Source organism: Seriola aureovittata, chromosome 5 (assembly GCF_021018895.1).
Source record: "Seriola aureovittata isolate HTS-2021-v1 ecotype China chromosome 5, ASM2101889v1, whole genome shotgun sequence".
In the NCBI taxonomy this organism is placed as follows: Eukaryota; Metazoa; Chordata; class Actinopteri; order Carangiformes; family Carangidae; genus Seriola; species Seriola aureovittata.
In genome coordinates, this window is record NC_079368.1 from 19,686,587 (window position 1) to 19,942,172 (window position 255,586).

The 255,586-nt window shown below is 41.5% G+C and overlaps 15 protein-coding genes across 39 annotated transcripts; 11 read left to right on the forward strand and 4 right to left on the reverse strand.

The window, feature by feature from the left end:
- The first annotated feature begins 4,505 nt into the window (after positions 1–4,505).
- LOC130169792 (nuclear factor 7, ovary-like) lies at positions 4,506–5,687 on the forward strand. The gene has a single exon (XM_056376762.1). The coding sequence runs from the start codon at positions 4,506–4,508 to the stop codon at positions 5,685–5,687; it is 1,182 nt and encodes a 393-aa protein (XP_056232737.1).
- A 2,103-nt stretch (positions 5,688–7,790) lies between these two features.
- On the forward strand, positions 7,791–10,524 carry LOC130169830 (nuclear factor 7, brain-like). The gene has a single exon (XM_056376847.1). The coding sequence runs from the start codon at positions 8,246–8,248 to the stop codon at positions 9,671–9,673; it is 1,428 nt and encodes a 475-aa protein (XP_056232822.1). The 5' UTR covers positions 7,791–8,245; the 3' UTR covers positions 9,674–10,524.
- Positions 10,525–13,703: 3,179 nt separating this feature from the next.
- On the forward strand, positions 13,704–17,180 carry LOC130169075 (uncharacterized). Of its 2 annotated transcripts, XM_056375494.1 has the most exons (6): positions 13,704–13,956; positions 14,484–14,754; positions 14,879–15,085; positions 15,265–15,436; positions 15,535–15,683; positions 15,902–17,180. In XM_056375494.1, the coding sequence occupies exons 3-6, from the start codon at positions 14,893–14,895 to the stop codon at positions 16,069–16,071; spliced, it is 684 nt and encodes a 227-aa protein (XP_056231469.1). In that variant the 5' UTR covers positions 13,704–13,956; positions 14,484–14,754; positions 14,879–14,892; the 3' UTR covers positions 16,072–17,180. The 2 variants fall into 2 exon arrangements, with proteins under 2 accessions (XP_056231469.1, XP_056231468.1); XM_056375493.1 differs by having other exon boundaries at positions 13,704–14,754.
- An 8,091-nt stretch (positions 17,181–25,271) lies between these two features.
- Positions 25,272–28,834, forward strand: LOC130169766 (nuclear factor 7, brain-like). Its single transcript, XM_056376725.1, has one exon. The coding sequence runs from the start codon at positions 25,341–25,343 to the stop codon at positions 26,766–26,768; it is 1,428 nt and encodes a 475-aa protein (XP_056232700.1). The 5' UTR covers positions 25,272–25,340; the 3' UTR covers positions 26,769–28,834.
- A 2,135-nt stretch (positions 28,835–30,969) lies between these two features.
- LOC130169069 (nuclear factor 7, brain-like) lies at positions 30,970–34,519 on the forward strand. The gene has a single exon (XM_056375485.1). The coding sequence runs from the start codon at positions 31,054–31,056 to the stop codon at positions 32,479–32,481; it is 1,428 nt and encodes a 475-aa protein (XP_056231460.1). The 5' UTR covers positions 30,970–31,053; the 3' UTR covers positions 32,482–34,519.
- Positions 34,520–36,612: 2,093 nt separating this feature from the next.
- On the forward strand, positions 36,613–40,004 carry LOC130169035 (nuclear factor 7, brain-like). Its single transcript, XM_056375436.1, has one exon. The coding sequence runs from the start codon at positions 36,754–36,756 to the stop codon at positions 38,179–38,181; it is 1,428 nt and encodes a 475-aa protein (XP_056231411.1). The 5' UTR covers positions 36,613–36,753; the 3' UTR covers positions 38,182–40,004.
- Positions 40,005–40,046: 42 nt separating this feature from the next.
- LOC130170115 (uncharacterized) lies at positions 40,047–48,447 on the forward strand. 2 transcript variants are annotated; one of them, XM_056377263.1, is made up of 11 exons: positions 40,047–40,116; positions 41,249–41,874; positions 41,968–42,004; positions 42,305–42,381; positions 42,600–42,680; positions 42,856–42,915; positions 43,019–43,108; positions 43,212–43,307; positions 44,100–45,975; positions 46,674–46,823; positions 47,748–48,447. In XM_056377263.1, the coding sequence occupies exons 2-11, from the start codon at positions 41,302–41,304 to the stop codon at positions 48,032–48,034; spliced, it is 3,327 nt and encodes a 1,108-aa protein (XP_056233238.1). In that variant the 5' UTR covers positions 40,047–40,116; positions 41,249–41,301; the 3' UTR covers positions 48,035–48,447. The 2 variants fall into 2 exon arrangements, with proteins under 2 accessions (XP_056233238.1, XP_056233237.1); XM_056377262.1 differs by having other exon boundaries at positions 41,249–42,004.
- Positions 48,448–49,235: 788 nt separating this feature from the next.
- On the forward strand, positions 49,236–63,940 carry si:dkey-13n15.2 (protein transport protein Sec24C). Its single transcript, XM_056377332.1, has 21 exons — positions 49,236–49,478; positions 49,969–50,706; positions 51,035–51,093; positions 51,653–51,706; positions 52,047–52,158; positions 52,703–52,830; positions 53,069–53,204; positions 53,357–53,466; positions 53,958–54,070; positions 54,230–54,421; positions 55,114–55,210; positions 55,401–55,505; positions 56,269–56,436; positions 57,166–57,262; positions 57,354–57,502; positions 59,521–59,659; positions 60,093–60,214; positions 60,368–60,547; positions 61,231–61,428; positions 61,646–61,735; positions 62,426–63,940. The coding sequence occupies exons 2-21, from the start codon at positions 50,016–50,018 to the stop codon at positions 62,564–62,566; spliced, it is 3,081 nt and encodes a 1,026-aa protein (XP_056233307.1). The 5' UTR covers positions 49,236–49,478; positions 49,969–50,015; the 3' UTR covers positions 62,567–63,940.
- Positions 63,941–66,330: 2,390 nt separating this feature from the next.
- camk2b1 (calcium/calmodulin-dependent protein kinase (CaM kinase) II beta 1) lies at positions 66,331–141,726 on the forward strand. Of its 22 annotated transcripts, XM_056376819.1 has the most exons (25): positions 66,332–66,641; positions 72,686–72,780; positions 81,905–81,964; positions 82,498–82,552; positions 83,536–83,601; positions 95,471–95,543; positions 99,081–99,183; positions 100,577–100,660; positions 100,837–100,931; positions 102,216–102,338; positions 102,494–102,577; positions 104,220–104,262; positions 107,262–107,357; positions 113,018–113,052; positions 115,682–115,714; positions 119,766–119,834; positions 124,836–124,880; positions 126,896–126,944; positions 130,988–131,077; positions 131,762–131,905; positions 133,050–133,226; positions 133,968–134,043; positions 134,161–134,255; positions 135,325–135,558; positions 136,504–141,726. In XM_056376819.1, the coding sequence occupies exons 1-24, from the start codon at positions 66,580–66,582 to the stop codon at positions 135,555–135,557; spliced, it is 2,085 nt and encodes a 694-aa protein (XP_056232794.1). In that variant the 5' UTR covers positions 66,332–66,579; the 3' UTR covers position 135,558; positions 136,504–141,726. The 22 variants fall into 22 exon arrangements, with proteins under 22 accessions (XP_056232779.1, XP_056232782.1, XP_056232794.1 ...); XM_056376799.1 differs by lacking the exons at positions 95,471–95,543; positions 115,682–115,714 and adding an exon at positions 90,493–90,565; XM_056376798.1 differs by lacking the exon at positions 115,682–115,714.
- LOC130169811 (zinc-binding protein A33-like) lies at positions 139,159–149,051 on the reverse strand. The gene is made up of 2 exons (XM_056376821.1): positions 148,945–149,051; positions 139,159–145,176 (listed from the first exon to the last, which is right to left on the reverse strand). The coding sequence occupies exon 2, from the start codon at positions 143,891–143,893 to the stop codon at positions 142,445–142,447; it is 1,449 nt and encodes a 482-aa protein (XP_056232796.1). The 5' UTR covers positions 143,894–145,176; positions 148,945–149,051; the 3' UTR covers positions 139,159–142,444.
- Positions 145,352–149,037, reverse strand: LOC130169812 (nuclear factor 7, brain-like). The gene has a single exon (XM_056376822.1). The coding sequence runs from the start codon at positions 148,716–148,718 to the stop codon at positions 147,474–147,476; it is 1,245 nt and encodes a 414-aa protein (XP_056232797.1). The 5' UTR covers positions 148,719–149,037; the 3' UTR covers positions 145,352–147,473.
- Positions 149,052–152,906: 3,855 nt separating the features above from the next.
- LOC130169748 (nuclear factor 7, brain-like) lies at positions 152,907–155,881 on the reverse strand. The gene has a single exon (XM_056376700.1). It carries the CDS (start codon positions 155,577–155,579, stop codon positions 154,155–154,157), a length of 1,425 nt encoding a protein of 474 aa, XP_056232675.1. The 5' UTR covers positions 155,580–155,881; the 3' UTR covers positions 152,907–154,154.
- Positions 155,882–156,043: 162 nt separating this feature from the next.
- On the reverse strand, positions 156,044–160,823 carry si:dkey-174n20.1 (uncharacterized protein LOC796174 homolog). The gene is made up of 4 exons (XM_056377320.1): positions 160,418–160,823; positions 159,901–160,143; positions 159,071–159,373; positions 156,044–158,764 (listed from the first exon to the last, which is right to left on the reverse strand). The coding sequence occupies exons 1-4, from the start codon at positions 160,536–160,538 to the stop codon at positions 158,505–158,507; spliced, it is 927 nt and encodes a 308-aa protein (XP_056233295.1). The 5' UTR covers positions 160,539–160,823; the 3' UTR covers positions 156,044–158,504.
- Positions 160,824–161,186: 363 nt separating this feature from the next.
- Positions 161,187–189,297, forward strand: susd2 (sushi domain containing 2). Its single transcript, XM_056375811.1, has 13 exons — positions 161,187–161,291; positions 161,601–161,799; positions 162,590–162,738; positions 163,132–163,489; positions 164,278–164,546; positions 165,345–165,488; positions 166,125–166,277; positions 166,542–166,793; positions 167,254–167,535; positions 167,891–168,067; positions 174,803–174,899; positions 188,926–188,962; positions 189,169–189,297. Exons 1-13 carry the CDS (start codon positions 161,222–161,224, stop codon positions 189,232–189,234), a joined length of 2,253 nt encoding a protein of 750 aa, XP_056231786.1. The 5' UTR covers positions 161,187–161,221; the 3' UTR covers positions 189,235–189,297.
- A 5,257-nt stretch (positions 189,298–194,554) lies between these two features.
- kremen1 (kringle containing transmembrane protein 1) lies at positions 194,555–252,238 on the forward strand. 2 transcript variants are annotated; one of them, XM_056375367.1, is made up of 9 exons: positions 194,555–194,937; positions 216,276–216,438; positions 224,931–225,022; positions 240,596–240,720; positions 242,257–242,410; positions 242,927–243,259; positions 248,063–248,302; positions 248,887–248,971; positions 251,149–252,238. In XM_056375367.1, exons 1-9 carry the CDS (start codon positions 194,859–194,861, stop codon positions 251,306–251,308), a joined length of 1,431 nt encoding a protein of 476 aa, XP_056231342.1. In that variant the 5' UTR covers positions 194,555–194,858; the 3' UTR covers positions 251,309–252,238. The 2 variants fall into 2 exon arrangements, with proteins under 2 accessions (XP_056231342.1, XP_056231344.1); XM_056375369.1 differs by having other exon boundaries at positions 248,063–248,260.
- The last annotated feature ends 3,348 nt before the right edge of the window (positions 252,239–255,586 follow it).

A 255,586-nucleotide genomic window follows, 5' to 3' on the forward strand; every position in this document is an offset into this window, starting at 1 on the left:
TGGACCTCGCTAATGCTTCTGTAGTTACATGGGAGCAAATCCCTGCAGCCATTGGCTCTAAGATCTGGTGGAAAGTCCGAAAGGAGAGGAGTGGAGGTTGTTATAGCAGCAGGTTAATGCCCATGGTTTTGATGCTCCACAATAACAAAAAGCTGAAATGTTCAGGTGTCCACATACTTTGGGAAAGGTATTCTGTGCTCCATTTAAGCACACTGGTCATGGTATTCTATATTATTCTATTTCTATATTTTTCTACTTATCTCCATCCTGCTCCTTCCTACCTCCTCTGTAGTCTGTTTAATGTGCTGCTATCTCACTAAATTTCCCTCATGGGATCAATAAAGTGTTATCTTATCTTTATTTCACCTTGATATGATCATAAACCTGCAGGAACTTGCTTGAAATGCAGGGTGTGATCCATCACAAAGAACATTTTCAGAGTCCTGTGTTTTCAACCAAGTCGCTAAAGTTAAGTGGGTAAAGGTGTATTAATGTCAGTCAGTACGTGTTTTCAAAACTGCAATAATTTTCTTGTTCATGTGATCAATAAAATGACTTTTACTCAGAAGAGAAGAGGAAGTCGGAGCATTCCGTTTGAGTGGGTGATCTTATGTGAGGACAGACACAAAACAGTGTAATCCACAGAGACGACAAGAGAAGAGCAGAGAATAGTACAGCTAAGTCATTCTGAGTTAGAGTCCCACCCCCGTCTTTTTCTTCTTCTCTGCTCACCGTTGATGACGAAGGAGGCACTTCCTGTAGGTCAGCACGTGTCATGTGACTCCCGACACACACCGAGCTCATCAGCAGCTCCAGGTGCACGGGCAGTCAAGAACATTATCTCATCTTTGAACTTCTGACCCCCCGCTGATGAACTCTGTGAATGTGCGGAGGTTGAGGCTTTACATCAAACTTTAATGCTGATGGTAAGATGATATAACATGATAACGCACAGGCTCGACGTGACAGGATGATGTGAAACATAAAGCAGAGCATGACACAAGGCAGCACACCAACAGATAAATGAGAGGGTGCCCCCTACAAAGAGTCTAATTCAATCAAAAGTAAAAAAGAAAATGTAATTTTTACTCTTTTCGACTGACACGGGCCACAAGAGACAATCACAAGATGATGGTAAATGCTAAAACATAGGCTACGTGGTCTGTGTGCGTTCAGGCAGCTCGTTTTTTCGTTTTAAACCAGGAATGAAAAAGCAAGAAAAAAACGTAGTATTTACGTTTTTGTTGTCACAATTTTAAAAAACGAAAAACAAGATCAAATGAAAAGAAACGGTCCAATTTTGGTGTTTGCAAATTCCTGTTAACACGGAAGTAAAGGTTAATATTTCAAAATAAAAACTATAAAGGCCATTAATTCACACTACACAAGCAAATAATACACCACACTCTCAAGATAAAATATTTTTTTCATTTCTTAATGCAAAGAAAAAAAAATAAAGAAAAATCTTTATCTGTGATTGCGTATTGTTGCACTTTTATAGAATGGCCACAATGGCCTTTATTTTGAAATATTTACCTTTACTTTCGTGTAACCTGGCTACATTTTCTTCCTTGAAAAAAGGGAATTTGCAAACACTGCAGCAGTGTCTCCATTTTAGGGGCTTGAAAACTTAGTGTGGATGCAGCCATGATGTGATAGTAATTCGAGAAGAGAGACACCGTCAAGTAGGTGAACTCAATAATGTCAATTACACACTAATGTCTTTTTGACTGAGATTTGCTACATTAGCCACCAAGCTACTGGTCATACCAGACCAAGAAAGGTCGCATTAGCAGACACCTTGAGTATACTGATTTGAATAAGGGTGCATCATTTCTGCTTTTCATATGTAAGAGAAAGGATGTGTTATTTCTTCTCTAAGTGCAGAAAGAGCAGCTGTGATGTATCAAAGCACCAAAGAGCCAAAACTCAAACTTACAGATTCCTTTACTGATTTTTAGATGAAGAGTTCTTAGAGTTCTTGGATTTGACTGAGCAAAACCTGATGGAAATACTGACTCGTGAGCGCACGCTGTTCGTGGAGAGGTGGGCAGAAGTCAGTGTGTTCAAGGTTTTCAGTTAGCTCCAGATAAAGTGAGTTACAGTGGGATCCCAGTGGTAATAAATCATGCAGCCGACTTGAATGACAAGCCTTTCTCTCCTTCACCTTCAGTCCGACTGTAAGTGCAGTCACAGGGAGATTGGACATGTGTATTTGATTTCATTAAATCCAGAAGGAATGTGCAGCTCCCACCACAGGTTTAAAGGTCCCATGCAAAGGCTCTGAAATTACCATTTCCCTCTGTGCCTTGTGCGATTCTGCATGAAGCAGGAAAATTAAAGGTACTTTTTTGGACTTTTTTTTTTTTCACGATTAATTAACGTTCATTCATGGAACCGAGGTTGTTGCTGAATAAAAGCATCCCATGATCTATCGCTGTGTCAAAAAGTCTAAGATAATGCAAAAAGCTTATTGTGTCTTTCTTTCAAACATGAATATCAACTGTTATATGTGGTATTATTGTCTTTTATGTGGACAATGTCCCATTTACATTGTGATTATTATCACAAAAGAGAAAGTTGTGCTTGAATCATCATTTCATCCATTTTTTTTTTTAATTTTTAATTTTGTTCATAGTTGTGGTCAGGCGTCGTTCCTCCAGTGAGACCTGAGCGCTAAACACAAGTTCTGTTGCCACGGTTACCCTACAGTTTAATACACCTTGTGCACTTATTTAAAAAGGTGGTTAAACTGTTGACCAGGACCATGGTAGACGAGACCTGTCATACAATATTAACAGGCAACTGCCAGCCAGCCAATCAGAAACATGTGCTCTCTGTTGCCATGGTATAACTGGCACATAACAGCACACAGCACACAACATATAAAAAAATAAATAAATAAAAAAAAGTGAGTGGAAAAAAGGGTGTATTCTCTTACATCAGACGTTTAAATACTGCAAGAAAACCTCAGGCAAAGGTAATCTGGTAAATACCCAAACATGTGCTTTGTGTCTGCATGCACACATAACAGGCACAAATCGTCGTATTCATACCACACAGGTTTTCTCCATTGGGAGGTCAGGGAGAGCTCAGGTATGCTGCCGGTGTGCTAATGTAGCTGTGAGCCAGAGAGAGCCAGCCTCAAGGCCTCTGGACCACATCAATATTATAGCACAGCGGGCCGGAGAGGAGCTGATCAAATATTCATCTATCACCAGTCCTGTCTGTCTCTTTCTTACAGCTCTGCCTCTCTCCGGCTTGGCTGTAACGCACCGAAAAACACACACAGTCTCAGCTCACTTTAACCCTTGGTGAAAGAGGCTCCACATGTGTATTCAGTTACTCAGAGTTCCTCGGGGGAGAGCTCGGGTTAAGTGTTACATGAAGTGAGAGATGCATTTGGGGTCAAATACAGAACAAGGACGCCGTAACACTGAGGAACGGTTCTGCTGCAAGAGCTGAGCTGCACCTGCGCTGAGTGAAACAATACAATGCAAACAGGAGTTACATGTCAAGGCAGGTAGACCTAGATCTAGATCTAATTGCTTTTTCTAAAAGGAACTCGAGTCATCCATGGATGGAAGAAGTTCAGATATTTACTGATGTGTTTAGGAGGTTTTACTACAACTTTAAAGTCAAACTTCACAGCTGGGAGTTTTCAGTTCTTTGCAGCTGAAACTTGAGTTCTTTCTGACCTCCAGTGGTGAAGACTGATGTTATTTCTGATGATTAGGTGAAAGTTTATAGTGACATGCACATTGAATATCACTTTTTATAAGTAGTCATTCAGAGAACACATTAGAGATTAAGTTTAAAGATAGAGGACTTTCTTTGCAGCTCAGCACAACAAAAAGCTGCTGCTTTTTTGCTGCAGAGAAAGTCGTAGTTTTTATCTTTAAAACAATGCAGCAGATTTCTTGAAAGGCCAGAGGGAAACTTTAGGAGTCACAAGTGTATTTTTGTCAAATCATCTCTGAAAAAAAAAGTGCATCTGCTGTTAAAGACCATCCACGACATGTTGTTCATTCTGGGATGCTTTTCTGCTCACCACAGTATGGAGTGGTTATCTGAGTTACTGTAGCCTGTCTGTCAGCTCCAGTCTGACCGTTGACCTCTGACCTCTGTCATCAGGTGTTTCTGTCCTCAGAAGATGCAGGAAGTGTTACAACAACAAAAACGAAAATGTGATCTAAATGAACAAGCTGATGGAAGTAGTTTCAGTATTTTATCTTTCTCTGCTCAACAACTCTGTCTTTGACCAACTACTTTCTTTGTCATATTTATGAATTCAAAACTGAAAGACTGAAAAACGGCTGATAAAATTATGTTGTTGAGAATCAAGAGGACAATATTAAACTCTAGTTGACATGGTTACAGCTCCATCTGCTGGTGACTCAACAGCATTTCCTGCTGGTGTGAATTTAACCAATGACAGAGGTGAAAGAAAATGAAAGTAGATTTTGAGATTGTCAATCCAAGCTGAGATGCCATTACAGGGTGTCATGGCTGAAAAAGTTGCTCTCTTTGAAAGTTTCCTGAGTTGCCATGTGTGTTCAGAGACTTTCATAGATCCTGTATCTCTGAGCTGCAACCACAGCTTCTGTTCAAGCTGCCTGAAGAAATTCTGGGAACAAGCTAAAAACAAAAACTGTCCAATTTGTAAAAGAAAATCTTCAAAGGATTTTCCAAAGCTTGACTTTGCACTGAAGGAACTGGCTGATTCCTTTGCTGGGAGACAGACATCTGGATCATCTGAGACAGAACTGGGAGAGAGTCAGAGTCACAAGGTGGTTCCTGTAGAACAAGCAGTCAGTGACCTGAAGGAGCAGCTGAAATCTGACTTAAAGTCTCTACAGGACAAGAGGAGCAAATACAAACAAGTGGAGAAAACATACAGTGAAATGATTCAACACTCCAAGAAGCAGCTGTTGTCCACAGAGAGGCAGATCAGAGCAGAGTTCAACAAGCTCCACCAGTTCCTGAAAGAGGAAGAGGAGTCCAGACTGGCAGCTCTGAGGGAGGAAGAGGAGCAGAAGGGGAAGACTATCAGCAGAGAGATGAAGATGATTCAGGAGCAGATCTCCTCTCTGTCAGACAGTATCTCTGCTGTTGAAGAAGACCTGCAGAAACACAACGTGCCGTTCCTCAGCAGTTATAAAGCCACTCAGACCAGAGCCACAGCCCAGTGCTCACTGTCAGATCCACAGCTGCTCTCAGGAGCTCTGACAGATGTGGCCAAACACCTGGGCAACCTGTCCTTCAGAGTCTGGGAGAAGATGAAGGAGAAGGTCCACTTCAGTCCTGTCATTCTGGACCCAAACACTGCAAACCCCTGTCTCCATCTGTCTGATGATCTGACCAGTGTGAGACATGGGGACACAAAGCAGCAGCTCCCTGACAATCCAGAGAGAAACACTCAGTATGCCACTGTTCTGGGCTCTGAGGGCTTCAGCTCAGGGAAACACAGCTGGGAGGTGGAGGTGGGAGACTATCCTGTCTGGAATGTGGATTTGACTAAAGAGTCAGTTGACAGGGAGGGAGAGATATATGCTTCACCAGAATATGGATTGTGGTGTTTATTACATCGCAGTGGAAAATACACCAATGTTGTTGGTAAGACTGTCACAGTGAAGAAGAGTGGGGAGGTGTCCTTCTACGACCCTGAAGACATGACTCACATCTAAACTTACAAAGAAACTTTCACTGAGAAACTCTTCCCATATTTCAGTATTGCAAAGTCTGGTGACACCAGAACCTCTGATATCAAACTGTGTCACACTGAGATTTCTCTGTGATGCTCAGGGATGTTAGTTTTTCCCTCATGATGGTTTGAGGTTTATTACACTCTAAACTCATCATCACACTTTACAGCCAACCTGCTTCTACACCTGCTCACCTGTCATTTAGTCTTTAAAACAGATGTGATTTGGTGTTGAGGGTCACTAAAACATTTAGCTCCTTGTTTCTGTGCTCTGAAATGAATTATCCAGAATTGTGTTGATGTACAAAACTGAAAACATGAACAACTCAACAACTGTTTTCAACTGAATCAGATCAAGTGATAAACTTTTATACAGCTACAAATCAAGACTGATTTTTAAATAATATCATCATCATCTGTTTTAGTTTGTAAGATTTCTGATTGATTGTTATTTTTTCTTTTATTCTTGAACAGAATTGATCTGTTGTTGAGAGTCACAGAAACGGTTTGTTTATAAATGTCTGTATGATGGGTGTAAACATAGATACAGATTCCCAACATGAAAACATTTATGGCCACATGTTTATTCTTGTCAGTGTCACAAGATGGAGACAAACTTCACCTTTTGTTCAGTCTGGTCGATTTGAACACTGAACATTGTGTTTCCACTTTCAGTTACTTAGTTTTTTTGGGTTCTTTTTTTTTTTTATACGTGCACATTATTGATTGAATGATCAGCAACAATACTCAGATAGGATGTGACATTCAAACCATGATTGGTTTGTATTAAGGGGCTCAAAGTGTTTCAAGAAAACGTTCCCCACACTATTACACCTCCAGCAGCCCTGACTGTTGGTACAAAGGAGGTTGTGTCCATGGATTCATGCTGCTGATGCTGAATTGTGACTCTACCATCTGCTGCCTCAACGTTCGACGTGTCGTTTGCTCTGAGATGCTTCTCTGCTCACCACAGTTGTAAAAAGTGGTTATCTGAGTGACCGTAGCCTTTCTGTCAGTTCCAGTGTGACCACTGACCTCTGACCTCTCTCCTCTACAAGGTGTTTCCGTCCTCGGAGCTGCTGATCACTGGATGTTTTTTTTGTTTTTGACTCCATTGTGAGTAAAAACTCTAGAGACTGCTGTGTGTGAAAATCTCAGGGGATCAGCTGTTTCATGAATCCTCCAACCAGCTCGTCCGACACCAACAATCATGCTACGGTCAAAGTCACTGAGATCACATCTTCCCCTCATTGTGATGTTTGTTGTGAACATTGACTGAAGCTCCTGACCTGTATCTGCAGGATTGTCCACTTTGAAATAAATGCTGCCACATGATTGGCTGATTTGGATAATTGCATGAATCAGCAGGTGTTTCCTAATAAAGTGCTCAGTGAGTGTAATATGCCTTTGTTTACCTCCACAAAGGGCAAAACAAAGTTAACACTTCAAGCTGTTTGGCTCAGTTAGTTCCCACTTATTGTCTGTTGCTGTTACTTGTTTCTTCTTTGTCGTTTTAAATTTTGCATAAAAACCTAAAACCTCTTTTTCTCATCTGTTGAAAGTACTTCACACACACACACACTGCTTCCTGTATGTGAGGTGCTGGAGCTACTCATTAAAGACTTGAATACTATTGGTTGCTTCTCTGAGCACAATTTCTGCATGATCATTTATAAAAAACAATAATAATAATAACAACAAAGTCATGTTTGACTATCTGTTGTCAGTCTGGCACAAGCCTATAACCCACTTTATGAGAAGATATACAAATATTTAGTTTGAGGGATTTTGTGAAGATAGTTGAGGAACTGCCCTGTCGAGACAGTGAGTCCAAAGGTTGGGTACGAGACTAATAAAAAGCTGTAAGACAAAGTCTACAGATAAATGAGAGTTGGAATAAAACATGTGATCAGATCATGATTGATCAGTTGATAAGAACGACTATGTTTGATCTTCTGGATGAAAAATCAAGTGAACAAACGATGAAAGAAACACAAGCACAAAAACACTCACTCACCTCATTATTGTTCTTTAACATCACTCAGTGAATAAGTGTCATCTTAAGAGTCTGATGTTATTTTATCATCACCAGTGTTTCCAGCAGTTTCTCTGTCTCTACTGTGACAACATACACTTTTCACTGTCATTCACTAAATACAAAACACAACATTTCAGTGGGATCAATAGTTCAGTGTCTCTTCACCTTCGGGTCGATGTGTAACTACATTTCCCACACTGCTTCACTCTACACTTGCAAACACAGGGACTGAAGGACAGGTGTCACATGACTTAGCTCACATCTTGTTCTGTACAAAGGTAATAAAAACAGATAGCAGAATATACTGTCATTAATGAATAACCAATGAAAGATTTGGATGAAATTGAAAGCAGATTCTGTCATTGCTGAACGGAGTCAGGACGCCATTACAGGCTGGGAAATCTCGAACTGAACAATAATCACCTGGACAGTGTAAGAGCCAAGCTGAAGGGAAATTAAACTTGGTGAGTCTTTCAATTACAAACAATTTGAAATCAGAGGAAATGGCTGAGAAAGTTGCTCTACTTGAACGTTTCCTGAGTTGCCATGTGTGTTCAGAGACTTTCAGAGATCCTGTGTCTCTGAGCTGCAACCACAGCTTCTGTTCAAGCTGCCTGAAGAAATTCTGGGAACAAGCTAAAAACAAAAACTGTCCAATTTGCAAAAGAAAATCTTCAAAGGCTTTTCTACCTGTGAACCTTGCACTGAAGGAACTGGCTGATTCCTTTGCTGTGAGACAGAAATCTGGATCATCTGAGACAGAACTGGGAGAGAAGAAGGTGGAGGTGGTTTGTAGTAAACATCAAGACGAGCCTAAATTGTTCTGTAAGGATGAAGATAGAGCTCTGTGTACTGTCTGTGATTTTCCTCACCACCAGAGTCACAAGGTGGTTCCTCTAGAACAAGCAGTCAGTGACCTGAAGGAGCAGCTGAAATCTGACTTAAAGTCTCTACAGGACAAGAGGAGCAAATACAAACAAATGGATAAAACATACAGTGAAACGATTCAACACTCCAAGAAGCAGCTGTCGTCCACTGAGAGGCAGATCAGAGCAGAGTTCAACAAGCTCTACCAGTTCCTGAAAGAGGAAGAGGAGTCTAGACTGGCAGCTCTGAGGGAGGAAGAGGAGCAGAAGGGGAAGACTATCAGCAAGGAGATGAAGATGATTCAGGAGCAGATCTCCTCTCTGTCAGACAGTATCTCTGCTGTTGAAGAAGACCTGCAGAAACACAACGTGCCGTTCCTCAGCAGTTATAAACCCACTCAGACCAGAGCCAGAGCCCAGTGCTCACTGTCAGATCCACAGCTGCTCTCAGGAGCTCTGATAGATGTGGCCAAACACCTGGGCAACCTGTCCTTCAGAGTCTGGGAGAAGATGAAGGAGAAGGTCCACTTCAGTCCTGTCATTCTGGACCCAAACACTGCATACCCCTGTCTCCATCTGTCTGATGATCTGACCAGTGTGAGACATGGAGACACAGAGCAGCAGCTCCCTGACAATCCAGAGAGATTCATTAAGTATGCCACTGTTCTGGGCTCTGAGGGCTTCAGCTCAGGGAAACACAGCTGGGAGGTGGAGGTGGGAGACCATCCTCGCTGGATTGTGGGTTTGGCTAATGAGTCATTTGACAGGAAGGGAGAGATATGTAATTCACCAGAACATGGAATCTGGGGTATATTACATCGCAGTGGAAAATACACCAATCTTGTTGATGAGACTATCACAGTGAAGAAGAGTCTCCAGAGGATCAGAGTCCAGCTGGACCATGACAGGGGGGAGGTGTCCTTCTACGACCCTGAAGACGTGACTCCCATCTCCACTCACAGAGACACTTTCACTGAGAAACTTTTCCCATATTTCAGTACTTATCCAGCTGGTGATGCCAAAACCTCTGATATCAAACTGTGTCACACTGAGATTTCTCTGTGATGTTCAGGGATGTTAGTTTTTCCCTCATGATGGTTTGAGGTTTATTACACTTTAAACTCATCATCACACTTTACAGCCAACCTGCTTCTTTTTAAATAATATAATCATCATCAGTTTTAGTTTTTAAGATTTCTGATTGATTGTTATTTAATGATCTTATTCATGAAGAGAATTGATCTGTTGTTGATGGTCACAGAAACTTTACTGTCTAAAATTGATCATGTAAAATGATTTTATCTTCAATTGTTGTTGTCATGGAAACTCATGGAAATCCAAACTGTTGTTTTTATATGAAAATCATTTAGTTACAGTTTTGTTTTCTTTAGTTCAGATTTATTCATGTTGGTAACTCCTGCTGTCGATTTTCAGCTTTTCAAAAATAGATTTAGTTTGTAGGTTTGTTGGATCTTTATTCTAAAAATAAAGATTAATATCCAAGAAAATGTGACAACAAATTGTTGAAGCTGTATCACATCATCAGGAGACAAACTTTACAAATCAGAGCTGTTCATTCCTGGTTCTCAGCATCTTGTTTTGAGTCAAATAACATTGTATAGTAGTTTATATTCACTGTCCTGATGCTCTGACTGTTTCAGTTCTGTGACATTTTGTTCATCAGCAGTTTTACTTTTTGATCTTCTTGTGTCATGTGATGAGTTTTTAATAGTTTTTTTTAATGAAGTGTTTGATTACACTGCTTCTTAAAAATAAGTATTTGTTACTTTTGTACTGTCAATAAAATGATTGATAAATAACAATGTCCAGTTCATGATGATGAGCTTCAAGTACAAATTACAAAACATATAAATCATACAGATCTATTTTATAACCTGTGTTTTCTCAACAATTTACTTTTTCTTGACCAATTAATGGATAAAACCTCATTTTTACTTTCAAAACAACAAATTTCTTCCTGAAACTCTTTCAGTCTTTGTTTTCAGAACACAATGTTCTATATGTAAATCTCAACATCAGCTCTTCAACATTGATGGACAGTCCAAACAATTCACAACATATTTCATTTTGTGAAGTCACTTGACTAATCAATGTATATAAAGAATGTTAAAATAATCTCACACCACACTGATCAAGGCAAATACCCTAAAACGTGAGGAATCAATCTCTGCATGTTGGAGAAGAGTCATATGGCTTGTTTAAAACTGACGTCGTCATCTGTTTGTGTGTTTTCTCAAAAATAGAAACAGTCAGAAATCCAGTGTAAAAAAAAAAAAAAAAAAGGAAAAACATGAACCTGTTACTGCAAGATCATAGAAACACATTTAAAAGCTAACGGAAAACAGTCTCCTCAGGAAACACCTCTGTTGTTTCACCTTTCACACTTTGTATTTCTTAAAAATCAAACAGAAGCATTGCAGTTGTTTATGAGTGTTTTAATTTGAAGTTTTAACAGTGTGTTTAAACTAATATCTGTTAAAGTCAGACTCATTTAAGATGAGGATAGCTGAGGAATTTATTGACAGAGCTGTAGCAGTGGTGTCTAAACTTGTTCTACTGTTAAGGAGAATTAACATTTTCACTCAATATGTGGTTCTTTAAAAAAAAAAGTTGAGTGAGTCAAAAGGACTGAATAATGAAATTAAACATGGATAAGTAATCCCCAGAAAAAATCATGGTTAAATTATAATATTCTGGAAGAATATCTGGAAGTCTGCACAGGTAATCTCATTACATAAAGGAGGTGATCCGTGTAACTTAAATAATTATGGTCCAATCTCAAAATTATCCTGTTTATTTAAAATCCTGGAGTCCTTAGTAAAATCTCAACTGAGACTGCTTCTAGAGTCAAATCACATATTACAGCCCGAGCAGTCAGGATTTAGACCATGTCACAGCACAACAACAGCAGCATTATGTGTATTTAACAACATCACTGAAGCCCTGGACCATTATCAACACAAGCCGCACTTTTCATCGACCTGTCTAAAGCATTTGATTCAGTTGATTGTAATCAACAGTCAACAGTCAAATGGTTGCATATCTCTCAGATAGAACCCAGACAGGAGTTACCAACGATGTCAAGTCCCTCCATGTGAGTACAGGTGTTAAAACATGTAAATGTCTATAATGTATGTCTGTGAATTATCTGTGCGTGTGTCTATGTATAAACTGTATATGTTTATTTTCTGCACACTGGTCTCTCTTGAGAAATAGATCCCGATCACTTTGTCAAGTCAAACTGGAGTTTCAATAGAGAATGCTGGAACCCAGAGGAGGAGGGGATGGGAATACCACTTCCGCGTAGGAGAGCAAGCAGGATGGAAACATTCCACAATCGCCCCGTGTGCTGCCCGGACCATAAAAAGCAGCAGCAGCAGCAGCAGCAGCAGCAGCAGCAGCAGCAGCAGCAGCAGCAGCAGCAGCAAACCAAGCGCTCGGGTACGTAGACAGCGGCAGCTAAGGAGACTGTTGGCTGTTTGTGCCCTGTGGTGAGCCCGAGCAGAGCTTGATGCATCTACAAACACCAGAGAGGCAGCCGGTAAGACGGCGAGCGTTTGAACTAAAAGACTGGATCAGTGCTGCGTGACGAATGTTTGTGCTAGCGCTAGCTTAGCCGCGGGGTCGGTTGCCTAGTAACGTGTTGCTGTTAACTGTTTAATGCCCATGTGTGCAAATGACTTGTCGATTCTCTGAACCTGTTGATTGTGAAAGTATATATGGGTATAATTTAAAAGAAGGCATAATTTAATTAAAATAAATACACCATAAAACGGTTAATGTTAAAATATGATTAAAGTTAAGGTACAGTTAATGTTAAAATGCAGTCAATATTAAAATGTAGTGGAATTTATAGTACTATACTACTACGTGTTGATTGACTGACAATGATCAGTGTTGTTGTGGTATCTTGAGGTGCTGATGTGAAGAAGTGATCACCGCTGACACGTCTTTACTTGCAATCAAAAAGAAGTTTATTTTAAAGAAAGAAACTGTGTCAAAAATGCCGAATCCTGGTGCATCTCTGCCAATGTGAGATCTCTCCTCTACCGTCTCACAAACCCCTCTATTTATCTGTCTCAACCCACCTTTGGAATGTGCACTTCTTCCTATAAGAAGAAGCCTTCACCCAAATGGTTGACCACATCTGGCCTACGGCCTCTGGTCTCTGGCCTTTGACCTTTTACACCAGCAAAGACCCCCACATCCTGAGTCTCTCGTACCGTATTAAACAGAAAACCAATGTTTAACCAGTTTTGCACCCTAATACACAAACTCAACTTACAATGAGTGGTTCAAGGTAACCTTTGACAAAGCCTTAGTTGACACCCTTCTTGAACTTAAGAATAAAACATACATAGAAGAAGAACATACAACAATTTAGAATGTTGAAATAGAAGGAAATGAAGTGGATAATACACTACATTGTTATTTGAAAGGTGTTGCACAGTGTAGATTAAATGTCTGTGCAGCTGTTGGCTCAGAGTCGGCAGCAGATCTACATGTTTTTATTGTCGCGTGACTGACGAGCTTTACAGTGAATGTTGTGCAACGTCCTGGTCGAAGAAGGTTTTTGTGAAATATTACTATAAAACATCTGCTCCTGTCTGAGCTGCATTTGTTCTTCCTGTCAAAGCTTTTTTAGTCCAAATGTAAAGTGTTAATTTTATCTTGTGTGTTCGATCCAGGAAGTTTTACAACAACACAAACAAGTTGAGATCTGGATAAACAAGTTGATAAAAGTAGTTTAAAGGGGACATATTATGCAAAATGCACTTTTCCATGGTTTTCTATCAGTAGTATGTGTCCCTGGCATGTCTACGAACCCCCAAACATGAGAAAAGTCCATCCTCTCCACCTTTCAGGAAATGTGTGCTCAGACAGGCGAATTGGAGATTTTCCCTTGATGTCGTCAAGAAGGGAGATGCCACCTCCCCCCGGATGGGTGACACTCCCCGAGCTAGGTGTGTTGTCCGCCCACTGAGTCTGCCTTGCAGACGCTATCGTTACTTCCCTCGCGAACACTAGCTTTCGGTAGAACAATGTCGAAGGTACGAGCGAAACACAGTGTTGTTGGCTGCACAAACCAACACAGAAGTCTTTTTTTAACCCCTACGCCTGAGGATCTGAAGACCCAGTGGATTAATTTTATTTTTGATGGAAATGTACCCGCTCCAACTCCGAAAGTGTTGTATGTGTGTGCTAACCATTTCACCTCGGACTGCTTTCTCAACGAGGGCCAGTACAATGCAGGATTTGCTACAAGTCTTAAGATAAAGCATGGATCAGTACCGACTGTCCGTGACCCAACTTTGAACTTGGGAGCTGTAAGTTTTACCATTTTATGTTGCTTTACTGTATGTTCACGAGAGCCTGTTGCGTGTGTTGTTAGCATGGCAGCTAATGTGGCTAACATTTTGCCTCGTCGACGCGCAGCCAGGTATAGCCGGGTACAGATTGTATGCAATTCTTCTGCTTGGTATCGCCGTGTGACATTGATTAGAGCCACCGTGTTAAATGTATTATACTTTAAAGGCGTTTTAGCTGTCTGTAAAGTCAAGCCGGTAAAATTCGGACTAAAAATAGGCTCTGTAGTGATTAGCATAGGTGTCCGGGCTTGTTTATTAGTGCAGTGAAAGTTAGTATGAGGAGTCACTCTTTATGATATTGTTTTAACTTGATATAATGTTTACACATACATTACCTTCAGGGAATATCTAGATAAGGGGATAGGCTACAATCCACACTTTTAGCATTTTATGCATGTAGTAGGCTATTTATTGCACTGCTTGCAGCTGTTGCCATACGACACATTTGAGAAGATGTTGGTGTAACCTCTGTTTCCTTTTTTCAGGCCAGCACATCAAGTGCATCTGTACAGTTTCCCGCAACAGGGTCAGCCCTATGTTCCCACATTTCTTAGAACTTTTTTTTCACAGACATTTTTGAAAATTAGGGTTAGAGTTACGGCTGTGGGAATATAGGGATAGGGTTAGGGCTGTGGGAACATAGACACGCTCCCCCTGCAACAAAGGATGTTGCCTGCCAGACCGACTCACTGGAGACAGGAACAGTAGGCACACAGTTATCCTTGAGGACTCTTCAGCCTCACATCAGAAGTACAGGTCTGTATCCACCTGAAGTGCATCTACTTTTGATAAAATACTTTCACTTTAACGGGATATTGTTCTGTGTTTATGTGTCACATTGCTAAAGTTTCTTTTATTCAAAAAATATAATTGGTTACAGGTGTCCAGGCTACTATGTCCTGCAAGGACTTTGGTGTTGGGGCATCCGTTGCTACCTCTGCAGATCCTGTGTGTTTTTCATCAACACCTATAAAGCGACCATCTAAAAGAACTCACCTGGACCTGGAGGAGGAGCAGGATCCTATTTTCCCCCAGTGTCAACATCCACTGCGCCACACAAGGGACAAGAATAAATGGCTTTCACCAGGTGTGTTACTAATAAACAGACTAAAACCTCATCACACAACTCCTTTTATTATAGTTAGTGATCAGAAATATTGTAAAAAAGGTAACCACATCTAATGATTAAGTAAGTTTTAGTAACTATCATTAATAATTATTACTGTATTATATATATATATATTTTTTATATTTTTTTGTTTTTAGCAACTCCTGCCTTGTACAAGCTAGAGAAGGTGCTGACGGAAAAAAGGACTCTAAAGGATTTCGCGAAACTGAGCCCCTACCACCAGACTTCATCTGTGGAGGCTTTCCACAGCGTCATCCTTCGTTTTGCCCCAAAGAATGTTGTCTTCCCATTTCTTGGAATGCTGTGCAGGTAAATGAAGCTGTGGTTACTTAGAACTTGTGAAAGTGTGTAGGCTAAGGTTTCTGTCAATATTAACATCTTTGATTTTCTCTTTACTGTACCTCCAGACTCTACCCTGCTGCCATGTACTTCAACGAAAATGCTGGTCGACCACAAGCCCAGACAAAAGAAGGTGAACCCCTCTTCACGGTCCACTTTCCAAAGGCCATGAAGGGAGAATGCAGAGCTAAACCAGTTAAGACTGAGCCGACATTCCGTAAGTGTTATATAATCATATTTTTCAACCCAAAAATGTTTTGTACACACTGTATCAAGTATTGCACGTACATGTTATAACAGTTCCAACAAAATACAGTAAAGAAAATCAACTTTATAAAAATAATAAATTAGATAAAGTGAGTAATGTCAGGAGGTAGTTAGAAACGGACTTTCAGTCTGTTTTTGTAAACAAAAATTTTGTGTTTTATCAAACAGGGTATTTGGCTGACATGGTGGACCTCATATTTGAAAAAGTCTTTGTTGACCCGGGACCATACACAGAAGCTGTTTTGGCCATCCCCATCCCAGAGGACCTCACTGCACATTTTAAGCGGCCTGAGAAGGAGGAGGTCATCTCTAGCTATGTGTCCCGGTTCAATTGTTAGGCAGTCTAAAACCCGTATAGTGGCCTATGGCGTCAGGAAACTCCGTGCGGATTCGTAGGACCACGCAGGCTGGAATGACGACCCGGATTCTGCGACCAAGGAAGCCCCAGCACCAGCTCACAAAGCTCCTATAGGCTAAATACCTGTACCGACTAAAACAATTGGACAGGGAATTTAGTCCTGCACACATATATACAATCTATGTTGTGTCTCATAATTGTTTATATGGATTCAGTGAATCCTACTGTTTTTTATTATCACTGATGAAAGGGCCTTATTTGATGTAAATAAATGCTTGATCATTTCTCAACAAATGATTCCTCTGAATTCATATATTATATGCACACTATCTGATGATGGAAAAACTTTACAAATCAAAGAGCATCTGAACTGATTTATTTGAGTGTGTATTACTCCATTTGTGGTGTGTTATTACCATTGTAAAATTATGTGCACTGAAGTAAAACAAAACTGCCTAACATCTTTTATTTAGATTGAAACTATATGTTCTTATAAAGGAGCAAAACGCACCGGTGTATTCCTCTCAACCGTAAAGGACCGTAGTCAGCGCGGTATATGTTGCAGGCATTCTGGAGGGAGTACACATTGAGGCAGACTGGCTCCAACCCAGGATGGTCTACCATACATGGTAAATCTTCCTTGATCTCCTGTAGCCGTCTGGTAACCTACAGTGAATTACAAATGGTGAATGTCATGTTATCTTATAAATGTAACATCTAATCAAAAAAATTAGTTGTTAGTTTGTCTAGTGAGAATGCAACCTGTGGTATAACAAGGCAGCAGATACTCTCAGCTTCTGTGGGCATGGTTGAACAGTTTCCACAGGAGCACCTATCCAAAATAAAGAGAAAATGGTAACATTCACCAAAATATAAAGCTTATGAAATTCAAAGACTGACAGACAGTGGAGCTAAGGTGGGTAAGAAAAGCCTGGCTAAATATCAAGCGCATATAACAGGTAATTTATAACATGTCACTTATTGTATATAATGTGGAGCTTGTGAACAGTGTAGTGTAGAAAACACTGCACAGCCTCTTCTTTGACTAAAGATTATTGTTGTTGATAGACATGATTATGCTGAATTACAGAAGTGTAAGTGCATTATAATACAAAAAATAAATTACTACATAAAGGTTGTTAAGATGTTATGATGAGCATCTCTGCTCAAAACATGCAGAAAAATTAACTAAATAAAAATGATTAACTTCGTCAGCATCTATTAAAATTTCTTACTAGTCTCGACATTGAACACCTGTAGCAGTTCTCACACAACAAACATTGCTGTAGATTGTAAAAGTATATATAAGGAAGCATGACTGATAACTACATTACACAATTCACAATAGTGCTTATTTACCAAAAGAGATCCCAGTAATGACGAGATGGGAGACAGTAATGGTTAACATTAGCTACCTAGCTACATGTTAGTAACTGCCTACCAACACATATCAACAAACTAAAAATATAATGTCAAAATACACAAAATTGGTTACTAACCATTCAGAAACGTCCTGCTGCAGGCGTAGAGTCTGAACTTCAGGAGCCTCTCCCTCTGGGTCAGATTCTGGATCAAATTGGTACGGTTGAACCAAAGTGCTAGTAACACCAGCCATATCGCTGGTCACTGTAAACATTAGAGCATGGTGCCAGAAGCCCAAGCTGCATCCCCCCTCCGGAGAGGGGGGTGGTCAGGCACAACTCATTTGCATTTAAAGCTACAGACACAGAAATAGCCTGTTCTGAACAGGGATGAAACAGGGGGGTTTACAGGCATGCTAAAATACAATATCGGAGTGGCTTTTTAAGAGGAAGCTGCAAAAACATGTTTTGGGGACCTCTGAGACTTATTTAAACTTGTTGAAAAGGAGTATAATATGTCCCCTTTAAAGAAAGTATAATTGAGTCTTGGCGGGATTTACTACTACTACTACTGTTACTGTGGGTTGTAATAAAGGACTGTGTAAATTGTTGTTTGGCTGATCCTGATCTATAGCTTCGCCCCAGGTGTGTCTGTCAAAACACAGATGCTGACAACTCTTCTTTAGTTTGACTGTTTAATAAGCTCAAGCAACAGTACCGAACATGGGCACAGCTTTGTGTGAATGGTTAGGTCTCACGGACACACGCACACATTTACGGTGAAACAATTAGTCTCTGACTGGCAGCCTCCACTCTCTCTCTCTCCACTCTGCACTTTCTGCCGTCTTCAGGCTCACGTGTGCTCGCTCCCGATTCGCCGCGCGTATCTGCCTCTGATCACCGTCACACGCCCAGAGTAATCAATAAAGGCCTGCGTCCCTTTTGTACAACTACTTTCATTGTCATGTTTATAAATTCAAAACATCTCTGAAAAACAACAAAATGATGATGTTGAGAATCGAGGAAAATATTAAACTCTATTTACAGACAGCTCCAACTGCTGGTGACACGACAACATGGCAGCAGGAAATGAAAGTAGATTCTGACATTGTCGATCCGAGCTGAGACGCCATTACAGGGTGTCAGATCTCTGCTGGAAAACACACATTTAGATTATTTTCAGTTTCAGAGACAGTGACTTGGTGAGTCCTGCTGTTGAAATATAATCAAAATACCAAGGAGATGGCTGAGAAAGTCGCTCTCTTTGAAAGCTTCCTGAGTTGCCATGTGTGTTCAGAGAGAGTTTCAAAAATAGACTTAATTTGTAGGTTTGTTGGATCTTTATTCTCAAAATAAAAATTAATATCCAAGAAAATGTGACAACAAACTGCTGAAGCTGTATCACATCATCAGGAGACAACTTTACAAATCAGAGCTGTTCATTATCCTGGTTCTCTGCATCTTGTTTTGACTCAAACAACATTGTATAGTAGTTTATATTCACTGTCCTGATGCTCTGATTGTTTCAGTTCTGTGACAGTTTGTTCATCAGCAGTTTTACTTTTTGATCTTCTTGTGTCATTTGATGACTTTTGGATCTGTAGTTTTATTCTTTGGAAACAGATGTTTTAATAGAGATTTATTTTAATTAAGTATTTAATTACACTGCCCCTTCATACGTTATTAGTCATTTTTGTATCGGTCTACTTGGTCAATGACATGAACACTAAAAGTCCAGTTCATAATGGTGAGATATAGGTTTATCAAATGTACGTCTTTAGCCATTGGACTGGAATCAGTAATACCCTCATTAGTCCACATAGATCAAACAGGCTTCATAAAAGGGAGACACTCTTCAGAAAACACCAGAAGACTATTCAATCTTATTAATCTCTACAACAACAACACACACCTAAAAACCACACCCTTTATTATAGCAACCCTCGATGCAGAGAAGGCTTTTGACAAAGTAAACTGGCCCTTTCTCTTCTACCTAAACCAATTCAGATTTCAGTCATATTTTACCACCTGGATTAAAACTCTCTACCGTTCCCCCTTGGCTTCTGTTATCACCAATGGAATCATATCAAAACCCTTCAAACTACAACGAGGCACTCGTCAAGGATGCCCCCTATCACCCCTTTTGTTTGCACTCTTCCTTGAACCTCTGGCTGCCTCCATTAGACAAGGCGATGCCGTCTCAGGCATAAAACTAAAAAGCACCCACCATAAAATAAGCCTATATGCGGACGACGTTTTACTATTCATTACAAATCCGTTATCCTCACTCCCTCAAATCCACAATCTAATCGACAAATAGAGCAAGATATCAGGCTACTCTATAAACTGGACAAAATATGAGATTTTACCAATCGGTGGGTGGGACAGATAGATGCAACACCCTCTTCTCAGCCGCACAGTTAAATCAATTAAATATCTTGGAATCCACATCTCCTCCAACCCTAATGAATTATTAAAACTCAACCACACACCTTTATTACAAGAAATAAAAGACAGTTTAGAAAGATGGAATAAATTACCACTCTCCTTGATCGGGCGCATCTCAATGGTCAAAATGAAAATCCTTCCAAAAATAAATTACCCCTTTGCCATAATCCCTATAGCCCCACCCCAAAGCTGATTCTCCTCTCTGAACAGCACAATCACCAAATTTTACTGGAAAAATAAACAACCAAGAATAAGGACTCAAGGCCCCTAACTTTTATTACTACTTCCTTTCACAACAACTGCTGTATATCCACCACTGGACAAAAACACAAACTCACCATGGTTACATGTTGAAAACAGCCTAGCTCAAGAACTGGGCACTAAAAATCTCCCTTTCATTGATAACTCCATAAAGCCCCACCCCTGCTACAAACACAACACAATCAACACTACTCTCAACGCATGGTGGAAAGCAAATAAAATCTTCCAATACAAAATATCACTTTCAACACAAACTCCCATATGGAATAACCCTATGCTTCTGATCAATAACAAACCCTTCATACGAGATGTGATAAATAAGCGCCTCAACACCACAGAAATGAATAACTAAATTTCTCCCTTCTACCTAAAATTACACGCACTCAAACCTAAAAAGATGCTGTCCCAGATATATAATCTCCTAATATCCACCGACTCAACAATATCAATCCCCATACACAAATGGACGAGAGACATAAACAACCTACCAATCGACACCAACTGGCAAACAATATGTAACAACATATATTCTATGACATGCAATTCCAAAACTCAACTAATACAGTACAAAATCCTTCACAGAACCCAAATAACCAACCACACACTCCACTGTATGGGTCTCAAACAGAGCAACACTTGCACACTCTGCACAACTACAATGGACAATCACATCCTCACCCTCTGGTATTGCCCCCCAATCCAAAACTTCTGGACAAATGTACTAGATAAGCTATCCGAGATGCTTAGCACAAACATCCCATTAAGTCCTATCATTGCCCTTCTCGGCGATCTGTCTGCAACAAACATATCTGAAAACCATAAACCATTCATATTAATATCACTTACCATTGCCAAAAAGATCATATTACTGAACTGGAAAGACAAAACTAAGGTATCTACTCAACACTGGCTCAACATATTGACAGACCACTCAAATCTAGAAAAACTCACAGCAACTCTGAAAAATAATCTCAAACTGTATGAAGAAACCTGGTACCCATTTTTAAAATACATTCAGAACTGATTCCTCTTACAAAAAAGGACTTTAACACCATTCAACTCTCACCCCCATCAATCAAATTTTCTGAATCAGACCCCATTCCTCCCTTCACCATCATCATTGGCAATATGACTTGGCCATTCTTCTACTTTTCCTCCCTTCCTCTTCTTTGCACGGTTAGTCCTTTAAAAATTAGACACTATATATCATATCTCTTTACCTTTTAACCTTTTATTTTATTAGAAAACTTATCACTTACTTTTCTGATGTGGGATTATATTTTTATTATGATAATTATACATATATGTATTTGTCTAATTATTATTATTACTATAACTTTTATTTACCTATTTATATAATTTTGTTTTGTCAATTCTACAACAATCATCATAGCCAGATTACCAGTTGGTTTTTTTTTTTTGTTTTTTTCCTCTTATCCATCAATCCATTTTCTTCCGCTTATCCTCTAGTAGGGTCGCAGGGTGGCTGGAGCCTATCCCAGCATCTTTTCGGGCGGGAGGCGGGGTACACCCTGGACAGGTCGGCAGTCCATCGCAGGGCAAACATTCAACCATTCACACTCACAGCCACACCTATGGTCAATCTAGAGTATCAAATTAGCCTAGTCCTAGCCTAGTCCCCATTTGCATGTCTTTGGACTGTGGGAGGAAGCCGGAGTACCCGGAGAGAACCCACACAGGGAGAACATGCAAACTCCACACAGAAAGATCCCGTGTCCGAGCTGGGACTCGAACCTGGAACCTTCTTGCTGTGAGGCGACAGCGCTAACCACTGCACCAGTGCAGTATAAGTGTGATGGCCCCTCGACCGCTCGATATGTCTCCCTTGCCTCAGACCGCTCACATCCGTTGCTGGCCTTCCCGCAATCAAACACAACCACCATACACTAGATCGGAGGAAAAGAAAAAAACAACATAAAAGCATCCCAACAATTTTCACTACAAAACCCTCCTCGATCTCTTTTAATGCACCACATACACAAGGCTTTTAATATACCACACACAAATGTATTAATGTACAGTTATTTGTGAGTAGGCCGCGCCACCAGCGGTCTGGGAGCAACGGGGACACAATTTTTAGCGGGAGTAGACGACCACGAGTGACCATCAACCACTATTAATTCACACCCCAATCTCTTCACCTATAGATCGAATTTTATTTATGAAATTTATTATTAATCCAGTTTTTTTTTTGACTTAACTTCTTTCTATCATTTAGATTACTACTGTCATTACTTAATTATAACTATATCATTACTATTATTATGAACATATTTATTATTATTAATAGATTTATATATCATCAGTAATATATTTATATATCATTATCATACTTATTTACATCATATTTATTGTCATCAGTTTTATTATTACTTTGGTCATTATCTTCGTATTCTACACACCTGCTCCCATAATACAATCACAATATTTCCACTGCACAAAACCAAACCCCATCAACACACCCCCACACAACACTATGCAGTCTCACCAATAACATTGGTGTGTTCATCATCATCATGTAATAACCACCACAATCCATATTCTGGTGAAGCAAATACTTTATCCTTCCTGTCAACTGACTCTTTCCTGAGCTGAAGCCCTCAGAGTCCAGCTGGACTATGACATGGGGGAGGTCTCTTTCTACGACCCTGAAAACATGACTCACATCTACACTTACAGAGACACTTTCACTGAGAAACTATTCCCATATTTCAGTATTGCAAAGTCTGGTGACGCCAAAACCTCTGATATCAAACTGTGTCATACTGAGAAATCTCTGTGATGTTCAGGGATGTTAGTTTTAGGTTTAGAGTGAGGTTTATTACACTCTAAACTCATCATCACACTTTACAGCCAAGCTGCTTCTACACCTGCTCACCTGTCATTTAGTCTTTAAAACAGATGTGATCTGTTGTTGAGAGTCACAGAAACAGTTTGTTTATAAACGTCTGTATGATGGGTGTAAACATAGATACAGATTCCCAACATGAAAACATTAATGGCCACATGTTTATTCTTGTCAGTGTCAAAAGATGGAGACAAACTTCACCTTTTGTTCAGTCTGGTCGATTTGAACACTGAACATTGTGTTTCCACTTTCAGTTACTTTGTTTTTTGGGTTTTTTTTTTTTATACGTGCACATTATTGATTGAATGATCAGCAACAATACTCAGATAGGATTTGACATTCAAACCATGATTGGTTGGTATTAAGGGGCTCAAAGTGTGTCAAGAAAACGTTCCCCACACCATTACACCTCCAGCAGCCCTGACTGTTGGTACAAAGGAGGTTGTGTCCATGGATTCATGCTGCTGATGCTGAATTGTGACTCTACCATCTGCTGCCTCAACGTTTGACGTGTTCATCGCTCTGAGATGCTTCTCTGCTCACCACAGTTGTAAAAAGTGGTTGTCTGAGTGACCGTAGCCTTTCTGTCAGTTCCAGTGTGACCACTGACCTCTGAGCTCTCTCCTCTACAAGGTGTTTCCGTCCTCGGAGCTGCTGATCACTGGATGTTTTTTTTGTTTTTGGCTCCATTGTGAGTAAAAACTCTAGAGACTGCTGTGTGTGAAAATCTCAGGGGATCAGCTGTTTCATGAATCGTCCAACCAGCTCGTCCGACACCAACAATGATGCTACGGTCAAAGTCACTGAGATCACATCTTCCCCTCATTGTGATGTTTGTTGTGTACATTGACTGAAGCTCCTGACCTGTATCTGCAGGATTGTCCACTTTGAAATAAATGCTGCCACAAGATTGGCTGACGCTAAATGTCCAGTTCATAATGGTGAGATATAGGTTTATCAAATGTACATCTTATGGATGCTACTTTACATGATTACAGTATACTTGTATGTATATCATAAAGCAGCACATTACTTCATCTTGACTTATTGATGGTTTAAACTTCATTTTTGTTTTCAAAACAAAAAATTTCTTCCTGAAACTCTTTCAGTCTGTTTTCAGAACACAGTTTATCTAAATCTCAGTATCTGCTCTTCAACTTTTATTTACAATTACAATACAATATTTTCCTTTTGTTACGACACATGAAAACAAACTTGAAATAATCCTAAATATGTAAAACTGTGTGAAGAATAAATCATTGCATGTTGGAGAAAGGTTGTACAACTTGTTTGATTTTGTTGGAGTTGCATTGATTTTCACAGCGGTCAGCTGCTCACTGTGTGTGTGATCTCACAGTTAGAAACAGTCAGAAATCAGATCTGAAGATGGATCGTTTTTCTGTTACAGATCTGCCACAATCCTGTAGTTTATCATTAGAAAGTTACAGAAGGTCATTAAACAACTTCTCTTCCTGCCTGGACGACATTTCTTCAATCCTCATTGTTTTCCTGTTTACTTTTAATGAGAAATAAGAAAGTCCGACCAGTGCATGATGGGATATATACTCATGTCCTCCTGTGACCCTGAACAGAGAGAGACAGTAAATGACATATGACTGAGTGATTGAATGAAGAAGTGAATCAGTGAGAACATGTGGGGCAAAGAAAAGAAAAAACATCTGCACAAGATTAACAAGAAGAAAGAAGATCTGAGGGTTGAATTAAAACTTTGTAGCTGCATTTGAAGTTAATACCTGCAACATTTAATCTATCTGGAGGAAATAAACATCTTCATACTGACATGTTGGCAGAATGTTTCCTGGTGCAGTTGCTGAAACATAAAATGTTGTCAAACTGGTCTGGTGTCAGTGTAGACGTTCACTCCTCACTGAGTGAACAGAAAACTCTCCTTGATTCATTCTTATTGTGAATTGTAGAAATGTTATAATCTATGTAATCTCTGATCTACATGATCTTTGTTGAGAAAAGGAGAGACGGATCAGAATGATGAGACATTTTCAATGTTGTGTTGTTTGCCTACAGATGACTGTGCTGTGTGAAACAAAGATTCAAATATTTCTCTCTGAAACACTTTGTGGCAGCTCCATCTGCTGGTGACAAAATGACACGGCAGCGTTTCCGACTGGTAAAATTCAACCAATGACAGAGGTGAAGAAAATGAAAATAGTTGTTTTGATTGTCATCGCTGCTCAGATGTCCGTACAGGGTGTGACGGGACTGTAAGCAGAACGTTGCAGAGACGGTGACTTGGTGAGTTTTGCTGTTAAATATAATCAAAATACCAAGGAAATGGCTGAGAAAGTCGCTCTGGTTGAAAGTTTCCTGAGTTGCCATGTGTGTTCAGAGACTTTCAAAGATCCTGTGTCTCTGAGCTGCAACCACAGCTTCTGTTCAAGCTGCCTGAAAAAATTCTGGGAACAAGCTAAAAACAAAAACTGTCCCATTTGTAAAAGGAAATCCTCAGAGGCTTTTCCAACTGTAAACTTTGCACTGAAGGAACTGGCTGATTCCTTTGCTGGGAGACAGAAATCTGGATCATCTGAGACAGAACTGGGAGAGAAGAAGGTGGAGGTGGTTTGTAGTAAACATCAAGAAGAGACTAAATTGTTCTGTATGGATGAAGATAGAGCTGTGTGTCCTGTCTGTGAGTTTTCTCTCCACCACGGTCACAAGGTGGTTCCTGTAGAACAAGCAGTCAGTGACCTGAAGGAGCAGCTGAAATCTGACTTAAAGTCTCTGCAGGACAAGAGGAACAAATACAAACAAGTGGAGAAAACATACAGTGAAATGACTGAAATCTCCAAGGAGCAGCTGTCGTCCACAGAGAGGCAGATCAGAGCAGAGTTCAACAAGCTCCACCAGTTCCTGAAAGAGGAAGAGGAGTCCAGACTGGCAGCTCTGAGGGAGGAAGAGGAACAGAAGGGGAAGACTATCAGCAGAGGGATGAAGATGATTCAGGAGCAGATCTCCTCTCTGTCAGACAGTATCTCTGCTGTTGAAGAAGACCTGCAGAAACACAACGTGCCGTTCCTCAGCAGTTATAAAGCCACTCAGACCAGAGCCACAGCCCAGTGCTCACTGTCAGATCCACAGCTGCTCTCAGGAGCTCTGACAGATGTGGCCAAACACCTGGGCAACCTATCCTTCAGAGTCTGGGAGAAGATGAAGGAGAAGGTCCACTTCAGTCCTGTCATTCTGGACCCAAACACTGCAAGCCCCTGGCTCCATCTGTCTGATGATCTGACCAGTGTGAGACATGGGGACACAAAGCAGCAGCTCCCTGACAATCCAGAGAGATTCACTCAGTATGTCACTGTTCTGGGCTCTGAGGGCTTCAGCTCAGGGAAACACAGCTGGGAGGTGGAGGTGGGAGACCATCCTGACTGGATTGTGGGTTTGACTAAAGAGTCAGTTGACAGGAAGGGAGAGTGTCCTGCTTCACCAGAATATGGAATTTGTTGTTTATCACATGATGATGATGAATACACCAATGGTGATGGTGAGACTGTCCCAGTGAAGAAGAGTCTCCAGAGGATCAGAGTCCAGCTGGACTATGACAGGGGGGAGGTGTCCTTCTACGACCCTGAAGACACGACTCACATCTACACTCACAGAGACACTTTTACTGAGAAACTCTTCCCATATTTTAATATTGGAGAAGCTGGTGACGCCAAAACCTCTGTTATCAAACTATGTCACACTGAGATTTCTCTGTGATGTTCAGGGATGTTAGTTTTTCTCTCATGATGGTTTGAGGTTTATTACACTTTAAACTCATCATCACACTTTACAGCCAAGCTGCTTCTACATCTGCTCACCTGTCATTTAGTCTTTAAAACAGATGTGATTTGGTGTTGAGGGTTACTAAAACATTTAGCTCCTTGTTTCTGTGCTCTGAAATGAATTATCCAGAATTGTGTTGATGTACAAAACTGAAAACATGAACAACTCAACAACTGTTTTCAACTGAATCAGATCAGGTGATAAACTTTTATACAGCTGCAAATCAAGACAGATTTTAAATAATATCATCATCATCTGCTTTAGTTTTTAAGATTTCTGATTAATTGTTGTTTAATTATTTTATTTATGAAGAGAATTGATCTGTTGTTGAGGGCCACAGAAACTTTACTGTCTGAAATTGATCGTGTAAAATGATTTTTATCTTCAATTGTTGTTGTCATGGAAACTCCTTGTAAATACATGAAAATCCAAACTGTTGTTTTTATATGAAAATCATTTAGTCACAGTTTTGTTTTCTTTGGCTCAGATTTATTCATGATGGTAACTCCTGCTGTCGATTTTCAGCTTTTTAAAAATAGATTTAGTTTGCAGGTTTGTTGGATCTTTATTCTTAAAATAAAGATTAATATCCAAGAAAATGTGACAACAAACTGCTGAAGCTGTATCACATCATTAGGAAACAAACTTTACAAATCAGAGCTGTTCATTATCCTGGTTCTCAGCATCTTGTTTTGAGTCAAACAACATTGTATAGTAGTTTATATCCACTGTCCTGATGCTCTGACTGTTTCACTTCTGTGACAGTTTGTTCATCAGCAGTTTTACTTTTTGATCTTCTTGTGTCATTTGATGAGTTTTGGATCTGTAGTTTTATTCTTTGGAAACAGATTTTTTAATAGAGATTTATTTTAATTAAGTATTTAATTACACTGCCTCTTCATACATTATTTGTCATTTTTGTATCGGTCTACTTGGTCAATGACATGAACGCTAAATGTCCAGTTCATAATGGTGAGATATAGGTTTATCAAATGTACATCTTATGGATGCTACTTTAAATGATGTGTAAATAAATCAGCAGCAGTTTTTACTTAGATTTTTTTTGGGACAGGAAATGAGATTTATTTTATGATTTTGTTTCCGTTTCTGATAATCGTCATTTTAGAAAACTCAGTGTGAATTACAGTATATTTGTATGTATATCATAAAGCAGCACATTACTTCATCTTGACCTATTGATGGTTTAAACTTCATTCTAGTTTTCAAAGCAACAAATTTCTTCCTGAAACTCTTTTGGTCTGTTTTCAGAACACAGTTTATCTAAATCTCAGTATCTGCTCTTCAACTTTTATTTACAAAACAAAACTCAAGATATTTCCTTTTGTGACGTCACATGAAAACAAACTTGAAATAATCCTAAATATGTAAAACTATTTGAAGAATAAATCATTGCATGTTGGAGAAAGGTTGTACAACTTGTTTAATTTTGTTGGAGTTGCATTGATTTTCACAGCTGCTCACTGTGTGTGATCTCACAGTTAGAAACAGTCAGAAATCAGATCTGAAGATGGATCGTTTCTCTGTTACAGATCTGCCACAATCCTGTAGTTTATCATTAGAAAGTTACAGAAGGTCATTAAACAACTTCTCTTCCTGCCTGGACGACATTTCTTCAATCCTCATTGTTTTCCTGTTTGATTTTAATGAGAAATAAGAAATCGACAGAACATTCATGTTTTGTTCACAATATAAAAATCTGATCATTAGTTATTTGTGAGTCATTTGTCAATCTCATTATAATCAGTCCGACCAGTGCATGATGGGATATATACTCATGTCCTCCTGTGACCCTGAACAGAGAGAGACAGTAAATGACATATGACTGAGTGATTGAATGAAGAAGTGAATCAGTGAGAACATGTGGGGCAAAGAAAAGAAAAAACATCTGCACAAGATTAACAAGAAGAAAGAAGATCTGAGGGTTGAATTAAAACTTTGTAGCTGCATTTGAAGTTAATACCTGCAACATTTAATTTGTCTGGAGGAAATAAACATCTTCATACTGACTTGTTGGCAGAATGTTTCCTGGTGCAGTTGCTGAAACATAAAATGTTGTCAAACTGGTCTGGTGTCAGTGGAGACGTTCACTCCTCACTGAGTGAACAGAAAACTCTCCTTGATTCATTCTTATTGTGAATTGTAGAAATGTTATAATCTATGTAATCTCTGATCTACATGATCTTTGTTGAGAAAAGGAGAGAGGGATCAGAATGATGAGACATTTTCAATGTTGTGTTGTTTGCCTACAGATGACTGTGCTGTGTGAAACAAGGAGTCTAATATTTCTCTCTGAAACACTTTGTGGCAGCTCCATCTGCTGGTGACAAAATGACACGGCAGCGTTTCCGACTGGTAAAATTCAACCAATGACAGAGGTGAAGAAAATGAAAACAGTTGTTTTGATTGTCATCGCTGCTCAGGTGTCATTACAGGGTGTGACAGGACTGTAAGCAGAACGTAGAAGAGACTCCCCACCAAGGTCTCCAAGCTCATAATAATTTCCCCATTTTCCTCAGAGCTCTGGACAAAGTCCTCCAGATGTTGAGGAAACGGCTTGGAGGGTTTACATGCACCCACATAGATAACATTGGGCATGGCAGAACAAGGGAACTCAAAGGTGAAGTCAGCTTTCATCAGCCAAATATCTTCTGCCTGAACAAGCACAACATAGTGGACGTCAGGACGAAAGAGACGGTGGACAAATGGTGTGTAGTGAGGCTCTCTGATTATCACCTGCTTATTAAGTAGCATTAACGCACATTAAACATTTTTCATCTGTAGCGCCAATCTTCTTTCTTACCAGCGAGGCAGATAACCAGTACTGTTTTAGTCTGTGTATGGGCAATGAGCTTGATGCAAACAGGAGCGGTACCTCCATTTAAAATGTTTACTCAGAACAAAAATAAAGTTACAAGATTCACTCTTTGTGCTCGACTTGGCACACCGGTCAAAAAAACTGTCTTGCTCCACAGACTGATCAACTCCAACTGAGAGCTATTGGCTGTGATGTAACTGGAAGAATTATTAAAAGAGCATTTCGACATTTTTACTATTAAGTCACTAAATATGGACAATTCTTAATGTGGCTCTTACATCACTCGGAGCATATGGGAGCAATGAGGGGGTGACTGTCCATCATACATTGAAAACCAGAGACAGGCCAAATGTAAAAGTCGTTTTCAGGAGAAATTTCTTGGATTGATTTTAAAAGCTCAAACCACATTTTATGACTAAAGGATTCTTTTAGGTATTTGGAGGCAGAAGTGATATTTTATTTCTATACCACCTCAGCAATAACAGCTATATGAGTAGTGTGTTTATGACACACTGTTTTCGTTGTTGTATTTATGAATTGAAAGAGAAATTGACTGAATATTTATGTGCTGGTTTCAAATGAAACACCCAATCAATGGTTATTTACTTTGCAGTTCGTAATCTTATACTTCTTTCAACTAATAAATGAGATAAGCAAATGTATTGTGATCCTTAATGTGAATAAGAGGCTAAAGAATGCTGAAAAATTACTAATGTTATTGAATTTAGTCTCATGTTTGTAACCAACAGGTTTTACATACATTTTGCCAGTGAGATCAATAGAAGATTATAAGATAGGAAATGAAATGAAACCTGATGAAAAGCTTTTCTATTCGTGCTTGTTAACTGATTGTTCTGTATTTAGCTCACGTGACTAAAATGAACACAGATATATACAGATACAGACATATCGGAAGAAAATGTTTCCTATTATTACAAAGTAAAAGTGTTCAGTCCTCACGAGACTAAGATACCACAAACTTCTGCTTCTTTGTGTCAGTTCATGAACGTTTACATTGTTCATTTAGTGAAACAAAGAATCAGGGGTCATACCTTTTACAGATTTGGCTCATTCTGATGGTTTTGTCAGGAAATCAACTGTAACATACAAGAGTCAAGAGGAAAATATTAAACTCTAAATGACAAACAGACGGCTCCATCTGCTGGTGACACAACAACATGGCAGCATTTCATACCGGTAATAAGTTAACCAATGACAGAGGTGAAAGAAAGTGAAAGTAGAATTTGACATTGTTGATTCATTGTTGAGACGCCATTACAGGGTGTCAGATCTCTGCTGGAAAACAGCGTTTGGATTATTTACAGTTCAGAGACAGTGACTTGGTGAGTCTTGCTGTTGAAATATAATTAAGTTACCAAGGAAATGGCTGAGAAAGTTGCTCTACTTGAAAGTTTCCTGAGTTGCCACGTGTGTTCAGAGACTTTCAGAGATCCTGTGTCTCTGAGCTGCAACCACAGCTTCTGTTCAAGCTGCCTGAAGAAATTCTGGGAACAAGCTAAAAACAAAAACTGTCCCATTTGCAAAAGAAAATCTTCAAAGAGTGATCCAGGACTGAATTTTACACTGAAGGAACTGGCTGATTCCTTTGCTGGGAGACAGAAATCTGGATCATCTGAGACAGAACTGGGAGAGAAGAAGGTGGAGGTGGTTTGTAGTAAACATCAAGAAGAGCCTAAATTGTTCTGTAAGGATGAAGATAGAGCTGTGTGTCCTGTCTGTGAGTTTTCTCTCCACCACGGTCACAAGGTGGTTCCTGTAGAACAAGCAGTCAGTGACCTGAAGGAGCAGCTGAAATCTGACTTAAAGTCTCTACAGGACAAGAGGAACAAATACAAACAAGTGGAGAAAACATACAGTGAAACGATTCAACACTCCAAGAAGCAGCTGTCGTCCACAGAGAGGCAGATCAGAGCAGAGTTCAACAAGCTCCACCAGTTCCTGAAAGAGGAAGAGGAGTCCAGACTGGCAGCTCTGAGGGAGGAAGAGGAGCAGAAGGGGAAGACTATCAGCAGAGAGATGAAGATGATTCAGGAGCAGATCTCCTCTCTGTCAGACAGTATCTCTGCTGTTGAAGAAGACCTGCAGAAACACAACGTGCCGTTCCTCAGCAGTTATAAAGCCACTCAGACCAGAGCCACAGCCCAGTGCTCACTGTCAGATCCACAGCTGCTCTCAGGAGCTCTGACAGATGTGGCCAAACACCTGGGCAACCTGTCCTTCAGAGTCTGGGAGAAGATGAAGGAGAAGGTCCACTTCAGTCCTGTCATTCTGGACCCAAACACTGCAAACCCCTGGCTCCATCTGTCTGATGATCTGACCAGTGTGAGAAATGGAGACACATATCAGCAGCTCCCTGACAATCCAGAGAGATTCACTCAGTATGCCAATGTTCTGGGCTCTGAGGGCTTCAGCTCAGGGAAACACAGCTGGGAGGTGGAGGTGGGAGACCATCCTGTCTGGAATGTGGGTTTGACTAAAGAGTCAGTTGACAGGAAGGGAGAAATTTTTATTTCACCAGAATATGGATTCTGGTGTTTATTACATCGCAGTGGAAAATACACCAATGGTGTTGGTAAGACTGTCACAGTGAAGAAGAGTCTCCAGAGGATCAGAGTCCAGCTGGACTATGACAGGGGGGAGGTGTCCTTCTACGACCCTGAAGACATGACTCACATCTACACTTACAGAGAAACTTTCATTGAGAAACTCTTCCCACATTTCAGTATTGGAAAGTCTGGTGACGCCAAAACCTCTGTTATCAAACTATGTCACACTGAGATTTCTCTGTGATGTTCAGGGATGTTAGTTTTTCTCTCATGATGGTTTGAGGTTTATTACAGTCTAAACTCATCATCACACTTTACAGCCAAGCTGCTTCTACATCTGCTCACCTGTCATTTAGTCTTTAAAACAGATGTGATTTGGTGTTGAGGGTCACTAAAACATTTAGCTCCTTCTTTCTGTGCTCTGAAATGAATTATCCAGAATTGTGTTGATGTACAAAACTGAAAACATGAACAACTCAACAACTGTTTTCAACTGAATCAGATCAGGTGATAAACTTTTATACAGCTGCAAATCAAGACAGATTTTAAATAATATCATCATCATCAGTTTTAGTTTGTAAGATTTCTGATTAATTGTTGTTTAATTATTTTATTCATGAAGAGAATTGATCTGTTGTTGAGGGCCACAGAAACTTTACTGTCTGAAATTGATCATGTAAAATGATTTTTATCTTCAATTGTTGTTGTCATGGAAACTCCCTGTAAATACATGAAAACCCAAACTGTTGTTTTTATATGAAAATCATTTAGTTACTGTTTTGTTTTCTTTAGTTCAGATTTATTCATGATGGTAACTCCTGCTGTCGATTTTCAGCTTTTCAAAAATAGATTTAATTTGTAGGTTTGTTGGATCTTTATTCTTAAAATAAAGATTAATATCCAAGAAAATGTGACAACAAACTGCTGAAGCTGTATCACATCATTAGGAGACAAACTTTACAAATCAGAGCTGTTCATTATCCTGGTTCTCAGCATCTTGTTTTGAGTCAAACAACATTGTATAGTAGTTTATATCCACTGTCCTGATGCTCTGACTGTTTCACTTCTGTGACAGTTTTACTTTTTGATCTTCTTGTGTCATTTGATGAGTTTTGGATCTGTAGTTTTATTCTTAGAAAACAGATGTTTTAATAGAGATTTATTTTAATGAAGTATTTAATTACACTGCCTCTTCATACGTTATTTGTCATTTTTGTATCGTTCTACTTGGTCAATGACATGAAAGCTAAATGTCCAGTTCATAATGGTGAGATATAGGTTTATCAAATGTACATTTTATGGATGCTACTTTACATGATGTGTAAAAAAAATCACCAGCCGTTTTTACTAGATTTTTTTCAGACAGGAAATGAGATTTATTTTATAATTTTGTTTCCGTTTCTGATAATCTTCATTTTAGAAAACTCAGTGTGAATTACAGTATATTTGTATGTATATCATAAAGCAGCACATTACTTCATCTTGACCTATTGATGGTTTAAACTTCATTTTTGTTTTCAAAACAACAAATTTCTTCCTGAAACTCTTTCAGTCTGTTTTCAGAACACAGTTTATCTAAATCTCAGTATCTGCTCTTCAACTTTTATTTACAAAACAAAACTCAAGATATTTCCTTTTGTGACGTCACATGAAAACAAACTTGAAATAATCCTAAATATGTAAAACTATTTGAAGAATAAATCATTGCATGTTGGAGAAAGGTTGTACAACTTGTTTAATTTTGTTGGAGTTGCATTGATTTTCACAGCTGCTCACTGTGTGTGTGATCTCACAGTTAGAAACAGTCAGAAATCAGATCTGAAGATGGATCGTTTCTCTGTTACAGATCTGCCACAATCCTGTAGTTTATCATTAGAAAGTTACAGAAGGTCATTAAACAACTTCTCTTCCTGCCTGGACGACATTTCTTCAATCCTCATTGTTTTCCTGTTTGATTTTAATGAGAAATAAGAAATCGACAGAACATTCATGTTTTGTTCACAATATAAAAATCTGATCATTAGTTATTTGTGAGTCATTTGTCAATCTCATTATAATCAGTCCGACCAGTGCATGATGGGATATATACTCATGTCCTCCTGTGACCCTGAACAGAGAGAGACAGTAAATGACATATGACTGAGTGATTGAATGAAGAAGTGAATCAGTGAGAACATGTGGGGCAAAGAAAAGAAAAAACATCTGCACAAGATTAACAAGAAGAAAGAAGATCTGAGGGTTGAATTAAAACTTTGTAGCTGCATTTGAAGTTAATACCTGCAACATTTAATTTGTCTGGAGGAAATAAACATCTTCATACTGACTTGTTGGCAGAATGTTTCCTGGTGCAGTTGCTGAAACATAAAATGTTGTCAAACTGGTCTGGTGTCAGTGGAGACGTTCACACCTCACTGAGTGAACAGAAAACTCTCCTTGATTCATTCTTATTGTGAATTGTAGAAATGTTATAATCTATGTAATCTCTGATCTACATGATCTTTGTTGAGAAAAGGAGAGAGGGATCAGAATGATGAGACATTTTCAATGTTGTGTTGTTTGCCTACAGATGACTGTGCTGTGTGAAACAAGGAGTCTAATATTTCTCTCTGAAACACTTTGTGGCAGCTCCATCTGCTGGTGACAAAATGACACGGCAGCATTTCCGACTGGTAAAATTCAACCAATGACAGAGGTGAAGAAAATGAAAACAGTTGTTTTGATTGTCATCGCTGCTCAGGTGTCATTACAGGGTGTGACAGGACTGTAAGCAGAACGTAGAAGAGACTCCCCACCAAGGTCTCCAAGCTCATAATAATTTCCCCATTTTCCTCAGAGCTCTGGACAAAGTCCTCCAGATGTTGAGGAAACAGCTTGGAGGGTTTACATGCACCCACATAGATAACGTTGGGCATGGCAGAACAAGGGAACTCAAAGGTGAAGTCAGCTTTCATCAGCCAAATATCTTCTGCCTGAACAAGCACAACATAGTGGACGTCAGGACGAAAGAGACGGTGGACAAATGGTGTGTAGTGAGGCTCTCTGATTATCACCTGCTTATTAAGTAGCATTAACGCACATTAAACATTTTTCATCTGTAGCGCCAATCTTCTTTCTTACCAGCGAGGCAGATAACCAGTACTGTTTTAGTCTGTGTATGGGCAATGAGCTTGATGCAAACAGGAGCGGTACCTCCATTTAAAATGTTTACTCAGAACAAAAATAAAGTTACAAGATTCACTCTTTGTGCTCGACTTGGCACACCGGTCAAAAAAACTGTCTTGCTCCACAGACTGATCAACTCCAACTGAGAGCTATTGGCTGTGATGTAACTGGAAGAATTATTAAAAGAGCATTTCGACATTTTTACTATTAAGTCACTAAATATGGACAATTCTTAATGTGGCTCTTACATCACTCGGAGCATATGGGAGCAATGAGGGGGTGACTGTCCATCATACATTGAAAACCAGAGACAGGCCAAATGTAAAAGTCGTTTTCAGGAGAAATTTCTTGGATTGATTTTAAAAGCTCAAACCACATTTTATGACTAAAGGATTCTTTTAGGTATTTGGAGGCAGAAGTGATATTTTATTTCTATACCACCTCAGCAATAACAGCTATATGAGTAGTGTGTTTATGACACACTGTTTTCGTTGTTGTATTTATGAATTGAAAGAGAAATTGACTGAATATTTATGTGCTGGTTTCAAATGAAACACCCAATCAATGGTTATTTACTTTGCAGTTCGTAATCTTATACTTCTTTCAACTAATAAATGAGATAAGCAAATGTATTGTGATCCTTAATGTGAATAAGAGGCTAAAGAATGCTGAAAAATTACTAATGTTATTGAATTTAGTCTCATGTTTGTAACCAACAGGTTTTACATACATTTTGCCAGTGAGATCAATAGAAGATTATAAGATAGGAAATGAAATGAAACCTGATGAAAAGCTTTTCTATTCGTGCTTGTTAACTGATTGTTCTGTATTTAGCTCACGTGACTAAAATGAACACAGATATATACAGATACAGACATATCGGAAGAAAATGTTTCCTATTATTACAAAGTAAAAGTGTTCAGTCCTCACGAGACTAAGATACCACAAACTTCTGCTTCTTTGTGTCAGTTCATGAACGTTTACATTGTTAATTTAGTGAAACAAAGAATCAGGGGTCATACCTTTTTCAGATTTGGCTCATTCTGATGGTTTTGTCAGGAAATCAACTGTAACATACAAGAGTCAAGAGGAAAATATTAAACTCTAAATGACGAACAGACGGCTCCATCTGCTGGTGACACAACAACATGGCAGCATTTCATACCGGTAATAAGTTAACCAATGACCGAGGTGAAAGAAAGTGAAAGTAGAAGTTGACATTGTTGATTCATTGTTGAGACGCCATTACAGGGTGTCAGATCTCTGCTGGAAAACAGCGTTTGGAATATTTTCAGTTGCAGAGACAGTGACTTGGTGAGTCTTGCTGTTAAATATAATTAAGATACCAAGACAAATGGCTGAGAAAGTCGCTCTGGTTGAAAGTTTCCTGAGTTGCCACGTGTGTTCAGAGACTTTCAGAGATCCTGTGTCTCTGAGCTGCAACCACAGCTTCTGTTCAAGCTGCCTGAAGAAATTCTGGGAACAAGCTAAAAACAAAAACTGTCCCATTTGTAAAAGAAAGTCTTCAAAGAATTTTACAGGTATAAACTTTGCACTGAAGGAACTGGCTGATTCCTTTGCTGGGAGACAGAAATCTGGATCATCTGAGACAGAACTGGGAGAGAAGAAGGTGAATGTGGTTTGTAGTAAACATCAAGAAGAGCCTAAATTGTTCTGTAAGGATGAAGACAGAGCTGTGTGTCCTGTCTGTGAGTTTTCTCTCCACCACGGTCACAAGGTGGTTCCTGTAGAACAAGCAGTCAGTGACCTGAAGGAGCAGCTGAAATCTGACTTAAAGTCTCTGCAGGACAAGAGGAACAAATACAAACAAGTGGAGGAAACATACAGTGAAGTGATTCAACACTCCAAGAAGCAGTTGTTGTCCACAGAGAGGCAGATCAGAGCAGAGTTCAACAAGCTCCACCAGTTCCTGAAAGAGGAAGAGGAGTCCAGACTGGCAGCTCTGAGGGAGGAAGAGGAGCAGAAGGGGAAGACTATCAGCAGAGAGATGAAGATGATTCAGGAGCAGATCTCCTCTCTGTCAGACAGTATCTCTGCTGTTGAAGAAGACCTGCAGAAACACAACGTGCCGTTCCTCAGCAGTTATAAAGCCACTCAGACCAGAGCCAGAGCCCAGTGCTCACTGTCAGATCCACAGCTGCTCTCAGGAGCTCTGACAGATGTGGCCAAACACCTGGGCAACCTGTCCTTCAGAGTCTGGGAGCAGATGAAGGAGAAGGTCCACTTCAGTCCTGTCATTCTGGACCCAAACACTGCATACCCCTGGATCCATTTGTCTGATGATCTGACCAGTGGTAGACAGGAATACACAAAGCAGCAGCTCCCTGACAATCCAGAGAGATTCACTAAGTATGCAGATGTTCTGGGCTCTGAGGGCTTCAGCTCAGGGAAACACAGCTGGGAGGTGGAGGTGGGAGACCATCCTGACTGGAATGTGGGTTTGGCTAAAGAGTCAGTTGACAGAAAGGGAGAAATTTTTATTTCACCAGAATATGGATTCTGGTGTTTATTTCATCGCAGTGGAAAATACACCAATGGTGTTGGTAAGACTGTCAAAGTGAAGAAGAGTCTCCAGAGGATCAGAGTCCAGCTGGACTATGACAGGGGGGAGGTGTCCTTCTACGACCCTGAAGACATGACTCACATCTACACTTACAGAGACACTTTCACTGAGAAACTCTTCCCATATTTCAGTATTACAAAGTCTGGTGACGCCAAAACCTCTGATATCAAATTGTGTCACACTGAGATTTCTCTGTGATGTTCAGGGATGTTAGTTTTTCTCTCATGATGGTTTGAGGTTTATTACACTCTAAACTCATCATCACACTTTACAGCCAACCTGCTTCTACACCTGCTCACCTGTCATTTAGTCTTTAAAACAGATGTGATTTGGTGTTGAGGGTCACTAAAACATTTAGCTCCTTGTTTCTGTGCTCTGAAATGAATTATCCAGAATTGTGTTGATGTACAAAACTGAAAACATGAACAACTCAACAACTATTTTTAACTGAATCAGATCAGTTGATAAACTTTTATACAGCTGCAAATCAAGACAGATTTTTAATAATATCATCATCATCAGTTTTAGTTTGTAAGATTTCTGATTAATTGTTGTTTCATTATTTTATTCATGAAGAGAATTGATCTGTTGTTGAGGGCCACAGAAAGTTTACTGTCTGAAATTGATCATGTAAAATGATTTTTATCTTCAATTGTTGTTGTCATGGAAACTCCCTGTAAATACATGAAAACCCAAACTGTTGTTTTTATATGAAAATCATTTAGTTACTGTTGTGTTTTCTTTAGTTCAGATTTATTCATGATGGTAACTCCTGCTGTCGATTTTCAGCTTTTCAAAAATAGATTTAATTTGTAGGTTTGTTGGATCTTTATTCTTAAAATAAAGATTAATATCCAAGAAAATGTGACAACAAACTGCTGAAGCTGTATCACATCATTAGGAGACAAACTTTACAAATCAGAGCTGTTCATTATCCTGGTTCTCAGCATCTTGTTTTGAGTCAAACAACATTGTATAGTAGTTTATATCCACTGTCCTGATGCTCTGACTGTTTCACTTCTGTGACAGTTTGTTCATCAGCAGTTTTACTTTTTGATCTTCTTGTGTCATTTGATAAGTTTTGGATCTGTAGTTTTATTCTTTGGAAACAGATGTTTTAATAGAGATTTATTTTAATGAAGTATTTAATTACACTGCCTCTTCATACGTTATTTGTCATTTTTGTATCGTTCTACTTGGTCAATGACATGAACGCTAAATGTCCAGTTCATAATGGTGAGATATAAGTTTATCAAATGTACATCTTATGGATGCTACTTTACATGATGTGTAAAAAAAATCACCAGCCGTTTTTACTCAGATTTTTTTCAGACAGGAAATGAGATTTATTTTATAATTTTGTTTCCGTTTCTGATAATCGTCATTTTAGAAAACTCAGTGTGAATTACAGTATATTTGTATGTATATCATAAAGCAGCACATTACTTCATCTTGACCTATTGATGGTTAAACTTCATTTTTGTTTTCAAAACAACACATTTCTTCCTGAAACTCTTTCAGTCTGTTTTCAGAACACAGTTTATCTAAATCTCATTATCTGCTCTTCAACTTTTATTTACAAAATAAAACTCATGATATTTCCTTTTGTGACGTCACATGAAAACAAACTTGAAATAATCCTAAATATGTAAAACTATTTGAAGAATAAATCATTGCATGTTGGAGAAAGGTTGTACAACCTGTTTAATTTTGTTGGAGTTGCACTGATTTTCACAGCTGCTCACTGTGTGTGATCTCACAGTTAGAAACAGTCAGAACATTTGACTTGAATTGAAATGAAGTTCAGAATAAAATACAATACGAATAAATAAAATAAAAACGAATTAAAAGCTTTTGTCTCTATATTTAGTTCAATTGGATGAATTGAACACAGATATATGAGCAGGAAATGTTTTCTGCTACTGCGATAGAAAAATAAAAACGTTGTTAAACTTGTTTAGTTTCAGTCAATGTGTTGAAATGTTTCGAAATGTTTCAAATAAAAGTTTTTCATTAATTTATTTCATGCCTTGCTGTGTTTGTGGAGTTAACGCTCTTATTCTGAAAAAACAAGCGGAAGTATTATGTTAACAGCATGTGAGGTAAACAAAGGCCGTTGCCCGATGTCCGCAGGTGTGGTACTCCTGTTCAAACATGTTTTAATGAATATAAGATGTGTCTGTAAATACGTTTGTATCTTTAAGTCCGGTCATTTTGCAGTCGTTGTTACCGCTACGAATAATTCCGGTATTTCACAGACGAGCTTGCTAACTGCTAACAGTAACGGCTAATCAACCTAGCTAGCTAAATAACTACTAACCTCAAGGTATGTTGTCAGTGAACACGTAACGATTTAAGCACAGTTGACCATTCCCTACTGTAAATATTAATACAAAGTGATTTGGAGAAAATAACGAAGTCACTCATTGAAATGAAAAGCTCTATAAACTCTACACTTAATCTTTCAGTGTGTTCTATAAAAAGACGATGTCAACTGTTTTAAATGGGCTTTTTCTTCGGTAGAAACTCATGTTAAATCCCATGTACAGCTGAAACGAGTAGTTGATTCTGTGATTTACAGGTAAATAATCATAAACTATTTCGATGATCGATTAATGATTTCAGTTATTTGCCAAGCAAAAATTGTTCAAAAAATGCTAAACATTATCTGAGTCTATCATATGCTTTCGTTCAAAACTGAATATCTTTGTACTTGAGATTGAACCAAACAAGAGTTTTTAAGACATTACTTTGGACTTGGACTGAAACTGTAGTAGTTTGCTTTTTCTTTCTTTCTTTCTTCTTTTTTTTTTTGGATATTCCATAGATTTAATGAAAAAAATTACAAAAAACTATTTCATTAATATCTGTGAGTTGTTAATTATCTATAGACGTTAACATCTATACATGTACATGTATTAGGCTAGTTTACATTTTTTGAACTTCTGTATTAAAAACTAGGGTTGGATATAATCCCCCCAATTCAGGCTATTAGTAATCTGACAGTATTTTTTTAAATTTTTTTTATTATATGGACTCTTTTGCGTCTTTTTAAATTCAGCTCAAGTCCCTACAGTAATTCTTTCCAGCTGAAGCCCAGCATTCCTTTCTCTCTTATGGCCAGCTGATGAAATATTATTTCCTAAACCACACTGTCCCTTCTATTATGTTGCACAAAGTCAATGAAGATGGATGTGATGTAAGTAGAAATGCAACTGTGTCGTGGGCATGATGGTAAATTGTGTGTTTTGTTTTGCTCTGCCAGGACCTGTGTCCAAGGAAATAAGAGATTTCAAGCAAGTTTGTTGATTATGCACAATGATGGAGAACCCAACAGCAAATAAGAGCCACCTACCCTGTCAGTCGTGGGTGGGCCAGAACGGCTGGTCCACAGCTTTAACTCAAGGACCCCCCCTCAACTCAGTGACTAGCTCTCAGCATCTCAGCTTGGGCTTGTCTTCTGAACAGCGACCCTCCTACGACCATCTGCAGACATCCAATCAAAGCTGTTTGAGCAACCTCAGCACCTTATCATCCACAAATAACACTCATCACTCTGTCCTGTACAAAGCCTCTCACATTAGTAGCAATCTATCATCCACCACGTTATTTGCCAACACTGCTATCCCAAGTGCCTCTCCCCTTATTTCCTGTGCTCAGCAAAGCCCACAGACTTCATCACTGCTGCTAACTGCAAACCAAGGAAAAACTATACCTCTACCATCTCTTCCCCAACCAAACCAAGGATTACAGCCCAGCAGGCCCCAACATGTACCACCTCTGTCACCCCATGACCCTTACAAAGCGACATTTCGACCTCTGTTAACCAATCAGGGTTTACCAAGTAGACTTCAGGATCTGCCTATGAGCTTGCCATCATGTGGACAAAGTGTAAGTGCATCTCAACCTACTCTGGAAGGAGCGAATTTGGAATCTGCTGGTGTTACTGGATACACTCACAGCTATGGCCCTTCTACTTCTCAGGAGCAGCCTCAGTGGATATCATCATCACACTGCACGGGTATTGTATTTGTAATACCTGCGTGTTACAGTGGCATGTTTGTCATGTAGTGAAGGGTGAAAAGCCTCTTCAGTGTGGTTAAACATGTAGTGTTTTGTGTCAAGTCTGATGTTCATATCAGAATTGGACCAAGACCATTTTAGCCAAATTTTTTGACTGCACTTGAATTTTTAGATCCTAATTGAGCGTACTGAATTTAAAAAGAATCAAATCTTATAGCCATTATTTGCCTCCGTATAAGTTCATGTTACAATATTGTACCATTTTGTACCATCTTACATAGTCTTTTCTTTTCCTCAGGAGCCGTAAGCAAATCTGTCCCTGATGCAGCTGCTCATCCTAACAATGAGCCATCGCAGGAGAACATTACTCCTCTGGTGAGGAACCTAACCGCAAACACCAAAACAGAAGAAAGTTCTGTTGTTTTTGTGGTTTATTTTTGTACTAATACATCTAAGCTGTGGTCATTTTTTACATAGTTTGTTGCTATCAAGGTTGACTGACTGTAATAGCGTAGACGTGGAGTTCCATTGAAGATCATTACTGTTAATTTATACCTTTTAATGTTTTTTAAATAAATTTTATCTGCTTTCAGGGCAGCACTGAGATATGGCGTTCAGTACTTTTACATCACCGTGCGCAACTACTTAAACAGCTGGCAGAGATGGATAAACTTGTAAGTGTGTTATGGCAATTTTTCATCATAGAAGATCAGTACTATTTCTTTAGATAGCTGCTATCCAGTATTACTGTAAAGATATTTTATTTCTTAATCCGTGATATTATAGAGATTGTTATAGATAATTATCGACAGTTTCCCCCTACTGACTTTACTTTGTCCTCCCTCTAAGCTGGAATCAATCCCTCCAGATGACGGTAGTGATGGGCAGCCTCTCCCCACAGCTAATCAGGTAGGTGACATTTCTCTTTATTTGGATGCTGTAGTTTGATTTGCAATGATATAAAACAATTCATATCTTATAATATATTACGCACTATTGTTTCCACTCTTAGTTTCCTCCATCAATGGATGATTCATCTCAGTGTGAACAAACTAAAACCAGCAATGCACAGCAAGTTGAGCCGTCTCCAGGAAAGTCAAGGGTAGCTCCATATTACAATTATTAATTCTGCATAAATTACTTTTCTTAACTTTTACAGTGTTAGAATTTCTTACCTTCTTTTTGTTGTTTGTTTTGTTTTTCAGACGCAGCCGGATCTTTCAGCAGATTGTTTATCACCTGCCACCTTTGATGAACACGATGAGGCCTGTGATAAGCCAATGTCAGGAGGAGAATCAGAGGTAGTTACCTTTTATTATTAAAACAGTTTCCATGTGAAAGTTAGGGCATTGCCAACAGTCTGTTTCTGTTATGTTCTTCTGTTCTTTATGTTGCGTTTATGTGGTGTGACCTGTAACTGTCAGGCCTTAGGACACCCAAAGCTTTTCATTTCCTGTTTCAGCCAGTAATCTCATCAACGATAATATTAGATCTGAAACGATGAGTCAACTAATTGACTAGTCAATTGGCAAAACTGTAATATTGTGATGACCGCTAATCATCAGTCATTTATCAAAGGAAAAATGCTGAGTATTACCTAGTGCCAGCTTGTCATTTGTGAGGATTTCCTGCTTTTTTATGCCATATATGGTAGAAAATTGAATAGCATTGAATGGCATTAACTGAGAATATTATTGGCAAATTAATTGATTATGAATAAAATTGTTAGTTGCAGCACTGAAAAAGATATACATTTATATATTGGAAATATATATCAATCAAAATGAATACACCAATCAGCCACAATATTAACACAGATAAGTGGTTTTAATGTTGTGTCTGATCAGTGTATATTGCAAAATAAATTCAGACTTTAGGCAGGTGCAGACTTCAATCATACACATATTGCAAATAGTAATTGACCTAAAGACTGGACAGAAAGTCTTTTGAAGTCGAATCAGTCAAATGAAAATCTTTTTATTAATATGTTTCTGTGTCCTGAAATTTAAAACATGAAATACTCCATAGGATTATATTTGCCTCATTCACAGATTTTGATCTTATTTCCACAATTGTTTTTACGGATTTTTCAGAAAAGGGAAAATACCTCAGCCGAGTCAGGGGACGACACTGATCCTGATTACATCCCTAACAGCGATGGCGACTTCTCTGACTTCCATTCTGACGCTGACTGGGGCTCTTCAGATGAATCTAGTCACAGCTGTTCCTCGACCTCCATGGACGAAAGAGCTCCTCTCCCGTTGAAAAAAAAGGCTAAATTAGAAAGTTCTTTGTGTAAGGACAAAGGTCTGAAAAAGTCATGTGCAACTAATCAGAATCAGCCCCCCGGAGCTGTGGTGCTGCCAACTTCAAATTCCAAAGCACACCGTGTTTACGACAAGAGGAATTACTGTTTGTTCTGCTCTAAGCCACTAGCCAAAATGGCACGGCATCTAGAGACAGTCCACAGTGATAAAGCAGAGGTTGCAGTTGCATTTCAGTATCCAATGCATTCCAGAGAAAGACAGAAGATATGGAACAAACTAATAAATCAAGGAAACTTTGTACATAATAAGGATGTTTTGAGAACCGGGAAGGGACAACTTGCTGTCCGAAAAAGACCCAACACAACTGGACAAGCCAAAGACTTTCTTCATTGTCTTTACTGTCGCGGTCTTTATGTGAAGAAAACGTTGTACAGGCACATGAGACTGTGCCCGGAGAAAGTGAGGAACGAAAATGAATCGCAGATTGGAAGAAAGCGCATCGCATCGCGGTGTGCGCTTGAAACTTTAGGAGATCTTGGTGTAAGCGATGGCTTTAAGAGCATTCTGTGCGAGATGATCTACGATGACGTGACACAAGCCGTCATGGATGACAAGATTATCTTGCAGTTTGGAGAGCAAATGTTCAATCAGCACGGATCTGACGTGAGGAAGCATGATTATATAAGACAAAACCTTCGTCAGATAGCAAGGCTTGTGCTCGAAGCTCAAAAAATAACCCCTCTGAAGAACCTGCAGGATTTCTTTTACCCCTCAAGCTTCCGACATGTGGTTTCTGCAGTGAAAGTCTTAGCAGGCTATGACCCAGAAAACAAAACATACAACATTCCTTCACTTGCCCTCAAGCTCGGCTACCACCTACAGAAGGCCTGTAGTATTGTTGAGAGTAACGCAGTGAAGTGTGGTGATGCAAGCCTGGCAGAGTCTGCGCGAAACTTCCTGTCAGTGTACCAGAAGAAATGGAATGAGCTCATTTCTTCAGGCGCATTAACAACTCTTAGAGAAACTAAACTGACCACAGAAAAAACTGTGCCATTCGCTCAAGATGTAAAGCGCCTGAATTTCCACATGGAGACTGCTCATCTTCTTGCCGAGAAAAAACTGAAAGACGGACCTTCTGCAGAAAGCTATGCTGTTCTGGCCAAGGTGATACTCGCTCGGACAATCATTTTCAACAGGAGGAAACCCGGAGAGATATCAACGATACAGCTAACAACTTTTATGTCGCGTAAAAAGTCAAACGTGCTTGATGACATGGATGTATCCGTCTCAGATTTGGAAAGAACCATGTGTGGGCTCTTCACTAGAGTTGACATACGAGGGAACTGTGGGAGAATGGTCCCTGTTCTACTAAAGCCCTCATTCGTGTCAGCTATGGAACTTCTCGTTAAGACCCGCGAGACATGTGGGGTCCCCAGTAAGAATCCCTTTCTCTTCGGCCGACCGTGTGCACTGTCTGCCTACAAAGGGTCGGAGTGCATCCAACAATATGTCAAAGAATGTGGAGCTAAAAACCCTGAGGCGCTGACATCGAGAAAGATCAGGAAGCATTATGCTACAATGCTACAGCTGTTGAATCTGGATGAAGATGAGGCTGACCAAATTTTAGGCCCTAATAATCAAGTTCGAACCCTGCGACAGAACAACGACATGCAGCTGGATGATGTTGAAATGGTTTCTGAGGGTAATCATTTTTCAGTTTTTAGGCAATTAAAAAATATATATGCCAAAAGACCAAAGTGACGTTTTGCACAGTTCAATATTAAATACAGGATTTAGGTAAGGTGCCAGTCTGTGGTTACGTTCAGTATGAAGGTCGTTTCCACCTTTTTCACGTTCCACTTGAATATACAAAAGTAAACCACTTTCTAAAGTAACAGCTGGCGTGATATTTTAATGATCTCTGAGTAATGTTGAACCAATGGGGTCCACACGTGTGCCATACTTTAGAGCAACTGTCATCATATTAAAGATTATATCATATGCAGGAACCTGGAATACACATCCGTCTGGTTTTGAAGACTTGCAGATCTAAAAACCTTTTAACTGGACTTGGACTAGCTTTCATTTGTACATTTGATTTGATATCATGAGGCAAATGGTTCAGATATCAGTGCAGTGATCTGTTGATGTAATATGGCTCAAACTAAATTGAGGGTTACATTCAATCAGTTGATGTTAGGGTGAAAACAAGGGGGTGACTAGTATCCTGAGAGACCACTGAGTAACTTTTTGCCATTGAATGGAGGGTGTCGCACTACATGGCTGTAATAAATACAGTCACCACGACCAAATGGCTGTAAGGCTGAAAATGGAATGTGCGTATAGGTAGATGGGAAACACTATGTAAAATAAGACTTCCTGTTTGTGTCTTCAATGCAGCGAGATCACAACAAGCTGCATCATGGCATCAAACTGAGGTCTCCGGTGCAAGCTATGAACCAGCAGATTTTTATCATCAACAAGCACATGGAGTAACGGCAGGCACCGAAGTGACTGTACCTCCAAGACCTGTCAACTCAGACAACAAAGGTAGTACTGGCGATCATTAACCGTCTTTCTGTCCCTTTCTTTTTAGGTTCATGACTCTATGACATATTGTCTATAAGCTTAAATTACTGATATGTGATTTTGTTATACTTTTTATACACACGTGGTGCTCCTAAATACATTTTACAGTTTGCACACATCTATTTTTAGTTGCTCGCACTGTAGAGCCCTGATTTGCAAGTATTTTTATTTTTGACTTGCCAATCCACTTTTTAGGTGTTGATGGTCCCGATTCTCCCAAGCCTGCAGTTTGCCAGAATATATATATATATATATATATATATATATATATATATATATATATATATATAGTTTTTGTCTTTTTAACACATCACATTGCCTAATGTTATGATATTAGACTTCCACAATTAATGATTATGATTATGTTTTTGGTTTTTATTTACTGCCTGTATTTAATTTGTCTGGATTGTCTGTTTCAATAGTTTGTTGATCTTCTAAATTGAATTAGATGTTCCAATCACCCTGTTTCATGTTTCAGTTTTGTAATGAATGTAGTTTGAATTCTGAACACTATAGGCCACACATTTCAAAATCATTCATGCATGTCAAAGGGGAGACGAGACAAAGTGTCTCCAAATGTTGTTATTAATTGTTCGTTTTTTGTTCAAGCTTTTTTGATGTCAAAACAAACAAAAAAGAAAATTTGGAGGGTGAGATTTACAGGTTTGAAGCTTTTGTCTTGTCTTTGTTTGGAGTCTTTGTCCACAAAATAGAGTATGTTCGTTACAACAGTGTATATAAGATCCTGTCTTCAACAAACATTCAGCTTAAGAATAAGACACCTTGCTGTGTTATGTCAGGAACTAATTTTGAGGAATATTTAGTTTTTCTAGAGTTGTTTCAGTGATGACAGAAGTTTATTCATTTCTGCTTTCCCCATAACAGGGTCTCAAAATAAGGGCAAACACAAATGGGAAGAAGCAGAGGTTCTTGCTGTCGAAAGACACATGATGCGTTTCATTCAAGGACACAAGGTGCCTCAGAAAAACGACTGCATTCAGTGTCTTGAGGCTGAGCCAAAAGCACTGAGGACGCGTTCGTGGAAAGGTGTAAAGGACTACGTCAGGAACAGGATCACAGCCCTTAAAAGACAAAGTGGCACATCCTCAAACAGTAACAGGCCGGGGCAAGTGGAACCACAGCAGAGTACTGGACATTTTCAGCAGTTGTAGATGTGATATTTTGTTGATGGCAAAACATGCAACTTTTGCCTCTTCTACTTTCTTATCCTTCACCAGCCTCTCTCCCTAGTTCCGTCCATCCGTTTACAATGGCCAAGGATAGATTGATTATTGATCATTTTTATTACATTTTATGGTTGTTCTCAGTCAGCACTGTTTATTATGATTACAGTTTGTCTTACTCTGTGATTTTGTTCCATTTTATTAAGTTCATTTAAACAGAGACCGTTCATAAATACTGACAAATGGCTGATGGATAATACGTTTTTGGAGCTGTAAGTTTACCCTCCACAACCAAGTTATCTGGTATACTGCATTTTGTTATTCTGTTTGGTATACTAGTATATGGTATTTTGTTTGACTTTGTATAACAGTTTACCAATAATAAAGTGCCAAGAATAATATTCTAGCAATTTATTTTTGAACAAAAAGATGCCACCCAGTCTTTGCATGTTTGAATGACAATCATGTCAATCATGTGGAGGACAAAGTATTTACTCAATAATAGCAGTATTTTATTCAATAATAACAGTAGCAGCAAAGTTTCATATTCAAAAGTACAGAAGTTTTAGCAACAAAATGCACTAAAAAGTTTCAAAACGTAAAACTTAGGAAAGAGAATTGCATTGCAAGTGTTACATTGCCAAATGTAGTTTCAGATTATTATTACTAATAGCTTGTGCAGTATTAATTTTGTGGCTAATTCAGGTGAAGCAAATTTACATATTTTCTATGCTTAAATTTAATTTACATGTTATAATAAATTTGTGAGATAGTTGGGTACTAATCCTTAATGTATTATTTTATAAATATAGATTTTCTGTGTATGAACATCTATGATTGAACATCATATGATTGAACATTTATTTAATAGCTATAGTTACTTTACCTATGTAATGGAGGTGAAGAATAAAGTAGCATATAAAATGCAATTACTCAATTGTCACAGCACTTCTGTAAATGTTCTTAATTAGTCTCCACCACTGCATACAGTTTTATTTATAAATTTAATTTATTGAAGAAAGTATAATCTATTTACTTTTTAGATAGTCATACATAGATAGTTTAGATAGTTTATTGCTATTTATATTTTGTATTTTCAAATTCTATTTTTCTTGTATCCAAGTATCGCAGGCTTTTAGTTTGAAAGGAAATGCGGAAACGCGTTGTGGTGATTCTTGCTAACTAATATGCTAAGGTTGCAGCAGGGCTCAGCGTCATGGACGCAACCGGCTGTGGTCGAACTCATGACCTCAAAGATGAACTAGTGTCGCATTGTGGATTCTTTATTTTATTATAACGGAGAGAAAAGCAAATTATTAACTTCAGTCTCTCGAAAGAGTTTCGCTTCCGTCTCAGCTGAGGGGAAATGAAGACGCTAACGACGTTGACGAACAACGGCCGCACGCGAGTTGGTTTCCGTTGATGTCCAAAGGTATCGAATCAAATCTTTTATTACTTAAAAAATAAGGATGCTTTTCTTCAAATTGAGCTTTTAATCTTTTATTTCACGTTGTCTGCTCTTTGGAAGCACTGGCTGTCCAGTGTCCGTAAAAGGCTTTCACACCCACAAGAGCACCTGTGTATATGGGCAAATATTAGCTAGCGTCAGTTACAGAATAAACAGTTAAACAATTAACCGGGGCATAATGATCTTTTAGACGTTTTGCTCCAACGATGATGTGTTTCAATCTAGTAGTTTAGGTAACGTGATGCTGTTGTGACAGCGCTAACTGTATTGGTCAGAGGATTAGAGTTTTCAAAGATGTAGGGTCTAAAAACATACACTTTGCTTTTTATTGTTTGCAGGCAGCCTTAAGCTATCTGCAACAGACATTGTCATTTCGAAATATGTGAGAGGAAAACAGGGAGAGTCGGATCACGACCCTGGAGGTGATTTTTGCATGTTTGTATTGCCTCGCTAGGTCCCGCCTCCGACGAGAAACGCACCTATCAGTGATGGTTATGGAGGATGATGGCCGTCCCCACAGCCAATCAGAGCCAGACACCCTGTTACCAGTGGGCGGGACAGAATGGCTGGTCCACAGCTTCATCTCCAGGACCCTTCTATAATCATCTGCCCAGCGTTCAGCATCTCAGCCTGGGCTCACCTTCTGACCAGAGACCATGTTACGGCCACCTTCAGGCTTCGAACCAGGGCTGCCTGAGCAACCTCAATGCCTTTTCATCCAGAAACAGCAGTGATCACAGTACGCTCAATGCTAATAATGCTGAGCAGAGTTTGCAGCATATCATTCCTAGTGCCCATGTTTCATCCATGGTTCCAGCTGCAGGCCAAGGAAAATATATACCTCCATGTTCTCTCCCTCTTATGAACAATGGGACACAACCTTGCAAGTCCCAACAAATGTCACCTTACGTCGCTCACAGCCCTTACCAAGCAATATCTCCCCCTTTCCAGCCCCCATACACACATCAAGGTTCACTGAATGGACCTCAGTCACCACAACAAAAACATCTGCCCATTAGCCCTCCATCATTTGGACAATGTGTAAACCAGAATCCACAGTGTACAACCCAACCTGCATTTGAGAGGGCAAATATGGAGTCTGCTGTTAGTGCTGGATATATCCACAATTATGCCTCACCCGACTCTCCTATCCAACAGCAGCCTCAGTGGACACCTCCACCACACTCTAGAGGTAGGTTAATGTGTAATATGTACATGATGTACTTATATGCATGTTGCAGAGCCTCCTGCATGAGTAAAGATGAAGTAGTCAAAGTTGAGCAACATTGGTGAGTAAAATTGTGAAAGTATCTTAAGCTCCAGACCAGTGGCACTATAAGAAAAAATGTTATTGCTTTATCCCCATCATTCAGGGTGTATACCACCATTGCACTGATCAAAGTGCATCTTTAATTCTTCTAAATAAGTGTTGCAGTCTGAATGAAAACAGCCCACTTTTGGATTTGATACTCCAGTCAGAATCTTTCCTCCATTGTCTGGCTCCTCTGTTTTCTCCTCAGGAACCATTAAAGAGTTTGTTCCGAGTACAGCTGCACAGGACAGGAACATCACACCACAGGTGGGGGAAATAAAGTTGCAGCATTAAAACTGTTTTAATGTAGAGAGTTTATTACTAACACAAATGTTTTTTTTCCTAATTGATTAACCAGCAGATTATTTTCTCAGTTAACTGATTAATTGTTTGGCCTGTAAAATGTCACAAAATAGTGAAAAATGTTCATCACAGCTTCACCAATTCACATCCTCAAATGTGTTGTTTTGTTCAAGCTACCATCCAAAGCTTAAAGATGTTCTGTTTACAATGCTTTAAAACAGAGAATGGCATCAAATCCTCGCATTGGAGAAGTTAGAACCAGAGAAGGATTGTTGTTTTTGCCTGAAGAAAATGTTGAAATGAACATCAAAATAGTCAACTCTAGTAGAGTTTCACCCTTAAACTTTAAAGCAGTAACTACTATGTACCTTGCAAAAAAAAAAAAAGACATCTTTCTAGACTCAGATTAGCTGCAGTTCTATAAAATGTACAGTCTAGAAAACAAAATCTCACAAAAAACTGTCTCAGTATGTAAAAATATTTTCAACTTTCATGTATAAGTCTTTAAATTTTCTCTCTGCAGTCTCCCAACTCTGAGTCTCGTTATGGCCTGGACCCAGAGCTGCTGCCCAGTGCTGTAAGTTCTTTCATTGTCTCTCTTCATATCTTTTCTTGACTGACTTCCACACTGCATTACAAAGCATCATATCAGTTGACATGCTTCATATGCTGTTGATGTTTTTAGGTTTTAGAAAGCTAGTAAAATGGCTGGAGGTTGAGTATGGCAAGTAAAGGGTCCAGTGCTTGTGTTAATGACACTGCTATTACTAAGTAGATGCGAGTGAACGTCATTCCAAGACTCTTGGGCGACATATAGTTTGCTTATTAGTAATTTGATATATGTTCATACAAAGGCCACAAAGGCTATTCTTGCTGATTGACATAGGTGCACCTTTGTCTCGCTCTGTCTGTGTCAGGTGAAGGTAATTGCAGAGGACAGGGCAGAGTGGGAGGGCAAGGTCTTCGTCTCAGAGCCTTTTTCTCGTCTTCCTCCTCTGGCAACGACTTCCTGTATCATCGAAGACAGAGGTAAATGTGCACAATCGGTCTGTATCTGTCACAAAGATCCACTAAATAAAAATGTGTTCACCCAGTACTATGGGTGTAGATTTCATACTTAACACTGCATCAACATTACGTTCAACATTGCTTTCAACATTATTTTCAGCATTATGACTGAAATTCCAGCAACTTTATACACCATGCACAATGAATATTTTTAGGGCTCCAATAAACGTAGATTTGGGGATGTCAAATTAAAAAAATTACTTTTACTTAATATTTTTAGCGCAGCCTGTTGAATAACATCGATGTGATGTCTCGTCAAGTAAGGTCAGCAGCTTGTTACTCCGCCTTGAGATTAGTTCATGCATGCTAAATGTTGCTGGACATCAGTTTAATAACAGCTGTAGTTTGGTCAGACAGAAGAAAGCATAACAACGATTCCTGTCAAGTGTGCAGTGGAAGTTAGAGCGACTCATATTCAGTTTTATTTTTGTGTTTGTGTGTGTGTTTGATGTAACTTTACGTCAACATTCATGTCATTATTGACCTTGTCTCTGTTGAACTCTAGGTAACACAAGTCCTTTTGCCATCCGTTCCACCTCATATTGTGTGCCCTGCGAAAGTCAGACCGCCCTGCTCAGTCGTTTGCCGCTGGGAGCTCTGGTCACTCCTCTTGCAAAACAAAGTCCCGGAGAGGTCAGTTTTTGGCTTCTTTGCTTAGTCATTAATCTATTTTAAAAATCATATAAAAAATAATGGCAATGACAAATAACAACTCACAAATAAAGAAACTCAAAACATCATGGAGATTTTTTTCCTGGAAGTGAAGTTATACACCAATATTTTGTATCACTACAACTAACCTATGTGCTGTTTACAGTGATGGTTTCTGTGAAGATGCTAAAGTGTATAAATGTGTATTTGTTGTCTCTAGAAGCCCCTCGCAGTTTGCAAAGAGTCAGAGTGTGTTGTGGGATGTACTTGGTGTGGAGCCTCCATGTGCCCGGCGATGGGCTGGCAGGACTGTGGTCAGAGATTTTACTGCCCCTTCTGTGGTAAACTCAGTGAAGGTAAGATTTAACATTGAGCATCTTAAACCACCCTGGGTCAATGAATTTGTCACATCCTGTGTGTTAAGCTGTTGCGCCTAACCTGATTGTAGTTTCCTGAGCTTGTTGCTTCATTTTCATGCAACAACATCTCTTGTCTCTTTGTGGCTCAGTGCCGTGGCAACACTACCAGCCCACCAAGGGGGTGGAGGGGGTTCGGGTCGATAAAGACAAGAGGCCTGAACTCAGTCTGGGGTCATATGAGATTCTCAATTCTCAGACAGTTAGTTTCCCTTACTATCATTATCAGTTTTGCATGTAAGTTGTTATTAATAGCAGCTGTTGAATATGTGCTTTGTCAAACATATGTACATTGTGTTTGGTGGGAAGCAGCATTCTGGACACTGAATGTGTGAGACAGTTACTTTGCAATACAATAATGCTAAAGCATCTGGAATAGAAGAACCAAGGGTCATTAAGATTAATTTTGATTAGTTTTATATGTGACTTTTTATGAAGATTTGTGTAACCTGATACCAATTTATATGATGATTTGAATATTTTGGGAATTGAATTGGTGCAACAAAATGAAATTTGAAAATATCACTTAGGAAACTAATAATCCAGTAATTAACTAACTTATGTTGCAACCCTCGTTTGATGTTGTAAATTGTAACTATAACTGGGTAATAACAGTGGAAATAGTGAAATCTCAGCCCCCAGAATAATGACTCTTTTATATTTATGAGGAAAATTGTTGTTCTTGTATCTCAGGGCGAACCTGCTGCACTGCTGCTAGCCATAGATGTGTCTGCCTCAGCGCTTAGAGGAGGACATTTGGAGTTTATAACACAACATATACACACTCTGCTCACCTCTCTGAACAGGTAAAACCCACTCCCACCACCATATACAGTAAATGCACACACACACACATGTACGCGTACAGCATTTTGCAGCATGCACAGTAGTACCCCTGTGCATGTTTGTAAGATGCAAGGAAAACAGGAACAATGATCTATCGATCTTTCATCTTATTTGTGTAGGGAAGATGGTGACGCCTTGTCGGATGTCCGCGTTGGCTTGATGACATATGACAGAAGGATCCACCTGTACAACCTCAGCCCCGCCCTGTCTCGCCCTCACATGCTGGTCATCACAGAGACAGAAGACCTGCAGCTTCCCGTGAGGGAGGGGCTTCTGGTGTCCCTCAAAGACTGTATAGACAGCATCGACAGGTAACAGACATGTTTACTGACCATATTGTCAGACAAATGTATTTTGTGAAGTCTGTATGCTGGACTGACACAGTGGAAATTCTGCTCATTCTTTCATACATTAATATTTTCAATTACTTTCATGTTCTAGCTTTACAAAGTGAACCTAAAATCTGATGAGTTCAGTTTTTGCTTTAAGATTTCAATTTAAAATCAGTTGATCCCAGCAGCTGGAAGTGGACCAATCAGAACTGACACTGACACATCATACCTCTTTGAAACTCCAGAATTCCCTGTAATTTAAGAGGAATTTGATATTTTGAGAACAGTCAGTTTTTTCTAGCTTGAAAATCAGAAGAAAACGACAGTGATAAAGCAGTGATTGACTTTTTTGTTTTTGTTTTGATTCATCAGCTGTAGGAGGAACTGACACTTGTCTGAGGGTCATTAGCCTAAATGGCAATGTTGGGTGGCAGCATCTTCCCTTCTTTGTAGGCAGACATGCACACATGTAAAAGGGATGCTTAGTATGTGCACAAGAAAAAATTCTCAGTGCTCAGAAAGTAATAAAATACTTTCCTGCAAATAAAATTGACAAAGTGAAAATACTTTTGCTGCATTGCTGAAAATAATTTCATCTCTTTTGTGTCATTTGGCGTAAAGTGAACACAGATTCCTGTTGTTTCATTGTCTGTGTGTTTCTGTGTGTGTAGTGTGTTGCAGCTTATTCCTCAGTTCAGTGCAGAGTGTGACGACTCTAGTGGAGTTCCAGTGGAGCTGCCGGTCAAAGCCGGGCTAGCTGTACTGCAGGTCGGTTATCATGACTTCCTATTCTACATCCAAGTTTTATTTTGTGTGTTGTGGCTGTATGACTATGGATAAAACCATAATCCTGATTATTTTACAAACTGTCAGTATTTCTGGAAAAACGTTATTTTACTGATGGTTAGTTTAAAAAAGAAAAAAATTTAATGTGATTGTTTGTTTGTGTGTTTATTAGGCTTTGGGTTGTCCTGGCAAGCTGCTGATCTTCCATACTGCCTCTCTGATAGAGACGGGACACACAAACTGCTCCTCAGGGTTCTTTGGCTCCAACAAACCAAAGGTACATTTAATACACACTCTGTGTAACAAACCAAGTAGTGGTATCATTCAACCAAGTTTGATAAGGGTCACTCATGGTGAAGTGCCCTTAAGCTTGAACCCTTATCAACTCTAGTGGGTGCTTCAGTTGACCTCTGACCTTTCTGTTGAGAGGAAGGAAGCAAACAATAGCAAAGACCTTATTGGTAAGTCTTGCCAGCAGCCATCTTGGCAACGCCTCCAGGCAGTTATTGCAGGTTAACAATATCAGGCCCCTATCTAGATGAAGAGAGTCATAACTTCACTGTCGAAGGTCACCGGGGCATAAAAACTGCTTCAAAAGTTTGGTGACTTTTCCCCAAAATAATGTTTAAAACGCTTTGGCCCCACAGGTTATACTGGTACTACACATGCACGAGTGCAGCTCATCCCATCACAGCAAGAGTTTATGTCTGATGTTTGAATAAATGAAGTTGAGGCAGTGTTTGTTTTGATAATCATTTTCCATAGACAACTAGCACAAAGTTTGACAGTAGACTAGAAAGTCGGCTTTCACTCGTGAGCCAACTAGTTTTTTTCTGCTGTGAAGCTCAACTATGCGCTTGCATCAGTGCAGCAACATTTACTGGCTTGATATGGGGCAGGATATGTGTCATACAACCGCCATCTTTGGCGTTAAGGACTTTTCTATCCAGAATTCTTTAAGTGGTTTGCTGTGCGGAGTTGTAACGTGTGTTTCACAGTTGTATTGCTGCATTAATTTCCTGCTCTTTTGTTTTTCCCAGTCCATCTTTCAGCCATCAGAGCCAGCCGTCTCTTTGGCCAAGGAGTGCGTCCGTCAGGGCTGCGGCGTTCACCTGTTTGTCCTCTCCCAACAAGACGTGGGCGGGGCTTGGCCCGGGCACATTCCGTATCTTACAGGTGGAGCTCTGCACACCTACAGCCACCTCCAGGTATTTCAGCAGCTCCTCCTGTTGTAACACTGGAAATCGCACAAAATTAACTACATAAAAAAGACATGTCATGACATCTTTGATAATTGAATCTGCCTGCCAGCACATGTGAATTTCATTGATTAACACTTTGTATCTTGTTTGTTTAATGTTTACAAAAACATTCAGTTTTACGGTGGTTATGTGCCAAACTATTTCTTGGCTCTCAACAGTTGATCACCCAGCAGAAACTGCAACCAAGAAACAGTCTGGCACATAATCTGTAGAAACCTAAAGTGCTTTTCGTAAGGATCAAACAAAGGAGATATAGCCTGTTAATTAGTGAGCTTTAGATGTGCCCACATGTGGATTTTTATCATCACTGGACAGAGCCAGGTTAGCTGTTTTGCCTTGTTTCCACTTTTCATGCTAAGCTAAGCTAACCAGCTTGGCATGAAAGTGAAAAATTCATCCTAAAGTGTTGAACTATTCCTTTAAGTAAAATTACAGAACTGGTAACTGGCTAGAGTTCCTTAAATCCAAAGAGTTGCCTTGAATTGTTGGCCGAGATTTATGTTGCGCTCATACTTTTTTCAAAATATGGCTAATTATTCAGCTTCTGTCATCACTTTAAAGCAGTTGATAGTGCAGCATGGAAGTGGTGTGTGACTGGAACATGCTGAGCATACAGATGAATTACAGTATGGCGTGTTCTATTGTAGACGGCTATTTTTCAAATTTCCACTACAGGGAGAATTGGACAGAGAGCGTTTCAGCGCTGATCTAAAGAGGACTGTAGATGCGGACACAGGCTACAAGGCTGAGCTCAGGATTTTTGTCAGCAAAGGTGAGAGATTTTTTTTTTTTAAAGTGTGATCAGGCAGCAAGTGTCCTTTTCAAAATGCCCATGATTCCAATATTTGTACCTGTCTCACCAGATTTACGTGTGTCCGGCTGTTTTGGGCTGTTTGTCCCCGGGCCGAGCCCCGGCCATGTCGCCATGGCAACCCTTGATTGGTGGACAACACTGGCTGTGGAGCTTGCCCACACCAGAGCTCTGGATGAGACACGAGGTGTAGCCATACAGGTGGGTTAATGTTCACGATCATCAACTTGCATCAGAAATGGTTAAGACAACATCGGTGCCACAGGCTTTTTTATTAGTGCCAGGGGTGCTCAGCTCCGAGGCATCTATTAATATTCTGTTTCGGGTTTATTATTCTTCCGCCAAATTTCGGCGTGTAACTCGTCCCGCAGCTTTGAGAAAACCCCGGTAATATATACATCAAAACGTGCGTCTTGATCCAGAAAGGGGTGCTATGACTTTTGGTGTTAAAATTCCAATTTTTCCCAAAGTTATTCCCAAAAAACTGGGAATAAATAATGCATTAGAAATGCATTGGAATTTTCTTTAGAAACCCACCTTTTTTCTACAAAATTGCACCTTTTTTCTGAGTCACCCAGCTCTCTCATACCTGCATGTAGAAATGTGATTCAAACTATAAAACGGAGGAAAACTTCTGCTCTCTCAAAAAGACAGGAACTGTTTTTACATAACATCTAAACTTTTCAAACTGTGAGCACTCAATGGAGGAGTGCAAATCACTTTTTCTTCAAAGTTAGAGTGAAAGCGTCAGTTGGCTAGAGTGCGTGAAGCAGTAAAAAATAACCTTTATTTTTATTTTTAACTCGAGCTCACGGCCAAACCGTAAAAAGGAGACAAATAATTCTTTCTCAAAATGTAGACATAGTTGTTGGGATTCATAAAATGTAACTTTGACTGGCAGGGTCTGCACAAAATTTAAACGGGGGTGCCGAGTCCGGCAGCAATACCTGTCTCACTCTCATTGACACCTAATGTAATTGTCTTTTTTTTTCAAAAGAATCTCTCTCTGTCTTCGCACTGAGCTTACTCACTCATTTTAAGGAATATCTGAATAAAATAGAGACTGTAGAAACTTCTGGCTTCAGTGTCTGGCACGGTCTTTTCAGTTTTTGAAAAGAAGTAACGGTTTTCTCATAATTTGCAGTTGTTTTGAAGCCATGTAGAAGCCAAATTCTGGGCAGATTTTCGCATTGCCATGGCAACGGCAGCTCCGGACCTGTGTGCGTGCATGCGTGCGCCTAGCAACCAGATAACCAACTCCCCAAGCTCCGCTAGCTTTACATTAGCCGCATGTTAGGTCTTAAATTACATTTAGTTAGGTTTTAAATATGTAAGTCCATTTACTGCTTCCTTTGTAGCTTTTTTTTTTTTGTTTTGTTAAAAGAGTGAATGAAGTTGTGACGGTCTCCGCTGAGACAGAGGAGAGGAGAAGCTACTAGCCCTCTCTCGCTGTCACTTCTAGTCGTGTTGCTCTCCTCCCCAGTAATGTTAAATTTAGCACAGAAAAAAACATAATAGTGGTAATTTAAATAGCGGTTCATGGGATTTATTAACCCTCAGGGGTCCCTCTGTCCTTTTTTGGACATTTTCTTCACTTTTCTTTTTTGATTTGCTGATCATTTTGGCTGTGTTACAGCTGATGGTATGGATTTCTGCAAGAAAGTGTCTTTTTTGACATATTTTTAAAATCTAATGTCAGTTACTGTTACAGGTCTATTATACACTGGTAACACATTTTGTACCCTCTGGGGTTCCTCGCGTCCAAAAAAGGACACACAAAGAAAATGCTATAAAATCATCATATATCAATATTTTTTTCTGCTTTTTTTTTTTGCATACATCTCTTAAACCACTTCAGTTCTGCTCAAACCTACCAAATGTTTATTAGTTTTCAGGATTTTAACCCTTTAAATGCCCGTTTGAAGACATGTTGCCTCTTGTTTTATTAAAAAAAACAACACAGAATATGAGATATTACCCACATAATACATGATGGAGGGATGTGACATTGTTTTATATCAGAGTCTTTTATATCAAGACATTTCTCAAAACCAGAATATGATCAGGGTGACTTTTGAACACTGGAAATAAATCATGTACTCATCCCGACAGTAGCCCCCGTGGCACTCAAAATTTCCCTGGAATTTTCTAGTTAGACTTGTTCTTGTCCTTTCTTTTTTTTTAACCATAATCCTCCTCCTTCCCCTCTTGTGTCCCAGACTGTATTGTCTTACAGCACGCAGACAGGAGACAGGAGGACCAGGGTTCACACTCTGACCCTGCGCTGCTCACGTCAGCTACAGGATGCTTTCCGCCACTACCAGGCCCAAACTCTACTCACCTTCTACTGCAAGAAGAGTAAGGAACTTGCACTGTACATTATTGGATTATTTAGGTTTTAAATTATGATATAAAAATACAAAATCAACAACTGCAGCGAAGTTCGACTTTGGGCAAAAGTACAGTCAGATATCTAGCACTGTTACTGAACGTCTGTTAATGTCAAATTAATATTAAAACCATAATATGATATCCACAAACAATGTGAACATGATAACAGTAACTGAGTGATAACTGATCTCATACCTGCGATTATGTTATGTGCTATATTTGTATTTCTGTCACAATGAAGATTTTTCACCTTCACTTGTAAATGTAATAGAAAATACAATGTATTCACTGTGTAAAATACAGAAAAGATACAAGTCTCCTGTGTAATGACCATATTTATTTACAGTAATTTGTCTCAAAAAACCCATATGAATTTAAAATTTAAAATTTGTGTGTTCAGTGTACTGTGCAGTGTTGGAGCGCCCTCTACAGGAGCTGAGGGAGGAACTGCAGACAGAGATAACAGAAGCATTGACGTCCTACCGCAAACACTGCTGCTCTGCCTCAGTGTCTGCTGGACAGGTGAGGGTTGGAAACAGAATATACTTAATAGTTTTACATTTTTCCAGAATCATAAAGTTTACTTTTTTCTTATAAAGTAAGAGGGTGCACTGTTGGAAACGTCTAAAAAGTTTCATTTATGTACTATACTCTCTCTCTCTCTGTGTTTTGCAGCTGGTCCTTCCTCAGTACCTGCGAGCTCTTCCTGTTTACATCAACAGTCTGAGGAAGAGTGAGGTGCTGCTGCCGGGCCTGAGGAGCTCCATCCACCAGCGACTGCAGCAGCACTGCCAGGTGCTCAGCATGGACACCTGCAGCACCACCACACACTTCTACCCTCTGCTGCTGCCTCTGGTCAGTGCAATCAGCACACAGGAGTTTGTCTTGATCAGAGTGAGGTCTGATGTATGGAGGTTAAATTCTGCACTAGAGAACTAAAGGACAGAATATTCAATAGTGGCATGAAATATTGACTTTTAATGACTTACAGCACTTTAGTATGAGTAAATAAAATCAGTTTTAACATCAGCAACTGTCACAAAATATGCCAACCATTCTTTGTGGTCACACAGTGAATGGGACTTAATTGGAAGAGTAGCAGCTCTACGTATATGCAAGATGTACTGGGTTGATACATGATCAGTGTTGCTTTTTGTGGTAACTTAACTTTCTGCATTAACGTTTTAAATTTTTTCATTTTTTAAAATTGTCTTTATTTTACACTGTGGTATTTTTGTGTAATCTTAAATTAAACATAAAAACCTGACATTGTGTACAGAAGAAAAAGATGTGGTGATGAAAGTACAATCTACATTTTCATTAAAAAAAAATTAAAAAACAGCGTAAAAAGAGGCAAAAGCTCATTTACTGTTTTGCAAAGCAAAGCGATAGTCTTTCCTTCCATTTTAAAAACAATTTTCAGTAACAGGCAGGTCATGTTGGTGAAGTGTTTTGCTTTTATAGTTTTGGTCAGACAGAATCACTAAATGTGTGTTACATTCGTGTTATTTAAATTTTCTGTCCTTTCTCACCTGCAGCCTCTGTCAGTTGAGAACTACGACCCTCCAAACCCAGAGAAGGCGCTGCGCTGCTGTGCCGCCAGCCTGGAGCCCAGAGCTCTGTATTTGGTCCACGCACCCCTCACTCTGCTGCTCTGGGTGGGCACCCAAGTCCCAGCAAGCACCCTGGTCGATCTCTTCAACACCACTTGCTTCTCCTCCCTGCCCTCTGGAGAGGTAAGAGATTACAGTAATGCTGCACCTGCTACAGTAGATTTAGCTTAGTTATAAAAAAAATGTAGTGTAAGATGAAATGAGCATTTTAATTTGTGGACAATGTAAAAAATTAAAAATAATATAATAATAATCTAATTGGCTGCAAGTTTTCATGTAAATGTTACAATGTGTGTGTGTGTGTGTGTGTGTGTGTGTGTGTGTGTGTGTGTGTGTCCAGACCAAGCTGCCAGTTCTTGACAACCCTCTGTCAGTTAGCATTCGATCCCTCATCAACACACTGAACTCCCAGGTGCCCTGCGCCCGCCAGGTGAGCTGCTGCTCGAGGCCAAGATTTTGTATTTCAACAACAGTCCCATGAGTCGGCCAACGTGACCTTAATGACCTTAAGTTACACAGCTGCTGTCTCAATATGTGAGGCTGATAAACATGTCCTCTCTTGCCAGGCTCTTGTTCTCGTTCTAGTCTAGATTTTGACTTTTTATCTATTTTTTATTGTTCAAGTAAACAAGCAAACAAACCTTACCTCCAAATATTTACCAGTGGTTTGAAGGTAATCCAGAAAGTCTTTACAGAGCTGTAATGATAACTATCTGCTCTATTCCACTTTAAAGACATTAATTGAAACAGAAATGTAACTGTGGACTGCCCCTTAATGTGGCCATCAGTGTCAGAATAGAAGCAAACTATTGGAATTGTTGTGGTGTGGTCCTGGTGCTTTTGCTTTTGTTTCCTTGCAACCTATTCAAGGCCCACTAGTACAGATTTATTATAAGACTCAGAATCTGAAAAAAAAAAGTAAAGTGGCGGACAGTTGAGAGCTCTGCATTTGAAAAGCAGGACTTTAATTAAGATCCCAGACAGTGTTTAAGGTGAAACCATCACTTTTTTACCGTCCTCCACATCCGCACTAAAATCGAATCATAAATGTTTCAAAGTGGGATTTGACTAATGATGCACCTCTTGTTACCACTGACAAGACTTTATCTTTCTGTCTCAGCTGTGGGTGGTGAAGCAGGGTGACACCTGTGAGGAGGCTCTGCAGCGCCACCTGGTGGAGGACAAGAGTCCCAACGGGGGAGCGTCCTATGCAGACTTCCTCTACCATCTTCACGTCAACTCTGTCCGGCTGCTGCAGTGACCCTCACACACACACACACACACATACATATTTTCTCTGGGTGCATTATCTACTACAAAAGATGACACTGCAGCATATTTGACCTAAAAAAAAAAAAAATAGACCAGAAGAAGAGGAAAAAAGTATTGTTAAAGATTGTTGGAAGTTGGAAACATTAAAGGCCTGTTATCAGAATCAGGCGATGCATGAGGACATTTTATGAGATAGATCATTTTATTTATTTAATGACTGCTATGATATCGTATGTGTGACGTGTGCTGTGATGAATGTGATCTGTGTTCCTCTGGTACTGTGTTTATGGTGTTAATTTATTCCTGCGTCATGACAATTCTCTAATCCGTGTCTGAGATTGGTCTGTGTGTTGGCCGTGTGTTCGTGTGTGTACGATGGACACAGTCGGTTGTGTGCATAATCTCCTGTAAATAAATGAAGGCTTTAATTGAACCTAGATATAAGTTTTAAATGTTTTTTTTCCAGTGCACTTCAGCCGTGGGGGGAAAATCTGTGGAACTTTCTAATTAATGTGTCTTAAATGTCATCCGGCAACAGCAGATGAGTATGTGACTCAGGAAGCCGAAAGGGCAACTGTCTAATGAGGCCAAGTGGCTAATAACTCTAATTGCCAGTATTTATATTGCTTCAAGGGTGGGAAGCACTCAAGCATGTAGGTGTAGCGTGGGGGCGGAGTTAGAGGCGGTGGTGGGGTGGCACTTGTGTTATTTTTTAATTTTCTATTTTACTCATATTCTGACGTTACTCACAAATTTGATGGGGCAGACCCTCTAACAACGAGACAGTAAGTCACCTGAGGTTGTGTTACGCTGCATTCACAGTGTCTACAGAACGGAAAGAAGAAACACATCCATTATTCTGATTTGGTAGCATTCACGGATTATTCCTAAGTGGTTAAACCTAGTGATAAATTACTGTTGTTGTGTTACATATGTGGAACACAAGTGAAACCAGATACAAACTGTATATCTCCAACAAAATTAGCTGAATATATTGTATTAATGTTCATATTAGATTTTATTTTGATGTAACTCCCAGCGATGATGTCATTTGTTACAATGTCTGGTTCTTCTCACCGTTTCTCGAGATGATGCAATTTCAAATGAGATCAGCCTCTCCAGCATGTGCTAGAGATGGTGTTGGAATTATGTGTAGGAGAAAAATAAATCCTCGTACAAGTTGTTTGTAGGAAACTTTGATGTCAGTTAGTGTTCTTTAAGTAAAGGTGGTGTTTCTGTCAAGTGCCATCGAGAGAGAGAGAGAAAGGTTCTGACGTTTTTCCATCTGAAAATCATTTGAAGTCAGAGGAGTCGATGCTGTAATATTTTTTGTTTTTGTTTATGAGATAATTAAGTTGATTAAAAGGGATGATCTCTAATTGCATAATATTTTATTTATTTATTTTTAATAATTTTTACTCTTTGACTCCTTGGATTCTGCTCAACCCTGATCACACATCTTTTATTTTTGGATTTAGTCACTCACTTATCTTCCCAAATGTGCAACATACTTCACATTCATCATCTGTGCAGAAATGAGCAACTCTCCTAAAAGTTAGAATCAGTTTCTTTAGCCTCATGTGACGCCTCTGTAATCACCAGCTGGAGGTCACATCATGTCCTCTGTCCAGTTTTTGAATCCGGAGCTACAGTACATCACGTCTTCATACCCACTCTGAAAGAAAAAAAGATCAAAACGGCACATTCAAATGATTTCTCACTGTGTGTCCTGCCAAAAATCTGCTGATCACTCATGTCTAATGTGCACTGTTTTTTTTTATTGGCAGTGTGTGTAGGGCGTCCTGCTTTGGCGAATTTGTATCCTCAAGCCTTTTGGATGCAGCACAGATAGAGTCAGTGTGGGATCACACTGACCGAGAAGGTGTGGGCCGCTGGAGCAGAAGTTAAACTGCAAGTACTCTGAGTTTGACACTTTCTCTTGAGGCAAGAAGAATTTAAAATATGAATTAAAGAGATCAAATCAATGAAGAGAGATGACACCAGGCCAAGATGGTGTCGTCGGGGCTGAGGACACTGAGGTTGTGTTGTTGGGAGTTTAGGATTTTACATTCTACAATTACACACATATTTATGTTTATTTATTTAAAGGTGAATTGCAAGTTTATAAATCACAAACACCACAGCTTTCTCAGCTTTGGCCTGGGTTGTGTCTAAGGCAACGAGACTCCACACGGTGAGGAATTAGCCCAACAAGTAAGAAACCTGATTATGAGACTTTATAAAGATGGGAGAGCGTACAAGAGCATCAGTGGGCTACTGAACATGAGCTGAAAACACAGCTGCAGCAGAGGTTTAGGAGTTCTAGGTAGAGCCGTACTACCAATAACAGAAGGCGCAGCGGCTGGCCTTTTGAAAAATGATGCCACTGTGGAAATTGGTGTTTCAGTGAAAACCTCTATGGACGGCGTCAAAGAAGAAAACCATTGCTCACAAAACAGCACAAAATTGCAAGATTAAACTTTGCCAAAGAACAAGAATGAGCCTGATGAATGAATTGGTGGCTAGTCAACTATTTCCTAGCAGGATGGGGTTCTGTAGGAGGGTAATCTGGACCCAGGATATATTTCTAAAATCCAATATGGGCAATTTTGCATCATGCCATGTCTCCTATATTTGAAACTTTGCAGTGCACAACATGCAATTAGATATTTATCATGCAATGCAAGCCAAATGCTTTGCAGCCAACATGTTGCTATGGTGACCTGCTTCTTTAATATCCTTAGTTACGTTTTACGGTATTGTCTACAGAGCTATCTCCGCAGCCCAATGCACCCAGGCTGTTGCTGTGTTGTCTGAATTATGTCTTTCTAAAATTAACCGCAGGGTTAATGTGATGATTCTCTCTGTGATGATTCGTGGATGAAACTGTGAAACATGTCACCTCGTGCAGCTCGACTGCAGATAAACACACACATTCACTTTACACACTCGGCGGCACGTTTTGAAGGCACAAACCAGCTCTCTCATATTTGCCCCTATTTGGAGATACGCACCGTGCAGGAGGGAGGTGTGTTCGATCACGTTGCCGCGCTTTGCCGCTGCGCACTTCGTCCACCAGAGGGCGGCAGAGAGCAGGGACTCCGCTGCCGCTAAGCGCCGAGGCTGAATCCAAATCAAACGGACTGTCAAGTTAGAGGAACTTCGCAGTACTACACCGGAAAATGGGTGATGTATGGCCTTCAAAATATATTGCATGTTTGTCACTTTAAAAATGTATGTAAAAAAAAAATTAAATATATATTTGTCACATACTCATTTTTCTCAATATGTGTCCAATCAAATCAAAGTCCATAAGTTTATAAACATCTTTTAGCAATTTATTATTATTTTTTTAAATTATTATTTGATTTTTATTAATGTAATATTTTATATTTCATCTAACCAAGTTGAGGCTATTTGGTTACAGAAAACATGTTACTAAATTTGTCCCAGGTGGATAAAAGCTATGAAAGTTTTTTTTTTAAAAAAAGCTAAAAGACACAAACTATTCACACATACTATTATTGTGTGTCCCAGATTAAATGAAAAAGTTTGTTTGTGGTTTCAGGGGCTCCATTTCAATTTAGTTATTAATAATATCAATTCCACAACATCATTTATAGAGACTACAAGTTTTATAAAAAGAGTAGACGATAATCACGAACGCGATACAAAAAGCTGCGTTTTATTGTGAAAATCGCAGCAGGAAGTGGCTTCACTCAGGTCATATAGCTTGTTAACGGGTCGGTTGAGCGCGGTAGCTGTCAGATAGTGGAGAGACAGGCAGAGAGAGGACACCCACGCCGGGAGCTTCGTCTTTCTACACCTCACCCTCCGTCACTTTCAGCGCCTTGCTTGAAGGCATTTCACCGCTCCATCGGCCGTGAAGCTGCTGGGCGGACCCGTACTTTTTTAAACGCAAAATTAGCACAAAATAAACGACATTTTTCTTTTTTAATTTTCTTTCCGAGCTGAATAAGGAGAAGAGACAGGGGTAGAGACATGGCCACGACAACCTGTACGCGATTCACAGACGAATACCAGCTATACGAGGAGCTGGGGAAGTGAGTATCAGTGGTTGTTTTAATGTATTTGTATCGGTGTTGTGCTGCTTGTGTGTGTGTGTGTGTGTGTGTGTGTGTGTGTGTGTGTGTGTGTGTGTGTGTGTGTGTGTGTGTGTGTGTGTCTTATCTGTAGGAAGGCTGGGTTTCCATGCAGTGCAGAACTGAGCAGAGCGACTCTGCAGGCCAGCAGTGATGTGTGTGTGCACGCGCGTGTATGCATGTGTGTTTGTATGTGTGTGTGTGTGTGCGCGCGCGCGCGTTGATGGTGTGTGTGTTTGTTGCTTTTTCGGGATGACAGCTCTCAAAATACGCTGCTCCCTCTCTCTCTCTTTCTGCAAGTCCATGTCTCTCTCTCTCTAACTCAGAATATTGTGTCATGTTTGTTTTTCAGATCTTCAGCAAAAACCGAAGAAAAATACAAAAGTATTTGCGCTTATACGATGTGTTTCTGGTTCAAATACAGTCAGAAATGTCTTGTGGTGCAGCTATTTGAACCACAGATAAAAAAAAAAGTAAAAGACAAAAAAAAGAAGTATTTTTTATTCGGAGTATGTTTTTATAGAGGAGGGATTCATTAATCTTCAGATGAGGTGAATACTGTGGATGTGCATGAAAATTAAGTATTTTAATGGATGCACACGTGGCAGTTTCTGCGTGGTTATGATCAGTGTGAATTACTGTCATCTGCAAAGCTAGAGAACAAACTCATTACTGAGGTCTTAAAATTAAATTATACAATTTAATTTTCTTGTGTTTGTTTGTTGTTGTTTTTTTTTAATTCTCATTTGTCTTTGACCTCATTTTTTCTCTATAGCCTCCATTTAAAATTCTGAATTAAAGTCATGTGCATGTACACATTTTGTACAAATACAAAAAGTTTCACAACTTTATTGCACATTATGTGCTCTTTTGCAGCACAGTGGTGGCAGATAACACAAGATAAGACGCTCTGCACTGGCGCCAGAAAAAACAGTCCACCTCTGTTCAGAAAGCTGTATTAACAGTTCATGCACACATTTCTTTAGTTAGAGAAAAACCACTGACTCGAAAGAGACGCAGCTTCTCCCAAACAAGAACCATATCTGTCGTAATTTAAAGGACGATGTACAAATGCAACAACGAAATATGATTTTAACTATTAATTTTAGTTAAATAGCAATTCATATTATGAATATTAGCATCATTGTCTTTAAACATCTGTAATTACACCACTGCTGGTGTAGTGATGTAGGAGAGAGAAATGCCACAATATCATTAAATTAAACTCACCATGCGGACAAACTAAGTTCATGTTTGAGCCCTACACAAAATCTATAGGGTAATTATAGTGAGTTTACAGGTCACCAAAGTCACTCGGTCTCTATATTATTATTATTCTGTCACTGGGACAGGGCGGAGGAGTGAAGGGGGAAGGATTAAGAAATCACTCCTCATCAGGCGTACGTTGTTTACATCACTGCCGCAGAGTGTCATGCATCACGCCGGTGTTGTTTGATTATCATGCATATCACTGGTTACTTACTGATAGCTTGATTGGCCCCATGCCGTTTAGCCATCCACCACTGGGACGATAGGTGCAATCAGAACCACAGAAACGTTTTCAGTATAGTGTGCAGAACATGCTGTTTGTGAGTTTCGTGGAACAAAGGTTTGCAAAGTACAGTGGGGTCCAAAAGTCTGAGACCGGTTTCCTGTTGAAGTGAATGGGAAAGCGTTTTTTTTTTAGACCCCACTGTATATTAATCCTGTAAATTTAAGAACGATAAGCCAAACACTTTAAAAAAACAACAGTGCCTTATAAATAACTAATATGTTAGAGCCTGATTGTGGATCAATGAATAGCTGTGATGAAGATCATGTATTAAGCATTGAATATCTTTTGAGGCTTGTGTTTTCCTTCGCATTTTTTGTTTTCATCTGACTTCTGTCTGCTGTGTTTCCCAGAATGCCTACATTTTTCTCGCTTGATTTATTGTCGGGTCAAAGCTCTCAAAAGAAAACATTTTGTGCAAGCATTTACTAATTATGTTGTTTTAAAGTCTAGCGCTGCTAAACTGACAAAACTGGATATTGAATTAATAAATACATCTTGAGAAAATGAAGTTTTATTGGATTTATAGAAGAAATGCTTCACCAAAAGCCTATATTTTATATATATTCTTGATGTATAGAAGACAGTAACCGTGGTGAGCTTGGTAAAGGTTAACTAGTTGTAATCAACTGTGTTTGCTTGCAGTGGTTATGAGCAACAAACAGCTGACTGCCCCAGCAACAGAGCGAAGCTGTGTATTTAGCGTTATGTGGGCACACTGCGGAGAACATGCATTGTTTGCATAGCAGAGAGGTGATTTAGGCAGTAATGAATTGAGGAGTTTATATGAATGTTTTTTCATCTCAGAACTGGGTCACCATTTGAATTCACTGTAACTGTAGCTGTGAACCAGAGCTGTGAAAGTAAGAGAGCAAAGCTACACGTTCCTCAGAGACCTACAGGAGCTGAGTGTTTGAAACTCAAAACATTTGTTTTTGGTGGGATATTCCTTCAATCGGATATCTAAAAAAAAGGAAAAAAAAGCCCAATGTGATAGATCAGGTCGTGTTCGTCTGCCAAACTGGCTGCTACAGGAGACGCAGGGATCAGACTAATTTACAACCCTGCATCCCCGACATTCTCCTTACATCCCATAAGTAATAAATATTGTTAGCAGGGAAGGTTTTGCTTGCGTAACTCCAATATATCCCAAAGCCAGTGAGACTTCATACTCCAGTCTTGGTTTTTGATTAAAAAAAAAAAAAAAAAAACATTTGTGAAGAATGCAGCAGATCAGATGTGTGGGCCTCGCTGTGTTTAGATGCATCTTTAGCTTCAACACAATACTCTCCAGTCAAAAGTACGGGCTTTGAAGCTGTCTGTGCGAGGGAGACTAATCTGCACACCCGCGCTGCAAAATCTCTTTCATAGACCAGTCTCATTATTCACACAGTCTCATAAAGCTCGGAGGAAAGAGCGCAGGTGTGGATGGCGAGGCATCCTCATGATAACGCTCTCTGTAACTTTGTAATACTAATCCAACATCTGAGGAGAGCTAATCGTTGTCCCCTCGCTCTCCACCGGTGTCACTTTCTGAGCAGGGCTTGTGACATTTAATCATTGTGCCTTTTCTCTTTGTAGAATCATGTCTGCTTTAGTTTCCTACACACACCACAGGATGGGCTGAAATGTCCTTTGAAGCTCCAGATTTTACACTTTTCCTGTGTTTTATTTCAAGTGTTGATCCATAAGAAGATATATTTGTGACTTTAAGTACAAAATCCATCTCCAGTGTAGTTTTACATCTCCTCACTCAGGCTTCTCTCTGGACCTCTAGTAACAACAGGTCGGTGATCCAATCAGAAGAAAGAAGGCTCTGAGCCTCTCTTCTGATTGGCTGACTGTTTTCTGACAGATCAAATAACAATAAAGCAGATTTCAGGTAAACACTCAGAGAAACCGAATCCTGCAAGGCTGGATGGTGGGTCCGGGTGGGCGGGGCTTGGGGGCATGGCTGAGAGTGGTGACTACCTTGTTGTGACATCACAAAGTTACAGAAGTCCTGATGGCTCGTTTTAAGGCTCAGTTTCTGAATACAGGCTGTGTGTATTTCTCTGTTGACCGAGTCCTTTGATACTTTCACAGTATTAATGTAGAACCTAGACCTGATCAATAATCAAACAACACATGGAAATCTACCTTTATACAATATGGGACCTTTAAAAAGGAAAAGATTTAATATATTTTTATATGTAACCTTCCATATTTGCCACCTAAAATGTTCTTTGTATTTAGGCTTTGGTGTTCTGTGGCATCATCAGATATTAGTTTGAGAATGCATTTTTTTCATATCATAAATACAGTAATTAAAAATATCAGTTTATTTATTCTTATACTTAAATAATGCAGGTCTCAAAAATTAGATGCTCATTTGAATTGAATTATATGACACATATCCAGCAAACCATGCAGGAGTTTCATGTCTAGGAACAATATGAACATGTGAAGATGAATAATATGAACAGTCACACAGCCTTGAACGTCACAGTTAACACATTGGAAGGGCAGCTCTCAGAAGTCTGTCACACAGCTGCTATAAAGAAATCTGCAACAGCAAATAGATCTTCTAAAAGACATATTCTTTTCTTATATCACCCTGCGTGTCTCATTTAGACTGATTGAAGCTTAGGAGTATAAATTTTCACATCCTGCAGTACATAATTCCTCCACATCTCCGGCACCTTGTGAGGCTGTAACAGCACACCAGAGTTATCCGGTTACAAAACCCTTGACTGTTGAGGGCACTGATTTTCTTTTCAAAAATAATGCGGGGTCCGTTTAAATCTCCTGATGTTCACTTTCTGGGTGTCAGACCAAAACGCAATGATTCACGACCGCTTACCTTATTTAACTGCGTATGTGTGTTAAAGCATATTTAGCCCCGGCGATGAGACACTTACCTCACAGAGTGTGAACTTTCCAGGCACAGCTGTGGCGTTTGGTGTCAGTAACATATGCGTTTGTTTGTGTGCGTGTGGCTGGTGTCGCCCATGCAGTGCAGATACACGACTGTTGGTCAGTGAGTTTTTTTTTTTGCTTTTGGGGTCGTATTTCGCCGCAGCGCACGTGGTCGCTAAAGAAAAGCACTTTGCAAACATGTTGATTATTTGCCGCTAGATAAACCAGAGAAGACGTGACAGTGAGAGGGGACGAGGGGTTCATACTCACCTCTGCTTGTTATGGTTTTTGATGCTGAAACAGTATTGAAAGACCCTGTGAATTCTGCAGGAGGTTTGTGTCTCCACATAGACATCTCCCTGAGCGTCTGCTCATCTAAGTCTGCAGGGTCTCACAACTTTCACCTTTGACCCTGACCTTGTTGGTTGTCTGTAACTGTCTCAGTGTGAAGGCAGACCAGTGGCACCAGTCAACCTCCCACTGTCAACACTCGCAGCAAGACTGGGGGCAGATCTAGATGAAGCAGCTCTGATGCCAGGTTTGCTGTTGGTCTGCTGCCAGGGAGATATTGAGGTTTTTGTACAGTCGATCAATCAGACTTTATCGGTAAAGCACCTTCTGTACAGGTTAGTGGAATAATGATGATAAGACAGTTCAAATGTAAACATTAAAGCAATTTTAGACTAATAATAAAAAACAATTAATAAGCTTAATTAAAAAATAATGATAATTGGAATATAAATAAAATAAAACTAGATAAAATATATAAAAGACTGACAAATAAAATCATAAAAAACAAACCCGATTGTCGTCCTGCTTCATGGATTGGAAACATATCAGAAAAATAGGGTGATGCAAGACTATGAAGTGCTTTAAACACAGTGTAAAGAATTTAAAAGTCAGCATGAAGTATGGTGGAAATGTGACCTTTTTATGACCAAACACATCCAGATGTTCAGTGTTTTCTGCCACAATTTTAATTCAATTATGGGTTAAAATTTGTGGAGCCTCAAAGCAGCAACGGCAAAAATGGACCCTGGGAACACAGAGCAAAGTCTGGATGAAGCGATGCTTTGTTTTTGTGACTGGTGTGAGTGTTTGTGCGTCATGTCAGGGCTTTTCAAAGTATATGACCAATTCAACTAATGCTGCGTTTGTGTGTAAGAGCCCATTTTAGCGCTGTTGCTCACACGCCACACGTGTGTGCATGTTATTTAGAATATGCTGACTGTGTACGGGGAACCTCATGGGAGCCTGTTAAGCAGACAAATCCTGGCAGCGTAGTCTCCTAATGTGGCCAGTTACAGTTAAAATGTGAGCCTGGAAAAATGCTGCCATTGCAGAAAATTTTCTCAGCAAAAATCTTAGCCGTAGTTATTAAGCTAGCCAAGGACCCCCGCCACTCTTTCTGTGCCATTCATCAGGAAGATGCAGGTGTGCTGACGATACCTTTCCAATAAACAATGGTGAAAAATGGTGTGTGAGTCACAGAGTTGTCCACTTACAGCAATCCATTCATAGCAAGCTTAACAGATGTCTTCTCGTTGTTTTACAGGGGAGCCTTTTCAGTGGTACGCAGATGTGTTAAGCTGTGTACAGGACAGGAGTATGCCGCCAAAATAATCAACACCAAAAAGTTATCCGCAAGAGGTAAGCACAGACATATTTCTGGATTTTTCATCACTAATGCAACGTGCACCTGGTGGATTTGTAAAGCGGGGTCTCAAAGAAAAACACAATATCTGTATTTCTCTGTTGTGACTTAATAGAAGCTACTAAGGAGACAACGTGTAACTCTACAAGACAGTCTAATTTGTTCATAGTTTCTCTGTCCCAGTGGTCACGCCCCCATCTACAATGCAGATAATTATTTAAGAAGCATCTTACACCTTCTCAGATGGTGCTGCGCAGGATTTTATGAGACAACAGAACAGTTACAGAAGCTCGTCACATAAAAGTGGAAATGTTGACCTCAAAGAGGGAGCGCACTTTGAGTTTCATTTAGTGGAGCGATTACAGTGCACTGCAGCGTAGAGGGTGGGGCTGTCATGTCAACACAGTATCAGTATTTGATTTTTTTTTTTTAAATATCGCAGCTATCGTCAGCACTGGTTTATCATAAGACCCACAGTACAGGGTCCAGTACCGTCCAGAACACAATCAGCAAGAACATTTATAGAATTTCAAAGTACAGATTTGATAGATGTACAACCTGTATCACGTTAGGACCTGCAGAGGAAAATGGACATGATAAACGAATAAAGTAAAGTAACCAGTGTGTCATGAACATCTGGAGCTGAAACAGTTTGTAAATTAACAGTAAAATAATCTGCAACAGTTTTGACAATCAGTTATTATAAAAAAAAAAAAAATTTTTAAAAAATAAGCAATTTTAAAGTAAAAATGCCCCCAAAAAAAGTATATGTAGCAGCTTATCAAATCAAACAAAGCTCTTTGGTGATGTCAAATTGGACAAATTGGGGAAATTGTAGTTGGCATTTTAAACTTTTTTTCAGGACGTTACATAAACGATTGATTGAGAAAATAATTAACATTAACAGATGAATTAATGATGAAAAATGGAAGTCATTTGTTATAAATCCTTCTTTCCAGTTCATCATATTAAAGTCAGTAAAATGAAATGTTTAATCTCTCCCAAATTACGCAGTGGACAGATTTCGTCCTCTTGAGTACCACTCAAGCACTGCAGCAAAGGTTCCTCTCTATTGCTTTTCCTGGCATTTTGCCAATAAATGATTGTTTAATGGGGAGGGGAATATTGTAAAAGCATGAAGGCTCTTAGCTTTAAGTTGTTTAGCATCGATTGCTTTGAGAAGTTAAGCTCCTTCCACTGCCACGCCTTTAATAACGGGATGAAAGTGTCAGTTAGTGCTTCAAATGAAATATAATGTTTAACTATGTAATAATGAAATGTAATAATGTTTTAGTGTTCTTTTACTAAAGAAAAAAAAAGAAGATCTTTTAAGCACCTTAATTAGCGTCACGAGCGATGCAGCCAGTAACGGTTTAAGCCAAAGCCAAGGCTAAATGCCACGGCCATGAGGACCAATCCAGCACCAGAGTGTTCGCTGTGGCTCTTCACACCACCACTTGCCCCGTGTAAATCTCCTGCTGCCCCTGCAGCCCCGTAACTGGAGACCCGCTGCTGAGGCCCTGCCAGGTGGCACCACACTGACACTTGACTGTTACCCTGCCCTCACACACACACACACACACACACACACACACACACACACACACACACACACACACACACACACACATAAACGCTGCTTGTGTGTGAAAATGTTGAGTGTGGTGGAACAGGCATTTTAACAGGCATTAGCAGAGGGCATCAACCCAGAATGTCTGGTCATATCTGTTTGTCTCTCATGAGTGTTGCTCTCAATTAGAGGCACATGATTTGTCTGTATCACACACCTGTTTGTGTGCGGGAAATACTTTCTTACTGGATGATTATTATAATATCAGCACTGAATGTGGAACACAGCTGAGATGTTGCTCAGTTGGATAAAATGTTAGACCGTAATGTTCAGGTCGGAGGTAGAGCAGACGCCTGGAAACGGTGTAGTGTTAATAAATAAATTAGGTGATGTTGTAATGCACTTTTGGCATTGTGTTTCAGCAGACTATCTCCAGCTGCAGCAGACATTAGACAAAAATGAATTCTGCTACCTTCACATTTGTTTCAGAAAAAACAAATCTGCCTCTGTTTTTCAGTCATGTAGATGTCTGTTGAATATTTTTGTCATGTTCAGATTTCAAAATGCAAAAAGAACCCCTCCAACTGAAATCTCAATATCTGCCAAAATAATCGCAGTATGTTTTTTTTTTTTTTTTTTTTTTTTTTGCGTATCGTGCAGCCCTAGTTTAATATATACAGTATTTTGTCGGGATTTCAGAAAATGGTTAGTGGCTAATAAGGGGCTAAAGTCGGGCTACTTACATGTTCCAAATGACAGGTATCGTTTGAGTTTGTGGTCGTCTTTCGCCCTCGTGAAATGATCCCACACTTTGTATTTTGTCTCTGACATACCTGTATGTAATGACTGTAACAGACCGTCCTGTGTTCACAGGTAGTTTCGATATTTGAGGTAGTATGTCCCTTAAGAGTTGCCGTAACCCAGGAGTTGCTATTGGAGTCCTGCTTGATAGATAGATAGATAGATAGTGGGATCTTATATCAGAATTTTTCTTTATATCAAAACAAAGAAATAGAGTTAAAAAAAAGAAGAAACGAGACGGCAAACAAGCATTTATTAAACCTACTTTGTTATTTGAAGGCTGCGTCCTATTGTCTTTGGCAGCAGGTTTGTCACTCTGGTCGTATTTCGACTATGTCAGTGCAGTGAGCATCTTTTAATGAGATTAAACCCATCCTAGATTATCCTGCTGCTATTAGCAGGAGGTTAACACTTAATCCAAGTGAGTGGCTTAATGAGACCCAAAGCAACACACACACACGCACAATAAATAATTCACCCGTACGTTGTGCTATCGTTGGACCTATACATTTCACTCCAGCTGCTTTATCAGGGATTGCAGCTGCTTGCTTCTTTCCACCATATTTCAGAGGCACAGTTTAATCTCCCTGCTTCAACATTTGATAGGAGGACTGGATCTGACCTGACTTGGTGGTGCGGGAGGCTTGTGCTGCGCTCCTTACTAATGGATGAACCATGTTCTATGAAACAGCAGAGCCGGCAGAGCTGCTGCATACTACTCCTACTCCAGGTCCTATTTATAGCTCCATGACCTATCTGACATAGGCCGCTGCAGCCTGGGTTTGATGGCAGCCACGATGAACTTGCTGCACTTCACTTTAGAACGTGGGATTTAGTGGTTTAGGTCGTTTTGTTGTTGTAACATCTCTCAGACAGCAGGTAAGGTCGGTGAGCTCAGAGCCCTGGTCGCAGGAATTTAAGAGGAGCGTTTGTTTAGGGCCGGCAGATGGAGATGGTAGCCGAGAGGAGGGAGGGGTCATGTGAGAGAAGGCACCCCAGGCACTTGGCAGCTGAGGGCCATGCGCCTGTACGCCTACATGCCTTTAGCACGGGACTCTCATCTGACTCTCTCTCTCTCTCTTCTCCCTGACACACACACACACACACACACACACACACACACACACACACACACACACTCATACAGATATTCAGACAGCCGTAGCACAGGAGCTGAGGCTGTGATGCAGTCAGTCAACCGGACAGTGAATGTATTACAGACACAACGAGAAGAGACTAAGGATTTCTTCTTTATCGTGGTCTAAATACTTGAAGCCGTCATGATTCACTGAGTCAAAAGTCATGAAATACCGCTTGGTTACGCTGTTAAACACACAGGCATTTATGAGTTTGAATAAACGTAGTTGTAGTCTGGATACAGACGACTGCACATATTATAACATCTCAACACATAGCACAGCTTTCTCCTCCGTGTGCAACATCTTCCAACCAGCCCACCTCACCCCGTCCCCTTCAGGAGCCGCCAAACGGTTAACGCCAATCCAACACATGTCAACAGGAAATGTAGGGCAGGTCTGTTGGGCAAGGGGCTCCAGCCAATCACAGAGCTTGTTTATTGGCAGTGATCTCTGGACACGGGGATGCCAGAGGTTGCTCTATGGCCTTGTAATTTATCACGATAGAGAGCAGTTGCACTTGCGTGTGTATATGCAGGTGTGTGTGTGTGCGTGTGTGTGTGTGTGTGCGCGTACATGTGTGTGGTTGAGATTCACCTGCAATGCAGTAGCAGTGATCTGACCTGGTTTTGGACAACCAGGTTTGTGTCAAAGTCAAATAACCAGGACAGATGTAGTCGCCTCTGTCGAGTGCGCATTAAACCTTATTATAAAGCCTCATTATGAAATCAAATCACTTTAGCTGTTTTATTTAAAAGTAAGTTCGGATTTGTTAGTAAACCTTATTTTCTTTTACCACTGATACACAGTCTGCTTTTATGTGAAGGTTTCCAACAGTGTTTCACTTTTACATAAAGATTTCATGTTCATGTTTTGAGAGATGACTTGCTGCCTTCAAGGGGCTTAGAGGTTTTTGTGTTGCTTAACAGCAGGACTCGTGATGATTTAAACATGGCTGTCTCCTGACCTCCCTGACCACAGTGCAGTTTGTGCTCAGCGTTTCCCAGCTGGCGAGAGTCACGCTAATGTTGCGACGAGTCAAATGTTCTGAACAATGGTTATATCTGGATGTCTTTTTACATCTTCTCCCCTCTTGGGACGTCCGTCCTCACTGATGATGATTAACCCAAATTTATTCCTCTCCTCTCGTCTCTGTTCCTCCGGCACACACGGTAAATTCCCAGAGACTTTGCTGAACGCTGTCCTTGGCTTATCTCACTCAGAGAACGCTCAGTGCCTTTATGTTCTTCTCTGCCACCTCTCTCCTCCTGCTCGACCTCTTTTCTCCACTTCCTCTCTCGTTCCCCCCTCAGGACCAGTCCTCATCCTCCTTCCTTTCCCCGCCCTCCCCTCTCATTTCTTATTTACCCTGCTGCATCAGAGACGCTGGATTTGGTATCTGACCGACCGGCTGATTGACTGACTGACTGACTAAATGAATATTTGACTGGCTCTGAATCAGCCGGCATCACCACTGCGACATGGCCACAGTTGCTGACAGTGAACTAATTACCGTAAGCGAAACACCAAGGAGGTTATGTGTTGTGCGCTGCAAAAAAAAGAAAGAAAAACATTTTTTAAGATGTTTACTTCTCTTTTAAAAAGCTGACACGTATAATCATCTGTCACTGATGCAGTTTACGTTTTGTTAATTTAAAGATTACTACCAGAAGACATGTAAAAATTGTGCGTAGGTTTTAAATGCCTCACCAGCCCCCAACCCGTCCAACATTGTCTCCTAGGAATTATGTTATTATGCAATTATGCACTACATTAATTAACAGCAGCGGAGCCACCAGGAGGTGTTTGGTGGTTGGTGGGCGTACAAAATACGTGACTGTCACACCAAGGCAGCAACAGGGGCTGGAATATAAAGCCAGAACAGAAATGCCCAAAGCTGCAGTTCCTTGAATGGCCACTTGAGGCTGGTTCCACGTTAAAATGTCCAACTTACAGCAGAAATAATCATGTTTCACAGCCTGGTACAACAAACAGTTTGGTCTCTATAGCTAATTCCCTCATTCGTGAAAACTGCAGGGGAGGGGGTGGTTTATACAACTCACCTGTTTAAATTTTATTACGCTAACGTTCTACTTAATTGAAGGCGTGACCACTTTGAGTGACAGGTGGGCGAGCGTATGTTTGATGCCACATGCACCAAAGTCTTGGCTCCACAATCCCGTCTGTGGTTCGGTTTAGGCAACAACGGAGTTTTGGTTACAGTTAGGGATAATGTTAAATGTTAAATATAAACAAACATGTTGTGTCACCGTGAGCTTTTTCTGTATTAAACCAGACTACGATCTTTACCCTGTTTTAACCGAGTGCTGTGAGTTTCTTAACATAACCACAGAGAGTTAAATCATGCTGTAGTCACCACCAGTGGACGTTTTACTAATGTATTCAGTATCGATTCAAATTCAGTATCAATCGATCATTAACAACATATGCTCATTACGTGATCCTGTAATTGTTACATATCCTACAAAACACATTTGCTTTTGCCAGTCAGTTGTATATAAACATAATTTCTAGGAGACAGGGTTCGACCTTAATAAATAGCTAACACAAGGACGCATCTACTGACTCTGTTAGTTCATCCATCCATCCATCCATCCGTCCGTCCATCCATCCATCCATCCATCCATCCATCCATCCATCCATCCATCCGTCCGTCCATCCATCCATCCACTAACCCACTTTAACTCTCAGCATCTCCAAACCCCAGAGCAAACATTGACCGGCTGCTTAGCTGACTGTCTGTATTCGGAACTACAGCTTTGGGAACCTCAAAATAAGACTACGATACCCAAGACCATGCTTGAGGATTCATCCACAGCCGTCCACTGCCTAATCCCCAACTCTGCCCCTCACCCCTGTATGAATGTTCTGTCATCGGCAGGTCGTCTCTCTCACACGGTGTCTGGTTGAAGGTTTATCTGCCATTGATCCAGCCAGCCTGGTAAAGCTGGGATAAAGGACCTGAATATCGACGTTTCTTGTTACAGAGGAGGCCGTATATCTCATCTTCAGGCATATCCAGCTGTACTGTAAATCCCAAGACAAGTACTATGTGACCCATACCAGGTTTCCAATCCAATGCCTTGAGCTGAGACGAAGCTAGGAAGAAAAAAAAAAAAAAATATATATATATATATACACAGTATATATATGTTATTTGTAGTTTCCATTGAAGTAAGAAGAAATTAAAGGATGAAGACAGTCAATTCTTATTCTTATTCAATAAAAACAATTAATATAAAACCATTACATCTAGAAATATGACAATATTTCCACTTGAGCCTTTAGTCACACAGTCCTAGTAAGACGTGCGGATAAAACAAAGGCTCTGTCTGGCCATCTGGTAGACTGAGCTGAGAGGAACCATTGCTCTTACTCCGAGCCAATTCTGTACTTGCAGAGTAATGTCAGCAGATGCCACTGACAGAATGAAATGTGATGCTTGTGCTTATGACATGTTTTCCACCATTTGACATTGTAGTCTGATGTGTAACATATCTGGGAGTGTTCAGCACAAGTGGACAGTTGGAAATTTTCAAAACGCGGGGTAGGTCAGCCAGCCGGTCGGGCCGAGTTTAGGTGCGGTGAGATACCTCTTCCCCAATGATGAACACAGATGTTATTTAATTCATTTTCTGAACATGCTGATAAACGGCAAAGAGATGCGTCTATTTTATCCCAGGAGCATCTGAAATGTCGTTTTGTGACACACGAACACACAAACAAATGAAACCATAAACTCCTGCGAAACCAAAATGAATAATTGAAGAACAAGTGAATAAGAGTGAGGGGAAAAAAAAACAAACAAACAACAGTAACAGAAAGACAGCAACCCGGGCTTTGTGTGTATTCATCGCTCTTGCATTTTTCCTCCTTCCTTCCTCCTCTTCTGTCCCCTCTTCAACACTCCTCCAATCCTTTCTCCGCCTCCCTCCTCTCATCTTCTGAGACTGTAATCACTGGGCTTACACTTCACTGTCACTCCTCAATGCCAGTGTGAGCGTGCGCACATGTGTTGTGCCAGTGTATGTGTGCGCGCCTGCGTGTACTGTACGCACGTGTGTACAGTATGTGCGCGTTTGTTCGTTTTGGGTGTGGGTGAACACATGCATTTCACACATGTTTCTGTGCTTGCAGGCACGCACATACATGGTGGTCCACCCCCCAGCGTGTGTGCGTGCGTGTATGCGTGCGTGTGTGTGTGTGTGTGTGAGTGAGTGTGGGCTGAGATTGTTGCTTATTTGATAACCATTGAATCCAGGTTGGCTAGCATCTTTAAGCTGTTATATAAGCGCATATATATATATATATATATATATATATATATATATATATATATATATAAATATCTTTCTCAAAAAGACGTTAATAGGTTTGTATTCTGACTCGAATTAAATGTAAATATGTTGCTTCATAATCTGATATTTCCTGTTTAAAAAGGATATTGGAGATGAGTGATATCAGCAACAGGATGTTTTGTTTTGTTTTGTTGTTTGGCAGGTTTGAACGTTATCAGCTGTATTTTATTTTAGATGGGATCTTTACAGGACGTGTGCTTCGTGGTTAATGAAGACGGCAACAGTTACTAGTTTCCAGGCAGGAAATGAAATGACATTTTGAATTAGTTACAGAAAATTTTTTTTTAGCATAGGTTGAAAATTTATTTATTTATTTTATTTTTTTTTTCTTTTTGGAAACAAAATATATATATCTTATGTTTTTTGTACTCAGGAAGAAGATGATGCTGGGTTGTAAACATGGATGTAAACAATATTTACAAACATAAACAAAGTTTTTCGGAAAGTAAAAAAAAAAAAAAAAGTTTTATGAGGCAGGACATTTTGTCAGACCTCAAGGATAGACACAATCTGATTTGTTGAGTGTCTATACCGAAAGTGTTTCAGTCGTTCGTCTCACGTGCATCTATCAGACCAGATACGTTACCATATTAATCAGTTCCTCTACTACAGGCTGCCTAAAGGCTCGTGATTTACTCACTACTCACTCATGAGTTTGTAAACGTGGCCTGAAGTGTATTTTCCTGAATAAAACTGGGTCTGTGTTTGGGGAAATGTCATTATTTCTTTTGCTGTATATCGAACAACAATGACTACTGATTACTACTAATATGACGTCTCTACTGTAAGAAGCAGCTATAAAACTGGCAAACGTTTACACTGTTCCTTGCATTGTGTTGATTTCTGAAATGAACTGTTTTACCTTTTTAATCTGATAATCTATTCATCCATCAGGGAAGATGCTCGACGACACCAATGATCCTGTTATACCTGCAATGCTTTTTTTTACGCCCACTGGGTGGATCTACATACTGTACTTTGTTTGTCACTGTGTGTGTGTGTGTGTGTGTGTGTGTGTGTGTGTGTCATCTGAGCGGATTTTCATCAAACTTTATAAAATGACACGTCTTGCCACAGTATTTTGACATTTTCACGTTTAGCTCAATGGTCCAAAGTGGTTTGCCACATTATTAGGTTATAATGAAAAGGTGTATCTGCAGTTGGATTTTAAGAATAACTCCTCATTTTCTCTCTCTCTCTCTCTCTCTCTCTCTCTCTCTCTCCGTTGCTTCAGATCACCAGAAGCTGGAGCGAGAGGCTCGGATCTGTCGCCTGTTGAAACACCCCAACATCGGTGAGGATGTGTCTTTCTATTTTTGCTCCTCTTACCTCCAGCCTCAGTTTCACACACAGCTTGTTTTGATTTTGCATTTCCACAGCTTTTTATGAAGTGAGATCAGTTTGTTAGTGTATGAAATTTTTATCATATTATCATAGAAATGTAGTAGCAGCAATAGACGTCGCGTAATATACAAATTTAACTTAATATCCATCTATTTCGGTCGGTGAAGTCGACCCATTTGTTGCCAGAACCCCCTACCATACTGTAAATACACACTCAGTAAACACTCAGTTATTATGACTTCCTGTGGTTTCTACCCCACGCACACTCTCACTCCCCCCTTTCTTTATCCTCCTAGTTAAAATGCAGCTGTGTTATTCTGTGTTATTCAGAAATGGTGGAACCAAGGATGGATGCATTTTAAACCCACCATCAAATAGTTGATAGTTTCCAGCGATACAGAGACACGGGACTGTTAATAACACGCATTTAAAATAATGATAAATACACATTTATCTCTCAATCTGTTTATCTGTCTCTTCCAGTTCGTCTTCATGACAGTATATCGGAGGAGGGCTTCCACTACCTCCTGTTTGACTTGTAAGTCATCCTCCTCTCCCCTCCTCTCCTCTCCTCTCCTCTCCTCTCCCTTCCTCTCCTCTCCCCTCCTCTCCTCTCCTCTCCTCTCCTCTCTTCTCCTCTCCTCTCCTCTCCTCTCCTCTCCTCTCCTCTCCTCTCCTCTCCTCTCCTCTCCTCTCTTCTCCTCTCCTCTCCTCTCTCTCCTCTCCTCCTCCTCTCCTCTCCTCCTCCTCTCCTCCTCTCCTCTCTCCTTCCTCTCCTCTCCTCTCCTCTCCTCTCCTTCCTCTCCTCTCCTCTCCTCCTCTCCCCTCCTCTCCTCTCCCTCCTCTCTCTCCTCTCCTCTCCTCTCCCCTCCTCTCCTCTCCTCTCTCTCCTCTCCTCTCCTCTCCTCTCCTCTCCTCTCCTCCTCCTCTCCTCTCCTCTCCTCTCCTCTCCTCTCCTCTCCTCTCCTCTCCTCTCCTCCTCTCCTCCTCCCCTCCTCTCTCCTCTCCTCTCCTCTCCTCCTCCTCCTCTCCTCCTCCTCTCCTCCTCCTCTCCTCTCCTCTCCTCTCCTCTCCTCTCCTCTCCTCTCCCACCTACACCTCAATTCCCCACCCTTCCCTACATATACAGTTACATAACTCTCTCATATATTTGCCCCCTCCCCTCACAACCACCACCACCCACGCCCTCAAACATCTATCTCTCTGCAATTCCCTCTAGTTTCCATGGTAACGATTTGATGGGAAGCGGGAAGAAAGGGGTGAGGATAAGAAGGGTGGGGGGTGGGGGGGATAAGAAGGGTGGGTGGGGGGGGGGATAAGAAGGGTGGGGGGGGGTGCCACAGGAAACAAGTAACGAAGAAGGAATCCTTGCCTTGCAGCCTTTATACCCCACCCACCCCCACCTCCTCCTTCAAATCCAAAAACCCCAGTTTTAATAAATGTGTGTGTGTGTGTGTGTGTGTGTGTGTGTGTGTGTGTGTGTGTGTGTGTGTGTGTGTGTGTGCGTGCGTGCGTGCGCAGGGTGACCGGAGGTGAACTGTTTGAGGACATCGTAGCCAGAGAGTATTACAGCGAGGCCGACGCCAGGTAGGAGCGCAGGCTTCACTCCTGTATGTGCGACGGGGCTTCTCCTTGTCCTTAAATGGTCTGTGTCTTCTGTTGTGTTCTCCTGTCGGTTGTTCTTTATGTAGCTGTGCATGTTCTTCCTTTTCTCCTTCTTCTTCTTCTTCTCCTCTCCTCACTCTCCTCTTTTTACTTCTACACTCTGCCGTACATGGTCTTTTCTTTTCCCCTGTTCCTGCACCTCTCGTCCTTCCACTGCATATTTTCTTCTTCTTTGCTTATTTTTTCTTCCTCTGTTCTTTTCATGTTTGTTTTTCCTCTTCTGTCTTCTGTTGCTTTTTCTCATCTTTCCTGATAGCCGTTCTCCTAACTTCACCAACTGTACCTCCACTTTTCATCGACACACTACCTCAGTCACAACTCCTCTTCTTCACTGTTTCCCTTCCTCCTTCACATCAGTGCCACAATACTTCGCCTCTCACACTGACGCAGGAGTTACAGCTTAAGGTTTGACCTATATGGGTTTAAAAGACCAATCAGACTTTTTGAAAATCAGCTTTTCAAATCTGCAGAGTGTGGTGACAATAAAAATCCCAGTCTAAGTAAAACTGACATCGAATGGTTGTTAAGAGTCTTCGAGTAGGTGCCTAGTTCGAATTCAAAGTGCGGTGCATTTTAATAGATGGACAAGTGATTCCTGCAAGTGCTAAACAAGCTACTATAAACTTTGTATCTGGGGAAAAAAAAGGGTATTAAGTTGTGGAAACATAGTCACTAAAACAATATTGCATTATCGATACAGAATTTGTAACGGTATCAACAAACTCTTACCGGTCAAACCTTCTGTCAGTGTCTTTTAAATGAAATAATTTCACTCAAACAGTGATTGTTAAAAACAGGTGTGTAAGCAAAACAAAACCAATGGCCCTGCACACCTGTAGTGTTTGTATGTATGTGAACAGCCCCCCCTCCTTCTTCTCCTTCTTTTCTTCTCTTGATTTTCATTCAGCCCTCTCCTCTACTTTCTCTTTCACCCTCCCCCACCCCTCCCCACCGCCACCGCCACCACCACCACCACCACCACCACCACCACCACACACGTAGATTTATATCTCACTCCCACCACTCGTGCTGACTCATCGACACACACGGTTCACTTTGGCGGAAGAGGAAATGGAGTTGGGGGGGATGGTGGACAGACAGCAGGCTGAGAGAAGAGTGAGAGAGATACTTGGAAAAAAATGGCAGTTGTGATGTGGGTGTTCGTCCATTCAGCAGCAACATTAAAAGTTTAACTGAATCGTCTCGTGTTGTAGAAATTTGGCGGTAAACAGCTGTCTTCAGCCCTGGCTTCTATTCTGAAGCTGTTTGACTTGTGTGAACTCGAGTAATCTGAGCAACCAGTTTGCATTACATTTTAATCTAAAAAGTCTTAAATATCTGAAGAAAGAATGAAGTTATTGTTTGTCCAGATGTCTCAATGTGGTCATGAGAAAATCCAATTTTATGGAAAAACGTCAACTAACCACCGAGCCACTGTTTCCTTCAGTCAGTGCAATAAGCTCAATCACCAGTTAGAACAAACCCGATATGGCTTATTTTTGTCAGTGTTTACCTGGTATGTTGGGTGCCTGATTAGCTCATAGGATGGACTGGATGTAGATTAGTATTGATCCAGTTTCAACAAAATATTCAGGGAAATGTTAGTTTGACTGGAGGCCAGCCACTGCTGCTTCGCCTCGCAGCAGCAGCAGCAACGGGTGGCTGCGAGTCCCGCCTGTCACTCACAGTGAAAAGGTCATATCTCACAGTGTTGTGTAATCTGTTTTCTCTAATATAAACCTGCAAATCCTTCTAGAAAATATGAAAAAAATAATGTGTGTTTGATGGTATAAACAAAAACAAATTAAATTTGAAATGTAACAGTCCACTCTCATGACCTTTCTAACACAGTCGCAGGTACCGTCATGCCTCAATGCCTCACTGTTATTTAAAGTTTGTTGCTGCTCTCTGTTCCCTCACTAGGGTTTTTGTTGATGCTTCAAGCACTGAAAGAATTTGTGTAAAAGACAAATGCCAGATATACTCAAATTATTTCTGCACTTTATCATAAACAATGTAAATCAATGCAGATTTGATTGTAGACTTCCTCGTGTGGGAAATCTCCTCCCATACAAAGCTTCAGTTTGATGCAGCTCATTTTGAGTGATAGTTTCATATTTGTAATCTGCATTAAATGTCAAAATATGTGGTTACATATAGAAAAAAATCCCCTTTCCATGCCGACAGCATATCTGAGGCAGCCAGAGAGAGATGCATAATATAGAAATCTGACTTCCAGTCACAGAATTTCCTTTCTGATGGATGACTCAAGCTGTTTAAGAAATAAACTGGCAGCGCTGCATCCTACAGCATAGCAGAAGGAAACGCATTTACACACACACACACATGTAAACCAAATGAATAGGTGTGCTGCTCCTTCAAAGAAAGCGAGAGAGAGAGAGAGAGGGAGTGAGTGTGTGTGTGTGTGTGTCTCAGTTATATCAGTTGCAGCTCTGTTGTGCTGTTTACTTGTCATAAAACTTCATTTAAAAAGTGATAACTGTCTCTAGTTCAATATAATGTGTTGACATATGTTGAGGTTTTCACCGGTCTTATTTATTATTATTTGAAACACGATGGTGTTTAATATTAAAGCTCTGCCATTAATCTTCAGAGACTTTTTGCTTCCCTGCACCTTGGAGGATAAACTTTCAGCTGTCTCTTTGTTAGTCACTTAAATCATTAGTGATGTTTTTAAAAAACAATCGGCTGGCTTATTCTGCTGTCGCTTGCATCAATTTTGCGAATGATTGAGCTGTTCATTTTGCCCGTTCATCTGCAGGGCACTAAGCAGGACAGTTGTGTTGTCGGAAGGAGGTTTGTCTGCCAGCAACTTTCTCTTCATGTCCGATGCAGAGAAGCTTCTGTTTTGGCTTTGGTCCAGTAACAAAAAACTAAAGTGACGCAAAAGATGTGAATGTTTCATCAACTGCTCAGTGTATCCAGCCTGTTACTGGTTTTGTTTTATGTTTGCTAAATGCAGAGTGTTATTTATTTATTTTATTTTTATTTTTTTGAGAACTGTACTCAAGAACTTGTACACCTGTCTGACCTTGGGAGTGAAGACAATTTGTATGGTGTGGTGTGGTGTGGTGTGGTGTGTGTGTGTGTGTGTGTGTGTGTGTGTGTGTGTGTGTGTGTGTGTGTGTGTGTGTGTGTGTGTGTGTGTGTGTGTGTGTCGGCTGCCATGTACCTTCTGGATGTTGCAGTACTAATAACTGCTTAATCTAAACCCCCTAGTGATTGCTGCTTTTCCCACCCATCTTGTTCTCACTCCTGGCTCAGACACACACACACACACACACACACACACACACACAGAAACACACTTTCCTTTCCCCTCCCTTCTGAATGTCAGTCATCCAGGCCAGACCTTCCCCCCCTCCACCCTCACTCCCTTGGAGACCAGCAAGAAGTGGGACTTTAATTAGCTACAATAATTAGTCTCACACACATACACACACACTCTCTCTCTTATGCACTCACACAGACCCCAAACGGTGCTGCATCATACCTTGTCACCCCCTGTCAGACTCTATCAGAGTTTCTCTTCAGCGGCTGTTAGGAGCAGAACCTGGGAGTGAATTACAGCTGAAGCTGAATCCACTCAGGAGCAGATTCACAAACAGTCCCAGAAACACAGCAGCTTTTAGCACCAGTCAGCCGATCCCTGACAGATCCGTCCGAGTCTTTATCTACGATACGTAGGGGCTGATCAGGGCGGTGAGACTCGACTCGTTCAGTCTGTGTCTGTCTGACATCCAGGCGAACCTGCTGATTTTTAACCCCTTCTTCATGCCGTGACGTCTTTCAGAGCACAAACACTGCAGACAGACTTGTCACCTGTCCAGCACGCTTGCTGTTAAACCAGACGTCGCCACGGCTACACTGAGCCCAAGGATGAAAGAGTGAGCTGCAGCCTCGAAATAACTTTTAAAAACACACAAATCACAGATCGAAGTGTCTCACACAGACAGAGGCTCCGACACTGACAGCAGCACCAACCCGGGGATGAGACACAACAGATCCATTTTACCTGTTTGCACGTCGGCTAGCAGTTCCCTCGTTCTTTACTGTGTGTGTGCTCTATAAGTGCACGTGATGACATCACTCCCTGCAGTTGTGTGTGTCCTCTCTGAACAGAGAGGCAGTGGCTGGCAGTGTAAAAGGAGTCCATCACCTTTTTTTTTAGTGGGTTTACCAGCATTTATAAGACCCTAAAATTTTGTGTAAAAGGAGTATAGTTTTCGAGTTTCCATGCTGAAGTATTATTGTTGTTTGTACTTGTACGTATTGAAAGCGTATGCAGACATATGAGAGGGAGAGAAGGTGCCCTCTCTTGACATGCAGACTGGCTCTGTGTTTGATTTTCCTCCCAGTATCACTTTACTCTCCTGCAGAGAACAGTGAGACATTGTGGCTCAAAGTGCTGAGCAACTCACATTTCTTGGCCAGCGTGATGAGGGCTGCACTTTTTTTTCCCCCTCTTTGTCCACACCAGGAGTTCATGAACAGACGAGTCCTTTAAGAATGACATAATGGGTTTAGGGCAGCGAGAGAGAGTTCATGCACACGGGAGTGGGATGGATGTGCTCTCCTATTTCTACATCTTATAAACCAGGGGTCACTGCCAGGTCAGGGCGTGTGTGCATGTATGCATATCTGTAAACTTAAGAGCAGGAGTCAGCGACAGGAACCGGACCAGGCGGTGTGTATAATGGAGCGTGGGGTCGGTCACGGTGAAGAAATGAAGCAAGAGGTGTTACTCTCTGCGGATCTCAGCCGCTTTTCTGACTAAGTCGTAGGACGTGACCTTCCTGGAAGAATAAAACACAAGATGGGGAGTGGACAATGATATCACCTATGATATCTAGTAATAACTATGTGACCCAGGCAAAGGTTTTGCCTCGCCTTCACACCCATCTGTGCTTTCCTACATTTAGTCCTTTAATATTTGGTGAGTTACTACAAATAGTTGCTTTTCTTTTCCTTATTTACTCATCTATCCATCCATACATGCAGCTTTAAAGACGCTTGAGTACAGTTAGATGTGAGGGGTAGATATACACTGTTAGATAGTTTTTGAAGGAATGAGTGAGTAGATTTGGGAGAGACATTGTGAAAGGATGTATGAGACAAGAGGATAACGTTTGTTGTGGATTGGTGCAGATGAGGGACTGCTTCGTTTGTGGGCTTTCTCTGAATCTGCTGTCATTTGTTGCCCTGAAGGAGCAGATGCATCTGGTGAACTGGTCAGTTATATGGAGCTGGCTCTGCTTTCTTTACTCCATCAGTGCACAAAGGATCTCTTGCTCACTTTGCATCATTGTTTGCCCAGTTAGGGCTGGTCTTAGACGACAGAATGAAGCTATAGGTCCTGACATCACAACCTAGCCATTAGTGTTGCAAAAAGAGTAAATAACTATAGTTTGACAGTTGTTATAAGTTGATAAACTGGGTTTAATGTTCTGTTAAAGTTGGCTCAGGATAAGACGTCCAGTCTAAGGTGAAAGAGTAACTGATTCCAGCTTAAAAAGCCCCCACAGGTTAAAAGTTTAAAGTATGGTGCACCCATCAGTGATGCAGGGTATGGTCAGGAATTGTAAGTGCACGTAGCATAATATCACAGGCTGAAGTACTCTACATCTCAGGTTAAACCAGTGGAGGTCAGCACAAACAAAATCTTCATCTGCATTCAGCTGCTCTTTAAGGTTCAAGGTCAGGAAATGAAAGAAAGTCCTCAGAAATGATATAAAACAAATGTACTTTTGATGCTGAAGGAGTCTCATATTATAAGCTGTGTGTGTGCATGTAATGTGTGTGTGTTTATGAGCGTGCATGTACGTGTATCTCTCTCATTCTCTCTCTCAGTCCTCCCACTCACTAGACACTGTGTGGGTGTGGATCCTGCAGGCTGCTTGTCTCCTTGCGCCTGCTATTAGTCACATATTCTGCACATTACACTCTCTCATTGCACCAAGCCTGCATATACACACATTAAAATGCACACACACACACACACACACACACACACACACACACACAAAACACACACACACACACACACACATACACAATAGTCAGGTAGGTGCGTGTATCTCTTTATAGCGCTCGCACACTGATGTGTTTTCCTTTTAGTGATGGAAAAATAGCCTGGCATCAGCCCACCAGTCTTCTATGATTCAGTCTCCTCCTGTACATAAGTGTTCCACTTCTTTCATGTATTCTTATCTCTCTTTGCACTTCTGAGCCGTCCTATCTTCTCTTTCACAATCTTTCTTTTTTTTTTCTTTTGGTTTCCTCCTCTCCTCTCCTCTCCTCTCCTCTCCTCTCCTCTCCTCTGTCAGTGTTGTTGTGATTTTTGTCAGGCAGACTCTTCTGCTGTTGCTGCTCTTGTCTCTCATCATGTTTGAAAAAGCAAAACGAAACGTTTTTGTCTCCTCCACCCGCATTCACCCTCCCGTCCCTCCCCCTTCCAACATCTCTATCTGCATCAATCTCCTCCTCCTCCTCCGCCTCCTCCTCTCTCCTCTCTTCCGTCTGGTTTCTGTTCCCTCCTCCTCCTTCGCTCCTCTGACACCGCTGTCACCTCCTCTAACCTAACCTGTAATTTCCTCATGTTTAATTTTGTCTTATTCATTTCACATTTGCCCTGCTCGTCACTCTGTTCACCTCTTTCTTCTTCCTTCACCCTCCTCCCATCCATTTCTCCACCTTCATCCCTCCCTCTGTACATCCCCACGGTCCATCCTCCTCCCCTCCCTCCACCCTCCACCCTCCACCGTCCCTCCTCTCTCTGTTTTGTCTTCACAGTCACTGTATCCATCAGATTCTAGAAAGTGTCCATCACATTCACCAACATGACATAGTGCACAGAGACCTGAAGGTTAGTAAATGTAGAGGAGCATCTGCATCCCCCACCCTTCCCCCCTCACCTCCCCTTTCCCCACAACCTTTGCCTGCTTCCTTTCCTTCTTCCGACCCTTCCTTCCTTCCTCCTCCGTCTCGTCTGTTCGTGTCGTTCCTGTCTGATGTCCGCCTGTCCGACTTGTCTCTCGGTATGCTCTCATGTTTCCTATTTGCTTTTTTATTGTATTGGATTCTGATTTTAATTGAGGACGCCTGCCCTGCCTCACCCACCCTCACCCTCCCTACTCCACCTGCCCTCCCACTCCTCCTCTTTTCAGTCATCTTACAAACACTACACGACGAAAGCTCCTGTTGCACTGACTGACAACCCGATCAATCAATGAATGAGTCTTGTGTACACACACACACACACACACACACACACACACACACACACGGTCACCGCCAGTGAGAGCACACAACCTTCTGCAGGTGTAATAAATATCCAGTGTTTGCACATGCCCATACAACCCATCAATTTCTCCCACTAGACTAATTAAAAAAAATCCACAGTTATATTTACTGTGTAGTTCATTGATTTTTTTCCCTCCTCCCTCCTCCGCTCTCTCTGGCTTTGAATTGTTTATTTTATTGTATCGATCCCTGTATTTTCAAGACAGCCTCATTCAACAGCGAGTGCGTCTTTATAGAAGGAGATCTCGAGCTGAAAAGAAAAACCACAACAAATTAACCCTGATGCGTTTAAAGCAAAACAGATTTGTTATGTCTGAAGATATTCTTCTGCATGTCTTCTTAGCTGGTGGTTTGATAATTATCTTTAGTCCTGAATTATACCTCAGAATCGTCAGTCAGTCAAAACCCAAACCAGCGTTGTCATAATAAACCCTCAAGACGGGATCTCGATCAAAGGTCGGGTCACTGTGACCTCACAAGACATAATTTTTACTATAACTCAATAAATCACACGCTAATTATGACAGAAAACCTTTTTTATTAAATTCCTTCAAAGTCTTCATGACAGACTGTGAAAGGAGAACACTGGAGAACTGTAAACAAACGTAGCTCATATCAGATCACATACAAAAACACAGAAACACATATGTTGTCTTACAGTTGGTATACATGGCTGCAAGGCATCTAAAGTTCAGAGATTTCTATTCTGGATCAAAGTGATGACACTGACTTTGTTTTACTCATATGATGTTATATACACAAAGGGTGATGAGGATGGATCTTAAAATACAGCAGACATTGGGTGTGATATCCACAGCAGGACCAGCCCGCGCTGCTAACGAACACAGGAACGTTTGGGATGAGCTCCTTCTATTGAGCAACAGACAAACACACACACACGCACGCACACACACACACACACACACACACACATACACACACACACACACACACACACACACACAGAGGCACAGGATTCTCACCCTGCGGGTTACAGAGCTCAACAGCTGACGAAGTGGGGGAGGATGGACACACACACACACACACACACACACACACACACACTGAACTGCATGCATACCGACACACAGGAACACATTTATGTATGAATGAGGGTGCAAGAGAACACGCACACACACACACACACACACACACACACACACACCACACACACACACACACACACACACACACTTCATAGATGGAAGTCGTTTTAGCTTCGACCGCACATTTACAGACACCTGCAACCACGTGCTCATGTTGGCTTCTAGTGATCACTCAACACACACAGCTCTTAGTATTCGGGCTGTAGATGTGACCTGCCAGGTATTTATTCATTGGGAGACCTTTAGAAACAAGACACAGGATTCTAATTTATAGCCCTGAACTTTACAGCCATGCCAGTCCATCTTTCTCTCTCTCGCCCACTCTCTCTCTCTCTCTCTCTCTCTTTTTCTGTTTCTGTTTCTGTCTCTCCCTCTCTCTTGTTTCTCTCATGTTATAATATTTCGCAGACAGGCCACGCTCCTGCGTTATTGCAGCCTATTACTGTTAGTCGGCCCTCGAGGTCCTGTATGTTTGTTAGATTAAAACTGCCCTCTATTAACGGTTCAGTATCTGATACTAGTTCACTGATGATTCTTTGTTTCACATCTTCAGTTCCTTTAAAAACTCTTGAATTTAATTTACAAAGATATTAAAGGAGCTATTTGTAAGTTTTGCTGCTGCTACATAGCTAACGTTAGCAGTTGTTTACTTACCAGTCGAGAAGACACGTTGCCTTAAAATTTAAGTTCATCTTCGTCATTTGAAGGTACAGGGAACTTTTATAATACTGGCACTTTTATAATAGAGGCATTTTTCCAAATCTATAACTAAAATATTTTTGTGTTGTACTGTGGAATTACATAAAGCATCAGATGACAAGTTAAAAATCTACACAGTTTATTCAGACTTCCAGGATGGAGGAGGTTTTCTTCTGCTAGATGCAAGTGAAATCGAGATGGCCACGTAAATAATGCAAGCGTCAAGGCGTGCAATCAATAATCCACGTGGATGTGGTTGCCATGGCAATCTGTGAACTATTGTGTAAAGGTGAAAACAGAAAAATCCCACAAACATCAACTGTGTGTTCGTGGTCGAGGCTTCGCTTGGAGCTGCGCTTATAATTTTTTAATGGGAGCATAACACATCCCACCACTACTTCACAATAAACGCTCTCTCTTAGTTATTTTAAAACTTCTGGTGTTTTTCTCCCCAAAGCAAACGCATTCGCAAGTGTGACCGTTTTTTGTTTTTTTTTACTTTGGAAAAAAAAAAAAGAATCTATCTAATCTATCACAGTGCTGTGAAAAATCAATACTGTCACAGTCGTAGCATCACATACACCCTTTATACACTGTGTGTGTGTGCGTATTTGCATTTTTTGACAGGCTCACACACACACACGCAGAGGGACACTCCTTCATCGGTCCTCACACTCCTCCTTTTCAGCAACACACAGGTCGACAGGCGTCTGCTCTCTCGTCTCTAACTGGTCGATCTGACTAATGACCTGTCAGTGAGCAGCGGCACAGACGTTTTTCATATTCAGACCTTTTTTTTCTGTCTGTGACAAAACAATTCACAGCTGTTCAGAACCAAGTGTTTGAACCAGGAAATAAATGAAATGAGAAAGAAAAACACAACGATGACATGAATCTATTAATAATAGTTTCCTCTACTTTTATGACGTTAGGACCTTGGTTTTTATGAAACACTGATAACAGTAAAGGTGTTTTTGTGATAACTTGTTATTTAATTACTTTGCATCACTTTAATGGGACAAGTAATAATAAGTCTTAATAAATAATAAGTAGCAATTAATTTCTTTCGCCTGTTTTATTCACAGTGAGTTTTCCAAAGAAAAATCAATATTGTATTTTACCTTCAAGTTGCAATATTACGTCTAATCCTGAAGTTGGATTTTTCTTTTTTTACTTCTCTACCTCAATCAGTGATTCGTTATTTCACAAAAAGTTTTATTTCAGCTTGTTGTTGTTCACAGTTGAAATAACAAACTTTTATTCGATTTCTTTCAGCAGCACAATTTTTTTTTATAACACACACAAACAAACAAACAAACAAACAAACCTCAGTCTGAACTTGATGAATTTTGACCTAGTCACTGCACAGGAAGCAGACATGCACGGTCAGGCTTTTATCATCACACAACGCAAAATCCCCAACTGCACAGGTGTGTGTGTGTGTGTGTGTGTGTGTGTGTGTGTGTGTGTGTGTGTGTGTGTGTGTGTGTGTGTGTGTGTGTGTGTATGAAGCTCATAGCTGTACCAAGACAATGCACATGGCCCTACACACACATTTATCTGTTGTCTGTCTCGTCATATATATATATATTTATATATATGTATATATATATATATATATATATATATACATATATATATGTGTGTGTGTTTGTGCACTGTATATATCTTGTTCCCTGCTCAGATATATATCCTACTTACTCTACAGAGACTCACACCTCAGTCGCCCCTCGGCATTCTTCACACAGTTTTTGACTTTTGGTTTTTTATTTTTAGTGTCGGGAAGCTAAGTGACATCAGAGTGACAGCTCTTGTCAGCAGAGGCCAGCTCGGCTGGCAGTAGACATGGAGTTGATCCCAGACACATCTTTTAAATGTTATTAATTGCACAATGACTCACTCCTTCCCTTACCTCCTTCATCAACGCCTTCTGTGCCCCCCTTCCCATGGCCAGCCACATTCTCATACACTCTCCCATCACCAAAGGCCTGCTGGCTAACACATGGAGGAAACTGGTGTATCCAGAATCCACCTGCAACTGAAGAGTAAAATGTGTTTCTTAGATGAGTGTGTCTGCGGATACACTCATCTACGAAGAATAGAGTTCATAGGATGAAGAATGTAGAATATATCCATTGGTTAGTTGCAGAATAAATTCACTCAGAGGAATCTTCTGTTGCAGAGCACCCACACCCCCGGCTACAGCAGTACAGTGGTTGATGACACCCGGTGCATCGCAGGGTGTTCAGCTGCACGCACAGAACACGTTTTTACACTCAGATCAACTTTTATATGAGAAGCTCAACACAGAAAAACCAAGAAGCACACAGTCCATCATTGCACTGTGATGCGCATCATAGAAGACGTTGGTCTTGGCTTTTGGCTGCAGTGGTCAGCTAACCTAGCCTGTGTAGCTAAGTAGTTGCTAACTAGTTGGAATCTTTGATTGTCACAGCAGTGGGTGTGTGCTCAGCTGACGCCAGTAAGAGGTGAACGCTTGGCAACAGAAGAGCTCTTTGAACCCTCTGTTCTACCCCTCATACCCCCCCACCACACCTTCCCTCCCTCCCCTCTCCTCCCCAAACCCCTGGCCTGTGCACGGGATTGTAGCGCTGCTCAGACTAACATGCGCCCCCTCCTCCCCCCTTGGTGTTTGCATGCAGTCATTGCATCCAGCAGATCCTGGAGGCGGTGCTTCACTGCCATCAAATGGGCGTGGTGCACCGGGACCTGAAGGTGAGTGACGGGTGATCACCCTGCTGTCCCATGAAAGTGTGCTTATACATCTGTGTGTGTGTGTGTGTGTGTGTGTGTGTGTGTTATTTGTGTAGTCTGTGTATGTATAATAAGTTCATGAGAAACTGTCTGTGATGCTGTGTAATGTCATTTCCACACAATAGCTGGTTTGTACGATCAGAAAGCCGTTTAGAGTCAGGCCACAGCTCCTCTTCCCACCCACAGCTATAACGCTCCTTACAGCTTTGTGGCGATCACAATGACACTGTCAAACACCACCTCCGACCGTCCTCTGGCTCTGCCACACACACATACACACACAGCCTCCAGCTCTGTTCCTGTTGTGTAAACACCACTCTCCCACCAGTCCGGGGAGATTTCAAGCTCACGCTGGGTGACCAATACCTCCGCTTCAGAACTCTTTTTGGAACGGGATCCAGTTGTGTCGATGGATCCGTGTAAGAAGGCCCCCGGGAGGAAAGTTAATCTGACCTGTGCTTCGTTTACTTGTCAGAGACAGACTAGTAAATGAGACTATTGATTATCAGACACCCTGTGTGTTTTTGATTGCCACTATAGATCAGTTAATGACCGTCGCTGGTCCAAACGTCGCAGTTCACGTTCTGTAAACGGCCATCAATTAACTTTGTTTATACTGGCTTGACCGGCTGGCAGCACAGTCTTTTTTAGGCTTGGAAACTGAGAGCCAGTTACTAATTTTGTTCTGGTTTCTCCGAACTGTGGGATTGCTTAATAGAAAATCTTTTGTAGATGTCTATACGTATGTCGTATGGTTCATAAGAAGGATTTTTACTGAGTTTGAAACATGGCCTTGGTTAATCTGATTGCTGCAAATTAACAACTGATCTGTAAGTTTCTTAAATTTAGCTTAAGGCAGTGCTTCTGGAAACGTTTCCTCCAAACCACAGATATGAGCAGTGTGCGACTGAGCGTCTACACAGATAGAAATCAAACTGTTTCCCCTTCTCTTAGCTGTCTTGTCTTGTCTCGTCTTATCTTATCGTGTCTTGTACGTTGTGGGGTTTTTTTTTGTATGTGCATGCGTTCATGTCGCATCTTCTAATGATGCACCTCTTCAATGCAAATGTCAGTCCCAGCATTCCAGCAAAGGCGTGTTGTGTTTATCAGAACTGTTGTGGCCATTTCTTTATTTAGCCGACACGCCGATCTGGTTTCACACCCAAGCGTCGTGGAGCATTTCATGCAATAGGTCATAGTGTGATGACTGAGGACAGCCTGGGTGACAAGAGCCCTCAAATTAGAAATTTGGGTTATGGCAAATGAGATGACAACACGGTCGACAGATTTATATGTGCCAGAGAAAAAGACCAAATCATTGCACAGAGCAGATACTACTTTTTTTTTTTGGCATATCAGAAATGAAAATTATATTGTTTTTCATTATGTCAATCTGAAAGACAGTCTGACACAAGTAATGGCTATAATGAAACAGAGATACACAATACTTTACACATTACATATACATTTAGTCTTATTTACTTGAACCTTTGGTCAGATAATTTCCTTTTAAAGTTTTCCACATTTAAACTGTATTTTATGCTACCAACATGTTAGATTTTGTAGAAAATCTCCAATAGAGTGTTATTGTAGGTATTTTCTGTCAGGTGTCCGGTTGGGAGTGGCATCATAAAATATCCCTTGAAGCGCCCCTTTATGTCAGGGTAAAATTTCTCCACACTTCAGCAGTTCTGCTTAAATTGGAGGTCCAGATCTCTTCCGCTTTCTCTTAAGGAATTAGTCAGGAATGCCGTTGCAGCTCCAGGTCCTCCAAAAGTCAGAGCAATAGAAAGGAGGAGAGGAAGCTGGGAGTCGTTCCACTTGAAACACCCACTCATGACCTGCTCTAGAATACAGCTCTCTCTGTCCTCCGTGCACCCTCCCTCAGTGTGCTCAGCTGTGTGTGTCTAAAGTGTACACGAGTGCTGAGGAGATGGAGAGGGAAGGAGCGCTTATGTCAGGACATGATGGCGATAGCTGCTGTTATGTCTGAGCTCGTGGCCTGGATGTTTTGCATTGTGTTTGTGCACCTTTTTGATGGAAGCGCATGCTTCATCAGAATTTCCACCCACATCCGTTTTTCACGGATTATCTTACTGCTGCAGTGTTGGCAAGTTCGAACTCTCCCGTTTACAAAAGCGTAAAGCCTAACCAAGTGGTAGAGCTGGGAAGATGTGATGACACGAGGTAGGCACAGAGCCTCAGGATTACTGGTTCGCTCACTCACAGTCTCTCTCTCTCTTGCTCAATTCCGTCTCTTTTACTTATGTGCTCAAAAGCTACAAAAGCTCACTTTTAAGTATCTGCGCTTTAAATACACAGTATTCAGTTGCCTCTCAACAAATGAGCTGAGGGGAGAGAGCAGGGGGAGGATGGCAGAGGATGCAAAGACACGCTGCTGCAATGCAGGGGAGGCAGTGACAGAAATGCAGCCTAAATATAATGTCCTCATTCTCTCCACACATGCTGTAAGTTTGCACAGTGGTGCACTTCAGGAAACAGCTACGCTAGCTAATTAGAAGAGAAAGAAGACTTGTGTAAGTGACATTAAAGGGACTTACTTTAATCCCTGAAAGACATGAGAAAAGTTCTTGCGTGTAACAACACTCAGTGGGCCTCTGTGCAATTAATAAAAGTCCTCAGTGATATGCACATCAGTCTGAGTGCAAGGCTATTAAAGATTAACACTTGTCAAATGCCCCAAAACCAGAATGCATTTATTTGTTTCTATATAATGTTGCACTGGAGTTCAGTGTCGAGGTAAGACTGGAAAATCTAGGATTGTTAAACCGAGCCGATTTCTGGCTTTCTACATATTGATATATGGTTTACCTTGTTAGCTTAGCCGTCTTCCAAAGCACTCAACTCTAACTTTAAGACTTGTGTAATGTGTGGGTAACCTTGTTTGCTAGCTGGTTGATGTTCCAACATCATCAATACCGCTGTCACAGGGTTTTATTATTATGTTTGTTTTGGACATTTTACTTGTCGTTCAGAATCGTCAGTTGCTTTTAACAGAGGCAACGATAAAGTGAGATAGAGAGAGAGAGAGAGAGAGACGCGGAGGGAGAAAGTGAGAGAGCAGGGGCCAGTGGGGATAGCAGCCCATTATTAGAGCCCTCCTCTGACAGAGAATAATGAGGCTGGTTGCATTATCTGGGCCACAGAGATGGAGCCTATAGACCACAGCACACCACATGAGGCCAGCACAAAAAAGCACTGCAGACTGACTCTGCTGAAATGCGGACTAACTTTCATTGTATAGCTTTTATGTGTTCGTGCCAGTTATTAGAATTAAATCTGTGTCTGTGTTTACCAGTGTGTGTCTGTGTGTACGTACTGAAAACAGTGTAAACCCCGTTGCAGACCTGCAGACGTGCATGCATAGCCATCTACTTCCAGCTCTTCCCCCAATAGGACAGTGTACATGTTTTGTTTGCCAATCCTTCATTTCAAAATGTTTGGTAACCTTATTTCTCTCCTCTTTCCCCTCTGTAGCCAGAGAACCTGCTGCTGGCAAGCAAATGTAAGAACGCCGCAGTGAAGCTGGCCGACTTTGGCCTGGCCATCGAGGTGCAGGGCGATCAGCAGGCCTGGTTTGGTACGTGCAGCAGACACAGGAGTGTGTTTACCTAAAGCTTTAAAGGGATTCATAATTTAACGGCAGAGAAGAGTTATGGAGTAACTTCGGAGGATTCATTTGACAGTGAGAAGGTTGTGTACTCAAAGGTTTCAGTTCCTTACTAACTTCAAGTTATTGCTTCAATTATTCCTAGTGCGCTCCCTCTTGTGGTCATTGAGGAGTTGTAAAGATGTGTGCACCATATTATAAACACTTAACTGATTCACTGTTTAATGTCCCATGTTTTACACTTTTCTTTTTTCTTTCGATTTTCTCTAAATGAAATTCATGTTTCACCTGATGGTGAGTCAGGATTTTTCTGAGGAAACCGCAAATTGAAAAGCTTTAATCACTACTGCAGCACATCAGTCAGTGGCACAGTGGTAAAATGGAGGTTTAGTTGAATACTGATGTCAATAGTATTATGTTACCACTTAAATGTCCAATATTTTACACTTTTCCTGTGTTTTATTTGAAGTGTTGATCCATGAGAAGATATAATTGTGGTTTTACGAATCAAAAACCATCTCAGTGTAGTTGTACATCTCCTCTCTCAGGCTTCTCCCTGGAGCTCTAGTAACAACAGGTCGCTGAGCCAATCAGAAGAGAGGAGGCTCTGAGCCTCTCTTCTGATTGGCTGTTTTCTGAGCGATAGAATAGAAATATAGCACACACTCAAGAGAAACCGAATCCTGCCAGGTTGGATGGTGGGTCCAGGTGGGGCGGGGCTTGGGGCATGGCTGAGAGCGGTGACTGCGTTGTTGTGACATCACAAAGTTACAGAAGTCCTGATGCCTCGTTTTGAGACAGTTTCTGAATACAGGCTGAGTGTGTTTGATACTTTCACAGTATTAATATAGAACCTTTATAATCAAAAAAGACAAAAACATGGAAATCTCACTTTATACAATATGGGAGCTTTAATGTAATTTTTTTTATCAGGCAGGAAAATGTCTTTGAACATAAAGGTCAAGAGCACTGCAGCTTTTTGTTCTTACATGAAGGTTAATAAGCAAAGAAAAAAACTAAAAAGGTAAATGGGACGACACCGTCAGTCTCAGATTGAGGCATGTTTCCATGTCTCACCTGGATTCTCTACCACAAATGTCAGTCCCTATCAGTGTTGATTTGCGAGTCCTTCACGATCGACTGGCCTGAAAGCCTCAAATCTGTCTTTAAGATCTCAGTCCACTGTGTGGATGGATTGGTCTTAGTTTGCTGAAGATTATCTTGCTTTCTATACAAGCTGATCCAAGGATAGCAGGATAACATGTCAATCAATACTCTGTGTGTGTTTGTGTGTGTGTGTGTGTGTGTGTGTGTGTGTGTGTGTGTGTGTGTGTGTGTGTGTGTGTGTGTGTTTTTACTGTAGGATTTGCTGGCACACCGGGGTACCTGTCCCCTGAGGTATTGAGGAAGGAGGCATATGGCAAACCTGTGGACATCTGGGCCTGCGGTGAGTTGTGCAGAGAGACACACACATTTCCTAAGTAACTACACACACACAAAAAAGAAACACACTGAAACATGTTTTCTAACAAATCATGCATTTGTTTTGTGTGTGTGTGTGTGTGTGTGTGTGTGTGTGTGTGTGTGTGTGTGTGTCCATATGTGTTTTTGTGTGTGTCTCAGGGGTGATCCTCTATATCCTGCTGGTGGGTTACCCTCCTTTCTGGGACGAGGACCAGCACAAGCTGTACCAGCAGATCAAGGCTGGGGCTTACGATGTGAGTCTCCCCTCCTCTCCTCTCCTCTTCTCTTCTCTCCCCTCCTCTCCTCTCCCCTCCCCTCCTCTCCTCTCCTCTCCTCTCCCCTCCCCTCCTCTCCTCTCCCCTCCTCTCCTCTCCTCTCCCCTCCCCTCCTCTCCTCTCCTCTCTCCTCCTCTCCTCTCCCCTCCTCTCCTCTCCCCTCCTCTCCTCTCCTCTCCTCTCCTCTCCCCTCCTCTCCCCTCCTCTCCTCTCCTTTCCTCTCCCCTCCTCTCCTCTCCCCTCCCCTCCCCTCCTCTCCTCTCGTCTCCTCTCCCCTCCTCTCCTCTCCTCTCCTCTCCTCTCCTCTCCTCTCCCCTCCTCTCCCCTCCTCTCCCCTCCTCTCCTCCTCTCCTCTCCCCTCCCCTCCCCTCCTCTCCCGTCCTCTCCTCTCCCCCTCCTCTCCCCTCCTCTCCTCTCCTCTCCTCTCCTCCTCTCCTCTCCCCTCCCCTCCCCTCCCCTCCCCTCCTCTCCTCTCCTCTCCTCTCCTCTCATCCCCCAACCCCCCTGCTATAATGCCCTCCCCTCTCCTCCCACTGCCCTCGTTCCTTTTTGGCAGCGCTTACATAACTCAGTCACCTCATTCATATTTCAGGGGGTGCGAGAGAGAGAGCCTCACCTTAGTTCACATTCAACTCCATGCCAAATAGAGAGAGAGAGAGAGAGAGAGAGAGAGAGAGAGAGAGAGAGAGACTCTGGCAGTGATTGTGGGCTCACAGGGCAAAGACCTTGACATTTATACCTAGACACAACAGGACCTGATGGGTTTAGAGTCTCTTAACAAATTGCTGGGGGGCTGTGCTTGGACTGACCCTGTGATATTGTAGGAAAACAAGCCCACGGGGGGGGAGGGGGGCACAACTGATTAAATGTTGAGAGCACATGCACTGGCAACATCCTGGGTTCACATCTGATATCCCCTCCCTCTCTCTGCCCACAGGATGTGTGTTCATAGTAAAGCTATTCAACAATAAAATGCTAAGTAATAATTCAGCTTCAATATGAGAGATATTAAAAACTCATCAGACACTGTCGCCATCAGGTAGTTGACACTTTGGAAAAAGGCAGTGCAACTTGTCTCGACTTTGTTTCTGGACAAATGTCAAATTAAAAATTGTTTTAAAAATACACGCAGACATTAAAAATATGTTGTCTTTGGATTTTGGGACTTTTAAAGACACACAAGTGAAGCGCAGCGATACACATGAAGACTTTGGATGTCCCGTCAGTGAATATGAAGATATGTGGTCCTGTTTGTCTCTGCAGTTCCCTTCCCCAGAGTGGGACACAGTCACTCCAGAGGCCAAAAACCTGATCAACCAGATGCTGACCATCAACCCAGCCAAGAGGATCAATGCTCAGGAGGCCCTCAAGCACCCATGGGTCTGCGTAAGTGTCCCCTGCTTGAGAAAGGGTTTTTGTTTTTTTGCACGTCTTGTCACACTGCTAAATTTAATGGTCAAACTAATTTTCCTCTCGTTTTTTTTATTCCTCCCCTTCCTAAACCTCCCTCTTCACCCTCCTCCTGCTCTTCCTTTTCCCAGCAACGATCCACAGTGGCGTCTATGATGCACAGACAGGAGACCGTGGAGTGCCTGAAGAAATTCAATGCCAGGAGGAAACTCAAGGTCTGTTTGCGAGCTCACCCTCTCCCACATCTTCCTCTTCTGCTCTAATACAGGATGAAATAATCCTGTCCTCAGCTTTATTCTACCATATCTTTCCCATTGTTTCGGGGTCACCAAGTGGTATTTGCAATAATTTAAAATCAGATCAAAAGCACTCAAGGTATAATTATCTGCTAAGTGGCCTGAAATATAAAATATAACATTTATTTAATGGAGATGGTGCTTTCTTTTACTGACTCCTACCTTTCCCACATGCGCCGTTCCCTTTCTACACAGACATTTTGTGTGGATGCAACAGCTTAGCCAGTGGAGCGTGTCACCGTTACCCCGCCGCGTTTGGCCAGTCTTGGCATGGCTCACATACCGGCACATGGGAAACTGGAAGCATAAACACAGGTGGCTGCGGGCAAATGTCAGACCATTCAGCCAACATGCCATCAGCATGAACCAATTGTCCCTGGCTTTTCACCTTTTAAAAGAAACGGACGGCGGCAAGGTTAGACGTTTAAAAAAAAAAGAAAGAAAAAAAATCAAAGCATACAGTAAAGAAACAACACAGAAGCTCAAACACATCAAAACATATCAGCTTGTACGTGCTAAACCTATTTTGAAAATGTTTAAATGAATAAAAAAATCTTAGGAAATGTTATAAAATGACTAATAAAAATAGACAGAACATGATGAGAGAACGTGCGTATGACAAAAACACCTTTTGATGAATCAACTGGAATGATATCGAATGTTACAGACTGACAGACTCTGAAACTATAAAGGTATCTGAATGTGATATTTGTCTTGACATGGGCTGAAAGGATCTGACTGGAGCTGCTGTAACATCTGCTGCTGGGACATCGTCTCCGCTCCCACGTTTAAACCCACATTCGTTAGTTTACTTCATTGCAGCTCCACTGCTCTGTTCTGTAGGAAAACTGGCTTTGCTATAGTTATAGTGGAGTCATTTTAGCTATTTAGCTATTAAGTATATTATCATCCTCCACAGCTCTTAAATACGATGGTCTATTTGCAACTCAGTGCCATTTTTATAGCCCTATAAAAAGTTATCAGCTCTAGTTTTAAATGATCTCTCCAGAGAGAAAAGTGTCAAGATTAGCTGCTTTACTCATCTCCCCTCCCTCCCTTTATTTCTTTATCATGTCTCCATCTTTTGTCTCTTTGAGCCCATATTCCTGCACATGATTTGTGCTCAAAGCTATTATACTGACTCAGTTTACAGCAAATCTACATTTTTAAATCAATTTGTCCTAACCTCGCCTCGCTCCCTGTCAGTCTGGCCCTGTTGTTGGTGCTTTGATGCACTGAATGAAAATATTTCAGCAGATTTCAGGTCAAAACACTCAGAGAAACTAAATCCTGCAAAGTTGGATGGTGGATCCAGGTGGGTGGTGCTTGGGGCATGGCTGAGAGCGGTGACTGCTTTGTTGTGACATCACAAAGTTACAGAAATCCCAGGTTCAGTTTCTGAATACAGGCTGTGTGCATTTCTCTGTGGACTGAGCGCTTTGATACTTTCACAGTATTTATAAAGAACCTAGACCTGATCTATAATCGAACAACACATGGAAATCTCTATATATATCTTTTAAAACTGTTGAACAGCTCTTCTCGTTTGTTTTCTCCTCAGGGGGCCATTCTAACTACCATGCTGGTTTCTCGAAATTTCTCTGGTAAGTGTTGCCTTGCATCCCCCATGACTGTAAATCTGCAATTCATATCCGTGAACCAGCATCAGTCAATATGTTGTTTATGTAAAAATGCTAAATGTAGGGACTTTATTGTTGGCATGACAATTATATTGATATATACCCATACTTAAGTACTGAGGGGGACTAAAATGTTTATTTGAATATAAGTAAATCAGTTAGTCAGTTTAGTTTGAGGGACATGCCACCATGTTGGAGGGCTCACCGTGGAGAAGTTTAGGTTTCAGATGAAGTGATATTTCACCTAAAACACGACTTATCCAGTGTAACTGCTGTGAATCCAAGCTGATCACACCCACTACAGACCTCTTTTAGCTTCGTTTCAGGCCTGCAGACTCTATTTACACTCTATTCAGACTCTATTCAGACTCTATTCAGTCAAATGGTGGCATGTGCCTTGTAAACACTGGTAACAGTGAACATTCAGAGCCAATTGTCTCCTTTGACTTAAAGAGATGTATTTTATTCTTAACTTTACAGAGCATGCTTCCCAAAGCAAAATCACATCTTCATTTCATCTCAGTGCAACTTCAGTGTTTCCCTCATTTTTATTCAAGTATTCGACTCATGAGACTTACATACTTATATACACATATATATACAGCAGCTACAACATTGTCACATTAAAAGCATATTCAGTTCAGTGAGACGACGGTTTGGACGTGTGACCCAAAACGCTTTAACGTTCACACAAACTAAACTAAACGAAGAGAAGTTGTCAGATTTGCATTTTTAGCTAACTTTCAACACAAACACCTTATTTCTCACCTGCTCTCGTTATCTGACGTGGCGACACCGTTGTTCCACACGGGCAGCAATTATACCACATTACTGTAAAAGTTCAATATGTAAAACTGTTTGAACTTAAAGTAGAAGCGTTGAAAGTAATTTAGACATTATAGGTTGTGTAGCTTTGTAACGCATTGAACTACCACTGTAAAATAATGATAAAAAAAAGTTTATTTATATTGCACTTATCAAAATCAGAGATTACAAAATGCTTCATATGGATAAAATAACAAAACAAGCAACAAACACATGCAGACAGATAACTCAAACAAGAATGTAAAAATATGTGAAATATTACAAAGTGAAAAGCTTTGTGAAGGAAGTTTGTTTTGGGAAACACTGAATTTGCCCAGCAAGCTGTGGAAGTGTTTGCGTCTGTGTCTTTGTATTCGTGTGTATCTCTGTACTACATGACGCTTCTTCAGGGTTTAACATTGGTTTTAAATTTCTGCTGTAATCTAAGATGGACAATATTAAGTGTTGTACATCTGTGCCTCAGAGACTCTTTCACTAATGACCTTCTTTAGTGAGGAACGGCGGCCCCTTTTTCCTACTTTATTACATAAACAACGACATCCATAAACTACAGTATTTCATCAGTGTTGTGATCAGTGAAAAGAACTTGTCGTCAACGAACAATCTTACCGTTTAGCCTGTAACAAGATGTCGGAAATTGTATGCCAGAACTTTTAAGAGCAGTCAGGCTTGGATGAAGACCAGTTGTTGTTGATCGGATGTTATTTCTGGGCGTAATGAGGTATCAAAAGAATCGAGTAGTTCCTTGATAGTTGTTGAGCATATAAACTTTTCTTTTAATGAATCACAAGCACTGAGTCTGTGTCCGTGTACAGTATGTGTTTATTTTGCATATATAGATGTTTGCGTGTGTCTGAGTGATGTTAGTGTGAGTATATGCGTGTGTGTGTGTGTGTGTGTGCGCGCAAGCATGCTGCTTCAGTATACATGACTCACAGCGACCGCTCTGACACCACAAGCCTCCCAATGGGAAATGGTCTGAACATCCACTAAACAACCACTCAGCTCTTTAACTTTCTCTCACTCTCACACACACACACACTGACCCAGCTGTGTGGCCTGGCTGTGTCACCGCTCTCAAACTCAGTCTCTCTCCTCTTCTTTGGAAGCTGTACTCCATTATAAGTGCGAGGTCATCAGCTAAAAAGTTTTTTCTTTTTTAAAAAAAAAGAGACAGACCTTCTGTAATAAAAATAGCCGAGGCACATTACATCAGCACAAAAGCCGACATCAGTGCTTCACGCTGTAGGTTACGATATTCTCATCATTTATTATGATTCATCTGTTATATAGTGTATCAGTGCCGTTGTGCTGGCACAGAGGTGGATCTATTTGCCTCCACATGCTGATGTAATGTCTTAGTAGTCATACCCTATAAGGTTATATGGATGAAGTTCAGGTTTAAATAAAGTTTTAAACTGTTGAATTATTTATCCCTACAGTAGAAATCCTCAGTGAAGCTTGTAGGAGCACACTGCCTACTGTAGATTTATATCTGACGCTTATTAAAGCAAATCTGACGTTTACTAACGCTGACTAGAATCTGTATCGTCGTCACCATCATCATCCTAACAATGACGCTGTTTTCAGGTGTGTGTGTGTGTGTGTGTGTGTGTGTGTGTGTGTGTGTGTGTGTGTGTGTGTGTGTGTGTGTGTGTGTGTGTGTGTGTGTGTGTGTGTGTGTGTAGAGACCAGGTGCAGGGATCAAAGAGTCTCAGATGAGAGTTAACATCTGTGTCTCCTCCCTGACATTTTTCTTTACGGTGACACTTTCAGAGCAGTGGATTCACATGCGATCCAATTCTGTGTCGCAGCCAAATGATATCAGCGGTTTGTGTATGTGTGTGTTGATCCCACGTCTCTGAACTAATGAGCCCCGTTTGTCTCCGACTTTTTGTCTCTCACCTTTTCTCTCTCTCTCCCTGCCCCGCCCACCGAACCTCCTGCCGTGTCTCCCACCCGCTCACCCCCCTCCCCTCCCCTCCCCTCACCTTCTTTCCTCGCACCCTTCTTTCTCAATGTCATTCCAACCTTTTTCTCCATCTCTTCCCGTTGACCTCTTTCCCTCCTTCCTCTCCTCCTTTGCCTTGTAACTCTCTCTATCTTCATGTGTGACTGGGTATTGGACTCTTTAACAGTGGGCAGCAGGCAGACCACGGCTCCAGCCTCTGTCACTGCCGCCGCAGCAGCGGTGGCTGCAGCCGCCGGCACCACCGCAGGGCTGGTGGAACAAGGTAGCGTGGTGGCTCACCCAGGGCATGCCACCCCACCCCCCACCCCCCCGAACCCCCTTCTATGTCCCTGTATTTTACTCTTTATTCTTATTCTTCCTCTTCTTCTGTTTCCCCTTTTTCATTTTTCTCGGCCTCCTCCCTCTCTCCTCGCTCAGCATGGGAGCTCAGAGCATGAAGGCTGACCACATCGATGACTACATCTCCCATAGACTCATCAGCAGCAGCGTTAGCTACGTTTCCATCTGGCTATTTAGCAGGCAACATTTTTATACACGCAAAAACATAAAAATACAACTAAGTGTCAATTCTTTTAGCGAATTTTTCCATTTATCCATTTTATGTTGATGTTTCATAATTCTGACGGATGGAAACCCAGCTACGGCTGTCATTTCCCATGTCAGCACATCTGTCCCCTCCTGTCTGAGATCTGAAAGCGAAGCTGCAGCGCTGCACCATACTCATCCTCTCATCTTCATCCCTAGAAACACGGAGCATGGCCTCGACCCAGTCAAACTGCTGTCCTGTCTCTCTCTCTTTCTTATGCTCCTCTCACTCTTTTCCTCCCATCCCACCTCTGTCACATCACCACCTCACTTCACCTCATTTCCTTTCATCCTCATTCTGTCACTTCTACCTCTCTTGTCACTGTTGTCTCTCAGGTCACCTTGTACTGTTCCACAACTCCACCAGCATCACTCTGACCTGCCCCACTCGCCACCATAATTTTAACATCTCACTTCTCCCCTCACTCCTCTTTCCCTCTCTCTTCTTTTCTCTGTCTGACAATGACACTGGAAAGCCCAACCCCCCCTCCCCCCCCCGTCACTTTAAGGATGGAACTGCCCGGGAGCTGTCGGTGAATGCTGCATGGGGCACTGGACTGGTGCATGCGCTGCAACACTGGGGGATTGTGGTGCATGGTGAACACTGTGGAAGATGCAGGACTGGGCTGGTTCTCATGAAGTCAAAACCCTTTCAAGCTCTGGCTTTATTTTTACTTTTACTATTTAATGTTTTCATGCATTGAGGATATATCCCATAATAGCCCACTGACTGGGCTGTGAGATGAGCTGTAGCTCCTGTTACATGCAGCAGCCTCACGATACAGTCAGTAGTCTAGACATCTCGTGAACTGTCGGTTTTAAACTCCATAGTGTTACTGTGTGGTCAGACAGCGAGGCAGATTTTGGAAGATGGTGCTATTGCATACACAGTCAAAGGAAATGCATGATGCATAAATTTGCCTGCGGCGTTACAAATAATGCAAAAAAAAAAAAAAATGTCTGCAGAAGTTCAAAATGTTCCAGCTTGAGCCAAAAAGTTACAGCTTACCTCGACGACTGTTTCATAAACATACAGAGAGAAAGGGAAGAGAAACACAGAAAGTTTCTGGTGAATTTTAACACACAAGAGCACTTTCCATCTCACACACACACACACACACATAGTCAGTGCGTCCGTTGATGCCCAGCTCACAGCTGTCATCTATACAGTTTGGTACAATGGTTGTTTTGTGATGAATCAACACGGGCTGCACAAACTGTCGAGTGGTCAAATGTTCTCCAATGACACGGGGCGAAAATTAGCTTAATCAAAAGCAAGCAGCAACCACCACAGATGATGTTTTGAAAGTGTTAAGTCTGATTTAAACCAAATCAAACTCGACGTCCTGTTGCCATATCTACTTATTAAAGCTAAGCTTAATAGCAAACAGTTGCTTCTTTACATATGCAGCTGAAGCAGAGCAACATGGTCTTCTCCTGAGAGTCTTATTTCTGCCCCCTTGACAAATGTAATTCCAATATTTACATGCCTTTAGCTGTTGTTTGGTCAGAGAAATATCTAGCATTCTACATCCTTCACCAATGAGCTCAGCTTCTCTGATCTTGTTTGCTGGAAAAGAGCTGTTTGTCTTTTCATATGGAAGCACTTTTTTTAAAACTGTTTATTTGAAGGATGTTGAAGCTGTTGAAGCTTCAAATCATCATGTCACCAACATTACAGCCATCAGACAAGTCACTCAGTGGCACACGTGTGTGATGGCAGGAGAAACTGAGGACATTTTTATGACTGTGAACCCAATCTAATGTGTTTATTCTGGGTATGCAGAAAAAGAACCGCAGGCACAAATGACAAAGAGCTCTGCATGACAGTGTAGCATTGAGCTAAGGAGACAGAAGTAGTAGCAGTGTCCTTGTTTCTGTGGCCCACCGGGACTCCACAGCCCTCTCTGTGTCCCTCAGCCTCCGCTCGGCTCCCATCAAATATTTATAGTGGGCTGCCTCCCCCTATCAGCCTCACCCTACCTCGCTGGCTCACCGGAGGCCTTGCTGTATCTTTTGCATATTCACACACAAAAATACAATCACCATCTACACGCCCCCCCCCCCCCACCCCCCACCCCCGACCCTCATGCAGGAATATTGTGTCTTTTAATGTGTCCTGGCCTTCAACACGCCGTGTATGGAAAAGGCTCTTGAGGCAGGCTGTCACCTGAGTGTTTCATCTCAAGAGCCTTTTCCATTACCCAGGGAGGAAGGCACCTTTTGGCTTGTGCGACTGCCACCGAATCTTCATGTGAGTCCATGCCCATCCTTGCTTTGCTCCTGCAGTGGTGCATCTCGCGTGTCTTTAGTGGGAATTTATTAGTGATGCTTTTGTTTTAATCTCTCCCTCCTCTCTCTTCTTGCTTCATGTGTAATTTATCGCAAGGTAAGGAGCACCCATTGCTTCTTCACCTTCTGTTTTATATTAAGCTACCTTTTGATTTTTCAGGGTTTCCACGGGGATTTCATCTTCATCACTGGAATTTAAGCCATTTTTTAGCAATCTTCGACGTGATTTTGTTTTTCCACCTTGACGGAATAATGGTGTTAGTGAAATACCCTCATCATTTTCATTCCTCTTCTTCTCACTATTACCTTCTTCTCTGCTTTCCGTTCATATCCTCTCCTCCTCTACCAAGCCCTCTGATAATATGATGGGGGGGGGGACTTGATACCATTCTGACCCCATTTCTTCTCCTCAGTAACAACCAGCCTTTGGAAGGAGACTGAGGAAGAACGGCGCAACAATAAACAGCTGCACGTTCATGCCGCTCTTACATCCCTCCAGATTATGCAGTGCTTCTTTACCACCATCGTCTTGGTCCGTCCTTGACTTGCTGAATATGCAGACTTCACTTCAAGCATGAGACGCAACATCACTGAGGCAGAAAGGTCAAAAAAAGAAAGTCAGGACAGAGATGTCTCTCTTTCATTAGTCCGCCTCAATCATTGTCTCCCTTTTTGAAGTTGAGTCCTCTCGTAAAGATGGGGTTTTCTTACTTAAGAGGACCGGGCCAGGCCTCTGCTAGTCTTTGAACTGGCCTCCTTTTGATTGGACCTCTGTTCTCCCTAATAAAAATCACTGCCCAGTGGAAATTCTCATGGAATTCAGGCTTCGGTTGAAAATTCAATGCAATCTGGTTCAGAACATGTTTGGAAATGGAAGTGAGAAATTCAGCGGAGCTACAGCATGTCTCGTGTTCAGAGAGAGAGAGAGAGAGAGAGAGAAAGAGAGAGAGAGAGAGAGAGGAAAGATGGAGAGAGGAAAAAAAGAAAAGAAAGAAAAATCCCAGAGTGCCAGAAATAGTGTTTTATGTAATGTGGCTGGCTGCTGATGTGATTGAATGTGATTAGACTTGAAATTGCACTCAGTCCCTTTAAAAAGTCCCAGTAAGGATTACAGCTCTGGGAGTGCGAGATGGAGAGGAGGAGTCTGGGACTTGAGCTGGCAGGTGATAGGCACTATTGTTTCCCAAATCAATCTTGCTGGTTTATTTATTTTTTAATAATGTAGCCCAGTGGTTTCCAATCATGTCTGACTCACAGCCCACCTGAGACCAAGCGATGCCTTCTCACAGCCCTTTTTTTATTTTAATGGTAAGGATTGAACTGAAAGCGGGAGAAACGTGTAGGAAGCTCCACACTCCTCACCGCCACAGCACCTGAAGTTATAGTATTCCCACAGGTTGGGAGCCACTGATGGGATGTCTTCTAATGAGCCAATATGCTTGTTGACCCATGACGTAAAACACAGCTTCCTGTAAAACTCTACATTATTCGGTGGTTACCTCAGTTGTAATATATCATCTATATCATCTGTTGTTATAGAAAAAGACTAATCACTAATCTCCCCTGTCACAAAGATGTCTTTTAAATTTTTCAAATCAAATCCATCCTTTATAATATCCAAACGGATAATCCACCGAACCTCATTACATCCTGTGTGCCTGAGGTCCTTCCTTTCCTGTATGTGTGTGTGTCAATGGTTGGCGCTGTATAATCCCTGCCAGTCTGTGAGAGCAATTTCTGGTGTCAACTGTTAAGCGGTAAAAGATCATCTGGTGTCTTGTTAGTGTTAATCCTCCGTCTGCGTCCTGGCAGACACACCCACGGCGCCGCAGCCTCCGCCGACACCAGCGTCACAGAGAGTCTGGCTCTTGTTTTTTTGGGGCCCCTCTGGGTGAACACGCATCTATCTAATGCGATCGGACCACCTCGCTGTCTGTGCTTCAGCAGTGCAGTCGTGGTAAATACCCTGCGGACCGTCTTCTGTTGTTGTCTGCGCGCAGTTCCCACTGTTGTAAGGGATTATGGGTATTACACTCATCACAGGGCTGTGTCTACGGTATCATTCTTTCCCTCCTGCCCCCCCCCCCCATTACCCTTCATTAGAGAGCAGACTGAAGACTAATCCTCCTTAAGGCCCCCACAGAGTTTCTTAAGGCAGGGCTTATTGTTGGGTTTAGATGGCTGCCTCGCACAGCAGCCATCTTTGTTTTGGCTTCCTCGCAGCCACGAGGGGACCTTGCCACATGATTTGATGTGAAACAGTGAACTCTAGTTTTTTTTTTGATTCAAACCCCAAAGCTGTTGTGCTGTGTAGCTGCTCTCGGGTTTTGAGTCGGGAAGCAGCACTTTAAATCATTCGCAGTCCACCTGACCAACCAGCTTTGGTCTCTACCAGCGAACACCTTGAGACCTATGTTTTACCTTCTTAGCTCGTCCCTTGCATCACTGTGATGTGCCCAACGAGTTGGCCTACTGATTTTCAATTACTTTACAGATGGAGTGATTGCATAATGAGCCTGGTTCTGTATTGATTTGCCGGCAGGGGAAAACAGTTGTTATTTTTAGAAGGTATCCTGGCAGCACAGCATCACCAGAAGGAAAAAAAAAAACATGTATGTGTGGATAGCAACACTCATCTGTGCTCAACTTTTGTATCGTAATTTGTTCTTCCGACCTGGATCATAACCATTAATTATGAGATTTTACACACCAAGTTGTTTTTAAAGACCAGAGTCACTGGAAGTGCATGGAGTCGTAGATCAGTGCATTGTAGTGTCTGACTGATCAGACAGATCAATTACTCACTTAACACTTTATCAGGAAGGTGCTGAGACTCTTTCACAATAAGGGCGTCATAGAGTAGCTGCTACTTTGTGAAAAGGCGATTTTTCTACAACAAAACATTATTTCACAAAAGTAAAATGAATGTAATCTCTGAAGGCTTTAATGTCAGTGATAAACAGCGAGCCGTTGTTGCTGTACTCTGTTTCTCGTCTTGATCAACTCTGACTGGGTTTTTCTTGCCTGTGCTTGTCATTGCAGCAGCTAAGACCTTGCTCAACAAAAAGGCAGATGTCAAGGTAAGGCTCATCGCACTCCTCAGTCTTCCTCCTTCCTCTCTCTTCTTCGCTCTACAGCTACAAACTCCCGCCTCTTCCTCATCCTCTTTCCTGTTTCTCTCCGCTCCTCTATTAGCTTCTTTCCGGCTAACCTCGCTCCTGCCAGCTGTAGCCGTCTTTTCTAAAACAGTTTGAATGTGCTTGTGTCTCATTGATTTTGCGTCTCGTGTCGTGTGATACAAGTGAAGATTGTAAGATTGTGGTTTCGTTTTCATATAGTTTGCGTCTGTACCTGGTACAGCCTTACACGTATGTCTGTATACATGTGTTTCTGTATGTGCATGTATCAGCCGTCTGCCGCTTTGCCAGTGCACAAGCCTCAAGTAGCACATCTCTCTGAAAGCACCCTTTATTTTGATTTGGCATTATTCAGCTTATTGCCACCTCCCCATCTCCATTATTAAATGTAACCATCTGTCAGCCCTCCCCACTCGTTTTTTTTTTCATCACTTCCTCTCCCGCTCATCCCTCCATCTCTTCCTCCTCTTTCAGTGCTTCCTTTTTCCTGCTCACCCCATCTGGTCTTTAACCCTGCATTCCTGTTCATCCTTTAACGAGGATCTCTCACCATCCCACGCTCGTGCATGCACACACATTACAGCAACACATCCCACACACAGCTTCCATGAATGTGCGTACAGCAATGTGTGTACGAAGTGTGGAACATGGTGTACATGCAGATGAACGCGTTTGCTTCTGTTCAGCATCGTACATCATGGCAGGTAGAGCTTCGCGCACATGCACGTGGACGTACAGGTGTGTGTTTCTGTGTGAGTGCATGTGAGCGCGTGTGTGAACACATCACATTTGTTTTGTCAGTTTGAAAAGAGAATGAAAGTGTAAATGAGGGTGTTAGTATGCCTTCACATAGATTGTGCGTAAGCGTGGGTGTCCGCATATGTGGTTCGCTCATGTGCATGTGCAGCAGTGTGTGTGTGTGTGTGTGTGTGTGTGTGTGTGTGTGTGTGTGTGTGTGTGTTTGTGTGTGTGTGAAGGCCCCCCTCCCCTTCCTCTCTGCTCAGTCGGTTCAGCGGGGAATGTGACTCCAGTTCCAGGAATAGCTGCCAGTCTGGACCCTGGAAACTCAGACGACAGAAATAGACGCTTGCTTCCACTGCGGCGCACTCATCGCCTAGCAACAGGCTCCCTACACACTCGCCCCAAACCATTTCTAAAGGCGTCTCTTTCATTTGCTGCCGTCCCTACTTTACTCCTTCCCTCCCTCTTCTCTTGTTTCTCTTCTTTTTCTTCCCTCCACATGTCCTTTTGTTCTCTTGGCGACGCCGACCTCCTCTCCTCTTCCTTTTTCTCTCGCCTGTTCACGAATGCGTAACGGCACCTGACGTTTTTCAGCTGGAGCACCTGCTCAGTGCAAAACGCACAGTCTCTCCCCGGCACTAACTCCACATCACCTCCGACCCCCGCGTGCTGCCAACTACTGCCCACAGAAGCCATTCAGTATTTCATTCAGTGCTGTTTCATTGATGAACACACACTGTGTCTGTTCTTTTAGTTTTTAAAAGTTATTACATGTAGCATTCATTATACATTTACACATTATTACAGAACGTCCGACAGTTTTGGCCTCAATTCATGAAAATTTAAAAACAACACAGAGGGCAGATGGGAGTTCAGTGTGTTTCTGGGGCACAAAAACACCTTAATTATGACATTTGAGGTTTCATTTCCTCTTAGCTGAGAGAGTAACTTAGAGGTGATGCACAGGATCTGTTAAGAGGAAAGAAGTTAAGGACTGACTGCTGCTCAAATTTGTAATGTAAAATCAATTCCACCTTGTTAAGAGTGTCTCCTGGTCGCAGCACGATCTTCTTGGGATGTGTTAATTTCCTTCATTAATCCCCATAAACTTGGCCTTGTTGCAGCTCAGATAGAGCCAGAGGTACCTTTAGTTTATTTTTTTAGCAATGTTTTAATTGAGTTTAAGTTTTTCCTTCAATATAAACCAAGATAAAGAGAAATCCTTAAATTATCAAGTGAACATTTTAAGGAAGCCTTAAGGAAAAGAGATGAGGCTGTTTTGTGCAACTGTCCCCTGGTCTTTACATACACACAGATCAATTACTGATGTATAAACGCTGCATGTAACAACTTTACGAACATCAAGACAGTCCTGATTTTAAATTTACGAGTTTTATTCTGACTGAATAAATTTCCTTGTCTTGCTCCTCTGTTTTGCCTCCATCTTGCTCCTTGTTGCCTCAGCTGCTCTGAACAGTGGGTGACCTGATCACTTCCACTTAAACCGCCGCTTCTTTCCGTCTGCTCGCACCTCCTTTCTTCCACAAAAAAAACAAATCTTATTTCTATGAATTAAATTCTTGACCTTCTTCCACTTTGTCCATCTTGTCTGGAAAAGTCTGATCCCACTTTTTTTTCCTAAGGGTTGAAATCTGCATTTCCATCAAAGTGTTCACCTGCTGATTTAAACTGACAAGTTCTCTGTTGCTCTTTGTACAAGTACATTCACGTGTTGTCATTGGTCACTTTACTCCCCCCACCCTCTTCTTCTACCATGCATATCTGTCCATCCATCAATAAATCCATCCATCCATCAATCGCCTGAGGACAGAAACGCAAGTCCAGCTCTACTGTCCAGTACATGGTGAGCATGCTATTTATGCATTTGCCCAGTCACTCCTCTTTTTGCTCCCTCTCTCCACTCTCTGTGTTTTATCCTCCGTTCCCCTTCCCTGAGTCTATTTCATGGGTGGAGTCAAGTCTCCTTCCCTTCACTGAAGTATTAGTCTGTGACACAGCGGTGTCTGATTCAGGAAACATTTTTATTAAAACTTCAAACTGTCTCTTTAATAAAACATCCAAAAGCTAAAATCGTATCAGATGGGGGTCCGTCAGTTTAGGGATCCTTGAATGTTTAACATAAACATTGAGAACTGCCATGACACGTAGAGAAAATGACAATGTACTGTGTAACCGAAACTCATCCTTCATGGACGGAAGACGCCCGGCAGAAGTCACGGAGTTGGCCCTCGCTAAATGCACTGCCATAAGACTAACCCTGACATTATTCTGAAAATGTAACGGAGGCAGGATGTTACTCCAGGGATGCTGCTCCAGATCTGTCAGGGGCACACTTTCAGAACAGAGTCGGCTTGTGCTTGTCGTTTTGATACGGAGCTCTTTGGTCTCACAAGACGATGCACGTACGACTGTAAGATTATAAATGAAGGGTAAAAGTCTGGGTAGGTAGGAGCATCATTTCCTCTGGGTCCACTGTCGACAGCACGTCACACTTTATAGAAATACATCTTTCTGGAAGGCTTCTTGACCTCGTACTTGTTTCCCTCCCCTCTGACCCTTTTATTTCTGTGCACCCACCATCTCTCCTGCACCACCTCCTCCTCCTCCTCCTCCTCATTTCTTCTCCCTGTGCACTCATTTCTTTGCCCACCTGTGGATACTTGTACCCACGTTCTCCTTCCTTGTTCTTGGTAACATCATAAAAATGGTGTTAACTGTGAAGACGTGTCAACACTTCGCGACATGTGACGTCTGTTGTTTGAACTGAATTGTATCACCACCGTCCTGTTTTCACTACGGCAATTGTCTCAGGTGTTTGGCTTTGGACGTCAACTGTTGTCTCCACCGCTGGCGAACCTTTGGTCAGGACTGCTGGCGTCATGGCACTTTTTATTTTATTTTATTTTTTTCACGAGTTGATACAGCAAACACGCTTTGACTGAGACCGCTCACCGGTTAATCGTTACTTTGATGAGGAATACATTTCCTGTTGCTGCCTGACGACGGCTTTGGGTGGTTTTATGTGTGCATGAGTGTGGGTGTTTGTTTGGGTGCGGGTGTGTCGGAGTTTACTATATATATATATATATGTGTGTGTGTGTGTGTGTGAAATGTTTATATGTCAGTTTATTGTCAGCTTACACCAGCTTTTATTTTCATGGCTGTTTTGTGTGTGTATGCATTGTGTCATGTCTTTGCACTTGTGTGTGCTGACTTATATGCTCTGCTCTCCTCTCCTCTCCTCTCTCCTCTCCTCTCCTCTCCTCTCCTCTCTCCTCTCCTCTCCTCTCCTCTCTCCTCTCCTCCTCTCCCCTCCTCTCCTCTCCTCTCCTCTCCTCTCCTCTCCTCTCCTCTCCTCTCCTCTCCTCTCCTCTCCTCTCCTCTCCTCTCTCCTCTCCTCTCCTCTCCTCTCTCTCTCCTCTCTCCTCTCCTCTCCTCCTCTCCCTCCTCTCCTCCTCTCTCCTCTCCTCTCTCCTCTCCTCTCCTCTCCTCTCTCCTCTCCTCTCCTCCTCTCCTCTCCTCCTCTCCCTCCTCTCCTCTCCTCTCTCCTCTCTCCTCTCCTCTCCTCTCTCCTCTCCTCTCTCCTCTCCTCTCCTCTCCTCTCCTCTCTCCTCTCCTCCTCTCCCCTCCTCTCCTCTCCTCTCTCCTCTCCTCCTCTCCTCTCCTCTCTCCTCTCCTCTCCTCCTCTCCCCTCCTCTCCTCTCCTCTCCTCTCTCCTCTCCCATCCTCTCCTCTCTCCTCCTCTCCTCTCCTCCTCTCTTGGATAAGCCCAGTGGCTTACAGAACTTAGAGGACTCCATTATGGTTAACATATACACCCATACACACCCTACTTGAGTTCCTTTCCATTTTGCCAGTCAGTGTGTCAAACAGCGACCGACACTCATTGTACAACACCAATTATCAAACACTTTTTGTTTAATCTGTGTTTCCTTCCAGGGAGTCTGCGGGTCTTGAAAAGTCGTAAAAAGCATTGATTTAGGTTTTTACAAAAAGACCTCAGAACATATTAAAGTCTTAACTTTAATCTACGAAGGTCTTAAATCTTTTTTCCAACCTGCAGTAATGTTCGTTATTAAATACTTTTGTAGGTGATTTTAGCAAAACCTGGCCTCAGTGCTGTTTCTGCCGCTTATCCAGGTACTGTTTAGTGATTAATTAATTATATTAGTGCTGAAACGATTAACTAATCAATTAATTGATTAGTTAACAATTATGTTATGTCAATTAATTGATTAGTTAACCGACAGAAAATCAATGAGTAATTGTTTCAGTAATTTAAAAAAAAGACTATTTAAACTGGACTCTACTATTATTTTCTTTCTCATATTCCACAGGCAAATCAATATCCTAAGCAATTAATAAATTATTTAAAGTAGAAATCAGCAGATTAATCGATGATGAAAATAATCATTAGTGCAACCTTAAATGATATTATTAAGAATGAATTGACATTTATTTCACTTCTTATCATCCCGGCTGGTTTATATTTTTATGTGTCATACTTCAGAAGTTATGATTATGAAATAAGTATTCAATTGTGTCCTGAGTGGTTTTAAAATGCCTGAAATGTAACTTTGTGACACCTGCAGAAACCCCGTCGATCTGAAATGTTATTACCATCTGAGTGAGATCGACTTCTCTCACCTCTTTGCCAGATTCTTTCTTTTAACACTCACGCCATACGAAGGCTTAACCGGGCACGAAGTAATCCATGACCTCTCGTGACCTCTTTCACTGACTCGTGGAAACGGCTTAGATGTTAGAGTGCTACATGATTAGGATTTATGTAATGGAAGCCGACTTCCTAGAGTGAGTCACCGTGGTGATTCACTTCCACACCTAGGACCTGATGTCAAGTGAGTGTTTTTCGAAGCAGGGTTACAAATAATGTCATGTAGATACGATGCAAATATCATTATGACCGAGCGGAGCTATAAAGGACTGGCCGCTCTTTGATGCGCGGCCTTCAAAGGAGCATTTGATAGAGGTTTATAAAGGTGATTCATTACGGCCAAATGGCACAGTTTGCAAAGCAGCGGATGTCACCGGTAACAACAAGATACTGTGCACATTTCTTAGGCGCTTATATTCTTATGTATCACGCAGTATCGTCGGGTCGCCGTTCCCAAATTCATTCTGCAGCGTGCATGGAACAACCTACCTTCAAAAACTTACCTACCTAGGAAAATTGGTGCAGGTTGAAATCATCCACAATTTACTTCTTATGCCTTAAACCTATGCACAGTACTCTTACTATGTCTGTTAGGGCATTCAATTACTGCTTAGCCATTATTTATTTAACTTTGTTTATCATCTCCTTATTTAGTAGTTTTTAATTACAGACCTATTGCAGGCTCAAATTGTAAACTTAACCCCAAACCCAGACCCTAAATCTGCAGTATGTTTTATGCAATTTAACAAAAAAAAGAAAAACAACAATCAAGCAACATCTAGCCACGCTGATAGTTTGAATCTTATTTGACAAGTGCCCAGTAGAGGTGGCTGGATTTCAGTCTGAAGGAAAACTGTGTTCTGGACACTTCTGAAGAGACATGGCAGGTTTTTTAAATGGGCACCACAAACGAAACTCCATTAACCTCCATTGTATTGACATGGTGAGAGGGATGTGTCAAAATCTCAGCATCATAAACTTAAACTGACCCTCTTCTCAAATTCTGTTTCACATTCTGACTGAAAAGAAGAATCATGAAAAAATCATTAAAAAAAAAGAAGCTGTAATTTCACAAACACCGAGGAGAAAAGCTCAAAAGTGGTTCTCACAAAGAAATGCGCCACAGCACACGTGCATGGACACACATTCACGAACCCACCTCTTGCTGTTGTTAACACTCTTGTTGTGTTTCCTCCCTTTCCTCTCCTTTCCTGCACAGCCCCAGACAAACAGCACCAAAAACAGCATAGTCACCAGCCCCAAAGGAAACATCCCTTCACCTGCTCTGGTATTTACCTCCTAACCCTCCCTCCACCTGTGTGTGTGTGTGTGTGTGTGTGTTTGTGTTTGTGTGTGTGTCTGTCCCACCGCCTCTGGACCCCATATTTCTTCACCTTTGTCTGGTTTTCCTCTCCGTCTCTTCCGTTGTGGTTGACCTTTGCGCAGCCACGGCGATGGCCACAGCGGTACGGGAAGGTCTTACACCAGCAGGTGGTGTCAGGAAACATTTCCCCTCGGCAGGTGGGGATGCTGTGTGACTCGCTCTCGGGTTGATATTGTGCTGCCGTGTCATTTCCTGTGTCAGTGAAAGTTCGCCAAACGGGAAGAGACAGCCGATGCCTGCCGAGTCTGTCAGTGCGATTTACCCCCCCCCCCCCCCCCCCCGGTATATTGTCCTTCCAGCCCAACAGCATACCAGCTGATGTCAGAGATGAATTCCTCCTCTTCTGTTGAATCAGTGAAATCAGCTGAATGAAAACCTGTATGCTCATGAGCTCCTGGCACAAGGTCACAAACCACTACAGAGAGAGAGAGTCCAGAGGCGTGAGCAGGAATTTTACTTAGCATCAGGCCTCCAGGGGAGTTTTATTAAGTTATTTGTGTTCTCTGAGTGCTGCTCCCTTTGATCTGTGTGGACATGATGTATGATGAGCCATTTACATTTATCTGTGTGTAAGTTGGAGACATGGGAACAGATGCATTAGTTTCATTATTTCCCGTTATTTGCAGCCACTGTCATTTATGAGTGGTTTCTTGCCGGGAGCAGGTGGTGGTGATAATGGCCACTTGCCAAGAGCTTCAGCCATTGAGCGAGGTTAAAACATTTCCTCTGATCAGCGCTACGACTTCATCCTCTCAGGGCAGACTGGTTTCTACAGTGACTCACTACCGCAAAGTATTATTCTGATACGGGATGGGCCGGGGCTAGCTGGTTAGCGTGCTAACTTCACTAGAAGAAAAGATGTGATAGAAATAGAAGAAAAACAAGATTAACATTAGTGTTGCTTCCCACTGCTGGAAAGTTCTCTTAGTAAGTAAAGGAATGAAGTTTGATGCTGAACTTTGCAACGTTTCTTCTAGACTGGTAAGTGAACAGCTGTTAATGCTAATGCTGGCTATGTAGCAATAGCAAAAAACGTACATATAGACCCTTTAAGATGAGAACAGCACACTTAAATTAAAGGACATAGTAGTAGTTTTGCTTATTTAAAATCATCTAAAAACTTGTGTGGTTCTTACATTAATGCTGTCCGTTTTATATATTTTTAGATTTTTTAATGGTCCCATGTTGCAGACAGCCACCAGCTCAGTCCATGTCAGGGCTGTAGTCCCTCCTCACAACTGAACCACCACATGAGGGTGGGATAAACATGTAGAGCCACCTGTCCTTGAAGGCAGCACATATGTTCACCTGCAAACATCTAAATCATGTACATTAGTCTATAGACATCACAGGATAACTGTAGCTGTTAGACATCAGTGACGTCTCCCTTTTTTTAAAGCGGGCCACACACTTCCCCTAAAGTTACTGTAATGACCCAATTTTCTATCGATAAAGTCCTAAACCATCGGTGTGTAGGGTTAACCGCCGTCCTCGTTAGTCAGTTAGAGATTTCCCCCTCTGGTTAAAAACAGTAAAGATAAACATCCTCGCCCTGTTTTTCGCGACACAAATGATGGTGTTGCACGAACGCTCTGCTAATCATTCAGGGTGAAGTGCTACAGGAGGTGACAGTCTCATAGCATGTGCTCTTCTCTTTCTTGCCAAACTGCCTCTCTGAGCTACTCCAGGCTGCTCTCTCTCTCATTTAAATAATTCAATTTAGATGAACATTTCAATGCAGTTAGTTGGCCTTAGTTCTCTGATACCATTATGGTTCCTTTAAAAAGTCAGAAAAAATGTGTAAGGTGGCAAGATGTAATTGAAAGGTTTATTCATTTTGAATTTGGGTCATTTGTTGAAGCCATTTTTGTAAATATTTTAAAGCTGATAACTAAAAGGAGGGAAAAAAGCTCATGCTTGTTTCCTGATTCAGAACACCTAATGGACTTAATGTTCATGAAATTAAATCATCGCAATTGTGCTCCAGCAGTGAGTTATATTTACAAGCTTGTGAGAGCATAACATTTCTTACACTGTTTTCTGTTAGACATTATTAAGCCAGAATAGCTCATTATATCATGCCATTTATATAACCAGACCAGTAGCCACGCTCAATCATAAGTCACTGGCAACCGAGTCCTAGATGCCACAGCAGTGATCTCACCGACTTAGACGTGAAACACAGCTGAGGACTTGGGCAAGTTTGGGTTTGCTCCTCAACACTAAATATAGCTTTGTCGCACCGGCTGTAACAAGGTGCATCTAAGCATTTAATGATAATATGTGCAGTCGTGTGCAAAGGTTTCGGCACCCCTGAGCAAATTACATACCTTGTTGATTTTTAAAGTGAAAAGAAGTAAATAAATCTGCTCCTGCAAACAGATGTTTAAACGAGCCCTTCTTCAAATGTCAGTGCACTGTTACTTGTTATGTCATTAACTCAAAAAAAAAAAAAGAAATTGAAAGAAATATATTAACTGTTGCATCTCCAAAAGTTTGGGTACGCTAACTGAGATTGTACTTACTCCTCTCGACCCCGCCGACTGTGCTATATTTTACAGTTGGCTGTTGATCAGTGAGTCACTAACTCAAGCAACCCAGTGCTTATCCTGGTGTATTGGGGGTTTTACATGTTGATGGTGTGTTGATGACCTCCGCTTGACACAGTGATAAGAGCCAGCCACCTCCTTCATGCAAGAGAAAAGCCACAATGTCAAGCCCACAGCCACACACACCAGTGGTGCAACAGATGCAGCCGTATGTGTGTGTGTTTCTATAGACATGGTCGCAGTTGCTTTGTGTGTGTGTGTGTGTGTGTTTGTGCATGTGATGTTAGCTTTAGCACCACTCCACTCGGCACATGTGCAGACGTACTTTCGGAAGCGTTTGGATGGGAAGTTTCACATTTGTGCGCTTGAGAGTGTGCATGGAAGTGTGGGCACAGCCATGAAGCAGAAGAGGGTCTTTTTTTATTTTCTGATCCTTGAAGGGAATAAAAAAAAAAAAAAAAGGAGTGGGAGGACGGCTGTGTTCTTCACGCTGTTGCTAGGGACTTGAGCTAGTTACTGTTTAGCCATTTGGTGCATTAACTCATTCACTGCATTGCCGCCAGGTCAGGGAGAGACAGACTGCCTTTACACGCATGACCTTAATTTTCTGACCTGGAAGCCGTTTGGTGGGGTGATGGGAATCGTGAATGTGCACAAGTATTTAAATGATATGAATGGATTGTGGCTGTTTACATCACATAAGAAAAGACCACCTGAATGAATTCATTTAACTCAGCAGTGCCACTAGAACGTCGCTGAAACAGCAGCAGCGTGAACTTTAAGGTCAGCGGCGATGTGTAACGGTCAAACCCTTCCCCCAGCTGATGATATGACGCAATCAGCATTCGCCCCCCTCTCCCCTCTAATCTGCACACTCCAGGTACTTTATTCTCGCTCATCATTATCTCCCAAGTTGCCACTGGTGCCTGTTGCCCTGGGTGACGGTTGCCCTGACAACATCATCATCGCCAGGGAGACAGCTGATGAAGATTGGTCATCACAGAGGTGTCACTTCCGGTTGGGGGTGGGGGGGTTAATCTGATTTACTGTAAATCCAGTGACAGTTTGTAGCAGCAGACTGTGGAGAGAGAAGGCATCAGCAAACAGTGGGACCTGATTTGGGGGGGGGGCAAGAAGGCAACAACACTGTGGGGTTTGTACGCCAAAGGTCAAATACCAGTGTTTGAAAGGAGCTGCTAATTGTCGTAAAAACGTACCACAGTCATGGCAGAAACGGCCAAAAGAGACTTGACTGCAGAGCTGTAATATAAGATGTAACTTACTCGGCTCTAAGTGGAAGTGAAAGGTGAGTTTTAACAGGCAGAATATTCAGAGGGGGGAAAAAAATAACAAGGAGAAGTTAAGAAGTTAAACGGCTGATCTTGAGACGTGACTGAGCCAATTCTGTGCACACAGTCCTGACAAACCATTTCAGAATGAAGTTCTGGGATCCTGAAATGATGCCAGCGTCTGCCCAGCACTGCCTCGCCTTTCCTGTCGAGACGAGTGTGAAGGAGCAGAACGACACGTTTTCATCTTGTGGGGGCATCTTAAATCTTTCTGCCGGGTGTGCCGCTGCTTTGTAAGATGTTGAGGCGAGTGGAGCATTTATATTGTATATTGCCTCTTCATTTGTTTGTCCCTTTCATTTTACAGTTGTCTTGATTCAGTACATATCGGCGTCATGTAGGGCGATGGATGATGCATGCACAGCAGGGCAGCGCAGAGGATAGACGATCCGTGTTCAGCAAAACCCTGGATGGGTTACGGTTAAAAAAAAAAATGTCACAGTTGTGATTGCAGCTCTTTTTCCTTAGGCTGTGTGCTTACTGAGTGTGTGTGTGTGTGTGTGTGTGTGTGGTGTGTGTGTGTGTGTGTGTGTGTGGCACAAATTGCACGAGTGCTGATGTGCTCATGGCAGACACTTCACCCTGAGTTTCAGTACTGCCTGTTCCTTGGGTGTGTGTCAGTGTGTGTGTGTGTGTGTGTGTGTGCATGTTTGTGTCAGTGTGTGTGTGTGTGTGTGTGTGTGCATGTGTGTGTGTGTGTGTGTGTGTGTGCGTGTGTTCCTCTGTGCATGTGCAGACAACAGCACTGGCTGCAGATTACAGTTTTCAGCTCATCCACCCACTCTATTGCTTTGGAGGATTCTTCCCTCTCTTTCCTGCCAACTCTAACAAGCACTTTCTCTTCATCCAACATTCATGTCACTCTTTCTGCCACTTTGTCCATCTCTATCGACTTGTATGTCAAAAACTTCTCTCTTTCTTTTCCCACTTTTTCCTCTCCTTTCTCTCATCTATTCCACGTTCCTCCATCTCTCCTCCTCCTCCCCCTCCTCCTCCTCCTCCTCCAGGAACCTCAGACAACCGTCATCCATAATCCAGTGGACAGAACAAAGGTATTCATCATTCCCCATTTCTGACCTGCTTTTTATCCCTCTCTGTCACTCTCCTCCTCTTCCTCATCTCCTCCTGCCCGTTGACCCTTCTTTTCATCATGCATACCGTGGCATTGGTTTACTGACATGTATGTGCATATATGTGTGTGTGTGTATATGTGTGTGTCTATATATTAAACTCCTGAGATAAATGCCTTTATATTATGAAGGGAGGTGCGATGATGGATGGGGTAGTGAATGTTACTCACCAGTTTAAACTAGTGCCCCATTGAGCAAACTTGTGACTTACAATGTGATTTAGATCAAAGATAATGTTTTTTATTTATTATTTCGTTGTTTAATTATTGTCTGATTTGTTCTTTGGCGGTTTGTTAAATCTGGTTGCTATGGTTAGTGTGAAAGTGTGTGTATCTGTGTGGAGGTTGTGCATAACTTTGCATTATGATTCCTTCCTCATTAGTATGACCTAGCATTTGATGTGTGTGTGTTTGCATGTGTGCGTGCTTGTGTGTGTGTGTGTGCGTTCCAAAGTCCAGGTTGTGCATCACAGCAGAGTGACCTTTGCATTACATTTTGGGTCTCCCCTCCGAGTGAAGTGCATGGCTTTGAATTGTTCCCAACAGCAGCTGAAAAAGTGCGTCTACATGTGGAGACACTGACAGTATTTTGGGAGGATACTGCTTCAGTACGGTTCATGTTTTCACACCAGGCTGGTTTAAAGCAGCCTAGTTGACATACTTGACTTTATTGGTACAAGTAAATCTTAACAAATGCCATCGGTCCACGAACAGAGGCCAAAACTAGAGTCAAGATTAAATGAGAGAACTGCCTTAATATACGGGCTGAGACGTGACTGTAGTATAAACACCCGAGAGGGTAAATTACAGCAAAGTGCACAAACGAGCGTATCATAATTATGTGGCTGTAACATTTTACAAGCCCTCTCCTGCCTGTAATGTGGCAGGATGAGAGAAAATGAACGAGATGTAAAATGTCATAGAGAAAACTTCTCTATGATTCAGCCCAAAGAAAACAAACTGTATGTGGAATCGCACTTTTAAAATGATATTTGTGTTGTTTCAGGATGCTCTCCCTCACACTTACGCATACTGTACACACACACACACACACACACACACACACTTTTTCTCTTCTTTCTTCCTCTCCTCAGGTCACCAGCTGCCCTTTAACAGGCTATGAAACCACTTCTGTGCTTCTGCTCGTGACGCTGCTCGTGCTCGTGTGCACTTCTAATGAGGTCGCCTCGTCTCTCAATTCCCCTCGACGTGCGGCGGAATTTAGCCCCATTTAATCTGCTAATTGGAAATCAGAGGCGAACTTCTCCTCTGGCGAAAGCCTGCGAAGAGATAGACAGACAGGCAGGCAGAGAGACAGACCGGTAGACGGATAGATTGCACCTCCTTAAGATGACAACTCGCTGCTCTGTGAGAATCCATTCTGTTGCTATTGTTGAAGTAGATTGATGGCGCACATCCCGTTGCGTTTTCTGTCAAGTTGAGCAAGAGACAAAAGCACCCCTGTGGAGGAAAGACGTCATTTGTCCACATGATGTGATACACACACACACACACACACACACACACACACACACACACACTCACACACACACACTGGAGGCACGGGGAGCTTTGCCTGGAGTAGAAGAAAAGAGGTTTGAGGCCAAGGATAAACCAGGTTGCTAAGGTGGCGTATTGGTGACCTGTGCTGATGGGTTAGGTGGCATGGTTTGACTTTATATTTTTACGAATCCTGGATGATTTTAACTCACTAACTTTGTCCTCGTTTGGCATCTGCTTTTGGATCAAATCCACATTAACTGGTCTTGATGCATTCTGGTTCCCGCAGTTTTAGTTTTGTGGAGACATGACGTGCCACCCCGCTGGCCTGCGTTCTGATTGTGTAAACCGAGCGTCTTTCCTGTGACGTGCGTCCTCATGTGTGTTGTGTCACGTTCCAACCCAAACTGAACTGACCTGTCTATCTCTGATCTCCAGGAGTCGTCGGACAGCAGCAACACCACTGTGGAGGATGAAGATGTGAAAGGTAAGACTGGGCAGATTTTAACTATAACTGGAGATCACCACGAGGCTCCATGATCTTAAATATGACATGAGGCAGTCAAGTCATTTTTTGAAAACAGTAGAAACGAGTGAATGACAACCAGCAGATAGCACAGTGAGCCAGAAAGCAGCTGGGTAAGTTACCTCAGTTTTCAGCTTTGTAAAGGTGGATGGTGACGAGCTCTGCTCACTGAAAGCTGCTCTCTGTAACGGACATAAATGTTGCACCTTAAACGAGTGTGTCTCCGTGTAACCGGCCACTGCTGCTCTTACTTTTAAAAGCTTAGAAAGTATCAGTTAAACATTCAGACAAAAAGTCCCTAAAGAGGTTGTTGAAACCCGACAACCTGTTAGAGGATTCTTAAATGTTTTATCTTCTGTGCATATTCGTGTTTCTCGACCGCTTTGAAAGATTACAGGTGTAACGTGGCTTAATGACATCATTTTTTAAACTTCAGTGAGTGTTTTTTTTTTTATTAAAAAGCAGCACATGTTAAATGAATAGGGAATGTTATTTTCAAAATAAGAGTCACACATACGCTTCCTGTGTGGTACAGATGGTGTGAATGTGATTCTAATTTAGTCACCAGGCAGTCAGGCCGCGGATAGCTGACCTCCTACTGACCTCTCATGGAGCCGGGCTGTATTGCTTCCCTCTGCTGTTTTTCTTTTGTTTTCTTTCTCTCTGAAGAGATGTTTGTGTGTTTCCGTGTGTGTCTGTGTCTGATAGGTGAGAGGTGGGGGGCTGTGAAATGTAAACGGCCTTGTAATGCTGTTGTGGTTTGGCTTTCTCAAAAGTGTTGGGGTTGGGCTGAAATCTAAGTACTGAGAAACACACACCTCTGAAATACCAACACGCCTGTGCAGGGTGTCAGCCTGCAGAGTTTGTGAGATAAGGGTCTGTGCGGGGCATAGCACATATATATCAGCAAGTAACTTCACCATCTGCTTTTATATGCAGCCTTTTTTTTTGTTGTTGTTGTGGCCACTGTGTGATTGTGTGTGATTGTGTGTGATTGTGTGTGATTGTGTGTGTTTGTGTGCGCGGATGCATGGGTTCTGGATCTGCTTATCTATGCCAGCACACTCAAACACCCCTGTTCTCCACATCCGAGCTGAGTACAATGCGTCTAAATCGGGTCATGAGTGTATCATTTCGGCGCCAAGCATACAGAACACAGTGTGCGCTTCCATCTTCTCCTCCTCCTCCTCCTCCTCCTCCCTATAGAGGCTTTGCTGCTGTGTCACAAATTCCCTAGCAACCGCAGCAGAGCCGTCATGTAGATCTGTAAGAAAATACTAGAAAGAGTACTACACGTACCAAGTAGTACTCGGGGGGAACTGCTCTTATTTTACTGGTAAGTTCTAGTTTGAAAACTCTCAGAGTAAAAGTAGCTGAGAATCTCAAACCTAAAACTGACTAGAACATAGAGTGCACTCAGATAAATAGATTTATCTTCTCATGTCCTGTTTTTCACGTGATGATTTTAGCTGTAAACAACTTCAGTAAACAGTCTTCCTACTCACAGTTTCACAGATAAATGTATTTCATCACCTTTATCTTTGGCATCAGGCGTTCTCATGTTATAGCTAGACATGACCAGAAAGAGATCCCTTGAAGAAAAGTATCTGACCTTTGACCTTTGGCTTCATTAGGTAGCTAATAAAGTATTAGAACAGTTTCAGTGTCTCACTCAATAATTTACAGGTAGAGGACGTTGATCTCTATAGAGTTATTTGTTGTTATTTGAAAGTTTCGTATAACTTCAGGTGCGATTTCAGTAAAATAGTTTGTTTGGTTTTTTTCACTTCTTTAATTGACATGGAGACGTTCATACAGAGAAAATATGGTGAAGTTTATCAAAAGAAAATTGGTGACATTTCCATAATTATAGTGCGTAATATAACTTCATACAACTAAATAATTTAAAATGTCAAATAGGAAGAAAAACTACTTACCTCATAACAGTAAGTATAACAGATATGTAAGATTAACTTTACAGCGACAGTCGTAGCTATCAAGAAAATTAATTAGTTTAAGTAAGTATAACTTACAACATATTATATCTTATCTATAGTAATATCTTCATGAATGTTAAATTTAGTGGTAAGTACATTTTACTTGATACTATCAAGTCAGTTGCGCTTGATATTGCAGCAGTAAAATTTGTGCTAGTGCAAATACTTAAAATCCTACGGGTTATTTTTTCAGTGTATGGACTAACATGACAATACAGCAGCGTTATTGTAAAGTCATTTATTACAGTAGATATAGTGGTTGCAACTGATGTCCATGTTTTTGTGGCTATGTCATAAAAACTGTCTGTAAATATCTGATTTATGAAAGTTCACCCTGCTGTTCGTTTAAAATTCATTATTTCAATTCCCCTTGATGTAGGAAAGGTAGCCTGAACGAGCGTTACATCACCTGAAAATCCTTTAGACCCCCGGGCTCTGCTGTACCACACTGTACTGCCCCTGTACACACCGTGAAAAGTATCCTCCCCCTCCACACACATCCTTCCCTTCCAAGGTCCCAAATCAGAGCCAAGGTCCCAAATTGGAGCCCCACCACCCCACCCCTCTGGCAGGAATGGAGAGGTCAAGGGCACCTTGGGAGGGAGGGTGTGTGGGGGGGTCGGGGGCTAAAAGGGGGTGGTGGTGTCTAAATTTAACCCCGGTGGCAGGAGACGGAGCACCCAGAGAGGCGTTGAAGACACGCCGCTCTGCTAGCGCCACCCTTGGATAGCATTAGTCTCACACAGCAGGTTTAAGACTCTTTAAGATACGAAGCTGGGGGGATAGCACGCTCAGCGCCACAGAGAACTACAAGAGCCAGGTGAGTGCGGGAGGCGGGGGGGGGAGACGACTCATGTTGGTTGGAACAGTTTTTGTAGTGTTGGCCTTTGTAGGTTCCCGTCAGGTCAGCGGGTGCTCGACAGCTGGTTTGTAACCCAACACCTGCGCCGGCTTTTGGAGCATCTGAACACATATCTGTTGTGTTACTCTCGATGCTTTTATAGTAGAGAATATGTTGCAGACAGTTTTGTGAGCGCTGCTTGTTGTGACTCATTAATCTAATCTCTGGAGGTGTTCATTTTTTTCATGTCAAGTTATAATTTATAGGTTTACTTCCTGTTTAACTGCTGAAGTTTCTCCTCTTTGCGACATCCGGAGAATTAAATGCTAATTGCTGAGATGTTCCTGCACTGCACTTCCGAGGGATCACGTGTCAGTCGACCAGTGTGAACCGCGCTGTGACGTCTCTGTATGTTTGCTTTGTGTAGTTGCCATTTTTCTTCCTTCTTATATCTGCATTTATTGACAAAAATGTTAATCATTGTTTACATGTTGGAGAGAGTGCAGTCATACCTCTATTAATGCAGCATCTTGGCAGGAAACTCTTTTCTCCTTTTTTTTCTGCTTTTTATTTATTTATTTTATTTTTATTGCCAGTCTCCTGCCATCTGTTTTGTTTTGTTTTTTCCTGCAGGGACATTTTCTTTCCCTCTATTTGTGAGTGAGTGTTCATGAGTTGCGTTTCCCTCTGTGCCAGCTGATAAAACAGACAAGCGGTAATGAGTAACATCCAACTCTCTCTCATTATCACGGCCATCACCGTTGTCATCATCCATCCTCCGCTCACTGGAAACCTCCCATTAAAGTCTCTGTGAAGCCTCGCACACGCCAGCAGCCGCCGTTGTAAATCCAGCTAAAATGGAGCCATTAACTGGCATAATGAGGGAAATGCTTTCTTTCTTTTTCAATAAGATCTGGAGACAGAGGACTGTCGGTGAAAAGTAGCTGTAATTTCTCAGAGCCAGAAAAGACAAAGGTTGACCAGGTTTATCGTCTTGTATTTATCTGCCCCCACCATCACACTCACGCTCGATCGTTCTTCACTGTGACATTTCTGTTGTGTTTTTGTGCGACTGGTTGACATCTCTCTTTGCATACGTGTGTGTGTGTGTGTGTGTGTGTCTGGTCTCATTCTGTGTGTGTGTGTGCGTGTGTGCATGTTATCAGGGAAGAGCTTAGACAACAGCTCGCTTAAGGCGCAGTCCAGCACGAGCTCCCAGCCTGATAGCTCTCAGGGCTCCACAGCCACTGTGTTCTGTAAGTCAGCATGGCCCCGCAAAATGCAGCCTGTAACACATACACACACACACACACACACACACACACACACACACACACACACAATCATACGCTCTACTTGCAGTTCACCTGGACTAAATCCTCCCTTGTGTGTCTTCCGCATGTATTAGAAACATACATTTACCATCAGGAAATCCCTCCGGTGCCCTGACGTAGACCGAGTTTTAATCAGCACCTGCTGTGCCTCTGACTGTCAGACACTCTAAAACATCTAATAACATGAATAGTAGAGAAAAACACTGAGATGTTTTGTAGTATTTCTACTCCTCTACTATCCCATCCTCCCTCCCGTTCCGCCCACGCCACGTGTGTTTAGAATAATGTGTTGTCTCCCTCTTACGGACATATGTGGAACAACAAGACAAGCTGCCCACTGACACATTTTATTTCTAAGCATGAATTTCCCTCTGTGTTTATGTTCTCATTCCTGTCTCTGTCTGAGTCAGACTTTGTCCTGGAGAGCTCTAAAGACAGATGTCACAGTAAATGAGACTGTATTTCTGTTTATGTTTGATAAATCTCACCTTTTGTCACATTTGCATGGGTCTCCTTCTTGCCTCAGTGCTCTCCAAGACAAAGTTAGTTCATCTGATCCTTCTGTCTAAGTGCATTGTCTCCCATGTTCCTCCCTCCGAAACTCAGCCGCTGCGAAGTTTGCTGACCTGCTGGGCTCAGTGCGTAGAGGCTCAGGGCCCACATCCGACGGGGAAGGGAGATCAAGCACACCACCTCCCGCTGCCCTCTCCGCCCCCTCCCCTCCACACACCCCTGTTGTCCCCATGCAGAGTAAGTAGAGGAGCGCGGCAGCAGGGAGTGTACAGTAGATAACCGCCGGCCATTACACTCTACAGAGATCACTTCTTATTTCTAATGACCATTATTATCTCTGCGTCTTTAAAAAATCCCTTCAAGATTTTAGTTTTTCAGATTTCAGAGAAGAGTAGTTGTGAAGTGACACTGAAAACAATCTGCTACTGCAGAATCAAGAATCAAAATATGTTGCTATGACATGTTTTTAAGCCCAAAAAAAAACCCACTTATGGCTGAAATTGTTTCTATATTTTTGTTATTGTCCAAAAACCTGATAGTTTTATTATATAGATTTGATATATTATTATATAAATGTATTATTGATATTTATAGTTTATTTTCAGTCAGTCCCACATACACACCAAATGTGTATTAATACACTCCTGAAAATAGTACCAAATAAATACAGTATTTAACCTTCTCCCTCAGCAATTTTAGAAATACGGTGGCATGCTGAGTTAAGCAATTACTAAGTCTATTTTAAAGATGAAACTATAGCCAATACTTACTTTTGATACACATGGATTTACATCCACATCGTGAAAGACTGGGCCACTGGCGGGTTAGGAAAGTCGCCAAGTGCTGAAAGATAAATTAAAACTAACACCGTCCTTTAAATTACAGTTTTTATAAAAAAATAAACCTTCAAATGTTTAATCAGACCAAATATAATGAGTCAAATTGAATACGTTTATAATTCTGTGATCCTGGTTGTAACAGCACAGTTTCATTTAAATGATGTTTGACGAAGACGTGGAAGTTTTGTAATAACCGTATGCAAATGAAAGGCTCAGGATTAATAAGAGGTGTATGACTTCAGGTGTAATGAAAAGCTGAGTGTGCTAAACTTCTTCCAGACCTCTCATATGAAACCATCACTGCTTGTGCGCTGAATCATCCTCAGGCTCCTTCTGTAATGCTTCTCTATGATAATGATATATTGTCACAATCGATTACTTTTGCAGTTATTGCCACCATAAATTTAGGGATTGCTTCATTTCTTTATTCTCTCTTATGTTTCCTGCTCACTGTTTCTAATCTGTTCTTGCATTCCTCCATCTCCACCATCCATCCATCCATCCACCCATCCACCCACCCATCCTGCCCGGACGGCAATCAGTGTCCCGGCTCACAGACCTGGTAAGCAGCGTTCGCAGGGCGCCGGCAGCCCCTGCACCTGAGAGTGATGCTGCACCGGTGCCAGTGCCTAGCGCCAGGCCCGCCCCTCCACCTGCACACACTACTTCCCCACCTCCCCCTCACTCCCCCTCGAGCCTCTCCCTGTCTTCCTCCCAGAGTGAGTACCGAGCATGACCCACTCCGACCCTATGCATGGCAGCCAATCAGGGGCTCAGTCGAATGACCTTTCAGGATTTCAGTGCAGGCCTGTGCGTGAGAAGCGCATTTAACAGTTGGTGTTCTGCTGTGAGTAAACAGCGGTTCATTGAGAAAAGTCTGTTGCGTTAAACTACTCCTTTTGTCAGCTTTGTTGGGAACTGAACGTCTGGGGGCGTGTGTGTGTTTAGTGCCTCCTCTGTGCTCCGCCGCAGAGAGCACCGCTGACCGCAGAGGGATTCATGCATCGTTTGGCTGCTTTTGACCAGTTGTGATGTCTTTAAATACTTGCGGTGACATTGTTTGCAGTGATATTGGCAGATACCTTGTGTGTGCTCATATTACAGTGCGTTTGACACTTGTTCAGGATCTCGTGATGAGCAAGGCCTCTATTACATGTGTGTATTCGTTTGAGGCGTAGAAGAAAAGCTTGTTAGTATTAATTTTTTTCTGCATGTGTTCCTCGCTTTAATCCAAATACTTACTGCCGTAAAGCCTATTTCTCCAGCTCATTACACAAACGATAAGACGAGTTGGGATATTTCTTATATCACTTCTTCACCAGTGACAGTATTCTCAGTCTTCACTGACTTCACCTCAGCATCTGTGTTGCTGCGTTGATGAATTAAAACGATTTAAAAACGAACTCCTCTCCATCTGTCGCTTGCCTCTGATTGACTTGTGTTCCCACTGTCCTCTGCAGCACGCAAACAAGAAATCATCAAGATCACCGAGCAGCTGATCGAGGCCATCAACAATGGAGACTTTGAGGCATACGCGTGAGTCTGCATTTTTGGTGTCTGGCTTGTGTTTGTTTTTTGGGCTTGTGTTCAAGTTAGCATAGTTTGAAGTTCATGTTTAGCTTGTTTAACATGAGCCCGGTCGTTCCTCCTCAGTAAGATCTGCGACCCCGGACTGACCTCGTTTGAGCCAGAGGCGCTGGGCAACCTGGTGGAGGGGATGGATTTCCACAGATTTTACTTTGAGAACCGTAAGTTTTCACTTCTGGTGTCAGACTGTTGCACTGTTTGCCTGTAAATAATGAGATTTTTTATGCCTCCGTGCCGGAGACTTCCAGAGGCAGAGGCGTATTGTTTTGCGGGTTGTCCGTCCGTACGTCTCATTCTCGTGGACACGACACCTCAGTAAGACCTCGACCGAACTTCTTCAAATTTGGCACAAACGTTCACTTGGACTCGAGGACAAACTGATTAGATTTTGGTGGCCAAAGGTCAAAGGTCAAGGTCACGGTGACCTCAGGAATCAATTTTTAGCTATTACTCAAGACTTCACACAGCAATTACAACAAAATTTCACACAAATTGTTCATATTTAATGTGACTCTGAATAAACAGGGGTGTAACCTGAAACTAGTCTGCGTGGTGGAGGCAGACAACTACGAGACAGCAATTCTAAAAGAAAAAAAAATTTCCTGATCTCATTTATTATTGTTTTATCTTGTTTTAGTGAAAACATACTCGTCTAAATAACAGGGACTCAAAAAGAGAAAAGCTTTTCTCTCATTTAACTGCTGTACACGCAGGAAACATCAAATGAAATGTAGAGAAATTTAACTACTGCTCAGAAAACTAATGGGGGAAAACAATCCACAGCAGCTCCCACACCCACTAAGATTGAGATGATTAGTGTCACGCACTAGTATTTGCTTCACTGTGTAGTGACTGTATGAAACTGCAGATCTTCATTCACACGTATACGAGTGGACACTACAGCGAAGCGTTCAAGCCCTTGAGACAGAGACGCTGTGGGCCCTTGTTTTATTTTTGAAAACTCCGGGGGTTGTGTTGTAGTCTGGACGGGTGCAAACAGAGACTTTTGGAAACGATGACATCACGTTCGCCTCCTGATCCGGTCTTATCGGTCACTACGTATCCTTCCCCAATTTGTCGCGCTCTTATCACGTGAAGAAAACAACTTAACTAATCTTTGCTCCTCATTATAGTGCTTGCTTTAATTAACATGGACTATATTCAAATTAGTGATAATATTATATTAAGTATATTACTCTTCTCCTGACATTGTTTTCACCATCTTTCCAGTTTTGGCTAAGAACAGCAAACCCATTCACACCACCATCCTGAACCCCCACGTCCACCTGATCGGCGAGGACGCCGCCTGCATCGCTTACATCCGCCTGACCCAGTTTGTTGACGGCCAGGGTCGGCCGCGGTCCAGCCAGTCAGAGGAAACTCGCGTTTGGCATCGCAGAGACAGCAAGTGGCAGAACATCCACTTCCACTGCTCAGGCGCACCAGCTGCGCCGCTCCAGTGAGGTACAGACTACAGCACTGGGACGACTGGGAGAAAACAGACAACAGCCGGCGTTCCCCTCAGATCATGTTTATATATTGTATTTGGCTGTTCTTTCAAACTGCAACTTTGGAGAGGAGCGGCAGCTGTTGAGCTTTATGTGTGTTAATGAATACAGCAAAAATGACGAGGAAAGTATAGAGCAGTTGGTTCTTTCACTACCTGTGTTTCCATCGCAGTTTTGCACAAAATAGAAGAAATTTCTTCAGGAAAGTTGACAAAAGACAATTGTGAATGGTCTGTGTCTCCATTGAGTGATGTTATGCGAATAAAGCATAATAATAATAATAATAATAATAAGGTTTTCTCCTCTCATGATATCGTTCCACTTAAACGTGACGATGGGTTTCCGGCCTCATGGTTGGAACTGGCTCCCTGCGGCCTGATGTGGCGGCCGCCTTGTTTTTTTAGTCTGAAAAACCACCTCATGCGAGGATATACGTTTCCGTTACTCGTTTTTAACTTCGTAATTTCAAATTGTATATTAAGAAGGTTTATGCAGGAAGTCGGCAAAAGAAAACCAGTGTGTGTTTCCATGAGCTTTTGCTTTGAGAATAGTCTGAGGGGCTCCCACGCAGTAAATCATTCAAATTACTTTCATGAAAAGTACTTTGCAGACTTGAAAGGTCAACAGAAAATGTGCACCAAAAAATGAAAAAACCACTCCTGCATAAACACCAGAAACCAGGGGGACAAAATGCACCTGCTAGCACCGCTAAAGCTGATTACTAAGTTGTATCTTGTTTAATTTGTATGAAAACTGCAGCGCAGAAAAGACGAGCTTTAGAGGTTCTGGCAGATGTCGGCAGATGTTGTTACTCTCGGACAGACACATTTTAAAGAGTGGGCTACAAACTTTCATGGTCATATATTCAACTTATGTGACACTGTTTTGTTTTCACTCTCAGGTTGAACGCCATAGCTTTGTCTGTGAGGAGTGCTCTGCTGGAAAGAGAGGAGGAGGAGGAGGAGGAAGGGATGAAAGAACAAGTCCAGTGTTGGTTTGGGGACAGGGCTCCTCGCCCTTCATCAGCAAACCCTCCCTCAATGGACGCCCGGCCTCAACCCCCAGCATGCATCTCTTCTTTTAGTACTACTGCCCCCTGTCTGTCACCTGCCCTACAACACCTTCTGACAAACATCAGACAACACCAACTGAACTTCCCCCACCCCCCCACCCCAGCTTCCTCTTCTTCCCTCCGGCACACTGGGTGATTGGTGGGGTTGGGGTTGGAGGGTGGGGGTGGGGTTGGAGGGTGGGGGTGGGGTTGGAGGGTGGGGGTGTTTTCAGCACTCGTGTGATTCGGTCTTCCTGTGGTCTTTTCCCCATCCCCACTATTTTTGTGACACCCTCCCTCTTGTCCTCCTGTGAATCCACACTCGTGTGACATAAACACTGCACTGGAAATACAGTATGTAAAGTTTTAAGTAAAATCTATTATTATCATTATTATTATCATTATTATTATTATTATTATTAATAAACATTTGCAATTGTATATGTAATTTGTATAATTCAAAATTCTTGATGCCAGTGGTTTCTAGAGTTGAAGGAATTTTTTTTGTTTTGTTTTTCTCTATCTTTTTAAGGAAGCATGTTTTTTCCCCGTATTAACAGTGGCTGTTTTTTATTGTGGCTATTAAGTGGAAAATGATATTGGCAGTTTTTGTAATTTGCTTCTTGTCATGTTAGCTATAATACTTCGCCCAAACTCATGGTCAACTTGTTTTGTTTGTTTGTTTTTGGGTTTTGGTTTTGTTTTGTTTTCTTTGGAAGGGGTGTGCCTGATGGGTGTCGTGCGAAGGTGGAGAGCGAGTCCTTGTATGCGTGTGACTGTGGTCCTGTAAGGCAGACACATAGCGTGTGCTAGTGCAAACAATAATGACTGACTGTGCAGTTGGAGGAACCTCTTTGTTTTTCCCTCGTTGCCATGTGAACGGCCGGAGAACGGGTTGGCTAAGCTCAGCGTCTTCCTGCACCAAAACCTGAATCTATCAACGAACAAAACTAACAGCGTGCAATAAGAGTTTTATCGTGAATTTACTTTTCCATCTCCATGTAAAACGCTGTAATGACCCTGAACAGTGACGTCTAAACAATGAAGCGTCATCGTGAAGATGCACAAGAAGAAGAAAAACATATCGCCGTCTGTTAGCAGCACTGCTCCCTTCTTTATTTTCTATTGCTGCCACTTGGATCAAAGAAAAAACTTTCTCATTATAAGGAGAAACATTTTCTTGATATAACAAGATACTTAATGTTGTGACATTTTTAGTGAGACAAAATAATATTTCATTATGACAAAATAAGTTGATGTGTTGTGCTAAAAATAAATTATTTGTATGTTCCATGTTGAAAAGATCCAAAGAGGAAATCTTCCAGCCAGTGACTTAAAGTTGTAATTTTAATTAAATGTTTTTGCAGTGAGTTATTTTGAGCCAGATTGTGCTTTGATTAAACACAGTTGCTTCCACTAGGGTAAAGAAAAGTAGGTTTACCATAACAATTCTTTTTTATTATTTATCTGACAGTTATTTTTACAAGACCAAGAAAAGCAATAAATTCTTACATGTGAGCCGTGAAAAAAGTCAGCCTGATAGAGGTAGCATCAATTCTTTTAAATGAGGTGAAGTTTCGCTCCTGTTTTAAAGTAAACTTTGGGTTATTTTTAGTCCTGGACTTGGTTGATCTTTGACCGCAGAAACCTCAACAGGTTGAACTGGACACTAAATATAAAAATAATATTGTTTTGTTTTACAACAAAACCATTTTGAAGAAAGTAAAAGACTTCCCGTTGTTAAAATACTCAAATTACTTCTGAACTGAGGGAAATCAACTGATTATAAGTTTGAAAAAGTGTAACACTTAATTTGTGATTAGTGACTTAATTCATCGACATTTTCTATACGTATGTATTTTCCTTCTAAAAGTCCATGAAACTGTTTAGTGCTGAGTAAAACTTGTGAACAGATAAAAGACCAAAAAATAAATAAATCAAAAAAGATCTTTTTGTTACAATTAAATTATTTGGTATGTCATGATGATGTGAAACGTGTCACACAATACTGCAACATAAAAGTATCTTGTTATAATTTCGACATTTCCGGGGGCATATATCCTAAACCTCGCTGACCTCTGACCCCAGAACTCTCAGTCGGCAGTAGTCCAGCCCCCTGTTCCACTGGTTTTTTTCCAGCTTGTGGTGCTAAAAAGTTGCTAAAAAGTTGCTTGGGGAAGGAGGGGATGCACTGTTGGTGGCTCCTGCTGTTGCTAGGCGATAGCTGAACACCCGCTCTGTGCTCTTTTCCTAAAAGTTGTGATATTTTTAACTCGCTTAAAATCTCAATGCTGTCTGGAACACAACAGCAGGACTTTTTTTTTTTTTTTTTTATTCAGTCAAAATGTCAAACAAAAGAAGTCGCAGCGCTCTAAAGGAAGGATCCCGCTGGATGCTTGACCTTTCTCACTTCCAAAGCCACGGTGCAGAAGGCTGGTGCTCCTGCCTGTTTGTCCCTGTGAAGCACTCACACTGAGGCCCATATCAGTGCTGAAGAATGAAGGATGTGTGTGTGTGTGTGTGTGTGTGTGTGTGTGTGTGTGTGTGTGTGTGTGTGTGTGTGTGTGTCTGCAAGCATGTACGGTACATCCATTGCTCTCGGTGTGTATTCTTTACAAGCCTGGGGGGGGGGGATTTTGCAGGTGTGTGTTGTATAAGAGACGATGGAAGGAGGAGGCTTTATTTCAGAGGACATATCAGTCCCCTGCCTTCAACCCAGGACTCTTTTTCTTATGATTTGATCTGTTTTTGTTTTTGTTTTTCATGTTTTACAGAATGTTTTTCATGTTTTTACTCTCGTGCTCTTTGATTTGTGTTACAGTAAAGTGTTATCAGCTATTCATATATATATATATATATATAAAAATATAAAGTGCTCGTGCCAGCGGTGGCAGGATTGAACGGATGGACTTTGCAGCACTGAAGACTGATTTTTTCGGGGTTTGATACGCGATGAGCTCCACTGTACTTTGCTTGTCCACCATTGGCTGCCTTCACATTTGTCTCGCCCCTATTGGTCAGACCAAGATATTAGGAGACCGGGCAGTCGGTTTGGTGAATAGTCCTCAGGTTTCTATTTATTTTGAATATTTATTTATTTATTTTAGTGGAAATTTTTATTGTGCTTTTTTTCGTTTTCCTTTTTTTTTTTTTTTTTTTTTTTTTTTTTGTTGTTTTGTTTTGCCTATTTTACATCTCATGCACTTGTGCAAGTACTGTCTGTTGTTCAAGGGACACATGATGTTTTTTAAAGGGATAGTACACCCAAGTTGCATCCTGCATGTGTTTTCCTGTAACGACCAACATGGTGTGAATTGCTTTTTCTTTTTCTGCAGCTTTTATTCTGCAACTTCAGATTGGCGCTAGCTTTGACATTATTTTTGTAGTTCTACGGTGTCCTTTTTTTCTTCCACTTAAGTCACATTATCACCTTGCCAGAGTGAAACATCTATTACTTTAAATCTCATATAGCACAGGATTATATTTTGTGTGAACTATCCCTCCAAAAGCTTCATCGTCTTTTTTTAAGACGATAAAGGTTTTTTTTTTTTTTCTTCAAATGAAGGTTTTTTTCAAGGTGAACTGCAGAGTCGTTGTATTGTACTCATGTCACAGTAACAATGTTCATGTGTAGTTGACTCTGATGTACTAGTAAAAGGTCAAAGGTTACCTGAAGGCGTTCATGCGGGATCGTGCTAACCAGACATGAACCCCACCCCCTCCAGAAAAAGAAGAAATAGCAGCATGTACAGTACAAAGGTGTTGTTCTTCTGTTCTCCTTAGTGTGTTTACAAGCCTTGAAAATCAGTATAATAAGATTCACATATTTAAAATGAGGGAGTACACAGTGTTACACAACTGCAGCTAACTAGCAGAGTAGCTGGCGTTTTCTTTGCATGACAGTCAACAGGACACTTGTTCTTTGGTGTTTTCCTTTTTATTTAGTTTCTCATTTTCTACTGAATGCTGGTAAACTCCACCTTTCTCTATTTTCTCAGCTTTTTAAGTGCATATAACTATTTTTGTCTCCAGATGATATAATGAAGATGATTATGATGATCAGGATGATTATATTAATGACTGTGGCACTTAGGATGATTATGAGGATGTTGACCGGTAATGATGATGATGATGTGATGAAGATTATTTCGCATGCTTTTCTATGGGGCTCTGTGTTGTCAGTGCAGAATGGCTGCCTTTTGTACAGAGCTGAGAGAAACACATGAGAGCAGCACATGTTGACCATCAGCACCAAGAGTGACCGCTGCTTCACTGAGCCTGCATGTCACTAGAGGAACGGCACTGGAGTCCCACTGACAGGTTAGAAGCAGCTCAGAGAGTGAATGAGCTCCAGCAGGGGGCGCAGTCACACAGAGTAAAGACCAAACACACAGATGGAGGTATAAGTTCACTTTAGTGTCAAATCTAACAGACGGTCCAGTCAGAGACAACAGCAGTTTATCACTGTAGAATAAGAACCAGCTTCATGATGATTATTGATCAGGGCTGCACAGTTATGACTCCAATGGTTCCAATATCACTGATGAATCATGATTGTGTGTGAAGCATCGAAGCTAAAATCATGACTGAACATGATTAATTGTGCAGCTCTACATATAAACTACAGTAAGTGTCCTCCTCCAGTCTGTTGAGGTCAGTGCGAGCTCTGCCGGCTTCCTGTCAGCTGCAGTATTTAGTCAGATGAAGCATCACTGAGGTAAACTGGAGCCACTGCGTTCACTCTGAACCTCCGCCATCTTCTTTCTCCAGCCAGTGACTACGTTGCACTGACAACACTGAGCTGGCTTCTCTTCGTAGGGTGTCTTTCACTCTCCCCCCCAGTCCCTCTGTTTTCAACCTTATTCAATCATTTCTCTGCAGCCGACTCTTTCTAGTTTCCCTCTGTCTCTTTTTGTCAGTTTGGGTTTCTTCTGTATAATAATATTAATCCTGTAGTTCTCTGATTCTTCGGATTATTGCTCTGTTCTCTTACGTGCTACACGTGTTTCTCTAACTTCAAGAAAATGTGTTAAGGTGTTATCAATAAAATCACAATTTAAATAGAAAATTCAATGTGTTTCTGTGTGTACAGATGTGAAACTGCAGCACAGCTTTAATGGTTTATTGATAGAAGTAACTCAGGACAAATGAACTCATGTTTTAACCAGGATATTTGCTCAGCGCATAGAAAACACTGAATATACAGAGAAGTAAAAACGCAAAGAAGGAGATTCAGATGGATGAAACAAATTAAACAATTGTAATTTACATTTGGTTGTACACAATGTAAACAACAAAAAAGTTATAACATTAAAATAAAATAATATTAAAACACCTGTTTCCAAAGTATAAAAAAATGAACCTAAAACTCATTAAATCCTCAAAATATTAATCAGAATATTAAAAAGTAAAACTGTTGATGAACAAACAGAAGTGAAACAGTCAGAGCATCAGGACAGTGGATATAAACTACTATACAATGTTGTTTGACTCAAAACAAGATGCTGAGAACCAGGATAATGAACAGCTCTGATTTGTAAAGTTTGTCTCCTGATGATGTGATACAGCTTAAGCAGTTTGTTTTCACTTTTTATTGGATATGAATCTTTATTAATTAATATAATATAATTAATATAAACGCTGAGAGAGAAGCAAATAAAGAAAATGAACAGCAGGAGTTATCATCATGAATAAATCTGAACCAAAGAAAACATGATAAATGTGATGATGATGAGTTTAGAGTGTAATAAACCTCAAACCATCATGAGAGAAAAACTAACATCCCTGAACATCACAGAGAAATCTCAGTGTGACACAGTTTGATATCAGAGGTTTTGGCGTCACCAGCTTCTCCAATACTGGAAAATGGGAAGAGTTTCTCAGTGAAAGTGTCTCTGTGAGTGCAGATGGGAGTCGTGTCTTCAGGGTCGTAGAAGGACACCTCCCCCCTGTCATAGTCCAGCTGGACTCTGATCCTCTGGAGACTCTTCTTCATTTTGACAGTCTCACCATCACCATTGGTGTATTTATCATCATCATGTAATAAACACCAAACTCCATATTTTGGTGAAGCATATATCTCTCCCTTTCTGTCAACTGACTCTTTAGTCAAACCCACATTCCAGACAGGATGGTCTCCCACCTCCACCTCCCAGCTGTGTTTCCCTGAGCTGAAGCCCTCAGAGCCCAGAACATTGGCATACTTAGTGAATCTCTCTGGATTGTCAGGGAGCTGCTGCTTTGTGTCCCCATGTCTCACACTGGTCAGATCATCAGACAGATGGAGACATTGGTTTGCAGTGTTTGGGTCCAGAATGACAGGACTGAAGTGGACCTTCTCCTTCATCTTCTCCCAGACTCTGAAGGACAGGTTGCCCAGGTGTTTGGCCACATCTGTCAGAGCTCCTGAGAGCAGCTGTGGATCTGACAGTGAGCACTGGGCTCTGGCTCTGGTCTGAGTGGCTTTATAACTGCTGAGGAACGGCACGTTGTGTTTCTGCAGGTCTTCTTCAACAGCAGAGATACTGTCTGACAGAGAGGAGATCTGCTCCTGAATCATCTTCATCTCTCTGCTGATAGTCTTCCCCTTCTGCTCCTCTTCCTCCCTCAGAGCTGCCAGTCTGGACTCCTCTTCCTCTTTCAGGAACTGGTGGAGCTTGTTGAACTCTGCTCTGATCTGCCTCTCTGTGGACAACAGCTGCTCCTTGGAGTGTTCAGTCATTTCACTGTATGTTTTCTCCACTTCCTCGTATTTGCTCCTCTTGTCCTGTAGAAACTCTAAGTCAGATTTCAGCTGCTCCTTCAGGTCACTGACTGCTTGTTCTACAGGAACCACCTTGTGACTCTGGTGGAGAGAAAACTCACAGACAGGACACACAGCTCTCTGCTCGTCTTCACAGAACCAATAAGGGACTTCTGGATGTTTATCACACACCACTTCCTCCTCCTCCTTCTCCTCCTCCTCCTCCTCCTCCTCTTTTTCTGTCTCAGGTGAACCATTGTTCTGCCTCTCAGCAAAGGAGTCAGCGAGTTCTTTAAGAGAAAAGTTCATGGATGGATAATCCTTTGAGGATTTTCTTTTACAAATGGGACAGTTTTTGTTTTTAGCTTGTTCCCAGAATTTCTTCAGGCAGCTTGAACAGAAGCTGTGGTTGCAGCTCAGAGACACAGGATCTCTGAAAGTCTCTGAACACACGTGGCAACTCAGGAAACTTTCAAAGAGAGCAACTTTCTCAGCCATTTCCTCTGATTTCCAGATTTCTTTAAATTAGCTACAAGACTCACCAAAGTTCAATCCCTGCGACTTTCTCTCGACAATCCACTGAGTCTGTGTTCTTCAGTGAAGATCCCAACCTGTAATGTAACGTCTTGTCTCTGCTCTGATCAACTCTGCACATCTACTTTCGATTTCATTTACTTGTGTTATGGGTGGAGAGATGAATGAAATGAAAGTGTCGTTTTTTTGTGTGTCCACCAGGTGGTGCTGTTCCTGTGTTACAGATCTAAAGGGATACGCCACCAAAAAGCTTCGTATTAACTATTAAATACTAACAGTTGAAAATAACGAAGAACATTTACTTAAACAACTTAAACAACTTAAAGAAATAGCAGCATGAACAGTACAATTTTCTACTGAATGCTGGTAAACTCCACCTTTCTCTATTTTCTCAGCTTTTTAAGTGCATATAACAATTTTTGTCTCCAGATGATATAATGAAGATGATTATGATGATCAGGATGATTATATTAATGACTGTGGCACTTAGGATGATTATGAGGATGTTGAGCGGTGATGATGATGTGATGAAGATTATTTCGCATGCTTTTCTATGGGGCTCTGTGTTGTCAGTGCAGAATGGTTGCCTTTTGTACAGAGCTGAGAAAACACATGAGAGCAGCACATGTTGACCATCAGCACCAAGAGTGACCGCTGCTTCACTGAGCCTGCATGTCACTAGAGGAACGGCACTGGAGTCCCACTGACAGGTTAGAAGCAGCTCAGAGAGTGAATGAGCTCCAGCAGGGGGCGCAGTCACACAGAGTAAAGACCAAACACACACAGATGGAGGGAGGATTGATGCTTCTAATGCAGCTGCACAATAAGTTCACTTTAGTGTCAAATCTAACAGACGGTCCAGTCAGAGACAACAGCAGTTTATCACTGTAGAATAAGAACCAGCTTCATGATGATTATTGATCAGGGCACCACAGTTGTGACTCCAATGGTTCCAATATCACTGATGAATCATGATTGTGTGTGAAGCATCGAAGCTAAAATCATGACTGAACATGATTAATTGTGCAGCTCTACATATAAACTACAGTAAGTGTCCTCCTCCAGTCTGCTGAGGTCAGTGCGAGCTCTGCCGGCTTCCTGTCAGCTGCCGTATTTAGTCAGATGAAGCATCACTGAGATAAACTGGAGCCACTGCGTTCACTCTGAACCTCCGCCATCTTCTTTCTCCAGCCAGTGACTACGTTGCACTGACAACACTGAGCTGGCTTCTCACCACATAGAAAACACTGAATATAAAGAGAAGTAAAAACACAAGGAAGGAGATTCAGATGGATGAAACAAATGAAACAGAACTGTATTTACATTTCGTTGTACACAATGTAAACAACAAAAAAGTTATAAAATTATATTAAAATACCTGTTCCCGAAGTATAAAAAACAAAACCCAAAGTTCATCAAACTCATCAAATCATCAAAATTTTAATCAGAATACTAGAAAATTCCAGGGAAATTTTGAGTGCCACGGGGGCTACTGCCGGGATGAGTTCATGATTTATTTCCAGTGTTCAAAAGTCACCCTGATCATATTCTGGTTTTCAGAAATGTCTTGATATAAAAGACTTTGATATAAACAATGTCACATCCCTCCATCATGTATTATGTTGGCAATATCTCATATTCTGTGTTGTTTTTTTAATCAAACAAGAGGCAACATGTCTTCAAACTGGCATTTAAAGGGTTAAAATCCTGAAAACTAATAAACATTTGGTAGGTTTGAGCAGAACTGAAGTGGTTTAAGAGATGTATGCAAAAAAAAAGCAGAAAAAAATATTGATATATGATGATTTTATAGCATTTTCTTTGTGTGTCCTTTTTTGGACGCGAGGAACCCCAGAGGGTACAAAATGTGTTACCAGTGTATAATAGACCTGTAACAGTAACTGACATTAGATTTTAAAAATATGTCAAAAAAGACGCTTTCTTGCAAAAATCCATACCATCAGCTGTAACACAGCCAAAATGATCAGCAAATCAAAAAAGAAAAGTGAAGAAAATCTCCAAAAAAGGACAGAGGGACCCCTGAGGGTTAATAAATCCCATGAACCGCTATTTAAATTACCACTATTATGTTTTTTTCGGTGCTAAATTTAACATTACTGGGGAGGAGAGCAACGCGACTAGAAGTGACAGCGAGAGAGGGCTAGTAGCTTCTCCTCTCCTCTGTCTCAGCGGAGACCGTCACAACTTCATTCACTCTTTTAACAAAAAAAAAAAAAAAAGCAACAAAGAAAGCAGTAAATGGACTTACATATTTAAGACCTAACTAAATGTAATTTAAGACCTAACATGCGGCTAATGTAAAGCTAGCAGAGCTTGGAGAGTTGGTTATCTGGTTGCTAGGCGCACGCATGGGGTCAGGAGCTGCCGTTGCCATGGCAATGTGAAAATCTGCCCAGAATTTGGCTTCTACATGGCTTCAAACAATTGCAAATCATGAGAAAACCGTTACTTCTTTTCAAAAACCGAAAACACTGTGACAGACACTGAAGCCAGAAATTTCTTACAGTCTCTATTTTATTCAGATATTCCTTAAAATGAGTGAGTAAGCTCAGTGCGAAGACAGAGTGAGATTCTTTTGAAAAAAAAAAGACGATTACATTAGGTGTCAATGAGAGTGAGACAGGTATTGCTGCCAGACTCGGCACCCCCATTTAAATTTTGTGCAGACCCTGCCTGTCAAAGTTACATTTTATGAATCCCAACAACTATGTCTACATTTTGAGAAAGAATTATTTGTCTCCTTTTTACGGTTTGGCCGTGAGCTTGAGTTAAAAATAAAAATAAAGGTTATATTTTACTGCTTCACGCACTCTAGCCAACTGACGCTGTCACTCTAACTTTGAAGAAAAAGTGAATTCCACTCCTCCTTTGAGTGCTCATAGTTTGAAAAATGTACATGTTATGTAAAAACAGTTGTTGTGTTTTTGAGAGAGCAGAAGTTTTCCTCCGTTTTATAGTTTGAATCACATTTCTACGTGCAGGTATGAGAGAGCTGTGTGACTCAGAAAAAAGGTGAAATTTTGTAGAAAAAAGGTGAAATTTTGTGGGTTTTTAAAGAAAATTCCAATGCCTTCCTAATGCATTATTTATTCCCAGTATTTTGGGAATAATTTGGGGAAAAATTGGAATTTTAACACCAAAAGTCATAGCACCTCTTTCGGGATCAAGACGCACGTTTTGATGTATATATTACCGGGGCTCCGCCCCGAGGCACTCCTCTCAGCTATTCTAGCTGTAGAGGAATGAACAGCTCTGATTTGTAAAGTTTGTCTCCTTATGATGTGATACAGCTTCAGCAGTTTGTTGTCACATTTTCTTGGATATTAATCTTTATTTTAAGAAGGGACACAATCTACAAACTAAATCTATTTTTGAAAAGCTGAGAAACAAAAACAGAAAATCAACAGCAGGAGTTACCATCATGAATAAATCTGAACGAAAGAAAACATAATAAATGTGATGATGAGTTTAGAGTGTAATAAACCTCAAACCATCATGAGAGAAAAACTAACATCCCTGAACATCACAGAGAAATCTCAGTGTGACACAGTTTGATATCAGAGGTTTTGGTGTCACCAGACTTTCCAATATTAAAATATGGGAAGAGTTTCTCAGTGAAAGTGTCTCTGTGAGTGTAGATGTGAGTCATGTCTTCAGGGTCGTAGAAGGACACCTCCCCCCTGTCATAGTCCAGCTGGACTCTGATCCTCTGGAGATTCTTCTTCATTTTGACAGTCTCACCATCACCATTGATGTATTTTCCATCATCATGTGATAAACACCAAATTCCATATTGTGGTGAAGCAAATGCTTCCCCCTTTCTGTCAACTGACTCTTTAGTCAAACCCACAATCCAGACAGGATAGTCTCCCACCTCCACCTCCCAGCTGTGTTTCCCTGAGCTGAAGCCCTCAGAGCCCAGAACATTGGCATACTTAGTGAATCTCTCTGGATTGTCAGGGAGCTGCTGCTTTGTTTCTCCACGTCTCACACTGGTCAGATCATCAGACAGATGGAACCAGGGGTTTGCAGTGTTTGGGTCCAGAATGACAGGACTGAAGTGGACCTTCTCCTTCATCTTCTCCCAGACTCTGAAGGACAGGTTGCCCAGGTGTTTGGCCACATCTATCAGAGCTCCTGAGAGCAGCTGTGGATCTGACAGTGAGCACTGGGCTCTGGCTCTGGTCTGAGTGGGTTTATAACTGCTGAGGAACAGCACGTTGTGTTTCTGCAGGTCTTCTTCAACAGCAGAGATACTGTCTGACAGAGAGGAGATCTGCTCCTGAATCATCTTCATCTCTCTGCTGATAGTCTTCCCCTTCTGCTCCTCTTCCTCCCTCAGAGCTGCCAGTCTGGACTCCTCTTCCTCTTTCAGGAACTGGTGGAGCTTGTTGAACTCTGCTCTGATCTGCCTCTCTGTGGACAACAGCTGCTTCTTGGAGTGTTGAATCACTTCACTGTATGTTTTCTCCACTTCCTCGTATTTGTTCCTCTTGTCCTGTAGAGACTTTATGTCAGATTTCAGCAGCTCCTTCAGGTCACTGACTGCTTGTTCTACAGGAACCACCTTGTGACTCTGGTGGAGAGAAAACTCACAGACAGGACACACAGCTCTCTGCTCGTCTTCACAGAACCAACAACCTACTCCTGGATGTTTATCACACACCACTTCCTCCTCCTCCTTCTCCTTCTCTTTTTCTGTCTCAGGTGAACCATTGTTCTGCATTTTAGCAAAAGAGTCAGAGAGTTCTTTAAAAGAAAAGTTCATGGATGGATAATCCTTTGAGGATTTTCTTTTACAAATGGGACAGTTTTAGTTTTTAGCTTGTTCCCAGAGTTTATGCAGGCAGCTTGAACAAAAGCTGTGGTTGCAGCTCAGAGACAAAAAAAAGTCTTTGAACACACGTGGCACCTCAGGAAACTTTCAACAAGAGCAATCTTCTCAGCCATTTCCTCTGATTTTCAGATTTCTTTAAATTAGCTACAAGACTCACCAAAGTTCAGTCCCTTCGACTTTCTCTCTACAATCCACTGAGTCTGTGTTCTTCAGTAAAGATCCCAGCCTGTAATGTAACGTCTTGTCTCTGCTCCGATCAACTCTGCACATCTACTTTCGGTTTCATTTACTTGTTATGGGTGGAGAGATGATTGAAATTAAAGTGTTCTTTGTTTGTGTCTCCACCAGGTGGTGCTGTTCCTGTGTTACAGATCTAAAGAAATAGTCCACCAAAAAGCTTCGTTTTAACTATCAAATAATAAAAAGTTGAAAATAACTAAGAACATTTACTTAAACAAAGTTTCAGGTTTAATTGAGTATTTCTTTTCCATGCTACTTTATACTTCTGATTCACATTTCATAGAACAATATTGTACTTTCTATAAACTACATATATTCAACAACTATAGTTAGTTTGAAGTAAAAGATTTTTCATTAAACAAATATGATCTACTTCTGAAATATTATACACTGTCCAGTGCATAAAAGTTGTTTCTTATTAGTTTTAGTTTTCAATTTAGTCCATTAAGTCTAATTTTCTTGAAAAAAGGGAAACCATTTTACTGTACATTAAGAATATTTTTGTTTTTAATGCAATATCAAGTATTTTCTAAAACAGTTTCCTTTTTCACGAGTCTCAACTTGCATCATTCTGTCTTTGTTCAAGCTACAGATTCTGATTTGTTTTCAGCATTTTAAAGCCAGATAATGAAACACTTTTCTTTTTAAAATAAATAAGGCTTTTATTGTGTAATTATATTCAGAAAAATGTTATCATGAGTTTTGGCAGTTTTGTATATGAAACTGCCATAAAGGATACAGAATAATTATATTTTTTACTGTCAAACTACAATAATAAAAGGCTGCCTAGAGATTTATGTGTATAGTAATCATTTACTATAACGTATATGTATTTATAATAAAACAGCACAAATGATTTGCTTTATGTGTCCTTTTACTTGTGGTACTTTAAGTAATTTTTCCTGACAGTACTTTTGTAATTTTAATGTAAGCTTTTGAATGCAGGACTTTTACTTGTAATACAAACTTTACTTGTACTTGTTACTTGCCTATAGGCTACTTGGTACTTTGACTTCAGTAACTTCACTTAACTGAATAATATATACCAATAGTCTTAAAAGTTACATTTGAAATGGAGCTGAAAAACTATAACTAAGTGACAGAATATTAAATCACAAAAAATGTATTAACCAATTCATCGTTTAAGTTACTTATCAAATAAAAATGCCAAACATTTGCAGCTTATTAAATTTGAGGCAGCTGATCCTTTAATCAGTTATATAATTCCAAGTTGGACATCTTTGGATTCTGTAAAAATTGGACTAAAGACATTTTAAGAGGCCACCTTGAACTCTGAGAAACTGTTAGTATTTGTCTTAATTTTCAAACATTTTATAGACTAAATAATGTGTTAATCAAAACAATAATAATAACAATAATAATATTAATAATAATAAAGATATCATAATCCTCAGCCACGTTTGTAGTACGTTTAATTTCTCTTCCGTCTATCTATGTGTGTTAAATAATCATTTATTTCCACTAAAATTGATGACTGAATACACAAGTTCCGATTGCTAGCATGATTAGCTTAGCTGTATACAATGTTGTGCTCCACACCTGTACGTAAACGTAGTGGAGTAAACATTGTGGCGTACGTCAACGGTTAATAACTAACCGCTCTGGCGACACGCAAGTCTGTAGACATGTGTCGGCATCTTTTGGTTATAATATAAATGTTTAAACCCATTTAGCTAGTGGGGGGAAGTGGATTTTGCTAGAGCAGTGGTTTGAGAAGCTGTTTGAATTCTGTCGGGATTTTGAATGGACTTCAGCTGTCGTTGTCTAGCTACAAACTCTTCAAAGCCACCTTTCAAGTCAACAGACGGTGAGTGTTTGACACAGAAAACTGTTTTCTGTGCAGTAATTCGTGTCCCCTGTTTCAGTCGCTCATTTGGAAAAACGCTACGAGGGACATTAAAGGTTTTCCCTCTTTGAGAATCAAAACACTGGCTTCACCACAGCAAGTGGTGCACTGTGTTTTCAGAGCTTTTAGCTTGTCGGGAATAATCTGGTCAGGATTTGAGAAGTCCTAATTATGTAGTATATGTGATCTAGACTTTGTCCAATATGGTCTGGATATTTCAAATGTACCAACTTTCATGTTTCAACTAAAATGTCAGTAGGAATGTTTCTTTGAATGTCACTTTTTTCCTGCATTGAAAAAGTGCAGCAGCTACAATGACAACTTTATTAATGTTGAAATAAACCTAAACTACAGAAACAGAAAGGTATTATCTGACTTGATAAGTGACGTTAAAATTGTCAGTTAGAGGTAAAATTACACAGTTTGGATAGTGAGACATCCATCACTTCATTTCACCTTTTTTGAGGTAATGAAGCTGTTTAAACAAAGTTTCAAATGAAACTGAACCACTGTGATGTTATATTGTACTTCTATAGCATCCAGTAATAATGTTCATTGTTGACCCCGATGTAAAAGGTCAAATGTTAACTGAAGGTATTGATTCATATGCTTGATGGTGATAAACAAATATAACCCCCAACCCCTTCAAAATAAAAAAGAAATAGCAGCATGAACAGTACAAAGATGCTTAGTGTGTTTACAAGCCTTGAAAATCAGTATAATAAGATTCACATATTTAAAATGAGGGAGTACACAGTGTTACACAACTGCAGCTAACTAGCAGAGTAGCTGGCGTTTTCTTTGCATGACAGTCAACAGGACACTTGTTCTTTGGTGTTTTCCTTTTTATTTAGTTTCTCATTTTTTACTGAATGCTGGTAAACTCCACCTTTCTCTATTTTCTCAGCTTTTTAAGTGCATATAACTATTTTTTGTCTCCAGATGATATAATGAAGATGATTATGATGATCAGGATGATTATATTAATGACTGTGGCACTTAGGATGACTATGAGGATGTTGACCGGTGATGATGATGTGATGAATATTATTTCGCATGCTTTTCTATGGGGCTCTGTGTTGTCAGTGCAGAATGGCTGCCTTTTGTACAGAGCTGAGAGAAACACATGAGAGCAGCACATGTTGACCATCAGCACCAAGAGTGACCGCTGCTTCACTGAGCCTGCATGTCACTAGAGGAACGGCACTGGAGTCCCACTGACAGGTTAGAAGCAGCTCAGAGAGTGAATGAGCTCCAGCAGGGGGCGCAGTCACACAGAGTAAAGACCAAACACACACAGATGGAGGTATAAGTTCACTTTAGTGTCAAATCTAACAGACGGTCCAGTCAGAGACAACAGCAGTTTATCACTGTAGTATAAGAACCAGCTTCATGATGATTATTGATCAGGGCTGCACAGTTATGACTCCAATGGTTCCAATATCACTGATGAATCATGATTGTGTGTGAAGCATCGAAGCTACAATCATGTATGAACATGATTAATTGTGCAGCTCTACATATAAACTACAGTAAGTGTCCTCCTCCAGTCTGCTGAGGTCAGTGCGAGCTCTGCCGGCTTCCTGTCACCTGCAGTATTTAGTCAGATGAAGCATCACTGAGATAAACTGGAGCCACTGCGTTCACTCTGAACCTCCGCCATCTTCTTTCTCCAGCCAGTGACTACGTTGCACTGACAACACTGAGCTGGCTTCTCTTCGTAGGGTGTCTTTCACTCTCCCCCCCAGTCCCTCTGTTTTCAACCTTATTCAATCATTTCTCTGCAGCCGACTCTTTCTAGTTTCCCTCTGTCTCTTTTTGTCAGTTTGGGTTTCTTCTGTATAATAATATTAATCCTGTAGTTCTCTGATTCTTCGGATTATTGCTCTGTTCTCTTACGTGCTACACGTGTTTCTCTAACTTCAAGAAAATGTGTTAAGGTGTCAATAAAACCACAATTTAAATAGAAAATTCAATGTGTTTCTGTGTGTACAGACATGTGAAACTGCAGCACAGCTTTAATGGTTTATTGATAGAAGTAACTCAGGACAAATGAACTCATGTTTTAACCAGGATATTTGCTCAGCGCATAGAAAACACTGAATATAAAGAGAAGTAAAAATGCAAGGAAGGAGATTCAGATGGATGAAACAAATTAAACAATTGTAATTTACATTTCATTGTACACAATGTAAACAACAAAAAAGTTATAACATTAAAATAAAATAATATTAAAACACCTGTTTCCAAAGTATAAAAAAAATAATCTAAAACTCATTAAATCATCAAAATATTAATCAGAATATTAAAAAGTAAAACTGCTGATTAACAAACAGAAGTGAAACAGTCAGAGCATCAGGACAGTGGATATAAACTACTACACAATGTTGTTTGACTCAAAACAAGATGCTGAGAACCAGGATAATGAACAGCTCTGATTTGTAAAGTTTGTCTCCTGATGATGTGATACAGCTTCAGCAGTTTGTTTTCAGTTTTTATTGGATATTAATCTTTATTAATTAATATAATATAATTTATATAAAAGCTGAGAGAGAAGCAAATAAAGAAAATCAACAGCAGGAGTTATCATCATGAATAAATCTGAATTAAAAAAAAACAAAATGAATTTCATGTAGAAACAATAGTTTGGATTTTCAACAAATGAAGATAAAAACCATTTTACAAAGTTCATTTCAGATAGTAGAGACAGAAAAATCAGTTTCTGTGACCCTCAACAAATCAATTCTCTTGAAGAACAAAAGAATAAATAATAATCAATTACAAATCTTAACTCAAACAGATGATGATGATGATGTTGAAAGAAAAAAATCAAAAAGCTTCAATTAAAGTACTTGAAACAGTCAAAACAGTGAATGTTGCACTGTGCTTGAGTAAAAACAAAATTCTGCTGATCAGTCTAATGAGTTATTAATTTAAAATCAGTCTTGATTTGTAGCTGTATAAAAGTTTATCACCTGATCTGATTCAGTTGAAAACAGTTTATGTTCAAGTTTGTCTCCTGATGATGTGATACAGCTTCAGCAGTTTGTTGTCACATTCTCTTGGATATCAATCTTTATTAATTAATATAATATAATATAATTAATATAAAAGCTGAGAAAGAAGCAAATAAAGAAAATCAGCAGCAGGAGTTACCATCATGAATAAATCTGAACTAAAGAAAACATAATAAAGTGTGATGATGAGTTTAGAGTGTAAACCTCAAACCATCATGAGAGAAAAACTAACATCCCTGAACATCACAGAGAAATCTCAGTGTGACACAGTTTGATATCAGAGGTTTTGGCGTCACCAGACTTTCTAATATTAAAATATGGGAAGAGTTTCTCAGTGAAAGTGTCTCTGTGAGTGTAGATGTGAGTCATGTCTTCAGGGTCGTAGAAGGACACCTCCCCCCTGTCATAGTCCAGCTGGACTCTGATCCTCTGGAGACTCTTTTTCACTGTGACAGTCTTACCATCACCATTGGTGTATTTATCATCATCATGATATAAACACCAGTTTCCATATTTTGGTGAAGCATATATCTCTCCCTTCCTGTCAACTGACTCTTTAGCCAAACCCACAATCCAGCGAGGATGGTCTCCCACCTCCACCTCCCAGCTGTGTTTCCCTGAGCTGAAGCCCTCAGAGCCCAGAACATCTGCATACTGAGTGAATCTCTCTGGATTGTCAGGGAGCTGCTGATATGTGTCTCCACGTCTCACACTGGTCAGATCATCAGACAGATGGAGACATTGGTTTGCAGTGTTTGGGTCCAGAATGACAGGACTGAAGTGGACCTTCTCCTTCATCTTCTGCCAGACTCTGAAGGACAGGTTGCCCAGGTGTTTGGCCACATCTATCAGAGCTCCTGAGAGCAGCTGTGGATCTGACAGTGAGCACTGGGCTCTGGCTCTGGTCTGAGTGGGTTTATAACTGCTGAGGAACGGCACGTTGTGTTTCTGCAGGTCTTCTTCAACAGCAGAGATACTGTCTGACAGAGAGGAGATCTGCTCCTGAATCATCTTCATCTCTCTGCTGATAGTCTTCCCCTTCTGCTCCTCTTCCTCCCTCAGAGCTGCCAGTCTGGACTCCTCTTCCTCTTTCAGGAACTGGTAGAGCTTGTTGAACTCTGCTCTGATCTGCCTCTCTGTGGACGACAGCTGCTTCTTGGAGTGTTGAATCATTTCACTGTATGTTTTCTTCACTTGTTTGTATTTGTTCCTCTTGTCCTGCAGAGACTTTAAGTCAGATTTCAGCTGCTCCTTCAGGTCACTGACTGCTTGTTCTACAGGAACCACCTTGTGACCGTGGTGGAGAGAAAACTCACAGACAGGACACACAGCTCTATCTTCATCCTTACAGAATAATTTAGGCTCTTCTTCATGTTTACTACAAACCACCTTCACCTTCTTCTCTCCCAGTTCTGTCTCAGATGATCCAGATTTCTGTCTCCCAGCAAAGGAATCAGCCAGTTCCTTCAGTGCAAAGTTTACACCTGTAATATCCTTTGAAGATTTTCTTTTACAAATGGGACAGTTTTTGTTTTTAGCTTGTTCCCAGAATTTCTTCAGGCAGCTTGAACAGAAGCTGTGGTTGCAGCTCAGAGACACAGGATCTCTGAAAGTCTCTGAACACACATGGCAACTCAGGTAACTTTCAAAGAGAGCTCTCTCAGCCATTTCATATGCAACAACAGCAAGACTCACCGAGTTATTGTTTCTTCAACTTTCTGCTTACAGTCCTTCAATCATGCGTTTTCCAGCAAAGGTCTCTCACCCTGTAATGGCGTCTCAACAATGAATCAACAAAGTCATAATATACTTTCATTTTCTTTTTCGTCTGTCATTGGCTAAATTATCACCAGTAGAGAATCATGCCAAGTTGTTTTGTCACCAGCAGATGGAGCTGTCAACACGCAGTTTAATATTCTCCTCTTTATAACATAGTTCCAGCTGTTATCAGCTCTTGTCCAGACACAAACAAAAATAAAAGGTAAAATGTTTAAAAAATAATGAATCTCATGTTTAGATTTACTTTAAAGAACATAAATGATCTTTAAATGACAGAAGCAAGGAGGTTTGTAGTATTTTAGTTCAGTGAGGTCCGAACATTTCAACAGGCTGACTGACACTAAACCAGTTTAACAAGATTTTAATTTTTTTTTTAATTTATCACAGAAGCAGGAAACATGCTCAGCTCATGTATCTGCACAACTGTGTTCATTTAATCTATTTGGACCAAATATAGAGACAGACAAGCTTTTACTTCGTTTTTCATTTTATTCTTCTATTCATTCAAAGTCCAACAGTGAAATGTACTTTTTTAAATTTATTGGTGAAACATTTTTAAACATCAGACCAAACTCAGTAACATTAGGCCGCCTGTTTTTCAGCATTGTGTTACAGTATTTGTTGAAACAACAATCAGAGAATCAGAGTTTCTTATGCTCAGTGTTTTGCTTTTTCTTTCCATCTTATATTCATTCATTCATTCATTTGATTAATTTATTCATTCAGTGTCTTTATCTTGTTGTTCACATTTAGAATTACAAGACTGGAGTTTGTCTCCTCATTCATTAGCTGGAATCAGTATTAAAAAATTAAAAACTGCAAACTGAATAACAAATGATCAACTTCTTGGTTTGAAAACAACATAAATGTTCAGTAATTTTTTTTAAAGACATCTTGAATTCATCAATATGATAATGAAAGTAGTTTGTCAAAGATTTTGCTGTTGAGGAGATAAAGTTAAAATAGCAACAATACATCCACCTCAAAATACTTGAAACACTGATTTCATATTGTCATAAGTTGTGGTGTCAGCTCTTAAAGGAAATTCAAGAAGGACACAGTGAAATTCGACTGAACCTTCCTTTATCTCACTGTTTGTTTCGATCTCCACTTGGTAGTATTCTAGCAGCAGCTGCTCTTTCTGGAGTGCACATGAAAAACCTTACAAATAACACTTTTCATGGTTCTTATTAAGAGACAAAAGTCATGACACATTAAAGTAAGAAAGATGTAGTTCAGACAGGAACAGAAGTTGTTTAATAGTAACATTTTCCATAAAGCGTCCAGCTGAACAGCACATGATTAGGACCAATCTCTGGTGCAAAAGGTGAAACAGCAAAACGTGAAAGCTGCAGTCTGTTCAGATTACAGTAAATGGCCTCCATGTAAAAGATGACCTTTGACCAGGATGGTGCACAACATTCACTAAAGCTTGCCAGATCCACAAAGAATAGTTGCTGCCAAGGAAACAATCAATAGATATCCCAACAAACAATGAGAAATAAACTAAATTTCAATCGGATGTTATTGTGACAGAGGAAAACTGAGGAATTGTTGAAGATTGAATAAATTTCCAGATGTGTTCAGATGCTCAAAATTAGTCTTTTATCATTAACTGATGTTTTTCATAAACAACATGGGGATTGTAAAGATTATCAAGTGTAACAGAAATGAAAAACAAACTATGCAGAAACAGTAATTAAACCATAAAACCATAAGTCATTGCTAACACTGTGCCCTCTGGTGGATGTTGTATTTAATAGAAGATTCAACCTCTCTTAAATCTCTGCTCTCTCAAATCCCTTATTGAAATAGTCTAACAATGAATCTCAAATACTCTTGGGTTAGTAGATCTGCATAAAACGAGTAGCAAATGAACAGTGGACATTAAACACAGCCTGGTCAGGGTACAAAATGTTAAGTTAATGTTTGACCAGGATGATAAACTGGTCAGGATGAGAGCGAGTGGTGCTGCCAAAGTGTTGAACTTTGTCACACTGAATAAAGACAACTTCCTGGAGGCAGTGAAGGCGATACGTCATGTGGCCGTCCCACACGGTGAACATGTAGCAGCTCTCCAGGCTGCAGCATAGAAAGCTTGATGTTTACTACACACTACTTCTAGTTTTTGCTCCTCTTTCTGTCACAGGAGATTCAGATTTCCTTCTCCCAGCAAAGGAATCAGCCAGTTCCTTCAGTGCAAAGTTTATCAGTGGAGATACTCCACTCACCAAATCCCTGTCCCTTTGCATTACAGATAGCAGTCCTTTTATTTAATGTTTTTGAGAGAGATCCTACTTCCTGTAATTGTGTCTCAGCTCTGTTCAGTAATTTCCCCTCCCTTCTTGTTAAGTAACTAACTCGCTGCTGACCTTTCATTTTCTCACCAGCAGATGCTGCTGTTTGTTTTATGAACAGAATTTAGGGCAACTTTCCACATAAAGAGCCTTAGAATTGTGTACTGAAAAAAATATTTTAAAGTGAAAAATCAACAAATATACATAGTAAAAAGGAAATAATCAGTTTGTCAGTTCAGGTTACACAAACAAGTTTATGAAAAAAATAACTAATTTATTTAAACAACAATGTACACTCCCAAGAAAAGTCCTTTTATTTTTGCACAAAAGAAATCGTGTTGATGGAAAAAAAAACATTACTTCTTAAAATACACAAGCACATAAAGGTACATAAATCTTAGATGTACAACAAAAATATTTATAAAAAACACAGTAATAAAAAAAACATGAAAATAAATAATACCTCAAAAAATAAATAAATAAAACCAAAAGAAAACTGTTCCCGCAGCTTCTACCATCAGGCCATTTTCACCAGTCTCTCACTGGCCTCCCACAGTTTTTTTGCCACGCCAGCATCTCTGGCGAAAGGACGCAGAGTGGAGTGTCGGCAGTCTACGAAGTAACCCCCGCTGTGTTTGGCAGCTTCATCTGACACAGCACAGTAGATGACAGTCTGAGCTCCAATCTCACAAGGCACAAAAAACATCCACATGATCACCTGCATCAGCATCCGGAACAGGACGGAGTAGTGGCACGTCCAACCACTCTGGACAAACCCTGGAGCAACACATGTAAGCACAGTTATCTACACATTACAACTGCAACCTCCTCAAAATTTTACGATGCTTTGGTGTGACTGTCAAGGTCTTCATTTGCCTAGGAGAGCCTGCAGTTTTAGTAGGAGGATGATCTTCTCTTGTTCCTTTGGAAGCTGTTTTACATTTTGATATTGATTAAAAAAAGCGTGTAATAAAGACAAACACACACACACCCATGTCAGTCATTGTTGGTGAGTTTTCTTTTAATAATATGTGAGATTTCAACTTGCAAGTCTCATATGTTCTTATTAAAAATAACTCTTACCAGGGTGCACGGCATAGGAGGTCACTTCTTTCCCCTCTGTGATGCGGGTCAGTTCCTGGCTGAAGTAGATGTTTGCCAGCTTGCTGCGGCAGTAGGTGAAGAAGGGCAGCAGGTTGTAGTTGAGGTCCTGGAAGTCCAGCTTCTGGTATTTGTAGGTGGAGCATGTGAGGGTGACCACCCGGCTGGGGGCACATTCTTTTAGGCGCGGCAGAAGCAGATTGGTGAGGAGGAAGTGACCTAAGTGGTTGACGCCAAAACACATGCTAAAGCTGTCGTCCGTCCAGTCGAGGACACTGGGCATGGCTGAAGAAGCAAAACAGAGGGCAAAGAGAAATGTCAGAATAATGAGGTGGAAAAAGTAGAAACAGGATTTATAGATGATAAAAAAAATCACTATTCACATTCACGTCAACAGCAATAACAGGTTTTTACTTTTGTTCTTGACCATGGAGTGACTGGTTTCACTATGGACTTTTCCTTAGAGGACTCTCAATCCATTTGTTTTTGGTTGATCATGTAACATTTACGTTATTACTAAATTCCTTGTTAGAGATTTTCTTGTTTAAGTCCATTAAAACGACACAAGTTCAGTAAATCCTTGTTTTTTATATAATAAAAATATAGAATTGAGACCAACATTGTGCAAAAATATAGTAATTTTAGCCATAATCATGTAGCCTTATGTCAAGTCCATTTTATTTGTATAGCTCAAAATCACAATTTTGCCTCAATCAGTACAACAGTTAGCATCCTCTATCCCTTGATTCAGATAAATAAAAACTCCATAAATCCTTGTTGTTTGTTGTTTCTTGTATCAAGAGACCCCTCACCTGCATTATTGATCAGGATGTCAAGTCTCTTCTCTCTCTGAAGGAAGCTCTTGCAGAATTCCCGTACAGAGCGCAGGTTGGCCAGATCCAGCTCCATGTGGAGGACGTTAAGACTGTGACTCTTGAACTTGATCTCCCTCACAGCCTTCTCAGCCTTGTCCAGGTCTCTGCAAGCAATGATGACTCGGGCTCCTCTCATTGCCAAGGCAACAGCTGTTTCCTTGCCAATCCCAGAATTGCCACCTGCAGATAAAATAAATAAATAATAAATAAATAGTAAATTTGTGTATTAATGCTCATGTGAGGCTTACGACACGTAGAGGATAACAGTAACGTTGCCTGCAATCTGAATACTGTAATATCAGGATACAAGCAGTGATGTTTGGTGTAAATGTCATTCAGCTTTTATATTCAGACTGACGATATCAATCCAAAATACAATGATCTACACAGTATAGGCCATTAACACGTGAGTTACGGAGATATTTGCTGCAAAAAGCAAGACATGTTTATTTACCTGTAATAAGAACTGTTTTGCCATCAAGTCTTTTCAGGTCTGTGCAATACTTCCGCTTTTTCATCCATTTCAGAATGAAAAAAGAAACTAAAGACGCGATGATTGTATATAGAAAATACATATTCCCTGTGAGTACTACCTTGAGAGCTAATGTCTTGTATTATTGGCAGCTACTGATGCTGCTGGCTAGCTGAGCCCGGAGCTAACGTTAGCTAGCTTGTTAGCTTGCTAGTTCACAAAGAAAAACGTCATTGTCCCCCCCCCTGTTATTAGTCCATTCTGGTTGTTGTTGCGGTAAACTTGGAGAAATGATTCCCGACGAATTGAACACAAATATGGACAATTATTCTACTTCATTTGTCAGTCCCCTCCAATTCATTCTGAAACCTCGCAAGATGTGAAGTGCGCATGCTTCTGAAACCGAAAAGTCTCGCGAGAATACATTTTCAACGTGAATAAACAGGAGGAACCCAAGATGAACACAGGCGGTAACTTAAAATCCATGCTAAAAATAATTTATAAACAAAGTAATAAACATGACAGTGTGCGTATTGTCAAGAATATATATATATATATATATATATATATATTTAATATGTCATAGTGAAAAGAATTAAATACTACCGAACTATGTTAAATTGTCGTCTGTTAATTCATAACTTAATAATCGCCACTAAAAACTTTTTTTTGTTTGCTATTTGACCTTTGATACACTTCGAAACTCAAAGCTAAAGTTTCACCCAAGGATGGTGTAATGCAGGAATGACTGTTCACGGATTGTTGCTTTGTTCTCTTAAGATAAACATGAGAGTAAACTTGAGACAGACCATTTTTCTCTGTGGGATTGTTCTTATTTGCTCTACTAAAGCAGCTGGTAAGTGGCTTTAAAAGATACTTTAAAGACTGAGTACCAATATAAGATTATGTAGATATCCAAATCACTGTACACATTTGCTGACAGCTGTTCATCTTTTGCATATAGTCAACAAATGTAGAATTTTTACAACTTGTTAGCATTTTGTAACATACCTGGATACATCAAAACAAATGGTAGAATGTAGTATGCAGATTTTGGTTAGGACTTTCATAGAATTAAGTGTGATTTTATTTAATCATTTAATGATTTTGATAACGTTTGGCATTATTTGTGATGAGTTATTAGTCTGTCATTTTTATTTATGAGGTCAAACATGCAGGGGAAAGTGTGGAGACATATTGGAGGAATGCTCCTGCCATGCAACCTGTGCGTCTTTGCTGAACTGCTGTGCAGACTACAACCAGTCCTGTATCCTGGTGACGCCTCACTCCAGCTCCATGCTCGGTGGAAGAGCTCTCAGGATCCTCAGTTTGGTCCTTCATCCTAATGGGCGACTTCTCTGCAGGTTTGTGTCTATGAACGTGCCCCTTCATGTTTGTAAATGGAGTGGCCAAAACATTAGAAACAGTTTTCAGTGTCGTGCTCAACACCCCTACAACTTCAGTAATAAACATATGGTTAAATAAATACTTGTCTTGCAGTGTCAATGGAAACTTAATATCTTTGTAAAGGTAGATTTTTATGCCAAAGCTGTTGTAGTTTATGCTAAATTTTACAGGTGTACCTAATAAAGTGGCTGCTGAGTCTAAATTGTATAGTATATACTGCATAGTACATATGTTGTGTTTTTGCAGTATATCTTGTTTTGTGATAGCCTACATTTACTGTGTATGCAGATAAGTAGTAGTATAAACTATTGATCAATGATATTTGTATTTCAATCAATGATTTAAAAAATCATACATTAATATTAAGCACAAAACATTTCAGTAGAGTCTCTTTCATATTGACTGTCACAAAATGAGTAAATGTTGAAGTGGTGTCTGAAATGAAATTGTGCAACATGATTAGTAAATATGCTGCTCATACAATCTCTATGCCTTCATAATGTTCCTGTCTTAAAAGCTATTGGAAACATGCTGCCTATGCAAAGAAAAAAAATCCTACCTTTGAAATCACATATTATTTTCTGATGGTTGACTCGTGTCGTGTTGCAAGAAAGCACTGAAAGTTGTTATTTTACTGACAATGGAACATCAGTGTTTACAGCAAAGAAACTGCATAAGAACAAAGTAGTCATGTTGTGTAGCAGGATAAAGATCTAATAAATTCAAGTTTGTCTGTTTCTGTTGTAGGTTTAAAGGTGAGATTGTACGAGAGGGGTTTATTGATGCTGAAGGCCACGCCCACTGTATCTCTCCTTTATTGTATGAGACAGGTTGGATACCATTTGATGTCTCGACCGACGGAATCAATTTTGACAGATCTGGAGAGTACTTGTCAGGTAAGTTGCTGAAAATATAAAATTTATTTTAGGATCAGTGATCAGAAATGATTTAAAATGCAGTAATTCAGTTGTAGCTTTAAGGATTGTATTTTCATCTAGATACTTTGATCTTACCATCAAAAAAATATCAAAATTTTCCCCTGTGAAAAGATTAGATAACATACACACTTTGCAGAAATGATTATTACTGCTGCCAACATATAATTACAGTATGTAACTATTTGAGTAAGAGTTGTAATGGAACAAAATGGCCTCGTTATCGCAGTTATATTCCTGTCTCCTCTTACGGTTGCAGAACCTGACATTATTTTTACTTTGGATCAACAAAACTCTGCTTACATCAGAACTGGTTACTTGTGTGTCCCCTTAACATTTCATGTTCACTGTCAGTCCACCCCAGTAAAGCAGACCCTGCTTTCGAAGTCGCCCTCGTGAATGCAACACAGTGGCAGTACTACCGAACATCAAACACAGCAGGCCGACTCAAGATGACGTGGAACAGTTCTTTGATTGGAGCAGATAAGGTCAACATAGAGCTGTGGGGTTACAGAGAGTTCAACGGGAGCACAGAGGCGGGGATGAATGGATCATCCTCTCTGCGGGCAGAGCTGAGCTACCTGTACTCTCTGGGCAGGGATCTGGTCAACACTGGTGCCTTCAGCTTCACCCCCGAGTGCTCAAAGGACTACTCTGACTGGGAGTTGGGGAATATACGCATTACTGCCAGTTCTAAGTCAGATGGAGCAAGGTATCCATAATACACACCATATCTCAACATCCAGTTTCTGCCTATATTTGACTGATTCCAGCATCATTGTAATGCTGCTGAATTTGTAAGTGTTATGAATTGGCCCAATTGCAGAAAAACAGTATTTTCAAATGCTTTTAGCTTTTATATTTAGTTCATATCAATCAGTATTAGAAAGTCAGTGTTGCTTGCTCATAGGATAGAGAGGTGATGCAATGATCATAACCTAAAACCCAACATGCCTTTTCCTGCCGTATGGAGATGACAACCAACGTTAAGGTAATATAAAGTGCATGGGGTGTATGTAGCGTTTGACTGTCCCAATGTGTAGTATTGGTCAGACCACAGGCAGCTGAACCCATTCATCATCTAAATGATTAGACGATTGACAGAAAATCAACAGTTAACAGCTCTGTTGATGCGCGAATAATCACAAGCAAAAAGAAAAGCAAAAAAAAAATAGAACATTTGCAGGTTCCAGCTCTGATGTTTGAGAGATTTGCTGCTTTTCTCTGTTTTACATGTACGCAAATTGATTATTTTTTCTTTTTTACTGTTGGTCGGTCTAAACAAACTTTTCCAAGATATTACCCCTGGGTCTGGGAAATTGAATTTTTTAACAATATTCTGGCATTTTATAGATTAACAGAATAATCAATTATTAGATTTTTTAATCACCAAATAATTTCATGTGACAAGAGGAACGACCAAGATTTTACCTTTTTAAAAATCGAAATGGAAACATTGCTTTCCTTTTCATTATGACTTTTTTTCCCTGATATTTCCAGTCCTATGCTTGGATCAGGACAGAAGTGCTGCTACGACAGCACTGGTGCCCTGGTGCTGACGGGAGACTCGACAGGTGGCAGCACCCCAGACAGGGCTCACGATTGGGGCTCCCCTCCATACAGGGAACCACCGCGGGTGCCAGGGTACTCCCACTGGCTTTATGATGTCATGAGTTTCTACTACTGCTGCCTTTGGTCTGACCACTGCCACATCTACCTCAGCCAGCGGCCTTCCAGCGGATGTCGCAACTACCAGCCCCCAAAAGCTGGTGAGACCATCAAATCAAATGTATTCATAGACTCCTTTCAACACTTACAACTGTCACAGCAAAGGACCCACAAGATGATTAACACACTAACACAGCACAGTGATAATGATGTCCCTATTTAGACCAGTTTTTTTAAAGCAGTTTATTTAAATCAGCTTTCTAGTTCAGTCATTGCTCATCTACCTTGATGTAAATGGGAAGTTGTTGCATTATGTCTTACAGGAAAACATTTTAAAAGAATTATTATTTTTTTATTCAAATGAAACAAGCATGTTTAGTTCTATTTTAGGAGCTTATAGTTATTAAGGTAATAGTGTATGTCATTAATTTGGGATAACATAAGGATATTATACGTTTCTTAAACATCAGTCATACCTAGTTATAGGTGAATACTGAGTCTCAACTCTGGTTTCCATGGTAGAATTTGGAGTAAAACTGAGACTTGAAAAAGTAAATCAAAAAGTACAAGAAATAGGGAGAGTGTGTTTTTATGTGTGTGTTTGTTCATCTCTATCTAATTGCCTCTGTTTGGCTGCACACATTCTCTGCTGGGAAAACATTAGACATTAGAGCAGCAGGTAATACCAGATCAGTTTGCAGGAGAAGTAAATGAATTACAGGCTGCAGGTGAGGGTGAAGATGTGGGAATATATTAAATCATACAATTGACTACCTGCCCTCCAGAGACTATAAATGCAACATTAAGCCGCGCTCTGATATTGGAAAACCATTGTTTAGATGAATTGAAAGATAAACTGATGTAAATGCATCAGTGCTTTGCTTCTTGATCCCTCGCAGGTGTTGTCTTTGGGGATCCACATTTCATAACGTTCGACAGCCTGAGCTACACTTTCAATGGCAAAGGAGAGTACTACCTTTTGTCTTCGCCAGACAGAGAGCTGAGTGTTCAGGCCAGAACAGAACGGCTGAAACTCAAGAATAGTGAGTCCACATTTTATATGAATGCCCTGTCTCTACCCCCTCTTTCATCCCTCCCCACGGTGCTTTTGCACCTCTCATCTTTTTTGCTCAAAGCTTTGTTTGGATGAAACTTGCTTCAGGACTTCTTTAGAGAGCTTATTTATGGTTCAATTTGTGTATTTTTTTTATAAGCACAAAGATTGATTGCCTCCCTCTAGAGTTTGCTCAGATGTATTGACCTTCATATTTCTTACTGAATTTTTATTTGTCTTCCTTTGCCTGCACTCTGCAGTGTTTAAGGCTCCCCCTTATCTTTCACACAGTTCTGAGAGCAAGTGATGTAAGAAGTGAGCTGCTGTAAAATGACAACCTACTTCCTTGATTCCCCCCTGTGTCTCTCAGGGTCAGATCGGGTGAAGCCTAACAGATGTGAGCTTCATTGTTTAGAATTTCCTTCAAGCCATTACACAACAGCCGTGGGGCGAGTGACTAATAGATGGCCAAATGTCATTAATATTCTTCTCATTACATCAGTGAAGTCAAACATCTGGATTATTTGATATTGCAGAGACTTCAGCAGTGATGAAACCATTCTTGACTTCATAATACTCACAACCTAATGCACCCGTAACAATGTGATATCTGTTTACCACCAAGGTACCTTGGCCAGAGCCACAAGGCTGTCATCAGTGGCTATGAGGGAGAAGACCTCTGATGTCATCGAGGTGCGTCTAGCAGAGGATCGCCTTCAGGTGCTGAGGAACCAAAAGGTCCTGCCTCTCACCGAGCAGAGATGGATGGACCTACACAGTGAGATACTTTAGACCCTAACCCTAACCCTACTCCTGACTGGGTTTAAGCTGCACTAGACATTTCTTCACTTTGGAAAAGGAGGCCTTAAAAGTTAAGATTCACCAGTGACTTCAAAATGAAACTTAAATTTGAGCATTTTAACATGTAAATTATGCCTACAGCAGCCTTTACTGAATTGGCATCTACAGTTGTGACCTTAGTGTATTTCACATGTCCAGGTTTTTATGTTTTCAACATTTCAATTAAATCTCTCTTTTCCAGGAGCGTTTGTTTTCGTCCCCAGTCCTCAGAATGTGACAGTAATGTTCCTCTCTGGTGTTGGCGTGGAGGTGCGTGTGCATGAAGGAGTCATGGCGGTAACTGTCCTGCTGCCATCGGAGTTCACCAACCACACCCGGGGTCTCCTTGGTCGGATGAACTCTGACCCATCAGATGACATATTGACCAAACAGGGAGAGGTCATCTCCACAGCTGACGCCACGCCGGAGCAGATCTTCACCTTTGGAGCTGGCTGTGAGTGTGAAAGACCGTCGAACTCTGTTAAACTTCTACTTTTGAAAGAGCAATCAATCAAGATCAATCAATACTGAAATAATCAATTCTCATTCTAAAACTACACAAATATTAAACTTATTAGAATATTAAAATAATTCCCATAAATGTGGTTAGCCATGTCTGATGGGTTGACATGACAACTTGTGATACCCAAAAAGTTGGTTATTAGTCAGTCGCTCTAGTTATTCATTCTCTTATACGTTTTACTGTTTTGCTACACGTGATTTGTTTATTTATATATTGAGTAAAACGTTTCAGATACTGCATGTGTGATTATGGATACTCTTGATTTCACAACCTCCACTGCTATTTCAGTTAGTTTTAAGATCAGTCTGAAACGTGTAATTAGATGTTCAAACCCGAAATACAGAATGGTCGCAGATCTTAACTGGTGCTGTGTTTTATTTTTGTTCCACAGGGAATATTTCAAAGACGTTTTCCCTTTTCACATACGACTCAAAGTACCTTTTGGATACTTACGGTTTCCCACAAAGCCACGACGCTGCTTTTGTTCCTGCCTTTTCTCTACCACCTGAGACACCTGATGACCCTCTGGTGGCAGACATGTTGACGACGTGCCGAGGAGATGGGGCACAGTTCTGTAAATTTGATACCTTGACCACTCGGAGCCTGGCGGTGGGAAACGCCACACTCAGGGCCTACCAAAACCTCCAGGCCCTAATGGAAGCCCTTCAGCCAGGTACCGAGTGAAACAAGATTAATCTCTGTCCATTCAGTCATTGTCTTTTATACTTGTGTCTATTGTGTGTCTATTTTTTTGTGTGATAATATTTAAGGGCAACAATATAATTTGTAGGCGATTACATGTTTATTGTTGCTGTTTTTTTTGAATCTTTGAATAAATAATGCTCCGCCTGAAAATGCAACATACAGGCCCAGTGAGAGCTTGGTCAGGAATTCAACCATACACAGTAATATGCCATAAGAAACCTTAATGAAGCAAATGCATTAGTTTTGAAAGTTATGTGTGTTCACATACATCTTCATATCTTTTTTAGTGTGTTACTATGTTTGAATGTGTCATTGTTCTGTAGTGGTTTCTTGTGGTTGGCTTCCCACACCCAGCAATGGGAAGAAGAATGGGACAAATTACCTAAAGGGGGACGCTCTGAGCTTCTCCTGCAGTGACGGCTACATACTGTACGGTTCAACACAGCGCACCTGTCTGGATGATGGGACCTGGACAGGAGAGCAACCCTACTGTATAACAGGTTGGTTCTAATATTGGTTTGTTGTTTCTCATAAAAAACAAAGCAAACAGCTGGTTGTGTTGAGACAAATAGACTCAACTGTAATGTCAATGAGAATTATATATTCAATATTTTTGATGACATATGATAGAGTGTACTATAAATATTCCCTGTAAACAATACCTGGAACCTCTTGAAAACTGTTCTCTGTGCTGCATTAACTGATACTTTGATATTAGAGTCAAAGTTTTGAAATGGTTTTGAGAGTTGGCCTCAGAAGAGCATTGAATTCATCAGCTGTTTTCTCAGAAATCTAACCCAGAGAACAAATACCCAAATATAATATATTTTCAAACACACAGAAAACACAGAAAATAACTTAAAATGATTTGTAAATACTAATATATTTTAGGCACGTTAGCTGTATGGAGTTGAATTTCATACTTGACAGTATAGATAACCAATGGCTGCATGGGAGGGGGGGTGTCAGGTGTAATTACAAATATAATTTAAATAGAGTTAAGACATGCACAACTTTCACTGTGTTTTGTCTGCATCATTCCAATCAGTGTGTTAAGTAGCTTATTCTTTTTGTTTTATTCCCTTGTGAAACAGTTTGGTCATTAATTGTTTTAGAAAGGTACAACATGAATAAACACACTTACTCCTCACATGTTTTATATTCCGTACGATTGGCAGCATGCTCCAGTGAAAACTGAGAGGGACTTTGGGAATCCTCGTCTCCTCATCCAGCCCCTTGGAAAGCAAAGATTCAATAGACTTGGCTCTCTGTTGTCCATGCAGACCATTAGCTACAAAGCTATAAACTTTTGAACCTGGGTTGGCTGGCTTTGTGTTTGTAAATTGGAACCACCTGGGTCCCCGTAATGGTTTCATTCATCATCCCAACTGTGAACTCTGAATGAGTGTTGTTGTAGTTGTCAGCTGTTGCCATCAGATGGCAGAATGTCACACTAAATTCAGAGCAGGTTAACGGTGTGAAGCAGGCTGGTTTTTATAAAACCTTGAAAAAAATTACAGGCAACAACACAGTCGTTATTCTTCCGTATCGCAGTGACGGAGAGATTTGATGAAATTAGATCTTTAATCTCTTCATTACACATGTCAGAGTTTTCTTTCTTCATTGATCTACCAGTCGTAGTGAAGTGAGAGGAAGCAGAGAAATGAAACCACTTGACTTGCGATCCACCTCCGCTTTCATCCCTTCGCGGCTTCACCACAGCCCTCCATCCTTTCCTTGTTAGAGCTGCAAACAGAGACTTCCTCGTGATAGTAATCAGGGATGAATAGACTTCATATATCAGATTTGGAGGCCCCCGGGTCACAGCTGGACACAATCGATCCTAAAACTCCTTCACTAGGAAAACATATTAGTTTCATAACTTGATTATCCAATACAGAGCCGTTTAGAAATGTTTCATATTAAGCCACGTGATTTATTTTGTTCTTTCTTTCAGTTTTCATTTTGCTTACCTCTCACTGTGACACGTCTCACTAGCTGTTGTGCTCAGGTTTTAGTTATCCTACCTCTATTTGTTATACATACCACCAAACACTTTCTTACATTACTGCAGCAGCAGACAGAATGTTTAGAAAGTGATGTGGATGTGTTGGGAGACAAATAGTCTCACTGCCTCATGCACACACAGTATATTCACATGCATCTTCAGATAAGCACAATCAGTGTGAGTCAGAGCCTCATGCACGTTGAACACACACATACCCACAAACAAAGCTGGGCCTTTTTAGATATTTGACAATGATCACACTTGCTCTGACGCTCTCATTACTCAAATCACAGCTAACAACTGTCAACATGACCTGAGGTGGTAAATGGCAGGTGTTGCATGAGCTGTTACCTCCGCCATTGAAATGTGACCTCCAGCCATGTAAACAATACTAAATACAGGCCTAGAAAGAGATGCCCCGACTGATCTCTCCTCCTCCCCTCGAATGAATCACTGCGGCGTGATGTGTAGGCTGAACAGCCAGAGAATTGTTGTCATAGTCAAGACGAACGGCGTGCTGCAGAAAAAGAAATGCCACCGCATCCAGTTTGAGTTCTTCTCTGCATCACTTTAATGAGCTACTGTTGAAATGGAGCCTGTCAGCAGAGGTGACACTCAGTCCCTTCCATCAAATGTGGATCTCGTTATAAATATTGCCCATCATCACCAAAAGCCCCCTACCTATTTGAGATGGATGATAACCTGCTGCTGTACTTTGACTTATGGCAGGGGTACGGTGTATTGTGATGACCAACATTAATATGTTATGTCACGGTTGTTGGAGAGGCGAGGGTGCGGTTTGGAAAGAAAGTCCTTGGACTGTATTTGATCTCAGTGCAGACAGGGCCTTAGGAGACTTGAGAAGTATGAGATTATAGAGTTTAGTAACTTGGATGCAGCGTGTCGCAGTCTTCTGAAAAACAGTAACCCTGCTTGAGCATCAGATGCATATCAATAACATGATCACCCCAACCTTAATGGCATTATAATATTAATAGAGTTCCTTGTGCAGAGGAGAAGAAAGTGATTAAAGGAAATGTGACAGCTGCCAGAGAGGGATAGAGCGATTTTTCACAGGAAAAAGTGACGTAGGTTGCAAGACAAAGCCTCAGTTTCCTGCCTGTGGTTCCCTGTTCAGACCCCCTGAGACAGAGCGGAGGAAAGCAGAGGGAGCGAGAGAGAGAGAGAGAGAGAGAGAGAAGTGGTTGGTAAATACAGGTTGCGTAAAAGAAGTTGTTGTTGAAATGTCATCCAAGACAAGCTTGAGACTATTTAACCAGTCACGTTGCTCACACTTCACAGTCTTCATTGGGGCCATTTTTGTCACTGTACAAAGGTCTCTGCCTGGGAAGGTCAACTAAACAGGCTGTCTCTCTTCTCTGTCACGCCTTAATTGATTACCACTTCCTGTCCTCATTTCCTATTGTTTTTTCTTCATTAAAAGTTTCCTTTAACTCTACACACCAATGATGTGATTGTCAACTTTAAATTGAAGAGAGAGTTGCAGAAATATTTTGAGAAATATAATCAAATCCATCTCAAACTTAAGTCAGATTTACCTGAACAATTTCTGTGGATCCACCTTTCCAGTCGGACAGTGTTGCGTGATCGACAGTGTCAAAGGCTCCGACAAGATGTAGAGATGCACAAGAGTGGACAACTGTCTTTGAGTTTGTGGTTACGCACAGATTATTGACATATTTGATGAGGGCTGTTTCCATGCTGTGGTGAGGTCTAAATCTGAATGACAAGTCTGTTGTTTACAAGATTTGCAGCCAGTTCTGGCCTTTAACGCCCACCCCTTCATGTTCTGTCATTGCAGTGACCGCCTGCTTCTCATGTGTGGCTCTTTTCTCCACCCTGCTATCTTTACAAGTGAAAACAATTTTTTTTTAAACGTGGGATTCTCTTTTAGGGATATCGCTTACAATGTGAAGTTCAAACAAAAAATGAACAGACTTAACGGACAAGCTTCTTTAGTGATCATCAGAGAGGTGATCAAGCCATTTTGAATCCATTTCCAGCATTTGGGTTTTCAGGACACAGCAACAATAATACCTGTGAGAGACAATGGCTAGGAATTCTTTTAACTATGGTCCTGCAATTATATCAATTTCTCACGATTAATCTCTCTGTGATATGCAGTAGTGACTCCCAACCACCAGTACAGTCTCAACTAATTTGAAAACATAGTAGGGTGACACATTGGTGTGTGGCTTATCTCTAATATATAAGCACCACAATAACCAATAAACTATCAGCAAGTGAACAGAGGTGACATAAAGGAATGAAAAAATTAATGGATACATTTTGACACCACAATAGTACAAATGCAACCTTTACCAAACCTACTGAAAAAGAGGAGACCAATCTTTAACATTAACAAGTCACAAGTGCTTTTATATAATCATTAGTGTTAGATAACATCCAGATAAAAACAATAAAACCTGACAGAGGGTGTTGATGAAAGGATACTTGAGCTCATCTGATAGAGAGGTGCCAGACTAAAAAGGTTTGGACCCACTGATAAGCAGCATTGACGTCTGCACGAAGCAACTTTAATTGACTAGACTGGTGTGTATGAGGGATGGGAAAACTAAATAACAGAAAGAGACTTGAGTTGTGAAAATTACAAGTTTACCTTTTGACTATGATTAGATTAAAATGCTTGATTTTGTTTAAAAGATAAAATGCAGTTTGATAAGAAACCGTACACACACATTCATATAGACAGAGACACACACACACACACACACACACACACACACACACACACACACTGCTGTGTTGACTGTCCGGGTATCATATGAGTATGAGTTGTGTTCTACCAGGCTTTGTGTTTTGTGAGTGCATTCATGCAATTGTTTGCTTGTTAAGTTTGTATGTGAAACATTCGATGAAGTTCGCCGTCTGACACATGGTTCAAATTCCAAGAATACTTCCACCCATCACATTAAGTTAGACAGGCTGAGATACACATATCAGATGACAACAGTAGGTTCACACAGAGAGGCACTGTTACCAGGGAGAGAAAAAAAATCAACAGAATTATTTTAAGATGATATCAGTGCTGACCAAAAAAAAGCTCATCTCTATCTTAAGAAATGCTTTATGTGATAAGAGTGTAGCTCAGGGGTATATGGGTGGGGTAGGCTTATGAAAACAGTCTTGGATTTCTGATCGGTATCATCTGTTTGCAATTTCTTTGTGAGATAAACACTGGAAAAGGGATTGAATAATGATGAGTTCAGAAATTGATCTTTTTTTTTAAAGAATTTGAATTTGTAGCAAATTGCAGGAATAACGTGCAAAATAGAATCACTTTTATCTACTTGAATCCAAGTACAGAAGATGGAGATGGGTGATATATACACGTACACGCCGTCTTTGAGTTGTATAGAAAACACCCTTTTCTGTCCTCTGTTAGCTCCAGCTAGTTCAGTCCAACAACATGATGTCTGTCATGTGTTAATCCCCTCTCACAAGAAATATAATGGCCCAAACTAAGAGCTATTGCTCCCTGGAGCTTTACTGTTTGATCAATGCAGGTCGTAATGAGATAGCTTTGGGGTTTTGCCAGCAGGGAAAAAGGAAGAAGGTGAATGTTAACACTGATTGACTGCCAGTCCCTCACAAGCTCCCAGTACAATTATTCTTTGGGCAGCTTGTCGCACTGATGCTGTAGGCCTCGGTGTCCAACAGTCTGATGCCAGCACTGCTGCGTCCAAGGCCTGGCCATGTGTGGCGAAACTGATTGGTTCAGAAACTTCAGGGAATATTTGCAAACGTTGGTGTGTATTTCAGTTTGCTTCTGGATGCCTTTGTGTGTGTTTGATGTTCCAAGGCTGATGACATTTTAAAGGACCAGCACCTGCAGTGCCGTACCTGACAAACATCTACCACACTTGACATATGTTCGTGCATTCATGCATTAGAGGATGACGGTATTTTGATAGTTATGTACCTCGTAACGTCTCGTGTACTTCCCTGCCTTCAGAAAAATATCTCCTGGCTAAGTGTAACGTATGAATAGTCAAACAGATTGGAGATCGCTTGACTGAAATTGCCAAGACCCGGAGGAAAGTTTCAGATGCTCTAATTTGATCACAGTATTACCTAAGCAACTGCAAAACAATGTGAAGGCAACTGCTGGGAAAATCCAGTAAATGGAGGTTGTATCAGTCCATCCAGATTGTTGTTTATTATGTTTATCTGAAGCCAGTGTATCATTTTTGTTTTGTTTGATCCCCTTGGTAATTATAAAAATGAATAAACCGGCAGAACACAATGGCTCTTAGTGGGAAATCAGTGCTTGACTTGCATGAAAAATCTGCTCAGGGATGAAGACTAGTACTACTCATATATATTTTTTCATATGTTCATATTCTCTTTGGCCAATTTCTGATAAGTTTTATGTTTATTGAATGTAGAATTAGGTAATGTGGATAAAATATTCTTTTGATGTACATCATTATAAAGAAAATGCTCTGAGAAAACACTTGTGGTTAAATTAAATGTCCAGGAATTTATGTTTTTATCCAATTCAACACAATCACATTGATGATTCCTAGAAATTCAAAATTCAACTAACTCCCTAGAAATTCAGTTTCAGACGACTGAATTGCACAATTAGCATAAAAGTGATCAGAACTTTTAGATATCTAACTGGCTAATGTAGCAAGACAATAGATGCGTACACTTACATGAGCACTAGTATTATTGAAGCTAATATGTGCTAAAATATAAGCTACCAAATCAGATCTGTTTACAGTGAAAAAGAAGATGAAGCTGACATCACGGAACAATTATATCTGGCCAAGCATTACATTTACACATTTACATTTACTCTAACCTGTAGTTCACTTGGTTTTTGTTAACAGTCATAGAACTACACTGTGGCTACCACAGAAAACAATTGATTGATCTAGAAAGTTTTTACCTTAATCGTTTATTTATCCAAATCAAACTGACTGAACAGGAGTGGGAAATTGTCAGCCTGTTGTTGGCCACTGAGCAGTTCTGCCGGATGCTTTGCTCCGAGGAACCATGAGTGTCGATCGATCTTTCCTCTTTGGTTTTCCGTCATGTCCTGTGCTTCCATGGTAGCCTTTTGACTTTGCATTGATCCAGATGTAAAAGATGTGGAGGATTGATTGTTCAGAAGGTCCAATGGCTTATTGCAGTGACTAATTCTGTGTTGGTGTGATTTATTTTATTTTTTTTACAGAAGATAAAGTGGGGTTTGTACTCGGCGCTGTTGGTTCCCTCTCAGCACTGGTCACGATGGGAGTAATGATCAAACTGCACAACAGGAAACAAGACAGGTGGGTTACACACGATTCACCTCACGGAAAAATCAATTCCTCTGTTCCACTGGTACTACCAAATGCAATTTAGGAAACAAGAAATATAAAACAATCAAATATTAAATCAGTGTTTGCACTTACAGTGGCCTCTACAGCAGTTTAATTTTTTTTTTACATTCGATTACTGCAGCAGATTAATTACATCTCTTAATTTTAAAGGCTGCATTCATTGGTAGTTTTCTCTCACCCAGCCGACACTGCAAATATTGTTTCACTACCTATAATATGAATATTGTTTACTTCATCCACTGGTCGCTTTGAGGTTAATGAATTCATGGTATGATGTGTGATATAGGTATCCAACGAACTGAGATATTACCTCAAAGATTGATAGTAGAATACTTGTTATAAGAGTTTCAGCTGGTGTTGTAACTGCTGAATATGAAAAACTATTTTAACCATTACATAGCATGTCATTGTAGGATTAGTTAAAGCTATAACGTTTGAGATTTTAATCTGTGTTGATTTGGCAACACCTGTGGTTACCTTGGTAACATCAATTATGATTTGATACTACATGTCCTAGAATTCTGGGGGAGTAAACTCTCAACAGAGGAGCAACTGGTCTGTGCGTTTACAATGCAGCCAAACAAACTCATATTGTTTTGATAAGTACATTTGTCAAATCACAATCTGATTTCAATGCCAAGTAGTTTCCCACAATAAAAGGAAGTGGTTGCCTTACTGAGAAGCTGGAGTCGTGCAGCCGGACGCCTGCAGCTCTTCATCTAACAGCTCGTTGTGGCTCGTCCTTCTTGATGAAAATGACCCTTGTTTTGTCTTGTTTTGTAAACACATTGTTGACAAATGAACGTGGTTAGAGCGTACACTGCTATTCCTGTGACTGTTTCACAATAAAAGCCGCCCAGTTTTTTCCACCAGTTGAAGACTTAATGTGAATCAGCAGGAGTTTATATGAGCATTAACTTAATACATTTAAAATAGTCTATACACTACATTTCATATACATGCATTGTTATTTGTGAATTCTTCATATCTGTGTGAAGGCAATATAAATACTGTGTGGGAATGGCAGACTCCATCACTAACTAAAATTACTATACAGAGAGGTCATTACAAATGCTAATCTTATGCAATATATAGTCGTATCCTGTTTAGAAAAATCTTAGATTCTAACTTTTATGTTGAACTGATTATAGAGTCAAACTAAAAACCTCTCTCGCTTGCGCCCTCTCTGTATAGAGTGCTGCAGGGATGACATAGGCCAACGCAGACGTTAGCATCACCCTGGTTCCCTCTACAAACTTGTAATTGGATTATTGCAGAAAATAAGCTCTGTGGCAAACGTTAATGATAGTTAAATGTTCTGTTCAGCATAATAATCTTTACAAATGTACACCACTTTCATGAAGCCTAAATACAATCGCCAGAAGTAAAAAACTAATGTTAGGCTATTAACGAACTACGCCACAGTCACAGTGTCACCACCGCTAAAACTTCCAACTTGTAATTTGACCTAGTGTGCTTAACCTGTCTACATAAGGCTTTCCTTTTAGAAAATTAGTAATGGTTTGCAAGAGCGTGAGTATAAACACAACGAGGCTGTAAAGGCGGCTGGTGAGTATATCGGTTTTCCCGTTTGGCGATGATGTCCCTGAGAACATCTGTAGCCTCATGTAGCCACTTGTTAGCAACCTTTTTTTTTTTTTAAGAGATGTAAAAGCTTTAAGGATCACGAGTGGGGTATTTACTGGCATATTTTATGTTGTAGAATAAAACATGAAAATGTGTTTAGTTTGTGTTAACCACAGACCTTATTTCAACCATCTTACTAAAAAATCCACTTAAAAGACCCATCAACTTTGGGACGAGGGAGCTGGAAGTGTTGAAATGCTCATTTACTGCTGGATTTTAAGACTAAATCCTGCAGCCAATGTAAAGGTCAGACGGACACTGAATTATGACACAAATAATGGCTTGTTTTATTCAGTAGAACTCCAGCCATTGCCGCCCATATGTCTTTCATTCGGTCTTTAAATATATAGATTATATGTTGGAAATAGGAGGCACTTGTTATCTTGTGAAAACTGGTGCATAGCTAGAGGTCTTCTTCCCCTCCGATAGTCAAACCCTTTGTGCTGTGCCAACAAAGACACAAAAGCAATGAATCCCACCACCCCTGTTTGATATCCAACATGCCCCAGCCTCCTAACCGTTACTCATAATTTTTCTTTCTGATCTTAGCAAACCCAAATACACCCATACGCCCTGTGGGATCATAGTCAGGACTGCAGTCCAGAGGAACAAGAGGCTAACAGTAGTACTAGCTCCTGGGCGTATACAGGCAAATTAAAGGCCTGTTTTATGGGCTCATAGACTCATAGACTTCATTTGGGCTTTCCCCCAACCATAACTACTGCAGGGGAAGAAAAAAGATGGATGTCATAAGTCAAGAGTCACCTCCCGCTCCCAGCAGCACACGGGGCAGGCAGGCGATGAAACAGGCTGTGTTTTCAAGTCAGAAGGGCAAGGAGCGAACACACCTGCCCCCCTCTCTTGAAACCTTGATCATGGGAGGCCAGGTGTAAAAAGAGATGAAGAGTGTCAGAAGGTCTGCAGATGTGAGGAAGGTGATCTCACAAAAACGACATGCTGATACACATGCTTGTAGAGGAGACCCAGGACACACACACACAGCCAGGAACCATCGTCTCCATACTGTAGCCCAAATGTGTAAAGAGAAATCTTACACATTCCTTGAGTGCGAGTGGTCTCACCGACAGGCATGAACGAACACACACACACACACACACACACAAACACACATACACATACACATGCACAAGCACATGCACACACACTCCCCTATCAACAAGTGCAGGCACAACATCAGAAGCATAGCAGGATGGAAGTACTGGGGGTCTTACTGTATTTCAGATCAAGTCTGGGTTGCGTGTCTGGAGGAAAGTAGCTGTGATACTGCACAACTCTGTGTGCACATTTGGGTGTGTGTGTGTGTGTGTGTGTGTGTGTGCACGTTTGGGTGTGTGGTGCACGTTTGGGTGTGTATGTGTGTGTGTGTGTGTGTGTTGTGTGTGTGTGTGTGTGTGTGCGACAGGTAGATAGTGTGGGCCTCCTGTGCCTCAGTTCCCTGTGTCTCAGACTCAGACTTGCAGGGGTACTTTCCACATCTAGGATTACTCTGCAGGTTTCAACAGGCCTACTGGCAGCTCACCACAGCAGTAAGAAAGTCATTACACCATAAGATGTGTCTATGTTTGTGTGTGTGTGTGTACTGTCATGTCTATTCCACTTCTGCTACATGACACATCAAAAAGTAGGGGGGGGGGGCTTTGTCTGAACCTGGCAGGGGGTTCAAAATGAATTGAAGGAGAGAGGAAGGACAGACATACAACACAGCTCGGTAAAGTGTCTCAACACATAATAGCACCAGGAAATTCTGGGAACTTGTGTATCTGAAAAAATATGGGTCTCAAAATTCAGAATTTAAAATATCATCACTAAATAAAAGTCCAAGGATTAGAGCTGAGATTTGGAAGCTTCTTCTCAACATTTCATTACTCGAATCATTGATAGCGATCTCAGAGTCACTCATTTCACTTTAATTCTAGTGAATTTTTATATTTGAAATCCCCATTTTGCCATGGTTAATATTACAAGGGGAGGTGGGTTATAAAATTTTCCTCCTCCCATGTTATAAAAGTTATTGTTCCTAACAGCTTTTTAGCTACTGACTGCGGGCAAACCATGTGGCCTTCATCACTGGCTTGGTGTTATTTTAATATCAGTATTATTTACTGGTAATTAGCAATTTAATTAGTAACAAAAACAATGGCAAACTAGTTAAATGTCTTTCTTTCTGAATGTCAGTTAGGCTGCAAAGGGACAGGTATCTGCAACAGTGTTAAATACATTAGAGGTAATATTGAAATCATCCCACAACCCCCCCACCCACCCCCCCTCCTCCCCCCAAGAGAAAAAAACTATGCCAAAGGATGAATTTGACAGATGTGTTCTATATTAAAACATTACTAACGCTCATATGTATATGAGAGACTTTTTGCTTGCTGTAATCATTCCTAAGAGATCCTGTCCTAATGTGCTTCCAGTCAAAGAGATGGGCGACGAAATCCACAGTCCTCCTCCTGTGTAAACACATTCTCTAAAGTCAGCTAAAGCTTATACGGTGCCGCTGCAGTACGAGTTTGCAAAATCAAGCAGGTATCATCTGAAGTTATGGTATATTTAATATGAAATTCCCTCTTTCTGTTTTAGCTGACAGTTTTCCCTGCTGCTTTGTGGTGGAGTAGTGAAACAAAACGGATATTTCATTGTATATAGACGGTAACTTTGGAAGATAATCGCTTGATTTGATGAGCTGCAGACTGTCATAGTAGTTTTAGCTGAACTTTATTGTGCATTTTTGCAGAGATTGAGGACTCCTCCACATCTCTGCCATTAAATATGTGTTCATCAAGGGATCCTTTTGTTGTCAGTCTGCAGAAGAGGAACAATTACAAAGACCAAGAACTTTTTTGATATACATATGGCTAGATGAGTATTTTTTTTGAAGACTGGCTTGAAAAAAATAGGAACCTGCACAGTATCAACAAACAGAGAAAGAAATTTGACTGCAGGTGAAGTCCAATGTGTTAAATGTTGTAATCAAACTGAATTTTAGCAAATACTTACATATTAGCAAAATGTATTTCATTAGAGTCACTGCTTGATCCTCCTAAGCTTGTTAATCCTTCACTGTAAAACAATGCATATAACGTCGAAAACCAACCAGTGCATTACTGTTTCAAATACCACGGGACGGCTTAGTACAATTGCCTTTTAACATTTATGTCCCTGTTTTGCAAGTGTCCCTAATAGGTTTTATATGCGGTGTTAATAAAACACGATTAATTTGAATAGTAAAGTGCTGTTATTAAAAACTAAGTTGACGTTGATCCCTGCCCTGATCCAAGGTCACCAGACAGCTCAGTTTGGATTAAACAAATGTTCCCATTATTGCACTTATTCAACTCCCATGGTGCAGGAGGACATGCAGTCTGGACGGCTATTTCCACAAAATAGCTTTGGAAAGGTGAGGAAAAGCATCTTCGATTTAAAGACATACCTAAATAGCAGAGGAGGTGTAAAAAAAAAAAGAAGAAAAAAATGTTTTATGATCATTAGTTGGTTAGTTGATCTTAATTCTTGACTTCTATTCTTGTTACAGTGAATCTTTTTTCATTTGTGTTTTCAGAGACAGAAAAGAGAAACGAGACCAGATGGTGACCCAAGAACAGACTTGCTAAACCATAGAAGTCCTTGTGGATTACAGATCACACCACTACACAGTGAAACCTTCAACTCCGTGGCCTCAGTGGCAACAAATACGTTTAGCTGAGCATTTGGAAATCATATGCAGCCGTGTTGTTCGTTTGGACGCTGTTCTTCTCTTGACCTGTTGACCTTATCAGGAAAACCTCAGGCGCTAGTTAGGCTTTCAGCATGTTGTTTGGCCTCATTTTTTTCCTCTTGTTTAGTTTGGAAAACCTCCAGGTTGTGGTAAATGGTGCATGGGGTGAGGATTGAGGGCATTGAAGTAAAGGAAAAATGTCACAGTTGTTTTTATATTCCTGTTTTGCATGACTGAGCGTCCGATCTTCGCTAGAGAGAGAATTGTGTAAATACTACGTAGAGATATCATCATTACAATCAACACTCCCTTCTCCTGTTGAGTTTAAAATAGGACCAGATGTGTTCATATTCATGTCAGTTGTGAAGCAAACCTGATCATTCTCTGGTTGAAAGACTTTGAACTCATATGCAGCCTTTGTGTGGGTTCACAGCCTTCAGTCAAACGAAGGGTTTTGCTGAGTGACTGAGTCAGAAAAATCAGCAAATGTTACAGAGAGGTCACTTCTCTGCACTCTATCTGCTTCGTTTTCTCCAAGCTATTACATATCTGTATTTGAAAACAACAACTGAATGAAACATCTTTAGATATTTTCAATAAAAATGAACGAGGAAAACGATGAATGATATTGAAGAGTCCAGATCTTGTGTAGTTTTTTTTTTTTTTTTTAAATAGCAGTTTATCAGTGTGAGTGTGTGAGACCATGACTGTAGAGATCAGATATAAAGGAAACATCCCCACTTCGAGGCAGCAGGCATGCATCGTCTGGCACGGCTGCCTGCCCCTTCGGACAGACCGTCATCTCATGTTACCCGGCGGCCTTCTCCACTTTGAACCTGACTCACTTCTCCTTTTCCAAAACAAAGCCCTTTGGGGGGTGGGGGGGTAAAAGGAAACAGAGCGACAGGGTCCCGTGTGGTCGATCTTTGGGAGTGATAGGTGGGGGTCCAGCTGGGGAAGAAGAAGAAGGCTTCTTGTTGGAGACTAATTGAAATAACCTGGCCTGCTGGACGTGGAGGGCTTTGAAGTTTTTTTTGCCGCCTGTTTCCTAACTAGCTGTTGTGCAATGCTGTATCCATTACCAGCTCCTGCAGACACTGACTGCTGCTGCTCTGCCAGGCCTTGGGGGCCTTTTGGGACCCTATTGTTTTTCACATTAAAAAAACATTAATGTTCTTTATTAGCATAAATAAGCACACATGCGCCCACTTCAGATGTGCTGTTACCTGCTAATGGGACCAGTCCTGATACCCTCACAAAGGACGAGTAAGACTCCCTGTGTGTCGTTGCCTGAGGTCTTTCTATAGTATCAGCTCAGATTTGACTCACTCGCTGTATAATCTCCTAACTGAGTGCAAATTTCCCTGCTTTCATGTGTCAGTCAGTGCTTACAAGAGAGGCAATGGAGCAAGCTGCTGCATCTGTTTGCAGAGTCAGATGCTGATTAATTGCGTATGGATGAAAGTGGAAGGCTTTTTCATCTCTGTGGGGGCCTGTTCCAACCCCGAATGTTTACGCTCGCTTATCATCCCAACAACCCGGCGTAATTAGTTCAATCAAATTCAAACACAAGTAAATGCTAATGTGTTCTGTGGAAGCCTGTTGCTTTCACGTGGGACTTTTCCCATTTCTCAGATCTGCCCCACATCCCTGGATTATGAAGAAAGGCTTCTGAAGTGGCTTTTGGATGAGGCTTTTGTTTTGGGTGTGCTTTTTTTTTTTTTTTTTGTTTCATGTCAGCTCCAGCTTTGCAGGTGTGCTTTGTCCCTTACCTCCTAATACCTCACGGTTGAGCGGCGCCTTGTGATGTTAACTCCTAATTTTAAGGCGTAGGTTGAAATAAAGATTGGTTTCAGGATTAAGGTGTTTGCCCAAACACAGAGTTTTGTGTTTGCGTTTGTCAGTGGCAACGTAGACGCTTAAACACTGGGGAGAAGATTTTTTAGCAAAGTCAGCTAATCCTAAAATGGATAAAAACACAATCTTGATTTTTATACTTTATTTTTATATTCTCTTTTTACAAATATAGCACAATCCTAAACCAAATAAGCGTGAGCATTAACTCATGTCATTAAGTCAAAATCCAATGAAAGACCTGAAGCTCTTGCACATATCAATATGCAGCATTAATATGCACATAAATATATCCTCATACTGCAAGCATTGTGCTAATACAATGAAAAACCATAAAATAAGGAACATTAGTTATTTGTCCTACATTTTGGATAAAACAAGAATAGTAGAAACAAATTTGAAACCTCTCTGTATAAGATATAATTAAACATTACTCGAGTTCCGCCTTTTTTTTTAATATACCCTCACGGTTATGCGTTTTCTTTCTACATTATTGGACTTCCTGAATTGTATTTTTCAGCCAATTTGGTCTTGACGTGTTGCCCTTTTTCCAATTTCCTGTGATTTGTTTCAGTGCTGTGATTCAAAAGATTCTAAATCAATATTCACAGTCTTAATTTACTTGGATCTTAAACAAAGTTGACAATCTTCTCAAAGCTCCTGGCGCGACACGCAGCCAGAATCCACAGTCGGCTGTACGACCCAGAGCTGCATCTCAGCTTCTGTGAGGACTTATAGAAGTGGTCCTTCAAAAACAAACCTCTCTTGACATTAACACTCAGTAGAACTTTATCACTCACAGACCAGCTACTAGCACTCCCCGCCCTCCCCTTCTCAGTCATCAACATCAGAGGCTGAACTTCATCCCCTGAGGCACTGTAATCCACTCAGCGACCAGCAGCCGTTAGGACCCAAGGCTCATTTTTCATTGGAGTCAGTTCTTTTTATAATGGAGCACGTCATTCTCCCAGGCCACAGAAAAGGCAGATACCTCACTTTACTACACCACAGATGAGCGTAGCAGAGCAAAACAGACCCAGCATGCCCAATCCACCCTTACAGATGTTCATCCTAGACCATGCCCAACACAGGAAACCATTAAAGAGCAAATCAATCAGTCAGCACTGTGGAAACCGGGGTGGGGGGGTGGGGGCAAACCTCTATGGAAAGCTTGTGGAGGGGCACATTGCCAGGGGAGTGAGATGCACTACGCCGCTTGTACCAAATATAAATTCATTGTAGGCTCTTGGAAACTTGTGTTTTCATAAACATGAGAACTGGGTGGAAGCGATTTCCTGATCTGGATTGATTCAAATGCAAAACAGCGGAGGGCATTGCCAAAGGAAAAGTGAGAGGAGAAAATAAATAAAGAATCGTTGGCGTTATCTTTTTATTTGCCTCGAGAGGAAATATTTTCAAAGCTCAATCTCATCCTGAGAAATCACTTTAGTGGTGTTAATTCTCAGACAACAGCCCCCCCCCCTCTTATTTCTCAACTGAAAGAAATACAAACCATTTTCAAAATGAAGCTTTTATGCACGGATCAACTGCTCTCATGAATAAAGATTTGCATCGCAGCGTGGCAGGCAAAGATGAAGTTGTGCTCTGTCCTGGTTGTTTGTTTTTTCTTTTGAAGAAATTCAGCCCTTACACACACAAACTCCTTTTTTTCCCCCGTGACCCTGCTTCTCTTTTTAACCAAAAATGACTGCAACCAGCCAACCTTGAGACTCGGTTCCATCTGCTTCAATCACGTCCCATTAACAGCCACATGTTTGATTGTTGTGTGGTCTTTAATTTACTCAACACTAAGCTGGCAAAGGCTAGAGACCTTTTTGGATTTGACATCTCTTGCATTTTTTTTCTTTTTCTTTTTCTTTTTTTTACATAAAATAAAATAATAATTCCGCAATTTTAAAATGCATTTTTAAACTCATTAATTTATTGTCTCACCTCACTCCCAGACATCAACAATAATGGCATCTATCCAGGGGGAGAACCTTCAATCACCAGGTATAATCTGTCAAAGGATAGCTTTATCCCCATATACCTTAAGTCTCAGTATGTAAAGCTGACTCAGTCATTCCCTGTCTCTAGATTTATGATAGCACAGATCAAAATGTTTCAAAGTAAACTGTTCCAGCAGGCATGGGAATTCCCATCAAATCCAGCTCCAGAATCCCCCAGATCATCGAGAACTTTGTTCTTGCCATCAGAGATAAAGCTTTGCAATCCTCCCCAACCATTACGCTTAATGATCTGCTTAACTAGCCGCGTTACGCCAAAGCTAGTTCCAAGAAGAAAGACAACTTCAAAAGGCACATATTCCTCCACGCTTGGTTTGTGTTTTCCCTCTGTTTTTCTCTTTATCGTGCACTATGGAACTTGTACGATGCACAGATATGATAAAGAAGGAATTAAATCTCTGCTCTGCGTATGTGGAGTTTCATCTAAGGATTTGTCTGGAAGTATCGTCGGTTGTAGCGCAGACACCACACACATACAGTGTACACATCTTTCAGATGAAACCGTATCAGTTGATACCAGCTCAGACTTGCCTCTGCCTCATCCTTAAATTTACTGTCATTAGTGCCTTACCTCAGATAGTCTTAATATTCAGAGACTACAACATGCACTGCATTTTCACCACTCAATCAGGTGCAAATAGGTTGTTCACCTCCCATACTTATACCCAATTAAGTTTAATATGAATGCATGAGATGAAAAGTACACAATTGTTTATATAGACATTTACTGACCTCCATGACGTCTGCCCACATTCAAGTGTTGTTTACCGTCCAGACACACTTGCTTATGGTATCTCTGAGTGTTCCTGTGTGTGTGTGTGTGTGTGTGTGTGTGTGTGTGTGTGTGTGTGTGTGTGCATGCAGGAGTTATTACACATTGTTATCAACATGACAACATCGCTGTACTTGGGTTGTCTATTCGAACAATTTAATGCACCATGCAAATGTTTAAAATACATTTTATCATAGCTTACACACAGCTCTTAGAGGTGCGACTTGTAAGTTTTGCTATTGCTACATAGCCAACATTAGCATTAACAGCTGAACCGTGGAGAAAGAAGGAAGAAGGCGGCAAAGAAAACGTACAAATAGCCCCTTTTAAATTTTAAAGAATACATTTTCAACCAGAATGAAATTGTAAAACTTAAACAGTTTCTCAGTTAATAGATTAGTCAGTGTTTATTTTGATAATCAATTCATTGATTCAGTCATTTTTCAGATCTGTTTTTCCCTGTTTTATATCATATATATATTTATATATATTTATATATCTTTGGATTCTGGGCTGTTGGACATGATAAAAATAGCAATTTGAAATCATGATGGGTGTTTTTTTCACTACTTCTTTTTTCCTAGACTAAACAATTAACCACAAAAATAGTCATTTAACCCTATTTCACCCATGTATGTTGTATGGTGTATTTTGAAAGCAACAACTTGAACTTCAATAATTGATACCTTGATCTCCCATGTGAGGGTGAAGCTGAGGCGTTGAAACAACAGTTGACCATTTCCTGGGGGGGTTATGTGCTAGACTATTTTTTGGCCATGAACACAACGCCAAGATGCCCCCCCCCCCCCCCCCCCCGCCCACACACACACACACACACACATAAAACAGCATTTTGCCATTTTTGTCAATGTTGTTTGTTGTTTTCGTTTGTTTCTTTGTATGTTTTAGTTAATACTGGAGATTGATTTTGCTAATCCTCCCAAGTCTCAGCAGGAAAACAAACCAATATATCAAACTATTCCTTTCGAGGTAATTCGGTAACCATGGCTAATGTGCAGCGTTGTTAAAAAAAAAGAAAACATTTTTCTTAAGACCACTGATTAAAAACAAATGTGTCAAATACAAATACAAACAGCAGTGTACTGTACTGTACTGTGCAGCACAATCTCATTCTCTGCATGCAACCTCAAATCTTCCAACTTTCTTTTCCCTCAGTTTCACTATGATTCGCAGGAAAGAATTTGTCATGCTTTCTGAATTGAGTGTTAGAAGGGCACATAGAGGGCACAGTTTACCCTGACTAGTTTCAGTTCATAATTGGGACTGAGATGTAGCGGGAGCCCTGCCAAACATCAGCACAACATGGTGTATTAGCAGCGACTGTGCAGGGGATTGCCTTGTTTATATCTTGAAACCGTAAACCTGCAAGCATATATGTTTGTTCCTACATTCTGCGGCCTGAAGCTCAGATCACGTCACTTTGTGCCACTATAGATATTTGACACTATAGAACTGTGTTTCTGTTTTCACTTGCCTACAAAATGTTTATCTCCAGAAATGAAATATGACGTCAAGACGCTTTTCATCTTCTTTTTGTTAAACTCTTGTAAACAAAGTAGCCATACCGCAGTTTGCATCCTCGAAGTGTGTTTCTCATCAGCAGTTTACACTTTGCATATGGTGGATTGTGGTTCTCGCATTGCATTCTTTGAATGGATGAAACACACACACACACACACACAAAAAAAGAAAGACACCCATCAGAGGATGTTTGCAATGTTGTCGAATATTACATGGAAATCAAAAAGAGCTACAGTGTAAAAACAAGTCTGGCCTCAATATGCCCCACAATGCTAAACCCCCCTGGAGTTGTTTGTGCTCGAAGGGAGCATTTGGATTGAGGTTGATTCAGTGTGGTGACCACTTTCTACAGTCCTTTGAAGAGCAGCCTCAGACCAGCCACAAAAGAAAATGAACACTTCCAAATGTAAAGAAAACTTTCAGATCATTTTATTTGTTCTGTTTTGGCAAAACAAGAAATCCCAGGAGTTTTCCAGGACCAACTATTTCCAAGTAGAAATTTAAGATCCGAGTGGAGAAAGCTTATAACAATGTTTTTTTTTTTTTTTTTAGAGGTCCCATTCAAGCTTCGTCTTCTCTACTCTGTATCGCTCTTCAAGTAGCAATGAAATAGAACCGATGCTCCTTTACCATTAGCAGCTCTTCTTGAGTGTGAGTCATTGTCAGCCCACAACAGAGCTTCATCTCAGGATGACTCCCACAAACCCTTGCACTGTGGGGGGGGGCAATGTTTCATGGCGGGAAGTGTAGCATCGCTGGCCAACAGCATTCTGGTTCTTTCTGATCTGAGACAAGTTAATACAAAGATTGACGATAGTGATGCTGTTAGCCATGATGTCCTTATCAGTGAGGGATACGTCAAAAAAAGAAAAAAAAAATGCTCATTTTTGTCCACAATATTAGTATCAGGTAAGACTGAGTGACTACATTTTCCAAAACTGCGATAGACCACATATCAAGTGGTAGACTTAAACGTGTGACACTAATCGATCACTTGCACATCTGAGGGTAGTTTAAAGCTGCACTAATCAATATTTTTGTATTGAAAATGGATGAAATGTCTGCATGTAATGTGAAAGGGGTCGCTCGTAGGGATGAACCATAATACTAATTTTGCCGTTCGCCTCGGCTTTATGGAGGATTTTAGCATCTTTCAGCTTATTGTTTTGGTTTTAATGGTTTCACTTCCATGGAGCCATTTTCCAGCCGCAGCACGCAGCTGTTGTCAGTGGAAAAGCTCTGATAAACCCACTTTACTTAGCAACTATAGCAACTATCTGGTGAAAATAAAGCCAAAGAGCCATTTATATCCTTAAGGATTTGGGAAATGGAGCTAAAGGGATAATAAATAAATTAAATCCATCAGCTGGGCAGAACCATGGCTCCACATTAATGCTAATTTTGAAAACCTTCCCAACAACAACTTTATAAGGTGATAATATGGCAGTGTTGTGTTTACAACTTGTTTCAGAGCTCCCTGCTGGTGAATAAATCACTTCAAACTGCTTTAAAAAATTCTACTTTGAAGATATTCATAGATTTGGTGATTTTGTACCAAAGTATTTAACATGTAGTGTTGGATTCTGTGACTAAATTTTAATTTGTATCTATTTAGTTTTTGTTTGCTTGTGTAGACTTCTCAGAGGAACACTCCATAGGGGTTTAAAGATATTCACAAAGAAATCTAATTGATTGAACCACAACCAATAAATTATGTTTAACTTTTTTGTTTTTAAATCATTATTTTTCTACTCCTACTCTGCCACCCAACTGCAAATAGAGTTTACCACATCACCCAATAAATCAGTCATTTTTATAGGATTTACCAAAAATGGAATGATCACTTATGCAGGAACCAGGCTCTGGTTTTCAGGGACCAAGGATGCTTTAAGTTTGGTTTCTGGTTTGGTTTTGAAACTTTTGAGGCCTTCAGTATTTTTGCCCTTTGAGGCTGACGGACAAGACGCAAGAGACATAAATGGCCGGCGTCCACTGTGGTTAAAAGATTGCTACTGGGTTCATGCTCTACCAGTCATCCTCATTATGTGCTGATAGTTTACTCCTCTTTTCAAACTGGACGAACAAAACCATCAATGCAAATGTCCAAATATAAAATTATCACATCGACCCATGCAGGCTGCCGTCTTAAAGGATACTTCTGCATTGCATTATTATTGTCTTTCCATATTTCACATGGTCATGGTCATGCTCGTCTGTGCTCGTATAAGAGGATAAGTCAAATTTATTACTATTACTGTTATTATTTTCATAGATCTGACCATCATTATCATCTGTTTATTCACCAAGTTAAGCTAAGGTCTCAGTCTCTTACTTAAATAAAGTTTAGATAATCTGGATAAACTGACCGTGTTTCTTTCCTGTTGGATTTTGTTGTAGATTTGTCAGCGTGTCTCCAGATCTCTGCAACTACCTGGTGAGTACAATGTACAATATGAAATATAGCATCAGACGCATTTTGTAATAAACTTTAATGCACCTATTTAAAACAATTTCATCCCATAAATCTCTTAGTGTGTACAGAAACATGTCCCATCCCACCCCGTCTCATCTTTTCTCTGCTCGTGAGTCTGTTCTCTATTATTTCTATTTCTCTTTTTGTCTCTTTTTTTTTTTTTAAAGGAGAAAAACCTCAGCAATGTTACAATAAACATTCCAGAGGGTGTCACCCACCCGGAGCCTAATTAGAGACCTAGGAGGCCGAGCAGAAGACGGATGACAGCTGTGTGTGTCAGCGGAGGAGTCGGGGCTGCGGTGCTACAGTGGCTGCTGGTTACATGCAGGTGGCTGGATGTAAACTTTACCTTTTATCTTGGCTTTGAACACGGGTAAGCTCAGGGGCCTACGCAGGTGTGTGTGTGTGTGTGTGTGTGTGTGTGTGTGTGTGGGAGGGGGGGTTGGGGTATAGATGTTACTGGTATTGATAGAGCCAGAGGCAGTCATTCATCATGGGGAGCCCACTTCAGCGGAGCTTTGCTGGGGTCAGAGGGCGACGCCATAATGTGTGTTGTGTTGTGGTGTGCGACCACTAATGATGTGGATCATATAGACACTGATGTGGCTGCGTGAGGGGTGTTGGCCGAGCCGCACAGGCTTCAGACAACAACCAGATGTTTCGGTTGAGTAATCGCGTTGACTCACTGTGTCCCCCATGGGGGCAGACACAAGAAGTTTTGCGTCAGTGTGTGTGTGTGTGCCAGTGTCTTTTGTTTTCAATTAATCTAATGAGCCAAGTGATGGCAGAGATTATTTTGGCACTGAGGAAAATGGTTCTGACAGCAAACACTGACTCAGTGGTGATGTCAAAGAGGGAGACACAATCATCATCATCCTCTTCTTCTTGTCATGTTGCTGCTAAAACCAAAAAAGAACTTAGGGTGCAAGACACATTTCCCCAGCCCCCTGAAATTTTGCCTCAGAAGTGTGTACCCACTGGAACATGCTAATCTTACTAGCTAAAAAGATCCCATAGTGTATAAAGTGAGATTTCCGTGTCTCTTTTGTTTATAAAGCAGGTCTTCTATATAAATACTGTGAAAGTATCAAAGCGCTCAGTCCACAGAGAAATGCCTGTATTCAGAAACTGAGCCTCAGCTTTGTGATGTCACAACAAAGCAGTCATCGATCTCAGCCGTGCCCCAAACCAAGCCCACCTGGTCCCACCGTCCAACCTTGCGGGATTTTGCTTTGGTTTACCTGAAATCTGCTTAATTTTTATTTGATCACTCAGAAAACAGTGAGCCAATCAGGAGAGGGGTTCAGAGCCTCGTCTCTTCCTGGTTTTTGGTCTTTAAAACCATAAATGTATCTTCTTATGGATCAACACTTCAAAAGGGTAAAATATTGGACCTTTAAAGGATTGATTCACCAAATTACAACAGAGCAATTTTCTTCATGTACGTATAGTTTTGGTTTTTATGTGCTTAGGTGTTGACATTTCCTCCTGCTATCTTCCCAACATTGCTACTGGACAGAAATCCATGTCACTGTTGATTTGTCTTCAACAGCTTTTGCAGAAAAAATACCCCGGTTTCTCTGAGTAATACACAGAGCAATGGTCTGTGAGCAGTTTTCTTTGGAACTGCTTTCTATGGTTATTTTTATTTTCACCCTGCCAAGTATTTTTCTAGCAACTGTTTTGTCAGAAGATTGTGATAAAATGCCATTTTCCTCGAGTCCAATGTGACATATTCAGATTATTCTGACCAAGCAACAGCCCAGAACCCAAATATATTTGGTGCACTAACGTATGAGACAAAGAAAAGCAGCACATCATAACATTTGACAAGCTGGAACTTTGTTGTTTTTGGTTGAAGTGTGACTCAAAAGGATTAATTGATTTAGCATGAACACTGCTCACAGCGAGGTCTGTGGATTATCTTGAAAAATGTTCACCGTTCATTGAACTGAAGTGGTAGCAGAAATGTCAATGGCTCAGAACTCTGGAATAATAAACACAAAAACAATCTGCACGGCTAGATACCGATGAAGCAAAGGAAAGTGACGAAATATGTTTGTTTTGGTTTTTTTATTCAATAAATCTGAGTTAAGTGAACCTCTAAATTTTCTGCTCTCTCTTAGATGAATTGGAACGACATATAAAAAAAAAAAAAAAAGTTGCTTTTTTTTCATGGTACAATACAATGACAGATTCTCTCGCAAAGCCAAGAACAAAAGCCTAGAAGGAGAAATGGTTTTGACCACGAAGGAGAGAAATATGGCATTAAAATTCTCGGCACTCGTGTTTACCCGAGAGAGAACAAGGACATGACACAGTCTTGGCTCCTGAATTTGTGAATTCAAAGCATCTGGGCCAACTTTAATTCAACTATGCATAACTTCCCATTGGCAGGCAGGTCAGGGATGCCAGAGTACTTTCTAATATATCTCAGTGGATTATTCTTGCTGTGACCTCCAGCCTCCGTCTTGCATAACTCAACAGGCGGGTTACACACCGGCAGGGGTGAGGTGAGGGGGCTCAGCTCTCACTGTGGCCACCTATGCTAAAAAAAAAAAAAAGAAAAAAGCTACACACGTGGTCCTGTGAGGAGCTTTGGATACTAGTTATCTGATCTCCTCGACCTATAATGAAAAACGATTGAATCTGAGTCTAAAAAGGCAAAATGCCAAACAAATAAAGTGTGAATTTCATGTGTGGAAGTGCCAAGTTTTATCTGGAGAGAGCAAAAAGACAGAGCAGAATTACAGTAACTTCAGCAGACCACAAGGAATGTGGCCAGGCAGCGTGTACAGACAAGCCCAACATGTGATCTCACACACACACACACACACACACACACACACACACACACACACACACACACACACACACACACACACACACACACACACACACACACAGAAAGAGACAGACAAAGAGGACAAAGGAAGCCTTGCTCCCACAACTGCACAGCATCACGGACTGATAGCCGAGGGGGAGATGGGAGGTAATGACAGGAGTCCAATTCAGGTTCATTTTCATACGGACACAGTAGTTTTTATTTAAGTCTGAGAAAACGAAGACTGTGTGAGCACATGCTCATAACATGTCCCATCACTAAATAATGATAACGATCTGGGGTGGAAGATGTATTCAAGTCCTGTAATCAAGTAAAAGCAATGCAACCTCAATGTGAAAATACTCAGGAATAAGTGGCTCTACATTCAAAGTCTTACTTAAAAGTACAAAAGTAAAGAACTGCAATGATTAGTTGAATAATTGATCAACATATGATGAATCTGCATTTTGATAATCGATCAATCAGTTGAGAATCTTCAATTGTTTTCTTAGTCTCCTGTGATAGTAAACTGAGTCTGTCTGGGTGTTTGGGGCCTGTTGCTCACACAAAATATAAAAACACCGCTGTTGAAAAAAAGAAAGAAAATAATTGTTAGATTAAATAATTGCTAATAAAAAATAATTGTTAGTTGCAGCCTGTCAAAAGTATTATCAGCCTAATGTAAGTCAGTGGTTGTTGAAGTGGAGTCCGTAGGTGCCCAGTGGTCCTTGAGGGTGTTCCCGGGCGTCCCCAGCAAGAAGAGGAATCATTTATTTTCACTCCAATTCCACCCATAAGTAACACAGTGACAGAATGTCTGACTATTTTGGTTCCAAACACTTTCTAAAAGCAAAAGTCTTATCAGATGGGCGACCCTGGGGCCAGTCAAAGTAATAATTTAGTATGGCCTCTCTGAGTGATACTAGATTATTGATGGTACTACATGGTGACGCATAAATGTGTTAGAAACATATCAGTGTTGTAGCTAACTCAGTTTCAACTCTGCTCTGATAAGTAGTTTAATATTTAGAAAAATGATCATATTTTCTAAATGTATCATATGTTCTGCAACTAACCATAGCTACAAAGTAAATGTCCAGTGTAAGAACCGTATTAAAGCACAGAACTTGGTTAATAGAGACTGAAAACCAGCTGTCATACAGTGTTGGAAAGGTTAGACATCTCAGTCATAGCCATAGTAAACTGTGAGTTTGGATAAATCATAATAAATCTCAGTCTTTCACTGTGATATAAGTGAAGTTTTTTTTTACCAGTCACTATCTGAAGGCCACACAGCTACATTTCTCAAAAGGGCACACGTCATGCTAGATCACTTTCGATTACTTTCCCAGTGCACCCCGTCTCAACCCTGTCGGTTTTGGCAAAATAAATGTTGGGCTTTTCTTCTTGGAGAGTGGTGAGATCATACTGGACTTTCTATTTTTAGGCTAACTGGCTGCTTTTTTGTCTTGGCCACTTCTTCCCAGTGCTGCATGATGCTCGCAGTGAAACACAAGAGGGTGCTGTTTGACACTGAAGACCAGCTCGCCTGTCTGAAGGTGAGAGGCGCTGACAGTGGACTCACACACACACACACACACACACACACACACACACACACACACACACACACACACACACACACACACACACTCACACACACTCTGTGCACCTGTTTCTATCCACTGAATGAGATAAGAAAAAGCTTTAATGGAGACAATGTGAACATTCATGCAGTACATGGAGTACTGAGTTTATCTTCTAATCTGTTGAGTTTCCTTCAGGAAGAACATTTCTGCAGAAACATCACCAGCCTTAAAATTAAAATGTAAATATTATCTACTCATTTTATTTATGCAACTCAGTTTAGGGGGGAAAAAAAACACTAATTTGTGTGGATAAAAAAAAATCGAATAACAAACTGTGGCCATAAACAACTAAAGTTCACACAAAGAAAGAAGTCTTTGATTCCCCAGATTGTGCCCATGGGGACAAAGCAGATTTTTCTATTTCTCAAATGTGAGATAAAGGCAGACAAATAGAAGAAGACATCAAATGTTTTGTTTTTTTTTGGTTTTTTTGTTTTGTTTTTATCTCGGCTTCAGCAACAGGAACAAAAAGTGGAAGAAATCCTTGACAAGTGAAATCATTTCCCCCGCCCCATCCAAATCTTAATTAACCTGCCTTTGTGCTGCACACTGTAACCACTGCTCCTGCAGGATCATGTGCAAATCCATGTGTATGACACAGCCCAGGGGTTTCCAAATGTAATAGACCCCCACACCACCACCACCACCCGCAATTACATTTAGACCCCAGAATAAAAACCAAGACAGAGCTCTTATTGTGTGTCTCTGGTAGGCCAGCATGTTTACAGTGAACTGTCATGGTTTATGGCTCTCTGATCTCCAGTGGCATCTAGTCACAGGAAATGCATGATAATGCTTAAAGGTAGTTTTTTTTTTTTTAATCCCCTGAAGTAATTTTCTCAAAACATTCCTGCCTGTTGTTGAGTTTTGCTGTGATATGAAACTTATTATCAAGTTATTACTGTGCAGGGTATAATCTTTAAAAAGGGGGAATCAGTGTCTCCTAAACTCAACCTGCTGCTCATTGCACCACGGAGTCCACCCTCCAACCCCAGCACCGCCACCCTCCTTTCCTCCCTCCCTCCCTCCCTCCCTCCCTCCTCCTCTCCCCTCCTTCCTCTTTTCTCTCTGCAGGTTGAATCTATTGCCCCTATTTCCTGTCACATGGGTTGGAAACAGGATCCCTGCTTCTCTACTATCTGGTCCCGTCTATTGCGGTGTCAGTGTTGTAGTAGTTGTGGGACCTGCCTTGAAGTTCAGGGACTTTTAACGCGGGCCAAAGTGCGACTCCTGCACAGATCCGGACAGACAGCCAGGCAGACAGACAGACAGACAGACAGCCAGCCAGGCAGTCAGGCAGTCAGTCCACCACCCCGCCGGTCTGCGCATCCGTCCGTCAGGCTGCACTTCACCTGAGAGCCGGTTCAGACTCTGAAAACACGCGATGGATTCCTGGACAATCACCTCTGCTCTTCTCCTCGCTGGGTTTATTTCCTCCGCAGCTTTAAATCCTTTCGAAACCGGTAAGCAAAACTTTTCTGCTCGCCTTTTCTTTTTTTTTTTCTGAGGATGTGTTCCCGATAAATGTGCGGCAGCGTCCCCGAAAGTTGCTGTTTTGCGCACCGGACGAGCTTTTGACCCATCAGAAACTGCACAACACACACCCGAAAGTGCGTTTATTTTAATGTTATAGTGATTTTTCCTTGTTTGGTATCGAATATGTCATAGATCGCAGTCGCTTTAACTCCATTCATAGTTTATCGCATTGGTCCAAATCCCACTACGACACTGTTTTCCGAACTGCACGTTGTCTTTAAACTGTAGTTTTACAGAGTGGTGCCAAAGCAAAAAACAAAAACAAAAACAAAAACAAAACAAAAGAAAAAAACAAAAGGGGGAAATAGTGGTGTCGTTATCTAGTTTAAAGACGGGAGAGTGAGGTGATGTGAGCAGGGAGACTGGGCTGATCAGATATTTCACTGTGACCTCCACACCTACAGGGTAAACACATCTGTCCCCGGACCTGTAGAGTCCCGCGGCAACATCATACCAAATGCGGGTCCGTGTAAATCTGGGAAAGGCTTGTTATGCTTTCTTAAAAGTCACGTATCGACTTTAATCAAGGGAAGGGAATCAGGGTCTTTTAACCCAAACCAGCAGTTTTTACGCGCCGCTCTCCACGACGCATCCTGCGCTATGATGTGTTTACCTGTCCTGCATCAGCTGCTTTCAGCCTCGCAATCACATTCGTGTTTGATTTATCTCATTTTAAAAGGCAATAGCAGAAAATGTTTATTCTCTTTTGATCTCCTTCGTAATATCACAGCCATGCATCACCGGCTATTGTGTCTTTAATTGACCCGCACAGACACTATGCAGCCCCCCCCCCCCCCCCCCAGAAATAATCTTGAAACCCTCAGCTCAGTCATCTGATATCATCCATTTAATTCGCCATCAAGTTCAGACTAATTCTCAGGGGTATGCTTGCGTCTATCTACAGAACTTCAAAGTTACAGCCGGATCCCCGTTCAAAGCTGACTTCCCGGAGAATATTTTGTTTTTAATGTGAATATCTAATAATGATGACCACACAAACCGAGCTTCTGCTTTGCTGTAATTTGCGCCGCGTTTCATGTCGAAGCAGCAAATCCTCATGCTTTCCTTTTTAATTTTTTTGTCTCTTAATTATACCCTTGGATTTCAAATTAGAGGGTCCACCATCTGGGCTAGTGCGTAAGTACTCCCATGTGTACCTATGTATTAACAAAGTATTTAAAGCAATGGTATTCCCCCTCATAACACTGAGGAGAAAAGAAGAGAAAAAAAAAAGACCAAGTTTAGTTGAAGTCAGCTGTGCCATATTTACTGTACAGTAAAACAATAATTTCAGTCTCTAGCTGGAAATGCAAGGAGTGACTGTTACATGCTCAATTTGCTGTGTTTTGGTCAGATGCTCCTAATACGTTTGGACTGCAATTAAAAGGTCAAAGTGCACATGAAACCCAACAACACCTAAAGGAGAAAAAAAAAGCTCCACCTTAAAACAACTCTGCACTGACACAGTTGTCAGTTTAGCTTTCTGTTGCTCAGTGGTGTATTTTTCTGACAACCTCTGTTTATTTGCGAATTGTCTGGAACCACCACAGTTTAATAGCAAGAAAGGTGGCCTTACATGTTTAAATGTGAGTGGATTTTCACTGTCAAGCACCCCCACCCCCAACCCTGACCCCCCCCACCCTGATCCCCAGAGTGAGAGGACAAGGGTTTTCTGCGTATGCTCATCAAGACAAGTGTGTCAGAGGAGATGAAGTTGATGTTTGATGCAACATGTTCATGCCGATGCTGGGAAATGTAGAGACCTCAGGGCATGCTGAGGGAAAGTGGACACACTGAAGCAAGCAGCATGGACTGCACTGAAACAGTAGATGTGGACATGATGAGCTGCTTAAATAACGCCTCGTGTTTTTCTGGAGGTTCAGCATCGTTGAGAGAGAGAGAGATTTTGGTGAACGTGAACGTCTCTGTCAGAAGAATCCAGGGCACGTCTGTGATGTTATTAAGAAGTAAAAAAAAATCTGTGCATGTGCAAATGTGAATTCTTACACACTCGAATTTTCCTTTAACTGCTACAGCTGGGTCATACAGCTGCTTATTAATTAATGCTCTGCAGAAAGCAAAGCCACTGTTGCGTTTGTGACAGAGCGTCAAAAACAATTATGCTGGATTGCTTTCACTGTCCTGGCAAACTGCAGCATTGCATCAAGCAGAGTCGTATTAAAAGCAGAGGTGTGTTGTGCGCACACACACACACACACACACACACACACACACACAGACATGTTTACACACATTCTTGCAGAGTAAAAGAGTGAAAATGTAGCTAAGGGTTAAAGGTCCCATATTTATATTTTCCCTTTTCCATAAGAAGATATATTTGTGGTTTCTCTCTGGAGCTGTAGCAACAACAGAAGGCTCTGAGCCTCTCTTCTGATTGGCCGACTGTTTTCTGAGTGATCAAATAAAAATAAAGCAGATTTCAGGTAAAACACTCAGAGAAACCAAATCCTGCAAGGTTGGGTGGTGGGTCTGGGTGGGCTGGACTTGGAGCATGGCTGAGAGCAGTGACTGATTTGTTGTGACATCACAAAGTTACAGAAGTCCTGACGGCTCGTTTTAAGGCTCAGTTTCTGAAAACAGGCTGTTGTATATTTCTCTGTGGACTGAGGCTTTGATACTTTCACAGTATTAATACAGAACCTTGACCTGATCTATAATCAAACAACATGGACAACTCACAATATGACACCTTTAAAGATTATGTGTTAGTAAGTGCCTTTATGCAACCTATCATATGAGAGTGGGCTCTTATTCCATGCAGCACACTTTACACTCCCAGTATAGAGTGTTAGCTCTTATCCATAATGTGTATGATTCCTCGTCCACCTGAACTCAGAGGCTTTATAAAGAAACTCATCCAGACTCCCACATGCTGTTGTGTCTGACTGCGGCCTGTCTTTGCTCACTTGGCAGCTGCTTAGGCCCTTCACACAAACGTACACACAAGTGGAAGCTGAATGCTGTCAGAGCTGTCAAGATGAGACGTAATTGAGTCGCTCTGTAAGCCGGTAATAATGTAGCTAATCGCGTTGCCGTCGTGAACAAGCTTGAGCTGGTTAATCAGCAGGGGAATTATTTTGTTCTTGGTGTTCCTGGTATCTGTAAACAGTGTTATGTGATGTGGGCCAGTGGTGAAGCCGGTGGTGAGAGACCCACACTGCACCACGCATCCACATGTATGTCTTTTGTTTATTTAAGTGATGCGTCATGTTTTTTTTTTTTTTTTTTTTTTTAAATGGAGGTCGAGGCAGCTTTCCGAAGAAGCTGCCAGTGTTGCTGTTGGAGTGTGAGATGGCTCACCGTTAAAGTGATCCTTTTTAAATTCACCAGCAGGACGAGCAAGCTGTTTTCCTGCTAGTACATGCACGGATAACCTATAATCTATCTTAGTGGTTCTCCACCTGGGGGTCGGGGGATGATTAAGGCTAGAACAGGGGGAAACACCTAACCTGGCTCTGTCCAAAGGTAACAAAACCCTCCTTCTCCATCCCTAGAGCTCACTAATTAACACATTATATCCTGTTTGTTTCATCTATACTCAGATCAGAGTGTAAAAACTACAATAGTCCATCACAGCCCGAGCTGTTTCCCCCTGTTTCCAGCCTTTATCCTAATCCAAACTAACTGGCTGCTGACTGTAACTTCATATTAAATGGACAGATATGAATCTACTCATCTAACTCTCAGACTCTCTGCCTGAAAGCTGATAAGCGTATTTCCCAAAAAGGCGAACTATTGCTCTCTAATCTTTGCCATTTTCTTGTGAAATTCTGTATAATTTTACCTCCTCAGTCCTGTGGAAATTATTCAAGTGGAAGAATCTGAAAATGTAAATTCAAATACTCAAATATGCAATCTGTGACAAGGGATTGCAAAAGTGCATTGCCTTGATTTTAAGGTTAGCAATAGTTGATCTATCCCATCCCTCTTTTTATAGTAGTGAATAAGGGCAACATGATAAAGTCACAACCTGTGTATCACTGGACTTTCTCTCTTTTGCCTTTTAAAGGAAAGCAGTTTGCTTTGGTTGTGTCGAGCAGAGGCCTGAAAAGGGCACGCTGTGACATTTTGGCAATATGGAATGCACGCTCATTACGTGATCACAGAAGACAGAGCTGTCAGAAATAAGGCCGGATGAAGAAAACATCAGGTTAGTATCAGGCTGTGCTCAACCAACTGAATCTTGGACTGATCGGAGGAGCCGAGAGGTGCCTTATGGGCTTTCTTTTCATCTGAAGTCTTTGCCGAGCCCGTAGTTATAACTAGACATGCATGAAAATAACTCGCAAGGCCACACTGGGAAGATTTGCAAATGCTGATTTCAGAGCATTGAGGTGCCTTATCAAACTAACTTGCCGCAGGTGAAGCAGAGAGATTACTTATAGACCGGACTGGAGATATTTGAGCTTTTTACTCTCATTCACCACTGGTGCTTTTTTTTCTCCTTCCCCTTCCTTGAAGCAGTGCAGGCACCAAATAGAGTGATGGGTGGATGAATGACAGCGTGTGTTGGGATTTCTCTTTGTAGCCTGACATGCATATAAGCTGCTGCATAAACTGGCAACCCTTTGTTTCATCTGGCAACCCTCCCTTTTTCCTGCTCCCCGTCTGATCACTGTCCAGCAGGGCACGATGTTGGCCTGGGCTTTGTCAGATCCGGCGCACTCAGCCGCAGACGGAACGGGGCGCAGCGGACGAGGCGAAGTGGCCAGAGCGTGGTTTAAAATGCTGCACAAACTCCTGAACAGTAGCTCTCACAGAGGTTTGGATTTGAGTTTCTTGGTCCTGGCAACAGTCATGCAGCTTCTGTGTTCACTATAGGTTGGTGTGTGATTGATGGGAGTCTATGGGTTTTGTTATTTTCAGGTGTTAGGCTTTACGTTAAGTCAGAGTGAAAAACTGTGTTATTGTGCGTGTATATTTTCACCTGTAGCAGGGGAAAAGATGCCAGGTGCTTTTCAACGTTTCCACGTGTGCAAGTCCAGGTTTCTGGTTTCGCATTTTTATGTGGATATTTCTGCTTCTGGATTTACCTACATGTGTGTGGGACTGCAGCTAAGAGTTGTTTTCCCTATCAGTTACTGAAATCCAGGATGTCACTCGCTACTCATCGACCTACACTGGCTACCCATGGCTGCTCAAATCGAATTGCAGTCACCAATGCTGCCTTTAGAGTGACTTCTGAGTCTGCACCTTTCTATTTTAACTCAATCATATCAATCATCCTTCTTGGCTGCTGCGTTCCTCCAAGGAATGTCGTCTGGCTTTGCCATCCCTGCACACAAGACGGTCTCAGTCCAAACTGTTCTCGTCTGTGGTTCACCGATGGTGGAACAAGCTACTGAACGCTATCAGAGCAGGGGCGTCCATGTCTATCTTCAAGAATCCCTTGAAGTCTCTTCTGAGAGCACCTCCTCTCCTCAACACTCTAACATGCCTAACTAGAGCTTAGTATACACTTTGGGTGCACTTCTTCACCTGATATCCTTGCACTTTTTAAAAAGATGTAGTACTTGGTCCTCACACCAAGGTCTCCTACTGCACTGACGCTTTTGTGATCTCCTTCACTTCATGTCTGCCACATGAGTTAATGTAAATGTAATCTGTTGAAGTTCGACCTGATCTTGTCCCTGGAAACAGCAGCTGAGAAAAGTAGCACACCACAAGGTCCATTGAGCAGGTTGTCTGGAGCTTTTGATCATATCACGCGTTTGGAAAGTTTGGAATTGTAGATGTTAAAATTACCTGAGGTAAAATCTTCAAATTGCTTGTTTTCACCAACAAACAGTCCAAACCACAAACATGTTCAACGTAAACAGCAGCAAACTCTCATATTTACGAAGCCGAATACAACAAATGTCAGAAATTTTCACTTTTAGAATTGATGGTTAATTCTCTGTCACTCAACAGATTTCATCAGCTAATAACTTCAGCGCTACATGTGTGTGTTTGAGTAAAGTTCAAATGTGAGCCAGCTGTAACCATCTGCAGTCTCTATAAACTTCCAACCTTCCTGCTCCAGATTTTAAAGGGCCACGTCAAGTGTCAAACTGCGAGGTCTCACGTCCATCTCTCATCTACCCCCCCCCCCCCCCGCCTTTCCTGTCACCATATCTGCCTCAACTTGATCCACTCTTAACTTGTAAACGCAGTCCATACAGTGCAGTTTATGATTGGGTCACATCAGCCTTTGTAACCCCAGAGACAGAGGGTTCTTTGTGAGGGTAAGTGTGTGTGTGTGTGTGTGTGTGTGGGTGTGTGTGTGTGTGTGTGTGTGTGTGAGGGAGAGATACTCGTCTGCCTGGAAAGATAATAACAGACCATCTTCAGCCGTTTGAAGAAACACGAGCTTGTGCTGGCAGAGGTGATCGCGATGGAGTGTTGGTTTGAGGAGAGACAGCGGGTTCTTAAAGAGTTTAACATAAGGGCTTTCGATGTGCGGGTAAACCCTCCGTGCTGATTGTGGGGAGTGTCAGAGGGCATTATGGGAAGAGGGTGCATGGGGTCTGCGTCTCAGATGTGGGCTCTGTGGTCCCCCCCGCTTTTCCGGTTCAGAGATGGAGATGGAAACCTTTCCTCCCTTGGTGAGCTTCTGTATAGCAGACACAAGTTCAGACAAACCACTGGGGTAGATTGGTGTGTGTGTGTGTGTGTTGTGTGTGTGTGTGTGTGTGTGTGTGTGTGTGTGTGTGTGTGTGTGTGTCATGAGAGATACACATCCAAGTAACTCTTAAGGATGTGACTGTAGGAACCAGTGGGAGTTATAGACTTTCAGAGTGAGGACATTCTTACAAAGTAGATTAAGTTTGGTCCTGACTTTTTCCTGGGTTTAGGTTTATGTTGAATCAAGGCTCAGGACTTTGACTTACAGTAATTTAAAAGTAGACATTGAGCGGGTGGGTGACCAGTCAACTTTTTTAAGTGAACTTAACAAGAAAAAGTGTTTGCGAACATTATTATAACATTAATTTTAAAAACCTCTCTTCTTTTTTGTAATATTTTGTAGTTGAAATATGCTCTAAAACATATGTTAATGTTTACAGTTGCTGTTGCCAAAGTCGGAGGTGGGAGCTCACACTGTAAATCAATTCATGGATGCACTTCTGGTTTATTATTTCTCTAACTTCAAACTAGCTCCTAGTTTCTCCATTAGCTGAGAAAGCGTACATGATGTAGCTGAGGGGCCTTTCTTGCTAGTGCTAGCTTGATTTCCAAAAATTGTATATTGTAGCTTTAAGCATGAAGGGTTATCTGCTGCTGAAGACAGTGAAATAAAGATCTCTAAGAAAAGGGTGGTACAGTAAGTGGACCTTGTGGCAAGCTGCATTAATCAATATTAACAATAAATTAAATGATACGATGTAATGTGGAAGAGGTTGCGCGAGATTATGACATTGTTTCGGCCATAGCGGGCAGAAGCTACCTGTGCAGCACCACACAGCAGACAAACGGACTGATATTTCCCCCGAGAGGTGTCGGAGACCGAACCATCAAAACAACTGTTCACTAACATACTCACCGAATCAACCTTAAAGGTCAAAGTATGCCATAGTTGTGTTTATAGCTCGTACTGTTATCATACTCATACTGTTAGCAAGGCCGTCATTTTTGGTAATTTCAATGTGAGACAGTTACACATGTAATAGTGTTTTGTGTGTGTTTTTAATATTATACAAGAGACTAGTTGACTAGTAGAAGAGTAAAAAAGAGTATTGCTAATGTTGTTGTGGAACTATTTCAAGTGAGACACATATTGTATTCATCCCCTCTACTTCTAGCTGTCCAGTCTCACAGTGTCTATAACAGCAGGCAAAGTAGCCACTAATTGGTGGAAACAAACCATTATTTTTTACTGCATATTATATTTTGTATACACAGTGTATGCATTTTACTTAATTGTCAGACTTAAGTTGCTTATAATTCAACTTGGACACAGTGTTTCGGTGTTATCTGTATTTACATGTATTGGTTGCAGCACTTTCAATCTAACATGAACCGTAGATTTGTAGTGCTAAAAAATGACAAAAATAAATTGGTTAACCGTGATCGTTCAGAGGCCTTTTTGTGAACTGTTTGGTCTACGCTCCCAGCACGGAGAGACGACACTGTTCACAAGATGTGGATTAGTCTGAGGGTTATCATGAGTAACATTATTTATTTATAATGTAAAAGAAGCTGCTGCTGAGATTTTTAAAATTAATGTTTTTGGCCTTTTGAGGTTCTCATGCCATGTGACATTTATCACCATTGTAGTGGGATAAGCCAGTATCTCCATACCTCTAGCATATCACACCAAAACAATGTGCATGAATAGATTACACTCTGGCTTGGAGGAAACATAACTTTTATAGGCGCTGTACTTTTTTTTCTGACTTTTGAGATAAAGTGAGTCCCTTGCCTTTCACTCAAGGGCGCGCAAAAGTGTTGGCATCAATCACAGGACAGAACAATCTACTGGGGACACATGGTTGCTTTTACTATCCGCCCCCTCATCACTCAATGGAATAATGTGTAAACTGATGAATGGACTAATCTTCCTAAAACTTTATACTCCTTTAAAAGTCCTGTAGGTTGCCTGTAGGTTCAGTCAGTATCTCCTGGTTGTCTTCACAGTAAAAGCCAGTGAGTCTCTATCCTCTTTGCGTTGTGTTCGTACATAATCAGGTGCACACCAGCCCAAGTGGAGCCCTCATAAATCTTCAATGGAATGCCAGAGGAGGTTAAGCTTAGCAAGACAACAGAACACACTAACAAAAACCAACCACGCATGTCGACTTCAACTGGCACTGGGTGTGAAGTGACCGACAACAGACTGGGCTATGGTTTCACAGTGGAGAGATGCTAGTTAGCTGTAATGTCTGCTCACTCAGGGAGAAACACATGCGCGAAAGCTAGGCAGCTAGCTCACAGTGCTAGCTTTGTAAATTGAATAGCTTTGGGTTTAGTTTTGGTTGGATAAAACAAGCAAATCTGCAGAATAATCAACAAAAAAGTTAGTTGCAGCCTTCCTATAAATAGCGCAAGAAATGCTCGTCCATACATGGAAAAACTGAGAGTAATAACAGGCTAGGAAGCAGCTGTTCCTCTGAGCATCACCCACATATTGTTGTACATTTGTATGGTACTTTATTGACAATGTGGTAGACTGAAAACTAAGCCACAGTTGATCTACTGCTCCAGTGACAGTGACACCGGCTATTAGCTAGTAGCAGACTATAGCAGTGAAGACAAAGAGCGTTGCACTCATTGAGAAGCCGGACACGAAGAGTAGGAAGCCTGAAATGGAAGAAAATAGAGCAGAGCATTATCCTTTTTGCATATCCCAACACTCATGATACTCAGCGTGTCTTGACTTGTGACAACAGGCCAAAGTTTTGAAGAATTCCCTCATTTACTGAACATAAAGTGAACCTGGCTCACAGTACGTAAGAGGAGAGGAGAGGAAAAAAAAAAAATCTCCGGGTCAGAAATGTGTGCCCCTGTGTCAGCATGCTGCCCGTTTACTTCCTGTTGACCTCTGGGTGGTGCCCTGCGAAGGTCAAGCTGCGGGCAACGCCCTTGTTCTTCCATGCCAAGGGGTTGGACCGCCCATAAAACCACCAACCGCTAAGACGGAGAAACAGACCTAGTTATTATAAACACAATCATGCTTATTATCATGCCACTGTGATTCTCGTCCTGTCGTGTTCAAAGGCTTACAATTGTTTGATCAAAGTACCTCTCTCTGTGCGTCGTTACCCCACTCCCTCCACTTCTCTTTTTAAACTTCCGTTGCTGACTGAAACTCTTTCATTTTTCTCTCACCTTGCAAATCACCACCTGCTCGGTCGGTTGGCTGGGTGACCCGGCATGCAAAGCAGGCGGGCCGGTTCCAGCGTTGGGACCTATGATGGCGATGGCAGTGCATGGGTAGCCCCCCTCAGAAGCGATGAGGCATGACGGATACGATAGTCATGTAAAAGCGCAGAGCGGCAAAGGAAAGGGGGCGTCCCAAAACAAAGTGGTGCAGGGTTGAGTGTGTCACTCTGGTCCCTGATCTACGGAGGCGGTCCTGTAAGACAACATGGAATTAAGCTGTCAAGGCGCTGCTGGCTGTACACAACTGTCAGGCTTGAAAGAGATAAACAATGTTTAGGTAGGAGAGTGCACTCATGTGGCCAGAATAGTGGTTTGTGAGGTTTTGTTGCGCAGAGGGTCAGTCAAGACCAGACAGAGTATACTTCTGAATGAGCTGTGACATGTTGGTTTTGGATGGAGCTCTGCAAAGCAATGTAATATCTTTACTTATTCTTTCACAACTTTTTTTTCTTTTCATCTCAGACTTTCATCTAGATAGTTCTCCAAGCTTTCTTCCTCCTCTTGCAACTGATTCGCCTCTCTCTTCCCTGTTCCTCCTTTACACGTTTTTTTAATAATACTCTGCGTGAGCTGTGTTCCCTTGGCCTCTTCGTGTACCTTGACATTTGCGTATGCATGAGGAGACCCACTCCAGTCAATGACAGTGACATTCTGGCGCTCTCCGCGGCGGTCAGAGCACATCAACTGGAACACACTCCGGGGCAAAGGGGTAAATCAAATACTTGGAGAACAGTAATGAAATACCATAGAACCTTATGTTCTTCTATGAATTCTATTAACTCTCAAACAAACAATTGTTTTCATTATCAGAGCTCAATTTAATTCACCCAGAATGGAATTTTAAAGGAGGTTTCTGAGGCCTAAGGGGAGAAAGTGGCTGGTGCATGAAAATGTTAAACAAAATATAGCTTTCTGCCTCAGTGCTGGATTTATATAATGACGTGAAATCAAAACAGAGTGTTATCAGCTCTGGGCGTGTTGATAAAAGGAAGTGCAGCTTCCCGAACAGCACTCATTGGCTGGTGTATTGTTTCTGCATTTCAAGGAGAGCAGGAAAAAAGCGATTAGACTTCGACTTGATTTGTTTTGGTGCAAGCCCAAAACCAGTCTGGCTTCCTGTCTCTGTGTTTCTCCTTTTGAACATACTATTAATAAAGCCTTTGACATAGTATGATTAAGGTAAATTAGCTGTTATTCTTTCTTTGATTCAAACATGTAACATGTTCCAAACATCTCGCCAGTGATTGGTTGGGGTGTTTTTGCAAAAAAAAAATCTCCACAGGGTTAGTTTCAAAGCAACCATGTATTTTTGTGGTGTCACATGCAATTCTGAGTTTTGAGAAGCGTAACCAACAACATAACGGGAGGATATTGAATTGCTACTGTGTGAGACATGACCTGTCCGGCGAACTTTAGTTCTTTTTATACTGCAGTTATGGTTGGGCCAGGGCCACTGAGGTCTGTGCTCCACTGCGGTAGAGTAATGGCAACCACTTTAAATAAATGGAGAGTAATTTTGCTGCTGAGCCCCGGGGTCTGGTTTGTGTCCAGCTCCAGCAGTTTGTGGCCGAAGAGGCAAATTGTCGCCTTTCCTCCTTGCAGGAAACGCCCACACACAGGACTGATTTGACAAAGACAAGCAAGTGGACATGGCTAAGTGGACAGAGCAAACATTTGGACAAGTGGAGGGGAGCAGACGTAGCTAAGTGGACGGCAAACAAAGGAACAAAGCCGGTGGGCAGAGCTAAGATGCCGTGACAGTGATATGGGCTGCGGATCAGAGAGCGCAGAGCAGAGGTTGATCGACATGTTTCAGTGTGGTCATTTCTGAAAGCAGATGGAGATAAACGTGCATTAACTCAAGCTGCGATACCTCGGGGACAGTTAACTGAGCTAAAACAGTTCATAGACTCTACTTTACAAGTGCACAGGAACATCCCAGTCACAAAAAACCTTTGTCCCTCAAGCCGTGGAGCCAGTGATATCCCATTGCAATGCAAGGCCCTTTGAAAGAGGCTTGAACCGAGGGGATGAAACCCAAGTCGCCAAGAGGCCCTGATTTAGTTGTCTCTCCTGTATGGAAGGTGAATACAGTTCCCAAAGGTGAACACAAAGCGGGCCGGGTCTGCAGCAGCCTGCGTTGCACCAGCCCTTGACCAACGCCGCCAGAGGTGTGGTCACACTCGGCCGATGCCATGAAACAGAATCTGCTGGCCCTCAATAGATCCTCCGTAATGGATCCCCTTCTCAGGGAGGCCAGTGGGATGACCCCTGTCTTTTTTACCAGAGCCATCTGGTTCCCAGCACTGCAGCTCTTCCCACAGCCGCACAAACCACAGTGAAAAAGGATCGCTTTCACCGTCAAGATCAGGAACCGGAGACGTAGCTGGTTAAAAGTTGAATGTTGAACGCTGTGGTCCTCTCTGTCACAGTCTATTGTGTCCGTGGAAGTGCGCTCTGTTGCAGTTTATCTGACGACCTTTTATGATTTGATACAGTGTTCTGCCCGGCTCGCTCAGGCAAGATGATGCAAAAAAAAAAAAAAGAAGAAGAAGAAAGATTTAAACATGTTGATACAACTGATGTGAATGTGCACTTTAGTGGTCAAAGCTCACATGATTCGGTGTGGCAGCAGATTACGGGAAAAGTGTCTTGATGCAAAGAAGTGTAAAAACAAATCTAAACTCACCAAGGAATGCTGAGGGAACAGGCCGATGCCTCCATCTATATTTTACAAAGATAGACAAAACAAACATGCCGGGGCCTTTTTTCTGATGTGTTTGCCACTCTCACCAAATGAGCACGCTGGAGTTTCATTGGATGCAGATGGGTGCATGTTTGTGCTCCACACATGGGGTGTGTTAATCCGCCGCTGCCAGCAAGCAACAAGTAAAAGTTACTTAAACCTCAGAATTTAACGTACAAGTATTATTGCCCCCTTTGATTTTGTACACCTCTCTGTCCATCCAGTTCTCTGCGCTGCCGAGAGGATGGTCAAAACCCTCCACCGCTCTGCTTTAGTTACAGTTAATCACAACACATGGCTCTAAGCCTCACTCAGACATTTGATCAACTTAAGTCCAATATCCAGCAACTATGTTGTTCCATTTCTGAGGGGAACAATTACTAACAAGGGGCCTCAAAGCTGCCTATAAAGCTCAGGATTCCCAGGCCGACGTGACCCTCGGCCTCGGTAGTCGGACTGGAGAGAGTATCCTGACAGATTGACGATAGACAAAAAAATCACCTGTTTCTCCAGCCTGAACTATCAGTTGAGGCTGAAACAGAGAGGAGTGGGCCACCCCTCCCTTGATGAAATGCCACTGATTTTCTCATTCCCCAAATTAAATTTTTGTGTCGCATTTGACCACTTGCAGGAAATTCACACTAGGATATAACTCATCAAAACCGGAGGGCTGAATGTAAAACTCTCACAGCGCTCTGTCAGAAGAAAGTTGGACAGTGTTCGGAAAGTTCTGTGAAAAAAACATTTCTCAGCAACAGCTGCGTCCTCGCCGGCTGCTCGAGCAAAGGGCTCAAGCATGAGGGGAGTACAGTCAAGCGACACATACTGTAATGTTCATATACCCTCAAAACTGAAAGAAAAACTGCCATCTGCAAAACTGCTGCTTCACACAATGGCTCCAGCTTTGCTTGCCCCGAGCCTTGTTATGATTCCCTCTTAAAAAAGAAAAAAAGATGAGGCATCACTCTGTTGAAATAATCATGTCTGTTAAGAATAAACAGGAAACAGAGCAGAGAGCTTTTGATCTTGTGCTGCAGTGTCTTTTTCTTTTTTCTTCTTTTTTTTCCTTTTTTTGTATTAGCAGGGCAGGTCACATCACTCCCTCCCCTCGTCCCGAGACCTTTATTTATTCAAGTCAGACCTCATCTTCCCTGGACCCTGTAATCACACAGGACCTCTGAGAGAGAAAGAAGACACAGGGGAGGTAGTGTGTGTGTGTGTGTGTGTGTGTGTGTGTGTGTGTGTGTGTGTGTGTTGGGACAGGGTGGAGTGGGGGGGTCTATAATGGTTGCACACAATCCCCTGCAACAGCACTGACAGAGCTTCAGCCCAAACCAAACCACATATAATTTACATTCCTCAGATGCCAGCTAACCTGAGCACAAACAGGACGATCGAAAACAGGTGTGTTTAGCGACATCCCTTCTCTGCTTTTTTTTTTTTGTTTGTTTCATGGTTCACCTTTCCTTTAGGTGCTGTCTGGCTCTCATGTGAGCTTAAGGTGGCTTTATGTCCAGGACCAAGGCCTTGTGTGTGTGCATGAATCTAAATGTTATCGTTGGAACAGCATGAAACGCAGAAACCGTCCTACGAGAGCGCGGACAGGAGGCGAGCCTGAAGCCGTACTGGCCGCACAGCTTACATAATGCTGCCGCAAATTGATTACTGCTTTTGAGAAGCCGGGCCCATTGTGAGGAGAGGAGTTGGGGAATTGACAGACATGTGCACTTAAACACACACACACGCACGCACACACACACACACACACACACACACACACACACACACACACACACACACGTAAGCTCACACATTCAGTGGGCGATATCTGCAGCACAGTGATGAGTGGGTGAGAATGGCATCACCACAATGACACTGGCCCCACCACTGAGGGAACAAAGGAGCCTGTGTGCATGTTTATATATGTGTGTGTGTGCGTGTATGTGTGTGTGCGTTTGTGTGCGTGTGTGTCCTCCCTTCCCTCCACATCGAATTCATCTTAAAATGCTGCGGCTGCTCTACTGATGAAAATTGCTCCCTTTGGTTCTTACTGTAACTGCATCTGGGGGGAAGTATGAGTATGAAAGGGGAGAGGGAGGAAAAAAAAAGAGAGAGAGAGAGCTGGAATGATGTGGGCAGGAGCGCAGATTAATGCATGTTTTGTCACTGCTTATGTTTATCGGGGCATCTGACAGTGCGAGTTGACTGACGGATCATTTTACCATCCATTTACAGGCTAAACAAAGAGGAAGAGAGAGAGCTTTAAACACCCCCATGCAAAGCTCGCGCGGCCATTAGCGACAGTGCACCATCATGTCTCATATCACAAGCCATAGATCCTTCAGTTATCAAAGGCTGCGTGCAATGAGGAACCCATATGCGGATGTGTTAGCAAGACATGTTTTTTCTGTTTCTGAAGACCTGCACCGGTTGTTTGTTTGCTGGTAAAGAGGGCCCCGGCACGCAGCTGCGCCACAGAGCTCCTCTGGAATGAGATGCCTACCTTCAAAACTCGGACACCTGGCAATAGAGACGCTAACTTTGTGCTTGCTGTTAATTTTTCACAAACCTGGGCTTTGTCGGCCGCGTCTATAACATAGGAAATGTGAAATAAGCCAAGTGTTCACTTCATTGGCGCTATGCACAAGAAGGAGAAAATTAGAGGCTGGGTTAACAATCTGCGGGATCATAAAAACAGTCTTTGTCCCACCCTGACTCACTCTGTGTTTGCCTCTCTGTTTTCCACTCTTCTGTCTTCTGGGCTTAATTTTGCCTCCCCTGCCATCACTCTTGTCTTTCACAATCCTTCCTGCAATCTCAATGCTCTGCTCTAATTTGCAGTTTGGTTTTAATTGAAGATGGATCGATCCCAGGCGCGCTAATTGTGCACCTTGGAAGGCTCTGAACCGAACACCCACAGCCCAGCTCGGCTTCTCTATCTCGGCTCCCTCCCTCCCTCCCTCCCTCCCTGCCTCCCTCCCTCACTTACAGCCCCTGCTTTCTCTTGGCTGCAAAACTCTTGTTTACTCTAGTGTCAGAGTTGGTTTAGAGCAGGTTTCAGAGGCATGTGTTGAGTATGCGGGAGATTTCCCTTCTATTTGTTTAACCCCCGTAACCCCTCTCTTCTTATTGTTTGTAGAGGTGTGTGATTGTGTGGACATGTGTGCGTATGTGTGAAACTGTGAGAAACACGGACGGCGTTAAGAGTTGAAGAAGCTTTTAATCTTGTTTGGAAATATGGCCTCTCTTTTTGGCAGATGTTGAGCATGACTTGGAGAAACCGTGCGGAGGTGCCAGGGGGAGGTAATTGAACACGACACCCCATCCGCCCTCATGTCAGGTTGGCTGGCAGGTCCCTGATGTCGACATTTCGCCAGTGGCTTTTTCCCCCAGGGTTTCGGCGAGTCCCTGAACATCCTATACGTCACTGTTAGAGTCTGCAGCCCATCAGTCACTCCCTGAACGTCTGCCAAGCAAAACTCAGAATCATCCCACCTCGCTCCATCCTCGTCCGCTCACAGAGCCAAAGCTACTCTTGTTCCGCCTGTGCTGTGTTTTTTCGTCAGATATCATCCCGGTCACCATGAGAAATCCTACCAAGGTGGATGTTTTATCTGCTTCGGTGTGTTTCCTGATTGATTTTTCAAACTCCACCGAGACCTGACACTTAAATTTAGGGCCAGAGAGCAGCTTGTGGCAACAAAAAAAAAAAAAGAAGCCTTTTATGCTTTCCATTTTTGTGACGAGCAACTTCAAACAGAGGGGTTTTTTTGGCAGCGTGTTAAGCCCACCACTGGCTCCAGAAGATTAGACTCTTTCCATTACAGAGCTAAATAATAGGGGCCACACTAGAATGAGATGGGGCCATGTTTTATAGGTGCTACCCAGCAACTTTGGCAGGGAGTCTTGTGGGTCTGTGGCTACTGTGGTAGTGAACTCAGGAGGTGGTGCAGTGGAGGGTTCTCGCAGGAAGAATGGTGGCGATAGAGGCTATTTTGGGACTGAATGAGGTCTTGGTTTATGGCCTGGTTATCTGGGGCTATAACCTATGACAAACGCATGACTAAAACTAAAAGGAGGAGTGTAAAATCCCATTGAGAAGTCATTGTCCGTAGATTTAACTAGTTAGCGGCGTCTGTTCTCATCACATTGGTAACCTTTTTTTTGTGCACTTTCATCTACCTTCTCGCTCGCATGAGGGCACTTTAAAAAACAAAACAAAACAATCTTATGGGAGAGGGGAGATCAGAGGAGCGGGCAAAGGTGTGGTCCATTAACTGCCATCTGCCCCCCCCCCCCTCCCCTCTCTGAGAAGTCACTGACTTCTCCTCGGCAATATCCAACTTCATTAAAAGAGCCTCGCTGAATCTCTGACTATCTGTAAAACCTGGATAATAAATGCGAAGCAGTCTTCCTGCAATCCTCTGAAGTCTGATGTGGTTTTGATGTGGAAATGGATGCTGTTGGGGGGAAAAGGGGAACCAGACTTGTGTTGCAGCCAGCTGTGCCCCCCCCCACCCCCACCCCCACCCCCACCTCAGAAAAGAACTCTGTAACCCACTACATCTGGCCCGGTTTGGCCTGGCCCTGGCCTCTGCTCTTACTACACTGACATTAATGAGCACCACAACAGTAATGGCTACCAGGTCACTGTAGGGGAAATATACTGTGGCAGATTGTGTATTAATAATCTGCCATGTCTGTCATCTTTGGAAGGGCTCTGGAACTTGTATATATTTAGTTTGCAGCTTGGTGTTTGCAGCGTTTGGCCTTTTTTTCTTGCCCAATACTGTACATGCATGTTTTTCATCATAAACTTTTACTCTGTGTCATTTTATAATAGTGGAAATATTGCTCATGCGCTAAGCCTGTTTTGCTGTCCCCACAGCTCCAAGCATATAATAAAGATGGAAGGAAGGTCTTTATGTCAGCCCTCTGTGAGGAAGCAGTCGTCTGTAATTATCACTGCTTTTCATCCCTCGTAGCAAACACAACAAATAAGTGCTCTTGTGTGACCTGGCAACATTTATTTGTAAGCTTGTTTGTTTGTGTTCTTGCGATCACATGACCAGAGCCCCTTAACCCCCCCCCACCGCCGCTTCCCCAAACCCTCCTTTCTCGGAGCATCAAGTGCATTTGAAGTTGCAATATGGAAGTCATTAGCCACAAATCCCAACAAATATAATAACAGGGCGATTAGCTCTCTCCTCTGCTGTTTTTCTTTTTCCTCTCTCTCCCTCTCTCTCTCCCTCTCTCTCTCCCTCTCTCTCTCCCTCTCTCTCTCTTGTTGCCGGGGTGGTGCAGTATTCTGTGAGCGCAGGGCTTGGTCAAGGGCGAGTCCTCCTCTTTCCTTTCCCGGACTTTTTCTATTTGTAGATCTGCATGTATTTTATAAGAGGCTTCCCCCCCTCCTTCTCTCACTCTTTCATGCGGTGGTGGTTCTGTTTCCCATCACGGCCTATGATGAAACCACACGAAAGCCCAGGCCCATGTGACGAATGCGCAACAGTTGCTTGGTGACAAGGATAAAGGGGTGTTAGGTGGGGGCTCGGGCGTGTTCAGAGGGGAGCGGGTCTGAAGTGATGATGGTCCAATCGGCAGATGAGCTCTTCATTTCTCCCATGACAAGGATAAAATGCCCATAGCCACACGTTCCGATGTAAAATTGGCCTTTGCTCCTTAGTGTAATAGATGTGTGGCCGTCCGCAGGGCTCTTAAATGGTCCATTCATCTTTACGATGGCCTCACTTATCTCTGAGTCCTTGCAGATCTGCTACTTCCCATTCCCACCACAAGCAAATGGTGCCTAAAAACCACATAGAGCAAACCCCCCCCATCTCCCTCCCGGTGGCAAAACGCTGCCATATTTACCATCTCATCCTGGAAAGCTAACTTGGCTGCAGCACGGCGGGATGGCTGCCAGCAGCAGCAGCTCGTTCCAAGCGGACCATGTGCAGGCAAGCTCTGCTTCATCCTGAGACTCCAGAGTAAAGTTTCCTGAAGGAGGAGAGGAGACATTTACAAAGTCATTTGGCTCTTTCTTTTTGATACAGTGCGGTGAGCAGCGCTGCATGCAGCCAAGTTCAGTCATTTTAATACCCGCTCTTTTTGAGGAGGAGATATTTGAAGGACGTGAGCTCATTTGGGATGCAGTCGGCTGCCCTGTCCCTGCCTGATGTTATCCTCTCTGACTGGGGCAGCAGCAGTCGTGATTGCTTTTGGGGAGCAGTGACTCATGATTGCGCTTGTGCTGCTGCCAAACTCTCAATAGCAATGTTTCCTTCTCTTTCTGTCTGTATCCGTGGCTGCTGGCCTCCAGAAAAATTCATCATATGACTCCCATCTTCACAAATTGGTATATATCATATGATACAATGCATATCCAAATACCATCATTCAGGGCGGTTGGCTCTAATGTTGGTATCAGAACACCCCCTGCTGCCGCGGATGATCCGAGTCCTTCACACGTGCAACAATTCAGACTGTCCAAATGTGCATTATTTTACACACATCGCCCGTCCTCTGGGTGTCAGCCAGCCGATAACTTCTTCCCTTCCACCCCTCTCATTGCTCCCTCATGTTAGGCTGGCAAGGGCACGACCCCTGTTGTAACACCATTAAGCTGTTTTTATATTTTTATGGAGTCGTGTTCTGCCTCAGCCCCTCTCAGGTGGATTTACGATCCGGTGGCTGATATCCTCGCATGCAGAGGCAGTATTAATTTGCTAAGAGAGAGGAGAGCCATTTACAGACAATAGAGTGGCTTCATAATTGCAGTCACCGGACACCCTGCGTCTCCCTTCGCTGCTGTTGAGCTCCTGTCAGCCAGACGATGGATGTGCTGATAAGCCTGAGTGAACAAAACGGCCGAAACAACTTTAATTAAACGCAACTTTTGGCTGACAGACCGAGAACAGTCTGTGATTTACGCTAAAATTAAGTGTTAGTGCTGCTTTTGTGGTGGATGCGCAAGGATGGAATGCGTGTTTGCGTGTAAATGGTGCATGTAAGAAAGTACGTGAAGCTTTAGGTCCCACAATTCTACATTTATTCACTTCCAACATAGGGTTAGGGTTAGTTTATTGACATGTTTTTTAGTGTTTTTGTTTTAAATTATTGTGAATTATTGATTTATTGATGTTTCCCAGCTCCACTAGACCTGTGGAATGACCTCCAGAGGTTGCCATGTAAGGATGGACCCTGGCAACAGACTACAGGAGTTGCATTACAAGGCAGAGAGGCAAAGAGATCCCCAGAGACATGTTTGTTTGTGTGTGAGTTGAAAGGGGATGACAGAAGAGGCAAAAGCAGCAGAGGAGGAAAGAGTAAAGGAAGGTGAAAGAGATGATAAGAGAGAGGAAGAGAGAGAGAGGAAGTTGGGAAACCTTGAACTGGAAAGAAAACGAGGAAGAGGCTTGTAGCACAGCTGGCTCACCAAGGGGTATAATGACTGTTGTATTGCAATGCATTAGCTCATACTCAGCCCAGACAGCTTGACTTGATGAAAGGGGCCGGTCATTGGCTAACCGCGTACATAGCAACAAGACCCCATGGAGACGAGCCAAACAAGCGAGTATTGTTTTTTTTCTTATTAACGTTTGATTGACAGGCGTGATGGGGAAATTGTTGTAGTAGTTCCATGTGCTGTTGCTTGACATTTTTAATCGCAGTTGAATTTGTTATGTGTAAATCTTTTAAGAATGAAACAATATATATGTATGTATGTATATATATATATATATATATGTATATATATATATATGTGTCAGAACTTCAAGCTGCGGCCTTGTGGCATCTTTTGCAAGTTAATATCATATGTAGCGAGTGAAAAGCCTGTCTTTATCCCCACTGGTTACACTGAAGGGGTGTCCTGCTTTGTCAACATTTATGGCAATTATGAGTAATAAGCAATGAGTAATCATAACAGTCACATCATAAATTTATATTTTCCTTTGTAATACCATCAAAAGAAGAATTCAGTGGAAGCGGGTAAGAAATCTCCTGACAGGATTCCCCTGAGGCTCAGTGCGATGAGCACTGATGGCTCATCACACTCCCATCAGCCATTGTTTATTTGAATTCCCTCTTTCGGGGAAGAAAAGCCTTTCACCAACCATTGTTTTGCCTTGGGAACCCGGCTCTCTCTCTTTCTCACTCCCTCGCTCTTTGACTCGGCCATATGGTTGTCATACACTTCCTGGAAATTCAAGCCATGTTTGGTGTTTTTTTTTTTTTTTTTTTGCTGCATATCTGTGGGGCCTTTTTTTTTTTTCTTTCTGTGCTCATGTGTCGACATTAATTGAAACAATACTGTGATTGATCTTCCTCTAACACTTAACACTTTTTGGCCAGAGCTTGAAATGAATTGTGCCTGGGCAAAGAATACAGTTATTCCAAACATATCGTCTATGATCATTCCAAACACATTAAAACATTTTAATAGCACAAGAGCATTTCACAGAATCCAGATTCTCAATAAAGCGGGTCACATATGTGGCTGCTTTTTACACGCCTGTGTAAAAGCTCTGGCCAAGCTTTTGATTTCCATCTTAACAGACGTCTAATCCCTTATAGCAAGCACCAGATTTTGATTTTGTTTCATTTTTCTCACTCTCTCCGTTTCATTCTCCCTGTTTCCAGAGTGTTACACTGCCAACGGAGAAGACTACAGGGGCTTCCAGAACCAGACCAGCCTGCATGGAGGTAAACCCTGTCTCTTCTGGAATGAGACCTTCCAGCACCCTTACAACACACTCAAATACCCCAACGGAGAGGGCGGTTTGGGCAGCCACAACTACTGCAGGTCAGTCCCTATACTTGATCCGGAAGTTTACTGATATGTGAAGGTTTTACTTATTAAAAATGTGTTTGTTTGTTGAGTTTTAATGTCAAATAATATGGTTGTGACCCACAGGTTATTATAGCAGTTCATGGGATTGAGTATTGAGTGGCAGGGTGGGGCGATAGGTCACAGGTTAAAGGTTCTGAATGAGAAATAGTCCAGCACATAACTCCCCCATAAAATGGCGTTTTGTAATTTTATTTCCCAATATGTCAAACTTTTCCTTTAAGATATCTTGTCTTGGGAACCTCTGCTACAAAACCAGAAATGTAATATATGACATATATATCCCTATATGAAGAGTGATGTTTCCATATATGTCACATATAAGGGGATATATTATTATTATCACATAAATACGAAGATATACATTTATAACATATATGAAATACCCATAGTAGAATTTGTATATATAAATATTTAAAAAAAAATCTATATGATGAATCTTTATATGGTATAATATGTTGCCACCATATATGTTTGTATTCAGTTTATATATATATATACAAGTTTATTAAAACAAACTATACAAAAATCTATATGCTTTTATATGTTATATATTTATGTAACATATGTCTACAATATAAGCATACATACATAAACATACATATTTTTATGGGCTAGATGTATATGCCAAAATATGAAATTGTTTCAATTTCTAACAGGTTTCATATTTAATTTTTACATATGTTTTATTATATATACATATATTACATTTGCATATGGGCGGAAAGCCTGTGAATATCAAACACTGCATAAAACGACTCATCAGCAGCAGTCCGCCGTCTTTTCAAGAGAACATTTCATGTCTAATACGTTTTGTTTAAAGTCTTTGTTATACAGCTGTAAACAGCTGTTTTGTAGACACAACATACAGCGGAGCATGTGGAGCTCAACGGAGGAGGGAGTGACGGAGACCAAAGAAAACATTTTGCCCAGTTGGAAGTTTTCAGAAAGTTAAGAGTTAGTTTGTATTAATACGTAAAAGGCAGCAACAGATCGCTTTTCCCCAGAGGTCGCACTCATCAGCATTTTACACATAAGTGTATTTATTATTAATTGATTCATATGTGGTGGTATGATTCCCGTAAGACCGTCCTGCTGGTCCCTGTCCATTTCCATGTGTTTTACAGGCGCTGCGTACAGAGCTAAGGGTAAGAGTTCACTCAGAGAGCTCAGCATTTCAAGTAAGCTTCAGCTCCAGCTGCCTGGAAGAAATAACAATTGTTCCCTCTTGTTTTTTTTATTTATTGTGAGGCAATCTTCTTTTGTGGTAGAGATTCAGCTGATTTATCACAAAACCCCAAGCAGCAGCTCACAGTTGCACGGTTGCCAAATGCTATCTTGTAATATAATGATAATTTATGTTATTAATGTAAAACTGCTTTGAGTAGCATCTTTAAAATCCATCTTTCTAAGATACTGATGTTTGACAGTGTGTTGAACTTCCTCGACAAAGCATTTGACTTTCTGAATAATTTAGAACCAGGTCGTTGTCGTTTAGAGCACAGGGGACCTGCTGAGACACCCGCCTCTGAATGTTTTATTGGTGGTAGCCAAACAGAGCGTTTAGCCTAGTCATCACAAGGACGCAAACACGCTTGGCGAGTTTGTGTAAGCAAATCTCCATCCCTCATCCCTGGAATGTGAAGGGACGCAGTGGCTTCGGGTGTCTAGAAAAACCCTTTCTGTCCGTTCGTCACACTCCAAAACACGACTGTCAGCGTTGTATGCACGACTGTCAAACTTGTGTATTTGCAGGGGAGCCGCACTCTTTCGTGAGTCAGTTCAGATTCACCAAGACGTCCAGAACAGTGGCTTGGCCCGGATTGCCAAACCCCTAAGAAACAGAACCCCCCCCCCAGCCCAAAGCCTCTGAAACATTTCTCTAAGTCATGGTTGTAAACTCATAACACAGCAATGCTTTGAAGTGGCACTGTACAGATTTGTTTTTACTTGAGCTGGATGGGAATTGAGGAGATTTATGAGCAGGATACATACAGAGGATTGAGGGAGGCTTTCCCTGCACATTAGGAGCGTATTGTATCCAACAAGCGATTCAGAATGGACATCTTCATTGTTTGGATTTGGCTGTTTTTTTGGCCACCAATGCAGTTCGCAGCTACTCCGACTCACTGACAGCTCGTAGCTTTGTTTCTCTCCTGACAGAGGGATTTCTGTCACACAGGGCCGTAGCTGCAGCCACTCTCTCTCTCTCTCTCTCTCAGACAACCCACCCTCCTTGTAAATCATCGCTCATCTGCGGCGCTATTGGGACCGAAAGTGGCCACTTCATTGTGAAAAGATGAGGGTTGGCATTTATGGCATGTCTGCACTAAGGTCAAGTATTTGTGCGTGTGTCCGTCACGTGTGTGTGTGTGTGTTTGTGTGTTGCTGTGTGCACATGTTAGCATGTATGTGCCGGCAGAGGAGAGGGTTACCCCACTGCAGAGAAAGATGTGTAATGTTTGAGTTCTTTGCTCACAGGAAGTTGGCTTGTGAAATGTTTTTTTTTTTCCAGCCATGTGGGGAACTGTTTTGAACGTTGTTGCTCAATTTGGATTGCAAATCTCCTGTTTTACATGAATTTACATTTTGCAATTCAAATTCTGCTTCCAGTATTTCTTTAACCCCCTTTAACCTTCAAACTCTTTCTCATCTCCTGTTTGTCTTTTCAGCTGAGGCTTATATTTTTGCAGACATTTCTGTCCAGAATTGTCAGGTGATCATCGCTGGTGGTAATTCTTAGACAAAAAGGGAGGGTAGCAGAATGAAATCGAGAAGGAGGGGAGGAGAGCCAGGGCAGCGTTTGGCACGTCTGAACCTGAGGGCCAGTATGTGGTTCTATGAGATGGGAGCTGAGGTCGAGGCACAGGTGGATAATGCGAAGCCATGGAGTCACCACATGCTTAACTTTAAAACACGGCTCTGAGCACGTATCAGATGTTGAGAAGAAGAGGATTACGAACTCACTTCTCGTCCCATCACTGGCTCTTTTTTTTTTTTTTTTTTTCTCCTCCCCGGTGGTGATTTAGTCGAGAGGTCATCACAGTGGTGCCGGAGAAAGAGCCCTAACAGCCCCCACATTTCATCTTTATAGCCTGCTATAAAATACCCCAGCAAAAACAGGGAGAACTGGGCAGAGGGAAATGTCACATTATTCCCCTGCAAAAGAAAAAGGAGCACAAAGCCTCAGGAAAAGGACAAGAGCTCTCGTGTCTAAGCTGAGACTTAGCGAGACTCATTTCAGCAGTGAATATCACATTACCAATCGTCTGCGTGGTTTGGTTCGGAATTCGGAAGTAGAAGTAAATAATCTGCTCTTCAGTCTGGTATTGAGCTCGGACCTCACTTTGCTCTTTTACATTTAAACGTAATGCGTTTTTTTTTTTTTTTTTTCCAGTTCTGAAGTACTTCTTTGACCTTTTCTTAACACTTCATGACTTTCATAAGAACAACATCCCACTAATAGAAGTTCTGATTTATATTTAGTTTATTGTTCCTTCTCATCTACTGTTCCTGGGCTCCTATTGGACTCCCTCCATGGATGCATTAGTATTAGATTGTGACGAGCGTGACAGTTCGGTGGGTGGTTGAATAGCTCTGCCAGCCATTTCCTGTCTATTTATATGCAGGTGTGTGTGTGTGTGTGTGTGTGTGTATTGTAGAATTTATGAGTGTCCACTATGGCTTCTAATGCTTTTCCCTAACATAGATGAGATAATGGAAATGCCAGAGTGAATAGTGTGTTCTCCAAGTTGATTGTAATTGAACCTCCACGATGTCAGGTGCAAATCTGAGGTCAGGCAAACTGCAAGCCAAGTTATCCGCCATTTGTATGACTAGATTACGACCCCCCCCCCCAGCGCTGCTTTGTTAAATTGAGGAAGTTAATAGAAGTGTCCCGTGAGAAGACGTACTGTGTGGTGCTAAAGCATCGGCCATCAACATCATAGTAATCTCAGAATCGACATAGGAACCTGTGTCATGAAATAAAATGTGCCCCCGTATATGTTCGAAGGGCTCGTTCACCCAAATTATAAACAAACATGTTTCTGAACTTGGTTTTTAGCCGCGCACATAGTTTTGGTTTTATTTGCCCATTGTGAATTCAGTCAGCAGCTGGTTCTGGATTTATTTCTTCCCATTGTGTTTATGTTATAACTCGCCACGTTTAATCATTTCAGCTTTATTTCTGAGAAATCGTGGGTCAAAGCACAACAATACCCATGAGCCACAACAACTGTTGCTATGGGACAGAAGCCAGTAAGAGGCTGTGACAAATTTAAAAATGCTTTGTCACTGAATTTGTGTACAGTCATTTGCACCATAGTTGCTAAATTAGTAATAACTTGCAGATTGTGTTGTCTTTAGCTTCATTAGCTCTGCACATCACTGATTCCTCGTGACTCATATTTAACTTCTACCTCTAAGCTTTTATTTCCACAGGTTCGTACCTGTCACTCTTTCTCAAACGGCCAGATACTTTCTGATGCATCAGTTAATCTTCTTCTGATTTAAGTGGGAGAGTCTCCGTTCCAAGCCGCGGACTCGCTGCGCTCCAGCCGTTGAGTCATGAAACGCTGCCCGGAGGAGGCGCAGGCATCTGGAATGACTCCTCCCATTTTGTTTGTGGTGCTCAAAAAAAAAACATCAATATTGTCTTATCTTTCCATAAACAGTGCCATGGTAACTGTGGATAATCCTCAAGCCTCAGTGTCAAAGTTTTCATTGGAACTACTTTCTGCTGAAGAAATGGTTTCACAGAAAACTGTCTGCTCTGTAAATTACCCAAAGTAACAGGGGTTGTTTTTCTGGAAACACTGTATAATAATTTCTCAATGCTGGGAGAGCTACAAATAAAATGTCCACTGTGATGTGGTGCAGGCAGAAACAGATTTGTTAAATCTTGGGCAAATAAAACCAAAATTATATAAATGGCTGGATTGCAACGGATGTAGGTAAGAAAGAGTTCCTTTGTAATTTAGGTGAATTGCTCCTTTGAAGACATTAGTGAAGGAGCAGCGTGGTGTGTTTATCAGCCACACATGACACAGGAACATCATGACCTCGTATTTAGCGCAAGTGGACCGTGAGAGAACGACAATAGACAGTAGACTATACATGTCGGCCCACACCAACAAGCCCCTCGTCTTCAATACATGCATTCATGCAGCGCAGCAGCAGGCAGCAGTTTGCATGCTAAATCATCCAAGTCAATTAAAGAGTCTTCTCTCAGGCAGTAAATTGCCAGACTCTGATCTGCTGTTGACCTCAAATCCCAATCCAGACAAGCCGCTCACCACCACTGTCCAATCAGCATTTCTCCTCTCTCCACTTCTGTAAAGTGAGGGAAGTTTAGCTTTCATCTTTTCTTTTTTTTCTCCTTACATGTCTACCAGTTTAACCAAACGAAAGTCAGTCTACAATCAGTCTACAAGTTTAACTTGTTAAAAACAACTGGAAACATGTTGTTCCTAGCGTTTGCTCACATAGTTTGATGTAAAGAATTTTGCGATTTTTAAAAAGAAATTTTTATATGTATTTTCACAGCGCCAGCGCATTTCAAAGATCATCATAAATTTTCTGATTAAGTTACGTGGAAAAAGGTTATTAAAGGGAAACCTTTTGAACAGCAGCCAGCCAAGAACAGCTGTTTTTTCTCTGTGTTCAGATGTGAGCCTTCGAATGCAGAACCTGGAGAGCCCAAGAGGCAAAACCCAATGTGGCTGTAATTGGCTCTGTACCAGAGTGTGTGGCTCACTCCGAGCAAAATGAGTCAATCAGCGTAATTGTGCCAATTAAGTGTCCAAACATCTTCTGTGATCTACCTCTGGGTATGGGAGTGTTTCAACAAGCTCCTCTACTCAGAGCCAAGCGGGCCATCTCTGACGCACATAGATGTGAATGCAGCCCCCCCCCCTCCAAAACATCTGAACACACACACACACATCCATATATTTATATATGTATATGTGTGTGTGTGTGTGTACACAAATATTTATATATATATATATGTATATATATATATATATTCAAACACGTACACTGGCAGCAACATTTATCAGAGTGTCTCCACAAGGACCGAAGTCTTTCTCCGTGCTGCCAAGTTAAACGAATGGATTTCCGTTCATCAAGGTTTGCTCTTATCTGCACTGTGGCACATCGGCTAATCTGACACTGTCTGCTTTCCAACTTCTGATCCATCCTCCCTCCCCTCACACACACACACACACACACACACACACACACACACACACACACACACACACACACACGCATATACACACACACGTATACACACAGGCACCTGGGGCAGGATTGATGATGTTTCTCTGTCATGTGGGCTGGCCTGTTCACTTTAGCCTTGTGGATGATGTTCCCATGCTTCTGCTTAAAGGGTGTGTGCAGGTGTGGGCGAGATAAAGAGAAAGACACGTGGGGGTGGGGGGGGGTGGGGGGGTGAAGAAACACAACTTGGGGACTGGGGTTTGGGAGAAAGCTCAGAGGGGCTCACCACATCTTTTACTAATCAAGGATACCAGCGGGTCAGACATGGGTTGGGTGGCCTGCCGATGGTGATGGTTGTAATTCATGTCTGCCTCCTTCGGGGGTGATTAAGAAACTGCAGTAAATTACATAAGTGGCCTTAGATGAGTTCTTGGGAGTCTTATTTCAAATGGGGCTATTAGACGTTGACAGGCATGAAAGAGAGAAGGTGAGAGAGACACATAGGAAGGGTATATAATCCAATGTTTTGGTGGCTGGACCCAGTTTTTAGCTCTTTTCAGCCATTTCAGTCGTAGCCTCGGGCTAAACAAACAGGTGTCTGCCTCCAATCTGGGTGGAGTAACAAACAGATCTGGGCTCATGATACGGTGTTGAAATTTACTGGGAAACAAGGCTGGAGTCATGTGAACATGGGAAAATGTCAGGGCTGAGAGAGGTTCGAGGCTGCTTTGATGGCAGAGACGTAAAATGGAGAATAAAGAATAAAGAAAAATGTGACTAGATAAACTCTTTCTTCACACATTCCTTTTGCCGACAGGCTGCAAAGGAAGACAGCAGTAACTGTTTACCAGATATTGAGAGTGAAAAGCTTTAAGGCACTTAAACTTGAGTTCAACCCAGAAAAAAAGTCTTAACAACGACATCTTTGTCAATACCTCATTCTGAGTGTGAAAAGAGAGGAGGAAACTCGGGATAGTGTTTTTGATAGGAGAAGAAAAGAAATGGAAACGCCCTTCACAACTTTGCTCACAAAAGGCGAAACAGGATAGTGCAGTGCCGCGGGGCTATTTCAAGATGCTACAATGAGGTGTGTCAAAAAGGAAGAGAAAAGGTCTCTGGCAATTACAGTCAGCGCTGAAAAAAAAAAATAGCGTTGTCATCTCAGAAGGGTTTTTGAGTCGACGGGCAGCGTATTTTTACAGTTCTCAGTAATCCTGAAATAGAGCTTGAATAACTGAAATAGCACAAAGATGAGCCCCCTCTGTATATTTGCTGCTTTGATTTAATTTATCAGCAGTTTAGAAGTCGTCACAATGGTCACAATTTACAAAGTTGCATGATTACCCCGGAGATATGGAGCCCGCACAAAGCTTTTTAGGTATTTCTATCTTCAACCCCACTCTTCTTCGCTTTTGTAAGTGAAACTGAAAAGCAAAAGCACCGAGGGGCCTGTCGGTCGTATTATGATGGGTTAAAAGTGCCTCGATGAAGTTCAAAAGAGGCTGCTGCCTCAGACAAAAGCTTTGCCCCATCACGCATCCCTTTTTTCAGGTCTGTATCTGGCCTGGAACAAAGAAGCCTCCACCCATTAAAGACCCCTTGGTCTGGCCCTTGACTGACATGCATGGTCAAGCCTATAGAGCGCAGAGGAAGTCGCTAAACCAACAAGCGCCAACGGGGGCTAGAGGGGATGATTGACACAGCCGAGATAATCTGCCTCTGAAACGTTATTGAGTGTTCAGCCCTCTGCAGCGGGGCTTTCAGTTGATAGCCTGTCTTTGTGTTGTTTTTTTTTTTGCCTTCATATCCCCCACCATCACCCCTTCCTCCCTTCTGTACCTCCCTCCACTTTTCTCTACCTTCTCTTTTGTTTTAACCTTCGTCACCTCCCCAACACATGTCTAAAATGATATCCACAATAACTGAGAAACCCAGACCCCAATTTTGTAATCACAAAATTGTTATATCCTGCGTGTGGTTGTGTTGAAAGTGAAAATGAGTGATCACAGCTCCACTGCAATACAAGACCAGTGTTTTTGCTTGTATCCACTCTGGATGTAGTTTTTCAAAAGCTCCATTTTGGCTGCAAAAAAAAAAAAAAAAAAAAAAACAGCTTATTATTTTGGACCAGAAACCAAAATGAAGAGGAAAAAAAAAAAACCCCAACATTATCCCATTTAACCAGCTTAGCCGCTCTAACCTTCACCCCTCTGTGTCTGCAGGAATCCCGACGGGGATGTTCAGCCGTGGTGCTACATTGCTGATCATGAGGACGGGATCTACTGGAGATACTGTGACATCCCTTCATGCCAGAGTAAGGAATTATTGCCACTCCTTTATCATTCTTTCTGTTTCTCTCCCTGCTCTGCCGTTCCATGCCCTCGGGGCCATATCATGGGCACACGGACCAACCATTTTCATTGCTATGCTCATCTGCTCGCCTGCTATGAATAGCTTTTATAGACTGTAGGGCTTGTACACAGCTATTACCATCTAAAAAATGCCTCTAATTGCCTCCCGTCACCCCTCCTCCTGCTATGCCCGGGCCTGCCCTTACTTTAATGCGAGCTGTCAATCACTGCCTCCGTGTGTGTGTGTGTGTTTTTGTATGTGTGTTCATAAGTTTCCCCTTTGGCTTTGTAGCTTGTTTTGACACGCTTCTTGATGCGAGTGATTATATGCGTCTACCTGTTTGTGGATGTATTTGTATGTTTTGTTCTCATGCGGGTGGGAGAGTGTCCCTGTCCGGTAACTCCCGGATGAATGTGTTGTGTGATGGACTGTTTGGTTTGGGAGGTTTTGTGCTCCTGTGTGTCCTGTCTACCAGTTTGACACAGAGCTACAAAGAGCTGCCGGTCTTTAATCCCATTACTTTCACCCCCCCCCCCCACCCCCGCCCCCCCCACCCCACCTTCTCAATCACTCGAAAACAGACGGAGATGGATCGACCAACAACATTTCTGATGCCAAAGATCGCAGGAGGTTCAGACATTGCAATTAGCTGCAACCAATTTTTTTTAAAGTAACTGTCACACATGCTTATATTTCTGAGGTAATTAGATACTTATAACTATTTACTTAAAGGTCACGTATTTTACACTTTCCTGGTGTTTTATCTGAAGTGTTGAAATCTATAAGAAGGTATATATTACTATAATTTTTAAGAACTAAAAACCATGTCAGTGTGGTTTTACATACTTCTCTGGAACAACAGGTGGGCGGGGCTTGGGGGCGTGGCTGAGAGCAGTGACTGCTTTGTTGTGACATCACAAAGGGACAGAAGTCCTGACGGCTGGTTTTAAGGCTCAGTGTCTGAATACAGGCTGTGTGCATTTCTCTGTGGACTGAGGCTTTGATACTTTCACAGTATTAATATAGCAATCAAATCTGCGTCATAATGAAAAAAGACATGAAAATCTCACTTTATACAAACCTTTAATGCTATTTTAACACGTGTGCTTCACTTTGCAAGGCAGATTAGGTCAGTTCATGTTATTGCATACTTTCAGTAACTGAGCACAATCTGAAAGACAAAGACAGCTGCTGAAATGTAGCCAAGCAGAACTCAGACTATTCGGCTTAACTAAAATAAATATTTCCCTTTGCCTCTTCAGCCATGAATTACATTCCCTTCTCTTATGTTATCAACCTCTACTTTTAAAAAGAAATATTTTTCTGAGGTTTCTGAAACACTTATCATTATACCTCACTGTGTCTGACCTTTGCATTCCTTAATACTTTTTGTGCTACAGGAATTTAGATGTAATACTCCACAAGTCTTGAAATTCCTGCCGCAACACAGTCAAGCTCCGACTAAAAGCCCACAAGATAAAATGCAGCATGTGTTGAAACTGGTGGACAGTAGTTATCAGACAGTGGAGGTGATTTTGTGTCCCTGCAGTAGGTACCACCAGGTCTCAAGAACCTCCCAGCCCCTCCAGCTATCCCTCCATTATCCTGTCTGAGTAACATGCTTGACCAAAGCCTGCTGTTTGAATAGCTCAGTACCCATTAACCCATCTATTAATGCCTGTCAGCTGGATGGCCTGTGTGTATCCATGGTATTTTTGTGTGTGTGTGTGTGAATGATTTCATGTGTATAGGAGCTTGTGTGCGTCCCATTAGACTTTTGAGTGACCTATTTCAGTCAACTGTCCATTTAGCTCAGTGCGTCTAGGCCAGTATCCCAAACCTTTGTGGTTTGGGAGGAACGCGGAGAGCAGCCCACGCCGTCTCTGTTTGGAGCAGGGCTCGTCCCTTATCTTTAGGGAAATTAGGCCAGCTTTTGTTCCAAATGGGTTTGCCATGTGCCGGTTGAGCCTTGTTTTTGTCTCGGATCCAGTACTGCGCAGCGTGTAACCCATCGTTGCGGCCCATTTCTAACGGCTGGGAGCTTCGCCCATATCGAATGCTGTCTTACATGAACGGTCCTCTTTCTGCTTGGGCATCAAAAGTTACACAGAGCCCTGTAATGTAAGACAAGGAGATGAGGTTTGCTGTGAGCCAGGGATCCAGTGTCATGAAAACATGCCTGTTCAGTGGAGACAGTTTCTCCCTGCAGGGATACCAGGGAGCTTTCAGGCGCGAATGCTCCGTCTCATCTATTGTGAAACCACAATCGCCACGTGGTGCCTTACCTTCTGGCAGTGCCTGTTCTCAATCTGCTGCGTTTGAAAGCTTCAGCTGCCAAACACTGATGCTCTCTCAGTGTCAGTGTTCTCAGTCGGTCTGCGGCTGGCAACAAAAGGCTGAAAAACAGTGTGGTGTGCCAGGGAGAGGGCAACAGTGGTCTTTGTTTTCATTTTGTCTGGTTTTTGTTTTGTCTGCGCCTTCATTTTGTCTATGTTTTTGCTTACGTTTGATGTGGAGTGGTTGGTAGTTGGTGGCCACTGGCTGAGGCACCTGGAGGCTGCCAACGGTCGGCCTGTTATCCAGCTGGGCTCCCTGTCATCTAGGGTCATGCCACCCTGGTGAGGGTGACACACCCTGGTGGAGCGTGCACTGCCAGGCAGGTCACATGAGGCCAGAAACACATAGTCTGACAGTGTGGATTATAGTGTAGGTCACGACATTTGTTGATCCTGGTAATCCCTCATGGCAGCAGTTATCATGTGGTGGAATTATCTAAACATTTCAAAAAGGCGTGCTGTCAAGGCACATCGGCTGCTGTACAAATTGCCATTTCCACGGTGTGTGTGTGTGTGTGTTGTCCTGCAGCGATGACGCTGGTTTTTGAGGCCTTTCTCATTCCCAGGCCACTAAATGCTCAGCTAAGCATAGCCTTGTCACGAGTGTTGTTATTTATTGAAGCCCAGTTCCTGTGGAGCAGCTCAGCCGTGCTCTGCTGAAAAGTAACATTTCTAAAAATCTCAACTTCCCTCCAATCAACTCATTATTTGATCCACAATTAATGTCGAGACTGAAAAGTATTCCTACTCTTTCATTGTTTCTCTTTACTGCAGGTCAGTTCAGCACTGATGCATTTACATCAGGCTTTACAGAGCAGAGAAGGCTTAATGTTGCCTGGCTTAGCAATGAGGTGCACTGTATTTCTAATGAGGTGTGAGGAATTTATTAGCAGAGCCTCTGACCAGACCAGCAGGTTCACCACATACTAATACAAATTAGAGCTGACAGCTAAATCCATTATTAAGGGGCTTTGATTTTAAGTTTTACACAAGTAGGGAAGTCAGACAGTCTCCAGAAGGTCCTGAAATAAAGTCTTTAGTTACTTGCGTTGAGGCCAGTTTTATCTAAGAACGAGCTGAGTTTGAAAGTACATTTTACTCACTTGTGATCCAACGTCCATTCACAATCCTGATTGATGTGATGGCAAAGGCTTTGCCTAAGATTAAAATGAAAATCCAGTTAAAAATGATTCAGTCAAGTGTTAATAAAACCTTACAAATGCCAGCATAGCTCTTCTTTATGTCTCGTTGTTGAAATATAAAATACTTGTCTAAAAATGTGTTGGTTCCTGTTGGGTGTCGCTCCTTTTTTCAAAAGCTTCCTTTCTCAGGGTGTTGCATACTGGAAGGACATTTTGTTTTGGTGTGGCTCCTTTAAGTTGACATGCGTTTGCTTTGACGATATGCCCTGTATGATTGTGATTGACACGGGGTGAAACTGTCAGGGTGAAGTCTTTGAGCGCTGCCAAGACAAAGACGCTTTGATCTGCATGTTGAGGGCTCATCTCTCAACAGCATATAAACCCAGAAAAACTCGTTGTGTCACTGTGCCGGTCCCACTATAAAGAGACTCGCAGCAGCTGTCAGTCCTAATGGGGCAAATGCCTTTGTGGAAAATGCAAATTTAGAATACATGTCATGAGGAAAATGAGAAGAATTGTTAAGTAAAACCCAGGAATAATATTGGGCCATAAACCCCTCTTAAAATCCCATCTTCCCCAACCTTTGATTTTGCAGGAATCAAGTTATGAAACCTTTTCAGCACCCATTTTTATAGCTTCAAAAATTGCACCCGGTAAGATCACAAAACGACAATGTCATTGATACTTGTTTATTACCGAGGACGGGGTGCTGAGATTTCTCACTTTCGAAACAGAGAAAATGATAATAGGACCTGTTAACAGATGGAAAACATAAACATCCTCAAAGTATTTTAATGTTATCTTTTTATGTCGCGCATTGTTATCGTAGCTGACAATACTCGCTGTGTCGAGTAATGAGGCTCATTATCTCTACACCACAGTTCCCGTAAGCGACGGTGATATTCTGAGATGTGCCTTTGTTATAGAGCTGTCAGTGCATTTATACCCTGAATAGTTAACAGACTTGATGAATAAGTTGAATGCCTCACTTACTGTAGGTCATGCTTTAATCTATTTGAACAATTGGAGGGGAACGTGTGATTAACCCTCGTCTGTCACCGTGAAACACTAGCCTCAATACCGGCGGCACCACATCCATCTGGCAAGCTAACCGGCCACACCTTAAAGACATTAAAACAAAGTAGTTATGTGTTTGGTCTAAGGTTTTATTGCTTAACGTTAAGGAAAATATGCAGTGATGAGATATTGCCCTCATTAATAGTGATTTATGCGACCGCTAACCGGCATTTTGAAGTAGTGGGACAACTGAGTCAAACTCCAAGTAGTCACATTACATTAATATGACTAGACATCCATGTCTATCCATGATGCCTCATGTTCAACATGACAGGTCTTTCTTTTTTTACTTGCTCTGCCTCAGCTGCTGTAAATGTGCATTTCCTTTACTCAAATACAAACAGTAACTCAATAAAAACAGATCTCCACTATCTTGTCATGTACAGATTCTTGCTGGATGAAAATATGATTAAATGAAACACACCAGGTACTTGGGTTGTATCTAATTTTTTTTTTTTTCATCTGTTTTATTTCTCTGGGTGGCAGTGTCGGACATCAGTGACCCCCTAACCCTCGCTGTGTTAGCTGAGTCCAAATCAGTTCCAGGGCCAGGCCTAATGGTGTTGGACACAAGAACAAGTCCAAGAGTTGTCAAAACAAATCAAGATTAGACAGAACCAGAGAAAAATCCATCCATATTCAAGACCAAAATAGGCAGTAAGCACACATCACGTGTAAGAATAATGAGATGAAGAGGCGTACCTGTCTCTTAATACACTCAGTAATTATATATTAAATATATATAAATAACAGTGCTGTGTAGAAAATAAACACATGTGGATGAGGTTGAGAAAAAAAAAAAAAGCATCTTTGAAGGTTTTATGATGAGGCAGGGAGAGTCAAACGGCTGAACGAAAGTCTGAGACAAGAACAAGTGCGAGTCAAAATAAGCAAGAGGCCGAGACAAGTCGAACATGTTGGACATGTGGTCTGGAAACTGAGCCCAGACTGAAGCACCACAGCCCTGCCTCGTGGCTGTTGTGGTTGCCTGAACCAGGGATGCTTTCAGGTTCTGTTATTGCAGTATTTATCTCACTCTCTGTCATTGTTTGCAGAGGCAGAATATTTCCCCTAGGTGGTCTTGTACCAGCTTTCACCACAACCAACCCTCCCAACCAGCATACTGAGGCAGGTTCAGGCATCCCTGAGTGGAGAAGGGTGTGTGTCTGTGTGTTTCTCTGTTTGTGCGTGTGTGTGTGTGTGTGTGTGTGTGTTCCTGTACTTTTGAAAACCAATTTAACACATTCAGAAAGAGGACATTTTTGTAAGGTGAGCTCATTTTGGCCATTGCTTGCTTCTTTAAGAGGCTCCTGTTCTGAAGGTTAAAACGGTGAGAGTTGATGGTGACTTAAGGTCAGTCATGGTTTTGCTGATGACCAAGCTTTGGCCAGGAGATCTTGCTGTTTGTTTATTGTTTATTCCAGACATAGCAAAGGATGTACAAAAATAACACAATTTGTTAAACACCCAGAGAGATTTAGAACAGATAATCCAGCAAAACCTTGTGGCTTCCCTTTAAAAGAACTATATCCACATGCATGTCTACTCAACCAGTGTCTGAAATTAGCTTTTTGGCCTCACTGCCACAGGCTTGTACATTTAGAAAATTACCATCCAAGATTATTTTCTCCTAACCAAATGAATTATCATAAATTCTTCCTAGAAATATACCAGCCTCCTTCTTTTTCAGAGTTGTTTCATGCATAGAATTACCACAGCTGCTGTGTGAGTGGATTTGGAGATTTAAGACCTGCACACTCACAATGGAAGTTTTTGTCTTTTTTTTTTTTTTTTTTCTTGCCGCTGGCCTCCTCATGGGGATGAAGTTAACTTTCTGATAACATTATACTTTAATACAAAGAGGAAAATCTTACGCTAAAACTTTAGAGCAGCAAATCAGAAGCCTGTGAGATACATCTACAGTATTTTACTGATTTGTCAGGGGAAAAAAAAGGATCATACACGACTGAGCTGAAACAGATTTTTACCAGTATTTGTAGTTTGGCGGATGTTAATTATGGCTGGTCTGTGGCACTGACATCTGCTTGACATGTCCCCTTTTACCTACATTAGATCTTTCCTTACCTGAGGAAGAGAGTGGGGGAGCCTTGAGCAAGCTCATTGTTATCTTACTCTGACCTCTGACCTCCTTATAGCTCCACCCACACCTGCCCTCGGGGGAAATACCTGCCTGCAGTGCTGTGAGGAAACTCTCAGACAGAAACTAGAGAGTAGAGACTCTCACAAAAGCAAAGTAGGGGACATCAGGTAGATTTAATCTCTCAGCCTCTCTCTCTCTGGCTCCGTCCCTCTCTCAACATGGCCGGGGTTAAATCAGCCAGGGCCATTAGGGAATTAAAGGTATTGATTACGAGGCGAGCGGGTTGTGTAGAATGTTTGCTAATGAGAACAAGTAGATGGCCATTGTTTAGTGCTTGTCATGGGAAAGAGGAGGAGATGAATTGCGGGTCGACCAATTTAGCGCTCAGGAATCAGGGCTCGCAGCCAAATGTGGATCAGCATGGCTCCGCACAGGTGCAATAAATGTAATTTTAATGTCAGATATTGTTCAGCCAATGTAGTTCGAGCTCACAGTGCCTGCTTTTGTTGTGTTTGTGTGTGTGTGTGTGTGTGTGTGTGTGTGTGTGTGTTTTGGCTGTGAGCAGCAAATTTCATCACAATCCATCTTGCAGTTGTCGAGATATTTCATTAAGCTTCATCCTGCGGAGACCGCGGATATCTCTTGGAAATGTCAGGAAACGATTCCAGTATTCAAGATAGAATAATATTCCACAGATATTTCATTAAACTTATGATTGTCAGAGTTTTTGGTGATTTTTGACTCTTAAAAGTTTTAAGGTATTTTAAGAAGTATCTGTATCATCATATTCATCATCAATATCTCTTGGGTAGCCTGCCACGAAGTTTACCGTGAACATCCCAGAGGCTACATCTGTCTGATTTCTGACTTTGAGGACTCCTTTAATTGTTGTCTTGTGGTATCCTCGATCCAAATTGTCAAACTGTGCACACATGATGCCGTATATAATTATCTAATGGACAAATTTGCCACAAAATTTTCCAAGCGCACGCCTCTGAAGCTGCTTTGATAAGTGACCACTTCTTTTCTCTCTTCCTCCAACCTCAGGATGTTACATATTTAGCTCTGTGACTGATTCGGCCTGAAAGAAAATAATCAGAATGCTCTTTATTGTTGAGGTATAAACATCTTCAGCAGCTTCAAGGGCTAATCATGGGCTCTTCTTGTTTTCCAACGTCTGGAATGATGCTTTTTCTCTCGCTTTCCATTGTTGTGTCTTGTGGTAACGCTGCAGCAGCAAAGCTGTGTTATGTCACTTGTCCCAGCTGAATGATGTAAGAATGATACACTTTTAGTTTGCAATGCAGCGTCTATTTGAACAATCAAATGAAAGTGATTGTCTCCTACTTTGGGATTAATTATATACATGTCATAATGAGAAATAGAAAAAAAACAAAAAACAAATGCATTTATTTTTGTTTAATTTTGATCATGCATTAATTGTAATGAACTCTCTATATGTGGTTAAGCTTTTCTTGTTGCACGTCCCTGGGGACTTTGCCCCTGTTATTGACATCCAGATAACCAGGACAACCTGCCACAGTACGAGAAGTCGATCTCTTTGAAAGCGAATGATGATAAATGAAAGAGCCCCGCCATGCTTATCTTTAACGCCTGAGGTGGTCACTAAGTGTCTGCTCATCTTTTCATCTCCTGCCCCCCCCCCCCCCCCCCCCCCCGATATCAGGTCCCCTGGGACTCCTCGGGACACAGACTGTTTGGTTTGTAAGGGAATGCAGAGTGATGCGGTGTGGCGGCCATTTTTCATCTCTTCCCTGCATTGTTCGGCCCGGTCTCTGAGAGGCCAATAATTATTCATTTAAAGCTCCGGCTCTTCCCTCTTCCCTCTAATTAGATGGTTAGTCACTCTCTCGGGGCCTCGGGCGAGAGCATTGATCTCCTCCATCTCAATCTTGTTGTAACGCTGCCTCCACCAGACAGACACAGCCCGGCAGTTGTGTTTTGAACATCCCACTAGCAAAGTTAGTCTGTTAGATACAAATACTTCTCTCATTCTGTCCAATAATAAGTCCCTTATTGTCTAACTCTAAATTGTTCCCATTGACGGGCTGGAGAATTTATGATCTCCATAGAAAAGCGACTCATAAACCCAACAGAAACACATAATAGCAACTCCCGCCTCCTTACAAACAATACAGAGTTTCCAGAAACGCTCGTCCTGGGGGAGTTTATGACATATTCCTCCGTTTCTCTTGTGTTCTCCTGAGCTGCGGTGCAGTCGACAAGACTAATCACAGGCTTGATGAAATGCAGCAGCTGTATTTGTTTATGTATTGAGTATACTGTACTACAAAAGGGGGGGGGTAATAAATAGGGGCCAAGACACAATGACAAGGATGACGGAGCGAGGAATAAAGGCTGAAGAAAAAAAAAAAAAATCACATAAACACCGACTGTGATAAGTGTTGTTTCCTTGCTCTGTTGCACTCGGGATCCCTGGGAAGGCAGCGCATGCTCCAGGAAGAGTGTGTTTGTGAGTGTGTGCATCAGATTTTAATTGTTAATCAGCCTGTGGTGCATTAATGGGTCGGTGGGGAGTGTTTCCAAAGTTTTCAACATACCTGTGTTTTAAATGAGCTGCATCAGGCCTTGTAGCAGTTGAGGAATGTGCTTTTAAAATCCTGCCTCTCCTCTTTTGACCTCACGGCGTTAACGTCCTCTCTCTAATGTGGAAGCAAATGACTTTTTTGTCTCTGGTTACAGTGTAATGGGATGTTAATGAAGCAGCGGTGGATGCTTAAAGGATCATTTTTGTCACAGTGAATTTTCTGATTTATTTTTTTCCCCTGCCCCCCCCCCCTCCAAAGATGCAATTTACTTCCTTTTTACTCTTAAGTGATGTCAAAAGGAAATTTCTGAGATGTCAAACTGAATGTAAGAAAATAATCAAAGGAAAAAACGAGTGTGTGCAAGAACATTTCAAGGTTAATGAGGCGTGAAAAGAGAAACATTAAATGTTTATGCTCTCACGTCGCTGTCAGAAGACAACACGTGTGATATTAGACAAAAATGTAAACACAGAAAGCGGAGGGAGGTATAACATTGTGGTTGAACAGCGCCGCTTTGGAACTAATGTGTGATTCTCTGCATAAAGATGAGGAAAGTGTTTGTTTCCCTCCGTGATGCTGCTCTGCCTCATCAGTTTGAGGCGTAGTTTGGATGTAGCTCAGCTGCTCTGTGCTTACATTGCTTCATTATTTGACAGAACCTCTCAGCCACTGCAAACAACTTCAGGTGCCACAGTCTGCGTCATGGCAGCTGCCTGAATGTAGTTCATGTGAAAGCGGGGCTGCAACTAGCTATTGCATTCACTATTGATTAACCTGCTGCTATAAAATGTCTGCAAATTGGGGGGAAAATGGCCTTTAAAATTTTCCACAGCCCAAGGTGATGATAGCGTGTTTTATCTGATCAAGTCACAAACTGATATTTAATGTACTGTGATACATGATGAAGAAAACCATTAATTCCAAGAAGCTAAATCCAGCAAATGTTTGGCATCTCTGCTCGAAAAAAAAACAGCTAAAAACCTACAAAACTGATTAACCGATTAGAAACAAATACTCATTCAGTCCAGAAAAGAACCCCTTATCGTCTAGCTGTAAACTGTTCCCACTGACAGGCTGGGGAATTTATGATCTCCATAGAAAAGCAACACATAAACCCAACACAAACACATAATAGCAACTCCCGCCTCCTTTTACTAAATTACTAAACTGATTAACCAATTAGATGCGATACTTTTCTCATTCTGTCCAATAATAAGCCCCTTATTGTCCGTCCAGTTTACTGCCGTGATGAAGACAACCACTGAATCCCGACACTTGAGAAGCTAAATGCAGCGAGTGTTTGGCCTTTCTGCTCGAAAAATGACTAAAATACTTTGTTCATCGCAGACATTCAGACCCCACGCCACCACCTACAGTCGCGATATTGTTTTAGGTCGTGCGTGGGCGCCGTCGGTCAGCCCGCTTTTTAAAACTGACCTTTCCCAAGTTCCCACGTCCAGAATTCTTCAGGTAGTAACTCACAGTGTTTTCTCATGGTGAGAACAAACGAGCAACTAAATGAAACCAAATCACACGACAGGAATACAAATAATGAATATGAATGAATTTAGATGAATGTGAGTGAAGGCGAGAAAAGAGGAAGGAAGGAACAAGAGGCTTTTATTCGATGCAGCCAAATCTGTGCAGGGCTTAGATTCGCAGATCGCACAGTGGCTATGAATCAGAAATATTGGCCCCGTTTATACAGAACAATAAAAGCGGCAGTTAATAACCACTGTATATGTTACGTTGTCTAAATTTGTGATAAATCAGAAATATATTACTTAACAAGATCATGAACCTGCCCAGACATTCAGTGCCAGCTCTTCGTATCTGACAGGTTTTACATCTCGCCGCTAAAGACCCATTTAGATTGTTACTAAAAATATGACATCACACACTCTCGTATCTACATTTTGTCAGTGTCTTCGCAGCTTCTCTCGTAGTCTGCAGGATCAGGGCAGACTGGAGAGCGGCTGAGATCCTCTGGTGTTTTAACAGTGATTATAAAGCAGACAACTGTAAAGGTTCATTGTTCCTTAAGGCTTCATAATTCTCTCCCTGTGTCTCTCTGCCTTACCTCATCTTTTAAGTGAAAATATCTGGCACACTGTGGTGGGTGGATGCAGAGTCTGGCTGTTAGGAGTAAATCTATTTTGAAAGGAGAGACACCCAGAGTCCCATTAAAAACAGCAGCACTCCTTTAACTCTCTCTTGCTCTCTTTTTCCTAGATTTCTTTTGCTCCTTAGCCTCCATATGTAAGGAATTTAAAACTGTAATTACGTGTCCTTAATAACATGTTTGCCCCCCCCCAGCTCATCAACCTGCTTGCATGCTCTCCCTGCCAACTGCACTTGCCAAAGCCTGCTGTACATGTTTGATGTTGTCTGTTAGATCCCTGTGTATTGTTCTCTTCTCCGTCTCGCTGATGTGTTTTGGGTCGGCGTTGTTGTTGTGTCTGCCGCGTCGACAGAGGTGTCTCCTGTTCCCCCCGCTAGACAGACATGTACTTTGTTGTTTGGCCTGCCGCCTACTGTCTGCATCGCGCTGCGTTGCATTGTGGGAATGCTAACTAACTGCTCTCTTCCGAGCTAAGGCAGCGGGCTGCCAGGTTGTGATGAGTCTGGCTGCAGTCAAGCTTTCTTTAGTTGTATCTGTTTTGGGTTTTTTTTTTTTAACTTTGTGGGAGTCTCCCCTCCCGCTGTGATCTCCTGAGGTTTTCAGAGGTCTGGTCTGGGCTGAGTGGAGCATTTATGCACCTTGTGTTTCCTCCATTTCTCCCCTCTGGCTCATTAAAGTCTAAATTCCACCGACAGCTTTGAAGTGTGTTAAATGTGTTTGTGTGTATGTGTGTTTTTTTGTTTTTTTTTTCTTTTATTGTACATGGTGATATTCGCACTTGTTGCGCCTGCAGAGCAGATGTTTTTAAGGGACAATGCTTTGCTCAGGAGTTTTCATGCGAGGACAATTTGAAGCTTTAATGCTGTGTGTGAACAAGGGGAAGATGCATTTCAGAGCCGCTCTCTCTCTCTCTCTCTCTCTCTGTCTCCACTTCCATACAAACCTCCCAACGATTTGGTGCGATACGATCCCACCACCTGCTGCTCTTCAAGCCAGCGCTTCACAGCCCCTGGGACGCGAGGAGGACAAAGACAGATAAATTGACTGTAGTGTGCAATCTTCCTGTCAAAGCAAAGTGAAAAAAGAGCACTGCTGCCTTTAATCTGGCTGCTGAGCCCCGCAGTAGTTTTCTCTCCGTCGCTTTTCAAAAGCCCCATTTGAAATGGTGCCTGCCTGCCTTGCTCGGAGGGAGGTTGCCGGTTCCCAACCAGGTGTTTATCTCTCTTTTCTTCTCTTCTCTTCTCTTCTCCCCTCCCGCACACTTCACTGGGATTAATCCAGCGTATATTTAAGCAGAGGATGAAACAGAAACTGCTGTTTTAGCACTGTCCTGTCTCACCCTGAAAATATGAAGTACCTTGAACATTATTATTACTGTCATGTTTGCCTGTAACCTGTCTCATAATCCAGCCCTCAAGTCTGCTGAGGTGCGTCGTGGAGTCTTGCTAAATGTTTCAAACAACCAAATTAATCCACTTGTAAAGCTTAGGTATGATTGTGGTAAAAAAAAAAAAGGAATATTGCTCATGATATTTTTACTGGTCTGAGGGAGTCTGAGGACTTTGTCTTCAAATGTTGAGTCATCTGTCAAACACAATTTCGCACGACGGCGAATCATGGCTGCAGCCAAAGACTCGCCGGTCACTTCACGGTCAGCAAACGTGGGGGAAAGGCAGGGGGGAGCAGTCCCTCTCTCTGCCAGCCTGTTTCCCCTCATTTCCCCTTCTCCCCGCCTTCTTCTGTTCCAGTCCGTGGTGGACATTCTCGACGACATCAATTCTCGTGGAATCTGAAACACGTCGCACGTTTGCCCCTCCGAAAGCCTTTGTGTCTCACGTTTGTATAAACAGAATCTGTAGCGTGTGTAAAGGGGCTTTCGTGCCAGCCAGGAAGTTAACACTGGCAACAGCTGGCATCCCAAAAACAATACACGTGTGTGGTCTCTATCGAGGTTACTCCAGTTCACAGAGGCAGTTCATTGTGATGCTCCTCCTCTTATCACGACAGGCTTGTGAAAGTGGATCGAGTGTTTTTTTTGGGGGGTTTTTTCTGTTCCTTGCTGCCAACAACGGGATGCCAGTTGTTCGCCAGTGGAACTTGCTGTCATCAGACGGGCAGGCAGCTTTCAACATTTAAATGTTTGAGAAGAAATGTCGCACAACAAGTGAAAAGCTCCAGAGAGATGCAGTTCTAGGACAGTGTTGGTACACAGAGTCAGGGGACAAGCCGCTCCACAGACTCTGAGCTTGTTGTCAGACTCTGCAGCATCCACAAAGCAAGACACTGTTGTTGCACTCAAATAGACAGGACGCGGTCCTGTGTGATAGATAACTCAAATAAATGTCTCTCTTTTATCAGTGTGTGTGTGCGGAAACTGCATTTCTGAGTTCTTTGCTAAATTGCATTTGCCTTCATATTTGTATTTAGCAAAATAATTCACACACAAACACGATTAACTCTTGTGTTAAGTCTTAACTCTCAAAGAAATAGCGTTAGTGCAAAACTAAGCTCTCAGATGTGACCTCTTTCTGTAGTGATTTGATTTCCAGTTCCAAAAATTTCAGTAATTTTCAGTTCAGAAGGCGGGAAGAAATTAGATTTCCAACGGGAAGCATCAATCACACTTTGCGCTCTGTATTTAAGATGGTTTGTACCTCATTTAATTTGCAGTTGAATTTGGAAACGGCAGATGCCCGACAAAGAACAAGAACTGTTTGTAATATCACATGCTTTAGATTTTTGCATCCGCGTTGTGTCTCTAAGCAGCATTGACCGCTATTTTGGACACAGTCTTCGCTCTTGTCTTTTCCGTCTCTTCCTAATGAACTCTTTTGGACCCTGTGGTTGGATAACACCAACTCCAATTAGACTGAAGAGCTTTGGGGGGGTGGTGGTGGTGGTGGTGGTAGTGGGGGTTCATACTTGCAGTGGAAATTACTTTCAGATTGTGCATTTACTTCTGTTTGTCAAATTCATTTCAGCCCAGAACATGGGAGTGAAACAAGTGTTGGAATTGCAATGAAAAACAAAATCACAAGTGGTGATATAGGCTGCTTGAGGCTTTGTTGGCACTTCCTGAGTCATTACATTGAATTTTAAGGCTTTTGGAGTGTTTAATGTTTCAGTGTTTAATTCCCTGCGCTGGGTTTTGAAAGATTGCATAGTATCTGATGAATACACGGCGGACTCAGGGAGGCGAGCTGATTTGTCTGACTTGAGTGTGATCTTGGAAAGGTGTCAACATGCATCCTCCATCTATCTGTCTGGTGTGTGATCCATCTGTGATTGTTGGCCTATTTGTGTCATGCATCCCCAAGGCTCCTATTTTATGTTCATGTGATGAAGCTGCAACAACGGTCAAAAACCAAGAGCGGATAAAAAGTAAAATGAAAATTGGAGATAAGTCGTTGCTGCTCTACCACATGGCCAAAGTCTCAGGTAGCTGAAACATCGTAGCTTGAATTTTTACTTGTGCTCCAACGTCACGTTCGTGCTCTTATGGGTTAAAATTGAACCTGTGTTTAATGGAGACCTGAGGTGTTGGACTTGGCCTATATAACACTGTTTTACATTTCCTGGCACATCAGACAGAATTCCATCTGTCGCCACACACACACACACACACACAGCCACACACACACACACACACAGAGTCACACACAGTCACACATGTAGAAAACGCTATATCTCTAATCTGATGCAACTCACTCTCACATCTGACAGGGTGCATTTTCTAGGTTCCAGCTCTCTCTCTCTCTCTCTCTCTCTCTCACACACACACAATGACTCAAACATCCATGTCCCCTTTGCCCCTTCATCCCTCCGTTCTCCTCCTCCTCCTATCTTTTCTTCAGAGGCCAAATTGTTGGCTTGTCTGGTGGAAATTCATACCAAAAGATTCAAACACGAAACTGAATATTTGTGGAGTGTGTCACCCACAGATTGGTCTTTGGGGGGCAAGTCACGAACGTGATTGTAAAACTTGAACAACTTAGGGGAAACCAAGACACAAAGAAGCGCTGTACTCAAACTCCAACGCCAAGTGGGACTGCAATGACCTTGCAATGTAACATTTTAAATGAAAGAAATCCCCCATTAGAAATGCTAATTGCCAGTATGTGATACAGATTGCATCTGAGTTGTGTAACTGATCTTTTTTTTTTCATCCTCTCCTTGTCTCTCTGCAGTGCCCGGAAACTTGGGCTGCTTCAAAGACAGCGGGGACCCGCCCACCCTGTCGGGCACCAGTGAGACCTCCAACAAACTCACCATCCAAAACTGTATCAGCTTCTGCAGGAAGCAGAGATACAAGGTGAGGTTTGAAAATAAAGTCGAAGTGTATGAAATAATAATAAAACCTTTAACCCAAGAGATGTTCAGCGTTATATTTACCTCAGATTTAAGATGGCAGTTTCTGTAGGAGAAAACATTCAAGTCTTTAAATGTAGTGTCTGTGTGTCCTCAGATGTTCAAGTTTCTCTTCTCATTCGATGAAAAAGCGTCCAGTCAATTGCCCGTGTCATTTCAAACGCGGACATGAGCTGGCTCTTGCAACAGTCAAGCTTTTATGTAAATGATCTCCGTTTACGGGCAGTTTCCTGACAATTATCACCACGATGCCAAGAGCGGTCTATACCCTCTTTATTCAGCCATCAAACTCCATGTTTCAAACCAACCAGCGGATGACAAATCATCACAGCAATCAAGGCTGACAGCTGGAAATGAACGGTTATTAGCCCGGTGGGCACCTCCTCTCCAGTTTCTCACTCATCTCTGTATCTGGCATGCCATTGTCGCAGCTATAAACCGTGCCAGGTGTTCATTTTCAGTCTCGGCAGATCCGGCTCAGCTCCATCTGCACTGACAGGTACTGACAGCCCGTCCCTCCCCCACTCCCCTCTCAATTCAGCAGATGTTATAGGATGCGGTGGTGGATTGGCATCGTCTGCCTGTACCCTTGGATCGTCACTGGCCTTAATGCGCATGTGAAACGTCAGCGCTTGGTAGTATGGATCCCGTGTGACTTTTTGACAAAGAGCATGTCTAATGAGCGAGACAGCAAATCCATCCCTTGTTTGCTCCACCAGAAAGTATTCACATTGGTGTTCTCCAGCATTACTTCATCAGATAGAATAATGCAACAAGGACATAGCTTGATACATCTCGGCGAGAGCGGAGGCGCTATAAATTCCTATTCCATGAGAAAAAGACGCGGAGTGGGAAATGATGCAGTACCTTCAGTAGTGTGAATTCATTTAGGGGCCTGAAAATTGGACAATGGCGTTCTTTTTGAACGAAGGACAATAGTTCTTTTGAGAACAAGCAGCCAGTTGGTGGTGGCGAGGTCAAAACGCGTGAAGGTTTTTCACGTTGAACATTCCTGCTTCGACGCTTTTGGGAACAGTTTACTAACAGTTCTGACTTGAAAGATGGATAGGTGCTATTTCTGTAAGGTTTACTCTCTGCACCCTGTGTGCAGCTGTGTGTTTGAAGGGAGGCCTCTAATCAGCTGAGAGGTTGTGGTTATCCAGACTCAGATTACAGCATCTTGTAATCATGAGAGAAAGAGCAATTAGGGCACTTTAGACTCAAGTCACTTTAATTTCAAAGAGAGAAGGAGCTATGTGTATTGAACTGTTTACTAGGCCTAAGTGTTAACACAGTTTCACATAAAGCTCATATCAGAAACACAACCTAATCAGGTATAATTATATGGACAAAGTAGCCATTTTGGATACTTTTAAAGAAGAGAGAAAAAGCTCAACTTTTCACGTTTCCTCCACAAAACATGTTCCCTCAGCGTTTTGCTGATGCAATGATTTGCATAACTCCTATTGTGTTTTCGCAGCTTGCTGGTATGGAGTCAGGATATGCCTGTTTCTGTGGCAATGAGGTGGACCTGCGCGACCATGGCGAGTCACCTAGCATGGAGTGTAACCACGTTTGCTTCGGCGACCACACCCAGCCCTGCGGCGGAGACGGCTGGGTCATCATCTTCGACAGTGAGTGTCACTCTCGGTCTGACTCTGGGCTGATTCTGGGCCGTGATTTGAACAAACAAATTTTAATCTTAAGGTTTCTAAAGTAATAAGACATAATGCACTTTCACAAATACACCTGTAACCACCTCTTATGAGCTGGAAACAGGTCTGTCCCCGCTTTCGCCGTGGTAACGACTCCCATCAAATATAGTTTGTCTCCAGAAGACACAGGAGTACATTTCTTTCCTCTAACACATTTCTATGTTGAGATAACATTTGGTCAGCAACTGGTGTGATGCAAAAAATTGCTGCCAGCCCGCTGTGACCAAAGAGACAGTCTATGATGTGGATTGGTCATACCAGTTTTATAAAATAAAGTCGGTATGAGAGACGGGATCAGATTGGTGCATCTCCATTCAGTGGCATGAAATCATGTAACGTGATACCAGTGATCTGTTAATAGACTGAGCATTATTCACAACCCCAATAAAACATCACCGACCATTTTCTCCTCTTTTCTCGTGCTTCCTCCTCCAGCCCGAGTAGGGGCCTGCGGTGGGAACTACACCTCGCCATCAGGAGTGATCTACTCCCCCGACTTCCCCGACAAGTACGGTGCCGGCCGCGTTTGTTACTGGACCGTCCAGGTCCCCGGATCCTCCTCCATCCTCTTCAACTTCACCTTCTTTGACATCTCCGATCAGACAGACATGGTGGAGCTGCTGGACGGCTACACCAACCAGGTGGTGGCACGCTTCGACTGGCGCAGCCCGCCGCGGGAGCTGGTGAACGTCACGGGCGACTTTGTCATTCTCTACTTCTACTCAGACCGCACCAACCAGGCCCAGGGATTCGCTCTGCTTTACCAAGGTAAGAAAACACCTGCTTTTTCTGGCATTTCTTGTGCATTGGAAGAAGAATGGTTTGGTGAAAGTCCATGACAGTGTATCACTCAGTATCCCTTCTCAGTTGAAGCAACCTGTCCTCAAGCCCGCCACGCCCGCCACATTAGCACGATGGGGTGTGAGCTAGGTTGCTGCCTCCGTACTGAAGGTTTTCAGAGCGGTGCGAGGCAGTTGTCCCGTCATTGGCAGACCCTTTTCTCTTTTCATTTGCTAGGCAATGTCTCACAGCCCTGCCTGATGCTGCATATTTAAATAATGTTTTGTTTTTCTACGAACTCACTCTCTTATCAAGCTGCGGCAGACTGCTTTGCTTCTCAGGAGTGTGTTCCTTGGTGAATTTCAGAGCAGGAGTTTTTATACCACCTACATACAAAACAGTGTGATAATATACTTTGCATCGCGCCTTCTGATATCCTGATTTCACTACAGAGCAGAAAGTTGAAGAGCTAGCAGCGAATAATTTTACCTCTCCAGACTAATGAGGAAAATGTGTAAAGACTTGCGTGGGGAAAAATAAAAAGCAGTCCTCTGTTGTTTTCTCCCACGGTGATGCCTCTGTGTGAATATTCTGAATGCACCGAAAATGATTTAATAGATTAATTTCTGGAGACGTTAGCCTGATATAATTCTGTGTAGGTGACATTCATGCTCACGGAGAGAGGCAATCTGTCGCAACTCCTCCCTCCCTCCCTCCCTCTCTGCCTCCATTTGTAATCCTGTGACATTTTTCTCGCCCGCTGGTGTTACAGTAAAAACAATATCAGAAGGTCCGAAATTCTCTGACCTCTGGACAGGCGCAATCCTTTCTGCTCATGTCTCAGTTCTTGTGAGGCGTCATGTAGCCAAGAAATGGAATGAGTGAGAAAAGGTCACCTCCGGAAGAAACAGGTTTCTATACAGAGAGATATAGAGAGAAAAAATGTGACGACATTCAGGCTGAGCGTTGTAAACTGCTAAATACATCTAATATATCCTCGGTGGCAGGATGAACAGTGGAAAGAGAGTGTTTCAGCTGACGTTCAGCTGGGTTTGAAGTATGTTGTTTGCAAAAGAAATGGGGAACATGTGGGAAGTTCTGGGAACATCACAGTCAAGTTGAGCTATTATGTGAAAAGAAACATCAAAACCACCATTCATGGAAGAGTGGAACAGGCCTGGAGCAAATAGTATTTTGGAAGTAGCTCTGGCTGTTTGATTTAAACACAGGATGGATGGAGTTTAACCTTTTAGTTTGGAGTCTAGCATGTGAGTTAATCATAAAGGATCTCACCACTAGGAGTCCTCCTTGATGGCGCTGAAAGCTCCTTGCTAAGTTTCATCTTAAGAGCTGTTCACAAAGCTGCTGAGAGCAACTTGTACTAATGAACTGAGAAAACTCCTAATAGATACTGTATATAGATAGGCAAAGTGAAATATTGACCTCAAATAGATCGTATTGGGCATCAAACAGCATGTTGACACTGGTAGTCTTTGGACAAATGTTCACGCTCTGGTGGGGTAATTCTACATCATAGACTGTATATAAGGATGGACGTAGCCTCCGTGACGTCACCCATAGGTTTCTGAAGAGAGGTCGGGAAACTCAGAACGGGCTGCCGCGCCGTCGCTATCCTCCGCCTAACTCCCGGCTAATACAAAAGAAGCGGGGCCGGTGTGGGGCCAAGGCTGCCGTGCATGTAATGTGGCAAGCATACGCTCACCCGTTTGTGACTCAAAGCAGCCACACGCTCAGTTATGCAGAACATCATCATCAGTTGTCATGAAGGAGGAAATAAGCTAAAGAGACCAAAACCGTGTTTTGTACCAGGCTGTTTATTTCTGCTGTAAAGTTGGGCATCTTCACATGGGAGTCTGTGTGGTTTGACTCACTGTTGGAGGCAGCATCAAGTGGCCATTAGAGGAACTGCAGTTTTGGGCCCCTCTGTGTCAGCTTCGTTTGTCAGCTGCTCGTTCTACATATGCTGCCAGTTTCTCTGGGGAAATCCAACGATGGCCATAAAATCTGCTCTTATTTATTTATTTATTGCAGTAGGTCATTATTTAAAGTACAGTCATTGAACTGTCAGACAAATTAGTCTGAAAAGACATATTCTTGGTTTGATGAATAATTCTGACGACTGAGATATTCCAAGTGTTTGTGTCTTTGCGTGTCCAAGCAAGCAGGTCCTGGTGAATTAGAAGTCCGTTCGAGCAACTGAACGAGACACATGACTTGTTTGAGGGGAAAAAACATGATGTGTCACTGATAGATAGACACTTGCTGTGATGATTGTCTTCACTAAACCTAAGTGCAAATGAAAATGTAAGAAAAACACTGGCAGAGTGAAGTCAGACGCACAAATATCAGCGTGAGACATTCCACATTTTGTCTCTCAGAAGCAGCATTTCAGAAGTTGGAGAAGAAAATTCTCAAAATCACAGTGATTTTAAATAAATCACATCTATGTTTAGGAGAAGTAAATGAAAGGCAGAGGAGAACTTATTTAGGATATTGCTTTCCTCTGGGAACACATAAATGAGTTGAAATAGTCCATGCTCTCTGGCACTGTTGTTTTATGAAACAAACTCTGCCCATCTGGTGCTGTAAGCAGGTTAAAACAAACAGAATTTATTGCAAACACTTCTTGAATCATGTCTGGAGCGGACAGAAAAGCTCTCAGCACCACAAGTTTACAACATGCTTGAGTGTTTTTGCAGAGCCAATCTGTTTCTCCGCAAATGCAGTTAGTATTAAATAGTCACTCGTGACTCCGCTGTATATACTTTCAACAGCATGATCAACATGATATATCCTATGATTGTGCGCTTGCTCCAACAGCCCTGTTTACCCTCAGGAATGATTAAAGGGGCTTTAAGTGATCTATGTCCTCGATTTGTAGAAATTACAACAACATGGCAGAGCTTTTCCTCCTCTGTGTCTCTGGCACAGGATGCACCACTCAGCCCTCTGCTTCCTGAGAGCTATGAAAGCCTATGATACATAGAAATAATCACATTTTGAGGGGGTGATGTGTCACATTGCAGAGAACTGAAATAGTATTCTGATCAGGGCTGGGCAATATGGCTGGAGTAAAGTAATATCAACAACATTAATAATGAAATCGAAGCTCTAACTTTACTGAGAAAGGATTTGTACTTTGCAAAGCCTGTGAGCAGAGACAGGTGGGTGACAAAGCCAACCAAAGCCACTTCAGCTGCTTTAATTCTGTTTGAGGGAGCGAGAGCAATCACACACTTGTTCCATCAGACTGCAGCATTTCAGGAAGTGTGTACTCAACACACAACCACACGTTTTTGGTATTTGTGGCGGCCCCTGTGGGTCAGGCTTAAAATGCTTCAGTGGAACTGTTCCGCAACACGCTTGAAGATATGTACCCAGCTGTATGATGAATGGACAAATCATTGATGAGTTTTGGCCATTTCCCTGCTTGAGAAGTTTCAAGGTCAATAACTTCAAAACTAAATAAGATATCAGTAAACATTACACAACCTTTGATACGCTTGGTCCAAAGATGATCCACAGAAAAATTTGGTAGCAATGTTTTTTTTCAAAAAATTCAAAATGGTGGAAAATCCATCATGGCTTTTATGGTCAATCGGGCTCATGGTGTCAGGGGGCGTGGCCTTTCCAAAATGGCATTTTGGGCCTTAATTACAGCGTCACCATTTGATGGATTGGGCTCATATTTCTTGGGAAGCACTTTAACATCATTTCCAGTTATGGGGCAAAGTAATTCCAGGTCACAGCAGAAAAATACGACTAAACTGACACAAAAACAATGGGGTTCTGCCTCTTCAGGGACTGAACTGTAATGATATGTTTACCTGAATATTGAAAATCACAGGTGGTTTGCCTTTCCTATCTTCCCTAAACTTACCACCACCCTTTTCCTGCTGTTGTAACCGGTACTGCTCATGGATAATCATATGCAAATGATGTAAAGCTATGCAAAGATGGAGGTAGATGTGATGGTGCCGGGCAACAGTGTTGTTTATTTTGTAGTAACTGACAAGTTAGGGGCGTAAGGAACAATTGTACAGCATGCTTCACAGGTGTTTGGTCATGAAGTACCTGACCTGATGAGGATCATGGGGTCAGTATGTACTAGATTTCATGGAAATCCATCCATTAATTGTTGAGATATTTGAATTTCAAAGTCATGGATCGACTAACAGACTGACTTTGCCATGACTAGCATGATTAAGAAAGCAAGTGATTTTTTTCATTTTAAGTTAAATATTACTTTGGATCATAAATTTAAACAGCAGAGTTTTTACTTATCTATATAGTCAATATATTATCAGTATTATGGAGTTATTGCCCCACTCAACATTAATCCTACAACTCTGTAACTGTCGTAATATCCATATTTTTGCCTTGAGAACAAGCTTTTTACCACTGAAGTTGAAATATCACCTGGTTGCTCAAGCACGGTATCATCATCTGTCACTGAGCAGTGGAAAATGCCATTGCACTGTATGTATGTGTGTTCACATGTGTTTGGGAGGGGTTGGGGTTTTTTGGAAATGCCACTGGCCCGAGATAATTTTGCTTCAAAACAGAGCCAGAAATCTCAGCACCTGACAAATAATGTTTGGGTCACTGGCACTGATCAGCAACAAAGGTCTATTTGTGCTATAGGGCAGAAAACGTAATGGTTTTAAAGTTCAGCAGAATTCTGGTTTAATCTAACGTCTGCACCTTAAGCTACAACATTCATCTGTCTATGAACCTGTGTTAATGAGCTCTTATTCTTTTTTTCCCCAGCACTGAGGAGCCAAGACACCCGAACAATGGAGGCTGAAGGAGACGACGAGGATGAAGGAGAGGACGTCTCCAGCACGGCGGGGCCCCAAGTGGGTGTCGGCGTCACAGAGCGATCCAACAGCACCTCCAACGGACGTTCCTCCCAGATCCTTTACGTGATCACGTCCAGCCCCGGTAAACCGGAGCACAACATGCCAGGTCAGTGGGCTGGACGCGGCGAGACCACCGGCCACAGCGCTAGTATGTTAACACCCATGAAACACTGCACCTACTGCACCTCTCTCTCCCTCTGCTGGGATGTTTCCTGACTAGAGCTCCCATAGAACATGACCTGGTTTCTCTGAAAGTATTAAAATCATCTTAGTCTGTTGAGATGCTTCTGGAAGCTCTGGCTCACGGCAGCTTCCTGTGATCTTACATAGAAGTAATGCTGTGTGACGCTCTTGTTTTTTTCTGTCAGTGACTCATAAGTGAAGTTACTTTGGGTCTCCCTGCTGATCACAATCAGGCCTCTTGTCAAAGCTACGCAGGGTGGACTGGCGTGTTCTGTTCTTCTTTACTTTCTTCAAACATTATTCTCTCCAAACTCTGAGCGCTCTGTCTCAGAGGGCTAAATGAAGTATTTCTCAACCAGAGGAGAACAGATGTGCATTGATAATGCATCACCGTTTCTTGACAATTTACTGGCTGAGCACTGCTATCAGGTGTGCCAGCAGTGCTCGAATAATTCTTCGCTCGCTAATCCTTTCAGTCTGCTTCAGTTTGTTTTCATTACCGTGTTACAATATCTGATGTCTTGTTACTGTGCTGCTCCCTCTCTGCAGTGTGGACCATCTACGCTCTGGCTGCTCTGCTCATACTGACTGTCATAGCCATGGTAGCGAAGCTGCTGCTGCACATCACAGTCAAGTAAGTATGCGAGCGTTTGCAATCAAGCAAGGATCAAATGTCAAAGCATTCATCTGTAGTATCATGTTGCATTCATGTCATTCATTGTCGTATTCTGATGCCAGAATGTTTGTTCCCAGCGCAAATTAGCTTTGACGTCATTAAATAAGATTATCCTGCCAACTAGTGGTCACAACATGTTGTGTCCACTCCCTAGCTTTGTTTTTCCCCCTTGCACAATCTAATAAGGAGTTACTCTTTAATAATCGGCATGTTTTCCTGTCAGACAGTTTCTTTTTTTGATATAACTTTTTCTAATTGAGTTGCCAAAGACAGATATTTTCCAATTCTACACAGACGGGGAATTCAGAGATCCCCGCAAGGCAGTATAATTGAGTTGGGTGCCAGTTAGGCAGCGTGAAAGAATCAGAGTAAAAGAAAGTCAAGTCGAGTCAACTTTACTTCTAGGGCACATTTATCCACAGCATGAGCTGACCAAAGTGCTCTACAAAGGACATTAAAATAAATAAGAGTAAAACCAAATGTATAGAATATGTAAAAACACAAGGAAAACCAACTGAATGTACAAGAAACAACAAGGTGCAAATAAACAATTATGAACATGACAACAGACTAAAAGGTGAGTGAGCTGAAAAGGCCTGGTCCCATATCTTACACTTTGCTGGTGTTTTATTTGAAGTGTTAGTATCCATAAGAAGATATATCTGTGGTGTTACATACCAAAAACCTGGGTCAGAGCATGACTCGGTTCATTCAGTCATTCAGTTCATTCTGACTGACTGTTTTCTGACAGATCAAATGAAAATACAGCAGACTTCAGGTAAACGCTCAGAGAAACCAAATCCTGCAAGGTTAGATGGTGGGTGCAAGTGGGCGGGGCTTGGGGCTACTTTGTTGTGACATCACAAAGTTACAGAAGTTCTGACGGCTCGTATTAAGTCACAGTTTCGGAAAACAGACTGTGCATTTGATATTTTCACAGTATTAAAATAGAACCTAGACCTGCTTTGTAATCAAAAACATGGAAATCTCTCTTTGTACAATATGGGACCTTTAAAAATAGAGACGGAGGGAGCACATCTTATATCTAATGGCAACTGATTCTATAATTTTGGAGCAGCAACAGCAAAAGCTCTGCCACCTTTTTAGTTTAGTCGTGACCGTCGGACATACAAGAGAGATGAGCTTTCAGATCTAAGAGATCTAGCAGCTGAGTGCCAGCGAATAATGACTGTGATATGGGGAGGGGCGTGGCCATTAAGAGCCTTAAAAGTAATCAGCAAGGTCTTAAATTGAATTCTGAAGTGAATAGGGAGCCAGTGAAGAGAGGCGAACACTGGTGTGATGTGTTCACACTTTTTAGTGCTTGTCGACATCCTTGCAGCGGCATTCTGGAGCAGCTGCAAACGAGATGATGAAGACTGGGGGATGCCTAAACACAAGAAATTACAATAGTCCAGTCGAGCTATAATAAAGTCGTGGATTACTTTCTCCATGTCATGGAAGGACAGAATCGGTTTAAGTTTGGAAATGGTTCTTAATTGATAGTAACCCTTGTGATGTGTTTATCAAGGCAGAGCTCGGAATAAAGGATGACACACAGGTTTTGTGCATGGGACTTGTCTATGCACCAACTCAAAACATCTACCTATTTGTTTGACCATTTTAGACATTGCAAACATTTTTAATGCAAGTGAAAAAATTTGTCTTGTCTTTCTGTTTTTCTCCTCCCTCTCTTCTGCAATCGGACAAACTTCCATTTGCAGAGAATATTTAAACAACGAGGTTTTAAGTGTTTGGTTCACTGCTAGCCTGAACACATTGTAGGTCATTTAACCTTTTTTGCCAAATGTCACAATATCAGTTTGAAACTAAAGGTTTAGATCCTGATCATTAATAATTGTAGGCTCAGTGTCATAAATGTCAAATCAAGTGGAAGATAATGAGCCCTATAAAAGCTTCCTATACTACTCACTGCATAATAATTGCCATTAGTTTGTGTTTCTAAGAAGGCAGGCATGGCATGAATGCAACATTTAAAGGATAATGTTGCCATTATTCACTTTCCTTATTCCTCTGTTTCCCCCTTTCTTAATGTTCCACCATTGTCTCCTTTACTCCTCTCTCTCTGCCTCCTCTTTGTCTCCTCTCCTCTTCCTCTTGATTTCTCCTCACAGGTCCCCCAGCATCCCAACGGTCAGCGGTTCAGACAGCTGCAGCCAGAGCACGGCGTCCTCTGAGCCCTGGATCATCCTGTACCGGCCCTCCACCATCTCCCTCTTCAAGAAGAAGCTAAAGAACCACCACGGCGACCTCAGCCCCCTGGTGGGCAACTAGCGCCACTGCCGCGCTCTAACGTTAACCAAACGCTACCACCACCCACAGCTATTCTGTACGAGGGCCATCAGACGCCAGGCCCTCAGACAATGAAACTCTATGAGGCGCTGCGCTAACAAGCCAACAACTGAGTGGCTAATGACAACTTACTGAGTGACTGCTACTAAAATGGCCCATGGGCCGGAGCGGCCGGGCCCTCCCATCCTGCTCAGCACCAAAGAGGAGGGGGGACAGGCAGGGCTGTCAGTGAGCACAGTGTGGGAGAGGAGAGCAGAGGAATGGACGGAGGAAGATCTGCAGCTCTGACAAAGACACAAGGACGCTTTTATCACGCAAGTTTCTCCTGTTCAGCAAGGCTCCATTTCAGTCACCCGCGGATGTCCCCAAAAATCAACATACCTCTGAAAACCCTTCCAGACTGCAGGCTCACCAGTGAAAACAAAGCACAGCCTGGTGCAGAAGTTCACTGGTCTGTGTTCAGTTTAGGAAACAGGGAGGTTTACCTCTTCCTGGTGCTTCAGTCACGTTGGCAATCAAATCTTCATCAGTATCAAGGAGAGGATGAAGAAATGGAGTATGCATACTCACATGCTGTAACACTTCACAGCTTAACAGTTTTATATAACTCTGCCTCATACGGACGAGGAACACTTGCAGCCAAAAACCAGAATCCTCCCATACAAAGAGTTGTGTATTTATTTGTCTTTTTGGTTCTGTATGCAAAGTGCTAATGTTTCTTTCTGATGTGCTCTACGTGAAAACTAGCTTTGTGAGGGAGGGGAAACGGGACGCGGAAACGTCATGTGGAAGGTGGATATCACAGCACTTTGGGGGGATGAATCACTCGCCGTAAAACAGAAAGATCAGAGGGAAAGAGAGCACGCTCGCCCACTCGCTCACTCAGTGCTCATGTGGATTTGGGTGGAGAGAATAAATGGTGGTGGGGGGGGGGGGGGGGGGGGGGGGGGGTTTGGGTGGCGCAGCAGTCCGCAGACAAACTGCCATTTAGGGAGGCTTGGGAAGATCTGAGGGCTTTTTTTTTTTTCTGCTCGGTTGTGGGTGGGAGTCTTTCCGGTTTGATGGTGTTCAAGTGCCTTAAGGATCTCCTCTTCCCCTTGTCTCAGATTCCTCACATCTGTTTCTTTCACGAAGCGGACCGGGGTCCCTTCACTTCACACACCAGAGTCTGCACTTCCGTTAAGGGTGCACGTGCAAGAGTTTCATTCCAAAACAGGAAATTACACCAAACTTAAAATGTAACATAAAAATGACGCCACATCTTGTACAGTGATTGAAAGGATTGAATCTTAAGTCTTTTTAACCATAGTACACTCAACTGAACACCTCTCCAGACTGGATCTTTTTTTTTTTTACACGTAGTAACAGACAAGGCTTTAAAGGAAAGTGTTTGTTTCTCATTTCTGTGTGTGCTCTTATGTGTGGTCTTGGACATTTACTGAACATATTGTTCACATTAAGTTGTCTTTTGATTACAGTGGGGGGTGAATATTGTTGTACATTATGTAATTCAGTGTGGGAATGATGATATTTATGTTCCGTTTTTTTTAAATTTTGTGTCTAGTCAAAGCGTTTGAGAGACGTGTCAAAGTACTTCTTGTACTCACTCATCAACTTAGCTCAAAAGTGGAATGCATTTTTTTTTCTTCCTCTCCTTAGACAGCAGTAAATTGCCTAAAATCACATGACGCTGCTAGACCCTGAAGCTTTTACCTGTCTCCTTGATTTCAGGCCAAAAGGTTGAGCGCAAACAATACACCCAGACAGAGATATAACCAAAAGCACTCACTGGTACTATGCACAAGCTGACAGCGGGTTTCCAGCTGTGACAGTTTTCTGTGCATTGCTGTGACATTTAAACTACTTCTGAAAGGTCAGAGTCTACTAGTGCGCCATTGGCATAGTAATCCGCCTTTCCTGTCGTGGGACTGAATGTTAGCGTGGGCTCCTGCAGATGCTCACCCCAAAAATCTTCTAATTACCGTCAAGATAAATACAGAAGAGGTCCGAACATCAGTCCACTTAAACTTGCTTCTACAGTACTTATTCACTTTTTCATTTGAAAAAAAAAATTTAATTGTACTTCTCGCAGAAACCTGAGCACTTGAGACAAAAGGTCATTGTACAACATAACACGGCATCAATAGTGACATTCAAGTTACATGATTTATAGTCTTCAGACAGAATTTGAAGCCCATTAAAAGAGCCTTTCTTTCCCAATCAGAAGTTTGTAAAATAAAAAATGGGACCATGCTATATTCTGCCTGTCCGCTCAACTGTAACTCATGTTAATTATTGCAAGACAAGAGCACATGCCCCTGGGTCTGTGATGTTCAGAGCAGACCATGCGTAGAGAGAGCGAGAAAAGAGAGCGGAGATGTGAGAGCGATGGGAAATTAATGTGCGTTCAAATCAAACACAAGCTAACCAAATCTGACAGTTTAAATCTAACAAGGGCATATTTGTTTGGATAGCCTGGTGAATTATGCAAACTCCCATTTTCTGTCCCATCCTCCAGTCAATCGGAAAATTCCACGCTATCTTCCGAGCGGTGGAAACAGTCTTTTCCCAAACTGTAGTTGATGTGAATGTCCCGTGGTGCTCGATGACGTGAAAACATCCATCAGGAGCGCTGTGGGAAATGATCTGGAGGGGCCAACATGTTGTTTCCATGAAATTGTAAATAGCAAAATAGTGAAATTTTTAATTTATACAGTAAATTATTGTTATTTTGTATGTGAATGGGATATAATCTATCTTTTGTATAAGTGAAGTACCTTTGTAGTTTTATTTAATGTGTCCTGGTTGCAAAATAAACACTGTATGCATGTTTCTTAAGCCTGTGCTGTGCCTATTCTTTTGTTTTGCTCCGTCCTTTCTTATTTCATCATCAAACATAATATTTAGCACCCCAGTTTCTGAGAAGCATATGGGCCACAAATACCGGATCAAGCTAATCCCGTTCACTTTTTCCATTTCAAACCTTTTTTTTTGTGCTTTGTGTGTGAAAATCAAAAGGTGCAATGCGATTTTCTAAAATCTGTTTGGCTTAAGTAGATTCAGGCTCCAGTGTTTGCACAGTGGGACATCTGCACCCCCTTCTCCTTTTTCTTTCTGTGAAGCTAAATACTTATCAGATATGTGAAATGACTCCCAGACTGTTTGGAGATGCACACACATGGAGGGAGGATTTGGAGTGCCATGTGTAACCCATTGGCTCCCCTCTGTGATGAGGTCAAGCATGCAACCTGCACATTTTAGTGGGAACAGCAGGAGTGCAGCTTTACAACTGGAACACCATGAAGAAAACACAAACATGGAAGGACGTGTAATAGGCTGGAACACTTGGGATGTTTGCAATGATGATTTCTTAATTCATGAAAGGTGTTTCTTTCATCAAGCTCTCTGCTGTGAAACTGTTCAGCGGCTGCTTTTGTTTCTCTGCAGCAGCCAGTAACTCCAACCCTGCGACTCCACAGAGAAGCAGAAATAATCCTCTAAAACGTTTCCAATTGCTTCCATACAGGTTCCTATGGAAACACATTCAGATTGATGAGGACTCACAATTAGTCAGAAACACTGACCTGAAACTGTCGAGGTTTTCCTGAAAAATGTCTCGGCTTGTGAGGCTTCCAAGAATCCCAGATCAAGTTACCTGTGAGCCTCAGATGCTTCTGACTGAACCACATTTTACAGTAAAAAACTTAAAACTGAGCTTGTTTAATAATATGATGAAACCAGAAATCAGTGAAAACACAGAACGTTCTGCAGTTTGATTCATTATCAGAAGCAAACACATTCCAAGACATGACTAGAAACAGCAGATTGTAAATTATCCTCTTACTCCCTCTACTGGTGACATGATGTTTGAATAAATTTCCACTAAGAAGCCCAGTAATGATGCCAATGGCATCCACTTTTTGCTTCCTATTGAAATAAATTAATCTTCTTTAGCCACAAACAACTACAAATGTTACTAAAAATTGTTGATTATATTAAAGTAAAAATACTTAAATTCAAAATACTGTTAAGTACAAAGTCTTAGATTTCTTAGCTGAGGTTTAGTAGGACTTTTTCTCATCCATTCAACCACAGTAAGAGATCAAAGTTTTGAGGCCTCCCACACACACCTCCCATCGACCCCAAATTCCTTTATCTCAATAGCAATTGTGCAGCTGTAACATTAATCCTTAACTAGACTGGAAGACTTATCACTGCTCCTCTGGGTCTCTGTGAAAAAGCACAGAGACCCCCCCTTCT

Bases quoted from the DNA above. Each gene is read 5' to 3' on its own strand.
- kremen1 (XM_056375367.1), top strand. From the start codon at position 194,859: ATGGATTCCTGGACAATCACCTCTGCTCTTCTCCTCGCTGGGTTTATT. The intron at 242,411-242,926 runs GTGAGTGTCACT...TTCCTCCTCCAG, and splicing joins CTGGGTCATCATCTTCGACA to CCCGAGTAGGGGCCTGCGGT. The intron at 248,972-251,148 runs GTAAGTATGCGA...TTCTCCTCACAG, and splicing joins CTGCTGCACATCACAGTCAA to GTCCCCCAGCATCCCAACGG.
- LOC130169792 (XM_056376762.1), top strand. From the start codon at position 4,506: ATGGCTGAAAAAGTTGCTCTCTTTGAAAGTTTCCTGAGTTGCCATGTG.
- LOC130169830 (XM_056376847.1), top strand. From the start codon at position 8,246: ATGGCTGAGAAAGTTGCTCTACTTGAACGTTTCCTGAGTTGCCATGTG.
- camk2b1 (XM_056376819.1), top strand. From the start codon at position 66,580: ATGGCCACGACAACCTGTACGCGATTCACAGACGAATACCAGCTATAC. The intron at 72,781-81,904 runs GTAAGCACAGAC...CCGTTGCTTCAG, and splicing joins CAAAAAGTTATCCGCAAGAG to ATCACCAGAAGCTGGAGCGA. The intron at 95,544-99,080 runs GTGAGTGACGGG...TCCCCTCTGTAG, and splicing joins TGGTGCACCGGGACCTGAAG to CCAGAGAACCTGCTGCTGGC.
- LOC130169069 (XM_056375485.1), top strand. From the start codon at position 31,054: ATGGCTGAGAAAGTTGCTCTACTTGAAAGTTTCCTGAGTTGCCACGTG.
- LOC130170115 (XM_056377262.1), top strand. From the start codon at position 41,302: ATGATGGAGAACCCAACAGCAAATAAGAGCCACCTACCCTGTCAGTCG. The intron at 42,681-42,855 runs GTAAGTGTGTTA...CCTCCCTCTAAG, and splicing joins TGGCAGAGATGGATAAACTT to CTGGAATCAATCCCTCCAGA. The intron at 46,824-47,747 runs GTAGTACTGGCG...TCCCCATAACAG, and splicing joins TGTCAACTCAGACAACAAAG to GGTCTCAAAATAAGGGCAAA.
- LOC130169766 (XM_056376725.1), top strand. From the start codon at position 25,341: ATGGCTGAGAAAGTCGCTCTGGTTGAAAGTTTCCTGAGTTGCCATGTG.
- LOC130169075 (XM_056375493.1), top strand. From the start codon at position 14,893: ATGTCCTGCAAGGACTTTGGTGTTGGGGCATCCGTTGCTACCTCTGCA. The intron at 15,086-15,264 runs GTGTGTTACTAA...TTTTGTTTTTAG, and splicing joins GAATAAATGGCTTTCACCAG to CAACTCCTGCCTTGTACAAG. The intron at 15,684-15,901 runs GTAAGTGTTATA...TTTATCAAACAG, and splicing joins TAAGACTGAGCCGACATTCC to GGTATTTGGCTGACATGGTG.
- si:dkey-174n20.1 (XM_056377320.1), bottom strand. From the start codon at position 160,538: ATGTATTTTCTATATACAATCATCGCGTCTTTAGTTTCTTTTTTCATT. The intron at 159,374-159,900 runs GTGAGGGGTCTC...TTGCTTCTTCAG, and splicing joins CATCCTGATCAATAATGCAG to CCATGCCCAGTGTCCTCGAC. The intron at 158,765-159,070 runs GTAAGAGTTATT...GTGTTGCTCCAG, and splicing joins CTCCTATGCCGTGCACCCTG to GGTTTGTCCAGAGTGGTTGG.
- LOC130169811 (XM_056376821.1), bottom strand. From the start codon at position 143,893: ATGGCTGAGAAAGTTGCTCTCTTTGAAAGTTTCCTGAGTTGCCACGTG.
- si:dkey-13n15.2 (XM_056377332.1), top strand. From the start codon at position 50,016: ATGATGGCCGTCCCCACAGCCAATCAGAGCCAGACACCCTGTTACCAG. The intron at 52,831-53,068 runs GTCAGTTTTTGG...TGTTGTCTCTAG, and splicing joins CAAAACAAAGTCCCGGAGAG to AAGCCCCTCGCAGTTTGCAA. The intron at 56,437-57,165 runs GTATTTCAGCAG...TTTCCACTACAG, and splicing joins ACACCTACAGCCACCTCCAG to GGAGAATTGGACAGAGAGCG.
- LOC130169035 (XM_056375436.1), top strand. From the start codon at position 36,754: ATGGCTGAGAAAGTCGCTCTGGTTGAAAGTTTCCTGAGTTGCCACGTG.
- susd2 (XM_056375811.1), top strand. From the start codon at position 161,222: ATGAGAGTAAACTTGAGACAGACCATTTTTCTCTGTGGGATTGTTCTT. The intron at 163,490-164,277 runs GTATCCATAATA...TGATATTTCCAG, and splicing joins TCTAAGTCAGATGGAGCAAG to TCCTATGCTTGGATCAGGAC. The intron at 164,547-165,344 runs GTGAGACCATCA...GATCCCTCGCAG, and splicing joins CTACCAGCCCCCAAAAGCTG to GTGTTGTCTTTGGGGATCCA.
- LOC130169812 (XM_056376822.1), bottom strand. From the start codon at position 148,718: ATGAACTTTTCTTTTAAAGAACTCTCTGACTCTTTTGCTAAAATGCAG.
- LOC130169748 (XM_056376700.1), bottom strand. From the start codon at position 155,579: ATGGCTGAGAGAGCTCTCTTTGAAAGTTACCTGAGTTGCCATGTGTGT.